Below are 288,358 nucleotides of genomic sequence, written 5' to 3'. Positions count from 1 at the left end.
GCGATACCCAAATAAATTTCACAAGTGCCGAACCCTCCCCTCCCCTCCCCTCACCTCCTTCCCTCCCTCCATCCATCTCTCCCGTCTGCGTCCCTCCGTCCTTTATCCTCTCCCCACAGGTGCACACACCCCACACCCCACACCCCTGTCAGCCACTGGCTGGCTGAGAGCCGGCGGGCGAGAGTGCCATGTCAGTGACCCGCTCCTGCCTTTAAACCTTTAAATGTGCTGTGGACACCGGTGTGAACGCTTCGCCCCACCCCTTGCCGCACAGCTTCCCCGCAACAGCAGTGAGCAAAGCTCCGAGCAGAGTGAAGGCTGTGAGGTTTAAGGACAGCAGGCCTCGTATATATTCCCAGACATTTACTACATGCGTTTCACATTTCTGCCGGCCTAATAATGCCAGAGACCTCATGCGGGACGCGGGGGAATGTGAGAGTCCCGACCGCCAAAATATGTCCTGACTTTTAGAGTGAAATAAAATGTCCTGTTAAGAACATTAAAGTGTACGCTTAAAAAGGTTGTGTCCTGAATGACTCAAAAGAGGGCTGGATCAAAAAGTGGACAAACAGAAGGTATGTGCATGAATACAGAGGAAAATGTGAAATGTCAGTATGGGAGACGGAGACCCTATTAGCTTTATGTTGTTAGTAGATTTCCCTTCAGGGGGCTACAGCTTTATCTGCAGACTAAACAACACCAACACCATCAACTACAACACCACCAACACAAACACCACCCCCACCATCAACTACAACACCACCAAAAACCAACAACACCACCACCAACTACAACACTACCACCAACAACACCATCAACTACAAAACCACCAAACACCAACAACACCACCACCACCACCAACTACAACACCACCATCACCAAACACCACCAACACCATCAACTACAACACCACCAACTACACCAATAACACCAACACCACCCCCACCATCAATTACAACACCATCAAACACCAACAACACCACCACCAACTACAACACCACCACCAAACACCTACAACACCACCACCAACTACAACACCACCAAACACCAACAACACCACCAAACACCACCACCACCACCTCAACACCACCAACTACAACACCACCCCCACCAACTACACCAACACCATCAACTACAACACCACCAAATACCAACAACACCACCACCATCAACTACAACACCACCAACTACACCAATAACACCACCACCAACACCCCCACTATCAACTACAACACTACCAAACACCAACCCCACTAACACCACCACCAATTACAACACCACCAAACACCAACAACACCACCAACAACAACTACACCACCATCAACTACAACACCACCAAACACCACCACCATCAACACCACCAAACAGCACCACCAACTACACCACCAAGACCAATAAGACCACCATCCAACATCACCACCACCACCAGCAACACCAACATCAACAACACCACCACCACCAACAACAACTACAACACCACCAACATCAACTACAACACCACCAACATCAACTACAATACCACCAACTACACCAACAACACCACCATCAACTACAACACCACCAAACACCAACAACACCATCAACTACACCACCAAACACCAACAACTACACCACCACCAACAAACACCATCAATTACACCAACACCAATAACACCACCACCCCCACCATCAACTACAACACCAAACATCATCACAAGACAATCAAACACCAACAACACCACCACCAAATACACCACCACTACCAACAACACCACCACCAACTACACCAAAACCACCACCACCAAACCCCAACGCCACCAATAACACCAACAACAAACCCACCCCCACCAACAACATCACCACCATCAAAAACACTGACAACAACACAAACAACAACACCACCAACATCAACACAATCAGGATGCACAATGGGCTTCCAGACAACCCGGCACTCTAAGTTATTCTATTTAGAGTGGAACACACAAAAGGAGTGGAAAACTGGTCCACAGACAGAGTGAACCTACAACACAAAACAACATACACTATTCATGGTTTCCTATGTGTGTAACCAGTGTGTGTTGTTCCTGTATGTATGTGTGTACAAGGCTGGTTGGTAGGCCGTTGCCAACTTGACCTTAGAGCACATTGCCCTGTGTGATGTGCATGTAGGCATACACACAAACACACACACACACACACACACACACACACACACACACACACACAACTGGGCTGGATAGCACACTTCCTCAGCTCCAATCGCACACAACCAGGCTGTCATGCACATGTCGAATACATCAAGCCACTCAGAAATTCCACAGGAAAAAAAGACAACCCCAGCCCTCTGTAGCAGATGGGCTCTCATTTCCTCCTCTCTTGTCTCTCCTCATCTCCTCTCCTCTCTCCTTCTCTCCTCTCATCTCCCTGTATATCAGAGCAGGCTCTCTGTCAGTTAGAGACGCTGCTAGAAACCAGATTACCAATCCCATAAGAACAATGACATGGATGATTTACTGTAACCAGTCGTCTGTTCTGAGTGATATATCTGATGCTGCTCCTAATCTCTCTCTGTTGGCGGGATTAAAGTCCCCTTGGCCAGACTGTTTATCACATAAATAGGGGCTCTGTTCTCTCAGATGTGGACATGAGAGGGAAATCAAACGGCTGGTATTTTAGATTTTTGACACTTTAATGAGTAGATTCATATGTCCAGTGCTTAGATCATTATGGCTCAAAATAGAAAATAATGTGTCTACATCAAAATTGCTGGTGGCAGTGGAGAAGAGCTTGTTTCCTCTGAGAGGGTGGTTTTCTGAGGACTACCCCCATGGGTCCAGCATAACCCTGAGCAACCCGGGGTCCCAATGGACTGGTTTTGACTCGGGTTGCTATGCTGTAACAATCAGAACCAAAGTCGGGGTGTATGTGGAACCAGACCTCCAACCAGTAGATGGCGTTCTACTGAGAGCCAACCCCAGCCCCCTCTCATCCCTACGATGACGCATTGAGAGTTAGCTGCCTAATAGAGCGCTTTGTTTTGGAAGCAAACAATTGGTACTTGTGTGACACCGATTTCAGAAAATGGTCTCCTCCTGCAAAAGTGACGGTGAATCAGTCTCCTGTAGAACATCAGCCTCAAACAGGGAGACAGGCAAAGACATCAAATGCGCTTCCGCCCCATTTTCATTTGGCACCCCATCGCAGAATGTGGGGAGTGGGTGTGGGGCGGCCAGTGGTAAGGAGGATGGCAGGAAGGCCAGGGAGTGCCCACGTCGGACCGGGGGAGGGGAGGGGTGAAGAGAGAGACCAAACGGATGAGGTTCACACCTGAGTCAACAAGCCTGCTGTGAGGAGTAAGGAGTGGGTAGTCACCGGACCTCCACCCCCCCAGCCCTCTGGACCTCCACCCCCCAGGCCCTCCATTCCCCAGGCCCCTGGACCTCCACCCCCCAGGCCCTCCATGCCCCAGCCCTCTGGACCTCCACCCCCCAGGCCCCTGGACCTCCACCCCCCAGGCCCCTGGACCTCCACAGCCCCATGGACCTCCACAGCCCCATGGACCTCTACCCCATGGACCTCCTCCCTGCAGGCCCCTGGACCTCCACACCCCAGCCCCCTGGACCTCCACCCCCCAGGTCCTCCACGCCCCAGCCCCCTGGACTTCCACCCCCCAGGTCCTCCACGCCCCAGGTCCTCCACGCCCCAGCCCCCTGGACCTTCACCCCCCTGGTCATCCACGCCCCAGCCCCCTGGACCTACACTCCCCAGGTTCTCCACGCCCCAGCCCCCTTGACCTCCACCCCCCAGGTCCTCCACGCCCCAGCCCCCTGGACAACCCCCTCCCAGGTCCTCCACGTCCCAGCCCCATGGACCTCCTCCCCCCAGCTCCCTGGACCTCCACCCCCCAGCCTCCTGGACCTCCACCCCCCAGGCCCTCCATGCCACAGCCCCATGGACCTCCACCCCATGGACCTCCTCCCCCCAGCCCACTGGACCTCCACCCCCCAGGCCCTCCATGCCCCAGCCCCATGGACCTCCACCCCCCAGCTCCCTGGACCTCCACCCCATGGACCTCATCCCCCCAGCTCCCTGGACCTCCATCCCATGGACCTCATCCCCCCAGCCCCCTGGACCTCCACCCCCCAGGCCCTCCATGCCCCAGCCCCATGGACCTCCACCCCCCAGCCCCATGAACCTTCACCCCCAGGCACCTGGACTCCCTCCACATCGGTGACAAACAGCACGTAGCTACCTCATACACAGGGCATGTCTCTGACTGCTTCGAACCACGGTGAGATCACACATCACCTAGGTGCCATCACACACACACACACACACAATCCCTCACACACACTTCCTTGCACACTGACACTGTCCCTCCCTTCCCCCTAGGCTACATGGTTGTTTTAACTGACATTTAGGCCCCGGGACATAATAAGCACTATCCATTCAAAGAAAAGCAAAACTTTAACTGCCTTTTGACATTTTGTTTCCGACAAATCGTGGCATAATGCATTCTCAGAATCACACACACTGGTCAGCGGTCACTTTAATGGTTATGGATGGGAGGTAAGTGATAAGTGACTGAACAGTGTAATAAATGGTTAACTGATTGAAACATCTGTTGAGTGACCTGAGAACCAGGCCACACAGGGCAGTAATAATGTGTAACCCCACACCCACACACTGGACCAGGAGGTGGGGATGCATATTCATCTGTCTGGCTACATCCTGATCAGATCAGGTGGTCACTTGCTCATGTACTAAATAGTAGGTGTCAAATATAGTTTTTCTATTGAATATGTCAAAAGGTATTGCAATAGTACACAGCTCCAGTAGAACATGATGAGCCTCGATGCTCCTCCTGCCCGAGAGGAAAAGCTGATCACCAACATGTATCTTCATATGTGTCCTGCCTCAGCAGCTCAACTCAGTAGTCTCTATCACACACACACACACACACACACACACACACACACACACACACACACACACACACACTGAGGCAGACACACAGACGCACACACACTGAGGCAGACACACACACACACACACACTGAGGCAGACACACACACACACACTGAGGCAGACACACACACGCACACACACTGAGGCAGACACACACACACACACACACTGAGGCAGACACACACACACACTGAGGCAGACACACACACGCACACACTGAGGAAGACACACACACACGCACACTGAGTAGATATTTTCAGTAGAGATCCATTCAGGTAGATGATGAAAAATGGCCAACTAGTCCTCGTTGACACTCTCCTCACTAATTGTTGTTTGGGGCTGAAGGGGGACATTGTTCACTTCACTTAGCGGCAGGTCAGAGAGGGGGTGGAATCATTCATATTAAAATATGTCCATCCATCTATCTGAACACACCGGGGCCAAGTCATTTAAAGGGCCGGTGTGATGCTGCATGGAGCTGGGCCTGGGCAGACCTTTCACACCCTGTTTAGAACACGGATCTAATAACATTACCAGCACCGCAGGCTGTGTGATCACCAAGGATCATTATTTAAACACACACACATACACACAAACACACTATAGGCCCACACACAGAAACACACACACACACACACTATAGGCACACACAAAGCACACACACAAAGCACATAGTACTATAGACAATCATACTGGTTGATATTCAGAAATGTATACACACCCACAATGACAATCACTTTAGGGAAGACAGTCAAGTAGCTTAAATAGCCATTCAATTAGCCCTTTGTGTTCTCCCCCCAGGCCCCTCTCACAGTGTTAAACCCAATCCGTGACACAGCCACGGGCAGGTGTAACCTTGTCAGGCGTTAGGAGAAAGCAAAAGAGAGAAAGAAAGAGAGAAAGATGATTCACCCCAAAGTATTTACACATACACCTGGGGTAAGCCTAGACACTGACATCTTGGCACATACAAGGCCTGTCCATTTAAGTGCTTTTCAATGTGTCCATGGTGTCAACATCTATTTCACACTCATCTACACCTAGAAGGAGAAAACTATGTTTCCATGACCTTTACCCAAGGTGTCAAATCTGGAGAGGAGAGCGAGTGAGGAGAATGAGAGAGAGAGAGAGAGAGAGAGCGAGCGAGAGGAGAGCAGAGCAGAACAGATATTTAAGAGGTATGCCCTACCTTACATAAGCAGAAAAGTAAAGGGTGTTCGCCACTTTGGCTTTAATTGTTATTTTGTGGGCAGGCCATAACACTTCCATTACGATTATGTCGATAGAGAAAGCTTTTTAGTTTTCACCTACAAATGACAACATGGTTTCATGAGGTCAGCTGTTTTCCAGGCAGAATGGACCATTTTAACACTGACACACATTCCCTAGGTATTCAGATTCAGACACAGGCCAGTTTGTTGGGGGAGAGGTGAGGGAACGAGAGGGGGGAATGAGGGACGGAGGGAGGGGAAGGAGAGCATTGATTGAAAGACTGTGATTAGCAGTTTTCAGCAGGGTGCGCTGGGGCCATCAAGTTGTTCTGACAGCCTGGTCGCGTCCTGAGGTGCAGTCAAGGAGAAGTGCTTTAGAGAGCGCTCTCTCTCTCCGTGTCTCTCTCTATCAGTCTCTTTCCTCCCTCTCTTTCTCTCTCTCGCTCTCTAGCTAGCCGGCCACACTTCTCTGCCCAGCCACAAAATCAATATGGCTCTGTAAAGTGCAGGCGGCCCGGGGGAGACTGAGGGCTAGAAGCGGGGCCAAGGTGTCCTCCAGGCCTGTCCCACGGGCCGTGTCAAGGACAGACCCGAGCCAGGATACCGGAGGCTGAGGCTGGGGTCTGCCATGCCCCCCTCTGCCCCCTCCCCTGTGTCCGCTGACGCGCCTGGAGGACAGGATCGATAAGCAGGTGGAGCGTTAAATACTCTGCCCCAGAGGGTGTCCCGCTGCTGGGGCCCAGCCAGCCAAGACTCAGCCTCCTGCTCCCTCCTCCTGGAGGACGGACGGTCGGTCTGTCGGTCTGGTCTGGTCACACCTGAATTGGACGTTTTGTTCTCAGACAGAGAGACAGAGACTGGAGATCTCTGACAATAAACAGTTCAATAACAGTTAGAGAAACATCTCTGCTGTGGAAGGTAGCAGCGTGGCCCACTGGTCACACAATGTAGCTCCTTAACAGGACACAGGTCAACAGAAGTCAGCCACGGGGCATGGGCCTGCTCAGGGAATTGGTCAGTAAGCTACCTGAACACTCTCCTACAGTTAAGACAATACAATGTGTTCATAGCTTTATTATGGATAATATCTAAACCATAATAGAGCAAATAGCAATAGACTACTTATTCAAGCTCGCTGTCAATAATTGTCCTAATTTTGATACAGTGAGTGAAACAGATGGGTGATGTTGAGAGGATTTCAGTCATTCCGAGTGTCTGTGTGTGTGAGTGACTGATCACAGTGGAAGTGGCTTGTGTTGCTAATCCAGAAACCAGTGTACGACAGAGTAAAGAGCCAGCTCTGTGTTCCATCCACAGTGTTAACAGCACAAGCTGATCAACCCCTTCAGATGGCAGCTAGTCCCCTTCCCTGTCCTTAAGGATCTAGTCTAGATGATCTGCTGCCTGTCTGCAGCTTCACTGGGGATACAGATGATTTCCAATCCAGATGGAGACTAGGGCTAAATCAGGGTAAACCAGGGCTGATTGTGTCATCTGAAATGGCATTGTATTAGCTAGAATCCATTTAGTGAAAAACAAGCATGTTTCCTTTCTATTTCCTTTACTAACCACTATGTACTGGAACAGTATGTTACTAATATCTGAGACTAAAGGGACAGACAAGAACACTTCTTAGGAAGTGATTCAGTGTTGTTACTGAATCACTACAACAGAACAAATCTAACCTATGTGTCTCAACTTTACGATTAAGACTCAGATTGCTATTGAATTACCGGACAGATATTATTTGGGAATGTTTACATGGTTTTTGACTGTCTTCCTGGAATCCACCACAAGATAAATAGTCTACAATGGCATTAGACAAATACTAAAATATACAGGAGCAGAAGGCATCCCATCAATTCCTATTCACTGTTTATTTATTTTCCTTCCTTCACTCATTGTGAACCAAGGATAATATTCTACCAGGAATTGAATGCCTTAATCCTCTTTACACTCTTCCTAGTAGCCTGGATGGTGACAGATTAACAGACCGGACGTTTCCAAACCCTGGGGGGACAGCCTACTGCATGCATGGCTTTAAGTGTTCTGGAGGGTTAATATGAAGCCAGTAGAAAAGAAAGCAGTGGTGGTGGTACTGAATATTACTGATGAGTTCCAGGGGAATGGTTGGTGCTGATGAGCTCCAGGGGAATGGTTGGTGCTGATGAGCTCTAGGGGAATGGTTGGTGCTGATGAGCTCCAGGGGAATGGTTGGTGCTGATGAGCTCTAGGGGAATGGTTGGTGCTGATGAGCTCCAGGGGAATGGTTGGTGCTGATGAGCTCTAGGGGAATGGTTGGTGCTGATGAGCTCCAGGTGAATGGTTGGTACTGATGAGCTCCAGGGGAATGGTTGGTGCTGATGAGCTCCAGGGGAATGGTTGGTGCTGATGAGCTCCAGGGGAATGGTTGGTGCTGATGAGCTCCAGGGGAATGGTTGGTGCTGATGAGCTCATGCCAGTGTGGGTCAGACCCAACTCATTTAGCCTAGCCTGAGACAGAAAGTAAAATGGGACTCGGTCACGTACTAGAAGATGTTGGCTGTTCCCAACTTCCCCCACCACCTCCACCCACACTGGTCTCAGGGAAGAGGGGGATATCGCCGTGGTTACTGTTCACACTCCTGCTAATTATTAGAGCCAATCAGAGAGGTTAACAGGGCGGAGCCTGAGGAGATCATGTTCTGGGGCATTTAACATCTGGCAGAGATGGAGGTGAATACATTACACACTGGCCTCCAATCCAAATAAAACACTCTTCACATCTGAAGTGTACTTAGCACAGAGGGGAGGGAGGGAGGGAGCATCCCATATGGTGATGTCCAAGTGCCACCTAGTGAAAACTATGTGGCTCGTCCAGTCAAGTGACGGTCCTCCAGGCTCCAGGGGAGAGGGGGTATGCCCCAGAAAACAGCCCAGACAGGAGGACCCATCTGGACTGAGACAGCCCTGTCACAGGCCTAGCTACCTATGGCACCAGTCCAACACAGTCAACGCTAAGAAAGATCTACTGCCACCAATGCCAAAAATTTGACTAGGGACCCAATACCACTAACCTACTTTGCAAGAAAATTTGCCAAATTTAAAAAAAACTTTATCCAACTGTTATGATTTCAGGTTATCCAAAGGTTACAATCACGTCAACATCAAGGGTGACACTGAGCCATGGATGTTGGCGTGGACGATAATTGTGTAAAGTGATGATGTGGGACGTAGTTACTGTACATAGTTGACATCATATGGTGTTACTGACCTGTACTCTCTCCAAAAACAATACTTGCCCAGAGTGTGCTCTCTCCATCTCTCTCTCCATCTACCTATCCATCTCTCTCTTTCGCTCTCTAGCTCTCCACCTCTCTATCTACCTCGCTCTCCATCTACCTCTCTCTCGCTCTCCATCTACCTCTCTAGCCCTCTCTCTCCATTAGCTCTCTCTCTCCATTAGCTCTCCATCTCTCTCGCTCTCCATCTCTCTCTAATTCAATCTCCAGTAGTATGGTCATTGTTTCTAGCCCTGCTGTTGGTCCTGGCTGCTACGCTGTGTTTGTTGTGATGGAGAAACAGATGTGTGTCTATGACTGTGTTTAGTAGCTATGGGCCATCCCCTCCCATCATTAGTGGAGCTAGAAATCACAGCCCTCCCCGTGCCCAGAGGTGAGAGAGATGAGAGTGGAGGTGAGCCTGAAATAATGCTGATGTCCCCCAGGGTCAGACCTCCATTATGGCCGCTTCAAAAACTATTCATCTGGCTTGTAGTCACTGGCCGAGAAATAATTACTTAATCTAACCTATGTAATACAGCATGACCAGCAGTCCAGTCAGGTCCAAGTGGGTGGGGGGGAGAGAGGAGTGGGAGAGAGAGATTGGGGCAGAGAGGGGAGAGAAAGCCACAAATTACAGGCCCGTCTCTGCTGCTACTAGGTGACTGATGTACCAATCACCATCTGGATATGGCCTTTACACTAACACTGATTTAGATATACACACACACACACTTTAATTTTTTTGCAATGTGGTCACAATATACTCAGCAATCCCTAAACAGGGTCTGACTAAAATAACTTACTAAAGATAACACCCATTCCAACCACTAATCACTAAAGTGAAACAGCCAGGGAACGGAGTCCAGTATATTCACTCTAACCAACCAAAACAACACACCAAACAGAACCCCTAACTTCCTAAGTAGTAGACCAGAGCTCTGTGGTCCCTGGTCAAAAGTAGCAGAGTTTTGTTCTATCTAGTATGAGGTCGGACAGGCGTCCACCTCTCTAACCACTGCTCAACACTGCCACCTAGAGATGTAGGAGAAACTGCTAGAGTCATCACCAACACCACTATGATGGTGAAATAAACCAGCACAACATCCCACTACACACACACACACACACACACACACAATAAAATTCAGTGCAGTCCGTCTCCATAAATGTCACAGTGAAGTATGGAATGACATGAATAAATACAACAACCATGAGTCTCCAGTCAGTCAGTGGAGGCATGGCTACGTCGCTGGCTGTCACAGATGGGATCCCAGGTGGAGATTTAATTAGTTAGGGTTGAAGTCAGTCTCCCTTGTTGTCTGGGGGTCCTCGCTCGGCACGCGCTACTGTAAACATGCTCTATATCCTAATCAGGTGTCACCGCCGCGTTTGATCAGTCTGCTAAAACTTGTCACAAATCCCCGGCAGAGAGAGAGAGGAGGGGGGAGGAGGGAAGGAGCGGGGAGAACAAAAGGAAGGAGCTGTCAGAGGGAGAGAGAGGGGGGAGACGGAGGAGAGTTTGCCCATTAGCAGCATTCTCCATCTCTCTCCGGCTGCCCATAGTGAGGAGTCCCCTGGTGACAGACAGCTCCAGGTCTCTGCTATACAACACAGGTACTTCACTTCTCTTCACCACCGTCAGCACTATACACACTAACACAGCTGATCACTAGAACAACTACTCCAGCTAAACACTCAAGTAGTAAACTAGTTTCTGTTGTTTACCCAAAAAACTGAGATAAGCCTACAAGCTGCACCCCTTTTTGGTTTCTGCAAACACTTTCAATAGTGGGTCTTTTTCGTTAAAAGCACCAAATCAGAGACAGACACGTCCCCTCCTCCCCTCCAGAATGAGAGAAGACAGCAGGCAGTGGAGTTGGTATAGGAACACACGCTCCATTAGATACTGTTTACTTTTCATTTATGTTGATATTGAATACATTAGCCGATTGAACCTCCTAAGAACACTGCAGAGTGACAAGCCGGAATCAGTCTTTGCAACTACCATGGCAACGGAGATTACCACAAATAGAAAAAAATACCTCTGAATAGAACGATACATAAATTAATTAAAGGACACAAAAACAAGCAGAGAATTAAAGTTGGAACATCTGTCAGAGACTTAGCTTCCCATCCTAATACCAGTGTTAGAACATTTATACCCTTGAAGTGAATGATCCCTTCTTTAATTGACAGTCAAGGAAAAGTGGTTGCAGCAGCATCCTGTAGCCGCTGATAAGAAAGCTTTCCCCCTCTCCCCCCCAAAAAACAGTTTAAAGAACCTTGGCACTAATCCCTATTGTCATCCCAGTGCAGTGGAAGGACTTACAAATAGCGATAACTCGACAGAGGCTGTCTGTTCCTGAGGAGTTAGGGACAGGGTAGCGGTCGCATGCTGGAGAATCAGTCACTTAGATTAATACAATCCACACGCGGCGTCAGTCAGGCATGACACTAGACTGTCACTGCATTTACATCCCAGTCCATCCCTACCGTTCTATATGACAATGTGTTTAAGAAGGTCCACTCACATCACAATGAGCCTCTCTCTCTCTGTGTGTGTTGGTGGATATGATGCTTTACTGGTGATCCTGGAAACAACAACTTTGCAAAGCTTTGTATCACAATTTTTACATACGGAATGGGTGCCACTGTCACACACACAAGTAGGCCAAACACACACACACACACACACACACACACACACACACACACACACACACACACACACACACACACATAGAAACAGTTGTTTATTTGTTTGTTTGCTTGCTTTGAGAGCATATGGGCAGAACACAAAGAGAACACCTAGACTAAACTGATGAGCTACAGAAGCGGACTAATCTAAACCAAAAACTCCACAGATTATCAAAACCAAACAGCAACATAACTGATCAAACCACAAATAAAATGGTAAGACTATTGTGGCAGAAGACAAGGCTAATAGATGGCATCTCAGCCACTGCTGAGCCTCAGTGTTCAGGCTGTACGCCTGTGTGACTCCTCCACTTCAGCAGTCCTGAGACAAATGACAGTGGCTGCCCTCGACATTACAGGGCCAGGGCACGCATGACACTAGGGCTGACAACTGAAGACACACAACACACCCCTAGCTGCCTTGATAAACACACACACAGCCCAAAACAGCACTGACACAACCTCTCTCCCTCCACCTCCCTCTCCTCCCACCTCCCTCTCTCTCCATCTCACAGGAGACAACCCTGACTTCAGGCCCTTACCCAGGCAAGTGGATCTGACCTGCTGCCCCCCAGTCAGCCTCATCTGAATACACAGAGACAGGAACAGGAGAGGAAAGGAAATCTGCCTATATTATGATGGGAAGAGAGGAGAAGAAGAGAGGAGAGGGGGGTGAAATGCCGTCAGGGGGCTCTCTTCTTTATGCACGTATGATCATGTGGTTGACAGCACCGGTGGGAAGAATTATGGACTGTTGAACAAAAGGTTGAGGTCTGGCTGGTTGGTGATGTGATGGTACCTGGATGGAGAGGCAGGCAGGCAGCTAGGCAGTGTTGGGGCCTGACAGTGGTGGACTTATGACAAGTACCACCACGCACACACACACACACACACGGCACCTCCTCGCCATCCGCTCGCACCAAAGTCTGTCACTCAGAATGGGCCAAGAACGCTGCACGTTAGAGTGAGCGTGGGGGGCGGAGAGAGGATTGAGGGGGATTCTGGTCAGAGGTTAAGCGCAGAGAAGACAGCAATGAAAGGCAACTGTCATGCACCAGCGCACGCTGAGGAGCACCTGTCTCATGGAGAACATGCAAAGAAGGAATGCTCTCCGAGTCCTGACAACACCCCTCCTCCACACCCCTATTACCATCACTACCCCCCCACACAGAACACACACAGTACACACACAGTACACACACATAACTCAGCCCCTCTAAAACAGAGTGGCGGCACTACACCACAGAAGGCAACGCCTGCCTGACAGCATGCCAATTAAACTGGTGACCCCTTCTCTAACATAGCATATGCATGACTAAAGTTAGCTGGGCTCATGAACAAAAACACAGGCTGAGATAGAATCACTGAAAGATGAAGAGGCTACCTGGCTGGCATCAACAGGGATCATGGAATATCCAAAGAAATGATCCATCAAATGGTCGTGGCTTATTTTTAAATGAAATAAGCCCTTAATATCTGACGTCAGGTAGAGAAAGGTATTTTATGAATGGTGGTTAGTGGGTAAGGCAAGGTAGAGGCAAGGCACTCCAGCTGGCTAGGTTACACTAGGCTCCAGTGATGGGGGCAGGGGGGCACTACCATTCTACTCCCTCCTCTGTCTCCCTCCTCTGTCTCCCTCCCTCCTCTGTCTCCCTCCTCAGTCTCCCTCCTCAGTCTCCCTCCTCAGTCTCCCTCCTCAGTCTCCCTCCTCAGTCTCCCTCCTCAGTCTCCCTCCTCAGTCTCCCTCCTCAGTCTCCCTCCTCAGTCTCCCCTGGGCAGTGTACTACAGTACTACATGCCAGGTACTTTCATTACACACGTTTATGGAAGATATCTTATGATGTACAAATTAACAGTTACAATTTACAGGGCCTTATGAAAGTGGACTCCTGCAGTTTTTGTGAATGGAGGCTATTGAAGCAGTCATCAGAAGCAGATGTTGGCCAAGTCTAACGTTAGCTAACTGCTAGGTAGCTCAGCTTTATTGGAAAGGTGAGTCATTACAAAGGAAAATAAATTCACAAATAAACAGCAACACCACCAGCCCTGTAATATAAATGGAGCAGGTGGATTCATAGGGAGAGCAGGCCTTCTGAGAGCTACAATAGGTAGGCTAGCTTTACTGCTATAGGACCAAGAGCAAAAGAAAGTTAACTTACATGATGAACGCCAAAGACAGCACGCCACAGACTGCACCTCAAGTGTTTGTGACAGATGGCATTAGGAAAATTAGATTAAATTAGAGGACTGCTGCAACAGTCTTCTCGTCCTCTCCCTCTCTCATCATTAGTCACTCACTCTCTCTCTCTACAGTGTGTCCCCCCCTCCATACATACGTACAGATTCAAATGAAAATAATGACCTCCCTAGATTGAAGCCTTGAGTGGCTAATGAACCCCCCTGAGTCCCCTCTGTCTGAGGTGAGCGGGTCATTCCCATGTTTATTTAGTACGGCCCCACCACAGCCACACACACACCACCTATTGATCAGATTGATTATTCCATGTATATCACCGGTGATAGGGCTCTGTGTGACTGATGAACTCTGGGTCACACTGAACGTAAACTCATTGACTCTGACAGCTGAGATGATCCATTGTCACAGCAGCTCGTTTGGGAAAATACGAAGACATCAGCAATAATATGCCAATGCCAATATGAACTGCTAGGTAGAGCTGATGAAGACATGGGATCTGTCAACGGAGAGGGTCGCCCACAGCTAACAAGCTAAGCCTGCTCAGAACAAAACCTCTGACTGGTGGTAAATTTGACTTCTGAAACTGAGCAACTAGGCCGATTTCTGCTGACAATCCAGTTAGGTATTACTTCAAAGAAAATCCTGAATAAATGTACCATTTGTCAATAGTAATAAAGTGTAAATAAAGTTACTATGTAGAAGACACTAAATCTTTGTTCATCTGCCGGATGAGTTGAACATAGCATCCCCTGTAATATGTTCATCCTTGATGTTTTCAACATACACTAAAACCCCAAGCCCTTTAGCCAAACCGTGTGGATGGACATGCTGTGTAAAGTGTCATCTATCATATGGCTGCTGTGATGGCTAACATCAGGAGAGGAACCTAGGCTATATCCCAGAGTGCATCCAAAATGGCACCCTATTCCATACATAGCGCACTACTTTTTATCAGGGCCCTGGTCAAACGTAGTGCACTATATAGGGAATAGGGTGGTATTTGGGATAAATCCTCAAGCCTGTTTTTCCCTCTGGATGTTTAGTAGGATCACAGATGCTCTTAAACACATACATGTCCGTGTGCCCTGGCAGCTAGGGGCGGCTGTAGACATGGGACCTGAGACACCACAGAGAGAGCAGCCAGGCCCGGGCTGTAAAAGTTGATATCCTTCCAGATGCAAACCAAATGTAGACATCATGAACCTTTAAAGTGTCCTACATTTAAAGCAGACCACTATAAAAGGGGGTCAGGATAAGAGAAGAGATCTGTATGCAGACACACATCTAGATCACTACACATGAAGAGCCATATTATATACTGCACCACTGTGTAGCTGTTGACAGGGATGTAGGACTACTTACTGAGAACCCATATTTCAGATATAAACAGTTAGTAGTGTATCTAACTCCCAGAAAAGGGTACGATAGCTGGTTCCATGTCAGTGCCATTACTGCAAATAAAATGTGCTATAAATTTGCTCTTTGTTGCCAAGAGATCAAAGAAACCCTGTAGCTGGCAAAAACAATGGAAAAAACAATAGCGACCCAAGTCCTTCTTCCATCACTGACACATTGCCACTGCCAGGCATGTGGTTTAAAGGCTGTAGTGTTGGGTTGGGTTTACCAAGCTGATCTGAAAACAACACAAAAACAGTCCAGATATATCCAGGCTAAGCTCCAATAACTAAGACAAAAAGAGGTAAAGAAGGGGGGGGGGGCTTATAGCCACAGACTAATCAACCCTCCTCGTCGTTCTCATATCGGATCAATGAACTACCCGGGGCCCTGGGCCCACTGCCACCCCACCGCACAGGCACTACATTACACACAAAACTTCATATTCATTCATTGATTTACTTTTCAGAATAGTATATCATTGAACTCCAATGGGACTAAAAACAGAGTCTGGGGCTGAGGTCAAGCCCACTTGCATGGACAGATGTTTGCACAATATTGATGGCCCAAGCAGAAATAAATGACTAAATATCCCGATCGATACCTAGTTTCCCTAGCCGGCCCTGTGCGACAGCAGATACATAAATACATCTTTATGGCTACAGGAATGGTCCCTAATGAAGAGTGGATAAATGCTCCCCTGAAGGTAAACTCTTTGATTAGCTGAGGCCAGAGGTGACGCCCGGTTGGGGAGGGCAGAGGCGATATGCTGACATGGAAATGCCATACCTTCCATTGCCTGAGGAGTCTAATGGTTAAGAGGGGCTAAGTTACTGAGGGGGCAACAAGGATATGACAGGTCACAAGCCTTGAGCAGGTCGTTCTGTGCTACCTGACCTCCTTTCCATTTGTAATGGTAATAGCATAGATCAGCAGCATTCTCAATCATACTCATAGTCAATAACACACATATTGTTTCAATTCTACATGCAGCCTAGCTCTGTTTTGACTGTATCACTGGGCTGGAGAGGATATTGTTGAAACAAATCCTCTGCATTTCATCTCCAGCCACCTCAAGCACGAAGGCCCTAGCTGTCAGTGGTTAAGACGTATGAAAGAGGGGACATGAGACTGTAATCAGGCCAGACCATCATCATCATCATCATCAGGAGCAGCATTACTGGGCTCCAGCTCTCTGTCTCCCTCATGGTGAAGAGACAGTGGTGCTGATGACACTAGATAGAGGATCTGGAAGGAGCTGCCTGCTCTTATTTACAGCACAGCTCAATTACCCAGGACAACACCAAGCAGGCTCATCACTCAGCTTTCTCTTCACTGCTCTACAGTGACCAACAGGGCCATAAAGAGGGAGGAACCAGATCATTCCCTGCTCCTTAATTAAATGAGAGCAAAGATGTTGACTTCATTTCCCTCCTCTCCGTAAGCAGACCCTCCTCTTCCTCAACAAAGCAGTCCCCACCCACATTTGAGCTGGCCAGCCATCCAACCAATGAAGACCTCCCGGTCATCATCCCTGCTCGGCCCTAAATCAACAGCTGGATAAACAGCCTCCACGGTGGGTTAGTGCCGGTCCCCATGCAGTCACAAGAGGCCGAGGGCTGGGGGGCTCCAGGGGGCCGAGTCAGGAGCCGGATCGACACCTCAACAGCGATAAGTAATTCTGTGTTGGATTAGCAGCATGATGGCCTGATCAATACAGGGTGATAGACTCAGGCCATTAGGAATGCAGGGAGGAAATGGCCCCCTCTGGTAATAAAGCAGGCCTTATGTCTGGCTGTGCCTTCATCAGATCTCTCCATTAGTGTAATGGTACTATTATCAGCCACAGCAAAATACCTATTTTACCAGGGAACCTTTTTTCAGCCGGACGGACCGGGTCGTGCTGGAGGGGTTCTGAGTCAGAGAGGGAGAGCCATGCAGTGAGGAGTGGAGAAATATATATTTTTCTCTCTCTCTCTCTCTCTCTCTCTTTCCTCTTCCTCCTCCCCCCAGGCCCGGATGAAAATCTCCAGCAGCCTACTTCTATGTTCCCTGCCCGGCTCCTAGTGCTCCTTACGTATTCCTAAGTGTGCTTTATGTCAGCTCCCAACACTATTTCTCCATTATTGGCTCATTAATAAAACTAGCAGTGTGTTAGCGATGGGTAAGGGGGGGGCACCGGAGCAGGGAAAGGTGCTGAATGTGTTGAATGTGACACCCCCTCTTGCTAAAACAACCAGAGCCGACATGACAGCACACCCGGCATTAGTCGCCATAAATCGTTACCTTAACACTAATTCACCGGGTAACATTTTGTGTGGGGGGGGGGGGGGGATTGATTAACCATGTCTGGATGTGTGGACACATAATCAGCTTTTACCTCTCTAGTTGAACATTTAACAGAATTGCCCAGTGAAACACAAAACATTTTAATGAGTGTTGAGGAATGAAATACCCTAAACAGCTTGCACTAGCTGCCACAACCAGAGGGAACCAATGAGGCTGATCTGAGCGATGTTCTGGGCTCAGCCAGGACCTCAGCACATCTGGTGACCCTATGTGGTCATTACTTAGCCTGACATTACCCTGAAATATATTTCCACTTTTTCATCAACACTTGATACACGTCATCACATAGACAGCAGCTATCGTCAAAGACAACGTCAAGAAAGTAGGTTGAGGGTCATTTCCATTTATATTCAGTTTACACAGGACGTGTATATAAAATCCATATACCTTTATTTCTAAAATAATAGACATGTTTCAAACCATGAATTTCCTTTACAATAACCTGCTGGCATTAGTGAATAAATATGTTATTGATCACAGTATATTACAAGTAGGCCTATTAGTTACGGCTTTTTAGTTGATGAGACAGACAAACATGAGGCAGCGCTGCTCTCAGAAACATGGGTAATCGATTATTGTCCTGCATATTGTATTGGACGTGGTTAAATTGAGTCTGCCTTTTTAAAACAGGTTAAAACAGGAGTTATGTTCAGTAGGCCTTCATGATAAATAGCTTGCCTTCACTAAACTAGCAAAATGACAGGGGGAAACAACTCACTGATTGAGTCTAACTGCAAACACACTCACTTATGAGACTACAGTCACATCCCCATATCCCCAGTTATTACATATCATGATAAACTGAACCACTGCACTGTGTCCCTGCCCTATAACAAGCCACTGGGATTAATGCAGCTCCTCTAATTTGGGTCTGTTCTGTGGTTTTCCAGCCATTTTACCATTACAATACCCCGTCCTCATTCGTCAATCATCCTTTTATTATTTGTCTAAAAGAGGAAGCAGAACCATTAGCTAGGTCTGAGTCTGCTCTCTCTGTGTCTGTGTGTGTCTGCTCTATGCTGCCTACACCCACCTGGGGGCCAGCTGGAAAGCGTTCTCGCTCTCATCTGGTCACCATGGCCGCTCTCTCAGCTCTTCATAAACAGGAGGAACCACGTCCTACATAGTTTCTGTGCTGTCAGACATGATCCAAACACATGTGCCATGGCAGACTGTGGCGCGGCAAAGGCTGGGAGCTGCTGGGACTGACTGACTTGGAGAAAGCAGACCTGGGTTCAAATACTATTTGAAATCGTTCAAAAACTTTGAGTGATTGCTCTAGCCTGCCTAGAGTGCCAGATGGGTGGGGCTTGCAGTGTTAGGACTGTTATATTGGTCCAGTAAGCCAGTCAAGCTCAATCACAGATAAAGTGTTTGAAATGATTTTGAATAGTATTTGAATGCATGTCTGGATGAACCTGAGCAGAGCAGTCTGCATGGACCCAGCAGTAGGGGTAGCTAAGGAGGTCTGGATGAACCTGATCAGAGCAGTCTGCATGGGCCCAGCAGTAGGGGTAGCTAAGGAGGTCTGGATGAACCTGAGCAGAGCAGTCTGCATGGACCCAGCAGTAGGGGTAGCTAAGGAGGTCTGGATGAACCTGAGCAGAGCAGTCTGCATGGGCCCAGCAGTAGGGGTAGCTAAGGAGGTCTGGATGAACCTGAGCACAGCAGTCTGCATGGACCCAGCAGTAGGGGTAGCTAAGGAGGTCTGGATGAACCTGAGCAGAGCAGTCTGCATGGACCCAGCAGTAGGGGTAGCTAAGGAGGTCTGGATGAGCCTGAGCAGAGCAGTCTGCATGGACCCAGCAGTAGGGGTAGCTAAGGAGGTCTGGATGAACCTGATCAGAGCAGTCTGCATGGGCCCAGCAGTAGGGGTAGCTAAGGAGGTCTGGATGAACCTGAGCAGAGCAGTCTGCATAGACCCAGCAGTAGGGGTAGCTAAGGAGGTCTGGATGAACCTGAGCAGAGCAGTCTGCATGGGCCCAGCAGTAGGGGTAGCTAAGGAGGTCTGGATGAACCTGAGCAGAGCAGTCTGCATGGACCCAGCAGTAGGGGTAGCTAAGGAGGTCTGGATGAACCTGAGCAGAGCAGTCTGCATGGACCCAGCAGTAGGGGTAGCTAAGGAGGTCTGGATGAGCCTGAGCAGAGCAGTCTGCATGGACCCAGCAGTAGGGGTAGCTAAGGAGGTCTGGATGAACCTGAGCAGAGCAGTCTGCATGGACCCAGCAGTAGGGGTAGCTAAGGAGGTCTGGATGAACCTGAGCAGAGCAGTCTGCATGGACCCAGCAGTAGGGGTAGCTAAGGAGGTCTGGATGAACCTGAGCAGAGCAGTCTGCATGGACCCAGCAGTAGGGGTAGCTAAGGAGGTCTGGATGAACCTGAGCAGAGCAGTCTGCATGGGCCCAGCAGTAGGTGTAGCTAAGGAGGTCTGGATGAACCTGAGCAGAGCAGTCTGCATGGACCCAGCAGTAGGGGTAGCTAAGGAGGTCTGGATGAACCTGAGCAGAGCAGTCTGCATGGACCCAGCAGTAGGGGTAGCTAAGGAGGTCTGGATGAACCTGAGCAGAGCAGTCTGCATGGGCCCAGCAGTAGGGGTAGCTAAGGAGGTCTGGATGAACCTGATCAGAGCAGTCTGCATGGGCCCAGCAGTAGGGGTAGCTAAGGAGGTCTGGATGAACCTGAGCAGAGCAGTCTGCATGGACCCAGCAGTAGGGGTAGCTAAGGAGGTCTGGATGAACCTGATCAGAGCAGTCTGCATGGGCCCAGCAGTAGGGGTAGCTAAGGAGGTCTGGATGAGCCTGAGCAGAGCAGTCTGCATGGGCCCAGCAGTAGGGGTAGCTAGGGAGGTCTGGATGAGCCTGAGCAGAGCAGTCTGCATGGGCCCAGCAGTAGGGGTAGCTAAGGAGGTCTGGATGAACCTGAGCAGAGCAGTCTGCATGGACCCAGCAGTAGGGGTAGCTAAGGAGGTCTGGATGAGCCTGAGCAGAGCAGTCTGCATGGGCCCAGCAGTAGGGGTAGCTAAGGAGGTCTGGATGAGCCTGAGTAGAGCAGTCTGCATGGACCCAGCAGTAGGGGTAGCTAAGGAGGTCTGGATGAGCCTGAGCAGAGCAGTCTGCATGGGCCCAGCAGTAGGGGTAGCTAGGGAGGTCTGGAGAACAGAACAGCCTTTACTTTCCTGCTATTTCTCTCCATCTAATTACACAACCCACAAACACAGCACATCCAGACCAGAACACACCACCACTAATCACAGCAGGCCTCTTTGGCAGTGGGTCTGCTGCCTACTATTTTTTTAAATATTTTTTCCCACCTTTATTTAACCAGGTAGGCTAGTTGAGAACAAGTTCTCATTTACAACTGCGACCTGGCCAAGTTAAAGCATTGATCACACCTTTACTTTGATCAACTATTTCATTCTCAATCATATTTTTACACAAACGCCAGTCAATGTCGTTACTATTCATTGTTTTGAACAGCATCCCAGGATAATCCAGCAGCCATCATAGTCCTTTGCGTTTGAGAGATGAGCCTATAATTATTACCTGCAATAGAATTGTACCACTCGCACACAGCCAGAAGCTGCTCTCCTCCAACTCACAGGGTAGTTTAAGAACACACTGCAGTCACTCACGCCCCCCCCCCCCCCCTCCCCCTATACAATTTTGGAGCAAGATTATTCTGATCTTGAGGGAGTATGACTTGAAAATCTAAAATATAGGGGACTTTTACCATGCAACGTGTCTAAATAAATATTCAAGCCTTCATAGCGATCCAATCAGTTTATTGTAGCTCAGTCTACACCCATGTCTAAACTGTAATACTGAAAGCAAAAACAGTGTAGGCCTATCTGTAACGATAAAGCTGTTAATAACAGCGATGCTCCATTGTAGGTGAATGAAGAGGAAACCACAATAAAGCCAGAAATCATGCAGGCTGATGTGTAGCTACATAGACAACTGCAGCTTTCCAGCCTTCAAAATGACCCAAGCATCACCGCATTTGGAACATAAAGTTCTGAGAGAACGAGTCCACTGTGTATTTGCCAGAGCTAAGGGAGAATAACGCTATGAATACCTTTCTTCTCTTCTCGCTCTCACTGCCACCCGATCGTTTCATGTTTCCTAGAGTTGTGTTTACACACCCGCGTTCACTGCAGCGCATCTTGGTAGTTGTAGTTCCAACAGAAGAATTACAATACAATTTATAGCTCTGTTAAATAAACAGAGCATATAAAATTAACGGGTGCCGTGTAATAATAATCTAGATACAAAGACGGGTTATGAAAGAATACTTTTCTGATCACAATCTAGCATTAATTTGCTTCGAATGAAAATTGAAAACTTCATATCCCGAAGCACGGAACAGAGGAAATACGTTCAAGCGTAATTTGACTCAGCCGGATGGGGATTCTTGCTGCATAGTGCGCACAGCAGCTACAATAATACTAGATCTTCAAATCATATGTAAACCATACCATCCTTACAATAGCGTTGAGATAATTGTATAAATCTGGTAAATCTCGCAGCTGCTCTTTTGATTTCGATGAGCGCGTTCAATCTAAAATGCAAACAAGTACTTTAGCAATTCAACATGACAAAACAATGGTTTAAAACACAAAATAATACAGCACGTGGATCAATTTAAAACGACTAAAGTAGCTGAAATAATAATAAGGTAAACTTCAATTAAATGTATTTCCACATGTTGTGACATTGTCACTTTTATATTTTGGAATAGGCCTAGCCAATACATTACAATGAGATTTTAGAAGAAATAGCAAAAGGTTTGGGCAGTTTGAACTTCTTTTTTTTGCTGCTTGGGTTTTTTCTTGTGTAGCCTAAATCAAAAGCAGCATTTTGTAACTTGTGTAAAAATAGCAATCATGCTTTGAACATGCTCCAAGACTACAACACTGCCAAGACTCTTTCAACTCTTGCATCTCAAATCCAGGTGCTTTACTGCGAAAAGGCATTGGCTGCCTCGACATAGACAGACACACATCACTTTCTACTCACCACCAATTGTGAAAGCAAACCATAAACATGCTGTAAACAGTATGGGAGCATTTATGTATGGTATCACATGCAGACAAAATGCCCTCTACCTTGGGTTCAACCAAATACCTTGTAACATACTGTGAATAGTGTTGAAATGTGCTCTGTCTGTTATTCTTATCAAAGACAGCGCATATGTGAAAGACATGTGCTGCTTCACACACACACACACACACACACACACACAGGGGGGGGGGGGGGGGGCTGCAAGGTTGGAAACACCTGCTTTGTATTACCATTACAGACTTTGATCAGTGTCTTCATTAGTTCCTTTGTAATCTCTTTCCTTTTATGGTAGAGCTGAACTAAGTGAACCGGGCACAATGATTTAACACATGTTCCATTCACCTGTCTTGTAAAAAGCTCAAAAGCTGTCCTGCTTTCAAATGTGTTGGTGTCTCTGGCATCCTTTGGCAATAAACAGAAAATGGTTCTTTTGATTCCTATTTATAACCTACATTTCCTCTCTATCCCCGTTCTCTTCAGGATAAAATCTGTATGAAAAATATATTTGGAAACACTTTGACAAAACTGGATCCACGTGCATATTAGAACATAAGCATATGGGGGCATATAGGAGGGTTTAGGACAGAGCTAATAGAGAGAACATGTATTATATATGTTATAAATATCCCTTTTAACTGTAATGTCCCAAACCCCTGTCTTTCCACCATCAACCCAATCCATCATTATGTTCCTCATGTCTGTTAAACTACGTTTCACATACTACCCCTGTCAATCATATCTCTGGATGAAAAACATTTCAAAGACAAGCAGAAGGGAACTCTGATTCTACGTCTCATTTTTCCTTGTCAGATTGTGTGTGTGTGTGTGTGTGTGTGTGTCACATATTTGTCAGATTGTCTGGAACAGCACATCGGGGGCATTGGAACTGATCCTAATGCTCAGGTCCTTCATGGTAAAACAGACCATTTACAGCCTCCCAACAATAACGGTCATTTGTCATGTAGCCAATCAGGCTATTTACTCCCCACCTCTCCTCTAATGTCCATCTCACAGGGTTCAGCACAGGGGAAGGGCATCACTGTACACTCTCAGCTGTGGTAGAAAAAACTGAAAACTAACTTTGAACTCTTGTACCTCATCATACTGTATATCCCTCTTTTCTTTCTATGCTCTGGCCGATATGCTCACGATGGGATGGGGGATGTTTTCTGTTATTGCACATTGCATCAGCTCTGGACGACCCCTTTGACAAGGCTTCTTTTTAGTGATATAATGAGTGTATAAAAAAGCTGGGTAGAAATCAAAGGTGAGGAAAGTGCTGTGCCAGAAATGTTAGTTGAGCATATTAAAGGAAGGAAGACAGAAACCATTGTGTGCTGTCTGTATTAAAACCAGAACTACCAACCCTAAAGCCCCTGCAGTCAGCTCTCCCTATGTCTCCCCATGCCTCAAACTATCATTTGGTCTGAAAAATCACAAATATACTTCAGTAGAGACAGGCTCCTTTGTGAATAATGATATGTTTCCTCTGTGGAGGTTTATATTGGGCCACCTACACGTTATTATTGCATTATCAAATTGTCCTTGGTTTCTAGAAGAAAGGCAGGAACAAAAAACAACTGGAAAAACTGCAAACAATATGCGTCCTGAGTTGTCCAGACTCCGGTACCATACGTGAACTTCACTCAAGGTACTCTTAGGCATTGCAAACGGCATATTTCTCCACCACAACCTCCTGCCAGTAACTATCCTTAAGCATATTGTGGTGCATCCAGTATCCATAAAGAAGAGAGTGGTTTTTGATTTGTATTTGTATTGAATGAGCATATGGAGCAAGTATGTGCCTTCCCTGTCAATGATAAGCCTTAGGAAACTGCTATTTGTCAGTGCTATAAAGCAGATTGCTGCCCAGTGGTTTCAATTAACATCAAAGGACTCTTCACAGGCAGTAATAGTTATATCAAAACCTGAGATGTATTATTTAGGTTCCGCGCGGGAGTCCTCCAAAAGATTACGTCCCCTTTCAAAAGAGATTTTCTTTTCTTGCTGACTTTTTACATTCCGCCCTTTTCTATTGCTTTTCTCACCTCTTTGAAGCAACCCCACATCACCCCTAGACAATCCCTTTGTAGCACTAGGGTACCTGGCTGGCTCCGACAGGGTGGCCTATTAGTTGGGTTACATGAACAATACAGCGCCTGCGGCATACATTGAAAAAGGGCCAGTATTGCGCTCTAAATTTGAATGATCGGTAGCTAGTGTAGATAACGTGAAAGAAGATGGAGATATGGTATAGAGTGGAGGAAATATCTTCAGGCCTTTTCCTCAATATAATTCATGAGTTTATCCATGTTGACTCCATCACCTTCAGCACACAGTTGACCTGTGTTGACCAATCCAGGACATGTAGGAAAATTCTCATATTTCTGCTTCATATTAGAACAGTCATGTAAGAATAGGTCTACACAGAGCCATGTGTTTAGAGAAATGAATGCATACATTTTAATACATGGCTCTGGGCCTACGTATACCTCGGCCACTATTTTACTTTGCTCTACCAATAATACCACAGCTTCTATTTCTTATGCATATTGAAAGGGAAAGGGCATCATTAAGTTCATGCCAGTAGCTGGCATTTATCTACCCTCTTTTCTTCATCATCATATAAATGAGAATGATGCTTGAACCCCTAAAGGGAGCTTGGAGAGGTTATAACTAAAGCTTTTCTCTTTGAATGCTTCGGTGGCCCTCCGTTAGCTGGTATGGTGTTAAAACCATCGCTAACCTCTTGGCCAGGGCTTAAAGTGAAGGCAGGGCCCTATAAAAATGATTCACAAAGTACATGCACCATTCAATACATGTTGATTAAGCCTCTATAAATGATCACATAGTGCCCGCAGGAAAAAGCGCCATGGTTAGTGAACAGAGAGAGCGTGCAGCCCTAGTCTAAGATGTGGTACACTTCCCTGGTCGGGATCATTTCCAGACACCCGTACAGAGGAAGGGAAGCACTCTGCTATTGCTGTGATTTGAATACCATAATCACTGAACAGTTTTATAGGAAACCCATTAAAAGTGAGGTTTAACATACAAAAGAGACCCTGTTTAAATCTCATGCACAATGTCAGGCTGAAATACATTATAAAAATGGATATATGCAGAAGCATAGCTAGCTACATCCTCTGTGTGTGTGTGTGTCCTTGTCTTGTGCTCTCTCATCTTGGGAGGAAATCTTTTGTGGGGGACAGAAGACGACTCCTTTTTTGGAGGGATATGTGTAGGCCTACTTTATCACTCACAGCCAACCTGGTACCTAGGCCTAATCCTGCGTTTGTTCAGTCTGACACAAATCACTGTCTGAGATTGAGCTTCACTCTAATAAAGATGTCTGTGTAAAATATTCTAATTATAATACATAGGATATAGAAAATATAAGAATTTAATGAAAACCGAATGAGGTCCAATGAGGTGGACACAATGTCCTGACGTGACCCTTAACCTCACCTGTTCCTAACTGTGTTAATAAAGTGCCAACCTTCCTCATCATCATTCCCATTACCCGTAGAGATATAGCCTCCATGCTGATCAAACAGACCCTAAGTGAACAATGGCTGAAATTGCATATTAATATGATATGTAAAAGTTCAACAGATATTGGGAGTGATCCCTTTGAAGGGGACTGTTTAACATTAGGGGATTTTTATTAGCGCTTTTCTAGTCTTTAATGTGCATGTTTTCCCCCTGAGTCAGGCAGTCCCTGGGACCAGGTTTGGGTCTTATTGGTGGTTCTCTATTTTAGGACATGCTGCTCAGAGTGTGTTGGTATGCTTATAGATCAGTCATAGCATAGGCCTACAGCAAGGTTGACTTGTAGCAAGACGTCTTCTAATGCTGTGAATCCTTGTTTGTAGATTATGTCACAGATGTAGGATCTTAGTCTGGCCACCCTGTTGTAGGACATTTACAACTTGTAGTGTATATTTGAGGTTTTCTAAGGCTTCTGAGGTTTGTAATTTCCACTTTGAAATGTCAGACTTGATTTTCCCTTATGAAAAATGTATCAACCCCTACAAAAATGTTCATTAATTATAATCCACATCCTGTTTCTGCAGGATTATTTTCCTGCTGTAGTAAACTGTCTTAAATTAAGATCCTACATCTGTATTCCATATGTTCTGTAAATCCATAGATAGTGAACAGTGGGTGTGAGACTGGCATTTTTGGCAGTTGACTAGGAATCTGACTAACACACCCATTGTGTACAGAAATAATTTACAGTGAATTTTATTTATTCATATATTTTTAATCTTTCACACGTTGTCATTTGCGGAGTGTGCTTGTGGTGAAAGGTATATTTGACACTGAATCCAGAGCTTCCTACATCTACGTAGTGACCCCTCCTTCACTTTCAATCATATCCAACTGCAAGAAATTGAAGTCTGTGTTTATACATATCCAATATCTGTCACCTCTGCCCAAAGTTAGGGGTTGAATTAGGAGTTTCTGGACAGACAAGCTGTACCCAAAAAATGAGTAGGTCAAAGATCTGTTCAGTACCATATGCTGGCTCTCATACTAAGGTGATGAGTCCTGTTCCACCCTGTTCCCCCTCATTTTAACCCAGGAGTTGGTCTAACAGTAAATAGAATAATTGGTTAGTTGGGTGGAGTGGCCTGGTCTCTTTGCACTGTGTATGAAACATATAGAGAACACTTCTCAGACCTTCCACAGCATCTGTTTAGTTGTCTGTTTGGATTGGCTTAAGAAAGGCAGCAGCTTCTAGGTATCCTAAGCCCATTAATAGACTTTGATGTAGGATCCCAAATACACCTTGTTCCAATTTAACTTGTGTTCCATTTGTGTGTTGTTGTTGTTGTTTCAGACGGATTCGAAACACTTAGAACCTTGTGATTTCTGTGTGTGTTGCCTCATTAGCTGAGATTTTCAACAAAATACAACCACACATGTCGATACAGTACAATGTCATAAAAATTATTGAGGATGATACAAAATTGTTTTAAAATGTATTTCCATTGTGGTCCTCTTGAAAATACATGAAAACTAAATATGCACAAGTTTATAACATGAAAACAAAATATCTCAAATATTAGGGAGGAAACCGTAAAAAGAATCAAATATCTTACCAAGTAACGTTCATTAATAAAATGATACAAGTTCTTAAGGTTTATCTTAAAGGATAAAGATGACATTGTCATTGTCTTCAACCAGAGGAGAACAACTGCCACCTCTCTTAGAAGCCACGGAAGTTCAAGGCCGACCGCGGTACTGCAGGCATTGTTAGCAGAAAATCGGATCCCTGATTATAGTGAATGAAAAAAGGTCAATCTTCGTGAAAATAAAAAACACATTTCTAATACACCAGATGTATGTCCTTGAATCGATTATTTTAAAATCGCACATAGAAGAAGTTCCAAGTATAATTGAGTTGCTAATTGCAGCCTGCAGTACCCCGGTCAGCCTTTAACTTGAGCTTCCCAATGCTGAGCTAGCATACATTGTCACTTCTTGGAGTAGCTCAAACTGCGCATGTTATGTCTCCATGAGACGCCATCTTGACCGGCTTCATTTGTCTTCAATGTGCTGTTGAGTCTTCACATAGGAATGAATGGTGTCACATGATCAATGGCTTTGTCCGTTCACATATACAGTCATTGTCTTCAGCATCATCATCATCCTGGTCACCACCACCTCTCACTCACCACTATGAACTTCAATGTCATTGTTTACATCATCTATACCCTTATATGGTGATCCTGGCTTATTGATGATCTTATAGGATAAGTAAAGACGGACAGTAACTGACACATTATCTCCCATACAGTATAACAGCCTTCTCCCAGATGTTAACACAAGGCAGTTTGTTCATAATTAGCCTGGTCTGCTTGAGGCAGTTCAGTGAAAGAGAAGGGACAAGACATATAAATATTATCAGGCGTATGTTTGACTGAACATTCTCAGTAATTAGAGCTATCTGTGATGACATCCCCATGTCAAACAAATAGTGTGACCGCTGGAAATGTGCTGTGCAACCAATCGGAAGCCTGCCACACACCTTGAGCTAACACTCCGTACACACACACACTCTCTTTCTGTTCTTTTTCTGACACAAAGCAGCCAGTCTCCAGCCGGTCATTTTGTTTGAAGCCATCAAGTGGTTTTGCAAATTATGTTGTTTTGTGCTGAAGTGCTGAAGCAGATTAATTAAAGATTGTGTGACTGCATTAGTGTTACTGAAAACAAGCGTCTCGACAACACGGCATGCCTGCCATCTGTAAACAGCCCCAGTTTTAGACACAGGCATACAGACACACACACACACACACACACACGTGTAGATAACAAGTCAGGGAGCCAAGTCTCCCCATTTCAACATTGTGTCAAAGACGGGCTCTTGGGCAGCATCCAAGGGTTTTTGCTTATTTGTCTTTTGTAAAAAAGGACAACTATCCGAGCGGTGCCAAAGCACCCCAGGGCCTTAGATATGTGAAGGGCTGCTCTCCTCTCAGCTGGTACACAGATGTGTGTGCCGAGGGAGTCCGCTGTCTGAACCGAGCACAGATTAGTGATCCTTTTTTTCTATTCCTAATAAAGAAAGCGCAGAGTGTGTGTGTCGGTGTGCGTGCATGTGTGTGTGGCATGTGTGAGGGGAAAATAACACCGCCCGCCCGCTGATCAGAAGTGAATGGGGGAGCTTGGTGGCCACATATAATGCTGCTCTTATCATAAAATAACAGAACTTTTCATTTTAATTGTGGTTTACGTCTTAGGGTTTTGCCGAGGAGTTCAAAAAAAATAGTAGTGTTTTTCATATTTTTGACTTTTTCTGAATGTTTGGAGTTAGGTGCTTTAAATAGAGTCTCAATTATGGTCAACCACTTTCTTTCAGCAAATGTTTCCAGATATACAGTTTATTGTTCCAGTCTCACCAGAAAATATTAAAACAACCAATTTACCAGAGGGAGGAATGACAGCTAATGATGAAGTGGTGGCAGTGGATCCATTTCTTTTAAGTTGTTTTTGTATAGTAAAGTGCTTGTGTGTGTGTTTCTGTGTTTGTGTAATGGTGTGTGTGTGTGTGTGTGTGTGTGTGTGTGTGTGTGTGTGTGTGTGTGTGTGTGTGTGTGTGTGTGTGTGTGTGTGTGTGTGTGTGCGTGCGTGTGTGACCTTGACCGGTCAGACATCAAGGACAGAGTAAGGAAACAGCTGTGTGAGAGAGGTGATAACTTCATAGGCAGGGCCAGGGGTGAGCAGGGAGGTGCCAGGAGTACCCCACACCGGCAGTCTCACTTGAGTGCAGCGAGCCCTAAATACCTTCTGATTAGATATTTCCCAGAGGGTAAAGAGGACAGCTGTGTATTTCAACTGTACCCACTGTACCCACAAGCCCAGTACTAATGTCTTCTGATGTCTCCTGAAGTGGGTCATAGGCTGCATCCCAAATGACACCCTATTCCATTTATAGTGCACTACTTTTGCCCAGGACGTATAGGGCTCTGATCAAAAGTAGTGCATTATATAGGGAATTGGGCATCATTTGAGACACAAGAGTATATTCATAGGTAGAATCACCACTGTGAGATGTTCTCTGGTACAGTAGGATGATGGCCTGCTATAAGATTTCCTCTGAAAGTTGAGGGGAAAAGCCATGATGAAAGGACCAGCCAATAAGATGACACACCCTGTCTTGATAATTCACTGCTTCACTGTGAACAGAGGTATTAGTCATCTGTTTTTCACTTAGGAATCATACAATTCTCACCAGGCAATAACGTTACGTGCATCACTCTCCTCAGGTGTTTCACACCCACATCAACAAGGACTTGGAAACATATGAAATAGGAACATACTGTACTCTAGAACAGTGGTTCACAAACTGTGGGGCATGCCCCGTGGGGCGGGGGGGGGGGCTTTCAACTTACTCTTGAAAGTTATAATAGTCAAATGCACAAGGTGCAATTTCGAAATTGGGTAGTGCATCATCAGCTCCTCTTGTCATATCAGTCATTGCATACCTTTTTTTCAGCTAGGTTCTTTAGGCTATAGATTTTGTTGTAATGTTTGAGTCACTTAAATATCACATGAATACACATTAAAATGTATTGAATTTCAAGAAAATTAGCTTTAAAACGGCAACAATTTCTCTCCACCAACAAGAGGGGTGTGAACAGTTTGTGTCATGAACAGTGCTTGTGCCACAGAAATAGACGTGGCACGTGCATGCAGGGGGAGAGAGGGTACCAACAGTGGTGTGCAGAAAGTCATCTCGGAGCGCACAACTCATCAGTCCTTGTCACGGATGGGCTATTGCAGCAGACGACCACACCGGGTTCAACTCCTATCAGCTAAAAACAAGAAGAAGCAGCTCTAGTGGGCACTCAATCACCAATATTGGACAATTGAGGAGTGGAAAAACATTGCCTGGCCCGACGAATACCGGTTCCTGTTGCATCATGCTGATAGCAGAATCAGTGTTTTGCGTAAGCACCATGAGTCCATGGCCTCATCCTGCCTGGTGTCAACAGTGCAGGCTGGTGGTGGTGGTGTAATGGTGTGGGGAATGTTTTCCTGGCACACGTTAGGTTCCTTGATGCCAAATGAACAACGTTTGACCACCACACGTTGTAGAATCCATGCCCCAAAGAATTCGGCTGTTCTAATACCTAATAAACTGACCACTGGGTGTATCTTGGTAAAATAGGTCATGTATGTCATGGTATGGAGTCATTTCTTCAATTTGCTTTCTATATATTGCAACTGTAGACATAATAATCTCCTGACCAACATTCTATAGTAAACGTATGGTTATGTTTATTATAGATCTGCAGTTTTAAGAAGAGCACACCCACTGTGACCCTTTTCTGGCAATCTGACCCAAGTTTCTACATTCTCTATTTTAAATCAACAAGTCATTAAAAGAGCAAGAGAAGCAGTTATTCCAAACATAGAACCACAAAAGCATCAGACAGTGATTTGAGGGGAATCCCAACGCCTTTAGCTGCTAGTAATTAGTCACAGATAGAACATAAAATGTGATTGGGGATGAGAAAATAACACATAGATTGCAGACTGTGGTTTTGAATCCCAGATTCCTCAGGGAGACAGGAGTCTGTCAGGGAAGGAAACACTTGATTTAAGGCGTTGTTTCAGTAAATTACCTCTCTGAGAAAGACAGCACAGGAGTTTTTAATTGCTCACATGAAATTACAGAGCGAAAATGGTGGTGCTTATGTATTTAGGTAGAGACAGACGCTCACAGTTGTATTTTTAGTTCTGATATAGCTACACATGTGTTGCTATTATCGAGGTCTCTACTCTGGGCTTTTCTTGCTCTTTGGGGTCAAGACCGGATTACTATAAAAGCACATTGTGACAGCTGCTGATTTAATAAGGGCACAATTCATTTTGATTGATGTACATTTTTAGCTGATCACTGATGAGTTCTTGCCAATCAGTTGTTCAGTAATATTTCTTATTGCTTCACGTTATTACAGAAACCTTGTGAAATAGCTGACTCTCAATTTCCATTCAGTGAAACAATGATTCAGCGAACAGGTTTCTTCAGCACAACACCCATGAGAATGTTTGATTTATCCTGTTTAGACAAAGGACTCACTGACAGATGTGAAATAAGACCCTGCTTATGATTTCCAATCAAATCCTTTTGTCTAATTCATATTTTTTCTGTACTAAATGGGATCACCGAAGGGCAGTTGGTATGTCTGAACAACATCTGACAAATAGCTGTATCAATTCCAATTTGAATCCATTTATTTGTCATTCGATTGCTTCTTTCGTAATCATGAAGGGTGACATTTTATCACTCAACTCCCATCCAAAACAACTCTGCATCAGCTTTTCTCCCCTGTTTGTAAATGATGGTGATGTGTTTGTCTGTTTGGACGTTATGGTGGTCGTGCTCATCATTCAGTGGCACCAAACAGACGACAGGATTTCTGTTCCTGCTCGCCTGGTGTTAGCTCCAGGGCCTGAGCTGATGATTCTGTGGACAGCTGTATGTGTGTGTGGTGTAGAGGGTGTGTGTGCTGTAGAGGGTGTGTGTGGTGTAGAGGGTGTGTGTGGTTTAGAGGGTGTGTGTGACAACTAACCAGCCCTGTTGTGGGGACAGGCTACGTAATGTCAACAAACAGCAACAACAACAGAAGTAGTGCTGCCTGCCTGCCTGCTGGTCTCTGAGCCTCAGCTATGTTGTAATTAGAATGGGATGAGAACACAGAGCCAAGGGTGATGGGCTCTAACCAGAACCAAACTGTTTCTCTGTACTGAGGCACTCTGAGGATTACATACAGTATATCAGAATGGGAATGTGGTCTCTGTGCATTCCCCCACTGACTGCCCTGTCATTGTATGCATCCCAAATGGCACCCTATTGCCTATGGGCCCTCGTAAAAAATAGTGCACTGTATAGGGAATAGGGTACCATTTGGGACACAACCTCTATCTCTGCCATGGCTCTGCTTTCTGCCTGGCCACTGGCCTCAGCCTGGTCACTGATCCACTGGCCTCAGCCTGGTCACTGATCCACTGGCCTCAGCCTGGTCACTGATCCACTGGCCTCAGCCTGGTCACTGATCCACTGGTCTTAGCCTGGTCACTGATCCACTGGTCTTAGCCTGGTCACTGATCCACTGGCCTCAGCCTGGTCACTGATCCACTGGTCTTAGCCTGGTCACTGATCCACTGGTCTCAGCCTGGTCACTGATCCACTGGCCTCAGCCTGGTCACTGATCCACTGGTCTCAGCCTGGTCACTGATCCACTGGCCTCAGCCTGGTCACTGATCCACTGGTCTCAGCCTGGTCACTGATCCACTGGTCTCAGCCTGGTCACTGATCCACTGGTCTCAGTCTGGTCACTGATCCACTGGTCTCAGCCTGGTCACTGATCCACTGGTCTCAGCCTGGTCACTGATCCACTGGTCTCAGTCTGCATGCTTCTCCTCCTCTCTGCCACTGGCCATCTGATCTGCTCTAATCTGGACTCCAGATGTGTCCTGTACTTCTCTTTAGTCACCCTGCTCAACCACTGCTTAGCTGGCCCTGCGTGTGGAAGTGTGTGTGTTGGTGTATGTGTGTGCATGTTTTTATGTACATGTGTTTGGGAGGAAGAAAGGAAGGGAGTGTATGTGTGTATGTATGTGTGTGTATGTGTGTGTGTGTGTGTGTGTGTGTCCTTTTTCAAACCACATTATCTGCCAGTCTATGCTGCCTCCTACTGGTTGGTTGTGATATTACTAGACATGTTGGCCAGGGTTTTAGGAATACTTTCCCTGGATTCTCTAACAACAACGGAGACTCCCTTGACACTCAATACAGAGAAACCTAGAAGATATACAATTACAAGGACTTTGGATGTGAATATTTTTTCACTCATCAACTCTGGTCGATGTGTCCCTAGTCACAGGCGATGACAAACCTTTCAATAAATGGTTGTTCAGTTATGGGCTCCGCCACCATCTCCAGCTATGAGAGTATGCGTCCCAAATGGCACCCTATTCCCTATATAGTGCACTACTTTTGACAAGGGAATAGGGTGCCGTTTGGGACACACACAAACACTACAACAGAGACATCTCTTGTAAACAGCAGACCATAATCATATGTAGCCTAAACTGAGACACGATTAATGGAAATTCCCCTGCCAGAATACACAAGAAATGCCTATGTTTTGGAAAGTGATCAAGATGGGTTTGTCTATGTGGAGTCTGGATATACATTGCACTAGCTAACTGCCCAATTATGTATAGAAGCACAGACCGGTTTCATCTAATTTGCAGAGTTGCTCAAGTTTCAATGAAACCATGCTCTGTTTATCCCCTGTAAAGCTCTATACAGGGGATTATAGTGACCTGTTAATTGTCCTCCTATACTCGTTTTCCCTCCCAGCACATCATGGATCTGACCTCTGTGTAACATCTTGATGATAGATATTTAACAGTTTCATTGGCTGCTATAAAACAAAACAAAGCCCTGCTTTGTTTTTCAGACACCCCGGCCAAATAAGAGAGAATGCTGCCAGATCAGCCAGCATTGTGGGCTGTGCTTGCTGTGACTCTGGGCTACGCTCCCCACAGGCAGGGAGGAGAGGGGGCTCCAGCTCTGGGAGCCTTACTCCTCTTCTCTTCTCCTCCCCTTGTCTCCCCCATCCAGCTCCCCTCCACCCCTCTCCATGTCCCCCTGTTCCACAGCCTCCCCAGGGGGTGGGTCAGGTGGGGAAGCGTCCCCTCCCCGGCCCCAGAGGGAGGAGGTTTTTTTTCTATGCGGACAGAATGGTTTTGTCAGCAGCCTGTTGCTTAGGTTTGTTTGGAACTTGTGGTCCTGCTGGAATATGTAACCAAATTCCTTCTCCCGGTCCCACAATCGGAGTGTGCTGCCAGATTCCCTTGCAAAAAGGCCCTGAATTAGGGCCAGACCTCCTGCTCATCCCACAAACCCTTTCATGTTCCCAAACCACAGCCTGAGCGAGGCGCCTCGGTTTCAACAGCAGCAGACCAGCATATGTTTGCCTAATTCCTGAGACATGATGACAGTGGTCTCCCAGCCACGAAAAGATGGCTTCAGTTGTTTTTTAGTTTTTTTTTACCATTGAATTATTAGTTTCTGTTGTTGATGACTTCCAATAGTCACTCGACGCCACATGTTTTCTCATTACATATGTTTTTATATGCCGACCCCACTCTTACCCCACACCCTCACATCCCCACCCTCCCTCAACATACCCACAATGCCTAGCCCCATGACCCGAGACCAGGGGAGTGGAAAAACCAGAGCCCAGTGGGTGAGGCTTTTCATTGGCCAATGGGAGATGGAATTATTGTTGGATATTACCCACAGGCCTCTACAGGGTGCTGGACAGGCTCAGTCTGCTGAGAGGTGGACACGGTTAGCCTTCCTGCTGCAGGTCCCGCTATATTACCCATAACCACCCCTGATGGTACAGACAGGGTGTCAGTCAGAGGAACTGTACCCAAAACATCACGCCATGATGCCTACAGTATATGACCTCTAGTTCACACATGACTACCACTTCCTACAAGACTGTACAGTATCCTGGTAAAGGCTTTTGTCTACTTCCGAAATGGTACCCTATTCCATTTATAATGCATTACTTTTGACCTGTGCTCATAGGGCTCTGGTCAAAAGTAGTGCACCCTATAGGGAACCACCATAGTGAATAGGGTTCCATTTCGGATGCACATTTGTCTTTGGCTGGTGTGGGAATTCCAATGACAGTGTGAAGACCACAGCAGCCAGAGTTAAGTAGTCTTCTCTGGTCGACGTTGCTCATTGTGTGTCCACAATCTAGTGAGCCTTCTAATATAAACCTCAGGTCAGTCAGTCGGCAACCTACCTATTAGCTAGCTAGGCGGAACGGCTCAGTCAGTAAGCTTGGTGGAGTCAGAGTAGAGATACTATTCAGCCAAGAGAAATAAGCAACAGTGTACATAGAAAATAATCTGAATTTAGTGGTACATCATGGTTTGCTCTGAAGGGGAAGGTATTGCTATATCTCTGTTGCTTTATTCCAGGTAACAGAAGCCCTGTAGCTCTCCCCCTTCAGGCTGGTGTTTGGGAGTTAAGACTCTTTGGCTGGCGTGGACTGCCTGTGGCTGTCATTGCATGTGTTTAGTTTCACCACCAGTTCCTATGGCTTATACTGCACCCCTGCTAGTCTCTGAGATGGCGTGTGACACACACTTATCCAAGGCAAATCTGCTCGTCCCGCTCTGCCAACTCAAACAGCTCTCTGTATATTACTGACGTCCAACCCAATATCTTTGGACTTTTAAAGGCGTGTTCTTTCTTGCTTTTTCATGTACAAATCTGACCATAGTTTCAAATACTCAATCATTAAATCCTCAGTGCCACTTGCTGAAACATTCAGAGTTTATTTTATTCCTGGATGTACAGACAGCCGCAATACATTTTTAGAAGCTGTGGCAGGAGCCATGTGTATTTTAACACGCTGGCCATATGCGGAACACTGACCCCTTCCATAAACACAACTGTCTGTCTGCTGCAGCCTGCACACCATAGGTCCACTTCACCAGTCTGACAGGAGGGCTGGGGGTTTGTGTGTGCGTGTTTGTGTTATGCTGTAGCACGTTCCCTTTGTGGAGAGGTGGGCAGCTTGTTCCCTTTCTGGAGAGGTGGGCAGCTTGTTCCCTTTGTGGAGAGGTGGGCAGCACTTTCCCTTTGTGGAGAGGTGGGCAGCTCGTTCTCTTTGTGGAGAGGTGGGCAGCTCGTTCCCTTTGTGGAGAGGTGGGCAGCTCGTTCTCTTTGTGAAGAGGTGGGCAGCCTGTTCCCTTTGTGGAGAGGTGGGCAGCACGTTCCCTTTGTGGAGAGGTGGGCAGCACGTTCCCTTTGTGGAGAGGTGGGCAGCTCGTTCTCTTTGTGAAGAGGTGGGCAGCCTGTTCCCTTTGTGGAGAGGTGGGCAGCACGTTCCCTTTGTGGAGAGGTGGGCAGCACGTTCCCTTTGTGGAGAGGTGGGCAGCACGTTCCCTTTGGGGAGAGGTGGGCAGCTCGTTCTCTTTGTGGAGAGGTGGGCAGCACGTTCCCTCTGTGGAGAGGTGGGCAGCTTGTTCCCTTTGTGGAGAGGTGGGCAGCTTGTTCCCTTTGTGGAGAGTTGGGCAGCTTGTTCCCTTTGTGGAGAGGTGGGCAGCTCGTTATCTTTGTGGAGAGGTGGGCAGCTCATTCCCTTTGTGGAGAGGTGGGCAGCTCGTTCCCTTTGTGGAGAGGTGGGCAGCTTGTTCCCTTTGTGGAGAGGTGGGCAGCTTGTTCCCTTTGTGGAGAGGTGGGCAGCTTGTTCCCTTTGTGGAGAGGTGGGCAGCTTGTTCCCTTTGTGGAGAGGTGGGCAGCTCGTTCTCTTTGTGGAGAGGTGGGCAGCACGTTCCCTTTGTGGAGAGGTGGACAGCTTGTTCCCTTTGTGGAGAGGTGGGCAGCTTGTTCCCTTTGTGGAGAGGTGGGCAGCTCGTTCTCTTTGTGGAGAGGTGGGGAGCACTTTCCCTTTGTGGAGAGGTGGGAAGCACTTTCCCTTTGTGGAGAGGTGGGGAGCACTTTCCCTTTGTGGAGAGGTGGGCAGCACATTCCCTTTGTGGAGAGGTGGGCAGCACTTTCTCTTTGTGGAGAGTTAGACAGCACTTTCTCTTTGTGGAGAGGTGGACAGCACTTTCTCTTTGTGGATAGGTGGGCAGCACCTTCTCTTTGTGGAGAGGTGGACAGCACTTTTTCTTTGTAGAGAGTGGGCAGCACCTTCTCCTTGTGGAGTGGTGGGCAGCACTTTCTCTTTGTGGAGAGTTAGACAGCACCTTCTCTTTGTGGAGAGGTGGGCAGCACCTTCTCTTTGTGGAGAGGTGGGTAGCACTTTCTCTTTGTGGAGAGGTGGGCAGCTTGTTCCCTTTGTGGAGAGGTGGGCAGCTTGTTCCCTTTGTGGAGAGGTGGGCAGCTTGTTCCCTTTGTGGAGAGGTGGGCAGCACGTTCCCTTTGTGGAGAGGTGGGCAGCTTGTTCCCTTTGTGGAGAGGTGGGCAGCTTGTTCCCTTTCTGGAGAGGTGGGCAGCACTTTCCCTTTGTGGAGAGATGGGCAGCACTTTCCCTTTGGGGAGAGGTGGGCAGCACTTTCTCTTTGTGGAGAGGTGGGCAGCACTTTCTCTTTGTGGAGAGGTGGGCAGCACTTTCTCTTTGTGGAGAGGTGGGCAGCACTTTCCCTTTGGGGAGAGGTGGGCAGCACTTTCCCTTTGTGGAGAGGTGGGCAGCACTTTCTCTTTGTGGAGAGGTGGGCAGCACTTTCCCTTTGTGGAGAGGTGGGGAGCACTTTCCCATTGTGGAGAGGTGGGCAGCGCCTTCTCTTTGTGGAGAGGTGGGCAGCACTTTCCCTTTGTGGAGAGGTGGGGAGCACTTTCCCTTTGTGGAGAGGTGGGCAGAACTTTCCCTTTGTGGAGAGGTGGGGAGCGCCTTCTCTTTGTGGAGAGGTGGGCAGCACTTTCCCTTTGTGGAGAGGTGGGGAGCACTTTGCCTTTGTGGAGAGGTGGGCAGCACTTTCCCTTTGTGGAGAGGTGGGGAGCACTTTCCCTTTGTGGAGAGGTGGGCAGCACTTTCCCTTTGTGGAGAGGTGGGCAGCACTTTCTCTTTGTGGAGAGGTGGGCAGCACTTTCTCTTTGTGGAGAGGTGGGCAGCACTTTCCATTTGTGGAGAGGTGGGCAGAACTTTCCCTTTGTGGAGAGGTGGGCAGCACTTTCTCTTTGTGGAGAGGTGGGCAGCACTTTCCCTTTGTGGAGAGGTGGGCAGCACTTTCCCTTTGTGGAGAGGTGGGCAGCACTTTCCCTTTGTGGAGAGGCGGGCAGCACTTTCCCTTTGTGGAGAGGTGGGCAGCACTTTCCCTTTGTGGAGAGGCGGGCAGCACTTTCCCTTTGTGGAGAGATGGCCAGCACTTGAGTTGAAACTCTTGCTCATTTTAACTGAGACCTAGATATTCATTTTTATTAGAAGAGCCAGAGACCTCATCCTTATTTTCACCAGAAGATTGCTAGAATTAACTTTAAAATGCTGTTCTCATCCTTGGAACCACCAGGCATCATCCAAAACTAAACTATGACTGTTGCAATTTCAATCTTACATTCCCATAACCTCTCCTGTCTGGTCAAAGACTATAACAGCATTTAACTAACCTTAGGTTTTGTATGAGTAAATGGTTTTAAATGGTTTTATTAAAGGGAGTCCTTCATTCATGCACTGTAGAAAGTAATTAGTTCTGCAAAAATATTCAATAATTGTAAACCCGTTGCCTAGAACTTTTTGAGTAACCCAAATAAAAGTATTTCAGTGTTCAATACTTAAAGTAATAAAGAGACATCATTACCCATATGGTTATCTTTTTAAGTTGTTAATACCTTGACACTAAATTGATTATGTATTCTGAACTAGAACAATTTAAGTTACTTGAACATTAATATTTGTTCTAGGGAACATAAAAATGTACTTTAATTATTATCCTTCATTACAATTATTTTTCAAGTGTAAGTATTTCTGATTAGTCCTTTTCAGTGGTCATGTCTTAATGTTTAACGTTTTATGTAAATGGAGGTAGAGCTGTAACCAGGCGTTGTTGAACACAGTGCCCATTCCTCTAGCAGTAAATGGAGGCAGAGCTGTAACCAGGCGTTGTTGAACACAGTGCCCATTCCTCTAGCAGTAAAGGGAGGCAGAGCTGTAACCAGGCGTTGTTGAACACAGTGCCCATTCCTCTAGCAGTAAAGGGAGGCAGAGCTGTAACCAGGCGTTGTTGAACACAGTGCCCATTCCTCTAGCAGTAAAGGGAGGTAGAGCTGTAAGCATTGCAGGATGCTGCATTAGCCTCTGTCATTAAGAGTGGAGTGCACAACTTTGTTCATGGTGGGAATGGCTTGTCTCATATTTGAAACTCACTTTACCCGCAGGTTTTGATATCCGTTAATCATGATCCATTACACCTTATAGCACAACAATTTGCTTAATATTATTTTAGAGGTATACTTTTCTTTCTTCAAACATGCATAATACATTGTGTAAAAGAATAATACAGTTCTAATATGTTGAATTACCCAGAAATAAAAACAAAGCCACGTGGCACTATTAAGTATTCATAACTTGCAAAAACGTAATAATCCTATATCAGCACAACACAGAAAAATGAAGTGTTTTTTACTCAAAGAGCAGTATGTCTGACCACTACTTCATTATTTCAAGTAAAGATGTGAAACATAATAGAATCAAGTAAGAACAACTTATTTATCAAAGATTAGATTGGCTTTAAAATATTAAATCATCATAACTTGCAAAAACTCAATAACTTTAGATTAGCTGAACACAAGTAAATAAAGTTATATTTACTTAATAACCTAATATTTGTTAACAGTGCTCAAAAACATTAAGTGATAAGAAATCTTATTGACATCTTAGTTAGTTTTATGATTTGAGTTCTACTGACCATTGGAGATGTTTGAGTAGTTACTTTTTAGAGTTTGTGGGTGGCCAGAGTTGAAAGGCGGCCGGTCAGTCTGAAAGGGGCCAAAGGGCCAGGGCCCAAGGGGTCTGGTCGGTGGAGTGTCCCCACTGGGCTGCTCTACCTGTGGGTATCAGGTGTTGTGGGGGTCTGGAGGTTGGGGTCTGGACGCTGGGCAGGCCTGGGGGGTAGGAGGGTAATGACGCATGCATGTGAGGGGAGGCTCTGAGGGTAATGAGGTTTGGAGGATGCCGCCATCTCTGCAGGTGGTCCTCCACTTCTCTCTGACACTGATCCCCCTAACTCTCTGTCTGTGTGTGCTCACGCGAAACGCCTTGTGTCCACGTCCCCTCCCTCTCCTCCAGCCAGGGACAATTGGATAGGCTCAAGTGGGGCCTTGGAGTGGCGCCCGCCCTGGTTGGCTATCGCCCTCCCGCCTTCCACCCGACCTAGGCAAGCACTCCCGGAGTCCTGGACCACTCAGGGCTTTTCATCACATTACATCAGATCAAAAGCAATAAGCTAATTACAAAAGGCTGTGGGCACACAAGCAGTAAATACAGAATCAACATCATTGATTTAATCCTCTCAAAGGCTAAGTGGAAAACTTTGTCAATGCCGATGTAAAAAATTACAGCTGTTTTCCGGAGCAACAGCGACAATCGGATGGAATAAAAGATCACAAGGAGTTCATTCATGTGAGTCATGTGATGTGATGATGCTCGGCACAAAATGGAAGAAGACGAGAGACATTTAATCATAGGCCTTGGCTTGGTGTTACACTGAGCTGAGGACACATCTAGAGTTACTTGTTTATTTGTTCATCTCTGTTTCTTCAATCATTCATTGTGGCGGTTGGAGAAACAAATGTTTTATGCATGCAGCAATATGCATCTTAAAAGCAGAAGCATTAGGAAAGATACTGAAAATGTTAAAGGTTTCGTACAACGATGACTTATTCATGATGTTCTGAGAAAAGCAGCAGCATGTTTTAGAGCAAATCCATGTTATCATTGAAAAACCTCTCTCGTCTCTCTCAGTCCCATAATTCATTTCTCCACCTGAGAACAGGGTCTGTAATGACAGCTGGAGGTGGGGCTGCTATAACGCTGTTATACCCCTAACCTGCACTTACATAAAAGGGTTCCAAAAGAGTTCTTCGGCTGTCTCTACAGGAAAACCATTTTTGGTTCCAGGTAGATCCCTTTTTGGTTCCAGGTAGATCCCTTTTTGGTTCCATGTAGAGCCCTCTGTGTAAAAACCCAAAAGGTTTCTATTTGGAACCAAAAGGGTTATACCTGGAACCAAAAATATTTATTCAAAGGGCTCTCCTACGAGGACAGCGGAATAACCCTTTAAAGTTCTAGATAGCACTTGTTTTTCTCAGAGTGAACATGCTCATAACATGTGTGATATCAAAGCATGGATGGAAGGGGAGGAGCCTTTTCTCTCTATTTCTCAAGAAAGTTCTGCTGTAATAAGGCAATAAGTAATACAGCAATTCAAGCAGCCTGGTCTCCCTGTATCATAACCTGACCTAAGACATATGCCTTTTTAATCAGACAGGAGTGACCTGAGGTGGTTGACACACCCTCAGCCGATTGTCCTGACATCCAATCACACTTCAGACGACAGGGTACAGCTAACTTGTCCTAGTATTTATCCATCTCTTATCACGAGGTACGCTGCGGACATATCATGAGGAAATATATGTGTATAAGGAATTGGAATTGAGGCCCTCAGGAACCACTCTCCTCAGGTTATTGTTTTAAGCTGTGCCCTTCACAGAATATTCAAAGAGCACATGTTATGATTATTTGTGGAGGTCGTAGTGGTTCCCTGTGTGCATACAGTGCAGTTTCTGTGTCTCTGTGTGTGCGTGCGTGTGTGGGTTTGCGTGCGATCTGTGCAATGTTGGCTTGCCCCCTATTGTCTGTAGCTCTGTCTCTATGGTGTCAGCCCTCTCTCTGACCTCTCATATGTCACATATTGCTCCCATCCAGCAGCAGTGTTTCTCTGGAATATGTAGGCTAAGGCCTCATCTTGAACTTCACCCCAAACCCATCGTAGAAAGCAGTGTTTGTTGTGCAAGTAAGCCATCTAATGGACAACAATAGAACATGTTCTGGTATAATTCACCAATACTCTCCCATGAGCTCCAGAGATATGAGGGCATGTGTGTTTGCCTACCAGTTGTCAGCTTGTTTTTATCTAAGATTCATGATGTGGTTAGTTCAGTGACATTTGGCTAAGTCTCCCCAATATCATTTTTTCCAATCTGACCACAGACAATACTACAATACAGTGTTCTGAGTTGACTTTTCAAGTTGACAGTCTCAGTAGGATTAATACTCTGGAGTAGTGTAAATAGAGTGGGGTGTCTGTCCTGTACTCACTCTTCAGCAGGGATAACTGGCCCTTGTTACAGCCTCATTTCTCCTGTGTAAATAACCTAAAACGGGATGCATTTCCCCCACTTCATCTGGCTCTGATGAATGTTTTACGGCATTCAATTAAATGTGCTGGAGACACAAACCGTGCATGGATAGGGCCCGGCTTCGCTAGAGAGAGAGCTGTAGCTGCTCATGGGAACATTCTATATTTCTTAACATGTCATCCACATAGTCCTCTGACTGCTTCCATGTGTCATTGATCAGTATGGCTCTGTGGTGCGAGCGAGGTGGCAACAGATAATAACACAAATTAAACGCATGGCAGTTGGGGGACACTGTGCATGAGGCTGGAGAGAGACAGGCAGGGGTGCATGGTGATCTTACTGTACAACAGTCTCATTTGTAGCACTGTGACTGTACACAAAGAGCATTTGACTGTAGGCTGACACTGGCCTTGACCGGACTGTTCTAGTTCTAGTTCTTGTAATCAGAATTTTATATCCACCTATCATATCAGTGTTTCTTTCTAACACCCAGTAGCAGGTGGCTAATGTCATCATTCAGGTTATTCAACACTAGAGTCCATTATAGTCGCTGAGCCGTGAGAAGACGGGGGTAGCGGTTTTTTAATGGAATCTTTCATTTCACAGAGCTCTCTTTCACAGATATCCCACAGCACTGGAGATTGTGTAACAGAAAATAGGAATCAAGCTCTTTTGAAAGCACATTAAGCAGAAAGCAATTAACTAACACACAGTAGTTAGTTTCTGTATTAATACTTCAACAGCTGGAGCAGATTGGTTCGTCATTTTATCCCCTCTCCAGCTGTTACTTTACTGACAAGAACATTAAAGAGGATTTGTCCGTTAATAAAGTAGAGCCATATATAGATACCTCTCTTAGAATGGAACCCTGAGGGAGACTAGATTTACATATGGAAAACTAAACTCAGGAAAACGAGAATGAACGGACATCTTTGAAATATCTTTTCAGCACGGCGATCTGATGGGAGCGGTTTCAAAGGACTTTTTTCTTGTGTAGCAGAATGTTGTCGTTGGTGTACATTTCAAAGTGCTTTATTGGCTCTCTCCTCAGATGTGCTGCCTTCTCCCTCAGAGGAACATTTGTTATGTTGTGAATTGGGGACTAAAGGGTAGGCCCAGGAATGTTTGATGACCGCTCGCTTCGCCTTCTACATCTGGCTAGACTGAATCCAATCAGACTGCGGTGTTCTGAGCTGTTGACTATCTCTGTTCTATTTCATAAAGCCGGAAGGCAAAAACTAAGGCAAAAAAATCTAATTGAAGTTGTTGTGTTGTGTTTTTTCATATTCTAAAATGTATTTGGGCAACAGTTTTCCATATTTAAGGGATAATGTGGCTTCTATTTGTAGTTTCTGTAAACCAAATGTATTTTGTTATTGGATCAGCCCGATGCTAGTGCCAGTGCCTGCCCTCCGGGGTCGTAGCCGACTGTCAAAACAAACATACCAAGAACAACTTGAGAGAATCTGCCACTGGTGCCACATCCGTCCTGCCTTAAACCAGCTTAGACCACCAGACATGTACTTATGTGCCCAGGCAGTTGCCACACCATGCCACATGCCTGCTTGATTAAGCGAGTGTTGGGTACGGCTCACTGACTGACAAGCCCTGGGCTGCTGGGATGGGGAAGAGAAGCAAAGAGAACTCTCTCTCTCACTAGTGTTCAGTTGGCCCTCTAGGATGTCAGGCCCATGTCTACCAGTTTAAAGAGGTAAACCAGGACAGATTGGAAGCAGGTGGTTGCATCTTCTGAAGGGGCAGCAGAGTCTTTTAGTCCCTGATCCAGTCACTGGTCTCTGTTTGATGTGAGAGCCTAGATATAGATAAATGGAGAATATCTACACATCTATAATTATAAATATCTCCATTCATTCCAAACTGAAAAGATTGAGGATATCTAAAAACATATATATATATATATAAAAATACATGAAGCACAGTATACTGTAGGGCAGGGGTTCTTAAACTTTTTCAGCCTGGGACCCAAATTAGAAATTCTGTGTTTTCCTGGGACCCAAACCTATATGCAACTATACGTAAATATCGGAACATTTAATTTCCATTATGCCTAAAAGAAAATGCAATAGACAAAAACAAATAACAATGAAATACCCATAAATATATTTTCATGTTTATTTTTTCCCATTAAAAACACTCTTACATACCTGACTAGGTTGGAACTGTTGCTGTTAAAATACAATAAATAATTGAATTCTGAACTGGAATAAACGGGTTGATCACATCACACAGATGTATAACAGAACACACACACACACAGGCTTTTTGATCATGCAAGCCTCAGTAACAGTACAGATTTGAAAAACGATGGCCTACACTACATCTTACTGTATACATTATTGTTGATAGAAAGTCTAGGTTGGAACTGTTGCTGTTAAAATGCATATTTCTTATTCTGAACTAGAATAAACTGATTGATCACATCACACAGATGTAGCCCAGGAAACACACACACACACAGTCCTAATGTGGGGTGTGTGGCTGGTTGAAGTTTTCAAGAAGCATGTCTATTCTGGGCTCAGTTTTTGACAGTACAACACTGAGGTCTGGCTCAGCATTCTCACTGTTTCTGTATTAGGTATGTGGTGCCAAACTGGATCAGAACATCTACTGCTTTCTCAGTCAGGCAGGAGATGGCTTCCTGCTGCAGATGAGCAACCCAGAACTGTGTGAGTGTTTGTCTCAAAAAGCATCTTGCTTCAATCAGTTTATTCCAGTTCAGAATAACAAGTATTACTTGTAACAGCAACAGTTCCAACCTTTACTGTAGAAACAATAATTTCGACAGTAAAATGTACAGTAGGCCTGATAATTTTTCATCTTCATCTGTACTGTTTCTTAGGGTTGCACTCTCAGTACCTAGTTAGCTTGCTTTGGCTAACGTTAGTTATTAGCTGTGTAACGCTACAAAGCCAGGGGATTATTTTAAAGAGAAACTCACATCTACTACTATGAGAGATAGTACTCCCTTATTTCTGCGTATCATCACCTGTTATAAAATGACAATGCCTTGCTAGTTGACTTACTTTTCCACGGTCGAAGCACTGTTTCCTGAAGCTTTCTACCCTGTTCTGAAAGAACTCTCTGGGTTTACCATCATGCTGTGGATGTTTGGTCAGGACGTGTCATTTTATTAATTTGTTCGTTTCAATAGACACATTACTAAGCACTTCCCCACACAAAACAGATTGTGGGCGCTCCTCGATATTTCTCAAAGTTTGTATGAAAGAGACAAAAAGTCATCACTGTATTTGCGTTTCATGAAGACTGAGCTCAGTCAGAACTTTTGGCTAGCAGGAGTCAATTTCATGACAGCGGTGAGTGATGGCGAGCGGGAATAACAAGTCAGTGGCTTGAACGACAGCGCTGCAGCGTGTGGGTCGCGGAGTGATCTTCTAGAAAACTGCAGAAAAAAGATCCGGTAAACAGCGAAGCACATGGGCATCTCCCTCTACAACCTCTCCCCAAACTGAGACCGCTGATAAGCAGAGAGCGCACTGAACCGAGAACGCAGTTGCACTTGGCCAAATGAATTCAATTAATGAAATAATTATACATTTACGTCGCGACCTACCATTAACAGGTCCGCGACCCACTTTAAGAAACCCTGCTGCAGGGACTTTAGTGTTGCTCAAAGGATGACAATTAATATGATTTCAGGTAAAGTTTCCTGAATGTGAAGTCGACTAAAACAAAGGTATTGACTGAGCTCTGTTCCTCTCAGTTAATCCAGATGTGTATGAATGAAAGTCTAACAGATCTTATTACTTCGTCAGGTGGAATTTACATTTTTTTAAACAGCTTTAAAAATCACTGCAGCATTTAGTCCAATTATAATCAAATCAAGTTTATTTGTCACGTTACAGTGAAATGCTTACTTACTGGATCTAACCAATTGTGCAAAAAAGGTATTAGGTGAACAATATGTAAGTAAAGAAATAAAACAGTAAAAAGACAGTGAAAAATAACAGTAGCGAGGCTATATACAGTAGAGAGGCTATATACAGTAGAGAGGCTATATACAGTAGTGAGGCTATATACAGTAGAGAGGCTATATACATTAGAGAGGCTATATACAGTAGAGAGGCTATATACAGTAGAGAGGCTATATACAGTAGTGAGGCTATATACAGTAGAGAGGCTATATACAGTAGTGAGGCTACATACAGTAGTGAGGCTATATACAGTAGAGAGGTTATATACAGTAGTGAGGCTATATACAGTAGAGAGGCTATATACAGTAGCGAGGCTATATACAGTAGCGAGGCTATATACAGTAGAGAGGCTATATACAGTAGTGAGGCTATATACAGTAGAGAGGTTATATACAGTAGAGAGGCTATATACAGTAGAGAGGCTATATACAGTAGTGAGGCTACATACAGTAGTGAGGCTATATACAGTAGAGAGGTTATATACAGTAGAGAGGCTATATACAGTAGAGAGGTTATATACAGTAGAGAGGCTATATACAGTAGAGAGGCTATATACAGTAGAGAGGCTATATACAGTAGAGAGGCTATATACAGTAGAGAGGCTATATACAGTAGTGAGGCTATATACAGTAGAGAGGCTATATACAGTAGTGAGGCTACATACAGTAGTGAGGCTATATACAGTAGTGAGGCTACATACAGTAGTGAGGCTATATACAGTAGAGAGGCTATATACAGTAGTGAGGCTATATACAGTAGTGAGGCTACATACAGTAGTGAGGCTATATACAGTAGAGAGGCTACATACAGTAGAGAGGCTATATACAGTAGTGAGGCTACATACAGTAGTGAGGCTATATACAGTAGTGAGGCTATATACAGTAGTGAGGCTATATACAGTAGAGAGGCTATATACAGTAGTGAGGCTACATACAGTAGTGAGGCTATATACAGTAGAGAGGCTATATACAGTAGTGAGGCTATATACAGTAGAGAGGCTATATACAGTAGAGAGGCTATATACAGTAGAGAGGCTATATACAGTAGAGAGGCTATATACAGTAGAGAGGCTATATACAGTAGAGAGGCTATATACAGTAGAGAGGTTATATACAGTAGAGAGGCTATATACAGTAGTGAGGCTACATACAGTAGTGAGGCTATATACAGTAGAGAGGTTATATACAGTAGAGAGGCTATATACAGTAGAGAGGCTATATACAGTAGTGAGGCTATATACAGTAGAGAGGTTATATACAGTAGAGAGGCTATATACAGTAGAGAGGCTATATACAGTAGTGAGGCTACATACAGTAGTGAGGCTATATACAGTAGTGAGGCTATATACAGTAGAGAGGTTATATACAGTAGAGAGGCTATATACAGTAGTGAGGCTACATACAGTAGTGAGGCTATATACAGTAGAGAGGCTATATACAGTAGAGAGGTTATATACAGTAGAGAGGCTATATACAGTAGTGAGGCTACATACAGTAGTGAGGCTATATACAGTAGTGAGGCTACATACAGTAGTGAGGCTATATACAGTAGAGAGGCTATATACAGTAGTGAGGCTATATACAGTAGAGAGGCTATATACAGTAGTGAGGCTACATACAGTAGTGAGGCTATATACAGTAGTGAGGCTACATACAGTAGTGAGGCTATATACAGTAGAGAGGCTATATACAGTAGAGAGGCTATATACAGTAGTGAGGCTACATACAGTAGTGAGGCTATATACAGTAGTGAGGCTATATACAGTAGTGAGGCTATATACAGTAGTGAGGCTACATACAGACACCGGTTAGTCGGGCTGATTGATGTAGTATGTACATGTAGATATGGTTAAAGTGATTATTACTATTCAATGTTATAAGCAGGAAAAAACAAATGCTTTTCACAACCCCATCCCACCCTATACCATATGTGTTTTGTTGCTTGGATACTTATTGTTAAAAAGAGATGGAGCGGTTTGAGAGGGGGGTAGGAGAGAAAATAAAATGCATCACAGTTTGCAGCCGAAAAATAAGTGGCAAACATTATGAGTGAAAACCATTAAAACAAAACTCTTAATTTATGATTCTGGTCTGTTTGTCATTTGGCTTGGCTACTGCACTGTTCCGTAAGCCCATAAGAGTGGAATAATTACAGTATATTCATGGACACAGCTAGATGGGATTTATAATGGGCTGGTGGAAGAGAGGGAGGAGAAGGCTGAGGAACAACTGTGGCCCTTTGCTGCAGCCAGCACCATGGCTCTCTCTCTGCTCTGGTCCAGATGTGATGTGAGGATGGGGCCATGGCCCTACGTGGTTCTACTTTATCACAGTGAGATAGGGAGGGACTAGGGAGAGGACAGGAGGAGAGGGAGAGGGATAGGGAGAGAGAGAGGGATAGGGAGAGAGAGAGGAAGAGGACAGGAGGAGAGGGAGAGGGATATGGAGAGGAGAGGGGGAGAGGGAGAGGAATAGGGAGAGAGAGAGGAAGAGGACAGGATGAGAGGGATAGGGTGAGGAGAGAAGGAGAGGGATAGGGAGAGAGAAAGGAAGAGGACAGGAGGAGAGGGATAGGGTGAGGAGAGAAAGAGAGGGATAGGGAGAGAGAGGAAGAGGACAGGAGGAGAGGGATAGGGAGAGAGAGAGGAAGAGGACAGGAGGAGAGGGATAGGGAGAGAGAGAGGAAGAGGACAGGAGGAGAGGGATAGGGTGAGAGAGGAAGAGGACAGGAGGAGAGGGAGATGGATAGGGAGACAGAGAGGAAGAGGACAGGAGGAGAGAGAGAGGAAGAGGACAGGAGGAGAGGGAGAGCGAGAGGAAGAGGACAGGAGGAGGGAGAGAGCGAGAGAGGAAGAGGGAGAGGACAGGAGGAGAGAGAGAGAGAGAGGAAGAGGACAGGAGGAGAGAGAGAGAGAGAGAGAGGAAGAGGGAGAGGACAGGAGGAGAGAGAGAGGGATAGGAAGAGGACAGAAGGAGATAGAGAGAGAGGAAGAGGGATAGGGAGAGAGAGAGGGAGAGGAGAGGAAGAGGGAGATGGTTAGGGAGAGGACAGGAGGAGAGAGAGAGGGGAAGAAGACAGGAGGAGAGAGAGAGAGAGGAAGAGAGATAGGAAGAGAGAGAGAGGGAGAGGGATAGGGAGAGGAGAGGGATAGGGAGAGGAGAGGAAGAGGGGCCGCAGGCTGCCTGTGAAGTCACTCCAACATGACCAGCTACAGAGGGTCATGCCATCTCATAATCGCAATGTGTCATAATCAAACACTTGGCCCGCGTTGTGTCCTATGTGTTGCAGAGAATATGTTGACCAAAGTGTGTGTGTATGTGTGTGAGTCGTGTGGATGATGATATGTTTATGGGGACAGCCACATGAGGATGGAGACATAGTCAGGATATCTGTGGAACATGTGGGAAGAGTTGTCATGATTTGTGGTTGACATATTACCTGATTTCACCCTGCCTTTACACAGACACACACACCCCTCACCAGTAGAGGCATTTGAACTGCTGCTGATATCATTGCTGTGACTCTGAAACCCTGTAAGATCCTCCATAGAGTCTGGCTAAGACTGCCCTCCTCAGCTGGCTGGGCTGTTTAAACACCTTCATACAGTACAGTCCTCCTGTACAGGATATCCTGCCTGCCTCGATGGCTGGGGTCCATGGGGCTCAGGGGAACAAGGTGTTACTTCCTCCAAACTATTTCTTCTCCCTTTCCTCTCTCTTTATTCTCCCTTTCCTCTCTCTTTATTCTCCCTTTCCTCTCTCTTTCTTCTCCCTTTCCTCTCTCTTTCTTCTCCCTTTCCTCTCTCTTTCTTCTCCCTTTCCTCTCTCTTTCTTCTCCATTTCCTCTCTCTTTCTTCTCCCTTTCCTCTCTCTTTCTTCTCCCTTTCCTCTCTCTTTCTTCTCCATTTCCTCTCTCTTTCTTCACCCTTTCCTCTCTCTTTCTTCTCCCTTTCCTCTCTCTTTCTTCTCCCTTTCCTCTCTCTTTCTTCTCCATTTCCTCTCTCTTTCTTCTCCCTTTCCTCTCTCTTTCTTCTCCATTTCCTCTCTTTCTTCTCCATTTCCTCTCTCTTTCTTCTCCCTTTCCTCTCTCTTTCTTCTCCCTTTCCTTTGTCTTTCTTCTCCCTTTCCTCTCTATTTCTTCTCCATTTCCTCTCTTTCTTCTCCATTTCCTCTCTCTTTCTTCTCCATTTCCTTTCTCTTTCTTCTCCCTTTCCTCTCTTTCTTCTCCCTTTCCTCTCTCTTTCTTCTCCATTTCTTCTCTCTTTCTTCACCCTTTCCTCTCTCTTTCTTCTCCCTTTCCTCTCTCTTTCTTCTCCCTTTCCTCTCTCTTTCTTCTCCCTTTCCTCTCTCTTTCTTCTCCCTTTCCTCTCTCTTTCTTCTCCCTTTCCTCTCTCTTTCTTCTCCATTTCCTCTCTCTTTCTTCTCCCTTTCCTCTCTCTTTCTTCTCCCTTTCCTCTCTCTTTCTTCTCCATTTCCTCTCTCTTTCTTCACCCTTTCCTCTCTCTTTCTTCTCCCTTTCCTCTCTCTTTCTTCTCCCTTTCCTCTCTCTTTCTTCTCCATTTCCTCTCTCTTTCTTCTCCCTTTCCTCTCTCTTTCTTCTCCATTTCCTCTCTTTCTTCTCCATTTCCTCTCTCTTTCTTCTCCCTTTCCTCTCTCTTTCTTCTCCCTTTCCTCTGTCTTTCTTCTCCCTTTCCTCTCTATTTCTTCTCCATTTCCTCTCTTTCTTCTCCATTTCCTCTCTCTTTTTCTCCCTTTCCTCTCTCTTTCTTCTCCCTTTCCTCTCTCTTTCTTCTCCATTTCCTCTCTCTTTCTTCTCCCTTTCCTCTCTCTTTCTTCTCCATTTCCTCTCTTTCTTCTCCATTTCCTCTCTCTTTCTTCTCCCTTTCCTCTCTCTTTCTTCTCCCTTTCCTCTGTCTTTCTTCTCCCTTTCCTCTCTATTTCTTCTCCATTTCCTCTCTTTCTTCTCCATTTCCTCTCTCTTTTTTCTCCCTTTCCTCTCTCTTTCTTCTCCCTTTCCTCTCTCTTTCTTCTCCATTTCCTCTCTCTTTCTTCTCCCTTTCCTCTCTCTTTCTTCTCCATTTCCTCTCTTTCTTCTCCATTTCCTCTCTCTTTCTTCTCCCTTTCCTCTCTCTTTCTTCTCCCTTTCCTCTCTCTTTCTTCTCCATTTCCTCTCTCTTTCTTCTCTCCATCAGGTTGGAGGTGGAAGCTGCTGTGGCCCAGAGGATGGAAGGCATTAAGGCTGCGCACATATGTGCACACACACACACACACACACACACACACACACACAAAAACATTAAAGCCGGTATGCCGGCTGAAACTTGACCGATTTGCCCAGCTGGTGGACATGAGAGCGCAACACGGCAAAACTTTTGATATTCTGGAAGTTATATCAAAAGCATAGCAACACATTTATTATGGCTATTCCCCTCCACACAAAAAAGAAACCACACTCAATTTAAACTGAAATAGTTGACCCTGTTGAGCACATGAAAGCCGTTGTTTATTTCGAAGTGTGAGTATTTAAATCCATAAGTACCAAAAAATGCTGATGGTTATGATAGTGATGGTACTGTTCCTTTACTGTCACCTATATAGTTTTCATGTCACTTTCATTGGCTGTATGGTTTTTATAAATCCTTTTATTAGCTCCCTTGTGCCAGTCAGTTCTCACATGCTAGCTCTTCTGAAACTAATAATAAAATGTACGCATTGTGTTGTTGTGTGCTCCTGGGAAGTATCTCTGACACTAGTTACTGGTTACAAGGCACGACACACAACACAACACACAGGCATGTTGGGTATTCAGTTTACTGATGTCCCACTGCTTCATGTGAAGTATTGTGTTTTGGCTCCTTGCAACAAGGTAGAAATAAATCAAACAATGCAACATAATCCTGGCATCCATGAAGTGGGGTGAGAGTGGTGCAGCCACCCATACCACCCACCCACCTCTACCACCCACCCATACCACCCACCCAACTATACCACCCACCCACCTATACCACCCACCCATATCATCCATACTACCTATACCACCCACCCATACCACCCACACACCCATACCACCCACCCACCCATACCACCCACCCACCTATACCACCCACCCACCTATACCACCCACCCATACCACCCATCCACCTATACCACATACCCACCCATACCACCCACCCATACCACCCATACTACCTATACCACCCACCCACCCACCTATACCACCTATACCACCCACCCATACCACCCATACTACCTATACCACACACCTATACCACCGACCCACCCATACCACCCACCCATACCACCCATCCTACCTATACCACCCACCTATACCACCCACTCATACCACCCACCCATACCACCCACCTATACCACCCCCTCTCTCCCAGTCACTACCTAACTCTCTCTATCAGTCACTACCTAACTCTCTCTCCCAGTCACTACCTAACTCACTCTATCAGTCACTACCTAACTCTCTCTCCCAGTCACTACCTAACTCTCTCTCCCAGTCACTACCTAACTCACTCTATCAGTCACTACCTAACTCTCTCTCCCAGTCACTACCTAACTCTCTCTCCCAGTCTCTACCTAACTCTCTCTCCCAGTCACTACCTAACTCTCTCTCCCAGTCACTACCTAACTCTCTCTCCCAGTCACTACCTAGCTCTCTCTCCCAGTCACTACCTAGCTCTCTCTCCCAGTCACTACCTAACTCTCTCTATCAGTCACTACCTAACTCTCTCTATCAGTCTCTACCTAACTCTATCAGTCACTACTTCTCTCTCTCACGGTCACTACCTAACTCTCTCTCCCAGTCACTACCTAATTCTCTCTCTCCTCCAGTCTCTACCCAACTCTCTCTCCCAGTCACTACCTAACTCTCTCTATCAGTCACTACCTAACTCTCTCTATCAGTCACTACCTAACTCTCTCCCTCCGTCACTACCTAACTCTCGTTCCCAGTCACTATCTAACTCTTTCTCTCCCAGTCACTACCTAACTCTCTCTCTCTCTCCCAGTCACTACCTAACTCTCTCTCCCAGTCACTACCTAACTCTCTCTCTCTCTCCCAGTCACTACCTAACTCTCTCTCCCAGTCACTACCTAACTATCTCTCCCAGTTACTACTTAACTCTTTCTATCAGTCACTACCTAACTCTCTCTCCCAGTCACTACCTAACTCTCTCTCCCAGTCACTACTTAACTCTCTCTCCCAGTCATTACCTATCTCTCTCTCCCAGTTACTACCTAACTCTTTCTATCAGTCACTACCCAAATATCTCTCCCAGTCACTACCTAACTCTCTCTCCCAGTCACTACTTAACTCTCTCTCCCAGTCATTACCTATCTCTCTCTCCCAGTTACTACTTAACTCTTTCTATCAGTCACTACCTAACTCTCTCTCGCAGTCACTACCTAACTATCTCTCCCAGTCACTACTTAACTCTCTCTCCCAGTCATTACCTATCTCTCTCTCCCAGTTACTACCTAACTCTTTCTATCAGTCACTACCCAACTATCTCTCCCAGTCACTACCTGCTGGTTCTCCTCACTCCAACATGGCTCAGGACTATAATAACGTAATAATGCAAAGGAGTCTTTGATGGGCCAAATCCCCACCAGTTGAAAAGGTCATTTATGTTCTAAGAGGCAGAACATGAAGTAAGAAATGAGAAACAAAGGACAGAGAAAGCTGAACATTTTGTTAGAAAAGGCTTTTCTTTGATTTTCCCATTTAGAAGTCTGGTATCATAAATAGACAAAGGGAGGGATGATGTACTCCTCTAGTTTATACATGCTGCTCTCATCAATGAAAAAGGCCCATATCCATAATAACTAGCACATGTCTTGCTTTTGTCTTTGTGGTTTTCATTCAGCTATAAATTGAAGGTAGACACAATTTTTTCCCTCTACTTTTGGGTGACGTGTAAGACAGGTTTAAATGGGTGTAATTTGGCTTTGAAGAGACTGTGTGTGACTCATTAAATGGTGCCCGTTTGCGTGTACACAGTGGTTTTGGAACGGTGTGAGGGCCCTGTAAGTCACCCACCGCTTTCAGCCTGTGTCCTCAGCCCACAAAAGACATCTGGCGCACATTCCCATAGAAACGGACGCGCGCCAACACGAACACATTAGGCGTTAGACCAAACACTTTCTTTCAACCCTCGTCTAGCACGGAGCGCATGACAGCCCAAAATCTAAACCTTTCGGAGAGGTTCAACATTTGCACTTCATTTCTTATTTCTTCTCACCAGAAAAAAAGAAATCTCTTCCTAGTCGCCAGTTCAACTCTCTGGAGCGAAATGGATCCTTATTGAATTCTGAATTAGACATCACATGACCATGTTGCACAGCCACTCTCAAATCCGCTGTGGTAGGGATAAAGGAAACAGTTCATTTTTTACAGCACACAGACTAGAGGTGACTTAGTGAGTGGCATATTGTCACTACTTCCCAACTGACCCGTATAACGACTTAGAAGTATGTTTCTCATTGGAACAACATCCCTTCCATACACAGTATCACAGAGTGGCTGCCCAATATAATTAAATAGAACAGTATCATACTCCATATCTCTCTGGGTCGCCATATATACATTGAATATACATTCCCTAATGTTACAGTATATTACAGTAGATCAAAATAATAAGTATTTTCCTAATACTCCCACAGGCACGTTCCTGTTCCTGGGATATGTGTTTGTCATTCTCCTTACCTTGCAGAAGTTGTCTTGTTAACATTTACATGTTGTAGGTCTTCCTGGGGGAACAACATTCTCCCTATTCCCTACATAGTGCACTACTTTTGACCAGGCCCTAGTCAAATGTAGTGCATTATATAGGGAATAGTGGGCCATTTGAGATGCAGCCTGACTATTAATTAGCTCCCTCACCACAGAAAACTGTACCCAGTCCTTCCAGAACAGTTTGTGGTCCTGGACATTGCCATGTAGGGGGGACAGACTGTTTATAGAAAAGTATAATCCCTCATAAACCCTGGCTCCTCACATTCTGCTCACAATTTAGTTAATGGTCTCAACAAAAAAGTGAAAGTGTTTGATATTGCCATCAAACACTTTCACTTTTTTGTTGAGACCATTAACTTTCCATTAGTTTATTATTTGAAAAGGCTAAATGGCTGTAGGAATACAACTGGTACCTGGAGAGAATTCACACCAGAGGGAATTTCAGACCAGGGCTGTTTAAGCTGTAGCCCTCATTTTTGGGGCAGATTTTTAGTCCATGGTTCTGGTCAATAGACCGAATGGGTAATAGGGATGTTGGCATTTACAGGACGTCTCAAATGTTGTACTGTAGGGCAGATATAATGGACATAAGTCTGTACAGTCACAAGTCATAACCTTAACACAGTTTTAGATATTGTAATCTTCTTGGAATCAATATTTCCATTAAAAGACCATGTCTAGATATGACCAGGGGCAAACACTAATCCTCTGGGCCTGTACTGGAGTTTTACTGCTGTCATAAAAGCATTTAGTTGAAACTGGTGCATCTGGCAGTCACAGTTCTTCAACAGAGATGCTGTTACATCATGGCTGCTTCTCTTTGAGATCTAACTCAAGTAGAGGGACTCATTTTTGATAAACATCTGCATCATAAAAGAGTGGCCTTGCTCCCCTCTCCTCAGTAATGATACTTTGAATATCAGTAATGCAACCAAGCCATTTGTCTGAGGAATATGAGGGAGAAGATCAAAAGCATATTGTACTGTAGTGTGATGTATTGGGTGCAGACTGGGTGAGCTCATTCACAGTTTCCATGTTGTACTATGTACTGATTAGTAATATCATTGTAATAATCTAATGTCCCTAATTGTTATTGTCTTCAGACCCATATTAGTATGGAGCAAGTTGGATTCTTGGTATTGATCTGAAGGCCAAACTACATTTTGGCCAAAGCAACATGGCCAAAGCAACATGGCCAAAACAACATGGCCAAAGCAACATGGCCAAAGGGCCACAGTAACATGGCCAAAGCAACATGGCCAAAGTAACATGGCCAAAGCAACATGGCCAAAGCAACATGGCTAAAGGGCCACAGTAACATGGCCAAAGCAACATGGCCAAAGTAACATGGCCAAAGCAACATGGCCAAAGGGCCACAGTAACATGGCCAAAGCAACATGGCCAAAGTAACATGGCCAAAGCAACATGGCCAAAGGGCCACAGTAACATGGCCAAAGCAACATGGCCAAAGTAACATGGCCAAAGCAACATGGCCAAAGGGCCACAGTAACATGGCCAAAGCAACATGGCCAAAGTAACATGGCCAAAGCAACATGGCCAAAGGGCCACAGTAACATGGCCAAAGCAACATGGCCAAAGTAACATGGCCAAAGCAACATGGCCAAAGTAACATGGCCAAAGTAACATGGCCAAAGCAACATGGCCAAAGGGCCACAGTAACATGGCCAAAGCAACATGGCCTAAGCAACATGGCCAAAGTAACATGGCCAAAGCAACATGGCCAAAGTAACATGGCCAAAGCAACATGGCCAAAGCAACATGGCCAAAGCAACATGGCCAAAGTAACATGGCCAAAGCAACATGGCCAAAGCAACATGGCCAAAGTAACATGGCCAAAGCAACATGGCCAAAGCAACATGGCCAAAAGGCCACAGTAACATGGCCAAAGCAACATGGCCAAAGCAACATGGGCAAAGTAACATGGCCAAAGCAACATGGCCAAAGCAACATGGCCAAAGTAACATGGCCAAAGCAACATGGCCAAAGCAACATGGCCAAAGTAACATGGCCAAAGCAACATGGCCAAAGCAACATGGCCAAAAGGCCACAGTAACATGGCCAAAGGGCCACAGTAACATGGCCAAAGGGCCACAGTAACATGGCCAAAGGGCCAAAGTAACATTCAAGCAATATGGCTAAAAGGCCAATGCACTGTTACAAGTTGACAGTCACAAAAGAAGACTGCTAAGAACGGTTGATAATAGTTTTTTATTTTGTAGGCCTCTGTGTGTCTTTCAACATGTTCTTTCTCTCTAAGAGGTGGGTTTGATTAAAGCAAAAGAAAAGTACACCGTGTAAAGAACAGAGCCCCACATTTCACTGTCTGTTCTCTGTAGAGGAACTAAGATAAATTCCCCTCAGGAAATGAAAGGGCTTATAGCATTACGGGAAGCCTTGGTGATTTTTTCCAGATCAATCCAGGCTAAAAAGGTTTAGTTAGATTGAGAAGTCAATAACATTACTTAAATGATGTTTGTTAAATGGGGATTGCATTGCAGCAGACCAATACAAACCACTGTGTCCTTCTCCCTCCAACCTCCATGACCCCAAATCTCTTACAGAACCATAATGACACACACATTTCCAAAACACTGTTCTCGCCAAAACCATTATCAATATCTGTCAACTTCTTTGTTTATTTATTTGTTTGTTTGTTCGTTAGTTGTTGCTCAGATGAATTTACAGTGCAGAATGTTTTTTCGGGGATGTTTTGTGGTGTGGAGAGAGGTTGCTGCCTGGTTTAACTCAGTATTTAATACCCCAGAAGTCCCTGCGGAATTCTCTTAATGACGGTCCCAATGTGGAGCACTGCCGAGCTCGGTGCCGAGCCGACAACTCTCCTTCTCCGCCTTCCTCCTCCGCTCGCTGCTAGGAAAAGCTGCCTCTCTCTCTCTATTGCCAGCCAAGGCTGTTGTTTTACAAGTGGAAACCCCACTGCAATTAAACCCCACTGGTTTGGTTTGGCTGAGCAAGATGGCAGAAGCTCTCTCCTGGCATTCTCCCCTCTGCTTGTGGCTTTCCACCATTAAACAAGAAAACAAACAAACAAAAACTTACACAAACCAGAGGTCTGAAATCTGAAACCCCATATAACAGCATGGAGACCTGGGTGAAAGTTCCCATGACCGTCCGTCAGTCAGTTCGTCTGTCCGTCCTTCTGTCCTTCAGTCACTGGTTCCCCAGATCCAGCTATAACAGGTAAACAGCAGTGTTAGTGGCCGACCTTGGAAACACATGTGTGAAGGTGCAGGGAGCAGCAGTAGTGATGAAAGCTTGGCCCGTGCAGCAGCTGTGCGGTTGTAGGCACTGTTAGTCTCTTTGATCTTCTGTACTCAGGTGTGACAGTGCTTTGGCAGCTTGCGGTTGGTTCTGGCTTCAACTAGGGCCTCTCCTGGACAGGCCCATATGCTCACAGTGAGAGCGTGAGAAAGGGCACCTGCCATAGGCAAAAAGACGCTGAACAAAGTGCCGAAATTATTCCTCAAAGACTTTGAGGTAACTTTCCCATTACCACCTCTGGATATTTTATTTTCTGACTGATTTTAGATTACTATAGACTAGAGGCTATTATAATCATACTACTACTATTAAGGGCTACAGGCCCTTGTGAAAGTCATAACCGTCAGAGTTTCATTTCTGACCCTTCCATTGCCAATGACCAGTTAAGCTTCAAAGAACCGTAATATACCATGGTCTAAAACACATAGAGCCATCACCAACTCAGTCAGCAAATTCACAGATCGTCTGGAGAACCCTGCTTATGGTTTTTCAATAAATCAGTTCAAGCATGGATTTATGAAAATGACTGCTTGAGTGAACCCGGAGGTCAAACATAAATTAATTTGGTCTTGGCAATAAATGTTGACCATTTCTATAATTGTTGTTGAATGTGCCTTTACAGTTGTAGAATAATACCACAAGAATACAAGCTTATTCTGGTGATACATTAAAGGAAACCAAATATCATTTTTATGGCACTGTCTGCTGGACACACCTATTTTTAATAAAAACCTATGTTTGATTTGGTCCCATAAACCTAAGTCTGCAAAATAGGAAATTAGCCTATTACCTCAATGGTTAATGAGTTGAGTATTTTTCAGGAATCCAGAGTGAAACTGTTATTTAGCCATTTTCTCATATTTTGGCGTCATTGTGGTCATAGCTGTGTTGTATTATTTCTTATGGCCTAATTAAGACATTAGCCATTATAGAAATTCCTCCAACACTCCCAGTGGATTCAAGCCCTTGTCTTTTGTGTTGTTCCAACTCCCCGGTTGGTGCATCTGTGCTCACTGCTCAGGCCCAAGGGTTTGTTCCATTACATTACAGATCGCTTTCTTTCTGAGATCTTTGGAAGAGAGACAGGAGCGAGTGACCTTTGTGAACTGTTTACCCCCATCAGCTTCCAATGCAGACGGCTAGCTTGCATGTCAGACAGTGCTTGACCCAGAGTCCATATCACCTTCATAACAGGTTGAGTTCTTTCAGTAAATATTTTTTTTTAGATCACTGTATTTTATTTGAAAATGTTGATATCAGACAGGTCAAGGGAAAAAACACAACTGACCCTCCACCATCCCATCTCTTTACAGTGAAACCTCAGCGAGGTATACACCAGTAGAGCTTTATCACTAGCTTCCTCTCATCACTTCCTCTCTTCTCCAGCTTCTTCCTGGCTAGAGTTGGTTCAGTCTCTAATTTGCTGTATGACTTTACAAAGGTTGCTGTCTGTGTATATTTCATTAGTATCTCTGCAGCGCTCATTCTCCCGGAGTGGATAATGAGAACCATATAATGAGAACCACTGTAAAGAGCCTCCTCTCCTCAGCAGAGCTCAGAGCCCAGAAAGAAACGTTCTAGTGTCAGCCAATGTCGCAGCTTGATGGCATATAAATGTAATTTATCAGCGTGTTTATGTTGCCGTTTTAGTAGGACATTTTTATGCCTCACTGGAGCAGGGATGCTGTGTCAGTGTATAATGACAATGTCACTTCTAATAACACACAGATCTGGTATTGGTATGGCGTCATTCTCGTAAACTAAACTCAACGCCATCTGAGGACTGTGATAACTTTATGGTTGTATTTTACTTTCTTTAGCATCACTTTTTGACTTTCACAAACTACTGCAATGACAGATTGAAGGATGTTGAACGTGGAAATTTTTTGCTTGAACGTTATGTTCGGTGTATCAGTGTATCTGATCTATTGGATGCCTTATTTCCAAGCTAGGTATGAGAGCATCTGTATCCATGATTGTAGCTCTTCCTTGCCATACTTGTTATGTTCCAGACCACAAATCACGCAAGATGAGCTCAGATGCACCAACTGTCATGTGGAATGTACTTGGTGAGGTAGATAGGGAGTGGTCCCTCTACATCATCTGTCTCTCATGTCATTTTTAGGCCTGGTTTAAGATGTGCTCTATAAATTCAATGTAGTTTAATTGATTGTGATGCTGATTATGTGGAAATACTACGTGTGTGTTTGTGTCAGTGTTTCCTGTTGTGTGTGTGTGCGCATGCGTGTGTCTGCACGTGTGTATGTGTTTGGGTACATGTACAGATGTGTTAAGTGGTGGGAGATCATCAGCATTATCTCATAAATCAATCTGGGAACAGTCACCTCTCACATTCCTGCATCTCTCCTCTCCAACATGGCCGTGTATTCTGTTGTTGTTTGCAGTTTTCAGCGTTTATTGCTCCAGCTTTTAACAATGTGTTTCTGTGAGGGTTCTGAACTCTCCCCCTCCCACATAATGACTGTGTGAGGAGAGAGTCTTGTTTTTATGGCAACTTTAAAACATGTTGGCTGTGCTTCTTCCATATCTTACCCTCCCAGAAAGAAACACATGGAATGCTTTGATACGATGTGGCTCAACATAACAGCTGCTATCACCAAGTTATTGTCAGACTTGATTCTTGTGTCTTTTAACCTAAAACCAAACCCCGGTAAATGACTGATTTCCAATTTTCCTCGTTAATGTGATGTCCCCCGTTTAGATAGTAGGCCAAAAGAGCCCCCGTCAATGATTACACAGACTGACAGCTATGAAGAGTTAGCTAGGTGGATCCTCCTGTAACCCTACTTGTAAGTAGGGTTACAATTTGGCAAATGAGAATAGAAGAATTCATGTGGCCATAGTGAGCTAGATTGATGACGTTGCTATTGGCTAATATTGACCAAAAGATCTGAGACACAGCACAGAGCCTCCATCTTTATCTGTGCTTGATTGACCTTGCCTGGCTACATTTATTAATAGAATAGGCCCAAAACTGTAAACCCGCCCATCTGGCAGTCCATGCAGGCTAGAGCAAACGCTAACAGTATTTTAATGATTTCACATATTATTTGAACCCAACTCTGTTGGCTAGTCACCGTGGAAGAGCTAATATGATAAGAGGGCTAATTTGAATCTTCTCTCTCTTCTCGACTCCCATCAGGATTTTCATGCCAGGTTATACATGAAGTATGCGTTTCCATTCTCTGTTGTCATCCTTGGTGTTAGGTGTCTTTCACATGGATGATTATAACAATATCAAAAACAGATTGCTCTAGAAATTATCACTTGCCTCTCCCAGTATCTGAAACGCACCAGAGGCCCACTAAAGAAAGGGGAAGGTGTGCTGTTTTGGGCGAAGACTCAAGACTTTAAACAGCTAACAATAATCCAGACGGATCATGAAGGGGTGGTGTGGGGAAAACATTTTGACTTCAGTCTTCTGTAGTGTTTTGGATTTTCTTATTGAGGATTATTGTGTAACACAGGAGGGTCGGTTGTTTGATTCATCCCATATCTTAATATTATTTTTTTCCCAATAATATTTGCACAATGTTGTCAATGGAAAAGAATAAAAGAAAAAACATGAATTTCAACCTCATAAACATATTGTTACACCACCACTAGATTTGCATGTTGTCGAGTAATGACATTATCAGACAATACCACTTCAGAAGACTAGCTAGGCTTGAGGTCGGAGTTCGACCACTGTCAGACAGATGTCCACTGTGAATAAGAATAGGCTCAACTCACAGGCTGTGTCCCAAATGACACCCTATTCCATATGCAGTGCACTACTTTGACCAGGGTCCATAGGGCACTATACAGAGAATAGGGTGCCATTTGGGACACCATTTGGGACACAACTTCAGAGTCCAGCAGCAATTTGTTTGTGTCATCAAGTTCCTCTCAAACCACCAACCAGCAGCTCATAGCCAAGTCCTCTCCAGTCCAATCCAACCCTCTCTAGTGACCAAGACAGCATGACCTCAAGTGGATGACATATTTCTAATGGCAGACCTTCACAAAGGAACAATATTTTCGTACAAGGGTGTAACTTCTAACCAGAGATCTACCATTCACCTAGGACTCCCTCTAAACCATCAATCATCGTATTTACAAAGCTAACCTTTACTCTGACATCAGCTTGCTCCATACTGACTGTAATAATACATTGCTATGTTGATCAAATCTATTGTTCAGCTTGATTTTTACAAAGTTCTGTCATGTTGGCTATGAACTTTGTTGCCTGACCCCTGGTGTTAGAAATCCCCTGCCTCCATAACGTTTCCATGGTAAAATGTTACTGCCCGTTTCTGAAGTCGACTGTTTAGCTCAGGACAACAATCGCCAGAGCTTACATTGGCCAACCTTATATAAGCTGTCTGCTTTCAAGCTCGGCTGTAACACACATCTCTCATGTGCCTGCCTGCAGCGGTGTTCCCAGGCAGCAGCTAATGGATCAAGAAATAAAGAAAACAGGAAATAGCAGGCTGGTTCAGGATTCTTCCTCTGATGGTGAAGATGCTCTGGCAACAACTGAGCTGGATAAATCAATACTCTCCATCTGCCAACACTGGCCCATTCACATTGGGCTGCCCCATGCCAGGTGGGTTACCGCAGTGGTTTGGGGTGGATGAACCAACAAATGTTTTAAGAGCATATTGTTTCAGACAACATAAAACGTGAAGCTATTTTGGGGTTAAGTGGAAGCACAACTCCTTGTTTATATCGACTTGTTTGTGTTTGTGCCTGAATGAAGACAGATACATTGATAAAGTATAGTGAGCCCCATTGCGTATATTACCTTGCCCAAAATGCTCAACACACTATAAATAATGTATAACAGCAGTGGAAGTTCTGCTTAGCCTATCTGTGTACTCACACTCATAGAGAGCTGTGATAATACATGCAGTCGTAACAATGTGTTCTGTTGGAGATGAATCTTAACTAAGTGCTAAGAATTCATCAGTCCCTAGAGAAACGTCTCTCCACAACGAGAGAGAGAGAGAGAGAGAGAGAGAGAGAAAGAGAGGTAACACAGAGGACAGAATGTTCTAGAGATTGTACTATTTGTCTAAATAGTGTATTTTTATCACTGCATTTTCATGTAGTTAAGTATTTCTTAGAATCCTTCATCCCTTTGTTGCACTTCTAAGAAAGATGCAAAACAGTTCCTGATGTTGCCTTTTGTACCTCTTGATACCAGTTGATGTTTACCATGTTGATACTACTAAAGGCACACTTGTATCCCTAGAAAGCATACAGATAGGTGTCTATTCTGTGTTCGTGTGTTGTTTTTAGTGATATTCATATGGGCTTTTAAACCCTAACTCCTATTGTTGCTACTTTAGATGAGAGAGTCTGAATGCTGACACCGTCTGGGATTACATGTGATGTACCTTGTCACCTTTTGAACATATGAGTTGAGGCCTGCTGCTTTGGAGATTGATTGACCAACCAGGTGGAATGGTCATAAATGATGACATCAAGCCCTGGGATAAAGAACAAGGGAATATTATTACCAAAGTAAAGGATATGTTCAAATTTGGTCAATGTTTTGAGATCAAAGACACATGTGTTTGGTGTCATGTTGATGTAACATGGCTTCCATATTCAGGTCATTTGCTCTCTGTAACTTTAGCTGTAATGGTGGCCACCCCACTGCCATGTACAGATACCTGTGGAGATGGTCTGGGGTTCACAGTTCTCATTGCTCTTCTCAGTGTTGACCTATGATGACCAGAATAAATATCAGATGTGCCAGCCAGGTGTGTTCATTGCTAGCTTAGCCAGTCAGGGTTGATTTCTCAACTCCTCCTCTTGCACTTGTAGCTGTGTGGATATTCTCTGATGTATTTATTTATAATTCAGTGGATTTCAGTCATCATCTTCAGTGTCTATATTCTAACCTATCAAGACTGATGTCTCAGTTAGTTTCTGTTGGAGGATGTCTAGGTGATTCTGATGGCTTCTCTCTGATGAGCGATCAGCACACAGCTTCATAATGTATTTGATGTGTGTGTGTGTATGGCGGCTCCATGCTAGCCAATGACCAATCACCTGTAACAATAAACGAATGTGCTGCAGGCGTGACGGCGGCGTGGGGAGAGATGCAGCGGCACCGAGCATGGCCACTCGCTGGACTAATTAACCAGGCCTATAGACAGGGCTCTGTGCTGCAACCCAAGACAATTCCAATCTGAAGAGCTGTAATTGAAGTGACAAGTTAATTACAGCCTGATTATTATCATGCTTTCATTGTAGCCCCCCTTCTCCCCCTTTCCCCCTTTTTTCCCTCTCTCTCATATCTCTCTGGATCTCCCCCTCTTTTACCCACTCTTCCATTTTCTCTTTTTCCCACAGTCTCTCTCTCTTTCCCCATTCTCTCCCTCTCTCTCTTTCCATTTCTCTTTGTATCTCTATCTCTCTCTTCTACTACTCTCTCTCTCCCTCTCTCTCTGGATCTCTCTTTCCATTTCTCTTTGTATCTCTATCTCTTTCTTCTACTACTCTCTCTCTCCCTCTCTCTCTGGATCTCTCTTTCCATTTCTCTTTGTATCTCTCTATCTCTTCTACTACTCTTTCTCTCTTCCTGTGAGTTAATTGAAGATGATCACCCAATAGGTTCTGAGTCTGCGTATGTACACCCCCCCCCCCTCACCTTTTCACCGATGTTGGATGTATAATTAAACTGAGATAAGTTCACTTTGTCTCATTTCCATTTACAACATTTATGAGCTGTATTTTTAGAGTCGAAACATCCTTGCCCCCCCATCACCAGCACCCCCACCCTCCGACCCACCCAATCCCACCCAACCCCTCTCTCTCCCAGTCTCTGTAATTAGTGTAAGCATATTTCTTTAAACAAGCTACATAAAGTTTAGTGGCAGGATTAAATCGCATCATTACCATAATATGGCTGTGCGATTTGCCCCTATCTCTCTGCTTTTCCGCCACATCAAAGCTGGATGGAGCTCTGGTGTAATTGGGCCATGCTGCCTTGTCAAGATGATTCAGGCTGATGGCTGCTCCTCTCCCTGCTCTCCCTGAAAACCTCCTGGGCATGATAATTAATGGAGAAAAAAAGTCAAGTTAACGTGAAGAAGAGAAGAAATAAAAAACTTTGGACGGCTCTGCATGAATATTTTACATATTCAAGTTATCTAGAGTTAACATTAGTAATTTGATGTATAATGCATTGATTAAGAAAGAGCTCCCCTAGTTCCTGTTTCACGACATCAAAAATGGACATTTGTTTTGTCCTGGAGCTAGCTAGGCTTTTCTTTTCTCCTCCATCCAGATGTGTGTTTTCTTCTGATTATCACTTTGATTTCCATACCTTGGCCTTATGAGGGAGTCTTATCATGTACAGGCAAAGGTACAGTATATACGTTGGTGTTGGTTCAGTGCATTCTTTTTTAATTCATGTCATTGTTGACGATGTTCTTAACTAGGACAGGTGTCAGTCAAGGTGCTCAGATGTAGTGAAAGGTGAAGCCTCTTTCCCTGTAGACCTCCTATAACAAACACTGTCTAATGTTCCTGTAATCAAATCATTTCCCCCCATTGTCCCAAGAGACCTGGACCAGGGGCATAATCATAACCTCATCTTCATAGCGGAAATCACTTACTTTCCTTGATGAGTATTATGACACTAGGATTACAAAGAAACATCCATTTTCATTTGTTGGTTATTGTTCTGTGACACACTTTGGTAATGAATAAGGCAATAATAGTTGAAGTGCAGACAGATGCCAAGTGTCTCGCATCCTTCACAATGGATATCGTTGAGTGAAGTTTGCCTGGGTCACCGATGATTTGTTGGAAATGAGTCCCATATGTTTTATCTCTGTGTTTACATATGAATGAATCATAATGACAGAGAACACATAAGGGAAGGTTGGGGGGCGGGTGGAGTGGGTGACGGGCTGAATATCGATGAATCCTCTGTATTGGCGGAGCGAGAGAGCAGGCGGAGAGAAAGAAAGGGACATGCCATTCATCTGTCCATCATCTGTTCATCCAGCGGAGGAGAGCAGACAATGGCGGTGACAGGGGGTGACAGAGGCTGTCTCCCAAATGGCTTCCTATTTCCTACATAGTGCACTATGTTTGACCAGATCTCTATGGGTCCTGGTCATAAGTAGTGCACTATATAAGGAATATGGTATAATTTGGGACACACCCAGAGAGACAGCTGGCCGTCCCACTAGTCCCACATGTGATTTGCCCGCCGCTCAGGGCGGTGACACCTCGCTAAAGGAGTGCTTGACTAATCAAAACAACAAGCCAGACGCCCTACCTGCACCGCGCCGGGAGAGAGGGGGGACGACGTGCCAGCAAGACGTGGCACGTCAGACAATACCTTCTCCATCACCACCCCCCTCTCCTCCTATCGCTCCTCTACCCCTTACCCGCCAATGTAGGGCACTGGGGGTTGTCAGCTAAACCAAGTAACCTTTCCTCCTTTTCATTTCTTTCTCCCCACATTTGAATATGAAAAGCCTTCTTTTCTTACGGAGTCAAAGGACCATCACTTTAATGACATTTGGCAGTCATTTGATTTATTAGGTTTTTAGAAGGGAGAGATATCCACTAAATATTTCATATGCCATGCTAATCCTTGTAATATTGCGGGCTGAAGCCATGTACCTGCATGGCAGTGGAGTGTGGCGCATGGATTTCTACCTCTGTCAGATGACTCTACTGAATAATACAACAGCCTTATTGAAATATTTAGACTTTGATTCCCATTAAAAGAATCTTTAAAACATGAGATTTATGTACATGTACAGTTTCCAGAAGAAAGGAACAGGGAGATAGTGTAGACAGCAATCACAACACACTCACACATGGAGCCTAGCGCCAGTCTGAGTACCTGGGTTTTCCTCTGCGCTCCTCTCTAAAGTGGGTGTGGGTAGAAAACATTGGGGATTCTTTAAAACAAAGGGTATGCTAGCTACCCAGGCAGAACGAATGTCTCACAAGGAGTAGCTAGTTTGCATGATTGCATGTGTTGTGTTTTTATGCGATGTGGAGGCAAAAGTACAAGCGATGAAAGACACATGTATGAAACATTGTGACACAAGTGGCTTAAGAAATCAAAAGAAATGTGAATCTAGTTTCAGCAGTTTTATTCTCTTCTTGACACGCCACTCAGCTCAACACTGACATTTACGGCCATGTTTGGCATCCAACAGCTAGACACCTAACACCATACTGAGCACGCCTGTCTTTGCCCTTTTTCCTTCAGAAGTCTGTACTGTCAATACCTGTATGATTTTACTGTATATATATTTTTTAAATGTTCTCATGTTCCTTGACTGCATCCATTCTATTCACAAACTGGAAATCTAGAATTATAACGCTTGTTATTGAGACAGTGCTCTGTACTCAGGCCTATGGCCACTCCACAGGGCCTACTGAAGGCCTATGTTCAGGCTCTGTGGGTGTATAAGCCTGTGTGTGCCACATGGTGTCTAGCTGCTTGCACTCTCAGGGCATAGCTGAGGTAAATGTGTTTCTTCCCACAAGCCTCTTGGCAGCCATCTTGCCTTCTCTTTCATATCCTTATATGTATAGCTTGACCCCACTGTGACATCATCCCTCTGGGCAGAGAGGCATTGTTGAGAGATAAGATGAAAGCATCCAGCCTGGGCCACCATGACACCACACATAACAAAACCATCTTTGAACTCTCTCTGCCTCCCTTTGTTTGGTACAGCTAAAGGCCAGGGGTGGTCTGAGCCTAGAGCTGCTGCTCATCGTAATGTGGGTAACCCACGTGGCCACAGTCTGAGTAATGCTGCCTCTACAATTGGACTATGTCAAGAACCACAACTATCCAAAGACTGAAACAACAGCAACAGTGAAACAGTAAACAGCAGGAGATCTTACATTTCGAGCTAACCAACCCAATCCAGCTAGTATGTACAGTCCCACATAATATACCACCATAGTCTTTATGCAGTACACCAATACACTAGAAACATGATACAGTAAATACCAGAGGCATTGTTAAACCTGTGATTGAGCGTGTCTTGACTGTACACTTCTCTCCAGAGAGACACTATGATCTACCATTTCCTTCTCCTACTCTTTACACTGAGAACAGTGGATATACCGTATCACAGTGGCACTTGTCATATCAGTGTGTATGATCACGAACGTATGCACTCAGAGTCAGGATCAAAAAGATAATGTACAGTGTGTGCTTAGGGATGCATATGCTGTGCATAGGAAACAGCAGAAACCCAGCAGAGAGTCTACACTCTAAAAATAACAGGTTCCTGGGGTATCCTTTAGGGGTCCTTCAAATTTAAACTGTGGGGGAACCCCTATAAGTTCTTCCAATAAAGCTTGAAACGGGTTCTTCAAAGAACCCCCTTTAATGGATCCTCAAATAACCTTTTGAAGAACCTTTTGGGGTTCATTTTTTATCCCCCCCCCTCCCATATTATGATTCATAATAATATGCATAACAACAACAATAACACTATATTTTAGTTCTCAGTGTTTATTATGATTTAAATGTCAAAGCAGAATAAAAAAATGTAAATATGAGGCAAACTCCCAGCAGAGCCCCAAGTCCAATGGGTATATCCCCTGGCATGTTGATGTTAATGTGTTGATGTTCTCCGTATCCACAGCCACAATGATTTTGAAACAGGTTTCCTGTTATACTCAGAGGTGTAGGGAGGGTGATGTCTGTGGATCCAAAAAATAGTAATTATAAAGATGATTAACAAAATATGCACATGACAATATTCATACCTTGGATTTTGTTCAGATACCTGCAGACAAAAAAGTAAGCAGTTCAGTCATCTGCACCCAATACAGCTAGCCTTCAACATATTCTTCTAGCCTACAGTACATAGTCTTACCTCTTTGTTGATTGATATCCATTGAATTGTGTCCATTTGCTGTTTTAGTGTCAATTTTCTGTATCATTATAAAACAATATAAATTTAGATCATAAACCTTACCTTAAATTGAGGAGATCATTACATGTTTCAGTTAAGTGCCTGCTCCTGCTGTCCTTTCAAATTCAAATCCAAATGTTTCAGTTGGGCAGTTAGGTTCCTAGAAGAACCCCCAACAACTAAAGAGGTTCCTCGATGAACCTACTATGGGGTTCTTGGAAAAACCTTTTGGGGGCAATGTTCAGTGCCAAGAACCCTAAGGTACTTCAAAGAACTCTGAGAATCTTAGATGAACCCTTGTTGAACCCCTAATTTTTTGAGTGTAGGTAAGCGGGCCCTATCAGCAGAGAGAGACAGAGAGAGAGACACAGAGAGAGAGAGAGAGAGAGAGTGCGGGTAGTCTAAGTTGGAGGAAGCTGATCAGAGCTGCTGGGAGTCTAATTGGACATAACAGGCGTCAGTTGAGCGGGGTGGGTGGGGAGGAGGGGCCTCCTTGAAGGCGCAGGCAGGTAATTTTCACACAGTGATATTCACGCTTGACAACTGGAGGCAAACAAATGAGCCTGGGGAAGGAAGGGAGACAGGATGGGAGGCAGCCACCAGACACCAACCACCAGCCACGCTCAGTACCACTCTCTGTCTGTGTTTCAAATGACCCCCTATTCCCTACATAGTACACTACTCTCTACCCAGGGCACATAGGGCTCTGATCAAAAGTAGTGCACTCTATAGGGAGTGTGCAATTTGGAATGTAGCCTCTGCCTGCCTCACTTGATTTGCCAGCAGGGCTCCGTGAGCAGCCAGCCCAGGTAGCAGCAGCACCACAATTAGGCCTGTACACCCTGGCTCGGCTGTACCCGCTCCCCAAATTGTGAAGAGGAGAGGAAGTGACACTCATAAGCCTGCACATTGTCGTAATCGAATGTAAATGAAGGGCTATGCAGAACCAGGGAACCAGAGATCCCACCTGAGACAGGCTGGGAGGGATGTGACCGAGCGTGCCAGGCTGTCAGGATTGTGTCAACACGGCTGTTGGCTGTTCAGACCTGTTCAGTCCAACTCTGCATGCATAATGGGACAAATCATTACAATGTCAATGGTGATCATGTAAATAGGACAAGTGTGATGGTGGAGACTGGGGAGGACAGTGACGTGTATTTATGGATGCCAAGGGAAGCCAGGCTTCCACAAAAAAATGTACAAAGAAAAAAACAAAATAAAGTGGCTGAAAGTATCTCACCGGAGAAAGCATCCAAGCGTGTGAAACAGCGCCCCTCTGTCTCTGTATGTGTAGTCCATCTGATTCAGTCTGGACAACAATAGTATGATATTGTTGCCGCCCATAGCATTGAAGCAGCGAGCATTTGGCCTCCCTTGATAAAAAAATAAATAATAAAATCAGCGTTGAGCTAAACTGAGCGAGCTCAACTGTGAATGGCCCTGGTGCACCAAAGAAAAGTGTCAGGGGAAGTCAGTTTGGATTTGGCTTCACACGAAATACATCAAAAGCTATATGTCATTGACAGAAGAACATTGAATTGTTGCATCTCGTTGTGTTGTCCTCCAGTGGCTAGCTAGCTAAAATGGTCTCTTTCCTAAATTAGCCATGGATGGAGATAGTTATTTGGATGTGTGGTTTTACTTAATTATCCATAGGCCTACTGGCCAATGATTTGAATGGCTATTCTGATCCAACCATTGTATCCCTTGGCTGAGAGGATGGAAGTTCAATGTGTAGCTAGATGTAGTAGGCCAATGTTAACTAGCTGGCTCATCGTTGCCTATGAAAGGAAGTCAAGGTAGCAAGCAAGTATTTTAGCCAGGTAGCCTAGGACAACAAAAACTAAAAGCTTCTACTGCATGACAGAGTCATAGGTTTCGGCAACATGAAAGAGAGGAGGATGGCAATGGCGTTTCTCTACAAGTAGAGTGAATCAACAACATGTTTTTTCTATTTGCAAGCACACACACACCTACACACACAGAATTCCGTACCATGGTCAGCCACATCATATTTAGCTTATGATAATTGGACTAAATAGTTTTTGGTATCTTTTAGTTGTCACTGTAATAGACTAAGCATAGGTGATTTGATGATGTTGAAATGGTACATTTGAAATGGTGCTGGAATAGTGGAGGCATCTTCTGTTTTCTTTGCGACTTGTGGTAGCCTAACTCTCCGTGGTTCTAAATCCATAGTTGTTTATTAGTCTGAAAATTTCTGCAACATTACCTTGCTTGACCATGCTGTAGGTCATGTAACCGTTAGTTACATACAACATGCTTTGTGGACTTCACAGGACAGAGGTTGCTCTCTGGTTTTGTGATAAAACAAAGGTGTGGTTGAATTTATGCTGCCACTGTCTACTTATTGTCTCGGCCTTAGGCCTATATATCACGGTCACAAGGCATATATAACTATCAGGTTATAGACCAAACAACGCAATTATCACAACACATAGGTTGTAAAATGGCTATTTGTCCTGGCTTGGCTTCCCCAGGGATTTTACCAACACACCACTACTGGGGGAGGAGGGGAGGAGAGAGGAGACGAGAGGGAGGGATGGGAGGAAGAGTTAGCAGATAATGGTGATGATGAAGATGAGGGTGAAGACATGGAGTATATTGGTGATCTAGATGATTGTGATTACAATTCATTAAGACTTACTGAGACAAGTTGGACAAATGTGGTCACATACAGCGGCTTGCGAAGGTATTCACCCCCTTGGAATTTTTCATATTTTGTTGCCTTACAACCTGGAATTAAAATAGATTTTTGGGCGGTTATATAATTTTAGTTACACAACATGCCTACCACTTTGAAGATGCAAAACATGTTTTATTGTGGAACAAACAAGAAATAATTTTAAAAGACTCACAGTTGAATTGAGGTCTTGGAATTGACTAGGCCATTCCAAAACATTTCAAATGTTTCACCTTAAACCACTCAAGTGTTGCTTTAGCAGTATGCTTAGGGTCCTGCTGGAAGGTGAACCTCCGTTCCAGTATCACATCTCTGGAAGACTGGAACAGGTTTCCCTCAAGCATTTCCCTGTATTTAGCACCATCCATCATTCCTTCAATTCTGACCAGTTTCCCAGTCCCTGCCAATGAAAAATATTCCCACAGCATGATGCTGCCACCACAATGCTTCACTGTGGGGTTGGTGATCTCGGGGTGTTGAGAGGTGTTGGGTTTGCGCCATACATCGCGATTTCCTTGATGACCAGAAAGCTCCATTTTAGTCTCATCTGACCAGAGTACCAGAGTACCTTCTTTCATGTGTTTGGGGAGTCTCCCACATGCCTTCTGGCAAACACCAAATGTGTTTGCTTATTTTCTTCTTTAAGCAATGGCTTTTTTCTGGACACTCTTCCATAAAGCCCAGCTCTGTGGAGTGTGTGGCTTAAAATGGTCCTATGGACAGATACTCCAATCGCTGCTGTGGAGCTTTGCAGCTCCTTCAGGGTTATCTTCGGTCTCTTTGTTGCCTCTCTGATTAATGCACTCCTTGTCTGGTTCGTGAGTTTTATTGGGCGGTCATCTCTTGGCAGGTTTGTGTGGTGCCATACTCTTTCCACTTTTTAATAATGGATTAAAATGCTCCTTGGGATGTTCAAATTTTCTGGTATTTTTTAATAACCCAACCCTGATCTGTACTTCTCTACAACTTTGTCCCTGACCTGTTTGGAGAGCTCCTTGGTCTTCATGGTGCCACTTGCTTGGTGGTGCCCCTTTCTTAGCAGTTTTGCAGATTCTGGGGCCTTTCAGAACTGGTGTATATATACTGAGATCCTGTGACACTTAGATTGCACACAGGTGGACTTTGTTAAACTAATTATGTGACTTCTGAAGGTAATTGATTGCACCAGATCTTATTTAGGGGCTTCATAACAAAGGGGTAAATACATATGCACACACCACTTTTCAATTTATTTTATTTGTAATAATTATTTGAAACAAGTTATTTAGTGTATGTCCATTAAATGAAATCCAAATAAAAATCCATTTAAATTACAGGTTGTAATGCAACAAAATAGGAAAAACGCCAAGGGGGATGAATACTTTTGCAAGGCACTGTAGGCCCACAGTCAGACAAACAGATTACCGGTCCCTTTCTCCCAGGTCTCAGGTCTCAGTCCATCAGCCTGGGCTAATGTCATAAGGAATGGCTGCTGTTATCTGGCTAATGGAAATTAATCCACCCTGGGGTTTATCAACAAGTATCTCTTTCTTTCTTTCTCTCTCTCTCTTTCTCTTTTGGTGGTTTCTTCTGTGTGTCAGGAGGGTATAATCAGTCATGTTTTGGTGGTGTGATTCAGGTTGAATAGCAGAATATTATCTTTGATAAAAATGAGATTTACCTGAAGGGCGGCCTGCGGTATAATTAATAGAGTGGCAGGGTTGAGCCGTGACTGTACACAACAAAGATGATGATAGAGCCGATGAGAGGGAGAACTTAATCATTCTGCTAAATCCATCGCTTATTGTCATGTCTTCAGCTGAAACTCTATACTCAGATATTTTGCAACATAATTAGTGTGTATTTTTTGGAGGGTCCTATTTGCATGTCAGCTCTGATTAAATCTATGAAGATGTCGCAGGGATTACGATGACTGCTCTCTTTCTCTGTTGATGTCATTTCTCATTACCTGCATCAGTAGTTTGTAACATGTGATGTAACATCACATTTGTGTTGTTCATAACACACAGCACTAACATCACACTCATTAATCCTGCAGAGGGACAGTGAGGTTCCTTATTAAGTTTGAAACTGTGGAGGGATAGACATAGCCATTGTCAGTGATGTTCAACCCCAGAGCACAAGATTCAGTGTTACAGTAAGCTCAGAGTCATATCAGCTATACTTGTACTCTTGGCTGGGAGGAGATGACACAATGACACAGATAATCCCCACTGCCCATGTTGGCTCGTCATGTATAACACATGTCAGTGGTACAGTGGCTCACTGTGGCAGGAGTTTGTGTGTGTTTGTGTTTGTAGCAGGGGGTTAAATCATCACTGCAGTCAGAGGACACGTGCTCCCTGCCACCCAGCATCATTATCAGAGCCTCCTGGTGCCAAAGGCATTAAATCCTCTCCACCACCCTGCACACATACACCCTCCCCCGCCACAGCGATTGAGACTGCCACTGTCATTAACCTGAGCTGACATTTCTGCAGGCCACTCAGCCCGCCACCCCAGATCCCCACTGACAGACAGCAATACACTGCTAACCTGCTAGCGACATAGACGTCCACCTACATGGATCTTAAACCAGCCTTTTTCTGTCACCGCTAGGCTAGCTAGCCTTCGTGTTTCCCTGGCTATACTAGCAGGCTCAGAGTGGTAGGGTTTGGGAGGGGGCGAGTAAAGGTGGTGAAGTTGGGTATCGAGAGGGAAATTGTTGGGGCTTTTGTTGTATGTCATTTCCGTAACCCTACACTGGCCTGCTCATGAACTCTTTCTTTCTAAATAGCTCCTGCGGTACAGTCATACTGGCCTGGATGTCACCTCTGAGTGAGCAGTTTCTCTCCCTCCCTGTCACAGACGCTGCCAGAGGAAATAAAAGACCAGCGGCGTCTCTTTCTCTCTCTGAGAACGGTGGTGACACCCTTTTTAATGAAGCCATGTAACTTTGTACTGTAGGAGTGTAACACATGATTTACAGTACAGACAGTGATGTTTATTACAGGCTAGTTCCACAGTCTCGGGTCTGATGAAGTGGTGGTTGATGGGTAGTAGGAAGGGGAGCCAGTCTCCTGGGGCTCTGACCAGACATGTTGTCCCTCTTTTCTCCTCTTTATTTAGCCCAACAATTAGAAGAACCCATATTCTCCCAATCGTCTGATGGTTCCCTCATCTCTGCAGAGATATATTTATCTGAGGATAATTGGCCATTAAATCTTCACTTGACAACTGTGAAAATGCCACCCCAAGAGTAATCTAGCTGCCAGGAAATGACAACGGTGGGCAGGGCTGTCGAGTCAACTGCTGCCGGCGAGGCACATCAGGCCTGGGCTGGCTGGATGGATCTATTCCAAGCATGCACACATACACACACACACCATGCTTAGTTATATTAAACAGGCTATTTTACTAATCTGTTTCCACCATTCAGACCTTGTGATTTCGGATGGAAGGAAACCTATTTATCTTGACTATGATCCTGATTAAAAAGACATATCAATGCTATAAAACAGTGTAACAGCATCATTTGAGATGTTTTTTGTCAGTACTAATGACAAATATGAATTTTGTTTAATTTATTTCCATTAACGTTACAAGCACAGGGCTTTAATAGTTGTATAGTTATATATTAAATTACTGGAAGAGAGAGTTCTTTGAGGGCTGTTATGTACAATTCGATTCCACTTAGCCTAGTGTCTGACTGATTCGGTCTCAACCTTTAAGTCTTTACTGAAGACTCATCTCTTCCTCAAGGTTCCGTTTTAGGACCACTATTGTTTTCACTATATATTTTACCTCTTGGGGATGTTATTCGAAAATATAATGTAAACTTTCACTGCTATGCGGGTGACACACAGCTGTACATTTCAATGAAACATGGTGAAGCCCCAAAATTGCCCTCGCTAGAAGCATGTGTTTCAGACATAAGGAAGTGGATGGCTGCAAACTTTCTACTATTAAACTCGGACAAAACAGAGATGCTTGTTCTAGGTCCCAAGAAACAAAGAGATCTTCTGTTGAATCTGACAATTAATCTTAATGGTTGTACAGTCGTCTCAAATAAAACTGTGAAGGACCTCGGCGTTACTCTGGACCCTGATCTCTCTTTTGAAGAACATATCAAGACCATTTCGAGGACAGCTTTTTTCCATCTACGTAACATTGCAAAAATCAGAAACTTTCTGTCCAAAAATGATGCAGAAAAATTAATCCATGCTTTTGTCACTTCTAGGTTAGACTACTGCAATGCTCTATTTTCCGGCTACCCGGATAAAGCACTAAATAAACTTCAGTTGGTGCTAAATATGGCTGCTAGAATCCTGACTAGAACCAACAAATTTGATCATATTACTCCAGTGCTAGCCTCTCTACACTGGCTTCCTGTCAAAGCAAGGGCTGATTTCAAGGTTTTACTGCTAACCTACAAAGCATTACATGGGCTTGCTCCTACCTATCTCTCTGATTTGGTCCTGCCGTACATACCTACACGTACGCTACGGTCACAAGACGCAGGCCTCCTAATTGTCCCTAGAATTTCTAAGCAAACAGCTGGAGGCAGGGCTTTCTCCTATAGAGCTCCATTTTTATGGAACGGTCTGCCTACCCATGTCAGAGACGCAAACTCGGTCTCAACCTTTAAGTCTTTACTGAAGACTCATCTCTTCAGTGGGTCATATGATTGAGTGTAGTCTGGCCCAGGAGTGGGAAGGTGAACGGAAAGGCTCTGGAGCAACGAACCGCCCTTGCTGTCTCTGCTTGGCCGGTTCCCCTCTTTCCACTGGGATTCTCTGCCTCTAACCCTATTACAGGGGCTGAGTCACTGGCTTGCTGGGGCTCTCTCATGCCGTCCCTGGAGGGGGTGCGTCACCTGAGTGGGTTGATTCACTGTTGTGGTCATCCTGTCTGGGTTGGCGCCCCCCCTTGGGTTGTGCCGTGGCGGAGATCTTTGTGGGCTATACTCAGCCTTGTCTCAGGATGGTAAGTTGGTGGTTGAAGATATCCCTCTAGTGGTGTGGGGGCTGTGCTTTGGCAAAGTGGGTGGGGTTATATCCTTCCTGTTTGGCCCTGTCCGGGGGTGTCCTCGGATGGGGCCACAGTGTCTCCTGACCCCTCCTGTCTCAGCCTCCAGTATTTATGCTGCAGTAGTTTATGTGTCGGGGGGCTGGGGTCAGTTTGTTATATCTGGAGTACTTCTCCTGTCCTATTCGGTGTCCTGTGTGAATCTAAGTGTGCGTTCTCTAATTCTCTCCTTCTCTCTTTCTTTCTCTCTCTCGGAGGACCTGAGCCCTAGGACCATGCCCCAGGACTACCTGACATGATGACTCCTTGCTGTCCCCAGTCCACCTGGCCATGCTGCTGTTCCAGTTTCAACTGACCTGAGCCCTAGGACCATGCCCCAGGACTACCTGACATGATGACTCCTTGCTGTCCCCAGTCCACCTGGCCATGCTGCTGCTCCAGTTTCAACTTCCACCTGACTGTGCTGCTGCTCCAGTTTCAACTGTTCTGCCTTATTATTATTCGACCATGCTGGTCATTTATGAACATTTGAACATCTTGGCCATGTTCTGTTATAATCTCCACCCGGCACAGCCAGAAGAGGACTGGCCACCCCACATAGCCTGGTTCCTCTCTAGGTTTCTTCCTAGGTATTGGCCTTTCTAGGGAGTTTTTCCTAGCCACCGTGCTTCTATACCTGCATTGCTTGCTGTTTGGGGTTTTAGGCTGGGTTTCTGTACAGCACTTTGAGATATCAGCTGATGTACGAAGGGCTATATAAATAAATTTGATTTGATTTGATTTGATTTGATCTCTTCAGTGGGTCATATGATTGAGTGTAGTCTGGCCCAGGAGTGTGAAGGTGAACGGAAAGGCTCTGGAGCAACGAACCGCCCTTGCGGTCTATGCCTGGCCGGTTCCCCTCTTTCCACTGGGATTCTCTGCCTCTAACCCTATTACAGGGGCTGTGTCACTGGCTTACTGGTGCTCTTTCATGCCGTCCCTAGGAGGGGTGCGTCACTTGAGTGGGTTGAGTCACTGATGTGATCTTCCTGTCTGGGTTGGCACCCCCCCTTGGGTTGTGCCGTGACGGAGATCTTTGTGAGCTATACTCGGCCTTGTCTCAGGATGGTAAGTTGGTGGTTGAAGATATCCCTCTAGTGGAGTGGGGGCTGTGCTTTGGCAAAGTGGGTGGGGTTATATCCTTCCCATTTGGCCCTGTCCGAGGGTATCATCGGATGGGGCCACAGTGTCTCCTGACCCCTCCTGTCTCAGCCTCCAGTATTTATGCTGCAGTAGTTTATGTGTTGGGGGGCTACGGTCAGTTTGTTATATCTGGAGTACTTCTCCTGTCTTACGAATTGCAAAAATCGCTGAAGTTGGAGACTTTTATCTCCCTCACCAACTTCAAACATCTGCTATCTGAGCAGCTAACCGATCGCTGCAGCTGTACATAGTCTATCGGTAAATAGCCCACCCATTTTTACCTACCTCATCCCCATACTGTTTTTATTTATTAACTTTTCTGCTCTTTTGCACACCAATATCTCTACCTGTACATGACCATCTGATCATTTATCACTCCAGTGTTAATCTGCAAAATTGTAATTATTCGCCTACCTCCTCATGCCTTTTGCACACAATGTATATAGACTCCCCTTTTTTTCCCACTGTGTTATTGACTTGTTAATTGTTTACTCCATGTGTAACTCTGTGTTGTCTGTTCACACTGCTATGCTTTATCTTGGCCAGGTCGCAGTTGTAAATGAGAACTTGTTCTCAACTAGCCTACCTGGTTAAATAAAGGTGTTCTCAACTAGCCTACCTGGTTAAATAAAGGTGTTCTCAACTAGCCTACCTGGTTAAATAAAGGTGTTCTCAACTAGCCTACCTGGTTAAATAAAGGTGTTCTCAACTGGCCTACCTGGTTAAATAAAGGTGTTCTCAACTGGCCTACCTGGTTAAATAAAGGTGTTCTCAACTAGCCAACCTGGTTAAATAAAGGTGTTCTCAACTGGCCTACCTGGTTAAATAAAGGTGTTCTCAACTAGCCAACCTGGTTAAATAAAGGTGTTCTCAACTGGCCTACCTGGTTAAATAAAGGTGTTCTCAACTAGCCAACCTGGTTAAATAAAGGTGTTCTCAACTAGCCTACCTGGTTAAATAAAGGTGTTCTCAACTGGCCTACCTGGTTAAATAAAGGTGTTCTCAACTAGCCAACCTGGTTAAATAAAGGTGTTCTCAACTAGCCAACCTGGTTAAATAAAGGTGTTCTCAACTAGCCTACCTGGTTAAATAAAGGTGTTCTCAACTGGCCTACCTGGTTAAATAAAGGTGTTCTCAACTAGCCTACCTGGTTAAATAAAGGTGTTCTCAACTAGCCTACCTGGTTAAATAAAGGTGTTCTCAACTAGCCTACCTGGTTAAATAAAGGTGTTCTCAACTGGCCTACCTGGTTAAATAAAGGTGAAATAAATAAAACTTTTTTTTTTAATTATCCGGTGTCCTGTGTGAATTTAAGTATGCTCTCTCTAATTCTCTATATCTCTCTCTCGGAGGACCTGAGCCCTAGGATCATGCCTCAGGACTACCTAGCATGATGACTCCTTGCTGTCCCCAGTCCACCTGGCCGTGCTGCTGCTCCAGTTTCAACTGTTCTGCCTGCGGCTATGGAATCCTGAACTGTTCACCGGACGTGCTACCTGTCCCAGACCTATTATTTGACTATGCTGGTCATTTATGAACATTTGAACATCTTGACCATGTTCTGTTATAATCTCCACCCGGCACAGCCAGAAGAGGACTGGCCACCCCTCATAGCCTGGTTCCTCGCTAGGTTTCTTCCTAGGTTTTGGCCTTTCTAGGGACTTTTTCCTAGCCAACGTGCTTCAACACCTGCATTGCTTGCTGTTTGGGGTTTTAGACTGGGTTTCTGTACATCACTTTGAGATATCAGCTGATGTACAAAGGGCTATATAAATACATTTGATTTGATTTTTGACTTTAAGTTGATCCTTATCTGGAGGCTGAAAGCGACAGAGCTTACCCACGTTTCCACGCTGTTGGAACCCCGGCCAAGGCATGTCAAAAGACGAGCACTTTGCAGTACATTTTTGGTCCTTTAGTCTGTTCAAGTGCCTTGGCTATCGCTCAAGCTGCTAATGCACATCAGACAGAGTAGATAGCTGTAATTATACACAAAACGACGGAAAGGAAAACAGAGCTTGGATATGGTTTGTAATATCCAGCCCATTGTTTGCCTGCTGGGTGAACATTTTCCTTTATCACTATTTTTCTTCTTTTAGTAAATTTGTACCAGATTTTTTATTTCAGTTGTAGGTTTAACAAGGGAGAGAGGGGATGAAAAAGATGGGATCACGGCGAAGCCTTAGTGATTTATCCATTGAGAATGGAATGGCAGTGGTGGGTGGTGTTGTCGATTTGTTTTTGACGTTTTGGATGGGGTTGAGCCAAGCTAAGGTGTTTTTCTGGCTGCAGTCAAAGTGATGACCATGACAGAGTGATTACCATTGGAATGTGAACACACATCCCTCATCAAATCAAATCACATTTTATTTGTCACATACACATGGTTAGCAGATGTTAATGCGAGTGTAGCAAAATGCTTGTGCTTCTAGTTCCGACAATGCAGTAATAACCAACGAGTAATCTAACCTAACAATTCCACAACAGCTACCTTATACACACAAGTGTATAGGGATGAAGAATATGTACATAAAGATATATGAATGAGTAATGGCACGATGCAGTAGATGGTATCGAGTACAGTATATACATATGAGATGAGTAATGTAGGGTATGTAAACATTATATTAAGTGGCATTGTTTAAAGTGGCTAGTGATACATGTATTACATAAAGATGGCAAGATGCAGTTGGTGGTATAGAGTACAGTATATACATATGAGATGAGTAATGTAGGGTATGTAAACATTATATTAAGTGGCATTGTTTAAAGTGGCTAGTGATATATTTTTTTACATGTATGGCAGCAGCCACTCAATGTTAGTGGTGGTTGTTTAACGGTCTGATGGCCTTGAGATAGAAGCTGTTTTTCAGTCTCTCGGTCCCAGCTTTGATGCACCTGTACTGACCTCACCTTCTGGATGATAGTGTGGTGAACATTAAGTGGCTCGGGTGGTTGTTGTCCTTGATGATCTTTATGGCCTTCCTGTGACATCGGGTGGTGTAGGTGTCCTGGAGGGCAGGTAGTTTGCCCCCGGTGATGCGTTGTGCAGACCTCACTACCTTCTGGAGAGCCTTACGGTTGTGGGCAGAGCAGTTGCCGTACCAGGCGGTGATACAGCCCGACAGGATGCTCTCGATTGTGCATCTGTAAAAGTTGCTTTTGGTGACAAGCTGAGTACAGGAGAGGGCTCAGAACGCACCCTTGTGGGGCCCCAGGGTTGAGGATCAGCGGGGTGGAGTTGTTTTCACCTACCCTCACCACCTGGGGGCGGCCCGTCAGGAAATCCAGTACCCAATTGCACAGGGCGGGGTCGAGACCCAGGGTCTCAAGCTTGATGACGAGTTTGGAGGGTACTATGGTGTTAAATGCTGAGCTATAGTCGATGAACAGCATTCTCACATAGGTATTCCTCTTGTCCAGATGGGTTAGGGCAGTGTGCAGTATGGTTGCGATTGCGTCATCTGTGGACCTATTGGGGCGGTAAGCAAATTGGAGTGGGTCTAGGGTGTCAGGTAGGGTGGAGGTGATATGCTCCTTGACTAGTCTCTCAAAGCACTTCATGATGACGGAAGTGAGTGCTACGGGCGGTAGTTGTTTAGCTCAGTCACCTTAGCTTTCTTGGGAATAGGAACAATGGTGGCCCTCTTGAAGCATGTGGGAACAGCAGACTTGGATAAGGATTGATTGAATATGTCCGTAAACACACCATCCAGCTGGTCTGCGCATGCTCTGAGGACACAGCTGGGGATGCCGTCTGGGCATGCAGCCTTGCGAGGGTTAACACGTTTACATCTTTTACTCACGTCGGCTGCAGTGAAGGAGAGTCTGCAGGTTTTGGTAGAGGGCCGTGTCAGTGGCACTGTATTGTCCTCAAAGTGAGCAAAGAAGTTGTTTAGGCTGTCTGGGAGCAAGACATCCTGGTCCGCGACGGGGCTGGTTTTCTTTTTGTAATCCGTGATTGACTGTAGACCCTGCCACATACCTCTTGTGTCTGAGCCGTTGAGTTGCGACTTTACTTTGTCTCTATACTGACGCTTAGCTTGTTTGAAGGTGGAGGTCTAGGGTCTCTCCTGTTCCTCTTAAGCTCATTGTCTGTATAACATGTGTGTGAATGGTATGTACTGTAGATAGACGACTGAGATATTTATCACTGTCAGCAGAGTGGGAGCATTTAGGGACAAGACGGCCACCATGTTGATCAGGGCCTGTATTCACAAAGCGTCTCGGAGTAGCAGTGCTGATATAGGATCAGGCCCCCCTTCTTATTCATTATAGTTTAAAAGTGCTCATGTCCAGCCACTAGGTCTATTTTCATGACCATCCTAATAAAATAGTTTAAGATATGTAAGATGTGAATACACCTCAATGGCATGCTGTGGTGATCCCGTCCCTCCAGGGGAAAGTGCTGACTTCCACACTTCCAGACAGAGTTATGCAGAGGTAATGTTTAAAATCACTCAGAATGTGTTCCCTGTCTGTTCACATGTCATCCGTGTTGCCTTCCAAAGGTCACTTAAGCCACAACATCCTTCTAAAAAAAGGTTTTTGTAGAAGCACTCAGCCCAGGACCAGTCAGGAGGAGTTGAGAGCTCTCTGTCCCTAGTGTTGGTCTATATGCTGTGTGTGATCAGGGATGTCAGTGACGACTCCTCAAGATTAAATAGTAATAATACTGTTCTAATAATGTGTGCCCCAAAAAGGGAGATTCACTCTAAAAAGCTCCAGACTTGTTTATTCATTCAGAAACAGTGTTTAATTTTCACAATCCATGTAATAAAGAATTCCTGACATTGTCTTGAGTGCAATCTCATGTAGGAGCGATAATGGCACAGGGAGGATCGAGGAGGTGAATGGAAGGTATAACATAAAGTATTCACCGGAGAGGAAGATGGGGGGTATTTCTGTACTTCCACCTGGTGACAACAGCCCACTCACTGTAAGTACGTTTTAACAGTTTGTTGAAAGAAGGAGCTCGTTTGTTCGTTCTCTTGTCCCCTCCCCCAGTTCTCCTCTCCGGAGGCTTCCTCCCTTCTCACAAACAACATCTCCCTCCTCTTCCCAGTCGAGTCTCTCTCTGTTTGATGACCTACATATTACATTCTCTTAGCATGGAGGTACACCAAAGCTTACATGTTGTGTGTGCATAAAATGTGGTGTAAATGACTAGAACAAAAGGGAAGAGCGTCTGTGTTGGGAAGGGAAATGAAAGCGTGTACCATTGTGGGGGACATGTTGCATCACGAGACGCTGCGTGTCGTCTAAACACCACCATGGAGGGATTTCATGTTATTGATGTTGGATCGTAGCATGGGTGGTATGTTGCTGCTGCGTGCGTGATAGTGATGACTCTGTCCCTCGCACATGAAACACATCCCGCACCCCTCAGGGACCTCCCAGCCGTCACTTTCTGCTCGATCCTCTCCTCAACACCACAAACACATGAGCATGTCTCACTGGTAGAGCATTGAAGAGCACTGATCTACTGCTGCTGTCCCATCTCTACAACGGCATCCGCAGCAAATCGATGAAATGAGTCTCATCTGTGTGTCTCGTGGTGAGCAGAGTAAGAATACGTTGCTGCTCTTGGACAGCCCTACTGTACTTCATGTAGGCCTACCAGTCTTCACTTACTCGCTTCTGTACTCAACAATGCACTGAGCCTTTCCACAAGACCAACACAACAACCACAGATGTTAGCAGCATGCACAGTATGGCAAACCTACTCCAGAGTATTCTTCTGTTACACCGACCACATCTCAGTTTCCCTAAGCAGCAGATAGACCATCTGAATCTGGTGCCTTCACGTCTCAGCCACAGCTACAGCTACGAACCTTCAGCATGTCCCACATCACTCACTCCTGTACCACTTGTGTAATGTGTCATGTGAACGTCTGTTCATTTCTAATAAAACCTTGCTTTTCAAAGAGTCAGAGGAGGAATTAAGCCCTTCGTTCCCCTTCCTAAAAACTAAAAGTTTGGCGTTATCCCTGTAAGCGGAGCTAAATGAGAACGCCAGTTAAACCCCATTAGGGGCCTGTGTGGCTGTGACCATCTCATTGGAAGGAGCTGGATGAAAATTGCCTGGATTAATGTGTTAATCCAACTCTTTAAAATGCTAATGTCCATTTTATGCCCATTAAATCTCAGTGTGCGTTTTCTTTGATGCGTGCAATTTCTATCAATTAAATACAGAGCAGTGAAACAGGCAGAAGGGAGATTAGTTCCTTTGCTTCAAGCATGAATTTCTCCATTTGGATGGTTTCGTATTTATCTGGAATGGAAGTATAGAGAACAGAGGGGGGATGTTTAGAATGGGTCGTGTGGAATATGACTGAGTAATGCTGTGATTTTATTACACTCTGTTTTGGGATTTCTGCTTTGCTCAGTTGAAAGACAAACACTGAAAATAATGTATCAGTAAATATAGTACAACATAGACTAATGTTTTATATGATTGATCAACTTCCTCTTTGTATGTGAGAACTGTACTGTATGTTGGTAAATTCATTTTGATGTTGACTACAGCAGTATACCACCAGGTTTCATTTTAAATGTCATGTATTTGACAAATGGATTTCAATTCAGTTTTATGGTTTTACAAACACTGGATTTGTCTTTATTTTATGCACAGTGCTATGCAATATCACCGCTAATACATTTGACTAAAGTTCTGCAGCAGAGCTGTTATGAAGAAAATAAATATACTGTACATCATATCAACATCACAATATCAAATTCACTTTATTCTTTGATTCTATTTCTCAAATACATTTCTTAAGAAAATAACAATTCTTGACAATGCACCACAGTCACATTGCCAGACACATTAAATAGGAATATGTGATATAGAGATATCTTCTTATCGTTTAAATAATCCATTTCCAGATGATTGTGTTTGTCTGGGGTTAGTGCCAGTACAGTAAGTCACAGATATTGATAATTTGTACCGCCACAGTCACGAATTAACCAGACCTTTCATGTGTCTGACTATAGCAGGCAGCAGGGAGAGAAAGAATAAGTACTTGGAGAGAAGTGAATGGTGTGATGGATGCTGTGGAATGTTACCGTCCCACAGATGGAACAATGGAACTCACAGATGGAACAATAGAACGTCGGAACCATGACTCTCGGATGCCCTCCACGTTGTGCAGTCCTTTAAAGACTAGGATTGACACAGTTTGTCAAATCACAGAGTGCGGTGTGGCTAGCCATAAACTGCTTCCAGATTTGTCACACACACTCACAGTACACACACAAACACACACAGGCTCATTGTTCACAGTTCAACTAGGTTCCAGTAAACTGGGAGCGTTTATCATGTGAGCGCTATTTTGAGTTGGAACATGAAGAATGATTTATGAAGGCATTTCTACTTCTCTCTACCTCACCCTCCATCATAAGGAAAATATATTGTCATGAAAGTTAAATGCACTTTGCATTACATATTGAAAATGCACCAAATCATCTTTTATTTACTGTGTGCTATTTTGACATGAGTGTTCCACTGTGTTCCAACTTAGAGGGGGGGTGGGTTTGGGAGGGCAGGGGGTTATATACGGAATTTCAACCAGATAAACTCCTAAAAGTAATAGTCCATACAAGTCATTGAGAAGACTGAAGCAAACCCCATTGCTTAAATTGTCCCTCCATTGCTTATGAAGACACACCCGGCACCAAACAGAAGCATATCAGGCACTTCTATCAGGTTGTTTCCTGGGGGGTTTGCTGACTGTTGCTCTATACCCCCCTCAACCCTATCTTCTAACACGCATGTTAAAATAGCCCGCCCTCCCCATTGGCACATCCCCTCCTCCATGGTAAGCATATGTGGGCTATTCAACTGGATGGGTCATTTATTAAAATCAACCTAATTTTCCATGATATATTAAATCTCTGCCTCAGTAATCATGGCCCATTTCATTGTAGTGAATTAGGCGCTCGCTGCTTTGTGAGATCAGAGGCCTGGAAAATGAAGCCTGCCCCTCATATTAGTGAGTGTTCACAGGCCGCTAATGGTCAGGAGACTGAATAGATCACCAGACAATTCATTACAGTTCACTGGCAAAACTGAGCACCCAAATACAGTATGTGTGCATGGTCAGAGTGCCATCTGTGTAACAGCCTCCACACATATGAGGGCTCTGGAGGTCTCCATCATCTCCATCCCAATATTGATGTGTTGATGTACTGGGAGGGAGAAGGATAGTGTCTAGGCGACAATCTACCAAGGTGAGTGTTGACACTTTTCTAAGTTGTATCTTTTTAAACTAGGTATGCACTAGGTGTACCTACAGAATAACATCAGTGTTAGTGCTATGACAATCCTACAACCCTAGCAAAACAGTACACTGGCAAATTTGTCCATGGTAAATCTAGTGAACAATATCTTGTTTGATACAGTTGGATAGAACTGGCATATCCCATCCCAGTCCTCTAAAGTGTGGCCAGGCCCAGCTTTCTCTATCTGACTGTCTTTTTCCTCATTCGATGTCTTTAATTAAGCTAGACCCTAGACTGAGGAAGTCAGGATAAAGGCTGTCAAAAGCCAAACCTAGCGCCATCCTGCTGTCTGCACCCCAACATGTAAGGTACAAAAGAGGACAAAGTTGCTCCAAATAAATGCACATTCATGGACATATTACATCCAGTTTATTTTCATAACTACATTCTTATATTACATCCAGTTTATTCTCATAACTACATTCTTATATTACATCCAGTTTATTCTCATAACTACATTCTTCTATTACATCCAGTTTATTCTCATAACTACATTCTTATATTGCATCCAGTTTATTCTCATAACTACATTCTTATATTACATCCAGTTTATTCTCATAACTACATTCTTATATTACATCCATTTTATTCTCATAACTGCATTCTTATATTACATCCAGTTTATTCTCATAACTACATTCTTATATTACATCCAGTTTATTCTCATAACTGCATTCTTATATTACATCCAGTTTATTCTCATAACTACATTCTTATATTACATCCAGTTTATTCTCATAACTGCATTCTTATATTACATCCAGTTTATTCTCATAACTACATTCTTATATTACATCCAGTTTATTCTCATAACTACATTCTTATATTGCATCCAGTTTATTCTCATAACTACATTCTTATATTACATCCAGTTTATTCTCATAACTACATTCTTCTATTACATCCAGTTTATTCTCATAACTACATTCTTATATTGCATCCAGTTTATTCTCATAACTACATTCTTATATTACATCCAGTTTATTCTCATAACTACATTCTTATATTACATCCAGTTTATTCTCATAACTACATTCTTATATTACATCCAGTTTATTCTCATAACTACATTCTTATATTGCATCCAGTTTATTCTCATAACTACATTCTTATATTACATCCAGTTTATTCTCATAACTTCTCGACAATAACGGAACATAAAGTGGATAAGTATAAATCTGCAGTCTCTCAGAATGAGCCAAACCCCTGAGACCATTTCGTGTGGAGACAGACAAAGCCTGGTCATTGTCATGTTGTTCAGCTTGTTTTGGGTTGAAACCAAATTAGCAGCTTCAGAGTTTTGAGGTCTAGGGAGTGGCAGGGACAGCACCCTCTCACGTAGTTCTGGGGTCGCCATTTGTAATTATGTAATTTGTCTGTGCTGTTTTCCAGCAAACAGGAAGTCCCCTAAACCAGTGGAGGATGTGGCGAGGGCCGGGTCTCCTCAGGAAGGATAATGGGTAACGGTTGATGCGATTGGACAGATCCAAGCTGGTGTGGTTATCTTACGGTCGGGAAGGATATTTTCTCTCTCTCTCTCTCTCTCTCACTCCTCTGTTTCTCTCTCTCTGATTGTACTATGCAACTGGCTTGGACAGCCTGCCAGAGATCCTAACCAGTCAAAGACATATCCCACAGAAACATTTTCATACCTGTAGTTCTTTGCCTCTGATTTCTCTTCTGAAACATGAATCTTGGTCTTGTTTTTTCTGGTTTAATAGCAGTGAGAGAAATGGCATTTGTTGTATTACTGCTGCCATGTGTAGATAGTGTGATTGAGGCAATGAATGAGGTGATCCTAATATTGAGGCCATTCAACATTATTAACAAATGTCATACAGACAATGGTTCAAGACTCATTTTCATATGGTCCAAGATGTCCACAAACCCCTATGACTCCTCTCAGACTTTCTTACTTAGTAGACTGTATTGCATGGTGATAATGCCCAAGATGTGCTATACCCCAACTACCAGTGAGAGTATTTGATCATAAAGTTCTCTATCCATATCAAGTAGAAGCCATGATAGCTGTCAGTATATGATGTGCCATGACACCACCATCTAGCAACATAATGTCACATAATGCTACATTTGTTACAGAGCTTTACGTCATAGATATATGGTGGGGAAAATACCATTATCTGCAGTATACACAAGTGTCAGAACTCCCAGTTGACATGAAGATGATTAAGGGCTGAATGGTGTCCCTCATGCCTTGGCATCATAGGCCTATTTCTATAAATGACTCAATAATATCTTAGTGTCCTTTACACCAAGCCCCTACTCTTCTCTATCCTAAAGGGTCATACACTCTGACAGCCATGGCTTACATGACTCTCTCTCTGGGTAGCATACAGTAGGTCGTCCATGAACTTCCACGAGTGGACTCAGGGTTGTGTGATTTTCTTCACTTATTTCCTGGATGTTGTGACAGCCATGCTAGGGTCTTATCAGGTCCTGGCCCCTGTTAAATACTCCGGCTCCTAGTCACTACTGTGGAATGACAAAATAAGAGTATAAGTCAATGTAACACGTTAAGTACATGTGGAATCATATCCGTGAGCTAGTGGACAGCCAAATGTGAGTTGGGGTTTATGGAAATGCAAAAATTAGACTTTGGGCTGCCAAAACAATGTAGTTAACCCTGGAGGGCATGGTTCTACTTGTGTTCCAGCCATCTAACCATTTACCCTGCTCTGTCTACAACTCCCTCTATAACAGCACGCAAAATGACATTAGTATTCTTTGAGACAGACAGACCATCAGGCTCAGTTCCAGCACTCAGTGTTTGTAATCGTCAGATCTGAGACGACACAGCAATATCAATAAAATACCTAATTTCAACCTTAACAAGAACAACTGTACTTCTTTCAACCTACACTGTGGTGGGTATCAACTGTGTACTGAATAATGAAAGGTAATTATGTAGCTATACAAGCCCCATGGTAATGGGTCTTTGTTTTATTTTTGTAACTTGAAATGAAAATACATTTTGTGGCTGAGCAGCGTGTCTGTCTGTGTTCTTTTTCTGGTGCCTCTGTGGGTCATGCTCAGGACACATCACCACCACCACCACCACCAGCCTTCCCTGTCTTTTTATTGTGATTATTCCCATCCAAATGAATTAGGCACAAGGTGTATGTATGTATGAATGATGTGAACAGAACAGAACAGTGCAGCCAGACAATACAGAACAGAACAGTGCAGGTAGACAATACAGAACAGAACAGTGCAGCCAGACAATCCTGCTAAAACCTGGAGGAAAGGAAACAGGAGCAGGCTGCTCAGATTGTGTCTGTGGATTAATTATTCACAGCGTTGGGTTCTCTATCCAATGACCCCAGTAAAGAAGCACAAATTATTTAGCGAGCTGCCAGATCGGCGTTTGGTGTGAGGGCATGAAGCATCCGTTCCCACTGACTGAGGTATCAGAGGAGGCATGTGAGCCCTGCTTAAGGCAGACACACACACAGGCAAGCAGACACACACACACACACACATTGAGCTGCTGCATGACAAAGAGAGTGTATTCATGGCAGGATCAGATCAGGGTACAAGGATATGGTTTCCCTCCCTGGCCAATGTCCAAACACACACACAGACACACACACCAAATTAGATGAGATGAGTAGGGCATAATTGAACCGCTTGTTTGTTAGCAACAGTGACTAAATTTGTGTTTTTAGAAACCAGAATCCAGATGCAACAAGCTGAGACCTCGAAAGACCTGCTCTGTGATGGATGCTGACCTTATAGCCTTTGCCACTGAGTTCAGATAGTAGTGTGACTTTTACTGATTACCTGTTACTTTTAAGAGGTGGAAAAGCTGCATGTAGGTGTTTTCCATTCGGTTCATTAGGTCACTATGTTTCTAAACACCAGACTAATTTGTGAGGTAAACAGGTGGAGTAAGACAGAACAACATCGTGTGTGTTGTTGACTAGTAATAACACATCCTTTTAGTCAGTTTCTGCTGTCGATGTAGCAATCATTGCTTAGAACTTCAAGTGACAAAAGGGTGAAATCAGATGCCATTTCTAGAGAAGTATAATAGTCACCCGTCTGTGATGTTATTTATGCAGCACACAGTGACTTGAACCAAGCTGTATATTTTTCACAGCCACTCAAAAGGTGTCATAATTTCAGAGTGTTCCCATGAGAGAGAGAGCGAGAGAGAGAGAAAGAGAAAGAGAGAGGGGGAGAAAGAGAGAGAGAGTGGGAGCGAAAGAGAGAGCGAGAGAGAGGTGTTGGGGGAGAGGAGAGTGAGTGTTACCCTTGATCTTGTTAGTGGTGATTGGGGTCTCTCAGACCTCACACTGGGCTGTGGGTGTAATTGCCTCTGGCAGGCCTTTAACATGGGTTAGGGGAGGAGGAGAGTGCCATGCCTTTGTTTGCGGCAGTCACCACATGTCTGCCTGTGTGGCACTGTACTGCCTGCCTGCCTGCATTCCCAGGCTTGGGAAACAGGGAGATGATCGTTATAGCACTGGTGTTGGCTTTTAAACGGCCTTTTAAATGGGAATGCATTTTACAGGCGAGAGCAGCAAGGTTTCAGGAAACCAACATCACAGCACCACTGGGGCAAAGGAGTTCCGCTCAGACTGAAGGAGCCTCCAACCGTGGATAAAGCCTGCCACCTACTGGTGATCGAGAGGATTATCAGGAGAGGCATTTGTTGACTCTATAATTATCACCATTAGCACATTTCAGTGCATTGTTATATTATAGTTCATTATAGATATTATAATATTGTGTATCTGTTGCATGGAAAAGACAATTATTGTCTAGTAGTCTATTATAGACCTATGTAAAATAGTTACTGTATGCTATAGGATAATGTCGATGTACCCACTGAAAGTAGATGTTATTTCCTATTCTGTTTGAAAGAAATTACTTTGCTCTGACAGTATTGTATTCTAAAAATCACAATTTCTATGTTATGTTGTTTTAAGTCAGTCAACCACTGTTACCTCTCAGGGGCAGTGTAATTACACTGTTATGTTCCTGTTGTTTATAAGGCATTGGCCTAATTTTATATTTAAAAATGCTATGTAGCCTCATAAACAAACAACGCATTGGCCATGTCGTCTGCGTGTAAACATGGTTGTAAAGTAATTACTAAAGATCCCTTTAACACGTGACCTTTCTGTTTACCTAGAGGCTCTTTCTTAATGAATGAATTATGGAGTAGCCTCTACAGATGAAAAGCATTTGCTGCCTAATGTGTTTGCCTAAATCATACTCAAGAGTAGGCCTACCTTTAAGTGGAGAGTGTAGCCCTGTTCCGCCTGCGGTAAGTGTCTGGTTTCATTTAATTCAATAATCCCAATAGGCCTAGATGAAATAAATCCCTTATGGGACACTCATTTCTTGAGTAGTGAGATCATGTGAAATGAGGTTCACATAGAAAATATTAGGACATTATGGTTGATTGAGCTTTTACAAAAAGCACTATTATTAATACTGAGGTATTCTTTATGTTTATAAATTTGCTTTAATGAATGAAGGCAACCATGTGGAAAACAATCAGCCACCAAAATGGATGAGAATGATTGTGGGGCTTAGTGAGAGAATGAATTAGCATTTCACCCACTCCCAATGCAAATTGTTTCACTTAAACTTTTTAAATACCATTTTGTGTTCTGACTTAATTTTAATAAAACAGTTTTTAGATAAGAAGCATGAGGCGTGAAGTTAATGGGCAGACTGTCTGTATCCGCAACAGACGTACTTGTGATATATTGATTCAAGAGAGACAATGAGCTAATTAAAAAATAAAGAACAGTGTTATGATCTCCTCAGTAAAATAAGAATCCAGTTTGTGCTGAATTGATATTATTTCAACTATAGAAATAACCTTATCAACCGGATACTTCAATCATCTATTTTTTTTATGCATGAATTTTCTGTCACATGTTACCTTTATTTAACCAGGCAAGTCAGTTAAGAACAAATTCTTATTTTCAATGACGGCCTAGGAACACTGGGTTAACTGCCTGTTCAGGGTATTGTCCAAACTCATCCTTCTCTTAACATCGATTTAAACAAGTGCATGCATATAACAATGGAAAAACATGTATGAAAGAAACACATTTCATTTTGAATTAAATAGCCCAATTAAAAAGGCCAGTTTGTAGTATTTTCATTTTAGTAAATTACATTGTAAAACATGGCCATTTGTAAATTAGGCCTATAAACAGAGATGTGAGAATATGGGCCTACTTGATTTATTTCTGACTCATTTAAAGGCGATCGGTCCACTCTCTACTATCCTCTGTTCACTATAGCTGACAACTGGGTATTTATGGAACTGGGTATTTTTTGATCATAACTGCAGCTTTGCATATCGTTGTCTTAGGGCGCCCTCCAGTGATATTGGATATTGCTATATTTCATAAAATGGCTTGATTATCAAAATAGAAACTGTCCACCACAAGGCACAGGTTGATATATCAAATTATATCTTGATAATCTGTGTGTTATTATAACATTTGATATGAGTCTCTCTCTCGCTCTCTCCAGTGTTCTCTATATTAGCACCAGTCACTACTCACTCTTAACTGAGTAAAATGGAATGAGTTGTCCTTGAACATCTGCTGTTCAGCCAACCCTCAAAGGTAATCACAGTAATGGACTTCTAAGTTATCGGCATACACATATAAATAAATGTTTCCAAAGAGAATAGCTCAATGACTTGCCTGCTGCTGCTAACTAATCAATCCTAGTGGCTGCTTCTGTTCATGAAAGTTTGTGGAAGTGCAGAGTAAGATATCGATGCCTGGCAGTTCGACTGCCCATATAATGAGTGACAGTCACCGCTCCACCGGGACACAACTATTACCCACACAGACTAGCAGACTTCTTGGCAGTTGAAAGCATAGTGTGCGCAACATCACAAACAGATGTCACTCAATTTCCCCATGACACACAAGCAAGGAAATACATTGACAGAATGTCCATCCAACACAGCGAGGAGAAGCAGGTTTCATGCCACTGGAATAGACTGATAATTACAGGTCAAAGGTATGATCTAATTGATAAAAAGTCTCATGGAAATGTCTTGTTCATCTCCTGTTCACCCAGCTGTCTTCCAGGATTGGATATGAAAAGACCATAGCCTAATGACAGTAAAAATAACAGTGATCTTGGACTATAGACCATTATTCTACATTGACAAATGTGTTTAGAACATGCCATATTGCACTTTTCCTTTGGATGCATATTCTTGTGACTTGGCCTGTAGTGAAAAGTTCTGTCCAGACAGATCTACATTGTTTATGACATGAAAACAGCTAGTCCACAGGTATGGCTTTCCTTTATAAACATCATATTAGAGTAAATGTATGATTTCGGAGAATCTCAGACATCACTTTTTTCGGAATCTCAACAGACACTCAAACTCAAATATTTTTAGTGCCTGGGCTTATGACAGCGCAAGAACTGTCTGCATTGGAGATGACAGACCACTGAAGCTGGGCTTTTTGGATCACTCCTGCTGCCGAGCAATATTCATAAATTTAATTTCCAATCCGCTCTTCTTTTATTAGTTTGGGTGTTATTAAATGAGATTGCTTCATCTTAATATATTTCTAGGGCCGAGGAATGTGGCTGGGAGCTGATATTCAAATCCAATAACACGGCCTGTACTTAGTGCATGGCACTAATAAATGCCAGCCTAGCTGTGATGCATATGCAGAAGGGTCTCACTCGCTTGAGTCACAGCAAGCAATAATACTCATGGTGTCCTTCAGAGTGATCGTACTGGGCTGATGTCTCCCTCCACCCCTCTACATCTCTGCCCCCCTCTCCTATAGGTCTGAGGAAGCCCAGGTGACCTGAACAGGAAAAGCAGGTGTCTACACAGAAGTAGAGTCTATTTCCCATATTGATTTGGCTGGATATGGCTCTGGACATGGTTTTTACACCCAGAGAGAAGACAGTGGCTTTGATCCTCTCCTTTTCAATATATGTCTGCTGACCTTTGAGACCTGCTATATTGGCATTTGGAAAAACAACACTGAGTGGATCGTTCATTTCAGGACAATAAAAATGTCACTATGTGCCTCTGCTCTGTACTGAGTGGCATCAACTGAACACCAGTAGGCCTACTGCTTGTTAAGGTGAGACATATACCCCCCTTGGAGCAAAGAAAGCAGGACTGTAGAATGTTGGCTCTCCTCTTTGCCCCTTCAGGGTTAAAGCATTGACATGCTTCTCCCCTCCCATTTTACCAGAGGAATCAGACAACTGCTCATGTAAAGGTTGCAGCTTAGGAAGCTTAGCAGTTTCACAAAGTGACCTTTACCTTTATTATGAATATTTATTTCCATTATTATATAGTGTAATCTATGCACATGATCAGCACAATGGATTTCTTTTTCATTAGTTGTGTAAAATGCCAGTCAGTGAGTGTTAGGTATCAGGGGTTGACCCAGCAGATTACACTAACCCCCTTCCCCCATCTCTCCCCCACTGTCACGGCAGGATCTGACAATTGGAATTAATATGCATGGAGATCCTTCTCCTTCGTTTGCTGGCTGAGGCTCTTGCTGCCTGGGCAACTTTATCAGGGGTAACATTATCGAGAGCTTTGCCGGGAGCTTCTTCATCATGCTCACATCCGTGTCTGCCCAACACTTGTCACTGTCAATCACAAGGTGATAATACACAGATGATTCTCTCATTTGGTTTAATAAAATCTCCAGGCTTATTTGAACTGCAGTCATTACAGCAGATAATTGCTGCATTGAGATGTTAGCCTGGCCCTAGCCTGAGGGATAAGACAAGACTATTGCTATATGAAGGATCTGGTAGATTTTTTGTGTGTGTGTGTGCCTTTTCCGCTCACCTTCCTAAAATGAATATTGCATTTGAATCCAGCTCTGGCTTTTCTTATTTAAACTAACATTGTTATTACTTATTATCTGGACGTGGAGTCATCCGTTCTCACTTTTTTATGTCTTTGCTGTCAAGGCAAATTTCACCGGTGGCTGACTATTGCAATTTTTAACTGTCATTTAAACCAAATTGCAGATCTGAATTGGCGAGTCTCAAACTCTCTGAAGGAATGGACTGACAGGAGGCATAACTACAGGACATATTTCACCTCGGCTCAAATTCAGGGGCTTACTTATACTGTTCCTTCTCTTATTGGAAGTTTATGTATATAGACGGACCATGACCATGTTAACACTAAATGTTTTATAAAAACACAATTAATAGATTCCTAAATAGAACCAATTATGTTTGTAAAATTGGACAAACAGTTACTGACACTTGCCAATGGACTTGTCTCAAACAGCTGTATTGAATAGTCCGATTTAAATGGTTCTGTGATGTTGGGTCGTCAGATCTGATGCATGTCTTTGCACTGTGTGTCTGTAGCCTAACTCACAGCTGCACTTTAAACCACTGTGAAAAGGGGATCAGAATAGGCCACTCATGGTTGCCACAGTAGACAGGGGGATTTCATGGTACTTGATTAATGAATCACTAATGTGAAAGGATAACATTAGCTCTACAGACTAACTTTAGATTCATTGTTTTGTTGCTGTAATTGTTTCTTACATAAGACTGAAAGGCAAATAATGTGTTCAAGTGATGTTGAAATCTATATCTGTAGTCAAGATTAATTTGATATCAAAGTAGTAGACAGGTCAAAGGACTAACCATTTTCAATCTATCAAATGTCATCTAAATAACACTGACCATAGCAGCACTCTCCAGTCTTTCATGTCCTTACTAATGAAGGGCAACAGTTCTAGAGAATAACCATCGACCTGGTAGTGAGGGTCGGTTTGAGATAATTACGCAATGACTATTACCATACACATTATTATCAGTCGGGGAGATGCTATTATACTTTTAAGGGGCATTTCAGGAAATGATTAAGCCCAATCTTTCTTCTCTGATTGTTTTAATGTGTTTGTCTAACCATGCAAAGGTCACAATAGTTGATTATAAAAAATAATCAATGCCAAATACAAAAAAGTCATTAGGAAATCAGTGGGGTAGATGTGCGACTTCCTCCATGTCTGAGATTATCTCAATGTTGGGTGATGGCGAAACAGACATCAAGTTATTTATGTAGTTGCTCTGGTCTTTGATTTGTATGAGTCAAAGGAGTCAGTGACCTTGTGTTGTTGACTGCCCCAATAAAGAAATTGAACGCTAATTGCCTTTGGCACTGAAGTGAACTTGAGGACAAAATAGAATCAGATAATATAGCAATAATGAAGTCAATAATTCGTTTTTAGTTTCAAACTTGGACAATGTAATTTCCTCTAATTAATTCAATCGGTGATGCATTAAATTTGTTTTTTTCTTCTGAATCATAATTAAGCTTAATTGTCAGCAAATCAATCAATCATCATCATGCAGCAATGGCTACTGAAGCGTGGACCAAAAATAAAACAATGTGATTACAAGCAAGAGGCTTGGATGTGTCAACCTCTCTGGACCAAGTCTGTGCATCACACTAGGACAAAATACTTTCTCCTATGGACTTTTATTTCATTTGTTTGTTTCATTTTTGGAAGCATGAATTTGTCCCTGTCCGACTCCACACTCAATGTCAGTTGTCAATCACTGTGACTTCATTAAAGGATTTAACAGGAGAAAAATTCACATACTGAATACCGGACAGGTGCAGTGAAATGTGCTCCAAATGTGAAATGTGAAATTAAATTAAGTGAAATGTGGGCAGCAGAGTGTTGGGCCAGTAACAGAAAGCGTTGGGCCAGTAACAGAAAGGTATCTGGTTTGATTACCCAAGCTGACACAGTGAAACATCTTTCGATGGGCTCTTGAGCAAGGCACTAATTTGCTCCAGGGGTGCCATACAACTATGGCTGACCTGTAAAACAACCCATTCAATTATCCTGTAGTCCATCAAAAGGTCAATGATACAGAAAGATCCATTCTGGGGGGCAATGGACTGTTGGAGTCACATAGGCAAAGATAATAGGACTACAGTCTAGGTTCCTCATCACAGGACATAAACCAGCTAGCTAGCTAAACAACAATGTCTGCTCCTGCTAAATTAGCTATTCTCGTGTTATCTGTGCAGAGTTCTCTCACTTATCAACAGATTATTTTGAGATTATGTACACTAGCCACATTTATATTTTTTGCATTACATTGTTTAGAATATACCTAGCTATGCCCTGCCACAACGTTTGCTAACTAACATTAGGTTAGCTAGCTTCTCACATTCAGCTAAACCAAATATTATGTAAACTCTCTGGCTAAACAAACTGGTTGACATCAATACATGTTAAATTCCTTTGTTGTTTCTAAAAATGTGTTTTTTATTGAGCTAGTGAAGTAGTACAATAATACTTTGGTTGGTTACTACTTACACTGCCTAACTGCTGCCCCTGCCTAACTGCTGCCCCTGCCTAACTGTTGCCACTGCCTAACTGCTGCTACTGCCTAACTGCTGCCACTGCCTAACTGCTGCCCCTGCCTAACTGCTGCTACTGCCTAACTGTTGCCACTGCCTAACTGCTGCTACTGCCTAACTGCTGCCCCTGCCTAACTGCTGCCCCTGCCTAACTGCTGCCCCTGCCTAACTGTTGCCCCTGCCTAACTGCTGCCCCTGCCTAACTGCTGCCCCGCCTTTCTCCGCCATTATTTTAGAAAGTTGGATCACGTGACCCTCAGGGCCCAGGTCAAGGCAGGCAGGGATCAGTAAACCAGAGGTGGGGCAACGGTACCGGGTGGCAGGCAGGGGATAATGGGGAAGATGGGCGACACCTGGAGGGGGGTGGAGACAATCACAAAGACAGGTGAAACAGATCAGGGTGTGACAGAAATGTTTTGGTTGTAGAGCCTTTCTCTTTTCTAAATCAACCCTGAATGCAACACTCCATACTATTCAGTGCCTCATGAAAAGACATCATATACAGTATACATTCTACAGAACCTATGGAGTATTCCCTACAATACTTTTACTGCGGCACCTAGAATAGTTTTTGCTCTTTAAGCCAATATGTAATCGATATACAGTGATTTGCATTGTGGCCAATGGAATGGGTGGAGTAAAAGGCCAGCAACACTCAGTGTTATTCAGTGCCCCATGAAATGACACCATATACAGAGCCTTCGGAAAGTATTCAGACTCCTTGACTTTTCCACATTTTGTTACGTTACAGCCTTATTCTAAATTAGAACTCCTCAGCAATCTGCACACAATACCCCATTATGACAAAAGAAAAACAGGTTTTTAGAAATGTTTGCAAATGTATTAAATAAAAACAGAAATACCTTATTTACATAAGTATTTAGACCCTTTGCCATGAGACTCGAAATTGAGCTCAGGTGCATTCTGTTTCCATTGATAATCCTTGAAATGTTTCTACAACTTGATTGGAGGCCACCTGTAGTAAATTAAATTGATTGGACATGATTTGGAAAGGCACACACATGTCTATATAAGGCCCCACAGTTCATGTCAGAGCAAAAACCAAGCCATGAGATCGAAGGAATTGTTCGTAGGGCGCCGAGACAGGATTGTGTCGAGGCACACATCTGGGGAAAGGTACCAAAAAATATTCTGCCGCATTGAAGGTCCATAGTGGCCTCCATCATTCTTTAAGGGAAGACGTTTGGAACCACAAAGACTCTTCCTAGAGCGGGCCGCCTGGCCAAACTGAGCAATCAGGGGAGAATGGCCTTGGTCAGGGAGGTGACTAAGAACCCGATGGTCACTAACAGAGCTCTAGAGTTCCTCTGTAGAGATGGGAGAACCTTCCAGAAGGACAACCATGTCTGCAGCACTCCACCAATTAGGCCTTTATGGTAGAGTGGCCAGATGGAAGCCACTCCTCAGTAAAAGGCACATGACATCCCGCTTGGAGTTTGCCAAAAGGTACCGAAAGACTCTCAGACCATGAGAAACAAGATTCTCTGGTCTGATGAAACCAAGATTGAATTCTTTGGTCTGAATGCCAAGCATCAAGTCTAGAGGAAACCTGGCACCAACCATATGGTGAAGCATGGTGGTGGCAGCATCATGCTGTGGGGATGTTTTTCAGTGGCAGGGACTAGGAGACTAGTCAGGATCGAGGCAGAGATGAACAGAGCAAAGTACACAGAGATCCTCAATGAAAACCAGCTCAGGACCTCAGATTGGGCCGAAGGTTCACCTTCCAACAGGACAACGACCCTAAGCACACAGCCAAGACAATGCAGGAGTGGCTTTGTGACAAGTCTCTGAATGTCCTGGAGTGGCCCAGACAGAGCCGGGACTTGAACTCGATCGAACATCTCTGGAGAGACCTGAAAATAGCTGTGCAGCCACACTCCCCATCCAACCTGACAGAGCTTAAGATGATCTGTTGAGAAGAATGGGAGAAACTCCCCAAATACAGGTGTGTCAAGCTTGTAGCGTCATACCCAAGAAGACTCATTGATGAAATCGCAGACAAGGTGCTTCAACAAAGTACTGAGTAAAAAGTCTGAATACTTATGTTAATGTGATATTTCCCTTTTTTTTTAATAAGTAAGCAAAAATGTATTTTAAAAAATGTGCTTTGTCTATTGTGTGTAGATTGATGAGGGGGAAATAAACAATTTAATCCATTTTAGAATAAGACTGTAACATAACAAAATACTTTCCGAAGGCACTGTATATATATTACACAAAACCTACTGAGTATTCCCTACAATAATTTTGCTGCTGCACCTAAAATAGTTTTGGGCTCTATAAGCCCAGCCTGGTCTCATAGACTAAATGTAACATAGTAGATGTAAATCAGGGGCAGTCAAATTTGTATGATATGTTAAGTTTGGTAAGGTTACATAAAACAAGTGGTTACTTAAGGCAAAAATGAAAGAAGGTTGGTTAAACATAACATATTATACTAAATGTAGCGTGTCCGATTTTACATACAGAATAATACAAAATGCTCTGAGACCAGTTTGGGCTACTGCATAGCAACCAACGGTTTATATATACACTAGATAACAGACAGAGTGTGCTTTTTGGAAGCTAACACACCTCCATCTTGGCACTCCCCCACTAATGTAAAACATATTTTGGAAGCTATAGAAATGCATGTACTAATTTTAACATTTGTATTAGCCATAATGCATACTTAAATTATATTATGTGAGCTAAACACAAAAATAAAATATTGTATCATTTTTAGAAAGTACTAATGCTACTGTCCCCACTACCGTTGTGAACTACAACACAAAAAAATACTTAAATACATGTAATTTTGTCCTTGAAACATCTAAAGGAAATACTGTAAAATACTGTAAAATTCCACTGCTTTTCTGATGAATGACAACATGGTCGACCGGTGGCTTCAAAACCTCTCTTTGGCCAAAACATATCATCTGCAATCCAGGGTCTATTACGTCATAGGTAGCGACCTAGTAATACAAGAAGCAGACCTTGTTTTTTTGAACGAGCTTACCATGAATACCTTACCCAGGTCTGTCCTAGAAAGCCTACATAAACTTTGATCGCCTGAAAGAAAGGCCAAACCATTTTGTTTTTTAGATGTTTGGGCTCTAAAATGTGTTTATTAAGATCAAGTTTGATCCCCACTCTGAAATATTTTAAAGTTCACTACAAATCTAAATATTTAAATAAACTGTGATCCATTCTGACTACTGCATTTGTCATCACACAGGACCACGTGCTGACACCTCCAGCAGGCTATATCGATGCTCCCGGGTTGACTCTTTCATGACGATGAAAACGACTACATTGACCATGAACCTTTGTTAGTTGCGGCCACTGTCTCCCTGTAGCAGGTGTTTTTATTTTTGTTCTTTCACCCCCCCCCCCCCCCCAAGCAAGGAGTTTTTGTATGGAGGTCAATGAGTGTCGAATTTGGTCAACAACTAAAAATATGGCTTATTTGCAACTTGAGGTTTATTTGATCGAATAGAAGTTTGATAATTCTTAAGTTAAGAGTGTACTGATTTAAGTGACATCCAGGCTACTTTGATATATCGGAGTTGTCTCGAGGTGGCTATGCATATTCATGGCTCCTGAGTGGCGCAGCGGTCTAATGCACTGCTTCTCAGTGCTAGAGGCATCACTAGAGACCCTTGTTCGATTCCAGGCTGTGATTGGGAGTCCCAATGGGCGGCATGCAATTGGCCCAGCGTTGTCCAGGTTAGGGTTTGGCTGGGTTAGGCCGTCATTGTAAAGAATTAGTTCTTAACGGACTTGCCTAGTTAAATGACTAGTAGCATGTATATTTTTATTTTAAGAAGCATATCTCTTGCCATTGAATACAGGCCGGTGACGTCAACAACCCTCATTGAATATTCAAAATACATTGCAACAATGAGATGTATCCACCAATCCAAAGAAAGGATAGACAGGCGCGAGACAGCCCACTGTGCCACTTTGTGGTCAACGACTCCCATTGTCAGTATATCCGTAATCTTTGGTGCCATTCAGCAATATGGCACAATTGGGAATTTTACGTAGGAATTGTGGATGATGTCATTATCACGATCTACTGGTTTTAATGTCTAATGTTATACCTCAGAAATAAATATGTTTTGGATACCTTTACTAGGGCTTTTCTTTGTGATGATAGCCAAAGGGTTTCACTGGGTTGATATCTCTGATCTGTTACTAGTGCCGTTTCAACTAGTTTTATCTTGTTCTTGATACCATGTCTTGTTTTGATGTGTTTTGACTGATGTCACTTCTGTGCTAATATGGCAAAAATTCACTAACTAACCAACAACTGTACAATGTATTTAACCCGTGTTTACCCTTGCAAGGCTGCCGGCCCAGACGGCATCCCTAGTCGCCCCTAGTCACGTCCACAGATCATGTGCAGACCAGCTGGCTGGAGTGTTTACGGACTTATTCAATCTCTCCCTATTCCAGTCTGCTGTCCCCACATGCTTCAAAATGTCCACCATTGTTACTGTACCCAAGAAAGCAAAGGTAACTGAACTAAATGACTATCGCCCCATAGCACTCACTTCTGTCATCATTAAGTGCTTTGAGAGACTAGTCAAGGAGCATACCTTATCTGACACACTAGAGCCACTTCAATTTGCTTACCACCCCAATAGGTCCACAGACGATGCAATTGCTATTGCACTGCACACTGCCCTATCCCATCTGGACAAGAGGAATAACTATGTAAGAGTGCTGTTCATTGACTATGGCTCAGCATTCAACACCATCGTACCCTCCAAGTTCATCATTAAACTTGGGGCCCTGGATCCTGTCGTGGCATTTTCCTGTATTACCAAATGAGGAGAGAGAGAAACTTCACACACCAGTCAGAGTTATACTTAAACTACATCTTTAATAACAATTAAGCTTTGCAATAGCATTTTACTTTCAACAATTCACTACCTCTAATGAACTGTTGAGAGTGCCACCAGAAAAGTACAAAAATCTTTTATAGCCAAGATACACCCCTCTCAACTTACATGATGACTCACAGATCTTAGGAACAGTTCACAAATGTTAAGATTTTTATGAAAGATATCTATAAAACATAGCAGACTGTTACTGCTGTGTCAACAGTTCTCATTGTAAAGACTAGTGTCTGGCCCCCTCCTACTCCAAACTGGAACCCGTCTCGCCCTGGTACGGTATAGCACAAAAACATTACCTTTGCTATCTGGAATGCTCTTTAGGCTTTATTACCCAAAGACATCGTAAATCTCCTCTGTCAGTGCTATCTCATAAAAGCACATCCTCAGTGGAACACACACACAATACTCTATTCTGTCGAATGTAACAACTATTATAATGTAATACAAGCATTATAACAATCTTACAAGCATTAAAACATAATCTTGCAATTTTCCACGATAGTCCCGTCCTGTGAAACTGGTTCCTGGACTTCCTGACGGGCCGCCTACAGGTGGTGAAGGTAGGAAACAACAACTCCACTTCGCTGATCCTCAACACAGGGGCCCCACAAGGGTGTGTGCTCAGCCCCCTCCTGTACTCCCTGTTCACCCATGACTGCGTGGCCATGCACGCCTCCAACTCAATCATCAAGTTTGCAGATGACACAACAGTAGTAGGCCTGATTACCAACAATGACGGGACAGCCTACAGGGAGGAGGTGAGGGCCCTGGGAGTGTGGTGCCAGGAAAATAACCTCTCACCCAACATCAACAAATGAAAGGAGCTGATCGTGGACTTCTGGAAACCGCAGTGTGAGTACCCCCCCTATCCACATCAAAGGGACCGCAATGGAGAAGCTGGAAAGCTTCAAGTTTCTCGGTGTACACCTCACACAGACAGGGTGGTGAAGAAGGCGTAACAGTGCCTCTTCAACCTCAGGAGGCTGAAGAAATTTGTCTTAGCACCTAAAACCCTCACAAACTTTGACAGATGCACAATTGAGAGAATCCTGTTGGGCTGTATCACTTCCTGGTACGGTAACTGCACCGCCCGCAACCACAGGGCTCTCCAGAGGGTGGTGTGGTCTGCCCAACGCATTACCGGGGGCAAACTACCTGCCCTCCAGGACACCTACAGCAACCAATGTCTCAGGAAGGCCAAAAAGATCATCAAGGACAACACCCACCCGAGCCACTGCCTGTTCACCAGAAGGCGAGGTCAGTACAGGTGCATCAAAGCTGGGACCGAGAGACTGAAAAACAGCTTCTATCTCAAGGCCATCACACTGTTAAATAGCCATCACTAGCATCTTAGAGGCTGCTGCCCTATACACATAGACTTGAAATCACTGGCCACTTTAATAATTGGAGCACTAGTCACTTTAATAATGTTTACATATTTTGCACTACTCATCTCATATGCATATACTGTATTCTATTTTACTCTATTTTAGTCTATGCCACTTTGACATTGCTCATCTTAATATTTATATACTCCATTCCTTTGCTTTAAATGTGTGTGTATTGTTGTTAAATTATTAGACATCACTTGTTAGATATTACTACACTGTTGGAGCTAGAAACGCAATAATTTCGCTACACCTGCAATAACATCTGCTAAACATGTGTATGTGACCAATACAATTACATTTGTATTTGAGAGACCACAAGTGTTCATTGACCACATGTATTTATGTTTTTAATAAGCATTGGAGACGAAATATAGTTTACATGTTGTCAACAATCGAAGCCCGGAGTTGCGCATGCGTCGGTGTTGTTACTAAACTAACCAACCCATCTCAACATGTTCTACAATCAGCAAGTCGGACATTTCTGAGTTTCCTATTTCCGACTAGTACGTGAACGCGGCATAACAGCATGACTTAAGTGATAGAACGTCAGCGAATCATACTTTAACCACCCTTTGTTATAAGCCAATAGAAATATCCCGCGGTGAATAGGAAACGCCCATCATGAGGTTTTTGATTGATTTCCGGTGTCTGTGAAATTACTTAGCTAGCCAGTTGCGGTACACCTTTTCTGTTTTTACCAGTGGTGATTGCAACGTCTTTAAAACGCACATTTTGAAATTGTTCACATAAATGGACAATTTTTGAACAGGTACTTGTCTGAATTTTCGTTCAGGGAAGGTAAGCTGGCAACTGGATAGTAGCTAGCTAGCTACCTTTGGCTTTCAAGCTAGGTAACGTTAGCTGGTTAGCTTGCAAGCTAGCAGATCTGGTTGGTTTGCTAAGTTTGTGTTGTGAACGTTCTTGTCGTTCGTTTATCGAGTCGTAAAGTATGCCTATTTCATTATGGATAATAAGCAACAATGCTAGATTCCATCGCAAATGATTATGTATACTTTATTTGTAATGGCAAACCTGGCGTCCAGCTAACGAACTGGACGTCTGGACGTATCTTGTTAACAATCTAACTAGCTACTGTAACGTAACTATATATCTTAACTAACTAGCTATGTGTTCAGTCATTTTGCAGAATTAGTTGCCTGCATAGGATCACGTGACCCAACACGGATACAATGTCAACATTGCTAGTTGCCATAGTAGTTAGCTAAACAAAGATCTTAGTTAACTAACTTGTCAACTACTGTAGCCAACGGCAATAACAATGCCTTTTGGTAGTATGCGAATTAAATAATGAATCTAACTGGGCTAACACTCAACCTCCATGTTAAACAACCATTAAACACCAGACATCACAAATGTGTATGTCTGGATTATTTCCCGGTGGGGTTTAAAGTGCTTGGCCTGGCAGAGACGTAAATTTGACCTGTTTGACGTCATGACATGAATGAGGCACGACTGTCTGAGCAGCAGCATGGTCAGCAGATCAGCGATTCAGCAGTTGTCATTGAGGTCAGGTTGCCCCATTTTGTGTGTGCTCAGTAGAGGGCCTCATCAGTCATTTGGTCTCGTGTGGCTGTTAGTAGAGCATGGTGCTTTCAGCGTCAGAGTTTTGGGTTTTATTGTCATGGGGGACCAGTATGAAAATGGCTCTAAATGAATAAAAATGTAACATTTGTTCTGTCAATTGTATCCCCAGTGATGCCATTGAATGGCACAGGCAACACTTGTTGTGGGACTGACCTAGACGGCGAAGTTGCACCTCCATGAGTAATGAACCTGAACCCTTTCTGGAGCATGTCTACCAATACTGGTCGTAAGGTAAGGGAGCGCTCTTCCTTTTCTGCACTGAAAGCCAACTTCTGTCAAGTTCACCCAACACACAAGCGAGAAGAGAGACAAAAAAACAGGATCTTCAAAAGTTCCCAAAGAGACTCCCACACACTGAAAGTAAGGCTTGTGTGGTCTGTCTCCCTAATGTTTTCCCACAGACGGCATGGCTTCCTTGAAGCTTCATGCATTTTACTGCTGTTACCACCTGTCTTTTGTTTGAGAGGAATCTTGGAGGTCTGAAATTGTGGCATGGGAATGTCTAACTTAAGGTGTGTGGTGTCCTCTAATAACGCATTAGGCCTACTCATGCCTTTTCGCCAACTCCTTGCCAGGGACACTCCTTTGCAATCTCGTCCTGAAAGAGGGCAGTTTCAGGGTTGCCTTTTACTACCTAATGCTCTTTAAGACAATGACAATACTAGTATTGCAATATTTGACATGAAGCAGACCTAACTCTTTGGTCCTTTAATAACCTGCTGTATGTAAAATATTCTGCTTGGAAAATGTATTTGACTGGATGACAACTGATTGTTTCCAATGTTATGGCTGTTTTTCCTAAAAGTTTAATCTGTTTTGTTTCCTTGCCACTATACTAACACATGATACTCGTGATACTGGTATCGTCCCAGCCTTAGTGCTCTGGAGGTTGCAGCTGCAACTATAGTCCAACATGACTTGTCACAACACATGGTTGTGGTTGTTGCAGGAGGAGCCTGTTGCTCCTGGGAAATCCACTTGGATTTGATGTTAAACTTCTCAGCTTTTTTGTTTGCTAATTGCTAAGATTCAGTTGGGTGAAAGCTGTTTGCCATGTCTGCTGTTGCCATTCAGTCTGTTGCCTACGTACCTCAATGACTTCTGGGAGAAAGGGAGGCACCAACTTCCAGTTTAGCATACAGGCATTACATTGGCGAAGTAGCTTTGCCAGTAGTAACATAGGTGTGACTACTCCTGTCCTGCCTTGTCAGATGAATGGTTCACTCATTGCTCTGTGCCTCCTAAAAACAAAAATTCTACAACATGGATAGTTTAATGGCACTCACTGTGTGCTGTCTGTTAACCTGAATTATTTTGTTAGTTGCAGAGGGATAGGCCTTGAGGGTTTGTTGCTAATCTATTCCTTAGCTTACTGGCATCTCTCCTGCTTTGAACTAGCCTATCCTCCTTCCCTGTGCTTCCCACTGAGCTAGCATTGGCGGGATATGATGCGGACTGTGTTTAGGGATGCTCTATATGGGTGCTCTCACCTCTCATGGAACAAGGAAACTGATGCCAGACCAGAGTCTCTGAAACCTGTGAGGTTGTCACCACATGCCTATTGCTCAGGGCTCAACATGTGCTCCCACTGCTGTCTGTGTTGCCTTGTAGTTCCACAACAGAGCTTGCCGCTGTTTATGCAGGTAGATGTAACAGACTGGCTTGAAATTGGTCGTCTGCATTCTCTGCAACATTGTGAATAGTGTTTTGCTAAGTGGGTTAAATCTAGGCATACTCCCCTCCTGTAATAATCAATGCTACCAGTTTTTACTTCCTAGACATAGATATTGAGTTGTTAAATGCCTTTTGTTCACTCTTCTGCTGAGCAGAGATCTGACGGCGAGGAACAGAGTGGAGAGCAGCAGCAACAAAGAGCCAGTCCAGCCCGTCCTAGCTTTGGGAAGAAGCAGCTTCCCTCCATCCCCAAGAATGCAGTCCCCATCACCAAGCCTGCCTCTCCTGCCGCCACGGCCCAGTTGGCCAACGGAACACATGCCTCCTACGGTCCATTCTACCTGGAGTACTCGCTGCTGGCTGAGTTGTAAGTACTGGCCCCAGATCAGACTTTATTTTGGGTAGTGGATGTAGTAGACGCACTGGCTCTGTTTTGAATACCTTTTAAAATGCTTCATGTCTACCTCCTTTGCTAGAGGTAATCACTGATCTGTATGCGACTGGATAAGTGAAGGTATGATTTCTTTTCACCAATCCAACATGTCAGTTCATTGATTAGCCTACAGAAAGGAAGGAGGATGCATCTTCAATGTATTTGCGCATAGGCCACTATGTTACGTAGTTCATTTAGAGAAGCTGTTGATGAAAAAATGTGCTGTTAATTTCCATATCCATTTTCTGCTGCATTGATTTAATACCATGTTACCATGTTACCCTGTGACCCACAGCACGCTAGTGATCAAGCAAAAACTTCCTGGAATCTATGTGCAGCCATCCTACAAATCAGCATTGAGTAAGAGCCTAATCTGTCCTCGTGTTTGACTGCATAATCTACACATAATCTATACAAAGGGATCCTGAGATTCTTTTCTTTCCAGTGTGGTTCGGGGTCATTTTCATCAGACATGGCTTGTACCAGGATGGAGTCTTCAAGTTCACTGTGTATATTCCAGATAACTATCCTGATGGTGAATGTCCTGTGAGTACTTTTGTGGACCTGCTCTAACACTACAGCTGTTTACACAAAATTCAGCATTTCCTGCTTTGGTGGCTGAGACTGATTGGTTTGTGACAATCATACAGTGCATTTGGAAAGTATTCCCTTTTTTCCCACATTTTGTTACGTAATAGCCTTACTCTAAAATGTATTTTTTTTCTCCCCTCATCAATCTACACACATTACAAAACGGGTCTAAAAAATCTTAGCGAATTGATTAAAACTGTAATATCACATTTACGTAAGTATTCAGACCCTTAACTCAGTACTTTGTTGAAGCACCTTTGGCAGTGATTACAGCCTCGAGTCTTCTTGGGTATGACGCTACAAGCTTGGTACACCTGTATTTGGGGAGTTTCTCCCGTTCTTCTCTGCAGATCCCCTCAAGTGCTGTCAGGTTGGATAGGGAGTGTCACTGCGCAGCTATTTTCAGGTCTCTCCAGAGATGTTCAATCAGGTCAAGTCTGCTCTGGCTGGTCCACTCAAGTACAGAGATATGTCCCGAAGCCACTCCTGTGTTGTCTTGGCTGTGTGCGTAAGGTCATTTTCCCGTTGGAAGGTAAAGCTTCACCCCAGTCACGTCCTGAGTGGTCTGGAGCAGGTTTTCATGAAGGATCTCTCTGTACTTTGCTCTGTTCATCTTTCCCTCAATCCTGACTAGTCTCCCAGTCCCTGCCTCTGGAAGAATATCCCACACATGTCTACCACCACCATGCTTCACCATAGGGATGGTATAGGTGAGGTGAAGAGTGCTGTCTGGTTAATTCCAGACATGACGCTTGGCTTTCAGGCCAGAGTTCAATCTTGGGTTCATCAGACCAGAGAGACTTTCTCATGGTCAGTCCTTTAGGTGCCTTTTGGCTAACTCCAAGCAGTCTGTCATTCCTTTTACTGAGGTGTGGCTTCTGTCTTGCTGCTCTACCATAAAGGCCTGATTGGTAGAGTGCTGCAGAGATGGTTGTCCTTCTGGAAGGTTCTCCCATCTCCACAGAGGAGCTCTGTCAGTGTGACCATCGGGTTCTTGGTCACCTCCCTAACCAAGGCCCTTCTCACCCGATTTCTCAGTTTGGCAGAGCGGCCTGCTCTAGGAACAGTCTTGGTGGGTGGTTCCATACTTATTCCATTTAAGAATGATGACGGCCACTGCGTTCTTGGGGACATTCAATGCTGTAGAACTGTTTTGGTACCCTTCCCCAGATCTGTGCCTCGTCACAATCCTTTCTCTGAGCTCTACGGACAAATCCTTCCACCTCATGGCTTGGTTTTTGCTTTGATATGCACTATCAACTTTGGGACCTTATATAGACACACGTGTGCCTTTCCAAATCATGTCCAAAAAATTGAATTTACTTCAGGTGGACTCCAATGAAGTTGTAGAAACCAAGGATGAGCATTAGAAACAGGATGCACCTGAGCTCAATTTCGAGTCTAATGGCAAAAGGTCTGAATAATTATGTAAATAAGCTATTTCTGTTTTTATATGAATTTGCTAATTTCCAAACCTGTTTTCGCTTTGTCATTGAGGTATTGTGTGTAGTTAATCAATTTTAGAAATAAGCCTGTAACGTAACAATGTGGAAAAAGTTGAGGGGTTTGAAATGCGAGTATCTATTTATGCAGTATTCTAACAGTACTATTTTCTCTCCTTTACCCCCATTTAGAGAGTGGTGTTTGATATTCCAGTCTTCCACCCACTTGTGGACCCTGTTTCAGGAGAGCTTGATGTCAGGAGAGCCTTCACCAAGTGGAGGTCAGTGCATGGCTTCTATGCCCAGATCATTACATCAAAATGAATTAGGATGATTTAGAAATGGGTGTTTGTCAGGTACATGTGGCGTGATATTTTTCCATTGGTGTAATGTCTGCTCCACTATGTACTAGCCACTACTACACAGCCTTACACATCCCATGATAGGCTAAATGCAGTTACTACTTTTTGATCTATGATGTTCCTGCTTCATGTTGTGATTGATGTGTGTTCTCTCAGGATGTTGTTCTGGTGGTAAATAGTGATACAGTGCTGTCCCTGAAAGTTGAACTGCGTGGGGCTGTCTATAGTGTGCCTTAGTTAGAACTGACATGCGTTACATCAAGGCCCAGTGTTTATTCTGACTGCTGTTCCAGCTCTGTTCCTCATGGCCTGTTTCTTCAGCTGGACAGTGACACAGCCATGTAAGGTCTTCTCCTCTTAAACCTCAGTCTCTATCAGCTGAAGGTGGATTTATAGGAGCACAGCACTATGTTTTACTGAATGGGGAAAGTTGTCCAAGGTTTCCAGTGAGAATGTCAGTCTCATTATGGTGTATATGTCACACTCTGGCTGTGCACTACTGGTGTTTGAGCAGTGCTACTGTTGGGTATTTCACTAGTCTGAGATGAACCTATGCACCATGGAATGCCTTTATGATACTTGTGTATTTACTGTGACTGGAGTTGTATTTGGTTTGCCATTATGTTGAGAGAATCATAAATGTCTCCCTGTGGACATGAAGGCGTAATCACAACCACATCTGGCAAGTCCTGATGTATGCACGCACGGTGTTCTACAAGATCAACACTATGGAACCACTCAACCCAGAAGCTGCTGTGCTGTAAGTCTGTACTTGTTCCCTTTCTCCTCACAGCCTTCCTTCTCTTACTCTGTACTGGGTCATGCGTAAGTGTGGCCTGGGTCAGTTTATATAGGTCAACAAGCAAGCTAGTCTTTGTGCTCCTATTGTGTACCCTGAAACTTCAATGAATAGCCCATACATTTATTTGCTTCAGTCACTGAACACAACCAGTGCTTATTAGACGGGCTTCTGTCTATTTGAGTTAAGTGTGTATTTCCTTAATGCACACAGCTATTGCACAAAATGTTGAGTACTGCCAAACATTTATTTGTTACCAGTATAAATATAACAAATCAATCGCAGATCATACACCTTGATTTGGCACCATGGAGAACTTGAATTGTTGTGTTTTGATAGCGAGAAATGTTTTTAATGCACATGACTGGGATTATCAGAGCTGTGTCCATGGTAACGTCGTAAACAATGAATTTAGACCCATTGTTTATTTACTGAAATGTGTGCCGATGCCCGGCTACTAAAAGGGACAGGCGGCTGTTGAGACTAGCTGTTTAATAGAAATTTTGCAGTATTCTGTTGAGTGTTTTTTTTCTTAATTCTCTGAGCTAATGAATTAGATTGTGGCCATGTTGGGGAAATTATCTCTCCACACTGTATTGACTGGCAAATTGCATGTATAATCAAATGTATTAGTCACATGTGCTGAATACAACAGGTGTAGACCTCACACAGTTTTTTCAGGTACGACAAGGATGTGCAGTTGTTTAAAAGCAAGGTGGTAGACAGCGTCAAACTATGCAACAGTCACCTCTTCGACCAACCCAAGATGGACGATCCTTATGCAATAAGGTTGGTAGTAGGAAAAGCTCATTCCTGGAATTCCATTTCCCATTCTCATAGCTCACGAACAATCTGAACATTGTCTTTAAATTTAAGTAACCTCCTGCAGCATGTGAAAGGAGATGCAATAAATGGTTGAGAATTTGTTTCTCCTAAGTGTTATTTTTTATGCAAATTTTTCCAGTTTCTCTTCATGGAACCCAGCGATCCACGATGAGGCGAAGGAACGGATGTTCTCACACAAAGTGAGTTTTCTAAACCCCAGCAGTGTGCTTTTCAGACTAATGTAAATGGACACAAAGCTCTGAGTCTTGTCTGCTATGGTCCAAGGACTCAGGTTCCCTCTGAGCTCACTCCCAAAAGAGGCTTGTTTACTTGAATGAGAGCCAGCAGGGCTGTGATTGGTCAAGCTGTGTGAGCGGCCATTTGTTTCCATGGTGCTAGTTGAACAGTGTGGTAATGTGTGTCTGTTATTCTAGAGACGGCCTGAGGATCACCAGAAGGGGCTGCCGGTGTCAGGGCTGTCTTGGGTGAAGCCCGGATCCACACAACCCTTCAGCAAAGACGACAACCCTCCGCTGAGCTGAACCTGCAGTCCTAGTCAGCAGCCACTAGAGGAAGATGCAGAGCAGAATGCCACGCCACAGACTAGCTTCAGCAGCCGTTCAGTCGTTTGAATTAGGAACTGAGCAGGTTGAATGGACTTAATTTTACATTTCAACACTTGCACTCAGCTTTAAAAGCATTATAGAAATATTGTGCTCAAACGGCTATAGAACAAAATGTGTGCATGTTAGTCAACCAGTTGTCATTGTTGATTTACTAAGTAACACCGGCTATAATGCAATCAGCGCTTTTTCCCTTTATTTTCTTCTCTGCTCTTTGCACATGCTTGGGTTTGGTCTATGAAGATAACCACTCAAAGCTGGTTTGAAGGTGAGAATAAAAATCTGCATTAATTATAGGTATACTGTATGAGTGGACTATGGATTCATGACCGCTTGTTAAGGTGTGGTCAGGACAGTTAATTATTGGGACTTGGAATGTTTTTCAATGACTTCAGACTGAAGATGGACTCCAACCTTGGGTATTATTTTTTTCCCCCCAAACATATTTGACTGAAATAAAATTAAACCAACACTACATTTTTGGGGTGGGGGGGGGGGGAATTTGCATCCTTTTAGATTATGGTTTGGTATCTTTTATTTCCTTACTGTGTAAACTACAGGCAAGATGGGTAATATATATTGCAGGTATGGTTTTAATGAATATGCTAAGTTAAATCACGGCTATCTTTACGTTGCTTTTAAATCATTTTGAATGTTCTATTTACCCTTATTGAGCTGATTAAAGGTTTGTCTAAATAAAAATGTGCTGTGGGAATGGCAGCCCTCAACAGACATTGTTTTGCTCAAGCTTTTGGCTACTTGGCACTATATTGCTGTGAAATGAAGTAAACACATGCTGTCTGGACTGTTGAATTTGGTAAATGTGGACTTCTCATTTTAAGGTTCCTATATGGAACCAAATCTTCAGTCAACAGTTTATGCTGTATAGGTAGTGAGTTTGGAAAGCTTTTCTTTGAAAGGAAATAAACATGACAATGCATACCAATGACTGTTTTAAATTGAGCCTTTATATAACTAGGTAAGTCAGTTGAGAACAAATTCTTATTTACAATGACTGCATAGCCCGGATGGTGCTGGGCCAATTGTATGCTGCCCTGTGGGACTCCCAATCATGGCTGATAGATGATACAGCCTGAAATCAAACCAGTGTCTAGTGACACCTCAAGCCCTGAGATGCAGTGCCTTGGACAGCTGTGATGTACATGTATCTAGTGATTAAGGTTTGAGGTAAGCACTGTTTGCCATTGACTAGCTGTGGATCTAAGTAGCCTTAATTTATCACATAAGAGTGTGTGGGTAATGTCGCACGACAACGTGTTAGAGCTCAATTTGGCCTTTGTGACTCCAGACTCCGCAAATGCGTGACACCATCCATACGGCGCTTATAAACCATATTTTCAGATCAAGCATACATTTGCTCTTAATAAATCAGCTGAACAGGTTGATAACCAGGGGTGAACTGAACATAACTTTCCCCAGTAATACTTTCCGAAATGAAGGCATGTTCTTTGATTTAACTTTCAGAATAATCAAAAGGAGCGCGTTGAAGTATGTGTGAAAAATCTGGTTGGATCTCATAGATTTTAGAAAACCTTTCCACTATTTCTGATCTCATGCTGTCAGGCATAGATTTATGGTTCACGTCAAGACCATACTGATTTGGTTTAGCAGTACTGTCAAGAGCCACTGGGGGTCACAACACACTAACGACAGGTTGCCATGTTATTTTCCAACTATCTCGCCTGTCAGAGTCAACATTATTATCCGGGAGACTACAGGTTTGTGTTATCAAAGTAAAACCTCCGCGGATTGGCTTCAGATCTACCGCGGCCATCTTGTGTGTCATGCCTTTATAACCAATTTTGTCTAATATTTGTCATTTTATTTTTACATATGAGTTCTGGCACAAAATTGAAAATGAAATTTGTCCATGTGGAACCGGCTCCAAATGTAATCTGAGATAAAAATTGAACGACTCCTCAATTGTCCAATCAGAGAGCAAGTAACTGATATGCAAATTGTGTCATCATCGATTCGTCACGTCAGCAGCAGTGGAACGGCTGTGGTCAACTAGTTTTAACTTCGCTCTTATTATTTTCAGTCAACGGATTTTGCGTCACTTCGGTAAGTAATAAAATAATTTTCTCGTCATAAATAAAAAGTATTGGCTCCACACAGAGCTTTGAACTCTGGGAGCAAACCGTAATTCTAATGACTGAGAGACAGTGACGCTCAGCTGTGGTCACTAACGTTACGTTAACAGTGAGAATCCCGGTTTGAAAAGCAACCAACTAGCTAACTACAATATCAGTCAAATGGCTCGCGGAACATTGTGAGTCACCCCTTTTCCATAATGATTCTCAGAGTTCGAATTATTGCATTCGTGTTACTAAAGTTATTGAAGGCGCTTCTGAACTGACAGCGACCCGCTGTGATGGGGTACGAGCCTCGAGCCAGCTCAGCATCGTTACCATGAATGTGCATGCAGAGGGTAAAGTGATATCAGTCGTGGGGTCTCAACGAAACTCGGTCGGGTCCATCAACAACTGGTTGAATTGTCTGTGGTCAATCTATTGCATTGTTCTTAATGAATGACTGTCGACCCCCATCCAGCTCTTCCCTCCTCTCCTACTCAGCAGAGGCGTCACGACACCACTGAAGTCGAGAGGAGAGGGGCTTGGATAAAAGACAAGTGGGGACACGTGTACGATTCGAGTCTCGAGAAGAACAGATGGTGGGAAAAAATCCCTAAGGCTTGCCACCTGACTTTCAGATTCAGAAAGTTAAGATTCCTCTAACTAGGTAGCTAGTTACCTGTTGTGATTGGGAAACACATCGTGTGCCAAGCAGCCTTTTTACTAGGAGGTGCAGCAAGGCTATTGTGAAGATTCGATGCTCAGATAGCCACGAGCCATAGCTGCACTCAGAGGATGCTGAGGTTAGTGGCCATTACAGACGGGCTTCTTTCTATCATGGGTTCATTGTTACAGATTCTCGCTGTGCCACATAAACCAGGTGTGGTTAATTGAGGGATTCTAGAACCTATTCTAAAGTAAAATTCAACAATGCAATACGATACTTATTAACCTTTCTTACTTCGTAATAATACTGTTATTCTTGGGATTATTCTTATTTAGCGTCTTTACAAACGAGTGTAATCAGCAGCCAGTTGATTAAAGTCGATTGATGATTATCATGGATGTCCGTTGCACGTAGATGTAGTTTGTGCAAATTCTATTTTGATTTCTGAATCCATGATGGAGTTGGATTGTCGACAGATGACGGGTTTGTGAGTTTGGACAGTTTGATGCTGTATTGTTTCTGTCTCTATGTCGTTATTGTGGCTGCACTTGTTATTTGTATTTTTGTTGTTGTTGAGGGTGCTTAGATAAGTCATCAGGACTCTGAAATCGACGACGCCTATTTATTTGTTGTGTATAGTGGGTTGGCGATATCATGCTACTTGAGGCAAAGAGGCATAGACTCATGATAAACAAAGAAAGAAGCAAGCGGCAGGCATGCAGAGGTAGCTAGCCCACTGGGCACAGACTTCAATTCAACGTCTATTCCACGTTGGTTCAACGTCATTTCATTGAAATGACGTGTAAACAACGTTGACTCAACCAATGTGTGACCAGTGGGAGGAGGCTAAATGTAAGCAGGAAGCGCAGCAAAACACGAATGCATTTATATTACACTGACTATAGTGGGACCTGTTGAATGTGCTCTGGAATGGCCTTGATCAGTGAAATTAATCTCCATTGTCCAATGCTGCTTTTTTAACCAAATAAAAGTTTATTCAGGTGGGGGATCTTTCGTTATTGGTGGGCTGGTTATTACCCAATACTTTGAGGGTAGAGCCTACAGATAAACCAGCCAAACATATAGTCTACATTCGATTTGGCTATGAATTCTGTTTTACATTTTAAAGTGGGTTTCACTGTAGCTAAATCTTAACTCCAGATATTAACTAGAGCTAGTTTCACTGCAGATCTGGGTTCAACATCAATTTATAAAGACTTTCAAGACTGCATAAAGTCTTCATAAGAACTACATAGATTCTTCACAACCCTAGCATTTATAAGCAAAGTCATAGCCTACCTACTACATGTAATTCCCCCCAAAACTGCCTGAAACTAGATCCTCAACATTCTGGTCATGATGAGTATAAAAATAAAATATATGTCTGGATCTTATGCATTGTTCAACCAATCTAGTAAATGTGAAGGAGGAGTTAATTTGGAGTGTCACCTTGTTAATGGAAGGGCAGTCGTGTCACAGGCTCTCTCTTCCATTTCCCCTGAAAACCGGAATTTATGGTTGTTGGCAACTCCGCTAAGGCTGCACCCTAGGGTAGTGCTATTTATAAACTGATTGACAGACGTTGGTTAAATTATTTGAATTGCATTTCCTATTTTTTTCTTCTTCGTTGAGCTCAATGATCACTTTGCACACTTTCTCTAGAGATAAATCAGATCCAGCCTGGACTGCGATGTAGTAGGGAGTTGTTTCCAACAGGTCAATATTGGACATAGTTTAGCACATAAAATGTGGAAATTAACTAAAATCACCATAATCCATTACACATCTACTCGTCCAGTCTGTGTTTCTTTCATGCCTGCTACAGAAGAGACAGAAGAATGCGTGATTGTGAAGTGATATAGAGAGCAGCTGTTGCAGTATCTCTACCTGAAAATACATGATCTAAGTCATTGATAGTTGGTGTTCAGCAGTCATAAATGTCTTGTTTACTTTGAAGAACTACAAAATTGTGATTTTGTCAGACAGCATATGTAGCAACTCTATAGAGATGAGATGATGACTTGGAATAAAATAATAAAGCCATCAAATTAAACAAATGTAATATACACAATAAGTTAAATATTTTTGTAAAGCAAACTGGCCCTAACCAGAATAGAAAGAGGAATGGGAGGCCCCGGTGGACAACTGAGCAAGAGGACACAGGTCCTCAACTGGCAGCCTAGAAGGCCAGCATCCCGGAGTCGCCTCTTCACTGTTGACGTTGAGACTGGTGTTTTGCGGGTACTATTTAATGAAGCTGCCAGTTGAGGACTTGCGAGGCGTATGTTTCTCAAACTAGACACTCTTCGTATCGTCTGAGATCCCTAAATTATGGAAAGCTGCCACGGTCATCCCCCTCTTCAAAGGGGGTGACACTCTAGACCCAAAACTGTTACAGATCTATATCTATCCTACCCTGCCTTTCTAAAGTCTCCGAAAGCCGAGTTAACAAACAGATCACCGACCATTTCGAATCCCACCGTACCTTCTCCGCTATGCAATCTGTTTTCTGAGCTGGTCACGGGTGCACCTCAGCCACGCTCAAGGTCCTAAATGATATCATAACCTCCATCGATAAAATACAATACTGTGCAGCCATATTCATCAACCTGGCCAAGGCTTTCGACTTTGTCAGTCACCGCATTCTTATCGGCAGACTCAACAGCCTTGGTTTCTCAAATGACTGCCTCACCTGGTTCACCAACTACTTCTCAGATAGAGTTCAGTGTGTCAAATCGGAGGGCCTGTTGTCCGGACCTCTGGAAGTCTCTATGGGGGTGCCACGGGGTTCAATTCTCAGGCCGACTCTTTTCTCTGAATACATCAATGATGTCACTCTTGCTGCTCGTGATTCTCTGATCCACCTCTACGCAGATGACACCATTCTGTATACCTCTGGCCCATCTTTGGACACAGTGTTACCAAATCTCCAGACGAGCTTCAATGCCATTACAACACTCCTTCCGTGGCCTCCCAACTGCTCTTAAATGCAAGCAAAACTAACTGCATGCTCTTCAACCGATGCCTGCCCGCACCCGCCTGCCCATCTAGCATCACTACTCTGGACGGTTCTGACTTAAAATATGTGGACAACTACAAATACCATGGTGTCAGGTTAGAGATATAAACTCTCCTTCCAGACTCACATTAAGCATCTCCAATCCAAAATCAAATCTAGAATCGGCTTCCTATTTCGCAACAAAGCATCCTTCACTCATGCTGCCAAACATACATTCTTAAAACGGACTATGCTACCAATCCTTGACTTTGGCGATGTAATTTACGAAATAATCTCCAACACTCTACTCAGCAAATTGGATGTAGTCTATCACAGTGCCATCCGTTTTGTCACCAAAGCACCATATACTACCCACCACTACGACCTGTATATGTTCTCTTTGGCTGGCCCTCGCTTCATATTCGTTGCCAAACCCACTGGCTCCAGGTCATCTATAAGTCTTTGCTAGGTAAAGCCCCACCGTATCTCAGCTCACTGGTCACCATAACAGCACCCACCCGTAGCACGCGCTCCAGCAGGTACAGTTGAAGTCGGAAGTTTACATACACCTTAGCCAAATACATTTATACTCAGTTTTTCACAATTCCTGACATTTAATCCTAGTAAAAATTCCCTGTCTTAGGTCAGTTAGGATCACCACTTTATTTTAAGAATGTGAAATGTCAGAATAATAGTAGGGAGAAGGATTTATTTCAGCTTTTATTACTTTCAACACATTCCCAGTTGGGTCAGAAGTTTACATACACTCAATTAGTATTTGGTAGCATTGCCTTTTAAATGGTTTAACTTGGGTCAAATGTTTTAGGTAGCCTTCCACAAGCTTCCCACAATAAGTTGGGTGAATTCTGTCCCATTCCTCCTGACAGAGCTGATGTAACTGGGCCAGGTTTGTAGGCCTCCTTGCTCGCACACGCTTTTTCAGTTCTGCCCACAGATTCTTTTGTAGGATTGAGGTCAGGGCTTGTGATGGCCACTCCAATACCTTGACTTTGTTGTCCTTTAGCCATTTTGCCACGACTTTGAAAGTATGCTTGGGGTCATTGTCCATTTGGAAGACCCATTTGCGACCAAGCTTTAACTTTAACTAACTGATGTCTTGAGATGTTGCTTCAATATATCCCCAAATATTCCTGCCTCATGATGCCATCTATTTTGTTAAGTACACCAGTCCCTCCTGCAGCAAAGCACCCTCACAACATGATGCTGCCACCCCTGCGCTTCACGGTTGGGATGGTGTTCTTCTCTTGCAAACCTCCCCCTTTTTCCTCCAAACATAATGATGGTCATTATGGCCAAACAGTTCTATTTTTGTTTCATCAGACCAGAGGACATTTCTCCAAAAAGTACGATCTTTGTCCCCATGTGCAGTTGCAAACCGTAGCCTCTCTTTTTTTATGATGGTTTTGGAGCAGTGGCTTCTCCCTTGCTGAGCGGCCTTTCAGGTTATGTGGATATAGAACTTGTTTTTACTGTGGATATAGATATTTTGTACCTGTTTCCTCCAGCATCTTCACAAGGTCCTTTGCTGTTGTTCTGGGATTGTTTTGCACTTTTCCAAAGTACATTCATCTCTAGGGGACGGAACGCGTCTCCTTCCTGAGCGGTATGACGGCTGCGTGGTCCCATGGTGTTTATACTTGCGTACTATTGTTTGTACTGAGGAACGTGGTACCATTTAGTGTTTGGAAACTGCTCCCAAGGATGAACCAGACTTGTGGAGGTCTACAATTTTTTTTCTGAAGTCTTGGCTGATTTCTTTAGATTTCCCCATGATGTCAAGCAAAGAGACACTGAGTTTGAAGGTAGGATTTGAAATACATCAACAGGTGCACCTCCAATTGACTCAAATTATGTCAATTAGCATATCAGAGGCTTCTAAAGCCATAACATAATTTCCTGAAATTTTCCAAGCTGTTTAAAGGCACAGTTAACTTAGTGTATGTAAACGTCTCTGACCCACTGGAATTGTGATACAGTGAATTATAAGTGAAATAATCTGTCTGTAAACAATTGTTGGAATAATTCCTTGTGTCATTGTCACGATTGTCAGAATAATTATCGGACCAAACTACAGTGCGATATGGTTTCCACATAATATTTATTTGAAAATGCACAAAACAACAAAGAAAGAACGAAACAAACAATGAACCGTTACCATAGAGGTGCTACGTGCACTCACTCAAAACAATATCCCATAAAACACAGGTGGAAAAAAATGCTACTTAAATATGATCCCCAATTAGAGACAACGATAGCCAGCTGCCTGTAATTGAGAATCATACCAAGCACCAAAATATAAAAATTTAACTAGAACCCCACATAGAAAATAATAACTAGAAAACCCCGCAGTCACGCCCTGACCTACTATACCATAGAAAAACAAAGGCTCTCCATGGTTAGGAGGTTCCGGACTGTGGACCGTCTCAGGAGGTTCCGGACTGGGGAGGCGCACTGGAGGCCTGATGCGTGGGGCCGGTACAGGTGACACCGGACTGGTGACACGCACCTCAGGGCAAGTGTGGGGAGCAGGCACAGGACGTACCTGACTGGGAACACGCACTTTAGGGAGAGTGCGAGGAGCAGGCACAGGACATACCTGACTGGGAACACGCACTTTAGGGAGAGTGCGAGGAGCAGGCACAGGAGGTACCTGACTGGGAAGGCGCACTTGAGGGAGTGTGAGGAGCAGGCACAGGACGTACCTGACTGGGAAGTCGCACTTGAGGGAGAGTGCGAGGAGCAGGCACAGGACGTACCTGACTGGGAAGGCGCACTTGAGGGAGTGTGAGGAGCAGGCACAGGACGTACCGGACTGGGAAGGCGCACTTGAGGGAGTGTGAGGAGCAGGCACAGGACGTACCTGACTGGGAACACGCACTTGAGGGAGTGTGAGGAGCAGGCACAGGACGTACCGGAGCGTGAGGAGCAGGCACGGGACGTACCGGACTGGGAAGGCGCACTTGAGGGAGTGTGAGGAGCAGGCACAGAACGTACCAGACTGGGAAGGTGCGCTTGAGGGAGAGTGTGAGGAGCAGGCACAGAACGTACCAGACTGGGAAGGTGCGCTTGAGGGAGAGTGCGAGGAGCAGGCACAGGACGTACCGGACTGGGGACACTCACTTCAGGGAGAGTCCGAGGAGCAGGCACAGGACATACCGGACTGGGGACACTCACTTCAGGGAGAGTGCGAGGAGCAGGCACAGGATGTACCGGACGTGGGACACGCACTTCAGGGAGATTGCGAGGAGGAGACACATGATGTACCGGACTGGAGAGGTGCACTTGAGGCCAAAAGAGTGGAACAGGCTCAGGTTGCACCAGACTGCTAACCGGAACCTCTGGTTGGATGTTGAGCAGAACACACTTGCACAACATCTCTCTCATCTCACTCTCTCCCAACTTCGCCATTGCCTCCCTGACAGTCTCTGGCTCTTCCCTCTGCTCAGCCGCCAGCTCCATGTGCCCCCCCCCCCCGTTGTAACCGTTGTTACTTAAATATGATCCCCAATTAGAGACAACGATAGCCAGCTGCCTCTAATTGGGAATCATACCAAGCACCAACATAGAAAAACTAAACTAGAATCCCACATAGAAGACATAGAAGAAGATACTTATTTTCCACCATAATTTGCTAATAAATTCATTAAAAATCCTACAATGTGATTTTCTGGATTTTTTTGTCTCATTTTGTCTGTCTTAGTTGAAGTGTACCTATGATGAAAATTACAGGCCTCTCTCATCTTTTTAAGTGGGAGAACTTGCACAATTGGTGGCTGACTAAATACTTTTTTGCCTCACTGTTTCTCCCTCCCTAACTTTAAGCATCAGCTTCTTACCGATTGCACCTGTATATAGCCCATTGTAAATAGCCCACCCAACTACCTCATCCCCATGTTGTTATTTTTTTTCTTCTCTTTTGCTCCCTGGTATCTCTACTAGAGGTCGACCGATTAATCGGAATGGCCGATTAATTAGGGACGATTTCAAGTTTTCATAACAATTGGAAATCGGTATTTTTGGGCGCCGATTTGCCCAATATTTTTTTTTCATTTTTATTTGTTATTTTTTTTACACCTTTATTTAATTAGGCAAGTCGGTTAAGAGCACATTCTTATTTTCAATGACGGCCTAGGAACGGTGGGTTAACTGCCTCGTTCAGGGGCAGAAAGACAGATTTTGACTTTGTCAGCTCGGGGGATCCAATCTTGCAAACTTACAGTTAACTAGTCCAACACAATAACGACCCGCCTTTCTCTCGTTGCACTCCACAAGGAGACTGCCTGTTACGCTAATGCAGTAAGCCAAAGTAAGTTGCTAGCTAGCATTAAACTTATTAAATCTTATAAAAAAACAATCAATCATAATCACTAGTTAACTACACATGGTTGATAATATAACTAGATATTATCTAGTGTGTCCTGTGTTGCATATAATCTGACTGAGCATACAAGCATACAAGTATCTAAGTATCTGACTGAGCGGTGGTAGGCAGAAGCAGGTGTGTAAACATTCATTCAAACAGCATGTTCGTGCGTTTTGCCAGCAGCTCTTCGTTGTGCGTCAAGCATTGCGCTGTTTATGACTTCAAACCTATCAACTCCCGAGATGAGGCTGGTGTAACCGAAGTGAAATGGCTGGCTAGTTAGTGCGCGCTAATAGCGATTCAAACTTCACTCGCTCTGAGCCTTGGGTGGTTGTTTCCCTTGCTCTGCATGGGTAACGCTGCTTCGATGTGGTGGCTGTTGTCGTTGTGTTGCTGGTTCGAGCCCAGGGAGGAGCGAGGAGAGGGACGGAAGCTATACTGTTACACTGGCAATACTAAAGTGCCTATAAGAACATCCAATAGTCAAAGGTTAATGAAATACAAATGGTATAGAGGGAAATAGTCCAATAATAACTACAACCTAAAACTTCTTACTTGGGAATATTGAAGACTCATGTTAAAAGAAACCACCAGCTTTCATATGTTCTCATGTTCTGAGCAAGGAACTGAAACGTTAGCTTTCTTACATAGCACATATTGCACTTTTACGTTCTTCTCGAACACTTTGTTTTTGCTTTATTTAAACCAAATTGAACATGTTTCATTATCTACTTGAGGCTAAATTGATGTTATTGATGTATTATATTAAGTTAAAATAAGTGTTAATTCAGTATTGTTGTAATTGTCATTATTACAAATACATAAAAAAAAATGTTTAAAAATAAATAAATAATAATAAATAAAAAATATATATATATAAATAAAAATAATTAAAAAAAAAAAATATTTTTTAAAAAAATCGGCCGATTAATGGGTATCGGGATTTCTTGGTCCTCCAATAATCGGTATCGGTATCGGCGTTGAAAAAGCATAATCGGCCGACCTCTAATCACTATTTGCACATTCATCTTCTGCACATCTATCACTCCAGTTTTTAATTGCTAAATTGTAATTATTTAGCCTCTATGGCCTATTTATTGCCTTACCTCCCAAATCTTACTACATTTGCACACACTGAATATAGACTTTTCTATTGTGTTATTGACTGTATGTTTGTTTATCCCATGTGTAACTCTGTGTTGTATGTGTCGCACTGCTTTGCTTTATCTTGGCCAGGTCGCAGTTGTAAATCATAACTTGTTCTCAACTACCTGGTTTAATAAAGGTGGGAAAAAAAAGTGTTAAAAAATGATGTACTTTTCCTCTTGCTCAGTTGTGCACCGGGGCCTCCCACTCCTCTTTCTATTTTGGTTAGAGCCAGTTTGTGCTGTTCTGTGAAGATAGTAGTACCCAGCGTTGTACGAGATCTTCAGTTTCTTGGCAATTTCTCTCATGGAATAGTCTTCATTTCTCAGAACAAGAGTTTCAGTAGAAAGTCTTTGTTTCTGACCATTTTGAGCCTGTAATCGAACCCACAAATGGTTATGCTCCAGATACTCAACTAGTCTAAAGAAGACCAGTTTGATTGCTTCTTTAATCAGAACAACAGTTTTCAGCTGTGCTAACATAATTGCAAAAGAGTTTTCTAATGATCAATTAGCCTTTTAAAATTATAAACTTGGATTAGCTAACACAACGTGCCATTGGAACACAGGGGTGATGGTTGCTGATAATGGGCCTCTGTATGCCTATGTAGATATTTGCCGTTTCAAGCTACAATAGTCATTTACAACATTAACAATGTCTACACTGTATTTCTGATCAATTTGATGTTATTTTAATGGACAACAAATGTGCTTTTCTTTCATAAACAAGGACATTTCTAAGTGACCCCATACTTTTGAATGGTAGTGTATATCGCAAGTAGTAAGTACATTTGCCGTTAATTCCTATAATTTCTAATCTACAATGTTTGTTTTGTTACAGTTATTTTAGTTAATGCTTTTAATATATTGTTACTTCAGTCTTTTACCGTTCTGATTGTTGGAGTGAACACGTTGTTTGCAGAGCGCACAACCTATGCTACACTTGTGAAAAACAAGTTTTGGTTTGTTTCGTTCAATTGACTAGTTTTGACAATTTAGTCATTGTGTTTTGTTTGGAGCGCTCCTGTCATTGTTGAGTAAGGATGCGCATTGATTACTTCTTATCTCTTGTGCAAATAGCTTACAGCTGTGTCTGTTTGGAGCTCACTGGCAGGAAACTCTGAGGGCCCAGAATATGTTATACATAGGTGCAAGTTTGCTAGCATGAGCTTCAGGCCACACCCTAGTTAATAGTTGATACAATGTTGTTGGTTTTATGAGCTGTTTTTACATAGTTGGCAATGGCAATAGAAGTAACTTTTTAGGTTTGTATCATTTTTATTAAGATTTGGATAGAATTTTGATTAACCACATGACAATGATTTTGACATACGTTATTATAAATTAAATCTAACTGTTACACGAAAATGTGCATATGAAAACCATAACTGGCATGCAGATCGGTAGAAATTGTAAGATAAAATGGCATTCCACATCAGAAAAGTTACCGACTCGTGTAGCCTATTACCGGCAACTACAGAAGATTAGCTGCAGAATCTGCGAAAGCCAGTAGGAGCGGGAGAAGGATGGTTAGGATGGTCAGGTTAAGTTTTTCTTCTGATTATCTTCATCTCTGGCACCCTCTTGAGTCATTTGTGTCTTATTTAATCAAAAACTGCTCTTAAAGTATCAGACAAACTCAATGCATATATAGTTGCTTTTATTTAATTACATTTGGTGTGTCTATATGTGGAGAAATGCACATTTATAGCCTGTCTATGGTTGAGACTAGGTCTGTCGCACACTAAATAATCTCTTGGTCTACCGAAAGTCGTCTGTTCTATCGACCAATCGATTGGTCGAAGCTATTATTTAGTGTGTAACTGCCTTAGTCTCAACCATAGACAGCCTATAACTGGTTGTATTGTACATCATATAGCTTAGGTTCTACAGTACATCATTGGTCCCAACTAATTCAAGACGAAGAAGCAGCAGCAGGAAAAACTATGCGGCTCAGCTAAGCTACCTACCCTACCCCTGATTACTCATTCAGTTTGTTGAGCGGCCCGGGTAGGATTCTGGTCTGATGTTACCTCTAATTGAGTGATCAGATTTTCCTGTCTGTTTGGGAGAATTAGGCCTGGCCATTCTGCTCATTGTCAGTTACAATGGAGCCCTGCTAAGTGACTGAGAGCGATGGGAGTTCTCTTTTCATGCCTAGCCTGCCCTCAGCTGTAGGTCTGTGTTTCAAGAGAAGAGAATACTCTCCTACTACTGGGCTGGCTGCTAGTCACATGAGAACAGAGCTCTAGTATAGCCAAGAGCTGGGCATGGGATATGATCTGGCCCCTGCTATCTGTTAAACACAGTTCTAACTGCTATAGCTGTCCATGTTGTTATGGAATGGAGGTCCAGCACAACTGTCATTTATGAAGATGAGTAAGGCTACATTAATGATTCACAGTAACCATGTTAGGGTCAAGTCTTGATGCTTCCTGTATGAATCTTGTGTATTGTCTTGGTTGTGTGCTTGTGTCATACTGGGCCTTTGTAACAATGAGTAAAAAGTAAGGTTTCATCATAGCCAGGGACAGCCCCACTACTAGGGCTGGGCAGTATCTTCTCTCATCCCGAGATGTATAGTTTTACCATGGAGGCTGCTAGCTAAATATGCTAACAAGCGCAAATGGAAAAATATTTCAAAGACCGGCAGCCCAGCTATAAAGTTATACATACATAGGTAGGAGCTACTGAATGTCATTTTTGGTGAGTTTGGACATTTACAAGCGAATGTGAACGAGATACATTGTGCAATAAACAGTACTGGCTCTGGAGCAGCATGTGTACACGCTGTCTGTGGAGTCTCTAGGGCAACAAGCCTGCTTGCTCTGCTTAGAGAAGAAGAGACAGAACGCCCTTCCGTTCTCGGCCTATCAGCTGACAGCGTTCTGATGAAGCTACTTTTCTCGGTGTAGCCAGCTTACTTTGTTCCAGATTAACTTCAGGAAAAACATTAGGAAATGTAGCTACATTCTTTCTACAATAAACAGAAATATGATGGCCATGCATTGTTTTTGCAAAAAATACATTGCATGTTCATTGTAAGCTCATTTAGTCTACTTGTGTGACTGCCAGCCTAATAGCGTTGCGCTTCTGTTGTCATCTGATGAAAATGAAGCTATATTCTGCTGAATGTGTTGCAGTAATATATTTTATGTGAAGAAAAACTATAGTTGCACATCCCTGATCACTCTATTGAAGCAAAAAAACACTTGACTTTCAATATAAAACTCAACCCCTGTCAATACACAGCTCTACTGCTCCCGCTTTGTGGCATTTACAAACCAACATGTGACTGGCTCAACTGTTCTGGGGAACTACGGTGAGCTTCATAATGGAAAATAATGTGACAAGTGAAATTAAGAACGCTTTATCTTCTAACATATTGCCCAAGTTGACTGCAGGTATTTACTTACAAAGTAGCTACAAATATTAAAATATATAGAAAAACTTGAAATAGTTAACCGTATTTGTATTTGAAAAACCATCCCGTGGCTATTTCCAAATACCCCGCTATACGGTATACTGCCCAAGCCTACCCACTACCCCACTTAACCTTAGCAGAGGTTCACGAGTTGTGGTTGAAGCATTGGATCTCAGTTGTATGCCCCCCCCCCTGTATCAGAAGACTTGTGAGAGCCATGACTGTACATTCAGGAAGGCATGTCAAAGTGTTTGTAGTGAGGTGAGTGTGTGTGGTGAGTATGAGTCAGCAGGTCTTGTCTAACACAAGTGTTCCTTCATCTTCTATTGGTCATTGGTCTGTGGCTAGATGCATCCTGAGCCAACCTCCTTGGCTGTTGACACAAACAGCATCAGCTGTCTATCTGTCTGTCTGCACCTTCCTCCCACACATTCAGTAGCTACTAGCAGACAGACGGCTCAGTAGATAGCAGCCATAGCACAGTCACAGGGCTGAGGCTGATCGCATCAGGGGGCTTTGAACCAAGGAAGACTAGAGGCACCTGGCTGTTGGTCTGTCTGGCAGTTGATTCAGTTTAGATCAGATCAGATGCGTTACCACACAACTACCTGCTGCCAACCAGAGATAATTGACAGTGCCAAATTTATCCCAGGCCTGTCTGACCTAGCCATTACTTGGCTTTTTGGCAGCCGCTGTTTTCACTGTTGACGTTTACGTGGCTGGGGGCGTCTGTTATGGTAATAAATTGTAGTGTATATGAGGTAGAGGTGTATGGAGATCTTGAAAACAACTAGAAGTGTATTGATTTGAATAACACAGGATGAACATCAAAAAGAGACGGGCTAAATTTCTTAAAATCTATTTGACAACTGAAAATCTCTTTAGTGTGCAGCCCACACACAGCTCAGTATGAACGAGACATGTTTAAAGATGTTTTTCTTCTCTCTGTTAAATCTGACTTGAGGTTTTGTCTTAGTTTTTCTCTCCAGAGCCAGTCTGTGATGGACATACTGTAGCTCAGTAACACGTGGCGCTCCTCAGCACCAGCTAGAACCCAGCAGAGGTCCAACGTGCGGGACTGGTCTCCGGAAGACTGACCCTGGCCCCTGGGCCATGACAGATCCCATCATGGACTTCTTTGACGACCCCAACCTGTTTGTGGGAGGGCTGGACGGGTTGGCTGAGGAGGGCTTCCCCCCTGGACCCTCGCTGGTGGATGAGCTCAACCTCAGTGCAGGCTTTGAGCCCTTACAGGTGGAGCCGATGGGGGCAGAGAAACACCCCGGGATGATACCCACCTCCATGCCCTCCTCCACCCAACAGAGCATGGCTTATGGGCAGCAGATGGGGAATTTTCCAGGCATGAAGGCCCAGAACTCCATGGGACAGCCCTTCGCTGGCTCTGAGGGTGTGGGTGGTGGAGGGATGATAGCACAGCATACCCAGTTCCATGGACGCTCAATTGGTCAGGCACCCCAATCCAACGCGTTGTTTTCCAACAGCAGCCCCATGTGGGGCAACCAGGACCAGAACGGGAACCTCTACCACTCAGTGCCCCAGCAACAACTACATCAACAACAGCAGCAGCAACTCCACAACCAACAGCATCACCTCCAACAGCCACAGCAGCAGCACCACCCTTGTCAACAACAACTTCAGCAACAACAACACCAGCTTCTGAACCAGCGGCAGCAGCAGCACCTTCATCAACAGGTAGTGAACCCTCAGTCTCTGCCCCAGCAGCACCACAGCTTCCCCTTCCACCAGGCCAACCAACAGCCAGCATCCCACAATCAGCATCTTACCACCGGGGGGACCCAGTTCCACTCCAGGGCTGTGCCTAACTCAGGGGCTCTGGCCACAGCTAATGTGGAAACCCCCAATGCCTCGCTGGCTGGAACCCCACCACAGCAGGGTGGCTACCAGCTGGTGCAGGGGACTCAGGGGGCCTTTCCTGGGGTAGGGCCAGAGGACTCTAGCATGTCCTTCTCCATGCAGACCTGCTCCCCCATGGCTCACACCCTGTCCTCCTGCTCAGTGAGCTCCACCACCGCCTACCCTCCCTCCCAGTACTCCTTCCCTGGCCAGGGACAACCTGGCATCTCCAGCCTGAGCCAGCCTCTCTCTTTAGCCCCAGTGTCCATGATCCCCACCACCACTCCCCTGCCCTCCTCAGTGCCTGAACTCTCTCTCGTGGGAGCTGGATGTGCGTTTTTGTCTGCTCCAGGGATGTCTCAGCATCACCAGCCCGAGCAGGTCCCAGTCAGCCAGGCTGAGGATGAATGTCCCTTCCGGGCTCTGCGCTGCTCCAGGCAGACCTTAGGGAACTACGACTCATCTGAGATGTTTGGCCAGGCCATGAGCTGCTACCCCAGTGCAGTCAGCCAGCTCGTTCCAGACCAGCACCAGCTCCAGAACTGTGGATCTAACTTGGAAGTTACCAGACCTCCGGCCAGCACCACTACCACTAACGGCTACGTGTCTCTAGAGGTTAGCCTGGCAGGGCTGCAAGGGGAGGTGGAGGCCCAAGGAGGGGGCTTTGAGGGCCTGGAGGCTCCGGACCTGCTGGCTGATGAGCTGCTGCCTCAGCTGGAGGCTGCCCTCAGTCAGCACGACCACCACGACTCCAACTGTTCCTGGACCAATGGTGGGGATGGAGAGAGGAATGGAAAGGGAGAGGAGGAAGAAGCGATGAAGGAGGAAGACAGGATCTCCATATCCATGGACTACAAGATACAGGTAAACCCATTGGGCCATTAACACTTGCTTTCAGTCTGAGGCTGGCTAGGCTGACATATGCTGACAGAAAGGATGATATGGATGAAGTACCTAGTTATCCAGATTCCGCAGAGTTCTCCTTCATTCATCTATTTAAAGATGCACTATGCAGAAATCACTCTGCCATTTCCTGGTTGCTACAATTCTAATTCCAGTTTGTGACAAAACAAGCAAGTATAGTGTAGAGTCATCGTACCATCTAAACCACTGTGAAATATATTTCCCATAACCCAAAATATTGTATTTTCAGCTGTTACAAAACTTTAAGTAAAAGATGCAAAAATTGAAACGGAAAGCGTAGAAATAGCCCACATAGAACAGATCTACGACTTCTTGCTTTCAATGAGAATGACAGGTCATTCAAAATGTTACATATTGCAGCTTTAATGTATTACTATAGGGGAAGAAATACACATTGCAGATGTATAGAATAGTTGTGGTTGTTGGTGCTAATAGTTGTCCTTCCCCTTGACCACATGGGCAGGAGGGGATTGGTAAAGCGAATTGTCAAATGTCAAATGATTTCTCATTCCATTCCCATTTAAATCTATATCTGCATCTTATCCAGGTTGTTTTATCTATTCAGTTCCAACTATGTTGGAAATTAATGGAAATAATTGACAGTGAGACATGTATTTGTGACAGCTACGTTAATGGATACATCTCTTAATGGATACAGCACTGACAGAGAGACTAGAGAGAGCCTTGCCATGCTTTCACTCCTCTCAGCAGCCAGACGCCAGCCAGCCACCCACCCATGTAATGTTTAACTAGCCCTGGAAGAGCATGAGCATATTTGGTGCACCTGCAATCAGGGGGGAGGTGGAGGGAGGGAGTGAGGGAGGGGAAGGAGGCTCAGCCCTCCTTTAAATGATAATAATACAGCCTATTCTAGCTATCCTCTCAGTATTGTGTCCCAAATTGCACCCGTTTCCCTATATTTTACCAAAGCCCTGGTCAAGAGTAGTGCACTAAATAGAGAATAGAGTGCCATTGTGGGACATAGACAGACAACAGGTAATTACAGTAGCCTAGCTGTGTCCCAGGGCCTGATTAATAGTGGCAGCAGTGTCTCCAGGACTTACAGTAACTAAGCGTACTCAAGGCTATAGATGTGGGTCAGGGCAGGCTAGAGGCTAGAGACACTGCCTGTCTGTCTTGCTGCTGTGCACTGCACTCACTACATGGCTAGATAGAGTGTGGGAGTGGTTGCTGTTGTGGTTTTCTCTGTGCGTGTGTGTCTTTGAGTGAGAGAGAGGGAGAGAAGGGGGAGGGGGAGAGGATAGAGATGGACAGAGGGAGTAGTGAGTGAAGGAGGGGAGGGAGAGAGGATAGAGATGGACAGAAGGAGTAGTGAGTGAAGGAGGGGAGGGAGAGAGGATAGAGATGGACAGAGGGAGTAGTGAGTGAAGGAGGGGAGGGAGAGAGGATAGAGATGGACAGAGGGAGTAGTGAGTGAAGGAGGGGAGGGGGAGGGAGAGAGGATAGAGATGGACAGAGGGAGTAGTGAGTGAAGGAGGGGAGGGGGAGGGAGAGAGGATAGAGATGGACAGAGGGAGTAGTGAGTGAGAGAGAGGAGGGGGAAGGAGAGAGGATAGAGGGAGTAGTGAGTGAGAGAGAGGAGGGGGAGGGAGAGAGGATAGAGATGGATAGAGGGAGTAGTGAGTGAGAGAGAGGAGGGGGAGGTAGAGAGGATAGAGATGGATAGAGGGAGTAGTGAGTGAGGGAGAGGAGGGGAGGGGGAAGGAGAGAGAGAGAAAGGAGGGAGGGAGGCTAATGACAGACACAGAGAGAGGTAGAGAGTGCATTAGTGTGCTGCTCTGGCTCCGACAGGCACAAGGCGGATCCTGGGGCAGAGCTGGCCAGTAGCATAGCAACATCCATCCACACACCTCTCTTAGCCTGGTTCCACAGTGACGCAGACAGCCAGGCAAAGAGGACCGTCAGCAGCAGTCTGTACTGTATGTCAGACCTGGGTTCAAATACTATTTGTTTAGGTCAAATACTTAAACTGTGCTTGAGTAATGGAACCAATAGAATAGTCCCAAAACTACTAACCCCACCCATCTGGAACTCCAGGCAGGCTAAAGATTTCAAATAGTGTTTGAACCCACATCTGATCTCCAGCAGGACAGTGTGTCTGTTCCCTTTCATGGCCCTAGTGCTGGCACATGCAGCTCAGCACTCATCAGAACTATCTCTGACTGGGTCTGTAAATTGTAAACAAGTGAGCGCACACACCCACAAACACACACAACTACTCTCTGGTGAATGGTGACTCACAAGTCGCTAGGTCTTTACCCTGTCTCTACAGCATAGCTCTGTCCCTCTCAACTCTACCACTTAGACTAACAGGTAGGCTGAAATACTCAAGCACAGACTGGTGTTTTGACCCAGCAGCCAATTTGTCCATCCGCTAATTGAAATGGGACATGGAACACCAGGGAACAAGCCCAGCTTCCCTACAGTCTGTGTCAACATCCACCCTTGTGTTGATGCTTTTGGGTAGACTGCTCTATTCATGTCCACTGGTGTGTGAAGAGCCAACAGATACTGTGTTTGCTGAACAGGCAGGGCATCAGGGGATAGAGTGGTGCCCATCCCCCTGTCCTAGTCTCACTGCTTGTCTCTGGCCCTGTCTCACTGCCTGTCTCTAGCCCTGTCTCACTGCCTGTCTCTGGCCCTGTCTCACTGCCTGTCTCTGGCCCTGTCTCACCCCCTAGTCCTGTCTCACTGCCTGTCTCTGGCCCTGTCTCACCCCCTAGTCCTGTCTCACTGCCTGTCTCTGGCCCTGTCTCACCCCCTAGTCCTGTCTCACTGCCTGTCTCTGGCCCTGTCTCACCCCCTAGTCCTGTCTCACTGCCTGTCTCTGGCCCTGTCTCACTCCCTGGCCCTGTCTCACTCCCTGGCCCTGTCTCACTCCCTGGCCCTGTCTCTGGCCCTGTCTCACTCCCTGGTCCTGTCTCTAGCCCTGTCTCACTACCTGTCTCTGGCCCTGTCTAACTGCCTGGTCCTGTCTCTAGCCCTGTCTCACTGCCTGGTCCTGTCTCACTCCCTGGTCCTGTCTCTAGCCCTGTCTCACTACCTGTCTCTGGCCCTGTCTCACTGCCTGGTCCTGTCTCTAGCCCTGTCTCACTGCCTGGTCCTGTCTCACTCCCTGGTCCTGTCTCTAGCCCTGTCTCACTGCCTGGTCCTGTCTCACTCCCTGGTCCTGTCTCTAGCTCTGTCTCACTGCCTGTCTCTGGCCCTGTCTCACTGCCTGGTCCTGTCTCTGGCCCTGTCTCACTGCCTGGTTCTGTCTCTGGCCCTGTCTCACTGCCTGGTCCTGTCTCTAGCCCTGTCTCACTACCTGTCTCTGGCCCTGTCTCACTGCCTGGTCCTGTCTCTAGCCCTGTCTCACTGCCTGGTCCTGTCTCACTCCCTGGTCCTGTCTCTAGCCCTGTCTCACTACCTGTCTCTGGCCCTGTCTCACTGCCTGGTCCTGTCTCTAGCCCTGTCTCACTGCCTGGTCCTGTCTCACTCCCTGGTCCTGTCTCTAGCCCTGTCTCACTGCCTGGTCCTGTCTCACTCCCTGGTCCTGTCTCTAGCTCTGTCTCACTGCCTGTCTCTGGCCCTGTCTCACTGCCTGGTCCTGTCTCTGGCCCTGTCTCACTGCCTGTCTCACTGCCTGTCTCACTGCCTGGTTCTGTCTCTGGCCCTGTCTCGCTGCCTGGTCCTGTCTCTAGCCCTGTCTCACTGCCTGGTCCTGTCTCTGGCCCTGTCTCACTGCCTGTCTCACTGCCTGGTTCTGTCTCTGGCCCTGTCTCACTGCCTGGTCCTGTCTCTAGCCCTGTCTCACTGCCTGGTTCTGTCTCTGGCCCTGTCTCGCTGCCTGGTCCTGTCTCTAGCCCTGTCTCACTGCCTGGTCCTGTGTCTGACCCTGTCTCACTGCCTGGTCCTGTGTCTGGCCCTGTCTCACTGCCTGGTCCTGTCTCTAGCCCTGTCTCACTGCCTGGTTCTGTCTCTGGCCCTGTCTCACTCCCTGTCTCTGGCCCTGTCTCCTGCCTGGTCCTGTCTCTAGCCCTGTCTCACTGCCTGGTCCTGTGTCTGACCCTGTCTCACTGCCTGGTTCTGTCTCTGGCCCTGTCTCACTCCCTGTCTCTGTCCCTGTCTCACTCCCTGTCTCTGGCCCTGTCTCACTGCCTGTCTCTGGCCCTGTCTCACTGCCTGGTCCTGTCTCCAGCCCTGTCTCACTGCCTGGTCCTGTGTCTGACCCTGTCTCACTGCCTGGTCCTGTGTCTGGCCCTGTCTCACTGCCTGGTCCTGTCTCTAGCCCTGTCTCACTGCCTGGTTCTGTCTCTGGCCCTGTCTCACTCCCTGTCTCTGGCCCTGTCTCCTGCCTGGTCCTGTCTCTAGCCCTGTCTCACTGCCTGGTCCTGTGTCTGACCCTGTCTCACTGCCTGGTTCTGTCTCTGGCCCTGTCTCACTCCCTGTCTCTGTCCCTGTCTCACTCCCTGTCTCTGTCTCTGGCCCTGTCTCACTGCCTGTCTCTGGCCCTGTCTCACTGCCTGGTCCTGTCTCTAGCTCTGTCTCACTGCCTGGTCCTGTCTCTGACCCTGTCTCACTGCCTGGCCCTGTCTCACTGCCTGGTCCTGTCTCACTGCCTGGTTCTGTCTCTGGCCCTGTCTCGCTGCCTGGTCCTGTCTCTAGCCCTGTCTCACTGCCTGGTCCTGTGTCTGGCCCTGTCTCACTGCCTGGTCCTGTCTCTAGCCCTGTCTCACTGCCTGGTTCTGTCTCTGGCCCTGTCTCACTCCCTGTCTCTGGCCCTGTCTCCTGCCTGGTCCTGTCTCTAGCCCTGTCTCACTGCCTGGTCCTGTGTCTGACCCTGTCTCACTGGCTGGTTCTGTCTCTGGCCCTGTCTCACTGCCTGGTCCTGTCTCTGGCCCTGTCTCACTGCCTGTCTCACTGCCTGGTTCTGTCTCTGGCCCTGTCTCACTGCCTGGTTCTGTCTCTGGCCCTGTCTCACTGCCTGGTCCTGTCTCTAGCCCTGTCTCACTGCCTGGTTCTGTCTCTGGCCCTGTCTCACTGCCTGGTTCTGTCTCTGGCCCTGTCTCGCTGCCTGGTCCTGTCTCTAGCCCTGTCTCACTGCCCGGTCCTGTCTCTAGCCCTGTCTCACTGCCTGGTCCTGTCTCACTCCCTGGTCCTGTCTCTAGCCCTGTCTCACTACCTGTCTCTGGCCCTGTCTCACTGCCTGGTCCTGTCTCTAGCCCTGTCTCACTGCCTGGTCCTGTCTCACTCCCTGGTCCTGTCTCTAGCCCTGTCTCACTGCCTGGTCCTGTCTCACTCCCTGGTCCTGTCTCTAGCTCTGTCTCACTGCCTGTCTCTGGCCCTGTCTCACTGCCTGGTCCTGTCTCTGGCCCTGTCTCACTGCCTGTCTCACTGCCTGGTTCTGTCTCTGGCCCTGTCTCACTGCCTGGTCCTGTCTCTAGCCCTGTCTCACTGCCTGGTTCTGTCTCTGGCCCTGTCTCACTGCCTGGTTCTGTCTCTGGCCCTGTCTCGCTGCCTGGTCCTGTCTCTAGCCCTGTCTCACTGCCTGGTCCTGTGTCTGACCCTGTCTCACTGCCTGGTTCTGTCTCTGGCCCTGTCTCACTGCCTGGTTCTGTCTCTGGCCCTGTCTCACTCCCTGTCTCTGGCCCTGTCTCCTGCCTGGTCCTGTCTCTAGCCCTGTCTCACTGCCTGGTCCTGTGTCTGACCCTGTCTCACTGCCTGGTTCTGTCTCTGGCCCTGTCTCACTGCCTGGTTCTGTCTCTGGCCCTGTCTCACTCCCTGTCTCTGTCCCTGTCTCACTCCCTGTCTCTGTCTCTGGCCCTGTCTCACTGCCTGTCTCTGGCCCTGTCTCACTGCCTGGTCCTGTCTCTAGCCCTGTCTCACTGCCTGGTCCTGTCTCTGGCCCTGTCTCACTGCCTGGTCCTGTCTCTGGCCCTGTCTCACTGCCTGGTCCTGTCTCTGGCCCTGTCTCACTGCCTGGTTCTGTCTCTGGCCCTGTCTCGCTGCCTGGTCCTGTCTCTAGCCCTGTCTCACTGCCTGGTCCTGTGTCTGGCCCTGTCTCACTGCCTGGTCCTGTCTCTAGCCCTGTCTCACTGCCTGGTTCTGTCTCTGGCCCTGTCTCACTCCCTGTCTCTGGCCCTGTCTCCTGCCTGGTCCTGTCTCTAGCCCTGTCTCACTGCCTGGTCCTGTGTCTGACCCTGTCTCACTGCCTGGTTCTGTCTCTGGCCCTGTCTCACTGCCTGGTCCTGTCTCTGGCCCTGTCTCACTGCCTGTCTCACTGCCTGGTTCTGTCTCTGGCCCTGTCTCACTGCCTGGTCCTGTCTCTAGCCCTGTCTCACTGCCTGGTTCTGTCTCTGGCCCTGTCTCACTGCCTGGTTCTGTCTCTGGCCCTGTCTCACTGCCTGGTTCTGTCTCTGGCCCTGTCTCGCTGCCTGGTCCTGTCTCTAGCCCTGTCTCACTGCCCGGTCCTGTGTCTGACCCTGTCTCACTGCCTGGTTCTGTCTCTGGCCCTGTCTCACTGCCTGGTTCTGTCTCTGGCCCTGTCTCACTGCCTGGTCCTGTGTCTGGCCCTGTCTCACTGCCTGGTCCTGTCTCTAGCCCTGTCTCACTGCCTGGTTCTGTCTCTGGCCCTGTCTCACTCCCTGTCTCTGGCCCTGTCTCCTGCCTGGTCCTGTCTCTAGCCCTGTCTCACTGCCTGGTCCTGTGTCTGACCCTGTCTCACTGCCTGGTTCTGTCTCTGGCCCTGTCTCACTGCCTGGTTCTGTCTCTGGCCCTGTCTCACTCCCTGTCTCTGTCCCTGTCTCACTGCCTGGTTCTGTCTCTGGCCCTGTCTCACTCCCTGTCTCTGTCCCTGTCTCACTCCCTGTCTCTGTCTCTGGCCCTGTCTCACTGCCTGGTCCTGTCTCTAGCCCTGTCTCACTGCCTGGTCCTGTCTCTAGCCCTGTCTCACTGCCTGGTCCTGTCTCTGGCCCTGTCTCACTCCCTGGTCCTGTCTCTGGGCCTGTCTCACTGCCTGGTCCTGTCTCTGGCCCTGTCACACTCTCTGGTCCTGTGTCTGGCCCTGTCTCACTGCCTGGTCCTGTGTCTGGCCCTGTCTCACTGCCTGGTTCTGTGTCTGGCCCTGTCTCACTGCCTGGTCCTGTCTCTGGCCCTGTCTCACTGCCTGGTTCTGTTTCTGGCCCTGTCTCACTGCCTGGTCCTGTCTCTGGCCCTGTCTCACTACCTAGTCCTGTCTCTTGATTTGGGTTGGGCTTATTGTTTGTGCAAAATTGTAACCTATGTTTGAGACCAACACATGTGAAGCACACCTGTGTCTCTCACAGAACTGAAACGAGATTCACTTTCTATGATCTCTCGCCCTCTTTTCCCTGATAGACATGAATGAGCCTGCAACGCTGATCTCTCCAGTGTTGCACTTCATCATTTATTTCCTTATAGAATCATAGCCGTGCGAAGGGTTCTGGAGGAGCTGCATCACCCCTGATACATTTGCCAAAGTTATAGAGTTACTGCTGTCTGTTCAGAAAGAAATTAAATCATTCAGAATAGCCTAGTACACCATGAGAAAGCATATCATTTAGCCACAGAGGAACATTAGCGTCTTAAAAAAAAAAGTGCCTAGCTGTGAAATGTAGCCCGATAACAAGGCATAGCCTACAGTTGGGAACGCATGGGAAATCTGTCAGTTAATAAACAGCATGCATCAATACCGCTATATAGTATACCACCCAGACAGTTGTAGGCCTAGTCCTCAGGAGCTAGTGCTTGGCTGTTCACTGTTAGTGACACAGAGAGACTGACTTCTAGACAGAGGGCTTTTGTTCCCAGTCATTGTGAAGACAGCAGTATGATAAAGGAGCTGAGTATTTCTTTTTTTACCTTTATTTAAGTAGGCAAGTCTGTTAAGAACAAATTCTTATTTTCAGTGATGGCCTAGGAACAGTGGGTTAACTGCCTTGTTCAGGGGCAGAACAACGGATTTTTTACCTTGTCAGCTCGGGGATTCTGTAACGCTTGTCGTCTGGAGGAAGAGAGGAGGACCAATGCGCAGCGTGGTCAGTGTTCATTATTAGAATAAAACAACTGAACACTGAACAAAAACGACAAACAGTCCTGTAAGGTGACGAAAAACACTAAACTAAGAAAATAATCACCCACAACTAAAATGGGGAAAACAGGCTACCTAAGTATGATTCTCAATCAGAAACAACAATCGACAGCTGCCTCTGATTGAGAACCATACCAGGCCGAACACAGAAATACAACAAAGAAAAAGAACATAGACTACCCACCCCAACTCACACCTTGACCAAACTAACACAAAGACAAAATAAAGAACATAGACTACCCACCCCAACTCACACCTTGACCAAACTAACACAAAGACAAAATAAAGAACATAGACTACCCACCCCAACTCACACCCTGACCAAACTAACACAAAGACAAAATAAAGAACATAGACTACCCACCCCAACTCACACCCTGACCAAACTAACACAAAGACAAAATAAAGAACATAGACTACCCACCCCAACTCACACCCTGACCAAACTAACACAAAGACAAAATAAAGAACATAGACTACCCACCCCAACTCACACCCTGACCAAACTAACACAAAGACAAAATAAAGAACATAGACTACCCACCCCAACTCACACCCTGACCAAACTAACACAAAGACAAAATAAAGAACATAGACTACCCACCCCAACTCACACCCTGACCAAACTAACACAAAGACAAAATAAAGGAACTAAGGTCAGAACGTGACAGTGCCCCCCCCCCCCCCAAAGGTGCGGACTCCGGCCGCAAAACCTGAACCTATAGGGGAGGGTCTGGGTGGGTGTCTGTCCGCGGTGGCGGCTCTGGCGCGGGATGTGGACCCCACTCCACCACAGTCTTTGCCCGCTTCAGTGCCCGCTCAAGTGGCGCCTTTAGAGCGGTGAACCTCGTTGCCGACCTCGGACTGAGGACCCTTGCAGCGGGACATGAATAGATGGGAGACTCCGGCAGCTCCTGACTGACGGGCTGCTCTGGCCCCCCAAAACGAGACCAAAACATGCACCCAGGGGGGGTCCCAGGACCTGGTTTGGGAAACCCTATTATAGACAACAACTAGGCTACTAGAGGTAGTTGACAGAGAACAATCTCACCACGGGTTGTGCATACCCTTATCTGTCCTCACACGTGATGCAGTCTTACTGCATGCCAGCCCCATTACAAACAAATAGCCTTTTGATGTGGTCGTCTAAGCAGTAGGCACACCCTGGTGGTTGAATAGCTGATGATGAGCTGCTGTGCTGTACAGCAGGTGCCTCCTGTCTGACTCAGTGCATCAGTAGTTTAGATTTATTCTTCGACTCCCCCCCCCCCGACCTCACTCTCCCCTCACCCCCTCCTCTGGCCTCTGGGGGCTTTGAAGCTAAAGTGTGGGTGGGGGTCAGGGGGGCCATGTGTGTGAAGCCGACTCAGCCAAGAGTGTCTGTGGCTGTCAGCCCCCACTGAATTGCTGTCTTTGTTGCTTCCTGACCTTCCTGGGTGAGGTTTATGTAACTCCCAGCCAGTCAGCCAGGCAGAGAGTGCTGCAGTCAGCCCTGAAACATGACACCAAGTCACTACTCTACTCTTTGGAGGGGGAGGGGCCCACTGCCGCTGGGAAACCTGCCCTCCACGAGGCTGAGAGATGATTGGCTGTTTTTCTGGCTGCGGTTGGCTCTCTCTCTGGTCTGCAGGTCTATCAATCTCTCGATCTGTCAATTCAATGTTCAATTTAAGGGGCTTTATTGGCATGGGAAACATATGTTAACATTGCCTAAGCAAGTGAAATACATAATAAACAAAAGTGAAATAAACAATAACAAATGTACAGTACACATTAGACTCACAAAAGTTCCAAAAGAATAAAGACATATGATGTCTATATACAGTGTTGTAATAATGTGCAAATAGTTCAAGTACAAAATGGAAAATAATTAAACATAAATATAGATTGTATTTACAATAGTGTTTGTTCTTCACTGGTTGCCCTTTTCTTGTGGCAACAAGTCACAAATCTTGCTGCTGCGATTGCACACTGTGGTTTTTCACCTAATAGATATGGGAGTTTATCAAAAATGTATGTGTTTTAAAATTATTTTGGGGTCTATGTAATCTGAGGGAAATATGAGTCTATAATATGTCATACATTTGGCAGGAGGTTAGGAAGTCCAGCTCTGTTTCTACCTCATTTTGTGGGCAGTGTGCACATAGCCTCTCTCTCATAGTCTCTCGCTCTGTCTCTCCCTAGCTCTTTCTGACTGCCTCTCTCTCTTTCTGACTGCCTATCTCTCTCTTTATGACTGTCTCTCTCTGTTCCTCCAGTCATCCGGCCTCATCTGCCTGCTGGTAGTGGAGGCCTGCCAGGAGTGGGTGGTATCTAGTGGAGGTCAAAGGTGAACAGGAAGTTGGCTCTATTTAAAGTGGGGCGGTCTTTGCTGTGGACGGAAGGGGCGGGCTGTGGGGGGACACTAGAGGAGGAAATGGGTGGCTAGTTAGTAGAGGGAGGGGTGAGAGAGTTGTACTTGGATTTAGCCTAGACTGTGAGGAGCATGTGGGAGCCTTGCCAGCCCCAAACTGCACAGTAGGTCTGAATAAAAACCCATTCTCTTTTATTCTGCATTTTTTATCTCTCTCTCCCGCTCACAGGGGATTAAATAGCTTTGACTATGTTGGCTGGCTAGGGGTTTGGAGAGGAGCGTGCGATAGCCAGCGGGTTCAGTGCTAACATGAGGTTTTGTGTGAGAGGAATGTGAGGGGTGACACAACCCAACGTGACCTCTTCCTTATACTGCAGTCAGGTTAACCTTTCACTGGCTGACAGGAATGAACTTAGCTCAACCACCAGGCAGCCTGCTGAACGCTAGCCTGCCTAGCATAGTCTGTCTCCGGGGAGAGAAAGTGGAGAACAGATTGACACAGTCTACTCTACAGGGACTCTAATGAGACGTTCAGTGGCTCTCATTCCGTTAGACTTAGTTTAGCACTAAATAGGGAACCTAGCACTTAATAGGGCAGGGGGAATAGGGGAAAGGCATATGGACTGTGGATCATGACATTATGCTTTTAGTCAGCAGATTTGGCTCACTTGTTACAGCTGCACTAAGGTCGGACAGCATAACTGTGTTGATCAAGACACCGGGGAGCTAGCACGAGATGGGGCGGCAGGGTAGCCTAGTGGTTAGAGTGTTGGAATAGTAACCGGAAGGTTGCAAGTTCAAACCCCCGAGCTGACAAGGTACAAATCTGTCGTTCTGCCCCTGAACAAGGCAGTTAACCCACTGTTCCTAGGCCGTCATTGTAAATAAGAATTTGTTCTTAACTGACTTGCCTGGTTAAATAAAGGTAAAAAATAAAAAAATAGCTTGGAAAAACTACCTCAATATAGGGATGAGAAATGCATATTGCACTCCAAATTGTCTCATTATCCCAACTGTTACACCAGAAAGTTTGAACGACTGCTAGTTTTTTTTTGAAAACTTCTGCTTGTTAGCAGAAGCCACACCAGCCATTTTGAAATGGCGCTAGAATGTAAGTTGAACATCAAACTATAGTCAGCCAATCAGGCTCCTTGCGGACTACGTCATCACGCTGTGGAAATGTAAAAAAAGAGTTGCGGATGGGGAATGGTTTAGTATATTGCCGCGTTCAAAAACACTGGAAACTCAGTGGGAACTGAGTGGGAAAAAAATAGTTTTGAATGGTCATCCAACTCGGAATTCCAAGTCGGAAACTCAGGCATCTTTCTAGAGTTCCAAGATGTCTTGAAAGTACCATAGGTCAAGCTTGACCAAAACTATGGATGCTTGTCTGAAGTACAATAATTAATTGGTAGTCCATGTCATTGTTGTCAAGGGTGGATTAACAATGGAAATAAACAGCCACACACTAGAAAGTTGTTGTGTTTGTCTTTCAATAGTTTATTTCTTTGTTCCAACAATTTTGCCTCTGTTAATGCACCCGTGACAACATTGACATGACCAATTATCAATTAATTATTACCAATTAACTATAACACTGGCTTACCAATAAATGATTACCAATTCATTATAATAATGGATTACCAATTAATTATTGTACAGACATCGTTTTGGGAGAGTTTAACATGTACAAAGCCATTCCCCACACATTACTTTTATATTGACATTATAACAGCGTGATGACGTAGGCTGACTATCCTTTGTTGTTCAACGCACGTGGCTTCTGCTACCTAGCATGAGGAGGAAAGGGAAGCGTTCAGGAAAGGTAGCAGTTATTCAATCTTGTAACAGTTGGGATAATAGGACAATTCGGAGTACAACTAATTTCTCATCCCTGGATTGAGGTACATTTTCCAAGCTGGCTCCATGGTGTCTTGATCTACACAGTCGTGCTGTCCGACCCTAGTGCAGCTGTAAGTAAGCAGGTCGGATCTTCTGGCTAATTGTTCTTTATGTGTCTGCTATACTTCATACAGTGTGCCTTTTTTGCCTTTATGTCTAAGGAACACTTGTTGGTTTGCGTTAGCTGTGTGTGTGTGTGTGTGTGTGTGTGTGTGTGTGTGTGTGTGTGTGTGTGTGTGTGTGTGTGTGTGTGTGTGTGTGTGTACACAGGAGTCTCAAAGCGATCAGACAGGTTTGTCAGGTAGCTGCTGGTTCCTAGCCGGTTATGTTCACTGGTTTCCATGGCGCTGGGCCCTGAGTCAAGGGTTTGTTTACACAGAGAAACACTTTCACAACATTACACTGACTCTGTGGAAAGGGACAAAATGTAGGCTAACACTATCCTCTGTCTGTCTGCCTTGGATAAAGTTTAGTTTTATACCTCTAGTCTACAACACATAAGTTCATGTTTTAACATTTCAAAGTACAAAATGGAGGGCTGCTCTTTTCTCTCAGAATGTGTAGGCATATGTCTTGCTTGGATCCCTGAGGTGAATATGTTGGAAGAATCCTGTGAATTCCTTCCTATTTAACTCAATCCTCTGTTGTTCAGTGCAATTACTAAGCTACAGGTTTCAATGTTTTCATTGGCCTATTGGTCTGTGGCATTTGGCCTTCATATACATTAAATCAATCTCTGTGGAATGTTGAATCACATGGTTGTTTTCACTATACTGCCACAAAGCTGCTGTTATTTTGTATGCCCTCACCTCAAGACTGTCCTGTCTGCTGAGTTGTCAGTATGAAAAGCTTAGTGTTGTGGCGTGGACCATTCATTTGATTTATAAAGACTTTCTTGACATTCCTGCTCAGAACAGAACTACAAGTCTGTCTGTTGTCCTCAGTTGAATGTGTGTGGCTGTTCCCTGGGCCCTGTCCTCTGGTGACCCTATAATTTGGTCTCACCGCAATCATAGTTCTGGATAAGTCCATAGTTGGGCGATTCCACGCCAGCTTATTTTTCAACAATCTGATTGTTCTGGCAATTCTCACATAGAACATTAATTGGGAGGAAGGATGTTGGACATGCTTTTAACATTTGTATCACAAATCATTTTCTTGAAAATCATTATGAAATTGGCAATTTCAGGCCCTTTTAATACCTATACATGTCTCCTGTAAGACCCTATGACCTGTGAACTGTACATGATACAGACAACATCTTGGTGTCATTATACTTCTTACAGTGTTATCTCAAATATGTAGTATGTCTGAAATACAAATGTTCACATTCATTTATTCAACGTCAAAATATCAATATAAATATCTCAAAAGTACACTTTTTAAAATATTTTTTAAAATGTATCGTTTAGAACAATATACTTGTCAAAAACATCACATTTCCAGAGGGAGCTCTCTGGTACCTCCATTTTATACGTAGAAATGTACATTATAGGTCATTAACCAATCACAGCCCTTTCAATCCATTTTCCCATTCACTGTGTTGGCGGTGCTCATAAAATGTATCATAACTTCAGAATTAGCACAGAACCCACTGGAAATGTCATGTACTTGTAAAGGGTACTTTTGAGATGTTCATATGCCTGTTTTTTTTATATTGAATGAATTCATGTGAAAATGTGTATTTCAGAATCTAGACATTCTCCATTTGTTAGAGCCCACTATAAGCAGTATAATGAACAATATGTTGTCTGTATCATGTACGATTCAAGCATCAAGGTTTTACCGGAGCCATTTATAGGTCAAAAAAGGGGTCCTAAAATGGCCACTTTCATCATGATTTAAGAAAACAATTGTTTGTGATACAAATGTAAAAAGCATGTCAAACATAATTTCTCCCAATAAAGTTTATATGTGAGAATTGACAAAACAATCTGAGATAGCAAAAATAGTTTCTCCGTTGCAGCACTGATGCCTGCTTTTTTGCTGCTAACAACCTGGCTTCTCCTGATTTAACCTCTTATTATTGAGAGCTATAGCATGAAGAAGACTGGTGATGAACCCACCGATTGCTCATTTGAATGCATAAATCATACTATTTTGTGTGTTACCACCAGGTAATGCTGATTCATTTCTCAGTTCTCAAGCAAGGAATAGGCCTATGTTTAGAAATTTGTGACACTCCGCGACCCATTCAAAACCTCCCACAACCCAAATTTGTTGAGAATCTCTGGTCTAAGTGTAACAGTATAACTAACTAGCTTGCTGTTTCACATCTGTTACATACGCTCTAAGGGAACCACTGTTGTTGGAATCCCCTCCCTCCATCTCTGCTCCCCAGTAAGTAGGCTGCTCATTGGCAGGTTGTTTTGATGGCTATATTGAAAGTTACTCTGCAATGACCTTGAATGTGCCCATTGTAATGCTTGCTAGGATAATGTAATAACCATCCAGCTTATTTATCTGGAGAGGCCTAAAAACCTTAAGGTTTTGGGTGTGTCACTACACAACAAGGGGAACATTAGTTTGCCTGTATCATTGGGTGCTTAGCTCCTGACTTGTGGTGTATCGTACAGGCTCTCTCAGACCTTCCCTATACTGTGCTAATGACAGATACAGCATCTTCAATGACCCTAGACTGCCCTCTCCCCTCTGTCACCCCTCTGCTATCCTATAGAATCCCTAACGACCAGGCCCAAACCACCTTACCCTCCCCAGTCCCAGTCCATTCATCCATGAACCACTCCTATCACCATCCCTCTCCGAGATGCAAATGGCCATCGCATGCCTCTCTTAATGAAATGAAGGAGTCAGTTAACTGAATGACTAATGGAAAGCTAATAGGTGGCTGTTAGTAAAGCTTCTTCATTGGGAGCTATTTGAGGATGTGTAATGGGTGTGATGGTGCAGCCCTCTCTCTCTGCCATGGCAGGTACGGCTAATGATATCATAACCTATGTGAATTGCTAATCGCTGCATTTGCAAGGAATTACATGCCAAGCTGTGTGTGTGTGCCTGTGTGTGTGTGTGCATGTGCCTGCGTGTGTGTGTGTCTTGGCCTGGGCCTTAGAGCTTTCTGGGTAATAACTATAAATATCTCCAACAGACCAGAGAGGGAGGCCCACACACACAGCCTAGCGTACTAGGAGTGTGTACTTGGTTGAAGCTATAGTTCTCCTGTGTATAGATCTAGTGTTTAATACCATTATACCACCTAGTAGTGTAAGTGCATTTCTTAGGAAATAAGGCCTAGGCTTATACAGTATAATATGTAACTTTGGACTGGGAATCTAATGTTATTCATGTTTATACCATGGCATTGTTGAATACTTGTTTCTGATTGGCTTGAAGGGCATTCTAGAGTGTGAGTTATTTAAGTGATAATGCCGAGAAGCCGGTGTTTGGAGGATATATTGGCCCTGGTGTTGTTAGGCTCGAGACCAAGCCAATATATCCTCTAAATACCGGCTTCGAGGGGAGTATCACTTTTATACAACCAGTTACCAACATATTCAAATAATGATTGACATGTTTTCATTAAAAACATTATTTTTATGAATTTATTCATACTATTTCATCCTTCCACAAGATATAGTCACGACACAAATCTAGGGTTGCTACCCAAGAAGGCTGGTCGTTCGTTCGTTCAATCGGTTCGGTAGCCTGAGATGCGACCCAGTCGTTCAGTCTTTTTGTTCTGTATCTACCGTATGGACAGGACCCAGTCTTTTTGTTCTGTATCTACAGTATGGACAGGACCCAGTCTTTTTGTTCTGTATCTACCGTATGGACAGGACCCAGTCTTTTTGTTCTGTATCTACAGTATGGACAGGACCCAGTCTTTTTGTTCTGTATCTACCGTATGGACAGGACCCAGTCTTTTTGTTCTGTATCTACCGTATGGACAGGACCCAGTCTTTTTGTTCTGTATCTACAGTATGGACGCGACCCAGTCTTTTTGTTCTGTATCTACAGTATGGACGCGACCCAGTCTTTTTGTTCTGTATCTACAGTATGGACGCGACCCAGTCTTTTTGTTCTGTATCTACAGTATGGACGTGACCCAGTCTTTTTGTTCTGTATCTACAGTATGGACAGGACCCAGTCTTTTTGTTCTGTATCTTCAGTATGGACAGGACCCAGTCTTTTTGTTCTGTATCTACAGTATGGACGCGACCCAGTCTTTTTGTTCTGTATCTACAGTATGGACAGGACCCAGTCTTTTTGTTCTGTATCTACAGTATGGACGTGACTCAGTCTTTTTGTTCTGTATCTACAGTATGGACGTGACTCAGTCTTTTTGTTCTGTATCTTCAGTATGGACGTGACCCAGTCTTTTTGTTCTGTATCTACAGTATGGACGTGACCCAGTCTTTTTGTTCTGTATCTTCAGTATGGACAGGACCCAGTCTTTTTGTTCTGTATCTTCAGTATGGACGTGACCCAGTCTTTTTGTTCTGTATCTTCAGTATGGACGCGACCCAGTCTTTTTGTTCTGTATCTACAGTATGGACGCGACCCAGTCTTTTTGTTCTGTATCTTCAGTATGGACGTGACCCAGTCTTTTTGTTCTGTATCTACAGTATGGATGCAACCCAGTCGTTCGTTCTAAGTGTTCCATTGCCATAATGGCTGGAAAAGTTCTTATCCCTTGCTTGCTAGCTTGCAGAGGAGCAAGCCAACAACACAGCTAGCACAATCACTTCAAATTGAAGCTGGAAAGACTGCAAACTAGCTTAACTTTGACCTTTTTCAATTTACATTTCTTTGTATATATCCATAAAATTATGCCAACTGATTCATGATTTCTACTGGCTGAAAAACGCTGCCTGTCTGTCTGTCTCATCCCGACTCCCGACACGTTCATTACTATGGGACAGCTGGACATCGAATTTGAATATTGAAGCAATCTTGCAAATGTCGGGAGAGACAGACAGCAAGGCTTATACAAATCTCCACTGTTGAAATCTAAATGTTAGTCTAAAAGAAATGTGAGATAATGTCTAGATGCTTTTCATAGTGGAGATCAAGTTTATAAATTGCTTGGCTGGGTTGATGAGACAATGGATTGCACTGTCAGATGGAACAGAGTATTAGGCATTTTAAAGTCATAGATTTAACCGGTGGTAACTTGTAGAATAAACACAGAATGGAATGCGGTTTTAACCAATCAGCATTCAGGATTAGACCCACCCGTTGTATAATTCCCTATATTAGCACGGTAGAACTCAATGGCTATAGTTCATTCTTACATGTTCTATGTTTGAGCTGCTTTTTAAAGCAAAACTTGAATTGAAAACTTTATTGGCATTGTTGAATCAGATTTTCATGGCAAGCAAGGACTGATGGTTTAGTTAGCCTAACTAACAAGTTTGTTTGTTTGGTTACCACAGCAACTAATGTAGCTATCTAGTAAACTTGCTAGCTACTTCAGTAGATGTCGAACACATTTCTACTGGAAAACGAACACATTTCTACTGGAAAATGAACACATTTCTACTGGAAAATGAACACGTTTCTAGCGGAAATGTGTTAAATTATAGCCGTGATATAAAAGAGATAATCAAAGAGGGGTTATGCGTTCTCAGGAAAATAATGCAACTGTTGAAGGTCAGTTCCACTTCGCTAGTGCATCTTGGAACACACATTCCACGTCATCCATTATTTTCCATAGAACGCATAGCCCCTCGTTGATTATCCTTCACAAATGGAATAAGAACACTAGATTTTTTAATTCAATACAACTTTATTGATAGTGTTTCTACACAGAATGGATAATTCCCTGTAGTTTCCCCCTTCCTAATCTGTAGGCCTAGCCTACCACACATGGTCTGCAGAACATTAGCCTAATTAGGCTATGGTATTAGACTTAACTCTGTAACATGTCCATCCTTCTGCCACCCACATTTCTCCACCTCCGCTCCTCCATCCAGATACAGGCAAGCAGTACCCTTTTCACACTGAACCAAACTAATCTGAGCTGTACTGGGCTGGCCATTTGCCTGGTTACACATCCAACATAGAATAAGAAAATAGTGGTATCAGAGCCAGACTGTAAGGACTGCCGCCGGACAGGAGAAGCAGGTAGAGTCAGACATTTATTCGGGAACAGACAAGGAAACAAGACAGGAACAGCGTCGGAACCCGGGTAACACGGACATGAGACAATTCATCCTGAAGCAGGGAACAGAGCTTGGGAACAGACAGATGTAGAGAAGGTAATGACACAAGTAATTGAGTCCACGTGAATCCAATGACTGCTGATGCACGTGACGGGGGGAAGGCAAGTGTGTGTACTGATGGTGGTTTGAGTGCGTAATGCTGGGGATCCTGGCGCCCTCGAGGGCCAGGGGGAGGAAGAGCGGGAGCAGGCGTGACAAACAGTATGGTTTGGGTCAACCCTATGTGAATACAGCCCAGTTAAATGCCATATATTGTACTACTGCAGCTCTGCCTAAGGCCCTGCTGCCATGTGACCTGCTAGAGCTGTGTGCCAGCCAGGCTGTGACAGCACAGGTCAAAGTGGACCAGGTCAGAGAGTGAGGATGGAGGACCTGTAAGCCCTGTTAGTCCACTGAGTGTCACTTCTGTTATTAGCCTCTCCCCGGGACAAGAGGTTAGCGCCAGCACACCTTGCCTTCCCTCTCCTACCCTGTGAAGGATCATTAAGGCCTGATGCTCTTTTTAATTGGTTCAGGAAGCATCGCCGTGCAGTGTGCCCCCTTTCATTTATCAACTACACCTCTCTACCTCCCCCCCTCTCTCTCTCTCACACACACACACTCCATTGGTCTCTCTCTCTCCTCTCTCTCTACCTCTTTCCTCACTCTCCATGCATGACTTTAAATTGGCCCACAGCCATAGGCCTAATTAACAGCCCTAATCTCTTCCCCACCTCCTGACAGACTAATCTATATTCCATTAACCAGGCAGTAGGTTTGGTCTCTGATTAGGCTATGGTTGGGAACTGGGAAGGTGAGTAGTGTTGTATACTGCTGGTATTATCCCTCTCACAACACAAAGCCAAGAACTATTCTTAGGGATGTTATGCACAAAGACGCGACACACTTTCCTGTGAGGAGTGATTTTAAGGAAGAGTCGACGTCAAAGGTTGACTTCTAGGTAGACTTCAGATATTTTTGAAAGGAAAACGTTTAGGCAAAGGCTGAAGTGAGAGAGAAGCAGTGGGTCATCTCTATTATTCCTGTACTATACACTTTATTACTCATCAAAAGAAAAGTAGACTGTCATTGATTAAAGTTCTAGGGACCAGTATCACCCACTGTCTCCTATATTTGCTCTGAAGGAACACTATGTTCACTTGCTCAGCTCTCTCTGTTACAACAGCACTTTCCTACTAGCTTATTCAACCAGCATTACAGCACTACCTAGTGGGTGAAAATATAGGCTAACTGTTGATATGGTGGGTCTTGTGGGCTCTACGATTGGCTATAGTGTGTGCACAGTTATAGTGTGAGTTCCATCCTGTCCTAGGATGATAAATGTCAATTTCCCTAACGGTGTGTTAGTGGAGTCCTACTCAAAGGCCCGCAGAGGGAGGCAGAAGTAAGAGTGGCAGGCATACTAATACAGGCTCTGAGTCTGCGATGAGGTTATTATGGACTGTTTAGAGACTCACACCTGTGCCTCTGGATCCCTCTTTTATCTCTTTCTGTCTCTTTTACTCTTTCTGTCTCTTTTACTCTTTCTGTCTCTCTTTCTTTCTTTTTTTACTCCCCCCCTCATCTCTCACTTTAGAGGGAAGCCCCCCCCAGCACACTAATTTCTCTGCCGGGAGGCCTATTTGCATGTTAACCGTTGGGTTGCCAGCCTAGAGAGACAATACACCCTGTGCAGAGTCAGTCGCTGGCAGCTAAAAGCCTTCCTGTGTATGAATCTACGTATACATGGGTGTTATTGAATCTCTTCCGAGCTTTCTCTATCTACCTCTATCTGTTGCTCCTACCTCTCTCTCTCTCTCGTTGAACAGCCTGTTATGTAGTCTTTTGCATTATGATGTCGTCCCAGACTAAAAGGATGCTGTCTGTCCGTCCCAGTGAACCCCTCAGTGTACTATACATCAGCGCACTGTACTCCATATCAGGTGATCAGGTGTTCAAATGTTCATGCTCAACATGCAGTACATAACATGGTTGCATACCGTTTAGGCCTAGTCTCTGAGAGAACTGTTGTTAAAATATCTTCCTGAATTACTCTATAGATACAGTATTTTTACCTGTTCTTCTTGACAGTGTTTTAACAGCTGTGAATTGATTGTTTTCAGGGGCTCTGTGAAAGTTAGGATCTGTCTCTGTGAGAGTGAGTCTGTCTCTGTGAAAGTGAGGCTCTATCTCTGTGAAAGCAAGGCTCTGTCTTTGTGAGAGTGAGGCTCTGTCTCTGTGAGAGTGAGGCTGTCTCTGTGAAAGTGAGGCTCTGTCTCTGTGAAAGTGAGGCTCTGTCTCTGTGAAAGCGAGGCTCTGTCTCTGTGAAAGCGAGGCTCTGTCTCTGTGAAAGCGAGGCTCTGTCTGTGAGAGTGAGGCTCTGTCTCTGAAAGTGAGCTCTGTCTCTGTGAAAGTGGGGCTCTGTCTCTGTGAGAGTGAGGCTCTGTCTCTGTGAGAGTGAGGCTCTGTCTCTGTGAGAGTGAGGCTCTGTCTCTGTGAGAGTGAGGCTCTGTCTCTGTGAGAGTGAGGCTCTGTTTCTGTGAGAGTGAGGCTCTGTTTCTGTGAGAGTGAGGCTCTGTTTCTGTGAGAGTGAGGCCCACTGCCACTACACGATAGTTTATTCCTGTTGTATGGGATGCTCCCATCTGGCATGAGACATGTTCTCGCTCCACTGCAGGGATGGTAATTGACATGTTGTGTCATTTAGTTCCCTTCGTTCCGTCTCTCCTAGAACAGGAGTCCATCTCCAAAGGCCTAGCCTGACAGATGCCCACTCAAACATGGGGAGAACACACATACAGTGGGGCAAAAAAGTATTTAGTCAGCCACCAATTGTGCAAGTTCTCCCACTTAAAAAGATGAGAGAGGCCTGTAATTTTCATTCAAGGTACACTTCAACTATGACAGACAAAATGAGAAAATAAAATCCAGAAAATCACATTGTAGGATTTTTAATGAATTTATTTGCAAATTATGGTGGAAAATAAGTATTTGGTCAATAACAAAAGTTTATCTCAATACTTTGTTATATACCCTTTGTTGGCAATGACAGAGGTCAAACGTTTTCTGTAAGTCTTCACAAGGTTTTCACACACTGTTGCTGGTATTTTGGCCCATTCCTCCATGCAGATCTCCTCTATAGCAGTGATGTTTTGGGGCTGTTGCTGGGCAACACGGACTTTCAACTCCCTCCAAAGATTTTCTATGGGGTTGAGATCTGGAGACTGGCTAGGCCACTCCAGGACCTTGAAATGCTTCTTACGAAGCCACTCCTTCGTTGCCCGAGCGGTGTGTTTGGGATCATTGTCATGCTGAAAGACCCAGCCATGTTTCATCTTCAATGCCCTTGCTGATGGAAGGAGGTTTTCACTCAAAATCTCACGATACATGGCCCCATTCATTCTTTCCTTTAAACGGATCAGTCGTCATGGTCCCTTTGCAGAAAAACAGCCCCAAAGCATGATGTTTCCACCCCCATGCTTCACAGTAGGTATGGTGTTCTTTGGATGCAACTCAGCATTCTTTGTCCTCCAAACACGACGAGTTGAGTTTTTACCAAAAAGTTATATTTTGGTTTCATCTGACCATATGACATTCTCCCAATCTTCTTCTGGATCATCCAAATGCTCTCTAGCAAACTTCAGACGGGCGTGGACATGTACTGGCTTAAGCAGGGGGACACGTCTGGCACTGCAGGATTTGAGTCCCTGGCGGCGTAGTGTGTTACTGATGGTAGGCTTTGTTACTTTGGTCCCAGCTCTCTGCAGGTCATTCACTAGGTCCCCCCGTGTGGTTCTGGGATTTTTGCTCACCGTTCTTGTGATCATTTTGACCCAATGGGGTGAGATCTTGCGTGGAGCCCCAGATCGAGGGAGATTATCAGTGGTCTTGTATGTCTTCCATTTCCTAATAATTACTCCCACAGTTGATTTCTTCAAACCAAGCTGCTTACCTATTGCAGATTCAGTCTTCCCAGCCTGGTGCAGGTCTACAATTTTGTTTCTGGTGTCCTTTGACAGCTCTTTGGTCTTGGCCATAGTGTAGTTTGGAGTGTGACTGTTTGAGGTTGTGGACAGGTGTCTTTTATACTGATAACAAGTTCAAACAGGTGCCATTGATACAGGTAACGAGTGGAGGACAGAGGAGCCTCTTAAAGAAGAAGTTACAGGTCTGTGAGAGCCAGAAATCTTGCTTGTTTGTAGGTCGACCAAATACTTATTTTCCACCATAATTTGCAAATAAATTCATTAAAAATCCTACAATGTGATTTTCTAGATTTTTTTTCTAATTTTGTCTGTCATAATTGAAGTGTACCTATGATGAAAATTACAGGCCTCTCTCATCTTTTTAAGTGGGAGAACTTGCACAATTGGTGGCTGACTAAATACTTTTTTGCCACACTGTATAGCCTACCAGTAGTAAGAACTAGAGGTCGACCGATTAATCGGAATGGCCGATTAATTAGGACCTATTTCAAGTTTTCATAACAATCGGAAATCTGTATTTTTGGGTGCCGATTTAAAAAAATATATATATTTTTAATTTAAATAAATGTTTTATATATTATTATTATTATTATTATTATTTATTTTTTCACCTTTATTTATTATTTATTTAACTAGGCAAGTCAGTTAAGAACACATTCTTATTCTCAATGACGACCGTGGGTTAACTGCCTTGTTCAGGGGCAGAACGAGAGATTTTCACCTTGTCAGCTCGGGCGATTCAATCTTGCAACCTTACAGTTAACTAGTCCAACGCAATAACGACCTGCCTCTCTCTCGTTGCATTCCACAAGGAGACTGTTACGCGAATGCAGTAAGCCAAGTTAAGTTGCTAGCTAGCATTACATTTATCTTATAAACAATTAATCATAATCACTAGTTAACTACACATGGTTGATGATATTACTAGATATAATCTAGCGTGTCCTGCGTTGCATATAATCTGACTGAGCATACAAGTATCTAAGTATCTGACTGAGCGGTGGTAGGCAGAAGTAGGCGCGTAAACATTCATTCAAACAGCACTTTTGTGCGTTTTGCCAGCAGCTCTTCAACAGGCGGTCAAGCATTGCGCTGTTTATGACTTCAAGCTTATCAACTCCTGAGATGAGGCTTGTGTAACCGAAGTGAAATGGCTAGCTGGTTAGCTCGCGCTAATTGTCGTTTTGTTGCTGGTTCGAGCCCAGGGAGTAGCGAGGAGAGGGACGGAAGCTATACTGTTTCACTGGCAATACTAAAGTTCCTACAAGAACATCCAATAGTCAAAGGTTAATGAAATACAAATCGTAAAGAGGGCAATAGTCCTATAATTCCTATAATAACTACAACCTAAAACTTCTTACCTGGGAATATTGAAGACTCATGTTAAAAGGACCCACCAGCTTTCATATGTTCTCATGTTCTGAGCAAGGAACTTAAACGTTAGCTTTCTTACATAGCACATATTGCACTTTTACTTTCTTCTCCAACACTTTGTTTTTGCATTATTTAAACCAAATTGAACATGTTTCATAATTTATTTGAGGCTAAATTGATTTTATTGATGTATTATATTAAGTTAAAATAAGGGTTCATTCAGTATTGTTGTAATTGCCATTATTACAAATAAAAATACATAAAAAAATCGTCCGATTAATCGGCATCGGCTTTTTTGGTCCTCCAATAATCGGTATCAGTATCGGCGGTGAAAAATCATAATCGGTCGACCTCTAGTAAGAACGCACACAGACACATGAGCACACACACAGCACAGGCTAATTTATCTAGATATGGGCATGGGGACAAATACATGGGCACTAGATTGGAGTTAACACAACCTACTGTGTACATTGTGACCTCCCACACATACTCTACGCTGGACTTTAACCAGTCGTATGTTATTCCTACAGTTGTACAGTTCAATGTTTTGTCGTGTTTGTAGTTCCAATGTTTGTAGTTCCAATGTTCTTCCACAGAGTTAGGTGTCTGGCAGGTTTTTTAAGAGAGTTGTGCTCAGACATCGGCTGAAGATAGCAGAGCCAAATGATATTGCAGCTAAGCTGTTGTTTATTTAGCCAGTCAGGAAGGAGGGCTTTCCTTTTAGCTTTCACCTTTGTTTGCCACTACTGATGAGAGGGTAAATACACCAGTCAGTCTCTCTTTATTTCCTACCTCTCTCTCCCCTTCTCTTTCTCTGTAGTTTCCCCAACGCCTAATGGAAAGTTAGGAATATTGACGTAGAATCTGACTTACTTAAGGCCTACTAATCATACTAGTCTACTTGTTAAACCGATAAAGCAACACAGATCAGCTAAGTGAACTAGGCCTTTGTCCTTAAAAGCTCAGTGCCCCTTTCAGCTATTATCCATGTGAGATAATTCTGCTCTAATATCATTAAACAGTGTTACATTTCAGCCAGGGAGAGAGCTGATGCTCTGCTGCAAATGTCCTTCCCTTAGCCACATAGCCATGTAGCCTTTAGTCTGTAGCTTACGAGTCTGTAGCTTCAGACCTGTTACTGTTATTTCTAACTAGCAGGGAGCTAACTATCCATCTCCAGGTACTTGGCCTCCCCCTAGCCACATAGCCATCGAGGCTAGCCATAGCCTGTTGCTTACCAACCTGTTCCCAGTTACTTCTGACTAGCAGGGAGCTAACAGTCAATCCCCAGGCTATGTAGCCCTTTGTGTAACCTGAGAAGGGGCTTATATGTTGTGCACAAGATTTCAAACGAGAGTTCACTGTGAAAACACAGTCGTGCTTTTAGAGCAAGATGTATGGCTCCTTAAGTTTGTGAGTGTGTGTGAGCGCGTGCATGCGTCTTGTGATGTGTGTGTCTCCACTCTGGGACCTAACCCTGTGCCAGGCAGGCTCCAGGCCAGCCAGGCATATCCGTGTGTTCCCCTCCCAGCACCATGTGCCTGCTGGAGCACATGGTCCTTGTGTCATGTTCCAGGGAGCCCCCTCCCTCTCTTCCATTGCCCCTCCAGTGACTGTCAGCCATGGAAGGGACAGAAGGCTCGTCACGGCCTGTCCTTTCACATCTTGCATACATTTGTGTGTGTGGAGGGCTATCCTGTCACCTCTTGCGAGAGGGATTCTCTTCCTGGTGGGAAGTGAACACGGCTGTGTGGCTGGTTGGCCAGCATCTGTCTACGTCTCTTTCCCCACCAGAGTGTGTCTGAGACCACTGCTTTACTGACAGTCTCAGGGAGTGAGCTCTCAGTGTGTTGTACTAGGGACAGTGCTGTGTCTTTTTAGCCTCATTGGTTGTTTAGTTTAGTTTTAGTTTTTTCTCATAGTGGATTTTCATGTTATGATTCTGTACAACATAAAATGATGTCATTCAGTTTCTTGTGTATACTGTTTTATGTATAGAGCAATGTGCAACACATGCAAGCCTGCATTCCATTTATGTTAATCTCTGTGCTTGTGTAGAAATCCAGTGCTTTTGGGGTTAAGTTGTGAAAGTTAATGTAATAACTGCTAGCACCATCTGCTGGCCTACTTCCTCACAAAGAGAGAGTGAGTGAGTGAGAGAGTGAGAGAGAGAACGAGTCTGGATTTTAACGACATCTCTAATATTCATGCTGATGCATTTTGCTGCTTTGTGCTGCTTTCATTTTCCACTGCTCTGCTGCTGGAGACTCCAGCTCCTCGCCATACACACCCCAGCACGGGAGAGGGAGGGCAGAGAGGGAAGAGGAGAGGAAAACTAGTGGAAAAAGGAAAACAACCAAACCAGCTAGCTAGCTCAAAACCCTTTTTGTGTACAAAGGAGTAGCCTACCTTACCCTGGGAAGTAAGAGAAAGAGGCACGAACGAAGGGAGCAAGAAAAAGGAACGAGTAGAGAGAGTAGAGCGAGTGGACGGAGAGAGCACGAGATTGCTGGCGGAGGGGAATCACTGAGAAGAGAGGAGTGTAGAGCGAGAGAGCGACGCTGACACTCACACCACGACCCGCCTGCCTGAGCCGGACGGAGCTGAAGCACGCAGTAGCAGCAGAATGAAACGAGCTTCCTGGACTGCCACTGCTTCGCACCTCTTCTGGCGCAACCAGCCCTGCTCCCAGCTCTCCCAGTGATCTAACAGCCCAGCCCCATGCACTCCTACTGAGCCTGAGCCCTGCCCGCTAGGGGAGGAGAGGAGTGGAGAGGAGAGGAGAGGAGGCTCCACCGCCCGCCTGTACGCTGCCTGTGGAGGGGGGAGGGGGTGGACACGCAGCTCAAGCAAGACAAACTGTCGAACGAGAGAGAGTGAGCGAGTGAGAGAGACAAAAAACCCGGCGAAAGGGCAAGGCTTTTGTTAGGTGGTTGGAGAGAGAGGGGGAGGAAGAAAAAAAATTGAAAAAAACATGTCTACAGTGAAGAGGCCAAGAGGAAGGGTAAGTGAGCTGCACAGAGAGAGAGAGGGGAGGAAGGGTAAGTGAGCTGCACAGAGAGAGAGGGGAGGGAGGAGGGGCCACACAACAGGAACTGAACAACTGAACAACCTCCTCTGCTACTGGCTCATGCTGCCTGCCTGATGCAGCTCCACTGTCGCCATCTTGAACTCCTTGTTGCTGCTCTTTCCCATACTAATTTGCTTAGCTGTGCTAGCTATGCTCTCCCTTCACTACCCCCCTCCTTTCACTTTATCCCTCATTTTCTCTCACCCTCCAAACCCCTTCCCTCCATGGATTCCTCCCCACCTCTGGTTTGATGCAAAAGGCGGTGTGTGTGTGTCACAAGATGAGTACATCAGTCACACAGCGTTCTGCATGAGGGACTGAGGGAAGTAAGGGGTTAGTGAGTGAGTGAGCGGACTAACTGGCCCAAATGTCCTGGCTAGCTCTATCTCTCTGTAGTCTTTCCTTACTGTAATAGTGCAAAGTGTTTTCATGGGAGCGTCTGGTGGCAGAGAGAGAGATTGAAATCACTGCAGTGCTGGCAGCCTGTAATTTCAGTTATTTATAGTCGTATTACACAGCTGTAGAGCACTTGGTTTTGGTGCATTTTTCTTCTCTCTCCCTTTCTCACTCACTTTTTATACAAACTCTCATTCCTGCTCTCATTCCCACCCTCTGCCCTTGCTCCCCTTTGCTCCTTCCCTCTTTTCCCTGTTCTTTACCTTGACTTTCTCTTTTTTTACCTTGAACTTGAATAATGAGAATATTTCAGTTCTGGGCAATGATTTCCACTAATAGCCTGGGCATCACAGCACATGTTAAACATAAACAAGAGCTGCAGCTACAGAATTCTATCTTCCAAATGAACTGTCATTTATATCTCCCCTCCCCCTGCTTTGTTTGTGGCAGTTCAAGATAATTCTCTTTATTTAGCAGTCAGGAAAGCAACTGGCTGTGCCGTGCTGTGGCTCGGCCTCGGGTCATGTAGCCATCCACTCTGACTGCAACACGTTGAGATTAGCTCATCCATTTATAGGCTCTGGGCCCACCCGAAGGGAATAAAACTCAGCCCATGTTTTATTCCCATTTTATCACGTATCAGCCTTGTCTATATTATTTATTCTAGTTTGGCTGAATGTCAGTGTGCTGGTCCTGCCTGTCTCTGTTTCTTTGTGTCTGTTTAATGAAAGTTTGTGCTGCTGCAATCTATGTGACTAGGGGGGAAAATGTGTGGCTAGCAGAAAGTTCAGAGAGCAACACTTTCAGTATGTCTGTGAGGTAGTGGGGTAGAGACACAGCAGCAGATGGGATATTCTGGTGACTGGTTGTTTGTCTTTAAAAGGCTATCAAGCCTATGTCAAGGCTATATCATTATCAAGCCTATGTCAAGGCTATATCATTATCAAGCCTATGTCAAGGCTATATCATTATCAAGCCTATGTCAAGGCTATATCATTATCAAGCCTATGTCAAGGCTATATCATTATCAAGCCTATGTCAAGGCTATATCATTATCAAGCCTATGTCAAGGCTATATCATTATCAAGCCTATGTCAAGGCTATATCATTATCAAGCCTATGTCAAGGCTATATCATTATCACTCCTATGTTAAGGCTATATCATTATCAAGCCTATGTCAAGGTTATATCATTATCAAGCCTATGTCAAGGCTATATCATTATCAAGCCTATGTCAAGGCTATATCATTATCAAGCCTATGTCAAGGCTATATCATTATCACTCCTATGTTAAGGCTATATCATTATCACTCCTATGTCAAGGCTATATCATTATCAAGCCTATGTCAAGGCTATATCATTATCAAGCCTATGTCAAGGCTATATCATTATCAAGCCTATGTCAAGGCTATATCATTATCAAGCCTATGTCAAGGCTATATCATTATCAAGCCTATGTCAAGGCTATATAATTATCAAGCCTATGTCAAGGCTATATCATTATCAAGCCTATGTCAAGGCTATATCATTATCAAGCCTATGTCAAGGCTATATAATTATCAAGCCTATGTCAAGGCTATATCATTATCAAGCCTATGTCAAGGCTATATCATTATCAAGCCTATGTCAAGGCTATATCATTATCAAGCCTATGTCAAGGCTATATCATTATCAAGCCTATGTCAAGGCTATATCATTATCAAGCCCATGTCAAGGCTATATCATTATCAAGGCTTAGAGGGTCTAATAAGAGAGGTACAGCCAACTAGCTAACAGTGTTGTTGTGACTTCTGCTGTGTGTGTTTTCTAGTCCAGCTGGCTGTTGTTTTCAGTGTTCTCTGTCTATGTCTCTCTCTCTCCCCACGTCACTAAGCAGCAGTGTAAGTATACAGCTTGATTGTTATGCACATGGTTTTTTTTCCAGAGCTTCACTGATTCACTTTTGTAATCCCATTCCTTTGTGTTTACAACATTTCCTTATTGAGCCTGACTGGGTGACTTGACTCTCATTCCAGGCAGCAAAGCTGATATGGTACATTTCACACTTCTGTTCCTGAGGGGGAAGATGATGTGTGAGAGAGGCTGTGGAGGGTTAACTGAGGGGGAAGATGATGTGTGAGAGAGGCTGTGGAGGGTTAACTGAAGGGGTGGATGATGTGTGAGAGAGGCTGTGGAGGGTTAACTGAAGGGGTGGATGATGTGTGAGAGAGGCTGTGGATGGTTAACTGAAGGGGAAGATGATGTGTGAGAGAGGCTGTGGAGGGTTAACTGAAGGGGAAGATGATGTGTGAGAGAGGCTGTGGAGGGTTAACTGAAGGGGAAGATGATGTGTGAGAGAGGCTGTGGAGGGTTAACTGAGGGGGAATGTGAGAACTAGGAGCTAAATGATCTAACTATTCAGTCTGAAATTCAGGAATGTCGGTTTGGTTTGGCTATATGAGAACATGAACATAGTGGGGGGGATTAGTGTGTGTGGGGTGGGGATTAAGGTGTGTGTGTGTGTGTTAACGACCACAAGATCATCCGCTTCGCAGGAAATGACATTAAGATCAGGGCGAGAGTCCTTTGTAATACACAGCTCTTTCCAGTCTTGCTATTAATGCAGATGTATGTATGTTATAATGACATCATCCTGTTGGTATATGTGTTCCCTCAGTCTGATTAATATCCCCCCTCCTCTCTCTCCTCTTCAGCCTCCCAAGAACAAGAATGCTAATGGTCCCAACAGCCACACAGCAGCGCGGGTCCTCAGCCCCCCGATGAAGAGCAGCTCATCCTCGTCTTCATCCTCCTACAGCTCGTCGTTGGAGAAGCGGGCCCAGCGGAGGCTGGTGAAGGAGCAGAGGGAGCAGCAGCAGCAGCAACTGATGGAGGAGGCTGGGGAGGACAAGCAGCAGAAGGCTAACAGGATCATCCATGAGGCCATTGCTAAGGCCCGGGAGAGAGGAGAGAAGAACATCCCCAGGGTTATGAGTCCAGAGAGCTTCCCCTCTGGGAGCTCCTCAGCCCACAGGAGAGAGAGGGACAGAGACAGAGACAGGGACAGGGAGAGGGACCGAGGCAACAAGACCAGGACCAAGGCCTCCAAGAAGGCCCGCATTGTGTCCTCGTCCAAGCCCAAACAGAAGGCCAAGATCGGGTAGGTGTCTCACTGACCTTGTTCTCATATGCCTCACTATGCCCTTATAACACCACAGCTGTATGGCATGACATAAGACCACGGTGTTGTATTTGTTTTGAAAAGTAATTTCAGTGGCCTTCCACATTAAATCTACCATTTTGTTTTTGCTCTGCATCCTGTCTAAAGCAAGTTGTGTCACACTGTCAATTCTCCTTTACGGCTTGGCTTCCTTAGTGCCCATTCATTTCTGGAGCACAATAGAATATCTAGTTGACTATCTGCTAGCAGCTGCCAGCTTGACAGACATAGCTGCTCGTAAAATAGTAGCTGCCAAGATGGCAGCTCAAAGTTCATTTTAAAATTCATGACACAGACAGACAGGAATGAGCAACAACGGCTGCCGTTAGCATTTAGGCTAGCTTGCTGCAGATAGGACAGCAAGGTTAGGACAGAGACTAGTGGATATAGGGATTTAGTATATACTGTATCCAGTCCCCTTCTCCCTGTACAATAAAACTGTGATGTTATACTGTAAGCCACACCTAGTGTGAGCCCATGTAATAGCTGACCTGAGGCGGAGAAAGACAGGCAGCTAGGCTTGGAGACAGGAAGAAGGCTGGCTGGGAGTCAGGAAGACTGGCAAGCTGACTGGCTGGGAGGCAGAAAGACAAGCATGCAAGCTGGGAGGCAGGGGGACATGCAGGCAAGCTGGGAGGCAGGAGGACATGCAAGCAAGCTGGGAGGCAGGGATACATGCAGGCAAGCTGGGAGGCAGGAGAACATCCAGGCAAGCTGGGAGGCAGGAAGACATGCAGGCAAGCTGGGAGGCAGGAGGACATGCAGGCAAGCTGGGAGGCAGGGAGACATGCAGGCAAGCTGGGAGGCAGGAGGACATGCAGGCAAGCTGGGAGGCAGGGAGACATGCATGCAAGCTGGGAGGCAGGCAGACATGCTGGGAGGCAGGGAGACATGCAGGCAAGCTGGGAGGCAGGGAGAGATGCAGGCAAGCTGGGAGGCAGGCAGACATGCTGGGAGGCAGGGAGACATGCAGGCAAGCTGGGAGGCAGGGAGACACGCAGGCAAGCTGGGAGGCAGGGAGACACGCAGGCAAGCTGGGAGGCAGGGAGACATGCATGCAAGCTGGGAGGCAGGGAGACATGCAGGCAAGCTGGGAGGCAGGGAGACATGCAGGCAAGCTGGGAGGCAGGGAGAGATGCAGGCAAGCTGGGAGGCAGGCAGACATGCTGGGAGGCAGGGAGACATGCAGGCAAGCTGGGAGGCAGGGAGACACGCAGGCAAGCTGGGAGGCAGGGAGACACGCAGGCAAGCTGGGAGGCAGGGAGACATGCATGCAAGCTGGGAGGCAGGGAGACACGCAGGCAAGCTGGGAGGCAGGGAGACATGCAGGCAAGCTGGGAGGCAGGGAGACATGCAGGCAAGCTGGGAGGCAGGCAGACATGCTGGGAGGCAGGGAGACATGCAGGCAAGCTGGGAGGCAGGGAGACACGCAGGCAAGCTGGGAGGCAGGGAGACACGCAGGCAAGCTGGGAGGCAGGGAGACATGCATGCAAGCTGGGAGGCAGGGAGACACGCAGGCAAGCTGGGAGGCAGGGAGACATGCAGGCAAGCTGGGAGGCAGGGAGACATGCAGGCAAGCTGGGAGGCAGGCAGACATGCTGGGAGGCAGGGAGACATGCAGGGAGGCAGGGAGACACGCAGGCAAGATGGGAGGCAGGGAGACACGCAGGCAAGCTAGGAGGCAGGGAGACACGCAGGCAAGCTGGGAGGCAGGGAGACATGCATGCAAGCTGGGAGGCAGGGAGACTTGCAGGCAAGCTTGGAGGCAGGGAGACATGCAGGCAAGCTGGGAGGCAGAAAGACAGGCATGTAAGCTGGGAGGCAGGGAGACTTGCAGGCGAGCTGGGAGGCAGGTAGACTTGCAGGCAAGCTGGAAGGCAGGGAGACATGCAGGCAAGCAGGGAGGCAGGTAGGAGGAATCTGTATATTGTCACTCAGGTCATCACCAGGGCTGTTATGGAAGCTGTGAAATGATAGAGAGAGACACTCTAGTTCCATATTCTCATCAAGCGAGCAGGGCTCAGAACAACATAATGGCCGACTATATTGTCTCCCTGCCTGCTTCCCTGCTTCATGATTAAATGAGCTCGGCTGCTGCATGTGGAAATGGCAGTAACAGATAATGGATTTTGCTCTATTTGTGAAAGATAGCGTGTTGCAGATGTTAATGAGGGAGAATAGACATCTGTCAGGAGGGTTGGGCCAAACAGGGTCTGTATGGTTCATCCTCAGGAAACCCAATGGGCCTGATGTTGAACACTAGAGATGGAGGTTTGAATTAATTTCACTATTAGAATAGTATCATGAATGTTTGTCAGATATTCATTATTATTATATATATATTTTAAAAGTTTTTAACCTGAATACTGCTATGCGAGGGAGAGAGGCTGGTGCTCTATAGCTGCAGCTGCAGAGGGGGCGGTGTTTGTGAAATGGGAGTGAGCAGACGGACTGAAAGAAAGAGACATCAAGGCGCCAACTCGGTTACAGCCAAGACTAGCTAACTTGTAGCAGCCACAATGTTATTTATCATCCCATATACAGTGGGGCAAAAAAGTATTTAGTCAGCCACCAATTGTGCAAGTTCTCCCACTTAAAAGGATGAGAGAGGCCTGTAATTTTCATCATAGGTACACTTCAACTATGACAGACAAAATGAGAAAAAAAATCCTGAAAATCACATTGTAGAATTTTTTATGAATTTATTTGCAAATTATGGTGGAAAATAAGTATTTGGTCAATAACAAAAGTTTATCTCAATACTTTGTTATATACCCTTTGTTGGCAATGACAGAGGTCAAATGTTTTCTGTAAGTCTTCACAAGGTTTTCACACACTGTTGCTGGTATTTTGGCCCATTCCTCCATGCAGATCTCCTCTAGAGCAGTGATGTTTTGGGGCTGTTGCTAGGCAACACAGACTTTCAACTCCCTCCAAAGATTTTCTGCACATGGGGACAAAGATCGTACTTTTAGGAGGAATGTCCTCTGGTCTGATGAAAAAAAAAATAGAACTGTATGGCCATATTGACCTTCGTTATCTTTTGAGGAAAAAGTGGAAGCCAAAGAACACCAAGCCAAAGAACTTGCAAGCCAAAGAACACCATTCCAACCGCAAAGCACGAGAATGGGAGCATTATGTTGCGGGGGTGCTTTGCTGCAGAAGGGACTGGTGCACTTCAGAAAATTGATGGCATCATAAGGTCGGAAACTTGTGGATATATTGAAGCAACATCTCAAGACATCAGTCAGGAAGTTAAAGCTTGGTCGCATATGGGTCTTCCAAATTGACAATGACCCCAAGCATACTTCCAAAGTTGTGGCAAAATGGCTTAAGGACAACAAAGTCAAGGTATTGGAGTGGCCAGCACAAAGCCCTGACCTCAATCCCATAGCAAATGTGTGTGCAGAACTGAAAAAGCGTGTGTGAGCAAGGAGGCCTACAAACCTGATTCAGTTACATCAGCACTGTCAGGAGGAATGGGCCAAAATTCACCCAACTTATTGTGGGAAGCTTGTGGAAGGCTACCCAAAACTTTTGACCCAAGTTAAACAATTTAAAGGCAATGCTACCAAATACTAATTGAGTGTATGTAAACTTCTGACCCACTGGGAATGTGCTGAAAGAAATAAAAGCTGAAATAAATAGTTCTCTCCACTATTATTCTGACATTTCACATTCTTAAAATAAAGTGGTGATCCTAACTGACCTAAAACAGAGAATTTCTATTAGGATTAAATGTCATGAATTGTGAAAAACTGAGTTGAAATGTATTTGGCTAAGGTATATGTAAACTTCCGACTTCCAATTATGTTTTCTGAGGTCTTTGCTGATTTCTTTTGATTTTCCCATGTCAAGCAAAGAGGCACTGAGTTTGGAGGTAGGCCTTGAAATAGATCCACAGGTACACCTCCAATTGACTCAAATAATGTAAATTAGGCTATCAGAAGCTTCTAAAGCCATGACATCATTTTCTGAATTTTTCCAAGCTGTTTAAAGGCACAGTCAAGTTAGTGTATGTAAACTTCTGACCCACTGGAATTGTGATACAGTGAATTATAAGTTAAATAATCTAAACAGTTGTTGGAAAAATGACTTGTATCATGCACAAAGTAGATGTCCTAAACGACTTGCCAAAACTGTAGTTTGTTAACAAGAAATTTGTGAAGTGGTTGAAAAGCGAGGTTTAATGACCCCAACATAAGTGTATGTAAACTTCCGACTTCAATTGTACATAGGGTAGGGTTAAAGTGACTAGGCAACAGGATAGATTATAGACAGTAGCAGCAGTGTCTGTGATAAGTGTGTGAGTGTCTGTGTGGCGACAATGTGCCTGTGTATATGTGTTGTGTGAGTAAGTGTGTGTGTTCATGTGTATGTGTTGGAGTGTGAGCGTGTGGGTAGAGTCCAGTGTGTGTATGTGTGTACAGAGTCAAAAATGGTCAATGCAGATAGTCCAGGTAGCTATTTGGTTAACTATTTGTCCCATTCCTCCTGACAGAGCTGGTGTAAAAAGTTAACTATTTAGTTAATTCAACTGGGCCGTCCGCACTAACCTATGTAGTGCTTTGCCAAGCAGTTGCCATAGCAAGAGCTGATGCAGCTTGTCGAGATGCTCTCAATGGTACAGCTGTAGAACGTTTTGAGGATCTGACGGCCCATGCCAATTCTTTTCAGCCTCCCGAGGGAAGAGGCGTTGTCTTGCACTCTTCATGACAGTATTGGTGTGTTTGGACCATGATAGGTCCTTAGAGATGTTGACACAGAGGGACTTCAAGCTCTCGACCCACTCCACTACAGCCCTGTTGATGTGCATGGGGGAGTGTTCAGCCTTCACCTTTCTATAGTCCACAATAAGCTCCTTTGTCTTACCGACATTGAGGGAGAGGTTGTTGTCCTAGCACCACACTGCCAGGTCTCTGACCTCCTCCCTATAGGCTGTCTCATCGTCGTTGGTGATCAGGCCAGCAGTTGTGTCATCGGCAAACTTAATGATGGTGTTGAAGTCATGTGTGGCCACACAGTCATGTGTAAACAGAGAGTACAGGAAGGTACTAAACACGCACCCCTGAGGGGCCCCGTGTTGATGGTCAGCATGGCGGATGTGTTGTTGCATACCCTCTTTTTCTTCTCTATATAAGCGTTGTTGTACATTTAAGACACTGCATTTCAAACAGTCAGCAATAATCTAATTCAGGGCTTGTGAAGTTATACTTAGGCTAAATGGAAGCCTTCCACAACCATAATACACAATAATAGTTTAATTATTTTATCAAAATAGTTTAAACTGCTTTTTCTTGCAACAATCACTAATCTGGCTTTCAAGTCCGTCTATGAAAATGCTATTTTTTTGTTACAAATTTAACTTCTTATGGGCAGGTGGGACGGTAGTGTCCCACCTGGCCAACATCCGGTGAAATTGCAGTGTGCGAAATTCAAACTACAGTATTATAAATATTTAACTTTCATAAAATCACAAGTGTAATAAATCACAATAAAGCTTAACTTCTTGTTAATCCAGCCGCTGTGTGTCAGATTTCAAAAAGTCTTTACGGCGAAAGCATACCATGCGATTATCTGAGGACAAGCGCCCCACATGCAAGCACATGAAAAACATATTTCAACCAGGCAGGTGCGACACGAAAGTCAGAAATAGCGATATAAAAAATGCCTTACCTTTTGATGATCTTCTTCTGTTGGCACTCCAAAAGGTCCCAGTTACATCACAAATGGTCCTTTTGTTCGATAATGTCCTTTATATCCATAAAAACTCAGTTTAGCTGGCACACTTCAGTCAATAATCCACCCAGTTTCCTTCCATCAAAATGCATACAAAATTAATCCCAAACGTTACTAATAAACTTTTCTAAGCAAGTCAAACAACGTTTATAATCAAACCTTGAAAATAGTGGTAGGGCGAATTTCTTTTTTGGGGGGATGGTTTGTCCTCTGGGTTTCGCCTGCCATATCAGTTCCGTTATAGTCACAGACGTAATTGTAACAGTTTTAGAAACTTTAGAGTGTTTTCTAACCAAATATATGCATATCCTAGCTTCCTGGGCCTGAGTAACAGACAGTTTACTTTGGGCACGCTTTTCATCCGGACGTCAAAATACTGCCCCCTACCCAAGAGAGTTTAACTAGAACCATGACTAATGCACATTCACTAATAACGACTAACTTCTTGTAGTTGGCATTTGGCTATAGATAATTAACACAGGTCTCATCAACAATCTCTCAAGTCCACGTGTTAGTGAATTGTTAGTGAATTATTATGAACACACCCTTCTGTCTCCAACTGTTTAACAGCATGTTATCCTGTCCACTTTATTCAGATGTTGAAATCAAGTGGTCTACCTTATTTCTCAGAATGAGGTTGAGTTGACAGTTCTTTATATAAATTGTGTTTTATGTAGAGGTCGACCAATTATGATCTTTCAACGCCGATACCAATTATTGGAGGACAAAAAACGCCGATACCGATTAATCAGCCTTAAAAAAAAAAAGTTTATTAAAAAATGAATTTGTAATAATGACAATTACAACAATACTGAATTAACACTTATTTTAACTTAATATAATACATCAATAAAATCAATTTAGCCTTTAAATAATATTTTAAAAAGTGTTGGAAAAGAAAGTAAAAGTGCAATATGTGCCATGTAAGAAAGCTAACGTTTAAGTTCCTTGCTCAGAACCTGAGAACATATGAAAGCTGGTGGTTCCTTTTTAACATGAGTCTTCAATATTCCCAGGTAAGAAGTTTTAGGTTGTAGTTATTATAGGAATTATAGGACTATTTCTCTCTATACCATTTATTTGTATTTCATATACCTTTGACTATTGGATGTTCTTATAGGCACTTTAGTATTGCCAGTGTAACAGTATAGCTTCCGTACTTCTCCTCGCTCCTACCTGGGTTCGAACCAGGAACACAACGACAACAGCCACCCTCGAAGCAGCGATACCCATGCAGAGCCAGGGGAACAACTACTCCAAGTCTCAGAGCGAGTTACGCTTGAAACGCTATTAGCGCGCACCCCGCTAACTAGCTATCCATTTCACATCACATCGTTACACCAGCCTAATCTCGGGAGTTGATAGGCTTGAAGTCATAAACAGCAGAGCTGCTGGCAAACGCACAAAAGTGCTTTTTGAATGAATGCTTATGAGCCTGCTGGTGCCTACCATCGCTCAGTCAGACTGCTCTATCAAATAATAGACTTAATTATAACATAATAACACACAGAAATGCGAGCCGTAGGTCATTAATATGGCCAAATCCAGAAACTATCATCTCGAAAACAAGACGTTTATTCTTTCAGTGAAATACGAAACCATTCCTTATTTCATCTAACAGGTGGCATCCATCAGTCTAAATATTCCTGTTACATTGCACAACCTTCAATGTTATGTCATAATTACGTAAAATTCTGGCAAATTAGTTCGCAATGAGCCAGGCTGCCCAAACTGTTGCATATACCCTGACTCTGCGTGCAATGAACGCAAGAGAAGTGACACAATTTCACCTGGTTAATATTGCCTGCTAACCTGGATTTATTTTGGCTAAATATGCAGGTTTAAAAAATATATACTTCTGTGTATTGATTTTAAGAAAGGCATTGGTGTTTATGGTTAGGAACACGTTGGAGCAACGACAGCCCTTTTTCGCGAATGCGCACTGCATCGATTATATGCAATGCAGGACACGCTAGATAAACTAGTAATATCATCAACCATGTGTAGTTATAACTAGTGATTATGATTGATTAAGTTTAATGCTAGCTAGCAACTTACCTTGGCTTCTTACTGCATTCGCGTAACAGGCGGGCTCCTAATGAGGCAGGTGGTTAGAGCGTTGGACTAGTTAACCGTAAGGTTGCAAGATTGAATCCCTGAGTTGACAAGGTAAAAATCTGTCGTTCTGCCCCTGAACAAGGCAGTTAACCCACCGTTCCTAGGCCGTCATTGAAAATAAGAACGTGTTCTTAACTGACTTGCCTAGTTAAATAAAGTTTAAATAAAAGTGTTAAAAAATTAAATAAAGATAAAAAATCTGCAAAATCGGTGTACAAAATTACCAATTTCCGATTGTTATGAAAACTTGAAATCGGCCCTAATTAATCGGCTATTCCGATTAATCGGTCGACCTCTAGTTTTATGCTTATTGCACATTTATAAAACACAGACTAGACAGCTAGTATAACAGTCTTTGGCTAAAATTCTGCTAGCTGTACCCCAATGCCAATCGCGACAAACAGAGCATACATTTTCTCCAAAATGTACCAAGGAAGTGAAGCTACAGTATTAGCATTTAAACCCACAGTATTTGTTGTATCTCTGTAAGTTGACTTAGGCCTATTTATTTGAACTTTTCCCTTTTCTCATTGTGTTATTTCTTTGTCATGTCTGAGATCATTACTAACATCACTAAATTAGTAGTATGCCCTAGCCTTACAATAAATAGCATATCATATAAAGTATGTAACCTATTTTTACACAATGTAGAACTTATAAAGCAAAGGTCTGATTTGTGAAACTAGGCTAAACACAGAAGTAAACCTAGTCTTTCCACTATTGTTTCAATGCTTCTTTCATGAAGTGTGTTACGTCATACATTCCAGCCATTTTGAAATATCAAGGTAGGCCTAATTCATGTTGAGGAAAACTCTCTTACCTTACACAGTACAATTCACTGAACCAAACGGACCAATGAACTAATGGAATCTGAGAATGATTGGAAGGAAAAGCTCCTTACTCTAAGGAGATGGATGGTAGGGAGGTGGTGGAGGGTAGGATGGTAAGGAGGGGGCGGAGGGTGGGTAGGATGGTGTGGAGGGTAGGATGGTAGGGAAGAGGTGGAGGATGGTAGGGAGATGATGGAGGGTAGGGAGGGGATTGAGGGTAGGGAGGGGATTGAGGGTAGGGAGGAGATGGAGGGGATTGAGGGTAGGGAGGAGATGGAGGGGATGGAGGGGAAAGTAAGAGCGTCGTCATCTCTTACATACCTTAGCCTAAATTCATTATAGTTAAGTGTTTTGGCCTGTACATAATGTTGCTAAATGAAAAACACGTTTAGTCCTGTCCCGCATCTAAAGAATGATGCTTCTTACCTCCACAGTAGTGTCTGTGGAGATCTGTCCAGAGCAGGGAGAGCAGAGAGGGGCTGACACCCCAGTGCCAGGCCATACACTAGAAAACCAGGCATGGACTCTGTCCGCTATAGGGAGGGATGGTCACTGTAGGGATGTTGTCTCAATGCAGAGGAGAGAAGAGGATGTTTTACTATGACCGACCCCTCTCGCAAGGCTTTTGCCTTTGTTTATATGTGTGTGTGTGTGTGTGTGTGTGTGTGTGTGTGTGTGTGTGTGTGTGTGTGTGTGTGTGTGTGTGTGTGTTGAAGACTGTTGTTCTACATTGTGTCTATATGAAAGGATGTTTTCGTTGCTTTGAGTGGGTTGGCACAGTAGCATAGCATGTGTTTGTATGTTTGTGTCCTCTGTTCTGCCGTCGTTGCTACGTACCTGTAGGCCTATATGTTATGTGGTGAGTTTGTGTTTGTGCTTTCTGTTGTCGCTGTGTGCCAATGTGGCCAGTGTACATGTGTGTGCCAGTGCAGTGTGTGTGAGGTGCGGTGCAGTACAGTGTGAGGGATCATCCTCGTGCAGAGTAATGAAGACAGCAGGAGTACATGGTGCTCTGGGGAGGTTTCATGCAGACAGAGGAACCACAGTGTGTGTGTGTGAGGTGCGTTGCAGTACAGTGCGAGGGATCATCCTCGTGCAGGGTAATGAAGACAGCAGGAGTACATGGTGCTCTGGGGAGGTTTCATGCAGACAGAGGAACCACAGTGTGTGTGTGTTCTGCCCTCCCAGGGTCTTCTCATGTAATATTAACGCTCAGCCTTCTCCCTGTCAGCACCCGCACCGCTGCAGAGGCACTTACCTTCCACAACAGTGCTTCTGCTATGTGCAGGGAGGGGATGGAGGGTAGGGAGGGGATGTAGGGTAGAAGGGTAGGGAGGGGAGTGAGGGGAGGGATGGAAGGGATGGAGGGGAAAGCCTCAAATCAAATGATCCTGAGGGGGTTTACAGCTAGAAGTCAGGGTTGGCTGATTACACACTGCTTTTTGAAATTGCGTAGTGTTTTTATAGCTACCTACCTGGTGAAAAACAAGCTCATCAGGAGATGAAACCATTATTGTAAAGCACCTTCCTCTTTATTCCCATTCTCCTCTCCTCCCTCCCTCTCTCCCTAGTACATTTTCCTAAATATTCCTCCCCAGATATGGTATCTTCCTAACATACTGGGGGCTGTTAGCAGAAAGCTTCCTCCGTGTGTGTGTGTGTGTGTGCGTTCGTTCGTGCATGCAGGGCAGCAGGCGTGATCTGAATGTGCTGATACTACACTGTTGTCTACTGTGAAACATCTAACAAAATGGTGCAAGCGAGATCAATTACAATATAAAATGGGGGTTTAGGGTAGGCCTATAGACTACAGTAGAGTCAGTGTAGAGAGGGTTGGGTTCATATCTCCATGCCTGCCTGCCACGCAGTATAGTCTTCTTATCTAATCCTCTTCACTCACACTCTGATTAGAAAATCCCAAAGCTGTTTTCTTAATTAAGTTTTTTTTGTAATCCTTTGTGTGTGTGTGTGTGTGTGTGTGTGTGGGGGCATGTAAATGTTGTGTGTGTGTGTGTTTGCGGGTATGTGAGCATATGCCAGCATATGGGTGGGTGAATGCTTTTGCTTCTGTGTGTGCATACATGTGTGTGTATTTTTTCAATATGTTAGTTTGTCTGTGTGAGCTCATAAATCGACTGCATGCAGAAAGAAGCATAAATCCCTTGTGCAGATCTCTGCACTCAGCTGATATTTTCCATCACCAAGCTCTGTGTGTGTGTGTGTGTGTGTGTGTGTGTGTGTGTGTTGGGGGGGGGCAGATTACATGGCCATTCATAAGGAGGGGGATTTTCTCACGGAGCCCAGGCAGCACAGAGCCAGCAGCACCACTGTCACTGTAATCCCCTCAGGATAGGTTCCACTGTGTTACACACACACACACACACACACACACACACACAACACACATTCTACACACTCCATCCGCTGCCGGATTCATTCATCTCAGTCCATCTACAAACATGTAGCCTTTTAGCTATACAGTTGTAATGTTATACCCTGAAAGGGGGAATATGAGAACTGATTCACACTGACACGTAGCATCAGTGACTGTTCAGTCAGTTCTAATGACCAATGACATAAAATCATCAAATCGTTACATACATCTTTTTCTCAACTCACATAGCGTTGACATTTGTATTCCTAGGCATTACTAATTAGTGATGCACCGACATTACATTTTTGGCCGATACCGATATTTACAATTTTAGCGGCCTTTTAAGCATTCTAGTACAGTTAAATAGTTAACACACACGCATGGACGCAGAGGTCTAAGGCACTGCATCTCAGTACAAGAGGCGTAACAGTCCCTGGTTCGAATCCAGGCTGTATCACATCTGGCCGTGATTGGGAGTCCCATAGGGCGGCGCACACTTGGCCCAGCGTCGCCCGGGCCGTCATTGTAAGTAAGAATTTGTTCTTAACTGACTTGCCTGGTTAAATAAAGGTTACACACACGAACACCACGCTGACTAAAAAGTTATTTTGTTGGCATTTATGTATGTCCCCATTACCAGAAAAACATAATCAAAACCTATTTCTTTCACTTACTTGCTGTGCTGTTTCGTTGTTCATTTGTTCAGTCATTTCATTCTCAACCAGGATTTCTATGGAACTCCATTTGGGTCTTTTACACCAATCAGGACCTGAGTATGACTGCCTGCCACATAATAATTTAACACGTTCATAAATTTTTTACGTTGTTATAACACATTGATTACACTATCACTCGTATTTCACATGTCACATTGATTCATCAATACGTATACTATGATGCTGGTAAAGTTGTCTCGCACATCTACAGTGCTGGTCATAAAAAAAGCTAGCTAGCTCAAAAACATAGCAAAACGACATAATCTGTTTCAGTAGCTATAGTTAGCTAGCTAACTAACTATATAGCTAGGTGTCATCTAAAATAACCCTAATTTATAAGACCGTTCTTATTTGATTAATGGTGGTCGGACCCATCTATGTGAAGCTAGCCACAATAAGGATTAGCCACAATAGTGGACATTGCGGTTAGCCTTCAAAATAAAAGTATGGCATAATTCTACTATTTGTAATCATTTGCATCACTGTCAATGACACCGTTTTATTTTGAAGGCAAACCGCAAATTCCACTATTGTACATAATCCTTATTGTGGCTAGCTATTTTTTGTCAAGAACTGAAGTTCAAATTCAATAGGCGAACAACAAGTGGCAACCTTTCTAATACTTACTCACAAGGATTCCTAAATCATTGCTAAGAATAATGAAAATGACTGCAGTTTCTACTGGTCATTGTTTTCAGGCTGGTTGTATTGATGCTTGCTAGGTATCAAGCTAAAGCTAGTTACCCCAGAAGTTGCGGTCAAATAAATTATGCTTTATTACCAACGCGATAATTGTAAACACATCGTTCATGTCCCGTGTTTGCTTGTTTGCAGATTTTCTTTACAGCTTTGACAGCGCTACTGTATCTTTTTAAACACGCAAAGACCCAAACGGTGTTCCATGGTATGTATGTCGTGAAGCTAATAGCAGTGACACTATTACTGTGTAACTCTGGTAGGGCAACATCTGAAAAATAGCTCACTTGGTAGTGTGTACCGGTGCTCGACCAGTCAACGAAAGTCAACATCACCCACAATAGAGAACGGTTGATTGTCAAGGCCAATGAATTCCATTATCTTGGCTTTCATGGATTTAGCCTTTTGAGTTGTCTTTCTGAAACGTTCTTACTCTTTCAAATGATTGCTGGACTTGTTGACTGCTGGATCCACACAGCAGACATTGTAGGCTAGGTTAGGAATATTGTGTTGAACGTGTAGCGCAACATTTCTACGTGGCGTCATTACGTCCTGTACCTACGTTATATAGGTATGCACGGAAGCTTTGACATCAGTTTATAACATCGGTGTTAAACGAGACATCGGCCGATACAGATGTTGACATTTTTAGCTAATATCTACCGATTCCGATATGTTCACCGATATATTGTGCATCCCTATTAATAATCAAGTGCCACACAAACAGACATCAATGGATCACACAGATGATCGTATTATCACTTTCAGATGAATTATTAGAATATTTCTTATGATTCTGTAATAATATCAGTGATGTAGTGGTAAAAAAGGTGGGTAATGGGTAAACTATAAACTCCAGTGGGAAATGGAGATAAGACGAACAACCACTGATATCAACAAAAACGTATGACATTTTTAGAGCTCTATTGTTTCCGTTATGATAGCATTTTAATGTAGGCCTGTAGGGAAGATAGACCATGCGGAGGTGTTCATATTGAAACATGTCTTGTTTTTTTAAAGTTCCTAACTTGTTTGATAAGATTAGTAAAAGGGATGTATGTTTCCCTTTCAGGATGATTCGATACGTATCTAGATACATGGGCTCGGATACAATACAGGAACGATCCGTTTTAGTTTAAAATGATTCAGTGGGATAAGGTTTGATAGGGCTGGGCCTCTCTGAGCTGGGTGTGTGTGTGTGTGTGTGTGAATGATGTATGTCTATAGTGTATACCAGGGGTACTCAACCCTTACCCTATGAAGTCCGGAGCCTGATGGTTTTCTGTTCTACCTGATAATGAATTGCACACACTTGGTGTCCCAGGTCTAAATCAGTCCCTGTTTTTTAAAATGTATTTAACCAGGCAAGTCAGTTAAGAACAAATTCTTATTTTCAATGACAGCCTGGGAACAGTGGGTTAATTGCCTGTTCAGGGGCAGAACGACAGATTTGTACCTTGTCAGCTAGGGGGTTTGAACTTGCAACCTTCCGGTTACTAGTCCAACACTCTAACCACTAGGCTACCCTGCCGCCAGAAGGGAGCAATGAAAAAATGCAGTGGAACTGGCGAGTTGTGAGTTGAGTTTGAGGGGTGTGTATTTAGGGACCTGATCTGAGCCATAATGGAGACTAGGCATCTACCACCCCACTATCAGATTAGGAGAGAAATGTAGCCTGTTTTTGTCCACCTTTTGGTTCTGAAATCACCATCACCCACTAATTCATTTGTAATTTATGCAGATGAAGTGTTTGAGCTAGTAATCAAGCAATATTTATCATTTACAAATTAGCAATGACATAGCCAATGAATATATAGCAGAACTTTGGATTTCACCCCATCTCAAAATCAAATGTTTTTGACCATTTTGAAGTTTTTAGTTTGCTTCTTTTCTCCTCCTGCTTTGGCATGCAGTGCGCCTCGCAAAAGTGATTCCTCGTTATGAAATTATCAGCTTTATTCAGTATATAAAAAAATACCGTACACTGATTGTTTAAAGCAAAACTACCAAAACTATTGCTGATGGTGAACCTGAACAATCAAGATAAAATAAATTGTCAGCCGGTATAGCCAGATGAGTGTTGTTTCCAGTAGCTTACTTTTATTCCAGTAAAACACCGTTTTCAACAGCGCATAGATAGCAAATTATATAGGTTGTCACTCAACTAATAAAGCCTAATATCACGCAAGACATTTTAGCATTTGAATACTGAAGGTGCCGGGCAGATGTGCAAGAACAGGAACATTCCGCTTAATTCGCGTTTGTCAGCGTGCAGGCTGGACACAGTGTGAACGTTTGACTAGGCTACTGATTTTCTCTAGGGTTGTTTGGAATGCAAAATGACTTGTAGTTCAATAACTGTCAACACAGTTACATGCTTAGTTCCACACTGAAGGAGACGACGCATTAGTTGTAACAACATTTTTGGTGTTTTCTGAAGGTAGAAAGAAAGTATGAGCAGAAAATGTAAGTGAATCGATGGTTCGTAATGTTTCAATCGATTTTGTGACCGACGCTGTCGTATCTTAAACATTTGAATCAAGGACCGATGTGTATCGATGAATCGTTACACTCCTAATTAGTATAGACTTTCTTAAGGTACCCTACTTGGGGCCCCGACCCCAAGTTTGGGAACCACCATACTAATCTCTCGCTCTGCTTGCTTCCTCTCTCTCATCTGCTTCCTCCTGCATGCATTTCAGGCTGCCTCAGCCTCACCTCTGAGTACGACCTCACTGTCTGTCTAAGTAGCCTACTCTCTGTATAGCAAAGTTAATATGAGAACTTAGTAGCCTATTTAGGTAGGCTCCTTTTAACCATCGCTTCTTACTGCATTCTTCTAGCTGGCTAAGTAACACTATCCAGAGCCCTTCAATGTTACTGCAATAGAAAGGCAAATCAGGGAAGAAAATCAGGGGGGAAATCCGTAGGATGCAGGGGAACAAACACACAAACCACTGTTCATGATTCTACTCATTCTCAGAGGCAGGTGTGATTAGAACTCATTCAGAGGAAAGAATATAAGCGTTCTGATCTTTGAGGTGATGGCAGCAGATGAATGGCACAACAATGGGCCTCGGGATCTCGTCATGGTATCTCTGTGCATTCAAATTGCCATCGATAAATTGCAATTGTGCTTGTTGTCCTTAGCTTATGCCTGCCCATACCATAACCCCACCGCCACAATGACCACTCTGTTCAGAATGTTGACATCAACAAAACGCTCCCCAACACGACAACATACACAGTACAGTGTCTGCCATCTGCCCAGTACAGTTGAAACCAGGATTCATCCTTGAAGAGCACTCTTCTCCATCGTGCCAGTGGCCATCTAAGGTGAGGATTTTCCCACTGAAGTCGGTTACGACGCTAAACGGAAGTCAGGTCAGACTCTGGTGAGGATGTCCAGCACGCAGATTAACTTCCTTCAGATGCTTTCAGACGGTTTGTGCAGAAATTCTTAAGTTGTGCAAACTCAGTTTCATCAGCTGTCCAGGAGGCTGGTCTCAGACGATCCCGGCGGTGAAGAAGCTGGATGTGGAGGTCCTGGGATGGTGGGGTTAGCACTGCCAAATTTTCTAAAACAACGCTGGTGGTGACTTATGGTAGAGAAATTAACATTAAATTCTCTGGCAACACCTCTGGTGGACATTCCTTCTGTCGGCATGCCAATTGCACACTCCCTCAAAACTTGAGACATCTGTGGCATCGTGTTGTGTGACAAAACTGCACATTTTAGAGTGGCCTTTTATTGTCACCAGCACAAGGTACACCTGTGTAATGATTGAGCTGTTTAATCAGCTTCTTGATATGCCACACCTGTCGGGTGGATTAATTATCTTGGCAAAGGAGAAATGCTCACGAACAGGGATGTAAACATTTGAGGGAAAATGGGCGTATGGAACCTTTCTGGGATCTTTTATTTCATCTCATGAAACATGGGACCAACACTTTACATGTTTAGGACCTCTGTGTCTTGTTATGTAGGTACGGCCCTGGCTAAAGTGAACTTGGGGGTAACACTGGCACCTTGTGTAGGCTGGTCTGTCCCAAGTTCTCATTCCTCATGGGGGACCCTGGAACACGTCAGTGTGCCCTCGGCCTACAAAATACTGTCACACTGTTCTCTCTCCACAAACACAGAATGGTGGGTGGTGTGCCAACTAGGACAGGGCAGTGCTGGGGGGCTGAGCATGGAGAGGAGAATGCTGGGTTATTAGGCACCAGGCAGGATGAGGATCTGCTCATGGGAGCCAAACCGGGCCACTGCCAGAACTAGAAGTACAGCTCTCTGGGAATCACTGTAACACTCCATCAGACTATCTAGCCTGTCTGCTGGAGTGAAGGCCAAACTCACCTACCGCGCAGGGGACAGCTGGACTTGAGAGGAGAAGGACATGTAGAGAGAAAGAAGATGAGAGATGGCACCGCTGTAGTTAAGTATTGGGTGCCTGATTGGTGCCTGTGTGGTTTCAGTAATAGTGCTATTGGTCTGTTATTTACTCTATGTGCATGTGTTGGTGCGTCCCTGTGTATGTATCAACTGTAATACCTATGAAACGTCTGTAGTGGTGGTATTTGTAGTAAACTGTGGGTGGGAATGTATAAAGCCAGTCTGTGGTCTTGGTTGGGTTCTGAGGCTGTAAAGCCTGTGTGATGTGGGATGAGTTCCATGTGTGTGTCTGCGTCACGCCTCCTCCTCCGTTCTTCCTCGTTCTCCCATCATACTCTCTGTCTTGCTCTCTGAGGTCTTACTAAACCACCATATACATTCCAACAACACTGACGCACATCACAGCTGCCAACCCATTGGATGCTTCCTCTCTCTCTCTCAAATCAATGATTTCACAGTAAAATTAACTGAAGAAGTGTCACTAATTTCACAGTTTAGTAATCCTGTTGGTTTACGTGTCATATGGTGGTTTTGAAGGGGGGGGGGGGGTTTGCTATAGTCCAGTATGCAATTGACAGTCAGCAGCATGGTTTGATAGCCTTGTAATGGCCTCTTTATATTAAGATAAAGCAAGTGCGTCTTGCTATAAATAGGTTAGCTCACAACGTCACGAAAACCATGTGCATGCTTCATTGGGGCAGAAGGCTGTGAGTTGTGTTTCTGGATGACCAGATACCTAGCAACAATGACAAGAAACTGCCATGTGGGGAATCGCAGGTGACTCGTTTCAGCTTGTTTTATCTTGTTCTTGATACCATGTCTTGTTTTGACTGATTTTATGTCACTGCTAATATGGCTAACAGTAGCTAGCTAACAAACATCTGTAACAATGTATTTGAGAGACAACAAGTGTTCTTTGTGCAATGTTTTCAATAAAAATGGGAAATTAAATAGTTAAATAGTGTTGTCAACAATCTAAGCCAACCCTGTCTGTTTTGCCCCAGTTGCGCACGTGTTGGTTTTGTTGCTAAACAACCAACACGTCTCTAGGAGAGAATATAGTATGGCCTACTGTCTGATGATAGGAGATGAAATTGCTGTATCTCTCTCTTTCAGTGTTTCAGTCCTACCTGTGTGGGAGAACATTCTGTTGTCCATATTTCCTTGATATTAGAGCGGTCTTGCCGTTTCTCATTCTCCTCAGCTGCTCATTGCGTCGCAGAGTAGAGTGTTCGCTCCGTTGCCACTCACAGGAAGTGATGTCACATCCACCGCCCACGCTGCCAACTATACTCACTGGGGTGCGTTGCCAGGCAACCCCAAAGTGTCATTGTGGATAGGATTATGGAAGTGTAATATCATCCGGAGGAGTAAAGTGAGAAAGATAGCTTTAGTCCGTACAACAACACAACATGTTCAAGGAGACCATGAAAGCTCTAGTATTGACAGACAGTGGGAGAAACGCTCAGCCTCCTACAGACCACAGTGTGTATGTGTGTGTACACATAAATGCATGGTTATTTGTATAAATAACTGTGTGTGCTGTGTGGTTGTGTGTGTATGTTTTGTGCCTTCTCTCTATTACCCTCTCTCTCCCTTTGGCTCCATGTAAACCACCACAGCCAATATCAGTCCTTATTTAGTGGGAAATGTCCAGGTGGGATAGTGTATCCTAGACCTAGCCTAGCGTGTGGCCGAGGACCAGTGTGTGAGGAAGAGACCAGCTTAGTGTGACTGAGACAGGCTAGGCTGTGGTATTGGCTGTAAGCACTAGGCAGGATGAATGCCTGGCTGGTTGAATGACTGGCTGTGTTTGGCTGGATGACTGACTGGCTGGCTGGTTTTCCTGGCTCCACTGTACTGTATTGGAGCATAAGCCCAGAGGGAGTATTCTATCGCTTAACTAGAGACAGGCTAGCACAGTGAAGCATTTCTTCTTCTTTTGGCTCTATACTCTAAAAGTTTGGATTTGAACTCGAACAATGACAACAAAATTGAAGTGCAGACTGTCAGCTTTAATTTGAGGGTATTTTCATTCATATCAGGTGAAACATTTAGAAATTACAGCACTTTTTGTACATAGTACCCCCATTTTAGGTGACCAAAAGTATTGAGACAAATTCACTTATACAGTATGTACTGAAGTGAGAAAGTTAGATATCTTCCTCCCACATAGGATGTTTCTAAACACTTCTAAATGAATGTGGATGCTACCATGATTATGGATAACCCTGAATTAATTGTGAATAATGATGAGTGGGAAAGTTACAAATATACAAATATCATACTCCCAAGACATGCAAACCTCTCACCATTATATAACAGGGGAGGTTAGCATTTTATTGGGAGGTATGATATTTGTATATCTGTAACTTTCCCACTCATCATTATTCACAATTAATTCAGGGTTATCCATAATCATGGTAGCATCCACAGTAATTTAGAAGTGTTTTGAAACATTCTATTCTTAATTACAATTAAAGTGACTCCAAAGTGACATAATACATTATTTACCATTCATTTCTATTGGGCACAAAATAATCAGAAACTCAACTAAAACAAACAGCAAATGCATCCAACAAGTTTCTAGAGTCACAAGCTTGATGTAGTTATTGCTATGAATATGGGACCAAATACTTACATTTAATACACGTACTTTTAGTCCCTTAAAATGGGGGGGACTATGTACAAAAATGCTGTCATTTCAAACTGTTTGCCCAATATGGATGAAAATACCTTAAAATTAAAGCTGACAGTCTGCACTTTAACCTCATAGTCATTGTTTGATTACAAATTCAAACTGTTGCAGTATAGAGCCAAAATAAAAAATTAAAGTCCCAATCATTACGGAGGGCACTGTAGTTAGCTATGTGTGCGTGTGTATGTGTGAGTACCTCTTTCAAAGTAGTTGGTGTTGTGTGAGAAGGAATCTACTTACTGCGTGTCTGCTCGTGTGAGCGTTGCCATGTTTTGGAGCGTATCAGACAGAGCTAGAGAGCTTCTGTTCCTGTTGCTGTGTGAGAGAGTACAGGGGGAGGAGAGGGGTGGAGGAAGACAAGGTGAGAGATAATGTGCATGACAGAGGGAATGAGGGAGGAATGATCTGGAGCACACACAGAGAGAAGACAGGAGTACGGCCCCGGGAGGGAGGGAGCTGTTGTATTATCTCTGTGTGTCTGATCTCAGGTTATGTAGGGCGTTTAGAGCACTTAGAACAGACATTGAGTACAGACATAGGCCTGTACAATACTGACATATACAGACATATACGGTACATGTCTAGGCTGAGGACTTCACAGTAGAGGTCTTCCCGGATCCACCTGTACCCGAATACCTGAGACCCAATCCGGGACCCCAAGCTAAACGTGCCACTCTTTTAATGAGAGTGGCACGTGTAGCTTGCTGTTGTTGTTGGCCAATCATAAGTCATCAAAGCGGCAATAGGCTACAGCCATAGAGCCTCCGTGTTAGGAGATATTGAGTCAATAGAAGATGGAATTCAAATTCTGTAATTAAAAATGAAAGTAGAATGATAGGCTACAACGATCAAGAGCCAACAGCTAAGCTGCCACTTTATATTCTGAATGGAGTTGTTGTTGTTTAACTGTGCAGGATGAGAAAGCACATGCATTCTCAATTAGCCTAGCAGTTTGATGCAGTCAAGACAGGCTACATAATCATATTGGATGATAAATAACATATCTATGGCAGCTATTAGTCTACTATAGTGCGAGTCTGCTTGGTTGGTTGCTGTCTCTTCCTCCCACCTCCCTGTTCCCATGTCACTCGCTCACACTCTCAGTAGCCTACACACACAGCACAGCCCCTACCCGAGCTTCACCTATGTTTACCTCCACTCCCTCACACTTTATCAGCTCCAGTTAATTCATAAAGTAGCTTAAAAATATACTTTTCTGCTGCTTCCTTCACTCGGATCGGATGACCAGGTCTATATGGAACGGGTCTAGTTGTCCTCGGGTCCTTTCGGAAGGGGTCTCAAAATAAAAAATTATATAATTTATGCATATCGGGTCCAGATGGGAAAGCCCCAGGTCTATTTCGAATGGGTCAATGTTTTTGGACCCGTGAAGGACTCTATTTCACAGTTCAATGAGATGGATGTGCCACTGTCTTTTCCTTTTTTGTAGTTAGGTAACGAAGTTCGGACGAGGGAAGAGACACAGGAGTATTAGCATGGACTTATACAGTGCATTCGGAAAGTATTCAGACGTCTTGACTTTTTCCATATTTTGTTAGGTTACAGCCTTATTCTAAAATTGATAAAATATTTTTTCCCCTCATCAATCAACACACAATACCCCATAATGACAAAGCAAAAACATGTTTTTGAAAATGTATTAAAAATAAAAAATAAAAAACTATGACATTTACATAAGTATTCAGACCCTTTACTCAGTACTTTGTTGAAGCACCTTTGGCAGCGATTACAGCATTGAGTCTTCTTGGGTATGAGGCTACAAGCTTGGCACACCTGTATTTGGGGAGTTTCTCCCATTCCTCTCTGCAGATCATCTCATGCTCTGTCAGGTTGGATGGGGAGCGTTGCTGCACAGCTATTTTCAGGTCTCTTCAGAGATGTTTGATCAGGTTCATGTCCCGGCTCTGGCTGGGCCACTCAAGGACATTCAGAGACTTGCCCCGAAGCCACTCCTGTGTTGTCTTGGCTGTGTGCTTAGGGTTGTTGTCCTGTTGGAAGGTGAACCTTTGCCCCAGTCCAAGGTCCTGAGCGCTCTGGAGCAGGTTTTCATCAAGGATCTCTCTGTACCTTGCTCCGTTCATCTTTTTCAGCGGCAGGGACTGGGAGACCAGTCAAGATCGAGGCAAACATCCCCACAGCATGATGCTGCCATCACCATGCTTCACTGTAGGGATGGTGCCAGGTTTCCTCCAGACGTGACGCTTGGCATTCAGGCCAAAGAGTTAAATCTTGGTTTCATCAGACCAGAGATTCTTGTTTCTCATGGCCTAATAGTTTTTAAGTGCCTTTTGGCAAAATCCAAGCGGGCTGTCATGTGCCTTTTACTGAGGCGTTCCCGTCAGGCCACTATCATAAAGGCCTGATTGGTGGAGTGCTGTGGAGATGGTTGTCCTTCTGGAAGGTTCTCCCATCTCCACAGAGGAGCTCTAGAGCTCTTTCAGAGTGACCATTGAGTTCTTGGTCACCTCCCTTACCAATGCCCTTCTCTCCCGATTGCTTAGTTTGTCCGTGCAGCCAGCTCTAGGAAGAGTCTTAGTGGTTCCAAACGTCTTCCATTTAAGAATGATGGAGGCCACTGTGTTCTTGCGGTCCTTCAATGCAGCAGACATTTTTTGGTACCCTTCCCCAGATCTGTGCCTCGACACAATCCTGTCTCGGAGCACTCCGCACTCCGTACACTCCGTTCGACATCTTGGCCTGGTTTTTGCTCTGACATGCACTGTCAACTGTGGACCTTATATAGAGGTGTGTTTTTTCCAAATCATGTCCAATCAATTAAATTTACCACAGGTGGACTCCCATCAAGTTATAGAGACATCTCAAAGATGATCAATGGAAACAGCATGCACCTGAGCTCAATTTCGAGACTCATAGCAAATGGTCTGAATACTTAAGTAAATAAGGTATTTCAGGTTTTTATTTGTACAAAATTAGCAAAAAGCTCTGAAAACCTGTTGTTGCTTTGTCATTATGGGTTATTGTGTGTAGATTGCTAAGAATAAAAAAAATATTTAATACATTTTAGAATAAGGCTGTAACGCGTAACAAAATGTGAATGCAGTAACGGAGTCAATAGAACGCAGACCATTCCATTGACCAGATTGGCGCACATTCAGCAAATTGGATCTAGCAAAGTGGATATTCCTCATCTGTCATGAGTTATGTATTGTAACAGGCCCACAATGCACTTACTTCTGTCTGATTTTTATATATTTGGCTTTGTTCGCTGAATAACATTTATAAGTTGTCCGGCTTCAAAGAAGTAACTGTTAAACGCTAACTCCTGCTCGTATAAGCTGGTTAGCATAGCTGACGCATACAGAAATCAATGGTGGTAGTCAAAGTAGTTTTTAACTGTAATGAAGTTGATTGGTGATGATGACATGAACATATATTGGGGTTGACATCCATACAGCATGATACTCTGATTTCTACCTCAACATAGTGTGAAGTACACATATGAACAATATCCTAAATGTATGCTAATTTTGCTGGGATTCAGTGAGCAGACTCGGGATCTTTCCCCCACTCTATTCCATGGCAATTGAGTTCAATTGACCTCTTTACCGCATCTACAGTATTAGCCTGTTAGATCCAGCCACGCTAGTCTCAGTCTGCCTGCATGGGGATTGGGAGTCTGGACTGGCTCTTTGTGTAGGTTGAATCATATCCATGTTTATGTGTTTTCTGAGCCATAGAGGGAGGGGGGAGAGTGGAGAGGGATGGAGGGATTGGAAGAGAGAGCGATGGAGGAGAGACAAGATAGAGAGAAAGGTAGGTGGCAGGAGGCAGAGACTGAAAGGGGGGAGAAAGAGAGCGAGACAAGAGAGGAAGAAGTGAGGGGGATAACTGGGCCTAAAATCAGTCTTCTCCGGCAGGTGGCGGTAAAAAAAAGTTATTATCGCTCACTAAGCGAGGTGTTTTTGTATGGAGTGTCGAATTTAGTTAACAAAAAATGTAATTGCTTATTTACGGGCAGTCATTGTAAATAAGAATTTGTTCTTAACTGACTTGCCTAGTTAAATAAAGACAATTTGTTAGATGTGGCTTATTTGATCTGATAGAAGTTTGGTTATGCTTTTACAAGTCTAATGATATTAGGAGGACGTGACATCCCGGCATCTTTGAGAAAAAACACTTTATCGGAGTTTTGCCTGTTGTTCACACACGTATCTGCCCTCTCATTGGCTAGAATGGTCCCACCTGATCTTGCCTCCTCCCGACTGCGTTCCATTTCTGAAGTCATTTATTTTCATTGTTAGATCGACCACTTGAGTATTTGGTCAATATAATGGATCATCTGTGGCAAGACAGAGAGCTAGAGACGGAGAAGGGAGGAGGCTCAGTCACTATCTATATCTCTCTGTTTTGATCCAATAAAAATGTTGATAAGAACACAGCAGGCTGGGGCAGGCAGGCAGTCAGGCAGGCACAAGAGAGAGAGACTGTATCTGTGTCTCTCTCTCAAACTGTACATAGCAGAGATCTATTGTATCAGTCTACTGGTTCATATGTTCCCTGTCTGCAGACACTCTGACACACACACACACACACACACACACACACACACACACACACACACACACACACACACACACATACACTAAATATTTTCTCCCTGAAAAATATCTCTGCATTCTGCACATGATGAGATATTGAGTCACCACAGTCATGGACATATTAGAAGCTGATTCTCACACAATAACCAAGAGGGACATTATATTATTATATTATTGAATAAAAAAAAAAGTGATAATCCCTTATTAAGGTCATTAGGTCATTCAGTATGCTAAAGTATTTATTTAAAATATGTGCTAATATTGTAGCTAATACTGTACTGCATGGTTACTTCCCATGAAAATGTATGTTTTGAAGTGCTATAACTTAACTGTACTGCAGCCTTCTTGAATCAGTCACTATTTGTATCTAGGTTATGAAAGTGCATTTAATAAGGCATTAAGCAACCATGGAAACAATTAAATCGTTCATTTTAAGTGAGGAAAAATAAACAGAGCTGGACTGGTAATAACAGTGAAACAAAATAACTATTCTTACTTAATTATAATTCTTTGTGTAATAATTCCTTTTTGCCTTTAAAAGATGCAGTGAGGAACACAGCATGTACTGCAGCACACACACTCCTGAGGTCATTTATTTAGCACAGCAAGGACAAGCTTTATATTATCGTTCATCAATTATTCAGAGACAGTTTCCATGAAACATAGCAGAGGGAAAGAGGAGAAAATAGAGTCTAGTTTTCCTATTTTGTCTCTCGTTTAACAGACGTTGATCCTTAATGTTTGTCCTGTTATCTTTATTTCAGGAAAATCGTCATTAAATTTGGAGGGATGAAGAAGAAGAGGGAGACAGAGTCTTCAGAGGAGGGGTCTGATGAAGAGTTTCCGCCTCGAAGATCCTTTAAAGACGATGACTCGGTGAGTCCCTCCCCCAGTCTCCAAGCTGCAGCACGCAAAAGCCTTATGACGGTGTTATTGTGATTATTAAAGGCATGGAGTCCCTCCCCGTGTCTCCAAGGCTACAGTATGCATGTTCTTTATGGCTGCAGAACTCTTATGATAGTGTTTTTGTGATGTTTAAGGCAGGGGTAGGCAACTATATTTATTTATCTATTGTAGTATTATTATTCAAATCAAATCAAATTTTATTTGTCACATACACATGGTTAGCAGATGTTAATGCGAGTGTAGCGAAATTCTTGTGCTTCTAGTTCCGACAATGCACTAATAACGAACAAGTAATCTAACTAACAATTCCAAAAAACTACTGTCTTATACACAGTGTAAGGGGATAAAGAATATGTACATAAGGATATATGAATGAGTGATGGTACAGAGCAGCATAGGCAAGATACAGTAGATGATATCGAGTACAGTATAACATATGAGATGAGTATGTAAACAAAGTGGCATAGTTAAAGTGGCTAGTGATACATGTATTACATAAGGATGCAGTCGATGATATAGAGTACAGTATATACGTATGCATATGAGATGAATAATGTAGGGTAAGTAACATTATATAAGGTAGCATTGTTTAAAGTGGCTAGTGATATATTTACATCATTTCCCATCAATTCCCATTATTAAAGTGGCTGGAGTTGAGTCAGTGTCATTGACAGTGTGTTGGTAGCAGCCACTCAATGTTAGTGGTGGCTGTTTAACAGTCTGATGGCCTTGAGATAGAAGCTGTTTTTCAGTCTCTCGGTCCCAGCTTTGATGCACCTGTACTGAGCTCGCCTTCTGGTTGATGTCCTTGATGATCTTTATGGCCTTCCTGTAGCATCGGGTGGTGTAGGTGTCCTGGAGGGCAGGTAGTTTGCCCCCGGTTATGCGTTGTGCAGACCTCACTACCCTCTGGAGAGCCTTACGGTTGAGGGCAGTGCAGTTGCCATACCAGGCGGTGATACAGCCCGCCAGGATGCTCTCGATTGTGCATCTGTAGAAGTTTGTGAGTGCTTTTGGTGACAAGCCGAATTTCTTCAGCCTCCTGAGGTTGAAGAGGCGCTGCTGCGCCTTCCTCACGATGCTGTCTGTGTGAGTGGACCAATTCAGTTTGTCTGTGATGTGTATGCCGAGGAATTTAAAACTTGCTACCCTCTCCACTACTGTTCCATCGATGTGGATAGGGGGGTGTTCCCTCTGCTGTTTCCTGAAGTCCACAATCATCTCCTTAGTTCTGTTGACGTTGAGTGTGAGGTTATTTTCCTGACACCACACTCCGAGGGCCCTCACCTCCTCCCTGTAGGCCGTCTCGTCGTTGTTGGTAATCAAGCCTACCACTGTTGTGTCGTCCGCAAACTTGATGATTGGAGAGGCAAAATTGGAGAGGCAATTTCCTCACTCTGCAGAACGCAGGCCTTTGTGTTTAAAGATTCATGTCATATAGACTGGTTCTTATGACAGTGTTGTTGTGATAGTTAAAGCCATGGAGAGTCCCTGTCCTTGGGCTCTCTTGTTGACCATGCTGATGCTGATGCTGAGTGGAATACAGGAGTCACAGCTGTGGTATGGAGTCAAAGTACACCGGGTGGTTCAGAGTGAGTTCAGGACCTAACCAACTCAAGAACGAATAGCTCCAGTGTAATTTACTGTTGGTGTTGGTAAAGTTGAGGATTATGTAGGGGTAGGCCTCTCTCCCCTAACTCCCCTCTCCCCCTGGCTGTGTCATAGTATGGAGTGACTGGGGATTACCCCCCCTGCCCATGTGTGGGTATAATTATCCTCATTATCCCCCCCACCCAGTCTTAATCAGAGCTGTCTGAAGATGTCATTTAGAATGATTCTCCATTCCTGTCTGTTGCACTATAAGTGATGGAGTATGTAGTCAGACAGCTCTGAGAACAGCTACAGCATCATCACCACAGGGGACCCCTCAGCCTGGGAGGTAACCTGACAGGCAGGGAAGGAGGGACCACTCAGCCTGGGAGGTAACCTGACAGGCAGGGAAGGAGGGACCACTCAGCCTGGGAGGCAGCCTGACAGGCAGGGAAGGAGGGACCACTCAGCCTGGGAGGCAGCCTGACAGGCAGGGAAGGAGGGTCCACTCAGCCTGGGAGGTAACCTGACAGGCAGGGAAGGAGGGTTCACTCAGCCTGGGAGGTAACCTGACAGGCAGGGAAGGAGGGACCACTCAGCCTGGGAGGCAGCCTGACAGGCAGGGAAGGAGGGACCACTCAGCCTGGCAGGCCTGAGTCTTTTATGGTCAGCCTGGGTTATTCTCATCCACAGACACGTTATTAGTTTCAACTGAATGGTATTTAGTATCTCATTAAACTGTGGCTGTCATTAGCAGGGTCTCTGTGTTTTCCTAATAATAAACACTAAGCACACTTCAATGCCACACCTATTGCTGCAGAGTGTATACAACACACAGACACATGCACACACACTATTGAGAATAGACAGGACTGCCTTCGATGGCTGCCTACATATTAACCCAGTAAAACATAGGAAAAGAGTTATACTGATATTTTGGCTGTGCTGATTTGTACAATACAGAACCTCCGTAATACTAAACCTCTTTCCCTTACCCCCCCCCGTAGACGCGTCGGTCGAACCGCCAGGTGAAGAGGAAGAAGTATGCAGAGGAGGGAGAGGCCAGGGTGTCTGATGAGGAGGTGAAAGTCATGGTTAAAACCAAGAAGACCAGCACTGCTGCAGCACGCAAAGAGCCAGCACAGCAGCTGTTTGTGGTGAGGAGATACTGGCCTGGCCCAGGCAGCAATCAATAACTCTCAATAACATTCAGTTGTTCTAGACCAGTTGTTTCCAACTCCAGTCCTCCAGTACCCCCAACAGTACAGATTTTTGCTGTAGCCCCAATGAGTGGAATCAGGTGGGTTTGTCTGGGGCCACAACAGCAATGTGTACTGTTGGGGGTACTGGGGGACTGAAGTTGGGAAACACTGTAGGACTGATAGCTTCTACAGTACCAATAAATCTCAAGATTACATTCTTCATTGCTCTAGCATAGCCCTATCTAGTCTAATATGTGTGTTATAAGAGTACAATGCATCTCAAGGCCATACTTCATTCTGATATACATTGAACATACATGAAACTGGTGTGTGGAGTATGAAGGTTGTACATGGAGCTGTTAAAGTGGTTTGTTTCCATCTGGTCAATGCTGCAGGAAAACCCCAGTGAGGAGGATGCTGCGGTTGTTGACAAGATCATGTCATCTCGAATAGTCAAGAACGAGGTAGGATTACAATCATTATCTTTAATGCCACACTCACTCATACCACTCTTTGTAGTACTATAGTATTTTAGTTTGCAGTAGTGCATCTACAGTCGTGGCCAAAAGTTTTGAGAATGACACAAAAATAAATTTTCACAAAGTCTGCTGCCTCAGTTTGTATGATGGCAATTTGCATATACTCCAGAATGTTAGGAAGAGTGAATCAGATCAGATGAATTGTAATTAATTGCAAAGTCCCTCTTTGCCGGGCAACTGAACTGAATCCCCCCAATCCGCTGCATTTCAGCCCTGCCACAAAAGGACCAGCTGACATCATGTCAGTGATTCTCTCGTTAACACAGGTGTGAGTGTTGACGAGGACAAGGCTGGAGATCACTCTGTCATGCTGATTGAGTTTGAATAACAGACTGGAAGCTTCAAAAGGAGGGTGGTGCTTGGAATCATTGTTCTTCCTCTGTCAACCATGGTTACCTGCAAGGAAACGCGTGCACTCATCATTGCTTTGCACAAAAAGGGCTTCACAGGCAAGGATATGGCTGCCAGTAAGATTGCACCTAAATCAACCATTTATTGGATCATCAAGAACTTCAAGGAGAGCGGTTCAATTGTTGTGAAGAAGGCTTCAGGGCGCCCAAGAAAGTCCAGCAAGCTCCAGGACTGTCTCCTAAAGTTGATTCAGCTGAGGTATCGGGGCACCACCAGTACAGAGCTTGCTCAGGAATGACAGCAGGCAGGTGTAAGTGCATCTGTACGCACAGTGAGGCGAATACTTTTGGAGGATGGCCTGGTGTCAAGAAGGGCAGCAAAGAAGCCACTTCTCTCCAGGAAAAACATCAGGGACAGACAGATATTCTGCAAAAGGTACAGGGATTGGACTGCTGAGGACTGGGGTAAAGTCATTTTCTCTGATGAATCTCCTTTCCGATTGTTTGGGGCATCTGGAAAAAAGCTTGTCCGGAGAAGACAAGGCGAGCGCTACCAACAGTAAAGCATTCTGAGACCATTCATGTGTGGGGTTGCTTCTCAGCCAAGAGAGTGGGCTCACTCACAATTTCGCCTAAGAACACAGCCATGAATAAAGAATGGTACCAATACATCCTCCGAGAGCATCTAATCACAACCATCCAGGAACAGTTTGGTAACGAACAATGCCTTTTCCAGCATGATGGAACACCTTGTCATAAGGCAAAAGTGATAACTAAGTGGCTCGGGGAACATCGATATTTTGGGTCCATGGCCAGGAAACTCCCCAGACCTTAATCCCATTGAGAACTTGTGGTCAATCCTCAAGAGGTGGGTGGACAAACAAAAACCCACAAATTCTGATAAACTTCCAGCATTGATTATGCAAGAATGGGCTGCCATCAGTCAGGATGTGGCCCAGAAGTTAATTGACAGCATGTCAGGGCAGATTTCAGAGGTCTTGAAAAAGAAGGGTCAACACTGCAAATATTGACTCTTTGCATCAACTTCATGTAATTGTCAATAAAAGCCTTTGACACTTATGAAATGCTTGTAATTATACTTCAGTATTCCATAGTAACATCTGACAAAAATATATAAAGACACTGAAGCAGAAAACTTGGTGGAAATTAATATTTGTGTCATTCTCTAAACTTTTGGCCACGACTGTACTTACCTTTCGCAATGCGGGTTTGATTGAATTTAGCCCTCTGTCTTTTCCACTATACACTGAATGTACAAAACATTAAGAACACCTTCCTAATATTGCACCCCCCTTTTGCCCTCAGAACAGCTTCATTTCATTGGGGCATGGACTATACAAGGTGTCAAAAGCATTCCACAGGGATACTGGCCAATGTTGACTCCAATACTTCCCACAGTTGGCTGTTGAGCGTGAAAAATCCTGCAGCGTTGCAGTTCTTGGCACAAACCGGTGCGCCTGGCACGTATTACCACACCCTGTTCAAAGGAAATAAAATATTTTGTCTTGCACATTCACTCTCTGAATGGCACACATACACAATCCATGTCTCAATTGTCTCAAGGCTTAAAAATCCTTCTTTAACCCGTCTCCTCCCCTTCATCTACACTGATTGGAGTGGATTTAACAAGTGACATCAATAAGGGATCATAGCTTTCACCTGGATTCACCTGGTCAGTCTATGTCATGGAAAGAGCAGGTGTTCTTAATGTTTTGTACACTCAGTGTATGAAGAGCTTTTAGTCTGTATTCTGTTCTATAATATTGGTTCCTCTTCTAGGTCGCTCCAGGAGTTATCGTAGAAGTGGAGGAGTTCTTTGTAAAATACAAAAACTAGTAAGGCATTCTTTTTCATTCTGGCTAAGATAATTGCATTCACATTTTTAAATGTTTGTATTCAACCGAAAAAGCCAAATACAGTATGTTAAACAGAGCGATGTAATACACAGCTTGTCATTACTAGTTCTTGCACTACCACTTTGAGATGCCTTTGACTGAACTCACATGTGACCTCATTGTAGTTTCAGTAGAACAAAATCCAGGCCAGTCTGAAATGAAGACTAATTTGGTGTGTAGTAGATTGTAAATCCTATACAAATGTAAAATGTACAAAATGGCACACAAATGGAACATTTAAACATAAAGTAAACATATATCCATTTGAAAGATGTACGACGTCATAAAAGCCATTCAAGGTTTTTTTGAAGTTTGTACTATACGTGTGTGTTCTCGTGCATTCCTGACTCTGTGTGTTGTCCCTCGGCCTCTCTCAGCTCCTACCTCCACTGTGAGTGGGCCGTAGAGCAGCAGCTGGAGAAAGACAAGAGGATTCAGCAGAAGATCAAACGTTTCAAGATTAAACAGGCACAGAGAGCCCACTTCTTTGCAGATGTAAGACCCTTTCACACCTGTGTGTGTGCGTGTCAGTGTGTGTGTGTGTGTGTGTGTGTTTGCCTGTTTAGCACAGGCGTGTTTGCATGCATCTCTGTAGTGTGCTTTAGGCCTTGATATGTTCATCCCACCCACCCATACAGTCATACAGTGTGTTTTTCCCCCCTAGACTCCAGCTGGCATGAAGGCGGTTTACTATGTCTTCCTGTGTGTTTTAGATGGAGGAGGATCCCTTTAACCCTGACTATGTCTTCCTGTGTGTTTTAGATGGTGGAGGATCCCTTTAACCCTGACTATGTCTTCCTGTGTGTTTTAGATGGAGGAGGATCCCTTTAACCCTGACTATGTCTTCCTGTGTGTTTTAGATGGTGGAGGATCCCTTTAACCCTGACTATGTCTTCCTGTGTGTTTTAGATGGAGGAGGATCCCTTTAACCCTGACTATGTCTTCCTGTGTGTTTTAGATGGAGGAGGATCCCTTTAACCCTGACTATGTCTTCCTGTGTGTTTTAGATGGAGGAGGATCCCTTTAACCCTGACTATGTCTTCCTGTGTGTTTTAGATGGAGGAGGATCCCTTTAACCCTGACTATGTCTTCCTGTGTGTTTTAGATGGAGGAGGATCCCTTTAACCCTGACTATGTGGAGGTAGACAGAGTACTGGAGGTGTCCTATTGTGAAGACAAGGACACAGGAGAGGTACGAGCGGTGGGGGGGCAGGAGGGGGGCCTCTTTCATTCACAACAAATGACCTCCAACGGAGAGATGATTAGACTGCCTTTTGTTAGAAAGAGAGAGAGAGAATGAATGTGTATGTCTGAACATTGTGTGTGTGTGTGTGTGTATGTCCTTGAGTGTGTCTCATCTCCTCATTTGTAGCAGATACTATTGTAAAGAATGGGGTCATTCCATACATGTGTATTATGGTTGTTGTCTCTGTTACTTTAGCTGTGGGTGTACCAGTACCACGGTAACACCACAGTAACACCACGGCAATAACACGGTATCAAAACCTCATGATACTTATGATACCAACATTTTAGAATACCATAGTACCGTTTGATCTAAAGAACCTGCTGGTGCCAGTTGAATTTAAGCATCTAGTCTGTTGTATGAGCAGGTCCAATAATATCCACTTCACTTTCATCAACATATCACGTGGCAGCTGTAATCAGCCAGCCTCACCCCCTACCAGCCCCCACTGACCTGCTTCTCTCCAGCCCCTCTTCATGCTCATCTATTCCTCCATATCAGCTCGTGATGTCGACCCTGATGAGACCTCTGTTGTTACATTTGTACATTTGTTACATTGGAGCAGCACGCAGAGCGAGCAGCAAAGTTTGTGCATTATATAATTTCATCACCTGTTATAACCAAGAGCACAGGCCAGTTTGATCTGACTTTGCAAGTTCACTGTCATGCAGCCTCTGAGTGTCAGAGAGGGAAAATGGAGCAGCGCTTCGGGACAGGCATGCTTACAACTTTACAGCAAAGAAAATGCTTGTCCCTATGGTAACCATATTACCGCCACACCTAAGGTCAGGAGACATGACGACAGTCAAATTCCACATGACCGTTTAGTTGCGGAAATTAGAGTTCTCCAAGCGCTGATACTTAAGCTCTGATACCATAAAAAAGCCAGCTCTGATAGTAGCCTACCAAAGTTGCTAACACTATTGTCCCTCTAATAACTCTGACATCAATGCAAATGTAGTTGAAAATCTAATCAGACACTTCATATGAACTCGTTGTGCAACATTTCAATAGGCTATGCAATTGCGTGAGAAAATAGAGTGATGGCTTCTGAAAAGAGGAAGATCAGCTTTCTATAGGCTAGGCCTACTATACTATTTTTCAACTCCTAATATTAAGTACATTGCTTCTCTTTACAACAGTAGTATGGCCTACCTGGCTGGCATGAAAATGAAACACGGGAAAAGTGTCCTCTATTCGCTATTTAAGGGCATAGGTGACGTGTATTTTTTCCCCTGCCAGTTTCGAGACGGATGCATGATAATGGTCCATTCTAAATCAAAACAAATGTCACACATATATTATTTAGTATACATAAAGACAAGATTAAATCAAGAATAGTCTGATGGGTGACAATATTAGCCTATCACTTGTGAATGATACCCAGCTTCAGGCAAACAGCGCATCATTTTTTTTGTGACTTTTTCAAATCATATTCGCACACCTCATATAGCCTAGCCCATAGACCTATATGTTTTGATAAGGTTTGTATCACACCTCATATAGCCTAGCCCATAGACCTATATGTTTTAATAAGGTTTGTATCACACCTCATATAGCCTAGCCCATAGACCTATATGTTTTAATAAGGTTTGTATCACACCTCATGTAGCCGAGCCCATAGACCTATATGTTTTGATAAGGTCAGTATCATAACTAAAGTGGCCAAATAACTTCTTAAAATTAAGCACATTCATCCACTTTACAATGGGTGTAGAGCCTAAATGACATACATATGCAGCGCTTGAGATCAAGTTTGGGGAAGATAATTTTCACCATAAAAATGCACCTTTATAATAAAAACAATACATGCATAATCGCATTTGGGTTACTTTTGAGAGTGGTGTTTTCCTGCTAATGGAACATTCACACTTACAGTTGAAGTCGGTAGTTTACATACACTTAGGTTGGAGTCATTAAAACTCGTTTTTCAACCACTCCACACATTTCTTGTTAACAAACTATAGTTTTGGCAAGTCGGTTAGGACGTCTACTTTGTGCATGACACAAGTAGTTTTCCCAACAATTGTTTACAGACAGATTATTTCACTTATAATTCACTGTATCACTATTCCAGTGGGTCAGAAGTTTACATACACAAAGTTGACTGTGCCTTTAAACAGCTTGGAAAATTCCAGAAATTATGTCAGAAATTATGTCATGGCTTTAGAAGCTTCTGATAGGCAAATTTACATAATTTGAGTCAATTGGAGGTGTATTTCAAGGCCTACCTTCAAACTCAGTGCCTCTTTGCTTGACATCATGGGAAAATAAAAATAAATCAGCCAAGACCTCAGAAAAAGAATTGTAAACCTCCACAAGTCTGGTTCATCCTTGGGAGCAATTTCCAAACGCCTGAAGGTACCACGTTCATCTGTACAAACAATAGTACGCAAGTATAAACACCATGGGAAACCACGCAGCCATAATACCGCTCAGGAAGGAGATGCGCTCTGTCTCCTAGAGACTAAAGTACTTTGGTGCGAAAAGTGCAAATCAATCCTAGAAAAACAGCAAAGGACCTTGTGAAGATACAAAAGTATCCATAGCCACAGTAAAACGAGTCCTATATCGAAAACCGCCATTAAAAAGCCAGACTACGGTTTGCAACTGCACATGGGGACAAAGATCGTACTTTTTGGAGAAATGTCCTCCGGTCTGATGAAACAAAAATAGAACTGTTTGGCCATGAAGACCATCATTATGTTTGGAGGAAAAGGGGGAGGCTTGCAAGCCGAAGGACACCATTCCAACCGTGAAGCACGGCTGTGGCAGCATCATGTTGTGGGGGTGCTTTGCTGCAGGAGGGACTGGTGAATTTCACAAAATAGATGGCATCATGAGGCGGGAAAATTATGTGGGTATTATTAGGCTACCCGAAATGTTAGACCAAAGTAAAAAAATTAAAGGCAATGCTACCAAATACTAATTAAATGTATGTAAACTTCTGACCCACTGGGAATGTGATGAAAGAAATAAAAGCTGAAATAAATAATTCTCTACTATTATTCTGACATTTCACATTCTTAAAATAAAGTGGTGATCCTAACTGACCTAAGACAGGACATTTTTACTATGGGGAATAGTAGATTGACATAGGCTAGTGTGTTTGCTGTTCGTTAGGCCTACTCATCTTGTTGGCTGACGAAAAGTAATTGTGGACAGTTCTTCCAATATCTTCAATATGCACCTTGGTATTGGATAAGGACGCAAGCAGGTGCATCCCCGATGTGTCTGTCTTCACTTGTAGCCTGTGAGAAAGACCTGATCATGTGACGGAGAGCCATGTGTGTGAGAGGTGCTTCGGCACGCAGCCGGGAGAAGGGATTTATGATTATTATATTCAGCCCAAGGGCCCAACGGTCACTGGCCGCAAAAGGCATGGATGTTTTTAGGGACATTACGGAAACACATAAGAGATGCAGCCGGGAAATTTGAGGCATTATCAACTGCTTGAGTGAGAGACTGATGAAGTGTGTACAGCCTGTGCAAAAACAAAGCAGAGCTCATGCCTTTCATGTGACTTTTTTCAAATCATCATTAGAGTCGCATCATGCAGCCTTAGAATGTATTAAAAATCTAAACATATAGCCCAACATTTGTATCACAACTAAAGTTACATAAATAACTCTAAATTAAGCATATAGGAATACCTATTTCTTTGTTAACTGCTCAACACAGAATAGAGAAAATATCCTTCCTATTTTATTCAGCTATGTTCAATTGTATTCTTCATATTATAAAATAATGGCACGGAATTCTAAGAAAATCTTGTCTTCTAAATGAACTAGTGTAGACAACAGCCATATGGCATTGCCAGATCAGGACCTAACATAAGGACAACTCAGAGTATGCTATTCTGTTCTTCTGAAATAGACTGCCCTTTCTTCATATCATGTTTTTTAGACCGGTTTAAAATGAATAATGGATTTATTGTGAAGGTGTAGGATATATTACATGGATTTATTAGACTTGTTCAAATGTATATGTTCTAAAGGTCTGCATTAGTGGCTTGTAGGCTATGTGTGGAAACCAGGAGATGCTAAATAAATGAATTAACGGTCAATTACCGTGAGACCGGCAGTTATTTGCTTGACAATCACCGGCTGACAAAATTTCTTGACCGCCACGGTCCTACTTGTTCCTAGCCTGAATGGTTCAGAAATCTATTTCTTTCTGGTGCTCCTTAAATTCTGTTTGGTGCCTAGCGTTTTAAAAGTTGAGAGCAGTGTGTGTTTGTGGGAGAGAGTGAGTGGTGTGTGTGTGTGTTTTTACTAGAGGGAGGGATATTGAGTGTGAGGAAGGGATGGAGAGTGTGTGTGTCTATTTGAACTGAAGAGTAAAGAAGGTTTCATGCAGTGTTTTCTCCTTACTGACACAATGACATGCAGATCATTATGCATGTATGTTCCTTCCCCCCATTCCTCCAGCCAAATCATAGGTAGTAGGCCTTTGCCAATATGAGGAAATCAGCCATGCTATGCAGTATTCTATTAAACACTAAACAGTGTGAAGTTAAATTCAATATGTGTTGCATTGAGTAAAAGTGTTAATTTCAGTGGCAGGTTTTTGCGTAGCTCATGCGCAGGAGGTTTAGAAAACGGGGGGCTGGGCGAACAGGACGCTAGTGACAACACTAGTAGCTACTAAAAGGTGAAGTTTCTATGTTTTTTTGTGTTAACTCACAACATCTCTCTCTCTTTCCCCCTCCCTCCTCCCCCTCTCTCCGTCCCTCTTCCCCCAGCAGGTGGTGTACTACCTGGTGAAGTGGTGCTCTCTGCCCTATGAAGACAGTACATGGGAACTGAAGGGGGATGTGGACCAGAGTAAAATAGAGGAGTTTGAGCTGCTGCAGGCAGCAAGGCCAGACTCCCGCAGGATGGTAAGCCCCCTTTATTCAACCTCCTTTCTCTTCTCTTCCTCTCTCTTCTTTTCTCATCTCTCTTCTCATCCTCTACCCCACAGGAGCGTCCCCCAGCCAGCCTGTGGAAGAAGAGGGATCAGTCGAGGGAGTACAGGAACAGTAACGTCCTCAGGGACTACCAGCTGGAGGGAGTCAACTGGCTCCTCTTCAACTGGTACAACAGGTCAGCCCCCTAAGGCTACACACACACACACACACACACACACACACACACACACACACACACACACACACACACACACACACACACACACACACACACACACACACACACACACACACACACACACACACACACACACACATATACTGTACCTGTATGCATGTGCAAACAAGCAGACACACAGTGTTCTACTGACCTGAACAGATTCTGACAGTCAGAAACACAGGGTTGTTCCAGACTTCAAATCCTAGGTTTCAGCTCTGTGGTTGTAGCATACTGCATCCAGCCAGAGAGACAAGGGCTGGACTGTCAGATTGCTAAGTAGTGCAGAAGAGAAGCCAGTGAAGCAGTGAGCTGACAGCATGTCTGTACTGAGACAGGGAGACTCTTGCCCAGAACCTTCTGACTTCTGGCACGGTTTAGTATGCAAAACCTGTGAAGAATGTGGTTAATAGGCTTGGACGGTATGTCGTATATACCATATACCGGGGTATTTTGAAATACCAACAGTATGATTTTAGTTTTGATTCGTTTTTTGGGGGTTTTGGGGCACCCTAAAGCACAGAGGGGTGCGTGCTACTCCACTGCTTCTAACTATCAGTTAACTATCTAAGATAAATGATCTCCTGCTCATGGCGCCAGCTATGCATTTGGTTTAATAACTTGCTAGCTATGTGGCTAGCTTGCAAGGTCACAGTTCTTGGTTACAGCAGAGACAATCAACCCCCTTGATCAAGATCCCTACTGCTTGAATGTTCTTTGTGCATAATAAAAATAAATACATACATTTTTTTAAATATATATATATATATATGATTTAATTACTTATTTTTATTACGCACAAAGAAAATTCAGGCAGTAGGGATATATAGCGGCGGCAGGTAGCCTAGTGGTCAGAGCGTTGGGCCAGTAACCAAAAGGTTGCTAGATCAAACCCCCGAGTTGACAAGGTAAACATCTGTCATTCTTCCCCTGAACAAGGCAGTTAACCCACTGTTCCTAGGCCTTCATTGTAAATAAGAATTTGTTCTTAACTGACTTGCCTAGTTAAATAAAGGTAAAATATATATATGTGCACGCACACTACATGGCCAAAATTATGTGGACACCCCTTCAAATGAGTGGATTTGGCTATTTCAGCCACACCCGTTGCTGACAGGTGGTGTATAAAATTGAGCACACATTGGCAGTAGAATAGCCCGTACTGAAGAACTCCGTGACTTTCAGCGTGGCACCGTTTGTGTATGTACAGTTGAAGTCGGAAATCAACATACACTAGGTTGGAGTCATTAAAACCTGTTTTTCAACCACTCCAGAAATGTCTTGTTAACAAAATACAGTTTTGGCAAGTCGGTTAGGACATCTACTTTGTGCATGACAAGTAGTTTTCCAACAATTGTTTACAGACAGATTATTTCACTTATAATTCACTGTATCACAATTCCAGTGGGTCAGAAGTTTACATACACAAAGTTGACTGTGCCTTTAAACAGCTTGGAAAATTCCAGAAAATGATGTCATTGCTTTAGAAGCTTCTGATAGGCTAATTGACATAATTTGAGTCAATTGGAGGTATTTCAAGGCCTACCTTCAAACTCAGTGCCTCCATCATGGGTAAATCAAAATAAATCAGCCAAGACAACAGAATAAAAAATTGTAGACCTCCACAAGTCTGGTTCATCCTTGGGAGCAATTTCCAAACGCCTGAAGGTACCACGTTCATCTGTACAAACAATAGTACGCAAGTATAAACACCATGGGACACCACGCAGCCGTCATACTGCTCAGGAAGGAGACGCGTTCTGTCTCCAAGAGATGAACGTACTTTGGTTTGAAAAGTGCAAATCAATCCCAGAACAACAGCAAAGGACCTTGTGAAGATGCCGGAGGAAACAGGTACAAAAGTATCTATATCCACAGTAAAACGAGTACTGTATAGACATAGCCTGAAAGGCCGCTCAGCAAGGAAGAAGCCACTGCTCCAAAACCGGGGGACAAAAATGGGGGGCTTGCAAGCTGAAGAACACCATCCCAACCGTGAAGCACGGGGGTGGCAGCATCATGTTGTGGGGGTGTTTTGCTGCAGGAGGGACTGGTGCACTTCACAAATAGATGGCCTCATGAGGAAGGACAATTATGTGGATATATTGAAGCAACATCTCAAGACATCAGTCAGGAAGTTGAAGCTTGGTCGCAAATAGGTCTTCCAAATGGACAATGACCCCAAGCATACTTCCAAAGTTGTGGCAAAATGGCTTAAGGACAACAAAGGCAAGGTATTGGAGTGGCCATTTCAAAGGCCTGACCTCAATCCTATAGAAAATGTGTGGGCAGAACTGAAAAAACGTGTGCGAGCAAGGAGGCCTACAAACCTGACTCAGTTACACCAGCTCTGTCAGGAGGAATGGGCCACCATTCACCCAACTTATTGTGGGAAGCTTGTGGAAGGCTACCCAAAACGTTTGATCTAAGTTAAACAATTTAAAGGCAATGCTACCAAATACTAATTGAGTGTATGTAAACTTCTGACCCACTGGGAATGTGATGAAAGAAATAAAAGCTGAAATAAATAATTCTCTCTACTATTATTCGGACATTTCACATTCTTAAAATAAAGTGGTGATCCTAACTGACCTAAGAAAGGGAATTTTTACTAGGATTAAATGTCAGGATTTGTGAAAAACTGAGTTGAAATGTATTTGGCTAAGGTATATGTAAACCTCCGACTTCAACTGTATGTGTATATATATATATATATATATTTTACATTTGGAAATAAATTGCACCCTTTTTGTGCCTGCCAGTAATACCACATACCCTGGTATGGTACAGGAACGTCATGAAAATACCATCCCTAGTGGTTAATATTTTTTAAAGGGAAGAACACAACGGCATAAACATGAAGTACAGGAAAACACTGCACTCCGCCACATAGGCTATATGAAAAGATCGAAAGGTTGTCTGTCTTGCTTTTTACAGTATCTTTGAAAAGAGGATGCTTTTATTGACTTAAGGATTTTTTTGGTTGTCTGTTTTGATTTGTGTCCTAGTCTTAAATTTTTTTTCCATGAGGACATTTTCATTCACTTACCTTGGCTTCGTCACTGCGCAGAGGTAGTGTAGATGTTAAATTATAAATGGTTTCCCTGTGTTGTGTTGAGATCATGCAGTGATTTGGCTGAGTTAACATTATTAACCTGTGTGCCTCTGAGGCTTGTGGATTGTTCACTGTTCTGCTATCAACATCCTCTTTGTTTACATTTTTATTTGACCTTTATTTAACTAGGCATGTCAGTTAAGAACAAATTCTTATTTTCTATGATGGTCTAGGAACAGTGGGTTAACTGCCTTGTTCAGGAGCAGAACTACAGATTTATACCTTGTCAGCTCAGGGATTTGATCTTGCAACCTTTCAGTTACTAGTCCAACACTATAACCACTAGGCTATGCTGCCGGGGAAAGGGAAGAGGAGGAAGACAGAGAGAGAAAGATGGAGAGCGACAGAGGGAGATAGAGATATAGAGAGACAGATCAAGGGAGAGAGAAAGATGGAGAGACAGATCAAGGGAGAAAGCGAGTGAGTGTGGAACACATCCCAAATCATCTGTTTGTAGCCAGGCTGTAGTGTTGCTTCTGGGACTGTGTTTCAGAGTGCTGTGAAGTTCTTAAAGGGCCAATGCAGCACTTTTTAAAAATCTCTATCAAATTATTTCTCGGTAACAATCAAGTACCTTAAAACGGTCAGAAAGAAACAAAAATAGCTTCTTAGCAAAGAGCAATTTCTCAAGCAAGAATTTTGCTAGATGGGATGGGTCTGAGTGGGGAAATCTGAAAACTAACTATTATTGGCAGAAAGGTTTGGAACTCTCTTTGTTATTGGTCTATCAACTAATTTACTGTGATGTTACCAGGCAGGCCAAAACAACATCCCACCAAAACAGGCTGAAATTTCAGCTGGTACTTTCAATCAGCTCTTACACTAAAAGGGCATTATCATAATTTTCACTATTTCAGAGTATTATTCCATCCTCATATTGTGGAAATATTTATAAAACATAGGAAATCCTGTTTTCGACTGCACTGAGCCTTTAAGATGAAGGAAAACAGTATAGGAAGCAAGTGGGAGTATCTGCTCTTTGCAATTAATGTCAAGATTCACTGTCTCATCACTTAATATCAATATCAGACAGGACCACAACTACTCTATACATTTTTTGGGACTATAATGTCTCTCTCTCTCTCTCTCTCTCTCTCTCTCTCTCTTTCTTCCTCCAACCCCCCTCTCACTTCCTCTCACTCCTTTCTTACTCCCTCCCTGCCCCCCACCCCTCTCTCTTCTTCCCTGACAGACGGAACTGTATCCTGGCAGATGAGATGGGTCTGGGGAAGACCATCCAGTCCATCACGTTTCTGGAGGAGATCTGGCGTGTGGGCATCAGGGGCCCCTTCCTCATCATCGCCCCCCTCTCCACCATCGCCAACTGGGAGAGGGAGTTCAGAACGTGGACCCACCTCAACGTCATTGTCTACCACGGCTCCATGGTCAGCAGGCAGATGCTGCAGCAGTACGAGATGTACTCCAGGGACACACAGGTAAACAACAACATAAATAAACCACACAGGCTAGCTGTACGAGATGTATAGTCAGGGACCCACATCAGGGACCCACAGATGAACAACAATGTCAACAACAGGTTGGTCCTTGACGTTTCAAAAAGTTGTTCTCTGATGAGGGGAGTTGGTGGTTGTCAAAAACAACAGCAAAAGGGCCTTGAAACCCGCTGGCAGCCAGCATCTCATAATGGGGACTAAGAACAGGAGATAATGTGATGCACATCATTAGCTGTGAAAGATGAAGTGAATCTCAGGTGTCTCTCTGTTCCATTAAAGTAATGACAGTATTTGTATCAGGGAATAGTGACATGATATCAGAGATACTCAGTCGGACAATGAGATTTGTCCAAGGAGAGCTTGCAGGCCACATAATGAGAGAGAGATACTAAGATTGAGTAGCATGACTGTCATGTTCCAGCATGCCTAGTCACCTTACCCATATACAGTATCCCTTCACATTGTAAATATGCTACTGGAACCGTGTTCTTCTTATTTCTTATCTTGTGTATTTTTGTTCTACCTTGTTATTTTTAGTATTACATTGTTATTGATTACTGCATTGTTGGGCCTTTCACTGTACTTGTGCATGTGATGTTAAAGCTTGAAACTTGAAAGCAGGACACAATTTAAAGGCACATGAGAAGGGTTTGAAGGGTGGCACATGTCAGGCGGTAGCCCTGGGAAAATGTTTTTTCTGCAGTTGTTGGCAGAGTAATGTGGAATGACAGACATTGGTTAGGAGATCTTAGTATGCAAATGTAACAGGGAGGAAGGGGAAAGAACGGAAGAGGGAGGAGTGGAAAGAGGAGCTGCCACCAGGCTGTCTCACTGTAAGACTGTGATACCACAGAGCTTATTCTTACAGCACGGCTCACCCCTTAACACACAGGGAATCACCTTAACACAGGGGCGGCAAGGTAGCCTAGTGGTTATAAAGGTTAAAAAAAATACAACATTTAAACACAGGGAGTCACCTTAATACACAGGGAATTACCTTAATACACAGGGAATTACCTTAACACAAAGGGAATTACCTTAACACACAGGGAATCATGTTATCACCTTAACACACAGGGAATCACCTTAACACACAGGGGATCAGGGAATCACACACACTGCACAGGATGTCTCACTAGATATGAGAATGATATGAGGACCATCTTTATATTGTCTTCTCAAATGATTGAAATCACAGATATTTCTTTACAAGGCATTATACACTCAACCATTGAGAATGAGAAGAGCTGAATGAATGGAAGAGTTGTATTGACTCCCTGTGCATTTCTTCCTGGTTTCCCTCCAGGGTCGTGTGGTGCGGGGAGCCTACAAGTTCCACGCCCTCATCACCACCTTTGAGATGATCCTGGGCGGCTGTCCAGAGCTCAACGCCATCGAGTGGCGCTGCGTCATCATCGACGAGGCCCATCGCCTCAAGAACAAGAACTGCAAGCTGCTAGAGGGCTTCAAGCTCATGAATCTGGTATGTCCAAGTCACTGAGCATAATATAGAGCAGAACTGAGCAAAGGGCAGAAATGCAGCCATTACAGCTTGAATATTTGAGATCCTAGTGTGTCTCCAATCAGTATCTTGTTGGTGTGTGGAGAGAAGCAGTGAAACGTGCCCTAATGGTAACCATCATTGTACACCAATCTGGTTGGATCTTAAGATTGTTTGTGATTGAGGTCTCCCCTCTCTCTGTAGTTGTGTTCAGTGGAGGCACAGCTTGTAGGTTGGAGTTCCTATGCTGTGTGTCTTGTATTGTTTCTAACTCACATCTCTCTCTTCCCTCTCCTCTATCTACAGGAACACAAAGCTCTCCTGACAGGGACCCCCCTCCAGAACACGGTAGAGGAGCTGTTCAGTCTGCTGCACTTCCTGGAGCCTCAAAGTTTCCCCTCAGAGAATACCTTCATGCTGGAGTTTGGAGACCTCAAGACTGAGGAGCAGGTGAGGCTGTGTGATTCTATCATGTGGTTGTTGGGTTCGTATCAAGTGTGTCGCTGTCAGTGTGAGTGTGTGAGTATTATGTTGTTGGGTTCCTATCAACAAAGTGTGTATGTGAGAAATACTGTGTGTTATAGTTTAGTCTCTGCCTGTTTGCCTGTGTGTGAGTGTGTCCTTTACCATCACTGATCATAATGAATATGATTATTAATACAGAAGCTCATTTGTTTTCATATGGTGTCAGGGGACATGAGTGTTTTTTCCCCACTCACCCCACCTGGTGTTTGAACAGTGTGTCAGTGTATGGAGATAATGATCCTGTTGGTACAGATGGGACTCTGAAGGAGATTAGAGCTCTCATACACATGCACACGCACAGACAGACAGACAGACAGACAGTGCTGTTTTGGTTATGTTATGTTAAAGGCCCTTTAGCAGTTATTACAGTTATTTAGAACCCCTTCATCAGTCTGTTAAGTGTGAAAAATCCAGCAGCGTTTCAGTTATTGACACACTCAAACGGGTGTTCCTGGCATCTACTACCACACCCCGTTCAAAGGCACTTAAATATTTTGTCTTGCCCATTCACTCTCTGAATGGCACATTCACAATGTCTCAATTGTCTCAAAGATTAAAAATCCTTCTTTAACCTGTCTCCTCCCCTTCATCTACACTGATTGAAGTGGATTTAATAAGGGATCATAGGTTTCACCTGGTCAGTCTATGTCATAGAAAGCAGGTCTAATAAGGATTTCTAACGTGTTCCTAATGTTTTGTACACTCAGTGTATTGTACTGGTTTGACAATCATAGTACCACTGACCGGCCCATGGTCAATCCCTCTTAATCCTGCTAATCCTTCAGCACCTCTCGTTAAAATCATGTGTGTGTGGGTGCGCGTGTGGGTGCATGTGTGTGTGGGTGAGTGTGTGGGTGCGTGTGTGGGTGAGTGTGTGGGTGCGTGTGTGGGTGCGTGTGTGGTTGAGTGTGTGGGTGGGTGCGTGTGTGGGTGAGTGTGTGGGTGCGTGTGAGTGTGTGGGTGTGTGTGTGGGTGAGTGTGTGCGTGCGTGGGTGCGTGTGTGGGTGGGTGCGTGGGTGAGTGTGTGCGTGCGTGTGTGGGTGTGTGTGTGGGTGGGTGCATGTGTGGGTGCGTGAAAGAGTGCGTTTCCATTCCAGACTCTCCACATGTTAACCTGTATCTTCCATCTCTCTGTATCCGTCTCTCTGTGTCTCAGGTCAAAAAGCTTCACATATTACTGTAAACTGTGTCTGTGTGTATGTGTGCGTATGCATGCGTCCATATATGAACATGCATATCTCGGTCTCTCTCAGGTCCAGAAGTTGCAGGCCATCCTGAAGCCCATGATGCTGCGTCGTCTCAAGGAGGACGTGGAGAAGAAGCTGGCTCCTAAGGAGGAAACCATCATTGAGGTGTGTGTGTGTGTGTGTGTGTGTGTGTGTGTGTGTGTGTGTGTGTGTGTGTGTGTTTGAGATTGAGTATTTGTGTTTTTTTGTTTTTTTTGTTTTGCTGACTGATGGTTTCTGTGTATTGTCCTAAATAATTGAATGTTTCTATATAATGTGGTCAGGTGGAGCTGACCAACATCCAGAAGAAGTACTACAGAGCCATCCTAGAGAAGAACTTCTCCTTCCTGTCTAAAGGAGTCGGCCAGGCCAACGTCCCCAACCTGGTCAACACCATGATGGAGCTGAGGAAGTGTTGCAACCACCCCTACCTCATTAAAGGTACAGTGATATTGCTACAATCTAGGTTGTGGAACGCTGTATGTAGCCTCTTGATATATGGAAGGACAGTGTATGCAGTGTGGGGTAGGCTGATTTGGGTAATTCCCGCCCATACCGGTAGTAATGAGCTCTATAGCAGCCCCGGGGCAGAATGAAAACCTCTGAGTCAGAGACGTCCTCATTCCTCACTATCTTTCCCTATGGCGCTGTCTGTTTCTCTCACCCACCCTCTCTCCTCCTCCCTCCATCTTTCTCCTAGCTGTGTCAGAACAGAGAAAGCAGGCCAGGAGGTTGAGGCTCTGGACCAGATAATGGACTAACTTCACATCTCCCTCCATCCCTCCGTTCATCCCACATCCAAAAGTTGCTGTGTTGGTCCATTGCTCTCCCTCTTCCCTGCCCTCCTTACCATAGCTGTAATATATTTATGTCACTGGTGTACTTGTGCTCTGGTTAATCTGGTTAATCACAGTGCTCTCATACAAGGCCAGCCTAGTGAACCTTTGGCCTGTGGTTTGACAGGTGCTTCTGTCTGTCTGTGTGTGTGTGTGTGTGTGTGTGTGTGTGTGTGTGTGTGTCAGTTTTAGTGAGGGCTAGGACAACTAAAGGATCAGCTTTAGAGTTGATAAACTGCCAAACGGAAATATGAAATGCTTTCTAATTAAGCAGTAAGTCACAAGGGGGTGTGGAATATGTGCTCCTGAGTGGCGCAGCGGTCTAAGACACTGTGTCTCAATGCTAGAGGCATCACTACAGACACCCTGGTTCTGATACAGGCTGTATCACAACCGGCTGTGATTGGGAGTCCCATAGGGCAGAACACAATTGGTCCAGCGTCATCCGGGTTTGACCAGTGTAGGCCGTCATTGTAAGTAAGAATTTGTTCTTAACTGACTTGCCTAGTTAAATAAAGGTGAAATAAAATTTTAAAAAACACTGGTAAACAGTTTATAATAGCAATAAGGCACCTCAGGGGTTTGTGGTATATGGCCAATATACCACAGCTAAGGTCGTGCCTAAGAACAGACTTTAGCCGTGGTATATTGGCCATGTACCACAAACCCGAGGTGCCATATTGCTACTGTGATCTGGTTACCAACGTAATTCGAACAGTAAAAAAAAAAATCATGCCCGTGTTATAAGGTCTGATATACCACGGATGTCTGCCAATCAGCATTCAGGGCTGGAAGTACTCTGTTTATAATATCCACTCGTTTGTAGTATGTCAAATCAAAAAATTGGGTTGTTAGACTTGATAAGCATTATAGAAGTCCTAACTCTCATATTGTCTTTGACCTGCATACAGATTAGTGTAATTATGGGACCTTTCTTCATCAAATCACATTATTTGTCACGTGCACCGAATACAACAGGTGTAGACCTTACAGTGAAATGCTTACTTACAGGCTTTATACAATAGTGCAAAAAAGGTATTAGGTGAACAATAGGTAAGTAAAGAAATAAAAACAACAGTAAAAAAACAGTGATGGCGGGTGGTGGTTGGCGGGACACAATTCAGATAGCCCGGTTAGCCAATGTGCGGGAGCACTGGTTGGTCTGGCCAATTGAGGTAGTATGTACATGAATGTATAGTTAAAGTGACTATGCATATATAATAAGTAGCAGCAGCGTAAAAGAGGGGTTGGGGGGGGACACACAGTGCAAATAGTCTGGGTCGCCATTTGATTACCCGTTCAGGAGTCGTCTTATGGCTTGGGGGTAAAAACTGTCCTAGACTTTGCACTCCGGTACCGCTTGCAATGCAGTAGTAGAGAACAGTCTATGACTGGGGTCTTTGACAATTTTTAGGGCCTTCCTCTGACACCGCCTGGTGTAGAGGTCCTGGATGGCAGGCAGCTTAGCCCCAGTGATGTACTGGGCCGTACGCACTACCCTCTGTAGCGACTTGCGGTCGGAGGCCGAGCAATTGCCGTACCAGGCAGTGATGCAACCAATGCTCTCGATGTTGCAGCTGTCTAAATCTTTTTAGTTTCCTGAGGGGGAATAGGCTTTGTCGTGTCCTCTTCACGACTGCCTTGGTGTGTTTGGACCATTCTAGTTTGTTGGTGATGTGGACACCAAGGAACTTGAAGCTCTCAACCTGCTCCACTACAGCCCCGTCGATGAGAATGTGGATGTGCTTGGTCCTCCTTTTTCTGTAGTCCACAATCATCTCCTTAGTCTTGTGTCATGACATTGTATTAGTTAATGTAACGACTGTTTATCGAATGATTAAACGTTTCTAATTGCGTGATTAACTGAATCAAGCAATTATTAGCTCATTAACCTGGGGCACCATGGGAAAAATAGTTTTTATTGAGTTTCTATTTCCCAAATTAACTCAAAGAATATCAGAATATCGATTTTACAACAGCCGCTAATTAACCTGTTACCTCTATAATCTCGTTCTGAACGTCGTATAGTCCGTGAATCTGCACGGACCCGGGTCTCACCAATGAGTTCGTACCACACCAATCTTAGTTGAATATTTTTTTTCTAAAAAGCTAAAATTATGATAAAAGATATACATATACAAAACACATTATAGGCTATTGATTAGAACTTAGTATAACGGACCAACACACTATAGCACGTGTTACCCAAAATGGGGATTTCAAAGAGAGAGAAAAAGAGAAAGTACACGAGAGAAATATACATTTGGGTGAATTTGTCAGCTATGCTTATTCTAACCCTAGCCTTGCCCCAAACTGCCGCTCTTATGGGTCAGAATATAATGATGTAATTACGTGGGGAAGTTATCTGTGGATCCTCCGCGTGGACCTTTCAGGCTGCTCGATGATGCACTTCTCCTGCGCGCCTTTCTGGTCGTCCTCACGATGTCAGTGTCCTTTTGGCTTAGGAGTCTGTTCCCTCACCCTTGCTATGGAAGGGGTCTTCTGAGGACAGACCGCTCTGTAGCTCAAAGCTCACAGCATAGGAATGAAACCTTTTAGATGCCACCATTTGCTGGGATTGGATGCTAAGGGGGTCTGGCTTGAATTCACCCGCTGAGACACAGCTACTCATCTGTATCTTTGGTAGAAAAATATTTTTTTGTCTTCAAACTTGTGTTGCGTTCTGGGTTCGTTGACTTTTTAGACCTTGGCTGCAGCTTGGGACACGTAGTCTTCTCTGGAAATTCTTTACTCACAGGTTTTATACCCTTGGGTCAGAAGTGGGTGTAACCGCCTTTAGGGCAATTCTCTGGGCGTACCAAGTTAATTAAGAGGGCAAGGTCTAGATTTGACTCAAATCCAATTTTAGACAACTAACATCACATTTCATCTTCCCCAAAACATTCTCTTTGATTTGGATATTTTCCATACAACATACAATGTATAAACATCAAACATCTACTAGGAAAAATCTTCACGTTACAATGTTTTCGTAATAACGTCATCTATTAACCTTTAATAACAAAACAAAAATGACATACATTTTCATATTCCATCTATCGTCATGACCACCGTTGTGGCTGACGGAAACCATTGTTCCAAAGTCCCTTTATTTCATGTTTAATGTTCTGAGGCTGGTTCTCCATAGTAACAGGACAAAGGAATTTGGGGCGTGAGGGGTCATAAAACCCCCACATCTTCAGACCCCTAGATCTTTCCTCCTCTGTTGGGGTTGAGAGATAAGCTGTAGAGTTGTGGTCTCCTGTAACCTGACCTGATCAGGACAGTCATGACACTTGGTTACGATGAGGAATAGGTTGTTTTTCTGGCACCACCGGCCAGGTTTCTGACCTTCTCCCTATAGGCTGTCTCATTGTTGTCAGTGATCAGGCCTACCACTGTTGTGTCGTCTGCAAACTTAATGATGGTGTTGGAGTCGTGCCTGGCCATGCAGTGGGTGAACAGGGAGTACATGAGGGGACTGAGCACGCACCCCTGGGGGGTTCCAGTGTTGAGGATCAGTGTGGCAGATGTGTTGCTACCTACCCTCATCACCTGGGGGCGGCCCGTCAGGAAGTCCAGGATCCAGTAGCAGAGGGAGGTGTTTAGTCCCAGGTTTCTTAACTTAGTGATGAGCTTTGAGGGTACTATGGTGTTGAACGCTGAGCTGTAGTCAATGAATAGCATTCTCACATAGGTGTTCCTTTTGTCCAGGTGGGAAAGGGCAGTGTGGAGTGCAATAGAGATTGTATCATCTGTGGATCTGTTTGGGCGGTATGCAAATGTTAGTGGGTCTAGGGTTTCTGGGGTAATGGTGTTGATGTGAGCCATTACCAGCCTTTCAAAGCACTTCATGGCTACGGACATGAGTGCTACGGGTCTTTCTTAATTTAGGCAGGTTGCCTTCATGTTCTTGGGCACAGGGACTATGGTGGTCTGCTTGAAACATGTTGGTATTACAGACTCAATCAGAGACATGTTGAAAATGTCAGTGAAGACACCTGCCAGTTGGTCAGCACATGCCCGGAATACACGTCCTGGTAATCCGACTGGCCCCACAGCCTTGTGTATGTTGCCCTTTTTGAAGGTCTTACTCACGTTGGCTACAGAGAGCGTGATCACGCAGTCGTCCGGAACAGCTGATACTCTCACGCATGCCTCAGTGTTGCTTGCCTCGAAGCGAGCATAGAAGTGATTTAGCTCGTCTGGTAGGCTTGTGTCACTGGGCAGCTCGCGGCTGTGCTTCCCTTTGTAGTCTGTAATAGTTTGCAAGCCCTGCCACATAAGACGAGCGTCGAAGCTGGTGTTGTATGATTCAATCTTAGCCCTGTTTTGAGGCTTTGCCTGTTTGATGGTTCGTCGCACAGCATAGCAGGATTTCTTATAAGCTTCAGGGTTAGAGTCCCGCTCCTTGAAAGCGGCAGCTCTACCCTTTAGCTCAGTGCGAATGTTGCCTGTAATCCATGGCTTCTGGTAGGGGTGTGTACGTACAGTCACTGTGGGGACGACATACTCGATGCACTTATTGATAAAGCCAGTGACTGATGTGGTGTACTCCTCAATGCCATCGGAAGAATCCCGGAACATGTTCCAGTCTGTGATTGTAAAACAGTCCTGTAGCCTAGCATCTGCTTCATCTGACCATTTCTTTATAGACCGAGTCACTGGTGCTTCCTGCTTTAATTTTTGCTTGTAAGCAGGAATCAGGAGGATAGAGTTGTGGTCGGATTTACCAAATGGAGGGAGAGGGAGAGCTTTGTACGCATCTCTGTGTGTGGAGTACAGGTGATCTAGAATTTTTTTCCCTCTGGTTGCACATTTAACATTTTGATATAAATTAGGTAGAACTGATTTAAGTTTCCCTGCATTAAAGTCTCTGGCCACTCTGGTTTCCTGTTTGCTTATTTCCTTATACAGCTGACTGAGTGTTCTTAGTGCCAGCATCTGTCTGTGGTGGTAAATAAACAGCCACGAAAAGTATAGCTGAAAACTCTCTAGGCAAGTAGTGTGGCCTGCAATTTATCACAATATACTCTACTTCAGGCAAGCAAAATCTAGAGACTTCCTTAGATTGCGTCCTGCTTAAAAAAAAATCTTTGTCTAATCCGAGGTGAGTGATCGCTGTCCTGATATCCAGAAGCTCTTTTTTGCCGTTAGATACGGTTGCAGAAACATTATGTACAAAATAAGTTGCAAAAAAAACACATAATAGCACAATTGGTTGGGAACCCGTAAAACTGCTGCCATTTCTTCCGGCACCATTTTATATCAATGCTGGTTTGTGAGTTCGAGGCAGTGAGCTGTGTGTGTGAACTGTCTCCTTGGTCATTCAGTTGCTTGGTCATTATCCTTCTAACCAGTGACCAGAGAGAGAGTTCCTTGTAGCGTCACCTCACTCAGGTCCACACTCTTTTTTCCAGTACCATATTGTACAAAATCTATTCCATGACAGAGTTGCTATTCCTGTCTGTCTTAAAGTAGGTACTGTATATGAACTGCATACAGATTAGGTGAAAATGGTAGCATGGTACCAGATTAAGTGTCATCCAGTCTTTTCCCAATAGAAGCCAAACTGTAGTGGCAACAGCATTAGACAGGGGCCCGCCCTGCTTGTACAATTGTAGCAGAAACACTGATACCATCACTGACTTTATTTGCCTGTCCATTTCTCCCAGGTGCTGAGGAGAAGATCTTGGAGGACTTCCGAGAGGTGTACAGCCCTGTTGCCTTTGATTTCCACCTGCAGGCCATGGTGCAGTCGGCTGGTAAACTGGTCCTCATAGACAAGCTGCTGCCCAAGATGAAGGCCGGGGGACACAAGGTCCTCATCTTCTCCCAGATGGTCCGCTGTCTGGATATCCTGGAGGACTACCTCATCCAGAGAAGGTACTGCTGCCTGCCTCTCTTCTCGCCTTGTATTACTATGCTCCCAAGTACTCCACTCCAATAGAAGCCTGGAAATCAAGGTTCTCTCTCCTCAGATATTTCATATCTTTCAGCTAGGCTGATGCGGAAAAAGATGCTTGAGAGGGTAATAGACCATTTTTCAGCTCCATTTTCAAAGTTAAGTATTTCTGGGTTATTATCTGGTGTTAGCTAGCTAGCAGTTTCCAGTGCAGCAAAAGCTGAATCACTCCAGTACTTTCCTTTATTAAATTGAATGTAGTTGAAGAGAAATGTTGAATATCTAAGCATTAGCCTCTCTCTTTAGTGACTGTCTGAGAAAGAGCCTTTTAAAGCCCCCAGTGCTCATCACTCCATAATGCTACCCAGAGCAGGGAGATGATAAAGACTGTGTAACAGAAGCAGAAAAATTTACCAAGACCCTTTCATTCAAGGTCTTAATCTCCTGGCTTAATGAGCTTCCTGTTTGCACGCTAAATGAAAAGGATATTATCCCAGCAGCCCGTCTAAGCTGAGGAAAGCAGGCGACTGGCCTGGTCTGTGTGGTCTCTCTATCTCTTTTTCCCTGCCTCTGGATATTTCTGTCCTCTCTCTTCTTCTCCCTCTCGCTATCCTCTCTTGTCTCTCACTATCCCTTGCCTGGCCCTGTGTTCTTTCCCCCTCCATGCTTCTTTCTGGCACTCAAATTTCGAACCAAACCAGTGTAAACACACAAGGCGAGGCGCTCCGCTCAGTGGCTAGGCAAGGCTTAGCCGGGGTTCAGTGGCAGGTCACAGACTCCCTCGGGGCACTCCCACAGCAGACAGAGGGAGAGAGGAGTCTGGGCGGGTGGAGGGAAGTGGGTCACTGTAGAGGTGAGGTGTGTAAGGTGAAGAAGATGAGGGGTAGGATGTGGGGTAAGGCAGAGGCGAGGCCAGGGCTCCTGGGAAAGAGGCTGCCCGAGAGAGGGGGAGGAAGGATGAAAGGAGGGAGAGAGAGCAGAATAGAGATAGGGGAAAAGAGAGACAGGAATGGGGGAAAGAAGGAGACAACTAGTGAATGTTGTTTGAAAGTGGATGACAAAAACAAATTCCTGGAAATATTGTGTGGCAATTGTAGGCCCCTTAATGCGTGATGGTTGGTGTTGTAACAGCTACTGTAAAACTCAGTGTCGTACTGTATGTAAATGTTGACCTTCATGATACTTGGATGTGACGCTAGAACATTTGTAATTATGTGTACTAGAAGATCCTACTCCAACCCTGCATGGTCCTGTGTTCCTCAGGTACCTGTATGAGCGTATCGATGGCAGAGTGAGAGGTAACCTGCGTCAGGCAGCTATAGACCGTTTCAGCAAACCAGACTCGGACCGCTTTGTGTTCCTGCTGTGTACCCGGGCTGGAGGTCTGGGCATCAACTTGACTGCTGCTGACACCTGTATTATCTTTGACTCAGACTGGAACCCACAGAACGACCTGCAGGTGAAGACACACACAGACATTGAAAGTGACTTCAGCCTCCACTGTAATACAATTAGCAACGAAGGTGTGGTCACTTTCTATTTCAATTCAGGAAGTCCTTGAATTGAGAAGTGTCTTTTATAATAGTTTAACTTTTTAATTGACACAGCTTGGATAGTAAAATGTATGTATGCATGACTAAGTCGCTTTGGATAAAAGCGTCTGCTAAATGGCATATATTATATTATTATAGCAGAGCAACGATCTTGATCCTGAAGTTATTTTTATTGGACAAATATAAAATGTATTGGGCTGGTCATAACCAAGTTATTTTCTATTATTCTCAGGCCCAGGCTCGCTGCCATAGGATTGGTCAAAACAAGGCGGTGAAGGTGTACCGTCTGATCACCAGGAACTCTTACGAGCGGGAGATGTTTGACCGGGCCAGCCTCAAACTGGGCCTGGACAAGGCTGTGCTGCAGAGCATGAGTGGCAGGGAGAACAGCTTGCCAGGAGGAGGGGTGAGTCTGCTGTGTCTGTCACACACACACACACACACACACACACACACACTCTGCAGCACCTGTATCAGTCGGGTGGATGCTCTAAGTATTCAGACCCCTTGACCTTTTCCACAATTTGTTACGTTACAGCCTTATTCTAAAATGTATTAAAAAAAAATTCTCTTCTTAGCAATCTACACACAATAACCCATAATGACAAAGCAACAACAGGTTTTCAGAGCTTTTTGCTAATTTTGTACAAATAAAAACCTGAAATACCTTATTTACTTAAGTATTCAGACCATTTGCTATGAGTCTCGAAATTGAGCTCAGGTGCATCCTGTTTCCATTGATCATCTTTGAGATGTCTCTATAACTTGATGGGAGTCCACCTGTGGTAAATTGAATTGATTGAACATGATTTGGAAAAAACACACCTCTATATAAGGGCCACAGTTGACAGTGCATGTCAGAGCAAAAACCAAGCCAAGATGTCGAAGGAATTGTACGGAGTGCTCCGAGACAGGATTGTGTCGAGGCACAGATCTGGGGAAGGGTACCAAAAAATGTCTACTGCATTGAAGGACCGCAAGAACACAGTGGCCTCCGTCATTCTTAAATGGAAGACGTTTGGAACCACTAAGACTCTTCCTAGAACTGGTTGCCCGGCCAAACTGAGCAATCGGGGAAGAAGGGTCTTGGGCAGGGAGGTGACCAAGAACCCGATGGTCACTCTGACAGAGCTCTAGAGTTCCGCAGTGGAGATGGGAGAACCTTCCCATCTCTGCAGCACTCCACAAATCTGGCCTTCATGGTAGAGTGGCCTGACGGAAGCCATTCTTCAGTAAAAGCCACATGACAGCCCGCTTGGAGTTTGCCTAAAAGCACCTGGAAGACTCTCAGGCCATGAGAAACAAGATTCTCTGGTCTGATGAAACCAAGATTGAACTCTTTGGTCTGAATGCCAAGCGTCACATCTGGAGGAAACCTGGCACCATCCCTACGGAGAAGCATGGTGGTGACAGCATCATGCTGTGGGGATGTTTTTCAGTGGCAGGGACTGGGATAATAGTCAGGGTCATGGCAAAGAAAATATGGAGCAAAGTACAGAGATCCTCAATTAAAACCTGCATCCAGAGCGCTCAGGACCTCAGACTGGGGCAAAGGTTCACCTCCCAACAGGACAACAACCCTAAGCACACAGCCAATACAACACAGGAGTGGCTTCGGGACAAGTCTCTGAATGTCCTTGAGTGGCCCAGCCAGAGTCGGGACTTGAACCTGATCAAACATCTCTGGAGAGACCTGAAAATAGCTGTGCAGCAACGCTCCCCATCCAACCTGACAGCGCTTGAGAGGAGTTGCAGAGGAGAATCGGAGAAACTCCCCAAATACAACGTTGTAGCGTCATACCCAAGAAGACTCGGCTGTAATTGCTGCCAAAGTGCTTCAACAAAGTACTGAGTAAAGGGTCTGAATACTTATGTAAATGTAATATTTAAATATATATATATTTCTTTTTTAATTTGCAAAAAAAAACTTTATTTGCGTTGTTTTTGTGTCATTATGGGGTATTGTGTGTAGATTGATGATATTATCCATTTTAGAATAAGGCTGTAATGTAACAAAATGTGTAAAAAGTCTAGGGGTCGGAATATATTCCCGAAGGCACAAAATGTTAAGTCCATTCTACAAAATGAGAGTGTAGAAAGTGGACTAGTCAATATAATAAACACAGCTTTGAGATATCCTCTTAGTGCATCATCAGTGTGTAGGAGGAGCGTAGCTGTTTCTCTCTCTGGATTAGCTGGACTATCAGGAAGAAAGTGTTGAGCAGACATTATCACCACCAGTTGCATACTAACACACCGTGGGTCAGCTGGGGATTGCTGCTACTCTTAAAGATTTAAAAAGGTCTAGCATGTGATCCAGTTCAGCTTCAGTTCAACTAACTGTCTCTCTCCTCTGCGTTTCTCACACTAGAGTGTCTGTCTGTTTTTGTGTGGTGTTAATGCGTGTGCATGTGTTGTGCACATGTTTGTGTGTACAAGGATGTAATGTGTAAATAGTCCAGTCTGTGATCTACTGTAGTCCATCATCAGTTCCCCTAACACCCTCTCTGTTTCTCCTTCTCCCCCTCCCCTCTCTCCAGCCGACCCAGCAGCAGCTGTCTAAGAAGGAGATCGAGGACCTGCTGAGGAAAGGGGCTTATGGAGCTCTGATGGACGATGAGGATGAGGGGGCCAAGTTCTGTGAGGAGGACATCGACCAGATCCTTCAACGCAGGACCAAGACCATCACCATCGAGTCTGAGGGACGGGGATCTACCTTTGCCAAGGTACCAGTGACTGAAAGAGCACCACACAATGGTCATTGTTTGAATGTTGCTATCCTTTTCCTTTCTGCATGACTAGCAGTAGTAACCAGTGTCTCCTGTCTACTCTCATGTCACTCTTCATCACAGACTCTCAGCTCTGTTAGGAGACTCAGACTTGTCATTGAAGGAGACTCAGGAAGGAACAGTGAATCAGATTAACAAGGTTTAACGTGATATAATGTCTTCTTCTCTCAGGCCAGTTTTGTGGCATCCGGAAACCGCACAGACATTTCTCTGGACGACCCCAACTTCTGGGACAAGTGGGCCAAGAAGGCTGAGATTGACATGGACACTGCCAATGGCAGAGTAAGTAATGCTTTAGTTTAAACACTGAACCTGCTCTTTCTGGCCGTGATGAGATATGTTATATAGGAGATAAGATCAATGCCATGTGTGAATTTGCTACAATAGTATCTGTGTGTGTTCCTCTCCTACTCCACAACAGAACAGCCTGGTAATTGACACTCCGAGGGTGAGGAAGCAGACCCGACCCTTCAGTGCCACTAAGGACGAGCTGGCAGAGCTGTCAGAGGGTGAGAGTGACAACGAGGACAAGCCCAAGCTCCGCCGGCCCCACGACCGCCTCAACAGCTACGGCAGGACAGAGTGCTTCAGAGTGGAGAAGAACCTACTAGTATACGGGTCAGTGACAGTGACTGGACCACTTGTGTTCTCCTGTGCTCTCCTGTGTTGTCCATCTATATTGTACAGTATTGTGTCTGTACTGAGACTCCTGTGTTGTCCATCTATATTGTACAGTATTGTGTCTGTACTAAGGCTCTCCTGTTGTTCCATCTATATTGTAAAGTGTTGTGTCTGTACTGAAGCTCTCCTGTGTTGTCCAGCTGTGTTGTGTCTGTACTGAGGTTCTCCTGTGTTGTCCATCTGTATAGTGTGTGTACTAGAGGTCGACCGATTATGATTTTTCAATGCCGATACCAATTATTGGAGGACCAAAAAAGTCGATACCGATTTAATCGGCCAATTTAAAAATAAAATACAAATATTTGTAATAATGACAATTACGACAATACTGAATTAACCCTTATTTTAACTTAATATAATACGTCAATAAAATCAATTTAGCCTCAAGTAGATAATGAAATAAGTTCAATTTGGTTTAAATAATGCAAAAACAAAGTGTTGGAGAAGAACGTAAAAGTGCAATATGTGCTATGTAAGAAAGCTAACGTTTCAGTTCCTTGCTCAGAACATGAGAACATATGAAAGCTGGTGGTTCCTTTTAACATGAGTTTTCAATATTCCCAGGTAAGAAGTTTTAAGTTGTAGTTATTATAGGACTATTTCTCTCTATACCATTTGTATTTCATTAACCTTTGACTATTGGATGTTCTTATAGGCACTTTAGTATTGCCAGTGTAACAGTATAGCTTCCGTCCCTCTCCTCGCTCCTCCCTGGGCTCGAACCAGCAACACAACGACAACAGCCACCACATCGAAGCAGCGTTACCCATGCAGTACGGTACGGTTGTAAGATCGGGTCCCCCGAGCTGACAAGGTGAAAATCTGTCTTTCTGCCCCTGAACGAGGCAGTCATTGAGGCACCGTTCCTAGGCCGTCATTGAAAATAAAAATGTGTTCTTAACTGACTTGCCTAGTTAAATAAATATTAAATAAAGGTGTAAAAAAATGAATAATAATAAATAAATAAAAAATCGGCAAATCGGCGCCCAAAAATACAGATTTCCGATTGTTATGAAAACTTGAAATAGGCCCTAATTAATCGGCCATTCCGATTATTCGGTCAACATCTAGTCTGTACTGAGGCTCTCCTGTGTTGTCCATCTATATTGTACAGCATTTGTCTCCAGTATTGACCCTCTCCTCTCCTGTGTCGTCCAGGTGGGGTCGTTGGAAGGATATCCTGCTCCATGGTCGTTTTAAGAAGCAGCTGACAGAGCGTGATGTAGAGTCTATCTGCAGAGCCCTTCTGGCCTACTGTCTGGTTCACTACCGCGGTGACGACAAGATCAAGAGCTTCATGTGGGACCTGATCGCCCCCTCCGAGGACGGACAGACCAAGGAACTACAGAACCACCTGGGTACGTTACAACCTCAGAATGACCAAACCTCAGGGGTCCAACCACAGATTAGAATCTGGTTCCTCTCAAGGAATTCTTCCTTTAAAGGGCATTTCCCCTTACCACTGTGCTATTGGTTTACTGTTAATGTTTTTTAATGTGGGTTTATAAACCGGTGTCCATAACCACAAATTGTATCTGTGTTCCTCCCTCAGGTCTGTCTACCCCAGTCCCCAGAGGCAGGAAGGGGAAGAAGATGAAGACTCAATCTAGCACGTTTGACATCCAGAAGGCTGAGTGGATCAGGAAGCACAACCCAGAACACATGCTGCAGGACGAGGGATACAAGAAGCACCTCAAACACCACTGCAACAAGTAAGAAGCTACTCTTGGTACTATAGGCCTATAGTATTAAATATATTCAGTACACTTTTAGATTTTTTTTTTATGGTATTGTTGTCTAATAGTTACATTGGAACAAACAACTTGTGTAAACATAGGTTCTTGTCTCTGTCGTATATAGAGTTGAGGTAAAATGTATGAAATGTCTCATATTTTGTATTTCCCTCAGTTTGCTTCAGTGTATTGACGCTAGCCTGTGTGAAAACATAATTGTATGTTTTTGTCAGTAGCAGAGACTCCTGCACATCAACACCACTGTCTGGAATTAAGACAAATTGAAGCAGCCATCTTCTCCATCTGTGGCTTTCCTCTATAATGACCGTGAATCAGATCATAGATTACACTGCTGAATGATAATCATCTGAATGGGATTTTATCACTAACTAATAGCTGTCATTGATCTTTTATTGACAGATATAAAAAACAGATTACACTACAGCCAGGGATTTATTATATTTTATATAAAGCTACATAGATGATGGGAAGAAGAAAACAACTCTTACATCCAATGAAATAGTTTGAAATATGAACCTATAAGTTAGCAGATGATGGTTGTTGAGATATAAAACTTATCCAAATACATGATGGTTGTTGAGATATAAAACTTAGCCAACTAGATGATGGTTGTTGAGATATAAAACTTATCCAAATACATGATGGTTGTTGAGATATAAAACTTATCCAAATACATGATGGTTGTTGAGATATAAAACTTAGCCAACTAGATGATGGTGAAATGTGTTAAACTACAGTAAATAGATTTAGGTTGCTGTCTTTCTAAAGGGGGTTGTTTGGGGGTTTGTCTCCTGCTTTAAACAGAGTCATGCAGGGCTTCCACAGAAAGTTCCCCATTGTTCCCAGAGCAGTAGTGCTGAAGCCAGGGATCGTCCGATTGGAGGCTCTCTGGTCAAACGGGGACACACTCTGTGGCTTTGCTGACCTCCGCGTTTTCCCCTCAGGGAGGAATGTGGACTGACGTGGGGATGGGCCATGCGCCCCCTACTGTCCCTGTCCCACACAGAGATCCAGAACCCTGTCCTATGATAATGACATTTAGAAGATGTGTGTTCAATACTGTGTAGCTACTAGTACTGGCCTGTTAGGAATGTAAGGTTAAGACTGACGAGGCCTGTGTTCTTTTGGGATATGTGTAACATTCTCAGTATGACTTGTGCTAGTACATGTCATATATATGATCTGCATGTGATTGTGGGTGTGTGTTTACCTTTATGTATCTGACTGTTTGTATCTGTGCTTGTATAGTAAGTACAGTATGTACATGAGAGTATGGGTATTTTGTGTGTGTGTGAGTACTCACACTCATGTGCATGTATGAGCTCCATGTCTGGGGCAGAGAGGTTCCCTTCTCCGTCAGATACCTCCCACACTCCAGGCTGTCTGTCAGAGTGTAAGAGAGAGAGAGAGAGAGAGGAAAAGAGTCATGTAGGGCCTTGCTGACAGCCACAGGAAACAGCAGCTGCTGCAGGGAGACCCAGGGCACAGAGGCAGGGAGGGAGGGGAGAGGCCTGGACCTGAGCCTCAGCACTGGAGCTCACAGCTCTGCCTGCAGAGTGGGTGTTCTCATGTCACTCCCTTTCCACTAGTGTCATACTGGATGTGTAAAGCTAGGGCCACACACACCACCTGAAGAAATCTACACTGGACCTTTTAACCTGCCACACTGTTAGACAGATAAAAAAACTAGATTTTCTCAGACCCTAGCTTGAGAGAGGAAGGGAGACTAGAATGTATGCCAGTCCATCACAGATCAGGCATACCATACTCCACCCACCACCCTCCACATTCCACCTCCTGACTGATGCCTGGCTGGGTACGTCATGGAAACAGCATCTCTCCTCTGACTCAGCCTGCCCCTCTCTTCTCTCCTCTCCCTGCCAGCCCAGAGAGGACATCATATCACACCACTCATCTCTATGGCACAGAAACTGTCTCACTCTCTATGGCACAGACACGGTCTCCGTCTCTATGGCACAGACACTGTCTCGCTCTCTATGGCACAGACACTGTCTCGCTCTCTATGGCACAGACACTGTCTTGCTCTCTATGGCACAGACACTGTCTCAGTCTCTATGGCACAGACACTGTCTCAGTCTCTATGGCACAGACACTGTCTCAGTCTCTATGGCACAGACACTGTCTCAGTCTCTATGGCACAGACACAGTCTCGCTCTCTATGGCACAGACACTGTCTCGCTCTCTATGGCACAGACACTGTCTCGCTCTCTATGGCACAGACACGGTCTCGCTCTCTATGGCACAGACACTGTCTCAGTCTATATGGCACAGACACTGTCTCAGTCTCTATGGCACAGACACTGTCTCAGTCTATATGGCACAGACACTGTCTCAGTCTCTATGGCACAGACACTGTCTCAGTCTCTATGGCACAGACACTGTCTCAGTCTCTATGGCACAGACACTGTCTCAGTCTCTATGGCACAGACACTGTCTCACTCTCTATGGCACAGACACTGTCTCACTCTCTATGGCACAGACACTGTCTCACTCTATGGCACAGACACTGTCTCAGTCTATATGGCACAGACACTGTCTCAGTCTATATGGCACAGACACTGTCTCAGTCTCTATGGCACAGACACTGTCTCAGTCTCTATGGCACAGACACTGTCTCAGTCTCTATGGCACAGACACTGTCTCAGTCTCTATGGCACAGACACTGTCTCAGTCTCTATGGCACAGACACTGTCTCACTCTCTATGGCACAGACACTGTCTCACTCTCTATGGCACAGACACTGTCTCACTCTATGGCACAGACACTGTCTCACTCTCTATGGCACAGACACTGTCTCGCTCTCTATGGCACAGACACTGTCTCGCTCTCTATGGCACAGACACTGTCTCGCTCTCTATGGCACAGACACTGTCTCAGTCTCTATGGCACAGACACTGTCTCAGTCTCTATGGCACAGACACTGTCTCAGTCTCTATGGCACAGACACTGTCTCAGTCTCTATGGCACAGACACTGTCTCAGTCTCTATGGCACAGACACGGTCTCGCTCTCTATGGCACAGACACTGTCTCGCTCTCTATGGCACAGACACTGTCTCGCTCTCTATGGCACAGACACTGTCTCACTCTCTATGGCACAGACACTGTCTCACTCTATGGCACAGACACTGTCTCGCTCTCTATGGCACAGACACTGTCTCGCTCTCTATGGCACAGACACTGTCTCAGTCTCTATGGCACAGACACTGTCTCAGTCTCTATGGCACAGACACTGTCTCAGTCTCTATGGCACAGACACTGTCTCAGTCTCTATGGCACAGACACTGTCTCAGTCTCTATGGCACAGACACGGTCTCGCTCTCTATGGCACAGACACTGTCTCGCTCTCTATGGCACAGACACTGTCTCGCTCTCTATGGCACAGACACTGTCTCAGTCTCTATGGCACAGACACGGTCTCGCTCTCTATGGCACAGACACTGTCTCGCTCTCTATGGCACAGACACTGTCTCGCTCTCTATGGCACAGACACGGTCTCGCTCTCTATGGCACAGACACTGTCTCAGTCTCTATGGCACAGACACTGTCTCAGTCTCTATGGCACAGACACTGTCTCGCTCTCTATGGCACAGACACTGTCTCGCTCTCTATGGCACAGACACTGTCTCAGTCTATATGGCACAGACACTGTCTCACTCTCTATGGCACAGACACTGTCTCACTCTATGGCACAGACACTGTCTCGCTCTCTATGGCACAGACACAGTCTCGCTCTCTATGGCACAGACACTGTCTCAGTCTATATGGCACAGACACTGTCTCAGTCTATATGGCACAGACACTGTCTCACTCTCTATGGCACAGACACTGTCTCACTCTATGGCACAGACACTGTCTCGCTCTCTATGGCACAGACACAGTCTCGCTCTCTATGGCACAGACACTGTCTCAGTCTATATGGCACAGACACTGTCTCAGTCTATATGGCACAGACACTGTCTCAGTCTCTATGGCACAGACACTGTCTCGCTCTCTATGGCACAGACACTGTCTCGCTCTCTATGGCACAGACACTGTCTCAGTCTCTATGGCACAGACACTGTCTCACTCTCTATGGCACAGACACTGTCTCGCTCTCTATGGCACAGACACTCTCGCTCTCTATGGCACAGACACTGTCTCGCTCTCTATGGCACAGACACTGTCTCGCTCTCTATGGCACAGACACTGTCTCAGTCTCTATGGCACAGACACTGTCTCAGTCTCTATGGCACAGACACTGTCTCAGTCTCTATGGCACAGACACTGTCTCAGTCTCTATGGCACAGACACTGTCTCAGTCTCTATGGCACAGACACGGTCTCGCTCTCTATGGCACAGACACTGTCTCGCTCTCTATGGCACAGACACTGTCTCGCTCTCTATGGCACAGACACTGTCTCAGTCTCTATGGCACAGACACTGTCTCAGTCTCTATGGCACAGACACTGTCTCGCTCTCTATGGCACAGACACTGTCTCGCTCTCTATGGCACAGACACTGTCTCGCTCTCTATGGCACAGACACTGTCTCAGTCTCTATGGCACAGACACTGTCTCGCTCTCTATGGCACAGACACGGTCTCGCTCTCTATGGCACAGACACTGTCTCAGTCTATATGGCACAGACACTGTCTCAGTCTCTATGGCACAGACACTGTCTCAGTCTCTATGGCACAGACACTGTCTCAGTCTCTATGGCACAGACACTGTCTCGCTCTCTATGGCACAGACACTCTCTCGCTCTCTATGGCACAGACACGGTCTCGCTCTCTATGGCACAGACACGGTCTCGCTCTATATGGCACAGACACTGTCTCAGTCTATATGGCACAGACACTGTCTCAGTCTCTATGGCACAGACACTGTCTCACTCTCTATGGCACAGACACTGTCTCACTCTCTATGGCACAGACACTGTCTCACTCTCTGGCACAGACACTGTCTCAGTCTCTATGGCACAGACACTGTCTCAGTCTCTATGGCACAGACACTGTCTCACTCTCTATGGCACAGACACTGTCTCACTCTCTATGGCACAGACACTGTCTCACTCTGTATGGCACAGACACTGTCTCAGTCTCTATGGCACAGACACTGTCTCGCTCTCTATGGCACAGACACTGTCTCGCTCTCTATGGCACAGACACTGTCTCGCTCTCTATGGCACAGACACGGTCTCGCTCTCTATGGCACAGACACTGTCTCAGTCTCTATGGCACAGACACTGTCTCAGTCTCTATGGCACAGACACTGTCTCAGTCTCTATGGCACAGACACTGTCTCAGTCTCTATGGCACAGACACTGTCTCGCTCTCTATGGCACAGACACGGTCTCGCTCTCTATGGCACAGACACTGTCTCAGTCTATATGGCACAGACACTGTCTCAGTCTCTATGGCACAGACACTGTCTCAGTCTCTATGGCACAGACACTGTCTCAGTCTCTATGGCACAGACACTGTCTCGCTCTCTATGGCACAGACACTCTCTCGCTCTCTATGGCACAGACACGGTCTCGCTCTCTATGGCACAGACACGGTCTCGCTCTATATGGCACAGACACTGTCTCAGTCTATATGGCACAGACACTGTCTCAGTCTCTATGGCACAGACACTGTCTCACTCTCTATGGCACAGACACTGTCTCACTCTCTATGGCACAGACACTGTCTCACTCTCTGGCACAGACACTGTCTCAGTCTCTATGGCACAGACACTGTCTCAGTCTCTATGGCACAGACACTGTCTCACTCTCTATGGCACAGACACTGTCTCACTCTCTATGGCACAGACACTGTCTCACTCTGTATGGCACAGACACTGTCTCAGTCTCTATGGCACAGACACTGTCTCGCTCTCTATGGCACAGACACTGTCTCGCTCTCTATGGCACAGACACTGTCTCGCTCTCTATGGCACAGACACGGTCTCGCTCTCTATGGCACAGACACTGTCTCAGTCTCTATGGCACAGACACTGTCTCAGTCTCTATGGCACAGACACTGTCTCGCTCTCTATGGCACAGACACTGTCTCGCTCTCTATGGCACAGACACTGTCTCAGTCTATATGGCACAGACACTGTCTCACTCTCTATGGCACAGACACTGTCTCACTCTATGGCACAGACACTGTCTCGCTCTCTATGGCACAGACACAGTCTCGCTCTCTATGGCACAGACACTGTCTCAGTCTATATGGCACAGACACTGTCTCAGTCTATATGGCACAGACACTGTCTCACTCTCTATGGCACAGACACTGTCTCACTCTATGGCACAGACACTGTCTCGCTCTCTATGGCACAGACACAGTCTCGCTCTCTATGGCACAGACACTGTCTCAGTCTATATGGCACAGACACTGTCTCAGTCTATATGGCACAGACACTGTCTCAGTCTCTATGGCACAGACACTGTCTCGCTCTCTATGGCACAGACACTGTCTCGCTCTCTATGGCACAGACACTGTCTCAGTCTCTATGGCACAGACACTGTCTCACTCTCTATGGCACAGACACTGTCTCGCTCTCTATGGCACAGACACTCTCGCTCTCTATGGCACAGACACTGTCTCGCTCTCTATGGCACAGACACTGTCTCGCTCTCTATGGCACAGACACTGTCTCAGTCTCTATGGCACAGACACTGTCTCAGTCTCTATGGCACAGACACTGTCTCAGTCTCTATGGCACAGACACTGTCTCAGTCTCTATGGCACAGACACTGTCTCAGTCTCTATGGCACAGACACGGTCTCGCTCTCTATGGCACAGACACTGTCTCGCTCTCTATGGCACAGACACTGTCTCGCTCTCTATGGCACAGACACTGTCTCAGTCTCTATGGCACAGACACTGTCTCAGTCTCTATGGCACAGACACTGTCTCGCTCTCTATGGCACAGACACTGTCTCGCTCTCTATGGCACAGACACTGTCTCGCTCTCTATGGCACAGACACTGTCTCAGTCTCTATGGCACAGACACTGTCTCGCTCTCTATGGCACAGACACGGTCTCGCTCTCTATGGCACAGACACTGTCTCAGTCTATATGGCACAGACACTGTCTCAGTCTCTATGGCACAGACACTGTCTCAGTCTCTATGGCACAGACACTGTCTCAGTCTCTATGGCACAGACACTGTCTCGCTCTCTATGGCACAGACACTCTCTCGCTCTCTATGGCACAGACACGGTCTCGCTCTCTATGGCACAGACACGGTCTCGCTCTATATGGCACAGACACTGTCTCAGTCTATATGGCACAGACACTGTCTCAGTCTCTATGGCACAGACACTGTCTCACTCTCTATGGCACAGACACTGTCTCACTCTCTATGGCACAGACACTGTCTCACTCTCTGGCACAGACACTGTCTCAGTCTCTATGGCACAGACACTGTCTCAGTCTCTATGGCACAGACACTGTCTCACTCTCTATGGCACAGACACTGTCTCACTCTCTATGGCACAGACACTGTCTCACTCTGTATGGCACAGACACTGTCTCAGTCTCTATGGCACAGACACTGTCTCGCTCTCTATGGCACAGACACTGTCTCGCTCTCTATGGCACAGACACTGTCTCGCTCTCTATGGCACAGACACGGTCTCGCTCTCTATGGCACAGACACTGTCTCAGTCTCTATGGCACAGACACTGTCTCAGTCTCTATGGCACAGACACTGTCTCAGTCTCTATGGCACAGACACTGTCTCAGTCTCTATGGCACAGACACTGTCTCGCTCTCTATGGCACAGACACGGTCTCGCTCTCTATGGCACAGACACTGTCTCAGTCTATATGGCACAGACACTGTCTCAGTCTCTATGGCACAGACACTGTCTCAGTCTCTATGGCACAGACACTGTCTCAGTCTCTATGGCACAGACACTGTCTCGCTCTCTATGGCACAGACACTCTCTCGCTCTCTATGGCACAGACACGGTCTCGCTCTCTATGGCACAGACACGGTCTCGCTCTATATGGCACAGACACTGTCTCAGTCTATATGGCACAGACACTGTCTCAGTCTCTATGGCACAGACACTGTCTCACTCTCTATGGCACAGACACTGTCTCACTCTCTATGGCACAGACACTGTCTCACTCTCTGGCACAGACACTGTCTCAGTCTCTATGGCACAGACACTGTCTCAGTCTCTATGGCACAGACACTGTCTCACTCTCTATGGCACAGACACTGTCTCACTCTCTATGGCACAGACACTGTCTCACTCTGTATGGCACAGACACTGTCTCAGTCTCTATGGCACAGACACTGTCTCGCTCTCTATGGCACAGACACTGTCTCGCTCTCTATGGCACAGACACTGTCTCGCTCTCTATGGCACAGACACGGTCTCGCTCTCTATGGCACAGACACTGTCTCAGTCTCTATGGCACAGACACTGTCTCAGTCTCTATGGCACAGACACTGTCTCAGTCTCTATGGCACAGACACTGTCTCAGTCTCTATGGCACAGACACTGTCTCGCTCTCTATGGCACAGACACGGTCTCGCTCTCTATGGCACAGACACTGTCTCAGTCTATATGGCACAGACACTGTCTCAGTCTATATGGCACAGACACTGTCTCACTCTCTATGGCACAGACACTGTCTCACTCTCTATGGCACAGACACTGTCTCACTCTCTATGGCACAGACACTGTCTCACTCTCTGGCACAGACACTGTCTCACTCTATGGCACAGACACTGTCTCAGTCTCTATGGCACAGACACTGTCTCAGTCTCTATGGCACAGACACTGTCTCAGTCTCTATGGCACAGACACTGTCTCACTCTCTATGGCACAGACACTGTCTCACTCTCTATGGCACAGACACTGTCTCACTCTATGGCACAGACACTGTCTCACTCTCTATGGCACAGACACTGTCTCACTCTCTATGGCACAGACACTGTCTCACTCTCTATGGCACAGACACTGTCTCACTCTCTATGGCACAGACACTGTCTCACTCTCTATGGCACAGACACTGTCTCAGTCTCTATGGCACAGACACTGTCTCAGTCTCTATGGCACAGACACTGTCTCAGTCTCTATGGCACAGACACTGTCTCGCTCTCTATGGCACAGACACTGTCTCGCTCTCTATGGCACAGACACTGTCTCGCTCTCTATGGCACAGACACGGTCTCGTTCTCTATGGCACAGACACTGTCTCAGTCTATATGGCACAGACACTGTCTCAGTCTATATGGCACAGACACTGTCTCACTCTCTATGGCACAGACACTGTCTCACTCTCTATGGCACAGACACTGTCTCACTCTCTGGCACAGACACTGTCTCACTCTATGGCACAGACACTGTCTCAGTCTCTATGGCACAGACACTGTCTCAGTCTCTATGGCACAGACACTGTCTCAGTCTCTATGGCACAGACACTGTCTCAGTCTCTATGTTACAGACACTGTCTCACTCTCTATGGCACAGACACTGTCTCACTCTATGGCACAGACACTGTCTCACTCTCTATGGCACAGACACTGTCTCACTCTCTATGGCACAGACACTGTCTCACTCTCTATGGCACAGACACTGTCTCACTCTCTATGGCACAGACACTGTCTCACTCTCTATGGCACAGACACTGTCTCACTCTCTATGGCACAGACACTGTCTCGCTCTCTATGACACAGACACTGTCTCGCTCTCTATGACACAAACACTGTCTCGCTCTCTATGGCACAGACACTGTCTCGCTCTCTATGGCACAGACACTGTCTCGCTCTCTATGGCACAGACACTGTCTCGCTCTCTATGACACAGACACTGTCTCGCTCTCTATGACACAAACACTGTCTCGCTCTCTATGGCACAGACACTGTCTCGCTCTCTATGGCACAGACACTGTCTCACTCTCTATGGCACAGACACTGCATCAGGGACTGACTACACAGTGAATGTACTGACTGCATATTTTCTATCCCACTCCATTTTGGGCATGTGTGTATCATTGAAGACAACATTTATACAGTATATACAAGAATACAAAATGTTTCCCTTTGCATGGACAGTTGATCTACCGTGACGAGCTAGGCACCGTGTTTCAGTAATCTACCGTGGCGAGCTACGCACCGTGTTTCAGTCATCTACCGTGGCGAGCTAGGCACCGTGTTTCAGTCATCTACCGTGGCGAGCTAGGCACCGTGTTTCAGTCATCTACCGTGACGAGCTAGGCACAGTATGTCAGTCATCTACCGTGACGAGCTAGGCACTGTGTTTCAGTCATCTACCGTGGCGAGCTAGGCACAGTATGTCAGTCATCTACCGTGACGAGCTAGGCACCGTGTTTCAGTCATCTACCGTGACGAGCTAGGCACCGTGTTTCAGTCATCTACCGTGGCGAGCTAGGCACCGTGTTTCAGTCATCTACCGTGACGAGCTAGGCACAGTATGTCAGTCATCTACCGTGACGAGCTAGGCACAGTGGTTCAGTCATCTACCGTGATGAGCTAGGCACCATGTTTCAGTCATCTACCGTGGCGAGCTAGGCACCGTGTTTCAGTCATCTACCGTGACGAGCTAGGCACCGTGTTTCAGTCATCTACCGTGACGAGCTAGGCACAGTATGTCAGTCATCTACCGTGGCGAGCTAGGCACAGTATGTCAGTCATCTACCATGACGAGCTAGGCACCGTGTTTCAGTCATCTACCGTGACGAGCTAGGCACAGTATGTCAGTCATCTACTGTAGCGAGCTAGGCACTGTGTTTCAGTCATCTACCGTGGCGAGCTAGGCACCGTGTTTCAGTCATCTACCGTGGCGAGCTAGGCACCGTATGTCAGTCATCTACCGTGACGAGCTAGGCACAGTATTTCAGTCATCTACCGTGGCGAGCTAGGCACAGCATTTCAGTCATCTACCGTGACGAGCTAGGCACAGTATTTCAGTCATCTACCGTGACGAGCTAGGCACAGCATTTCAGTCATCTACCGTGACGAGCTAGGCACAGTATTTCAGTCATCTACCGTGACGAGCTAGGCACAGCATTTCAGTCATCTACCGTGGCGAGCTAGGCACAGCATTTCAGTCATCTACCGTGACGAGCTAGGCACAGCATTTCAGTCACCTACCGTGACGAGCTAGGCACAGCATTTCAGTCATCTACCGTGGCGAGCTAGGCACCGTGTTTCAGTCATCTACCGTGACGAGCTAGGCACCGTGTTTCAGTCATCTACCGTGACGAGCTAGGCACAGTATGTCAGTCATCTACCGTGGCGAGCTAGGCACAGTATGTCAGTCATCTACCATGACGAGCTAGGCACCGTGTTTCAGTCATCTACCGTGACGAGCTAGGCACAGTATGTCAGTCATCTACTGTAGCGAGCTAGGCACTGTGTTTCAGTCATCTACCGTGGCGAGCTAGGCACCGTGTTTCAGTCATCTACCGTGGCGAGCTAGGCACCGTATGTCAGTCATCTACCGTGACGAGCTAGGCACAGTATTTCAGTCATCTACCGTGGCGAGCTAGGCACAGCATTTCAGTCATCTACCGTGACGAGCTAGGCACAGTATTTCAGTCATCTACCGTGACGAGCTAGGCACAGCATTTCAGTCATCTACCGTGACGAGCTAGGCACAGTATTTCAGTCATCTACCGTGACGAGCTAGGCACAGCATTTCAGTCATCTACCGTGGCGAGCTAGGCACAGCATTTCAGTCATCTACCGTGACGAGCTAGGCACAGCATTTCAGTCACCTACCGTGACGAGCTAGGCACAGCATTTCAGTCATCTACCGTGATGAGCTAGGCACAGCATTTCAGTCATCTACCGTGGCGAGCTAGGCACAGCATTTCAGTCATCTACCGTGACGAGCTAGGCACAGCATTTCAGTCATCTACCGTGACGAGCTAGGCACAGCATTTCAGTCATCTACCGTGACGAGCTAGGCACAGTATTTCAGTCATCTACCATGACGAGCTAGGCACAGTATTTCAGTCATCTACCGTGACGAGTTTCAGTCATCACGGAGGAAAGTGAGAATGTGTGTGAGAGAGAGTGATATTTTAATTTTGTGTGTATATCCGTGAGTTTGTACGCCCGCGAGTGTGTGTATTTACGGACATGAGTGCGTGTGAAAGCTGTTCTGCTCTCTCAGCGTTTGTGCGTGCTGAGGCTTTGTGGTGACCGTGGGCGGGGCTGTGTCTGTGTGCAGGGTTTTGCTGCGGGTTAGAATGCTCTACTACCTGAAACAAGAGGTGATGGGAAGCCAGTCACAGAAGATACTAGACGGCGTGGACTCAAGGTGAGCAGAACTTTCACCTCTTTTACAACCAAACAGCTCTGAACATTGACAGACACCCTTAGAGTGGAGAACACAACATTTCCAAAGCTCACTGATGCTCTCTCTGTCTATCCTCTAATTGGTCATTTCAATTATTAGATTATTTGAAGAGGATTACACTATTTAATCCATTATTTTGAGATGGTCGGATTGATCGGTGGCTATTCAGGCTAGACTGAATGTTATGCCAACCAGTTCAGCCAGGCTGCCAGCACTATGCCAGTATTTGTTTAAGTTTGGGATTTCTGGTAAGCTGCTGGCACGCAAATTCAGCTGACACATCGTTTTAGAAGGTTCCGTTTACATTCACTTTTTAAATAGAAACCTGTTCATTCATAGGCCCATGTTGTTCATGTTTTCCATGGTAAGGACATAGACCAAATATGACAGGTTGTTCTCATACATACTGTAGCTGTCTCTATCTATGACCATGTCTGAAGGAGGGCACAGCTAGTCAGACTCAGGGAAGGATGGTCCATGTATAACGGAGGGCACAGATAGTCAGACTCAGGGAAGGAAGGTCCATGTATAACGGAGGGCACAGATAGTCAGACTCAGGGAAGGAGGTCCATGTATAACGGAGGGCACAGCTAGTCAGACTCAGGGAAGGAAGGTCCATGTCTGAAGGAGGGCACAGCTAGTCAGACTCAGGGAAGGAAGGTCCATGTCTGAAGAAGGGCACAGCTAGTCAGACTCAGGGAAGGAAGGTCCATGTCTGAAGGAGGGCACAGCTAGTCAGACTCAGGGAAGGAAGGTGCATGTATAACAGAGGGCACAGCTAGTCAGACTCAGGGAAGGTCCATGTCTGAAGGAGGGCACAGCTAGTCAGACTCAGGGAAGGAAGGTCCATGTCTGAAGGAGGGCACAGCTAGTCAGACTAAGGGAAGGAAGGTCCATGTATAACGGAGGGCACAGATAGTCAGACTCAGGGAAGGAAGGTCCATGTCTGAAGGAGGGCACAGCTAGTCAGACTCAGGGAAGGAAGATCCATGTATAACGGAGGGCACAGATAGTCCGACTTAGGGAAGGAAGGTCCATGTATAACAGAGGGCACAGCTAGTCAGACTCAGGGAAGGAAGATCCATGTATAACGGAGGGCACAGCTAGTTAGACTCAGGGAAGGAAGGTTCATGTATAACGGAGGGCACAGCTAGTCAGACTCAGGGAAGTAAGGTTCATGTATAACGGAGGGCACAGCTAGTCATACTCAGGGAAGGAAGGTCCATGTCTGAAGGAGGGCACAGCTAGTCAGACTCAGGGAAGGAAGGTCCATGTCTGAAGGAGGGCACAGCTAGTCAGACTCAGGGAAGGAAGATCCATGTATAACGGAGGGCACAGATAGTCAGACTCAGGGAAGGAAGGTCCATGTATAACGGGAGGGCACAGCTAGTCAGACTCAGGGAAGGAAGATCCATGTATAACGGAGGGCACAGATAGTCCGACTCAGGGAAGGAAGGTCCATGTATAACAGAGGGCACAGCTAGTCAGACTCAGGGAAGGAAGGTCCATGTATAACGGAGGGCACAGCTAGTCAGACTCAGGGAAGGAAGATCCATGTATAACGGAGGGCACAGATAGTCAGACTCAGGGAAGGAAGGTCCATGTATAACGGAGGGCACAGCTAGTCAGACTCAGGGAAGGAAGGTTCATGTATAACGGAGGGCACAGCTAGTCAGACTCAGGGAAGGAAAGTCCATGTCTGAAGGAGGGCACAGCTAGTCAGACTCAGGGGAAAGTCAGTAGTCACTCCACCTGCTGTTTAAAGATGGATCAGCAGCTTCTCAGAACCAACACTATTGAGGAGGGTATACAGAAGTGGGTGAGGAAAAACGTTGAGTATTTTTAGTCCCCAGAGACATTTTCAGCCTTAATGCTGACCTAAAAGTCTTATCGGAGCTCATGGTTTTGGGTGTACCACGCTGTTGCTTATCTGAGAATCTATGTTGGGATGGAAACCCAGCTGTCATAGTACCCATGAGTCCCCCATGCTGTTGTACCCTTAAGTCCCTGTTCCTCCTGTCATGTTGTGTTCTGTCCACACCCCCTCCTCCTCATCAGTGAGATCAAGATCTGGGTTCCTGAGCCCGACAGCTCTGAGCTACCAGCCCTGTGGTGGGACAACATCTCTGACAAGTGTCTGCTGTTGGGGGTCTACAAGCACGGTGAGTCAACAACAGGGACCAGGGATGTGCTAACTGACCCACAGGCCTGAGACATCTAGAATGTGTGATACTAATGTGTGATACAGTCATTAAACTATGATGTATTGGGCATATATTCTAAGTGAGTTTACTAGAATGGATATAGGAACAGAGCCAAGTCAAATGTAGAGATTGAAAAAGGGTCAGGGGGAATTCATCAGATACGGTGTAGTATGTACAATTCTGAGTTAGTGTCATGTGGAAAATGTACTGTATGTGTTTTCATGTTCTTCCACAGGGATGTAGTTAACACTGGATGACAGCTGTCACACTCACCTTTGGGGGAAAGTGGCCAGCTGTATGTTTGTTTTTTATCTCTTCATGTTTCCAAGTTCTAACCTCTGTTTGCTTACCTCTCCACTGTGGTCCACTATACAGGTTATGAGAAGTATAACACAGTGCGTGCAGACCCTGCCCTCTGCTTCCTAGAGCGGGTGGGCCGGCCAGACGAGAAGGCCATCGCTGCTGAACAGAGAGCCAATGACTTCATGGATGGGTAGGTAACATTACACATCATGACTGACTGACTTGAGTCAGGTAGTTAGCTTGTCGGTCTCCTCCACTGACTCAGACAGGGCTTAAACACACAATGACTTGAGTCAGGTAGTTAGCTCGTCGGTCTCCTCCACTGACTCAGACAGGGCTTAGACACACAATGACTTGAGTCAAGTAGTTAGCTTGTCGGTCTCCTCCACTGACTCAGACAGGGCTTAGACACACAATGACTTGAGTCAGGTAGTTAGCTTGTCGGTCTCCTCCACTGACTCAGACAGGGCTTAAACACACAATGACTTGAGTCAGGTAGTTAGCTTGTCGGTCTCCTCCACTGACTCAGACAGGGCTTAGACACACAATGACACACTTAAAAAGTTTCAGTTGTTGTATCGCTTTTTAGAACCAGTCATAAAACTATGATAGAAAAGGAAGAAACCAGAAACTGATATTATTGTAAAAAACTTTTCTGAAGTGAGTCTGAGTCCGTGTTTAGTTCAGAGCTGTTAGGAGCGGCCTGCAAGTTCCCCATGTCTGTTACCTTGTGTGGCCCTTGCTGACTGACTGAATAACTGGCTGACTTACTGACTGGCAGGCTGGCAGACTGACTGACGGTTGTTATCTGTGTTTGCAGGGACGTGGATGACCCAGAATACAAGCCTGCCCCAGCCTTGCTGAAGGACGATATGGAGGTGAGGCCACAGTGAACGGGGGCAGAACAGAGCCAGCACAGCAACAGATATGGCTGCTGTACACACTGACTGGCATGTGTATTCTCTGCCCCTGTAGAGACTAGACAATACAGGTTGTTTTGAGTGTTATTGTGTCCAGTTCTGTGTCCAGTGTTTTAACACACACTTCTCTACTCCATAGGATGACGCCTCCTCTCCTGGAGACCTGGTTGTCACAGACAACCCTGGAGGTCAGTTACATCTTGCTATTCAGTCTCTTTCTACTCAGCTTTTGTACTATCACAACGAATACACAATCATATTACAATATCTAGTACAAGTCACTACTACTATTACAAATATTGCTACTACAAGTCACTACTACTCCTACCAGTCACTACTACTACCAGTCACCACTACTACTACTACTACTACTACTACATGCCACTACTACTACTACATGCCACTACTACTACTACTACCAGTCACTACTACTACATGTCACTACTACTACTACAAATATTGCTACTACAAGTCACTACTACTACTACCAGTCACTGCTACTACTACTACTACTACAATTACTACTTCTACTACTACATGTCACTACTACTACTACTACCAGTCACTACTACTACTACCGCTGCTACTACTACTACCAGTCACTACTACTACCAGTCACCACTACTACTGCTACTACCAACCACTGCTACTACTACTACTACTACTACTACTACTACTACTACTACTACTACTACTACTACATGTCACTACTACTACTACTACTACTACTACATGTCACTACTACTACTACTACTACTACTACATGTCACTACTACTACTACTACTACATGTCACTACTACTACTGCTACTACTACTACATGTCACTACTACTACTACCAGTCACTACTACTACCAGTCACTACTACTACTACTACTACCAGTCACTACTACTACTACTACTACCAGTCACCGCTACTACTACTACCAGTCACAACTACTACTACTACTACTACTACCAGTCACCACCAGTACTACTACTACTACTACTACCAGTCACCACTACTACTGCTACTACCAACCACTGCTACTACTACTACTACTACTACTACTACTACATGTCACTACTACTACATGTCACTACTACTACTACCAGTCACCGATACAACTACTACTACCAGTCACTACTACTACTACTACTACTACTACTACTACAACCAGTCACCACTACTACTACTACTACTACTACCAGTCACTGCTACTACTACTACCAGTCACCACCAGTACTACTACTACTACTACCACCAGTCACCACCAGTACTACTACTACTACTACTACTGCTACTACTACCAGTCACCACCAGTACTGCTACTACTACTACTACTACTACTACTACTACCAGTCACCACTACTACTACTACTACTACTACTACATGCCACTACTACTACTACATGCCACTACTACTACTACCAGTCACTACTACTACATGTCACTACTACTACTACAAATATTGCTACTACAAGTCACAACTACTACCAGTCACTGCTACTCCCTACTACTACTACTACAATTACTACTTCTACTACTACTACTACTACTACCAGTCACTACTACTACTACTACCAGTCACTACTACTACTACTACCAGTCACTACTACTACTGCTGCTACTACTACTACCAGTCACTACTACTACTACCAGTCACTACTACTACCAGTCACCACTACTACTGCTACTACCAGCCACTGCTACTACTACTACTACTACATGTCACTACTACTACTACTACTACTACTACATGTCACTGCTACTACATGTCACTACTACTACTGCTACTACTACTACATGTCACTACTACTACTACCAGTCACCGCTACTACTACTACTACTACCAGTCACTGCTACTACTACTACTACCAGTCACTACTACTACTACTACTACCAGTCACCGCTACTACTACTACCAGTCACAACTACTACTACTACTACTACCAGTCACCACCAGTACTACTACTACTACTACTACTACTACCAGTCACTACTACTACTACCAGTCACTACTACTACTACTACTACTACTACCAGTCACCGCTACTACTACTACCAGTCACAACTACTACTACTACTACTACCAGTCACCACCAGTACTACTACTACTACTACTACTACAAGTCACTACTACTACCAGTCACCACTACTACTGCTACTACCAACCACTGCTACTGCTACTACTACTACTACATGTCACTACTACTACTACCAGTCACCGCTACAACTACTACTACCAGTCACTACTACTACTACTACTACTACTACTACCAGTCACCACCAGTACTACTACTACTGCTACTACTGCTACTACTACTACTACTACTACTACTACTACTACCAGTTACCACCAGTACTACTGCTACTACTACTACCAGTCACCACCAGTACTACTACTACTACTACTACTACTACTACCAGTCACCACCAGTACTACTACTACTGCTGCTACCACTACTACTACTACCAGTCACCACCAGTACTACTACTACTGCTTCTACTACTACTACTACTACTACTACTACCAGTCGCCACCAGTACTACTGCTACTACTACTACCACTCACCAACAGTACTACTACTACCACCAGTCACTGCTACTGCTACTACTACTACTACCAGTCACTACTACTACATGTCACTACTACTACTACTACTACATGTCACTACTACTACTACCAGTCACTGCTACTACTACTACTACAACCAGTCACCGCTACTACTACTACTACTACTACTACTACCGGTCACTGCTACTACTACTACCAGTCACCACCAGTACTACTACTACTACTACCAGTCACTGATACTACTACTACCAGTCACCACTACTACTACTACTACTACTACTACTACTACTACTACTACTACTACTACTACTACCACTCACCACCAGTACTACTACTACTACCACCAGTCACTGCTACTACTACTACTACCTTGTCACTACTACTACCAGTCACCACTACTACTGCTACTACCAGTCACTGCTACTACTACTACTACCAGTCACTACTACTACTGCTACTACCAGTCACTGCTACTACTACTACCACCAGTCACTGCTACTGCTACTACCAGTCACAACTACTACTACTACTACTACCAGTCACCACCAGTACTACTACTACTACTACTACTACCAGTCACCACTACTACTGCTACTACCAACCACTGCTACTGCTACTACTACTACTACTACTACTACATGTCACTACTACTACATGTCACTACTACTACTACTACCAGTCACCGCTACAACTACTACTACTACTACAACCAGTCACCACTACTACTACTACTACTACTACCAGTCAATGCTACTACTACTACCAGTCACCACCAGTACTACTACTACTACTACCACCAGTCACCACCAGTACTACTACTACTACTACTACTACCACTACTACTACCAGTCACCACCAGTACTACTGCTACTACTACTACTACTACTACTACTACTACTACTACTACCAGTCACCACCACTACTACTACTACTACTACTACTACTACCAGTCACCACTACTACTACTACTACTACTACATGCCACTACTACTACTACATGCCACTACTACTACTACCAGTCACTACTACTACATGTCACTACTACTACTACAAATATTGCTACTACAAGTCACTACTACTACCAGTCACTGCTACTCCCTACTACTACTACAATTACTACTTCTACTACTACTACTACTACTACATGTCACTACTACTACTACTACCAGTCACTACTACTACTACCAGTCACTACTACTACTGCTGCTACTACTACTACCAGTCACTACTACTACCAGTCACCACTACTACTGCTACTACCAACCACTGCTACTACTACTACTACTACATGTCACTACTACTACTACTACTACTACATGTCACTGCTACTACATGTCACTACTACTACTGCTACTACTACTACATGTCACTACTACTACTACCAGTCACCGCTACTACTACTACTACTACCAGTCACTGCTACTACTACTACTACCAGTCACTACTACTACTACTACTACTACTACCAGTCACCGCTACTACTACTACCAGTCACAACTACTACTACTACTACCAGTCACCACCAGTACTACTACTACTACTACTGCTACTACTACTACTACTACTACTACTACTACCAGTCACTACTACTACTACTACTACTACCAGTCACTACTACTACTACTACTACTACCAGTCACCGCTACTACTACTACCAGTCACAACTACTACTACTACTACCCGTCACCACCAGTACTACTACTACTACTACCAGTCACTACTACTACCAGTCACCACTACTACTGCTACTACCAACCACTGCTACTGCTACTACTACTACTACATGTCACTACTACTACTACCAGTCACCGCTACAACTACTACTACCAGTCACCACTACTACTACTACTACTACAACCAGTCACCACTACTACTACTACTACTACTACCAGTCACTGCTACTACTACTACCAGTCACCACCAGTACTACTACTACTACCACCAGTCACCACCAGTACTACTACTACTACTACTACTACTACTACTACCAGTCACCACCAGTACTACTACTACTACTGCTACTACTGCTACTACTACTACTACTACCAGTCACCACCAGTACTACTGCTACTACTACTACCAGTCACCACCAGTACTACTACTACTACTACTACTACTACTACCAGTCACCACCAGTACTACTACTACTGCTGCTACTACTACTACTACTACCAGTCACCACCAGTACTACTACTACTGCTACTACTACTACTACTACTACTACTACCAGTCGCCACCAGTACTACTGCTACTACTACTACCACTCACCAACAGTACTACTACTACCACCAGTCACTGCTACTGCTACTACTACTACTACTACCAGTCACTACTACTACATGTCACTACTACTACTACTACATGTCACTACTACTACTACCAGTCACTGCTACTACTACTACTACAACCAGTCACCGCTACTACTACTACTACTACTACTACTACTACTACCGGTCACTGCTACTACTACTACCAGTCACCACCACTACTACTACTACTACTACTACTACTACTACTACTACCACTCACCACCAGTACTACTACTACTACTACCACCAGTCACTGCTACTACTACTACTACCAGTCACTACTACTACTGCTACTACCAGTCACTGCTACTACTACTACCACCAGTCACTGCTACTGCTACTACTACTACTACTACAACCAGTCACCGCTACTACTACTACCAGTCACTGCTACTACTACTACTACTACTAACAGTCACTGTTACTACTACTACCAGTCACCACCAGTACTACTACTACCAGTCACTGCTACTACTACTACCAGGCACCACCAGTACTACTACTACCAGTCACTACTATTACAACAACAACTACTACTACTGCTACTAGCACCAGTCACTACTATTACAAACAGTCACTACTACTAGTGCTACTACCACTGAAACTACTACAACTTCTTCCACTACTATAAAACAACTTAAAAAGCATTCTCCCAGGTTAAACAATGTGTGTGTTGTGTATGTGTGCTCTCCAGAGGGTGCACCAGTGATGATGGAAGGGTCACTACTACTACTACTACCAGTCACTGCTGCTACTACTACTACTACTACTACAACCAGTCACCACTACTACTACTACTACTACTACCATTCACTGCTACTACTACTACCAGTCACCACCAGTACTACTACTACTACTACCACCAGTCACCACCAGTACTACTACTACTACTACTACTACTACTACTACTACTACCAGTCACCACCAGTACTACTATTACTACTACTACTACTACTACTACTACCAGTCACCACCAGTACTACTATTACTACTACTACTACTACTACTACTACCAGTCACCACCAGTACTACTACAACTACTACTACTACTACTACTACCAGTCACTGCTACTACTACTACCAGGCACCACCAGTACTACTACTACTACTACTACTACTACTACTACTACTACCAGGCACCACCAGTACTACTACTACCAGTCACTACTATTGCAACAACAACTACTACTACTGCTACTAGCACCAGTCACTACTATTACAAACAGTCACTACTACTAGTGCTACTACCACTGAAACTACTACAACTTCTTCCACTACTATAAAACAACTTAAAAAGCATTCTCCCAGGTTAAACAATGTGTGTGTTGTGTATGTGTGCTCTCCAGAGGGTGCACCAGTGATGATGGAAGGGTTAGGTGGAGGAGGAGGAGGAGATGCAGCCTACTGGCCCTCCTCCTCAGTACTAACAGCCAGACTGAGACGTCTGATCACAGCCTCTCAGCGCTACACCAAGTCCAGACAGATCCTCCACATCCACCAGACCCAGTACACCACCCAGGTCACGCCCTCACTGTGTCCCCTGCCACCCACCCTCAACGACACTATCAACCCCAAGATGGCCGCCAAGATAGAACGCCAGCAGAGGTGAGTGAAGCTGCAAGGCCTGGACAGAAACGTAAAGTTAGCCACGGTCTATAACTTATACCACTGTCTCATTCTCTCTTCCTCTTTCTGTCCTTCCTCTCTCTGTGTATATCTCTATCTCTACCCCTGTTTTTCTTTCTCTATGTTTCTCTCTCCCTCCCTCTCCCCAGATGGACGAGGCGAGAGGAAGCTGATTTTTACCGTGTGGTATCTACCTTTGGTGTGGTGTTTGACCCAGACCTGGGCCGTTTCGACTGGACCAAGTTCAGAGCCATGGCTCGGCTGCACAAGAAGACAGACGAGAGTCTGCAGAAGTACCTGTGGGCCTTCACTGCCATGTGCAGGAGAGTGTGTCGCCTGCCACCAAGAGAAGGAGGTGAGAGAGATACTGTTCATCTGTGCTGTGCCACCTGTAGAAAGGGTGTGGAAGTCAATATACTTATAAGCTGTATACTGTGTTGTTTATTAGAGGAGTTATGCTTACTAATACCTGCTGATAATGTGCTACATACAGTATGTATGTCAAGGTTAATGATTTAAGGAAGTGCTGGGGAAACAAGCATGTGATAAGGTTAACGATCAATGGAAAGTTAAACAGCGAGTGGAATGTGTTCACACAAAATGCAAACACAGATGTATGAATTATGCAGGACAGCCTTATTCTCTCCCTCCCTCTCTCTAGACACAGCGGTGGACCCCTCTCTGTCCATTCAGCCCATCACAGAGGAGCGTGCATCTCGTACCCTCTACAGAGTAGAGCTGCTACGCCAGGTCAGGGAACAGGTCCTGCGCCACCCCTTACTCTATGAGCGCCTGCCCCTGTGCCAGCTGGGCTCGGACCTGCCCGTGTGGTGGGAGACCAGTACCCACGACCGAGACCTCCTAATTGGGGCCGCCAAGCACGGCGTCAGCCGCACAGACTACCACATCCTCCGAGACCCAGAGCTCTGCTTCATGGCTGCCCAGCGCAACTACAGCCAGAATAAAGGAGTCCAACAGCCATCCCAGACCCCTACTCCGCTCCTGAACCCCCAGTACCAGGCTAGTAGAGACCCAGCCTTGGCAGAGTGCCCTGTGCCTGCCCAGAGGGAGAGGGAGGACATCCCGGGGGCAGTGCCCAAAGAAGAACCTTTCTCGGAGGGGGAGGAGCGCATGGAGAGAGGGGATCAGGTGGAGAGGTGGAGTCCCCAGCCTGCCCCTCTCACCCCTACAGGGATAGAGGAGAAGCCTGACCTGGGGGTGGTGAAAGTAGAGAACGAGAGCCACATGGTGGCGGCACGGACCAAGCCACTCACACCCAACTCAGCCGCCAGGAAAGAGAAGAAAGCCAATAAAAGAAGTCGAAGAGAGGCCAGACGAGCCGCCTCCGCAGCATCAGACTCCGACTCGGACGGCTCCTCGTCCAGCTCTTCATCACAATCTTCTTCATCATCGTCATCGTCGTCCTCTTCCTCCTCACGCTCCGGATCCAGCTCCTCTTCATCTTCATCATGCTCATCAGGCTCCTCATCTTCCTCTTCCTCATCTTCATCTTCCTCTGTTAACAGTGAGAGTGAGGGAGAGGAAGGAAAGATCAAGGGTGAGTGCTGCTACTATTCTTTTGGTTCTTGCAGTGAAAGACTTTTACAGTACCGTCGAGGCAATCAATGTTGTAAATATGCCAAGGTAGTTAGGCTGTCTGTTGTGTTGTATATTTTGAGGTTTTCTGAAGTAGAGTTATATTGCATGTTCTTCCAGTCCCGACAGTGGCCATCGTGAAGGGATTTGACGAAGACAGTGTGGCGTCTCTCAACACCACTCAGGATGAGATGCAGGACAGTCACGTGACAGAGAACGGCAGCAACAACTCACACCACCACCCCTTCCAGGGAGGATACATGCTGGCTGCATCCTACTGGCCCAAGGTAAACACACACACCAAACCTCTTAGTGTTTCAGTTCTAGCCTGAGTTAGTTTCCTGAGAATCCCAACCATGTTGAAACAGCCCTTAGGAGGGTGCTGTTCACATTAATCCAGTTTTATTTCATCCTTCCACCAGACGATATAGTCCGGGCAAAAGCCAATCAGCATCCAGGATCCAAACAACTTGTTTTATAATGTCCCCTGTCCCCCTGTAGGACCGTGTGATGATCAACCGTCTGGACAGTATCTGCCAAGCAGTGCTGAAGGGGAAGTGGCCGGGGGCCCGGCGGTCGTACGAGGCAGGAGGGGCCGTAGCCTCCTTCTACACCACCAAGCTGCTGGACAATGCAGCTGCGGCCAACAACAGCAGCAACCTCTGCTCAGCTTCCGCCTCGGCCTCAGAGGACCCCTCTGCCTCCCCTCAGGGTTCAAAGGTGAAGAAGCATGTTGCAGGAGAAAAGGAGTTCTCAGTGAAAATGAATGAAGTATGTTGATTTCTGTTACTCCCCTCTCGTAGGACCCCACACTACTCCAAAGCCTAATTGTGGTGTTTCAGCATGTTTTGTTGGGGATTTAGATTTTGTTGTTTTGGCTGCTGCCTACAGCACTGATTTGTTTAATAGTAATACCCTCTTTAATTTCTACCCACTCCATGTGGATTGGGATCTGGGCTGTAATTACATTTTTACATAAATCAGTCGTTCATGGATGGGAAGCTAATAAGAAGCTTAGTGTGGAGAAACACTGGGGTTTGAGAGGGTTCATCTGATTGAGATGGGGCTGGCTCGCTATTGTGGGGGATTGTGATGGGGCTCTAGTACTGTGGGTGTTCTGTCTCTAATGGGGCTGATAGCAGCTGTGCTATTAACCATGCAGGCCTGCTTCCTGCTTGCTTTAATACTACAGTAGCTAGCTATGAGCCTACATTGCCAAAGCAACAGAGGGAGGAGCATTTGTGTCAAATATTCAATAAAATGGCCACTGACTGCTGAAAGCCGCAGCCTTCCCTGTGACATAGTCCTTCAGTAAACTCCTGACATTGCATAGACAACTTACCCTATACGCTTCTAGCTGCTACAGTATATGCTGTGTCCCTACCCATAACTATCCCTACTACCAACTTCCAAAAATACAGAATGCTCTTAGAGCGAAGCCTTTACAAGCCAACAAACTATCGTGCCAATGCAGTGAAAATCAAAACAAGCACTTAGACCCCCTCCCTTTTTCTGTTATGTTTTGGTTCGTTTTTTTTCTGTAGAAGGGGCTCCAATGCCATCAGACAGTGTGACCTTGTGTTTCTGTGTAATTGACTGACCGCCCCTCTCTCTGCAGCAGGAGGGGGGTCTGAAGCTGACCTTCCAGAAGCAGGGGCCCGGCCAGCCCCTGAAGAGGCCCCTGGAGCCTGAGGAGGGGCCCCTGAGCCAGCAGCAGTACCTTACAAGGCTCCATGAGCTCCAGAGTGCCTCAGACACCAGTCTGGCTGACTTCACCAAGCCCCAGGCTGCCAGCTTCCCACAGGGTACATACAGACTAGGGCTGACCACAAAGTCCTGTTTTAACAGCAATGTATTGTTAGTTTATACAATTGAAAGTTCATTCCTGTCTGGTAAAGAATACCCTTCATGAGAAATCTCAAAGCTAAACTGTGAGCTTTTTATTTGATATCACTAGATGGCAGCAAAGATACATTTCCCCATATGTTGTACATTCATGATCGTGATGGTGTGTACTGCTTTAGTCTTCTGTTTTAATCTGGGACACGTTGTTTGTGTGTTTCCAGCTTCTACAGGTCTGGCAGGTCAGATGAAGTTGAACGGAGGTATGGACGGCCAGCCGGTGGTGAAGAGGAGGAGAGGAAGGAGGAAGAATGTGGAGGGGATGGACCTGCTCTTTATGAACAGGAAAAGAGGACCTGCCGTGCCTGAAAACGTAAGATCTTAATTTACTTTTCTCTCTTCTCTTTGGGGCTCTACGTCTTCCCTGTCAATCCTCTCACTCCTATCTTGCCATCTTAGGTCCTTCAAACATTTAGTCCTTAAACACTGGCTACTGGAAAGCTACATGTGATTGCATGGTTGTAAGAGATATTTAAAGTTTGAAGAGTATGCCTAAATGTGTTTACCTAGCAATTGAAAACATAATATAGGTTTTATTGTGTGTACTGAAGTATAGGAGGCCGTATGAAGGGTGTGCTAGCATGCCTATACAAATACTAGCCACTAGAAATTCACTGATGGGATGATGTCTACCCTGCATCTCCAGGTGCCCCCGGCGTGGGGAGGTATGAGTCAGGCTGGCACTGGGCTGTCTATTGCCTCAGGGCAGGGTAACCCCCTAGGGGCCCAGGGCCCTATGGACACAGAGAGCAGGGTCTCTGTCATCAACCTGAAAGATGGGACCCGTCTGGCCGGAGACGATGCCCCCAGGAGGAGGGAGCTGGAGGTGTGGCTCAAAGAACACCCAGGCTTTGTGGCTGACACAGGGGCCTTCATCCCTGTGAGTCCCTCCCTTCCTCTTCCTCACCCTCTGATTCTCCATTCCTCTATCCCTAACCCAGGGTTTATTAAGGGCTGTGAATATACTATACAACTACAATAGACATCCGTCAGGGTTACGGACAATTATATTCATGACATAAACAGAAATGCCATTTGCATTTTGAATCAAAATGCAATTGACCCCAACCATGATTTCCATTGACAGTAGAAATGGTTTTGGATGTAGTCCTGTAGTTGAACCTCTGTATCCCTGACCCTCTCTTCTCCTCCTCAGGGAGTGAATAAGAGGCAGCTGGAGCAGTTCCAGCAGGATGGTAGACCCAAGCAGAAGAGGCATCGCTGCAGGAACCCCAACAAGATCGATGTCAACAGTCTGACAGGAGAGGAGAGGGTCCAGATCATCAACAGGAGAAATGCACGCAAGGTGAGGTGTGTGTGTGTGTGTGTGTGTGTGTGTGCGGGTTGTACAACTTCTACTTTGTCTCATGTTGTCCTCCCGTCCTCTCCCCAGGTTGGTGGGGCCTTCGCCCCCCCTCTAAAGGACCTGTGTCGGTTCCTTCAGGAGAACCCAGAGTACGGGGTTCCACCAGAGTGGGCCGACGTCGTCAAGCAGTCGGTAAGTCTGAGCCTTTACCTCCTTCATATGCTGTAGAACACCCCACAGGTCTACTTCACGTGTATAAAAGAGGAATAATAGAACTACATGTATCTAGCTTGGCTAGTTGTCAGTGCAGTGACTGTGGTATAGTTAAGCAATAAGGCCGAGGGGCTGTGGTATATGGCCAATAAACCACGGCTAAGGGCTGTTCTTATGCACAACGCAATATGGTTTTCCATATACCACAAACCCCTGAGGTGCCTTATTGCTATTATAAACTGGATACCAACGTAATTAGAGCAGTAAAAATACATGTTTTGTCATTCCCAGTGGTATACGGTCTGATATACCACGGGTGTCTTCCAATCAACATTCAGGGCTGGAACTACCCAGTTTCTAACTGTAGTTATGTAATGGTTGTTGATTAGAGTGCTAACCCTGTGTTTCTCTGTCTGTGCTTCAGGGCTACCTCCCAGAGAGCATGTTTGACCGGATCCTGACAGGACCCATCGTACCAGAGGAGGTGAGTCGGCGTGGACGGAGGCCCAAGAGCGCCCTGGCCAAGGCTGCAGCTACAGCCAACCAGGGGGCCCCATCCCTGGGCCTCAACCCCCTGCTGGCCAACAGCCTCCTCTCTGGCATGGATCTATCTAGTCTACAGGCCTTCCAGCAGAACCTCCAAAGTCTCCAGTCACTGCAGCTCACTGCCGGCCTCATGGGCCTGCCCACTGATGCTAACAACCTGGCCGCCATGTTTCCCATGATGCTCTCTGGCATGGCTGGGCTTCCCAACCTCCTGAGCATGGGGAGTCTGCTGGGCAAGCCCCCACAGGACGCCATGGGGGGAGCTGAGCAGAGGAAGAGGAAGAAGGGAAGCAGAGAAGGAGGAGGAGGGGAGCCCTCGTCTGCCTCCTCCAAAGCCCCCTCCTCCTCCCACTCCCACGGCCTCTCCCACACCGCGGACACCAAAGGTGAAAGGACAGAAGGTCAAAGCAGGGACGGGGACGGCCACGTCCCCAGTGTCCATTCCCCCTCTAGTTCCTCTGCCACCACCTCCACCACCACCCCACTAAGTGCTTCTGCTGCCCAGGCAGCCTCCAGTCACCCTCTGTCTCTTAACCCCTTGTTACTCTCCAGTATGCTTTACCCAGGGATGCTTCTCACTCCAGGCCTTAACCTTCCTGTGTCCACCACACAGCCACCACACAGTGACTCAAACAGTGACCTCAAACCCCACAAGCCCACTAAGACCTCTAAGACCGCCCCCTCAAAACCTCTGTCGCCAAGGAGAACACCAGAGTGTCAGGAAGAGGAGGGTCTTAGTGACAAGAGGGAGGACTCAGGGGAACACAAGGAGGAGAACAGTGGTCCAGAAGGCTCGGGGAAGGCGGAGTCATCTTCTTCATCAGAGTCTGGGAGCTCTTCTTCATCATCTGATGGGTCATCAGACTCCAGTGATGAAGACTGAGCCTAATGAATATATAAATATATTTATGTATCTATTAGAAATGTACACACATACAGTACCAGTCAAAAGTTTGGACACACCTACTCATTCAAGAGTTTTTCTTGATTTTTGACTATTTTCTGCATTGTAGAATAATAGTGAAGACATCAAACATATGAACTAACACATAGGGAATCATGTAGTAACCAAAAAAGTGTTCAACAAATTTTAGATTCTTCAAAGTAGCCACCCTTTACCTTGATGACAGCTTTGCACACTCTTGGCATTCTCTCAACCAGCTTCTCCTCTAATGCTTTTCCAACAGTTGAAGGAGTTGTTGGCTGCTTTTCCTTCACTCTGCGGTCTAACTCATCCCACCTCAATTGGGTTAGGTCAGGTGGTTGTGGAGGCCAGGTCATCTGATGCAGCACTCCATCACTCTCCTTGGTCAAATAGCCCTTACACAGCCTGGAGGTGTATTTTGGGTCATGGTCCTGTTGAAAAACAAATAATAGTCCCACTAAATGCAAACCAGATGGGATGGCGTATCACTGCAGAATGCTGTGGTATCCATGCTGGTTAAGTGTGCCTTGAATTCTAAATAAACCACAGACAGTGTCACCAGCAAAGCACCCCCACTCCATCACACCTCCTCTTCCATGCTTTACGGTGGGGACCACACATGCAGAGGTTATCTCATCAGACCAAAGGACACATTTCCACCGGTCTAATGTTCATTGCTCGTGTTTCTTGGCCTAAGTAAGTCTCTTCTTCTTACTGGTGTCCTTTAGTAGTAGTTTCTTTGCAGCAATTCGACCATGAAGGCCTGATTAAGTCTCCTCTGAACAGTTGATGTTGAGATGTGTCTGAAGGAAGCATTCATTTGGGCTCTGATCTGAGGTGTAGTTAACTCTAATGAACGTATCCTCTGCAGCTGAGGTATCTCTGTTTCTTCCTTTCCTGTGGTGGTCCTCATGAGAGCCAGCTTCATCATATTGCTTAATGGTTTTTGCCACTGCACTTAAAGAAACTTTCAAAGTTCTTGAAAATGTCCAGATTGACTGACCTTCATGTCTTAAAGTAATGATGGACTGTCATTTCTCTTTGCTCATTTGAGCTGTTCCACCCCTACCATGTCACAACACAACTGTTTGGCTCGAACGAATTACAAAGAAAGAAATTCCACAAATGAACTTTTAACAAGGCACACTTGTTAATTGAAATGCATTCCAGGGGACTACCTCATGAAGGTGGTTGAGAGAATAACAAGAGTGTAAAGCTGTCATCAAGGCAAAGGGCGGCTACTTTGAAGAATCTCCAAATATAAAATATATTTTGATTTGTTTAACAATTTTTTTGGTTACTACTTGATTCCATATGTGTTATTTCATAGTTTTGATGTCTTCACTAGTATTCTACAATGTAGAAAATAGTCCAAATAAAGAAAACCCCTGGAATGAGTAGGTGTGTCCAAACTTTTGACTAGTACTGTATATATTACACATATATATGGATTTCCCTGCACTTACATTGTGATTTCTTTTCATGTAAATACAGAAAACTAACTAAAATGTTGTGTAATAAAGACTACAAAAGTGAGAAAAGAAGAACCATGACCTAGGAGAAACTGAAATGAACTTTCAGTGTTTGTTCAAAAAGGTACAATCTTGTTTTGAGAGACATTTTGCATGTCAAACTTTAGTAGATTTCTGAACTTTGTGAACTTGTATTAGGCCTACACACATTGATGTACAATTGCAACAAACTGAGAAAAAGAAATCAAAATGGCATTATTGTAATTATCATGTTGGGATTTAATTTGATTAAAAAAGAGGAAATAAATATGCTCTCTCTGCTGAGCTGTACTGTTAATATATTTTATAGTGGGAGGAAAAGACCTTGAATATTTAGCTTTCCTTTGTAAATACTTTTACAGGTTTTCTTCTTGACACTTACAGTATACTTTGCGGATCATACGTTTGGAAAAGTCAGCAATAACTCGGGCAGCTAATGAATGTGACTGATGCTGTAGATCCTTCATCAGCCATGCTTCTCACACAAGGGAGAGGTGTTCAGTCTCTGTTCCAATGTCCACACTAACACAGTTATTCAAATGAAGAAATGTATTGGACATTCATTCTAAGTAGTATGCTAGTGTGCATTTTGGAATGTAGTCTCCCCTGCCTGTCTCGCACAACCAACACACATGGTTCTTTTGACACTGAGGTGCACTTTAGTTTCCCATATTACACTCGCTAGCACATAACCAGTTGGGTCTACTCCCCTAAGGACTAAAAGGACAGCAAGCTGCGCCAAATGCTGCTTTCACTGGGACAGAAAGGACACTAAATTCTACCCCAGTGTTTTTGACTGCATCGTTACCTCAGCAGAGTACAGAAGGGATTGAGTTCACTGCAAATACATCCTGTTGTGTGTGTATTGGCAAGGCTGGCCTACTCGTCCCCGCTGGGTTCTGTGTTCTTCATGGCATACTCTTGAGAGCTTCCACTCGTTTAGTCTCTTCCAGTGCCTTGAGTCTGCGAGACTACCACTCACTGTGTTCTGGCTGTGTGTGTTTGTTTGCGTGGGCGTTTCTTTCCGTTTTGGCTGAGTCAGTGTGTTCTTCAGGCCATGTACTGATTGTGTCCCATGCGGTGCAGCATCAATCGGGCCATTGTGTATGGTGGTGTGTATTGGGGAGGCTAGAGCATTGGGTTCTACAACCGAAAGTGAAGTCACATAAACAGTGACTGCTGGTATAGTCGACATAGTATACTCAACACCCCCTGAGTCATCTTTAATACTTTAAAAGCCCATCAGTATCTGTGTTCCACTCGTAGTGCCACCTTCTGCTATCGAAGGAGCTGAAGAATCTCCAATGAGCTCTGATTGTGGGTGATGTCTGTAGTCTTCCATTCTGAACACAGTGTGTCCCTGTTGTGTTGAATCACCTTGCTATCATAAACTAGTAATGAAGTAGCTATGTGTATTGAGGGACCACAGGGGTTTGTATTGTCTCTGATATAATTGTAGATTACTGAGTCATCAAAATTATTTTCAGAATTGACTGGAGAAAAGCATAGTTTATACATCGATTGCAGTGATTCTGAATAGTATTGGGTTGGCTATGGTAGGTTAAGTTTAGGCTTGAGTAAGACTGAATATCCAGACCTTCCTTTAGAACTGAGCTGCTTTGCTGACTGTTCTCTCTGATTCATGGGAATTGGAGGCTTTTAAGTGTTAATTTCTAGCCTGGAATCTAAACTGATATGCTGTTTCATCACTAAACACATTGTTCAGTCTGATTTCACCATGCTAGTTCATTTCTCCATATGTCTTACTGATCAATCCACTGATGACTGGTCCTGCAGACAGACCAATAGATGTAGAAGTGTCCTTACGCTCGCTGTACCTCTGTGTATTTCACACCCTCACTTTCTCACTCAACTTCCAGTCAGTATCTGATGTGATTTAACAGATAGATGTTTTATGTTCCTTATTTTCTACGGCTCAATGGTGGTGTATTTTTTCATTACCATATGACATGGCTCATCTGTGCTCATCCTCGTGGTAACCAAGGGAGACACTGAGACTGGAATTCAGTATACCCTAAGTACCTGTTGTAATTATGTTTAGTGGAACAGTGCTTTCCGGATTGATACAGCACCGTGTAGGAGAACTGTCGGTACACGTTGGACTGCTAGGCAGGCACACATTTGGAAATGATCTTGAAGAGGAATGGGACGTTTTATTTTACATGGTGACAATGAAACGTCACAACAGGTTACATCTGTGGTAGAGACATTCATTTAGTCTCTTTCAGCCTTCATTTAGCTGTTCACTGAGCCTATATTGAACCCATTCATCAACGTATACAAGCCCACCAGACAGACAGCCCTGCCCTGTTGTCTAAACCAAGACTGATGAAGAACCTCCACTCACTGAAATAACATTTACTTTAAAGATGTTTCGTTTTCCCCATTCACCTATGATGTCCTTTACCATGGTTTCTGTGTGTAAACTCAGAGACAGCCAGGTTGTTACTCTTCCTGAAAGTCAACCTAAATAGATTTAACATGGTCAGTTTGCCACTTTAGTTTGGGCTGGTTCCGACCACTAGGTCTCAGAAGCCTAGTGAATTCAATAGAACAACCTTCAACTGTCATTTTGTTCCACTTCATACCTAGTCTATCCCTAAATCTACCAGTGCCCTTAGGCAGAAGCCCAGCCTTTGCTGCTTCCAGGTTACAATATTCACCCAAATATGATTGTTTTAGCAGGCTTTATTTTCAGACCCAACAGGCAGACAACAGGCATGGATTCATTCCTACTAGTGTGACAAGAAGCCTGCTTAATTTGCTATAGACAGACCCATAGCTCTGTTTAAGTTGAAATGTTAGTACTGAGGGGAGAGCTGGATTTGACTAAATATGGAACAATATATTTGCTTTTATTATGTATTTTGATGAGATATTTCTGCTGGTTTGTTATAGGTCTCCCTATGTCACATACATCTACAGTGCTGAACTGACTGATTAGATCAGTCATAGACTCGCCTCACTGGCACAATGAAATGACCAATATGCAACAGACAGAGACTAATAAAGCACACACTACCACACGTTAATTAGAATTTTCATTTTGGGTAAAGTCGGTGCTGAAATTACAAATAGATGATTGGCATTGTATGTTTTGTTTCAAGCTTGATAATATCCTGAAGTCATCAAGTCTGTTCTTGTTTATGTTTGGTTGTTTCTTGGACAGTTGCAAAATTATCAAGTTGTGGTCTGTGTAGTGGAATAATACGTTATGTAGTGGGGAGGACAAGTTGTGGTCTGTGTAGTGGAATAATACGTTATGAAGTGGGGAGGACAAGTTGTGGTCTGTGTAGTGGAATAATACGTTATGTAGTGGGGAGGACAAGTTGTGGTCTGTGTAGTGGAATAATACGTTATGTAGTGGGGAGGACAAGTTGTGGTCTGTGTAGTGGAATAATACGTTATGTAGTGGGGAGGACAAGTTGTGGTCTGTGTAGTGGAATAATACGTTATGTAGTGGGGAGGACCGGTTGTGGTCTGTGTGGTGGAATAATACGTTATGTAGTGGGGAGGACAAGTTGTGGTCTGTGTAGTGGAATAATACGTTATGTAGTGGGGAGGACAAGTTGTGGTCTGTGTAGTGGAATAATACGTTATGTAGTGGGGAGGACAAGTTGTGGTCTGTGTAGTGGAATAATACGTTATGTAGTGGGGAGGACAAGTTGTGGTCTGTGTAGTGGAATAATACGTTATGTAGTGGGGAGGACAAGTTGTGGTCTGTGTAGTGGAATAATACGTTATGTAGTGGGGAGGACAAGTTGTGGTCTGTGTGGTGGAATAATACGTTATGTAGTGGGGAGGACAAGTTGTGGTCTGTGTGGTGGAATAATACGTTATGTAGTGGGGAGGACAAGTTGTGGTCTGTGTGGTGGAATAATACGTTATGTAGTGGGGAGGACAAGTTGTGGTCTGTGTAGTGGAATAATACGTTATGTAGTGGGGAGGACAAGTTGTGGTCTGTGTAGTGGAATAATATATTATGTAGTGGGGAGGACAAGTTGTGGTCTGTGTAGTGGAATAATACGTTATGTAGTGGGGAGGACAAGTTGTGGTCTGTGTAGTGGAATAATATATTATGTAGTGGGGAGGACAAGTTGTGGTCTGTGTAGTGGAATAATACGTTATGTAGTGGGGAGGACAAGTTGTGGTCTGTGTAGTGGAATAATACGTTATGTAGTGGGGAGGACAAGTTGTGGTCTGTGTAGTGGAATAATATGTTGTGTAGTGGGGAGGACAAGTTGTGGTCTGTGTAGTGGAATAATACGTTATGTAGTGGGGAGGACAAGTTGTGGTCTGTGTGGTGGAATAATACGTTATGTAGTGGGGAGGACAAGTTGTGGTCTGTGTAGTGGAATAATACGTTATGTAGTGGGGAGGACAAGTTGTGGTCTGTGTAGTGGAATAATATGTTGTGTAGTGGGGAGGACAAGTTGTGGTCTGTGTAGTGGAATAATACGTTATGTAGTGGGGAGGACAAGTTGTGGTCTGTGTAGTGGAATAATACGTTATGTAGTGGGGAGGACAAGTTGTGGTCTGTGTAGTGGAATAATACGTTATGTAGTGGGGAGGACAAGTTGTGGTCTGTGTAGTGGAATAATACGTTATGTAGTGGGGAGGACAAGTTGTGGTCTGTGTAGTGGAATAATACGTTATGTAGTGGGGAGGACAAGTTGTGGTCTGTGTAGTGGAATAATCCGTTGTGTAGTGGGGAGGACAAGTTGTGGTCTGTGTAGTGGAATAATACGTTATGTAGTGGGGAGGACAAGTTGTGGTCTGTGTAGTGGAATAATACGTTATGTAGTGGGGAGGACAAGTTGTGGTCTGTGTGGTGGAATAATACGTTATGTAGTGGGGAGGACAAGTTGTGGTCTGTGTAGTGGAATAATATGTTGTGTAGTGGGGAGGACAAGTTGTGGTCTGTGTAGTGGAATAATACGTTATGTAGTGGGGAGGACAAGTTGTGGTCTGTGTAGTGGAATAATATGTTGTGTAGTGGGGAGGACAAGTTGTGGTCTGTGTAGTGGAATAATACGTTATGTAGTGGGGAGGACAAGTTGTGGTCTGTGTAGTGGAATAATATGTTGTGTAGTGGGGAGAACAAGTTGTGGTCTGTGTAGTGGAATAATACGTTATGTAGTGGGGAGGACAAGTTGTGGTCTGTGTAGTGGAATAATATATTATGTAGTGGGGAGGACAAGTTGTGGTCTGTGTAGTGGAATAATACGTTATGTAGTGGGGAGGACAAGTTGTGGTCTGTGTAGTGGAACAATATGTTGTGTAGTGGGGAGGACAAGTTGTGGTCTGTGTAGTGGAATAATACGTTATGTAGTGGGGAGGACAAGTTGTGGTCTGTGTAGTGGAATAATATGTTGTGTAGTGGGGAGGACAAGTTGTGGTCTGTGTAGTGGAATAATACGTTATGTAGTGGGGAGGACAAGTTGTGGTCTGTGTAGTGGAATAATATATTATGTAGTGGGGAGGACAAGTTGTGGTCTGTGTAGTGGAATAATATATTATGTAGTGGGGAGGACAAGTTGTGGTCTGTGTAGTGGAATAATATATTATGTAGTGGGGAGGACAAGTTGTGGTCTGTGTAGTGGAATAATACGTTATGTAGTGGGGAGGACAAGTTGTGGTCTGTGTAGTGGAATAATATGTTGTGTAGTGGGGAGGACAAGTTGTGGTCTGTGTAGTGGAATAATATGTTGTGTAGTGGGGAGGACAAGTTGTGGTCTGTGTAGTGGAATAATATATTATGTAGTGGGGAGGACAAGTTGTGGTCTGTGTGGTGGAATAATATATTATGTAGTGGGGAGGACAAGCATCTTTAAAAGTCATGTGTATTTTATTGGATTACTTTCTATGAAGTTATACAGAGGAAATTGAAGTTGAATTATTTTTATTAAACATATTCTGACTATCCATGAAGCCTGTCTTACTCTATTCTTTCACATTGACCCAGTTACAGGCACTTCAAGGTATCCAGAATTACAATGTTATTTATTGTTCACTGGCGATATACAGTTGAAGTCGGAAGTTTACATTCACAATAGCCAAATACATTTAAACTTAGTTTTCACAATTCCTGACATTTAATCCTTGTAAAAATTCCTTGTCTTAGGTCAATTAGATCACCACTTTATTTTATTTTAAGAATGTGAAATATCAGAATAATAGTAGAGAGAATTATTTATTTCAGATTTGATTTCTTTCATCACATTCCCAGTGGGTCAGAAGTTTACATACACTGAATTAGTATTTGGTAGCATTGCCTTTAAATAGTTTAACTTGGGTCAAACGTTTTGGGTAGCCTTCCACAAGCTTCCCACAATAAGTTGGGTGAATTTTGTCCCATTCCTCCTGACAGAGCTGGTGTAACTGAGTCAGGTTTGTAGGCCTCCTTGCTCACACACGGTTCTTCAGTTCTGCCCACAAATGTTCAAAAGGATTGAGGTCAGGGCTTTGTGATGGCCACTCCAATACCGTGCCTTTGTTGTCCTTAAGCCATTTTTCTACAACTTTGGAAGTATGCTTGGGGTCATTGTCCGTTTGGAAGACCCATTTTCAACCAAGCTTTAGCTTCCTGACTGATGTCTTGAGATGTTGCTTCAATATTTCCCTGTAATTTTCTTGCCTCATGATGCCATCTATTTTGTGAAGTGCACCAGTCTCTCCTGCAGCAAAGCACCCCCACAACATGATGCTGCCACCCCCGTGTTTCACGTTTGGGATGGTGTTCCTCGTCTTGCAAGCCTCACCCGTTTTCCTCCAAACATAATGATGGTCATTATGGCCAAACAGTTCTATTTTTGTTTCATCAGACCAGAGGATATTTCTCAAAAAAGTACAATCTTTGTCCCCATGTGCAGTTGCAAACCGTAGCCTTGCTTTTTTATGGCAGGTTTTGGAGCAGTGGCTTCTTCCTTGCTGATTGGCCTTTCAGGCTATGTCGATATATGACTCATTTGACTGTGGATATAGATACTTTTGTACCTGTTTCCTCCAGCATCTTCACAAGGTCCTTTGCTGTTGTTCTTGGATTGATTTGCAGATTTCGCACCAAAGCACATTCATCTCTAGGAGACGGAATGCGTCCCATGGTGCCATACTTGCATACTATTGTTTGTACAGATGAACTTGGTACGTTCAGGCGTTTGGAAATTGCTCCCAAGGATGAACCAGACTTGTGGAGTTCTACAGTTCTTTTTCTGAGGTCTTGGCTGATTTCTTTTGATTTTCCCATGATGTCAAGCAAAGAGGCACTGAGTTTGAAGGTAGGCCTTAAAGTACATCCACAGGTACACCTTCAATTGACTCAAATTATGTCAATTAGCCTATCAGAAGCTTCTAAAGCCATTACATAATTTTGGGGAATTTTCCAAGCTGTTTAAAGGCACAGTCAGCTTAGTGTATGTAAACTTCTGACCCACTGGAATTGTGATACAGTGAATTATAAGTGAAATAATCTGTCTCAACAATTGTTGGGAAAATTACTTGTGTCATGCACAAAGTAGATGTCCTAACCGACTTGCCAAAACTATAGTTTGTTAATGGAGTTTTAATGTCTCCAACCTAAGTCTATGTAAACTTCTGACTTCAACTGTAAATATAGGATTATAAGTTCTCAGTTAACAGTGTGGTTAAAAAGTCATTTTCAAAACTGATTTAGTATATATTGTTGTAAAGTATTACTTATTAATGTACTGCTATTCTTCTGCTTCCTTTATGCCCTATTATGTTCCTACTCCACCCCAGGGGGCGCTTGTTGCTCTGTGAGTCTCAGCCCTCAGGCCTCTTATCATAGCAACCCATTGCAGATGACAAGTTGGGGCTTGTCTGTTGTGAGCTGTGAGCCAATGGGCTGAGCCAGAGCTTCAGCTTCCTCTCTGTCTCAGTGCACTGCAGCCTGCTGCTGCCTGCCTGTAGACTTATAGTAGCGCTCACTGCTCTGTGCTGCTCTGATGCTCACCCACACACCCACAGCTGTTCAGCCTGGCTAGTCCCACAGAGAGAGAAGCAGAGAGGCAGTGTGTCTCCAAGCCTCTACAAAACAGAATCAGATCCTTCTCACGAGCCTCTGTAAGTAGCTTGTTGCATCACTGCAGCTCTTTTGTCTCTCTTTGTCTCTGTAACACTACAGGAAATAACATGTCACAGGATGTTGTTTGTTCTGGGTTGATGTGTGTCTAGCTGATGTTATTATGGATGATGATCATGTATGATTTGTGGCTGGTAGGGGTTGTTAGATTGCCAAGATAAAATGCAACATTGTTCTGTTCCATTTCTCTGAAATGGATGCAAAGCACTTTAGTTGTATATGTATTTTGAACGATGTGTGTGCCCCTGTAGAAAGTAAAAGTATTCTGGAGGTTGTCACTGACGCTGCAGTCAGTCAGTTCTAAAGATATTGCAGTGTGACAGAGAGCCAACATGGGAACAGCGAGAGGTGTGGTGGTGGTGGTGGGTAAGATGATATAAACTGATTCTGAAGGAGTTGGCAGCTGGTGACGCATGTTGTCAGTTGGTGGGCCACTAGCCCACATCCGGTGTGTAGCCCACATGGGTGAGAGCATATGCATAGTAATATTAGTACCCAGCACATGGCTCATAGTAGCTACCTCTCCCTTATGACTGTAGCTTGCTCTCAGGAGGGATGTTACAGTGACAGAGTTAAAGCCTTACTATAACCATCAACTTCCACAGAACAGATAGGAAGGTTGAATTGACTCAGTGGGAGGTGAGCTAAATCCATTTTCCTGGTAGTGGATGGAGTAGAGCCAAGCCAACCAAGGCTTCGTCCCAATACTGCAGAGTGAGAGAGGGATAGGTTGGCCAGCAGACCTGGATTCATATGCTATCTGAAATCTTTCAAATACTTTTAGCGTTTGCTTTAGAACAAGGCTGTAATGCCACATGAGCAGGGTTTGCACTTATATGACTATTCTATTGGTTCAATTGCGCCATGCAAGCTCAATCAAGCCCGGCTAAAGTGTTTGAAAGATTTCAAATAGTATTTGAACCCAGGCCTGTTGGCCAGTGTCTGGGGTTGGAACAGTAAGGTTTCTCGTAGGGAATGAATGGAAGGTATTTTTAGATTCAATGTTCGTGGTGTACTGTGTGACAGTGCATAGGAACACAGTGTACAGGTTTGACTCTGACAGAACACAGGAATTGATGTGGTTCAACATTGGCCTGTCCAGCCTCAGCCTGGCTCTGGCTGTAATTTACAGGTGTACAGTTATGAATCACGTCAGAATATCGAGAACTTTACCTGGTATAACCTTACATTTTAGATTGTAGCCCTCTATTTCTCTCTCTGTTGCTCTTTCTCTCTCTACCTCTCTGTTGCTCTCCCTCGCTCCCTCTCTGTCTCTCTCTCTCTGTGTTGGTCTTTCTCTCTCTACCTCTCTGTTGCTCTCCCTCGCTCCCTCTCTGTCTCTCTCTCTGTGTTGGTCTTTCTCTCTCTACCTCTCTGTTGCTCTCCCTCGCTCCCTCTCTGTCTCTCTCTCTCTGTGTTGGTCTTTCTCTCTCTACCTCTCTGTTGCTCTCCCTCGCTCCCTCTGTCTCTCTCTCTGTGTTGGTCTTTCTCTCTCTACCTCTCTGTTGCCCTCCCTCGCTCCCTCTCTGTCTCTCTCTCTGTGTTGGTCTTTCTCTCTCTACCTCTCTGTTGCTCTCCCTCGCTCCCTCTCTGTCTCTCTCTCTGTGTTGGTCTTTCTCTCTCTACCTCTCTGTTGCTCTCCCTCGCTCCCTCTCTGTCTCTCTCTCTGTGTTGGTCTTTCTCTCTCTACCTCTCTGTTGCTCTCCCTCGCTCCCTCTCTGTCTCTCTCTCTGTGTTGGTCTCTACCCAAAGTGGCACTCCTTAGTGTGGAAAAAGTAAAACTGATTATCACCTGCAACCCATAACGACAGTCATTGCTAGCATCATCCTCAAATACCTTCCCAATAACCACACCCAGCGTATCTCACTGACTTACCATAACTTGAATGATTCCTCAGATATAGTACACAACATGTTCGGAATCAGCATCCACCTCCCCACTCACTGACATATCTGGTTTATATACAAAACCAGTTTAACTTCATTTTCACACACTCAGAGAGAGATCCTCTACCCCAGGCAGCGTCTGTGCACCACACACTCACACAGTCTGTGATAGTAACTTGGCATTGTAGAGAAATGGAGAACACGTGCAAATGATTATCGCTGTGGAGAGGAGACTGAGTTACCATTGAATCAGCACAATCTCTATTTTACTCCATCAATTTCAAATCAATTCAAATGTGATTATTGGCATGGGAAACATGTTTACATTGCCTAAGCAAGTGAAATAGACAAACAAAAAGGAAAGGGAAATAAACAATCAGAAATGAATAATAAACATTACAAAAGTTTTTAAAGAATATAGAAATGTTATATTTCTGGCTATGTACAGTGTTGTAACAATGTGCAAGTAGTTGAAGTACGAAAGGTAATATAAATAAGCAGAAAAATATAGGTTGTATTTACAATGGTGTTTGTGCTCCACAGGTTGCCCTTTTCTTGCGGCAACAGGTCACAAATCTTGCTGTTGTGGTGGCACACTGTTGTATTTCACCTAATAGATATGGGAGATTGGATTGGTTTTCAAATTCTTTGTGGGTCTGTAATCTGAGGGAAATATAGTGCCTTCAGAAAGTATTGACATCCCTTGACTTTTTCCACATTTTGTTGCGTGACAGCCTGAATTTTTAGTTGGAGATTTTGTGTCACTGGCCAACGCACAATACCCTATAATGTCAAAGTGGAATTATGTTTTTAGAAATGTTACCAAATTAATTAAAAATGAAGAGCTGAAATGTCTTGAGTCAATAAGTATTCAACCCCTTTGTTATGGCAAGCCTAAATAAGTTCAGGAGTAAAAATGTGCTTAACAAGTCACATAATAAGTTACGTAGACTCTGTGTGCAATAATAGTGTTTAACATGAACGACTACCTTTTGAATGACTACCTCATCTCTGTAACCGACACATACTGTACAATTATCTGGAAGGTCCCTCAGTCAAGCAGTGAATTTCAAACACAGATTGAACCACAAAGACCAGGGAGGTTTTCCAATGCAAAGAAAGGCACCTATTGGTAAATGGGTCAAATAAAATAATCAGACATTGAATATCCCTTTGGATGTATCAATACACCCAGTCACTACAAAGATACAGGCGTCCCTCCCAGCTCAGTTGCTGGAGAGGAATGAAACTGCTCAAGAATTTAACCATAAGGCCAATGGTGACATTAAAACAGTTACAGAGTTTAATGGCTGTGATAGGAGAAAACTGAGGATGAATCAACAACATTGTTGTTACTCTATAATATTAACCTAAAGGACAGAGTGAAAAGAGGGAAGCCTGTACAGAAAGAAAAAAAATCCAAAACATACATTCAGTTTGCAGCAAGGAACTAAAGTATAACTGCAAAATGTGGCCAAGAAATTCACTTTATATCCTGAATACAAAGTATTCTTATTTACATTGACGGCCTAGGAACAGTGTCTTGTTCAGGGGGAGAACGACAGATTTTTACCTTGTCAGCTCAGGGATTCGCTCTAGCTACTTTTCGTGTACTGGCCCAACGCTCTAACCACTAGGCTACCTGCCGTTAAGCACAAGCAAAATCCTAAAGGAAAATCTGATTCAGTCTGCTTTCCACCAGACACTGGGAGACAAATTCACCTCTCAGCAGGACAATAACCTAAAACAAAAGGCCAAATATACACTGGAGTTGCTTACTAAGACAACATTAAATGTGGCCTAATTACAATTTTGAAAATCTCTGGCAAGACATGAAGCTGGCTGTATAGCCATGATCAACCAACTTGACAGAGCTTTTAATAATAATGTGCAAATGTTGTACAATCCAGGTGTGGAAAGCTCTTAGAGATTTACCCAGGAAGACCGTAATCGCTGCCAAAGGTGATTCTAACATCTATTGAGGTGTGTGAATACTTATGTAAATTAGATATTTCTGTATTTGATTTTCAATAAATTAGAAAGCATTCCTAAAAACATGCTTTCATTATTGGGTATTGTGTGTAAATCAATTTAATCCATTTTGAATTCAGGCTGTAACACATCAAAATGTGGAATAAGTCAAGGGGTATGAATACTTTCTGAATGCGCTGTATGTGACTCTAATATGGTCTTACATTTGGCAGGAGGTTAGGAAGTGCAGCTAGGTTTCCATCTCCTGTCTTCTCTTGAGAGTCAGGTCTGCCGATGGTGACCTTTCGATAGCAAGGCTATGCTCACTGAGCCTGTACATAGTCAAAGCTTTTCTTAATATTGGGTCAGTCACAGTGGTCAGGTATTCTGCTACTGTGTATTCTCTGTTTAGGGCCAAATAACATTCCAGTTTGCTCAGTTTTTTGTTGATTCTTTCCAATGTGTCAAGTAATTATCTTTTTGTTTTCTCATGATTTGGTTGGATCTAATTGTGTTGCTGTCCTGTTGTGAATAGAGTCTCAGTACCCGCTGGCTGAGGGGACTCTTCTTCAGGTTCATCTCTCTGTAGGTCAGGGCTTTGTTATGGAAGGTTTGAGAATCTCTTCCTTTTAGGTGCTTGTGGAATTGAATTGCTCTTTTCTGGATTTTGATCATTAGCTGGAGTCGTCCTAATTCTGCTCTGGATGCATTGTTTGCAGTTTTACGTTTTACATTGATGAGGATGTTTTTTCATAATTCTGCATAGAGTCAATTTGGGCTTTGTGAATTATTCGTTTGTGAGAGGACCCCAGACCTCACAACCATAGAGGGCTTCTGTGGTGCTGGTGTGTAGGTCAAGGTAGGTATTTTGTTTTGTGTGATCTAGGGCAACAGTGTCTAGGTGGAATTTGTATTTGTGTGGCTGGAAACGGGACCTTTTTTGGAACACCATTATTTTTGTCTTACTGAGATTAACTGTCAGGGCCCAAGTCTCACAGAAGCTGCAGAAGATCTAGGTGCTGCTTAGTTGGGGACAAAAGCACCAGATCATCTGCAAAACAGCAAACATTTGACTCTAGTGAGTCTAGTAGGGTGTGGCCGGGTGCTTCAGACTGAGCCCTCGCCAGTTTGTTGGTATAAATGTTGAAGAGGGTGGGGCTCAATTTTTTAGGCTAATTTTAACTGCGTACATGTACACATTGTTTGTGTACATGTTTTCCCCCAACACCGCATTCCATACATTTGTATAGGTGGGGTGTCAGTGGGCTGACTGTGAACGCTCTGAGAGCCTCTGGGTTAAGGTCGGTGATAAAGTAGTTTACAGTACTGCTGCCAAGACATGAGCTGTAGGTGTACCTATCATAGAAGTCCCCTTGAAGCCTACCGTTGACTATGTACAGACCCAGCGTGCGACAGAACTGCAGGAGTTTCTGTGTTCTGAGTGTCAGGTTCTTGTTCAGTTCAGGCGTTTAGGTCTCCACAGACTAGAACATTTACCTGGGTCTGGAAATGATGATCTCCCCCTCTAGGATGGAGAAGCTGTCTTTATTAAAGGATGGGGGATTCTAGTGGAGGGATAAACAGTACTGTACACTCTTAGAAAAAAAGATTCCAAACGGTTCTACGGCTGTCTCCATAAGAGAACCCTTTTTGGGTCTGGAAAGGGTCCTACATGGAACCCAAAAGGGTTCTACCTTGAACCAAAATGGTTCCTCAAAGGGTTCTCCTATGGGGATAGCCGAAGTACCCTTTAAGGTTCTATAGCACCATTTTTTCTAAGTGTAGGTAGCACACAGGACAATATTATTTCCTCATTTATTTTAACCAAATGTAAAATGTTCCAGTTTTGATTTATTTAATAATGGTGAAGTCTCTCTCTCTGAATCCTTCCACAGCAGAACTGTAGAACTGCTAGACAAACTGAGAAACAGATTCAAAAACACTAAATCTGAATATTCCTCTTCAACAGGAAATATCGTATTTTTGTAGTTCATCATCGTTGTCATCTCATAGCTGAAGACCAGCTCTAAAGGGTTTTCAAACCTCTGCCTGGTGTATGCATTATGTACAGGTGTCCACTGCTACTCCACTGACTGACACGGAGCTATAATCTACCAGCGGAGGTGCTGTGAGCGGCTGGAGGTCGTCATGGCAACCCAGAGACATGTACCCAGTGACAGTCTGGCTAGAACATTCAGGTCAGCTATGGTGGGCATGTGTCTGTGTGGGCCTCATACGTAACTGTAGTAGACTGTAATGTGCCGCAGGGGAAATGTATTTGGGCCTGTAGCCTATGGTAGAGTACACTGTGATCTATGGTCTCTGTTGAGTTTGTAGAAGAGTAAGAAAACACATGTTATTTTACTATGTTACACATTCTTCCCATTAAGGAGTTGGTTCTGATTTGGAGGAAGCTTATCCTAGATATATACCTATGGGTGGGCAATATCTATCAGTAGTCTATGGGGGTGGGAAAGTGGCTGTATGGTTCTTTAAGGTGTATTTTGTTTAGGTCCTGTGCCAGAAACCCTAGTGAGGTCATCTCCACTAGACTGAGAGACATGCTCCACACCTTCATCCAGCACTACCAGGAACCATGGGAAGAGAACCGCAGCCTAGACAGAGGTGTGTGTGTTTGTGTCTGTGTGTATGCATGTGTTGATACATTGACATTTCAGTAACTTCCTGTTGTTTGTAGAGAGAGGAGTGAAGTTCTCCAGCCAGACAGAGGCTTTGTACTACAGGGTTCTAGAGGCTGTCATCAATCAGGAAAGGAAGAGGCTGGGAGCCAAAGACCTTTCAGTGAGTCCTCTGCCCTCTGCTGTGTATGACTGGAACTGCACTGTTTAGTGTCATTACGCGTTCACGTTACAATTCCCTCTGGCGGCACTGTTGTATAGACATGTATAGTATAGAGGTTGTCCTTGATGACTTGTTTCTTGGCAGGGCATTCTGGAGCATGATCTGTTCCAGCGCTCTCTAGTGGCCTGTTGTCTGGAGATGGTAATCTTCTCCCATCAGCCACCAGGCAGCTTCCCCCTGGTCATTGACATCTTTAGCCTGGCGCCATACGACTTCTACAAGGTAACATCTACACAAAACACCTGCAGTACATGTCATACTGTAATGTAACATCGTAGGTTTAGTGTAAAGGAGGTGGTTTCATGTGATAAGTAACCTTACCTGAAAACTGAAGCATTATCTTAGCTCCTCAAGCTAATGCCTAGGCTTGGGCTCAGAGGGCTTACACAGTCTTGGGGCATACAGACGTCCTGGGTTCAAACACATCTACTGTAATCTTAGTGATCTATTTAGGTGCTGTTTAACCCTCTACTGTGTGTGGTGTGTGCCAGGTGATAGAGCTGGTGCTGCGGGCTGAGGAGGGCTTGCTGCCGGGTGTGGTCAGGCATCTGACCCATATAGAGGAGCAGGTCCTGGAGAGTCTGGCCTGGAGGAGAGACTCACCACTCTGGGACCAGATCAGAGCTGCTAAGGGTCAGGGACAGCTGCCTGCATACCATCAGGTCAGTGGTCAAAGGTTAAAATTCACCTGTTTGTCAACTGGGCAAAATATACAGTGCACCCTCTCAAAATATATAGAGCAACACCGCTGGCGCACTCAAAACAAGTTGGTCTAATATGGCAGCATGGCGGCTGTCGTTCCATTCAATAGAGGAAACAAAATGATCCCAAACTTAAGGTAACAGATGGTTCTATGTGTGTTCAAGGTGATGCTCCCCCAATACTCAGAGGACACAGACAAGATGGCCAAGGTCCCTCCCAACCCTTCACACTTGACCTCAACCCTTGTGAATGGGATCCATGGAAATGACCTGAACTCCCCGATTACCCACCATGAACACTACAGCTCACCCCCTGCTGGCTCAAAGATGGCTGCTTGCCCTACCACCCCAGTCAGCCCATCCCAGTCCTCCTCTGTCATTGTCACCATGGCATCAGCCACTGTCACCACCAACAATGACCAGTCAGTCACCATACCGGTTCGAGGTAAAGACTATCCCTCAGATGAAACCCAATATGGCCATAGAAATGACAACCCTAATAGAATACTGACATAATGTAATACATCTTATAATAAACATGTTATATACCTTGTTTACATATCACAACAACCAGTGCTATTTGTTCAATTAAACCTCTTCCACACCCAGGCATTGCCAACGACCGGGGAGCCATCACATTTACCCTCAGTGTTGTAGGTCAGCCCATTCCTCCACAGCAAGTCTCCAGCACCTCTACCCAGCAGCCCCAGAACCCTCTACCCTCTACCCAGAGTAAGGGCTCCATCTCACTGTTCCTCCGCAAGGTAGGCTTTACTCAGATTCCTACATGCCTGAGCTGGCCTGAATGCTATGAGCCTAGATATTTAGTTACAAGATCCACAAGACAAAGGCCATACTCCTTCCCTCTGTCTCAGGTCTACCACCTGGTGAGCATGCGTCTGAGGGACATCTGTGTTAAACTGGACATCTGTGAGGCGCTGCGGATGAAGATCTGGACCTGCGTTGAACACTCCTTGGTCCACTACACTGACCTCATGCTAGACCGACACCTGGACCAAATACTCATGTGTGCCATCTATGTCATGGCCAAGGTAGCACTATTTGCTTTTCCTCTAGACGTTTTGCTATACTTCCTTAATGCAGATGGTTTTATGACTTGGGTGATCGACAGCAAGGCATTCAGCCTTCTATACCTCTTCAGCTGTGTATTGATGATTATAATGTAATATATTACCTCATTTCCCTGTTTATGCTGTGTGTTGCTCATGCAGGTAACCAAAGTGGACATGCCTTTCAAGCTCATCATGCAGTGCTACAAGACTCAGCCTCAAGCAAGCAACTGTGTAAGGAGATCAATGTTTTGCTTGCTTTTGTGTGTATGAGTTAAATCCAGCTTGTTTGTTATTGTGTAGTTGATGAAGTCTGTATTGTCCTTCTGTCAGGTATTCAGAAGTGTTCTGATCTCAGGGAGAAAAACCAAGACCTCACAAAACTCTCCTGGAGGATCCAACAGAGAAAACAGTTAGACAAATAGAAAAATATATACATTCACATGGATATGTTTGCATCATAATATGCATGAATTAACTAATTATTTAATGAAGAATGATTTTTGAATGTGATGCTTCTCTGTTTTCCAGTTGATGTAGACCCCAGCAGTAGCTTGCTTACCTACCAGAGCCCTCCCACCCATCCTACAGGACGCAGAGCTCCCTGTAGACAGGACCAGGAGGAGAGAGGACACCTCATCTATTTCTACAACACCGTCTATGTCAAACAGATGAAGGACTTTGCCTTGCGCTACACCTCCAGCTCTCTGACCATAGCCGGGGTGAGGGGACATTTTCATATACTACCTAATGGAGTCAGTAGTCGTCATACACAATACATAGGAAACACTTTACCGGTGGTCTCAAATATGTCCAAACTGAGGTATAACATCATTGGTACTTACAGGTTGATAGAAGTAAGAGCAGTCCTTGTACAGATACAGTGTATTGTTCCTAGGCCCAGTGCTTTCATCACTGTCCAGAGATTCTGACGACATTCTGGTCATTTTTCCATGCACAGGTTGAAACCCCTCCCCTTTCGCCATACCCCATCCAGCGTATTGGATCCTTGCGCAGACTCCGCCCCTCCAACCACCATTCCCTCTACATCTCCCCCCACAAGCCCAGCACACACCCCTCCCCCCGCACTGGGTTCCTCTACTACGTGAGCAGAAGCCCCTCAAAGGTCAGAGGTTGGACATACCTCTCTAACCCTGCTAACGGTTCCCTAACTGACCCTCTTCTATACTTCCTGTCTGAAACCTAACTAACATTACACATATTTTAACTTAAATTACTGTGAAAAGCAAAAGGCCTGGTCATCGTAAATACACAGTACATATCTAGTCATGTGTGTTGCTAATCGTTGTATCCCAACTGTATCCCACAGCGTCTGAGAGAGATCAATGACATGATGAGGACATTTCAATCACGCACCAGGAAGCGCTGTGCAGCCCAGCTGCAGGAGGACGGTGAGGAGGAGGGTGGGCCACTTGTGAAGAGACCCTGTCAGGATAGACCTTCAGACTGGCAGAGAAAGCTCAGGGACCTCGGCCAGGACTTCAACCAGGCACTGACCAGGGCCCAGAACCAGCAACAATCCCAGACCAGGGCCAAGGCACAGCACCAAGCAACGGCACACAAGGGGACACATTGATGACATCTCACTTTCGTTGACTTACCGTCATGCTTCATACTTCCATCATCAGTGTTTGTGGTCCATATTCTTCCAATAAGTGTAGACCTGCAAGGAGAATGGATGATGTGGATCTACAATGTTAGAAAGAATTGGCATCATTAGCACTCAATGTTCATGATTAGAAAAGCTGATTTGTAATAATAATTAGGGTATTGTAATAATCTGAGGGTAACTAGGGCTCTGTATCAAATATCATATTATACATATCATATACAGTATATATTTCAACATTTTAGTCCTCTGTGAACCATGTCCTAGTTACCTAAGGAAGCAGTAAAGGATTTGTGTTGGTACTGAGCACTGTGTACAGTTTGTTTTTGGTGAGAGGGAGGGGTCTCTCTCTGGAACATACAGTAGTAATTACTTTCAATTTTCAAGTTTAATTTGTCACATGCACAAGTACAGTGAAATGCTAAACTTGCCCTACCCAACAGTGCACTATTCAAAATAGAAAAAAGTCTAACTAATTTAAAACATATCAGACACAGATATAGGACATATTGGTGAGCCTTTTAAAATGATTATACATGTATCTGTTAGGACCAGATGTTAGATAATATTTTTAAATGATTAAACAACGTAATGTATCTGTTGGACCAGATGTTAGATAATATTTTTAAATTATTAAACAGCGTAATATATCTGTTAGGACCAGATGTTAGATAATATTTTTAAATTATTAAACTTCATAATGTATCTGTTGGACCAGATTTTAGATAATATTTTTAAATTATTAAACAACGTAAGGTAACTGAGCTAAACGACTACCGCCCCGTAGCACTCACTTCCGTCATCATGAAGTGCTTTGAGAGACTAGTCAAGGACCATATCACCTCCACCCTACCTGACACCCTAGACCCACTACAATTTGCTTACCGCCCAAATAGGTCCACAAACGATGCAATCTCAACCACAGTGCACACTGCCCTAACCCATCTGGACAAGAGGAATACCTATGTGAGAATGCTGTTCATCGACTACAGCTCGGCATTTAACACTATAGTGCCCTCCAAGCTCGTCATCAAGCTCGAGACCCTGGGTCTCGACCCCGCCCTGTGCAACTGGGTACTGGACTTCCTGACGGGCCGCCCCCAGGTGGTGAGGGTAGGCAACAACATCTCCACCCCGCTGATCCTCAACACTGGGGCCCCACAAGGGTGCGTTCTGAGCCCTCTCCTGTACTCCCTGTTCACCCACGACTGCGTGGCCACGCACGCCTCCAACTCAATCATCAAGTTTGCGGACGACACAACAGTGGTAGGCTTGATTACCAACAACGACGAGGCGGCCTACAGGGAGGAGGTGAGGGCCCTCGGAGTGTGGTGTCAGGAAAATAACCTCACACTCAACGTCAACAAAACTAAGGAGATGATTGTGGACTTCAGGAAACAGCAGAGGGAACACCCCCCTATCCACATCGATGGAACAGTAGTGGAGAGGGTAGTAAGTTTTAAGTTCCTCGGCGTACACATCACAGACAAACTGAATTGGTCCACCCACACAGACAGCATCGTGAAGAAGGCGCAGCAGCGCCTCTTCAACCTCAGGAGGCTGAAGAAATTCGGCTTGTCCCCAAAAGCACTCACAAACTTCTACAGATGCACAATCGAGAGCATCCTGTCGGGCTGTATCACCGCCTGGTACGGCAACTGCTCCGCCCACAACCGTAAGGCTCTCCAGAGGGTAGTGAGGTCTGCACAACGCATCACCGGGGGCAAACTACCTGCCCTCCAGGACACCTACACCACCCGATGTCACAGGAAGGCCATAAAGATCATCAAGGACAACAACCACCCGAGCCACTGCCTGTTCACCCCGCTATCATCCAGAAGGCGAGGTTAGTACAGGTGCATCAAAGCTGGGACCGAGAGACTGAAAAACAGCTTCTATCTCAAGGCTGTTAAACAGCCACCACTAACATTGAGTGGCTGCTGCCAACACACTGACTCAACTCCAGCCACTTTAATAATGGGAATTGATGGGAAATGATGCAAAATATATCACTAGCCACTTTAAACAATGCTACCTAATATAATGTTTACATACCCTACATTATTCATCTCATATGTATAAGTATATACTGTACTCTATATCATCTACTGCATCTTTATGTAATACATGTATCACTAGCCACTTTAACTATGCCACTTTGTTTACATACTCATCTCATATGTACAGTGCCTTGCGAAAGTATTCGGCCCCCTTGAACTTTGCGACCTTTTGCCACATTTCAGGCTTCAAACATAAAGATATAAAACTGTATTTTTTTGTGAAGAATCAGCAACAAGTGGGACACAATCATGAAGTGGAACGACATTTATTGGATATTTCAAACTTTTTTAACAAATCAAAAACTGAAAAATTGGGCGTGCAAAATTATTCAGCCCCTTTACTTTCAGTGCAGCAAACTCTCTCCAGAAGTTCAGTGAGGATCTCTGAATGATCCAAAGTTGACCTAAATGACTAATGATGATAAATACAATCCACCTGTGTGTAATCAAGTCTCCGTATAAATGCACCTGCACTGTGATAGTCTCAGAGGTCCGTTAAAAGCGCAGAGAGCATCATGAAGAACAAGGAACACACCAGGCAGGTCCGAGATACTGTTGTGAAGAAGTTTAAAGCCGGATTTGGATACAAAAAGATTTCCCAAGCTTTAAACATCCCAAGGAGCACTGTGCAAGCGATAATATTGAAATGGAAGGAGTATCAGACCACTGCAAATCTACCAAGACCTGGCCGTCCCTCTAAACTTTCAGCTCATACAAGGAGAAGACTGATCAGAGATGCAGCCAAGAGGCCCATGATCACTCTGGATGAACTGCAGAGATCTACAGCTGAGGTGGCAGACTCTGTCCATAGGACAACAATCAGTCGTATATTGCACAAATCTGGCCTTTATGGAAGAGTGGCAAGAAGAAAGCCATTTCTTAAAGATATCCATAAAAAGTGTTGTTTAAAGTTTGCCACAAGCCACCTGGGAGACACACCAAACATGTGGAAGAAGGTGCTCTGGTCAGATGAAACCAAAATTGAACTTTTTGGCAACCATGCAAAACGTTATGTTTGGCGTAAAAGCAACACAGCTCATCACCCTCAACACACCATCCCCACTGTCAAACATGGTGGTGGCAGCATCATGGTTTGGGCCTGCTTTTCTTCAGCAGGGACAGGGAAGATGGTTAAAATTGATGGGAAGATGGATGGAGCCAAATACAGGACCATTCTGGAAGAAAACCTGATGGAGTCTGCAAAAGACCTGAGACTGGGACGGAGATTTGTCTTCCAACAAGACAATGATCCAAAACATAAAGCAAAATCTACAATGGAATGGTTCAAAAATAAACATATCCAGATGTTAGAATGGCCAAGTCAAAGTCCAGACCTGAATCCAATCGAGAATCTGTGGAAAGAACTGAAAACTGCTGTTCACAAATGCTCTCCATCCAACCTCACTGAGCTCGAGCTGTTTTGCAAGGAGGAATGGGAAAACAGTTCAGTCTCTCGATGTGCAAAACTGATAAAGACATACCCCAAGCGACTTACAGCTGTAATTGCAGCAAAAGGTGGCGCTACAAAGTATTAACTTAAGGGGGCTGAATAATTTTGCACGCCCAATTTTTAAGTTTTTGATTTGTTAAAAAAGTTTGAAATATCCAATAAATGTCGTTCCACTTCATGATTGTGCCACACTTGTTGTTGATTCTTCACAAAAAAATACAGTTTTATATCTTTATGTTTGAAGCCTGAAATGTGGCAAAAGGTCGCAAAGTTCAAGGGGGCCGAATACTTTCGCAAGGCACTGTATATACTGCACTCAATACCATCTTATGTATCTTGCCTATGCCGCTCTGTACTATCACTCATTCATATATCTTATGTACATATTCTTTATCCCCTTACACTTGTGTCTATAAGGTAGTAGTTTTGGAATTGTTAGCTAGATTACTTGTTGGTTATTACTGCATTGTCAGAACTAGAACTTGATTTTGATTTGATTTGAATCTGTTAGGACCAGATGTTAGATAATATTATGTTTAATTGGCACTTTCAGTTTCACATGTTGCTTTTCTCTACCAGTGTTTCATTTGTACTGATCTGTGGTACAAATCCTTTACTTCTTTGTATTGTGATGTTGGATAAACATAACTCAGTTTTTACGTCTCCTTACCCTACCGTCAACATTACCACAACATAGTGTGAGCCACTGTGGAAAAGAAACATAGCTCCATGTTGAATATATTGTCACTCATAGACAACAAGGTCATAAACAGCATGTGACATACCAGTCTTGGTATATTAGTCTCATGTCGATATAGTAAAATGGTTATTTAGTTAATTTTCATAATGGCATATTTTGAAAAACATCTGAACAAATGGCCATTCACTTTCATAGTGGGGAAAATTGGTGTCCATGACGGCCTAGTGATTGAGTAACAATACCCATACTGTTTATCAGTAACTATGTCCTGACACGCTATGGGAAGTTCATTCTTAATTGATGTTGCTTGGCAAGCAAATCACAATAATCCTCTAAGAACCAATCAGCAAAGGCCTGTAAACTAAAACCCTGAGAGGTCAGTATAGAAAATAGAATCTCTAGAATGGGGAAGGCCCTCAGACCCATTAACTTGAATCGGAATGTCCGTTCTAGGGATTCTATTTCTATGGTTACACAGGTGCCCAAGCAGGCTCAGCCCTATAGGAAGTCTCCTGGTCGTCATGGAAACCAGGGGGACCTGCTTCCACAACAGTTATTTTCAGACTTCATAAAAAACCAACAACCTCAACAGGACGTCTGTTTTAATCAGTCTCCCACTGGACAGAACCATGGGGTGCAACACCAGCAGGGATACTGTCGTGGTAGACCCTTCTAAAAAGCCAGAGACCAGACCAGCGTCGGCCAGCTCGACCAGTAAGGCCACCGCTGAGGAGACTAAAGAAACGACAGAGAAAGACAAAGATGAAACTGAAGGCATATCAAGCTGCGACTGACCTCCATCTTCTTAACCCAAACTCCTCAAAGTAAGATATCTGTCATTCTGCCAGCTACACTTTTATGCTATCTCATCACCCAAATATGGGCAAATACAATTATCTGTATTATGTTTTGGGTCACTTTCTTTATTCTATTAAATGGAAGTTAACTATTCTAATGATTAAGCTATAAACAAGTTGAACAAATGATGACTATCCCATTGGGTAGCACTATGATACAATCACCTCTATTACTTCTCTGTCTGTCTGTGGCTATTTGACATGACCAGATGTGATGTATAGCTAGTGAGATGGTCTCTCTCTCTCTCTCTCTCTCTCTCTCTCTCTCTCTCGCAGTGGCAGCGTGCGTGCGTGCGTGTGCGTACAGATTGGGCTTTCTGCAGGTGAAGGTGGACCTGTCTGCAGAGAAAGGCAATGCTGCACAACTGTCCATCAACCCCTGTCATCTGGTACCAGACCAGCTACACACCCCGCTCCACTCTGTGATGTAGACCTACCAGCCACACACCCCGCTCCACTCTGACTTCCTGCCACAGGTTCCTTACTCTGTCTACTGTTGCTGGTCCAGAACACTCTCTCTCTCTCAATCTCTCAACTGGACCTTCAGTGCCCACAGTGCCATGTTTATATCCTGTTAATGTGCCAGTATGGTCATTGTAACAACAATGAGACATGGTAGTAAATATACAGACTCAATCTGATTAATGTCCTTTATTGTTCTTACCTCCATCTCTATCTCACTCTCTATCACACACCTCTGTTCTAAGGTGGCAGTTACAATCAGTTATTTCAAAAGCTTACAATACTGCCGCAGGCTAAACCAAACAGCAGCCAAATCAGTAGGCTTTGAAGGAGGTTTTTTTTCTCCAGCTGTACAGCATATTACTGACCACTCCAGCACTACATAACACTGCATCAGGAAGCTGTTACAGCTCTGTGTTTGGGTAGACAGCAGCCTGCTTGTCATTACCCATAAAGGAAATGGTTCCCAAAGATACAAATACATTATATTGCAATGCAATTTTCTGCCACCAGGGGGCATATAAACATACCAACAGTTCTGTATGTCACCACCAGGGTGCAAAAGTGATCCATCAGTATTTGGTGTACTGTCCAAGGCCCTGGTTCATTTGCTCAAGACATTTAATCTGAAATATATTGTAAATGTATTACCAGCGAGTGAATAGAGCTAGAAGGGAATAGCCATTTCACAAAGCCCATATCACAAATACTCATCACAGAGGAAGCGGGAAATTACATGAAAATATTACCATTATACAAATGGAAAGTGTGATTGAATAATGTGTTTTAGAAGATAAATGAAAAGCACTTTGTTGGAAAATGTGGTTCTAAATAGCTTTTTAATTTCAGATGTGGGATAAAACAAAACACATTTTTACCCCATTTTCACTGGCAATTGATTAGTGGTGCCACACCTGTAGAGAGAAGGGCTCTTATCTTCTCATTATCAGTTAATTAATATGCATGCACACATGTCTATTATCTTTCCTCTGCCATTTTGCAGAATTGAGACATTGATGTTGTAATGGCCTTGGATGACTTCTCTCTCTGTTGCTTTAAGGAGAAATAAGACACATGATTAACATTGTCTTTAATTGTTGTAAGAGACAATTTAATTAAAATAAAATAAAAAGGAAAAATATGTCATCACCATTTCACTCTGGGAGGTGTATCTATAAACACAGCAACTCTTATTTGATTGGATGTATTTAAGTTAGCAGCTATTCTATGGTACTGTAGCTTTACGAAACAAGCCATTTGGTGCTGTCACGCCCTGACCTCAGAGAGCCTGTTTATTTCTCTATTTGGTTAGGTCAGGGTGTGATTTGGGTGGGCATTCTAGTTTTCTATTTCTTTGTTGGCCGAGTAGAACTTTACGTTCGTTTATCTGTTGTTGTTTTTTTGGCGTTCATTTTTGTCACGCCCTGACCTTAGAGATCCTTATTATTCTCTATGTTTGGTCAGGTCAGGGTGTGACTCAGGTGGGAAAGTCTATGTTTTCTATTTCTTTGTTTTGGCCGAGTGTGGTTCCCAATCAGAGGCAGCTGATTATCTATCGTTGTCTCTGATTGGAGATCACATATAAGTTGTCATTTTCCTTTTGGGTTTTGTGGGATCTTGTTTTCTGTTTAGTGTTTCTGCCTGACAGATCTGTGCGCTTTCGTTTTCGCTTTTGTTATTCTTGTTTGAGTGTTTTTTTAAATAAAATAATCATGAACACTTTCCACGCTGCGCTTTGGTCCACTCTTCCTTCTACCAACGAGAGCCGTTACAGAAGATCCCACCAAAAACTGACCAAGCAGCGTGGCCAGGAGGACTGGACATGGGAAGACATCTTAGAGGGTAAAGGATCCTGGACGTGGGAGGAGATCCAGGCCGAAAGGGAACGCCTTCCATGGGAGCAGACGGAGGCAGCGAGGGAGGAACAACATCGACACCGGGGTTCGCGACCTCGAAACAAGCACGAGAGGCACACGGGGAGATTGGCAGAGTCAGGGTTTAGACCTGAGCCAACTTCCCGTGCTTACCGTGGGGAGCGTGTGACCGGTCAGGCACTGTGCTATGCGGTGACATGCACGGTGTCTCCAGTGCGCATTCACAGCCCGGGTACGCAGCCAGGACGGATTGTGCCGGCTCAGTGCTCCTGGTCTCCGGTGCGTCTCTTCGGCCCAGGATATCCTGCGCCAGCTCTGCGCACGGTATCCCCAGTTCGCAAGCACAACCCAGACCGGCCTGTTCCAGCTCCCCGCACTTGCCGGGCTACAGGGGGTATTCAGCCAGGACGTGTTGTGCCAGCTCTATGCTTCAGACCTCCAGTGCGCCTCCACGGTCCAGTATATCATGCGCCGGCTCTACGCACTATGCCTCAAGTGCGCCTTCATAGCACAGTGCATCCTGCGCCAGCTCTCCACACTCACCGAGCTAAAGTGGGTATCCAGTCAGGACGCGTTGTGGAAGCTCCACGTACCAGGCTTCCAGTACGTCTCCTCAGTCCGGTCAGACCTGTTCCAGCTCCACGTACGAAGCCTCCAGTGATGATCCATGGCACGAAGCCTCCAGTGATGATCCATGGCCCGAAGCCTCCAGTGACGATCCATGGCCCGAAGCCTCCAGTGATGATCCATGGCCCGAAGCCTCCAGTGACTGTCCCCAGTCCGGAGCCCCCACCGATGGTCCCCAGTCCGGAGGCAGCAGCGACAATCTACGGTCCAGAGGCCCCGGCGACGATCCCTTCCACCAGAGGCGCCACCGAAGTGGGGGAGCCTCAAGCGGAGCGGGGTCTGTGTCCCGCACCAGAGCCCCCACCGAGAGTAGATGCCCACCCGGAACCTCCCCTATAGGTTCAGGTTTGCGGCCGGAGTCCACACCTTTGGGGGGGGGGTACTGTCACACCCTGACCTTAGAGATCTTTATTATTCTCTATGTTTGGTCAGGTCAGGGTGTGACTTGGGTGGGAAAGTCTATGTTTTCTATTTCTTTGTTTTGGCCGAGTGTGGTTCCCAATCAGAGGCAGCTGATTATCTATCGTTGTCTCTGATTGGAGATCACATATAAGTTGCCATTTTCCTTTTGGGTTTTGTGGGATCTTGTTTTCTGTTTAGTATTTCTGCCTGACAGATCTGTGCGCTTTCGTTTTTTATTTTGAAATAAAAGAATCATGAACACTTTCCACGCTGCGCTTTGGTCCACTCTTCCTTCTACCAACGAGAGCCGTTACAATTTTAAATAAAGATGATGTACAATTTCCATGCTGAGCTTTGGTCTCATTCCGACGACGGACGTAATAGGTGCACTGTGTATACCTAAGAAAGAGATGTATTGAAGAGTGATAGGGAAATGTTTTACTTGAAAGACATACAGAAGGGAATAAGATATTAAATTCCTCACTCTGCCAGGGTTTGGCTATTACAGAATCCAAGGCCTCACCCGTTGAAGCAAAACCTGGGTGAAAGTCAAATTAATTTATGTCCTGATCTTCAATATTCCACTGCCATAAGTGCATATTGTATTACCAGTGAAATATGAAGTCCTATAGAAACTAGTCTGACTGGATATCTTTGCAGTTGTGCACAAATGGCCCTCGGCATGGGTTCTGTATTATGCACATTACACAATGTCATTAGCTTTTTATCTTTATGGTTTGAGCCAAATTTCACATAGCAGTGGATGTTGTTATGGTTGATCGTATGATTGTACATTAGAAAGAGATACTACATGCTTCATGACTAAAACAAACATTACAGAGGATGATTATGTCACTAAACCATAGTGGTTCAGAAGGCTGTTGATAAGGGAATATTGTGAATATTAGGTTTACAAACAGAGATGTGCTAACCAATAAAGGCTAGTCTAAAATGAAAAGGGGCATCTGAACACTACGCTGGGGTGTAATCTGCTCCTCTTGTAATGGGACATTTATATGATTAGTATAATGGTCTGTCATTAGAATAAGTGTTCATGTTATTTCCTGCAAGCCACTCTTTAAAAATGTGTTCTTCACAGGCCTCGTTTGTGAATATATGATCAGAACCCTGACAGACAGAGAGCATCTTTAATCTTTCTCTGGCCTTGAAGAATGTCACTGATCTCCCTGTAACTGCAGGGAGCAGGGCTGATCAAATCCACATTGTGTGTGCGTGTGCGTGTGGATCACATCTACTGATTGTTTGTGGGGACTTTATTTCACTATGAAATCACCCAGATATTCATAATTGTTTGTCAAAGCCATCTGTTCTGAAGTGTCACAGTGGTTCCTTTGGAGTGGCCTGTTCACATTGCCAGTTGATTGATCGCAAAAAAAAAAGAGATGTGTGCCAAGAGAGGTCAACTTTCATTTAAAGTAAAGTCAGATACAGCGTTTTCCCCCTTATTTGTGATTCTGGAAGCATATGTATACACCCCAAATGCTGTCATGTATTATCTAGGAGTTGGAGACAGATGTAAGAGATACTAAGCATTAGGTTTCTGCCTTACAGAATGGGGACGTTTAGACCATCTTTATTTGGTCTGCACGGTGGAAGCATGGTATTCAGAACAAACTCTGACTCATTTTACGTGGAATTTCTACCAACGAATAAGTAAACAACTGTTAACAGAAGCTAATGCTTCTAAGTGGTTGTGTCATACTTTCTCTGACTATACACAAATAAAACCTGTATGAATCCCTCACATACTGCAGTGCATGCTCTACCTGACAATGGTGTTTAGCCCCTTTGAATCTACAGTACTTCATTTTTCTGCTCTCTCTCTCTCTCTCTCTCTCCCCTCTCTCTCTCTCATTTCTCTCTCTCTGTTTCTCCTCTCTCTGTCTCTCTCCCTCTCTATGTCTGTCTCTCTCTGTCCCTCCTCTCTCTCTGTCTCTCTCTGTCTCGCTCTGTCTCTCTCTCGCTCTCTCCTTCCCCTCTCTCTGTCTCTCTCCCATTCTCTGTCTCTCTCTCTGTCTCTCTCTTGCTCCTTCCTTCCTTCCTCCTTCCTTCCTCTCTGTCTCTCTCCCTCTCTCTCTGTCTCTCTCCTTTCTCTCTCTCCTCTCTCCTCTCTCTTGCTCTCCTCTCTCTCTCTCTCTCTCTCTCTCTCTCTCTCTCTCTCTCTGTCTCTCTCTCGCTCCTTCCTTCCTCTCTCTCTCCTCTCTCTGTCTCTCTCCCTCTCTCTGTCTCTCTCTCTCTCCTTCCTCTCTCTCTCTCGCTCTCTCTCTTCCTCTCTCTGTCTCTCTGTCTCTCTCTCGCTCTCTCCTTCTTCTCTGTCTCTCTCTCTCTGTCTCTCTCTCTGTCTCTCTCTCTGTCTCTCCTCTCTCTCTCTCTCTCTCTCTCTCTGTCTCTCTCTCACTCTCTCCTTCTCTCTCTCTCTCTCTCTCTCTCTGTCTCTCTCTGTCTCTAAAGTAATGGTAGAAAAGGAAAGGTCACCATGGAGATGACAAAGAAAATCCCTGCTAGAGAAAACACTTAGAGTTAGCTGGTGATTCGTCAGCTTTAATACATATTTATGTTTTTTTGAGAAGATCCATAGACAGACAGTGCTGTTTAATGGAGCTTGTGTCCAGAAGGTAATTTCTTTAGACTTCAGAGAAATGGGGCCTGAGACCCTGAGTGAGTGAACATTCACTTCACATGTATATCCTCAGAGGTATAACCTACTATATCCTACAGTATCCAGTCAAAGTCAACCTCAAAATGAATCATATCGCTGATCTTACCATTAGGTTTTCGTTAAATGTCATGCAAATGAAACGTCTGTAGGACATCACAAATAGATTATAAAGGAGTAGAAATCCTTATAAAATCAGGAAGGCGGATAAGATTTAGCCTGAGAAAAAGGTCAGGTTGCTGGAGGAAGGCTTGGACATATGGACTAAGATAATGTGATTATTCTGGATAGGAAACACAAGAAGATATGTTGTTTTTGTTACAGGGCAAATCAGTATTTCAAGGTACCATGTTGATATGGTTCACTGTACGTACACTGTTATCAATGTTGTCTGTGGTAAAGACTAGTATGTGCTATAGAAATTCTACCTACATAGCATCCATTTTTGCACAACACCTATGAGTACATGATGTGAAAAGCAGTATTGTGTTCACTGGGATAATTCGAATCCATTTGTTTTACCCATTGGCTCATGATTATAGCAAGGCGTCTGTGGGCTCATTTGAGGTTTACATTTACTAGGCCCTACTTACACTCTTTACATAGTTGTTTACTCTATTATGAGAACAGAGTGGGCATTGTGAATCACGTTGTGTTGTGTTCTAGCTGTTTCTGTTTCTAAGAAGCATGTTGTTGAGCCTGACGTTCTTTAAGGTGAGGGTTGGATTGTGAGTGAGGGGCTGAGGCCGAGGCAGGCAGCTGCTGTGTAATTATGGGAGACCCAGTGAAGTACAATACAAAAGCTACAGTGGCAGGTGTAGCTATTCATCTTTCCACATTTGTTTTGATTGGTGCAGTGTGTGGGGGTAGAGAGAGAGAGAAAGTCCTTTCAAAGCAAATGGAGAAAAATAGGAAAATGTAGTCTAAATGTCATTCATTCAGCACCAGTGCTGAGGTGACCTTAAAGAGAATCATCTCTCCCTTTTGTAAATGCGGACAAGTGGATTCTGCAAAATATCAAATTTGATAAGAAAGGGAGTCCACGTGATGGAGCCTTGTGATGGTGAGCAGAATGTGGCTGATATGGTGGAGGTGAACTGGTTCTGGAGCCTCTCTATGGTTGAACAGTCTGTTCTGTTCTCTGGTCATGACCATCTGAATGTTTTACTATGTTTATTTGCACAAATAGAAGGACAATTTGTACACATTTACAAAACAACATAATGTGCAGGAGGCAGAAAAAAGCCGAACATTGTTTCCCCAAGTGTTAGGACATACATTACTGCTACAGGAGCATACTGCATATCACCCTACATCATAAATGACTACGTATGTCAAAGGGTTGTTGTGTTCGATGTCCCTTGAGAGAGTGCTGTCATCTCACTGTATGCCCTGCAATATTAGTTATGATAGAGTTTGATTATGTGATATGATGATTTGGAGTTCCTTTTACCACATTATGAAGCCAGTCCTTGACGGATCTGCATGTACATACATTGATTTGTATTAGAATATGCCATGTATTTTATTTTCTATTCACTGAAAAACAACCTACCCATATGTAACCATCCATATCACGGAGTCAACATTCATAGCTTTCACCATGACAACTGGGCCAACCATCAGGGAACATTACTGAGGCATTTAGATAATGGTTTCCTTGTAGACATCCAAGAGGAGGGAAAACAACCTAATAACAGCTTTACTGCTTCATGTGTCATCATGCCATAGAAACAGCACCGCATGGTCTGTGGAAGGAAAATAAACTACGATGCCTTAATACACTGCAATAGGATTGCAGTCATCATCGTGTTTGTATAACTCCTATTCATGGTTAGGTCTTTGTGCTTGTATATTAACATGTTTAGATTTGTGTTTAGTTTGATAGGATTATGACTAGAGCTGGAAGGCTGAAGGGAGCTGGCTGTATATTAGAGTGCATGTTTGTTTGTTTGTCTGCAGATTCAAGATAACAAGCCTGGGCTTCTCTTCATGACTGGGCGCTGGCTGCTGGGTCTGACCTCATCTCAGTGAAAATAATTAGAGCTGCTCCTGTGTGTGTGTGTGTGTGTGTGTGTGTGTGTGTGTGTGTGTGTGTGTGTGTGTGTGTGTGTGTGTGTGTGTGTTCTGAATGCCCCACTCCCAGCTGCAGCCCTAAACACAGAGAAGCCACTGTTCTACAACTATTAGTCCCCCTCAATATGTATGTCTCCGCTTCAGGAAAATAATATTAATGAGAGCGCTAAATACAAACCAAGCCCGTGGCCCGTCAACCGATAACTATAAATACAGTGAGATTATTCATAAGAGGGGCATGGATCTGATCGCAAGGGCCTGATATATTTTCTACAAGCTGTAGGTTCCTTAGGGGGTGTGCTTCACGTCCCAAATGGCACCCTATTCCCTTCATAGCACAATACTTTTGACCAGGGCCCATAGGGCTCTTGACAAAAGTTATGCATTATATAGGGAATAGGCTTCAATTTGGGATGCAGGCCTACAGTAGAGCAGAGCACATGTTGGGTTTGAGCTCTTTTCAGCTCATAAAAGTCTGAACCGTACAGAAGAATGCTATTAGTGTCCAATCATAAATAATACCATAACCTGTCTCATAGTGATCACCTCACACAGGATCTGGACCAGACTGGGGAAAGGGGCTGTCACTGTGTGAGCACTGATAGATTCATTTACATGTGACATTTAATAGCTGTTCAAGCTGATTTTTCCATGGGCTTAAATATAGATAACATTTGTGTCATGTGAAAAAAGATAGGTAATATGCGCATGTTTCTTCTCACTCTAATTTTGACTACAGGCATGTACAGTATGGCATGTTTTTAATGATTGCCTTCATTACCTCTATGAATGTAATCACAATTGCTTGTTGCTTTTGTATCTTTGATCCAGTGCAATTTAGACTCAAATGTTTTTTTTAAACACAATTTGCTCCCTTATATTACATTACATTCACCATTTCAAAACGGATATATTGTATATTGCAAGTTCTTTCAAAACATGCCTGGGGCACAGAAATGGACCTGACACATTTGTCATGATGCTATGCTTTCTTCTTTTCCCCAGTCCATCACGCTCAGATACATCTCAGCCTGATTTGCATAGAGCTGCAAAATTATTTCTAATGGTCATTTGGAAGCTCTGTTAGCCTATATATATATATATATAAATATATGGTACCAGTCAGAAGTTTGGACAAACCTACTCATTCAATGTTTTTTCTTTATTTTTGCTATTTTCTACATTGTAGAATAACAGAACTCATATGGCAGGCAAACTTCCAAACAGGAAGTGGAAATTCTGGGGCTGGTTGATTTTCAACTCATCGCCTATTCACATCCCAGTAAGATATGGATCTGTTCTCACTTCCTACACCTTCCACTAGATGTCACCAGTCAGTAGAACGTGGAATGAAGCCTCTAGTGTGATGTGGGACCGGATGGCAGCTATTTCAGTCAGTGGTCTGGCAGAATGCCAGTTCCTGGTCAGGATATCGCTTCTCATGATATCGTCATGCGTTCCATTACTCTGTAGACAAAAACGAATGCTCCGGTTGGAACGTTATTCGATATATATGATAATAAGAAAGAAGATTGATTCTCTACTTAGTTTGACCAATGTAGTCAACCTGGAATAAAACTTTTTGAAGTTTTCGTCCGAGTTCGCCTGGACCGGCGCCAGCTTTTGGACATGTGAACTAAACGTACTAGCAAAAGTAGCTAATTGGACACTAGTAATGGACATTATCGAAACAAAACATTTTTTTTTTGCGGAACTAGGATTCCTGGCACTGCATTCTGGTGAAAGATCATCAAAGGTAAGGGAATATTTATGATGTAATTTCGTATTTCTGTTGACTCCAACATGGCGGAGAAATGTTGTGTATTTCTGAGCGCGTCTCAGATTATTGCATGGTAGGCTTTTTTCGTAAAGTAAAAAAAAAAATCTGACACAGCGGTTGCATTAAGAACAAGTGTATCTTTAATTATATGTAAAACATGTATCTTTCACCAAAGTTTATGATGAGTATTTCTGTTTTATGACGTGGCTCTCTGTAATTACTCCGGATATTTTGGAGGCATTTCTGAACATGGCGCCAATGTAAACAGAGATCTGTGGATATAAATATGCACATTATCGAACAAAACATAAATGTATTGTGTAACATGATGTCCTATGAGTGATGAAGATTAACAAAGGTTAGTGATTCATTTTATCTCTATTTCTGCTTTTGTGAAGAGGGTTCTGGAGGGTTCTGCTAGCGGAACCTGTGTCCTAGACAGGTTAAACTCTTAGACTATCGATACCGACAAAATAAGAACAAGTCTTTGATATTAATTACTAGTCTGCAGCTAGGAATTCGGTATCATTGAACGCGAAGACCGACCACCGCTGAAACATCTATCCATAACGACATGAATGAATGTCACTCTGAACTATCCATTCTAACCACGACAGAGAGAGCGAGAGGACGGACACTCTCCAACAGAAACAAACTTTTCAACAGAGACCCCGACGACACACTGAGCGTAAATATATATATTGATTGCAATTGTTCCCGAATGAGTGAGCGTTCATGTGCAAAGGATTAGCATTTCAAATGTTATAATTATCAACTCTGTAGTGACTTCTCAGCTGACCCCCACTCCCCTTTTGTCTAACAAGCCGCCATGCCGGTTTAGCCCACTAGGGCATATTCCCCTATCATTTCTTGTAACCATATTTTCTTTGTTTGTTTGTGTGTGCACTTCTGTGATGGTTTAGTTAGTTAATAAATAAATGATTTAAGACAATTGATGTATGAATGACTCATAGTGAAGACTGGGTTCGTGCAGATAACCAACAATTTATGACGTTTGGAATGAGACTAACGTGAACTAAGTCATTAATCAGACGACTAATTGATCAGAAATAAATTATCTGAAAAGCTATATTAGGAAAATTATAACTTTGTAATCTGAATATTTTCCTTGGTGCCCCGACTCCTAGTTAATTACATTTGCCTGATTAGTTAACCTTTCTAGGATAGAGGACGCTTGCGTCCCACTTGGACAAAAGCCTGGGAAAATGCAGCGCGGCAAATTTAAATAAAATGACATAAAAATCTAACTTTCATTAAATCACACATGTAAGATACTAAATTAAAGCTACACACGTTGTGAATCCAGCCAACATGTCAGATTTTAAATAGCACAACAGTAAACAAAGAGAGTAGCATATTTCAACCCTGCAGGCGCTACACAAAACGCAGAAATAAAATAAAATAAAACATGCCTTACCTTTGACAAGCTTCTTTTGTTGGCACTCCAATATGTCCCATAAACATCACAATTGGTCCTTTTGTTTGATTACTTCCGTCCATATATATCCAAAATGTCAATTTATTTGGCAAGTTTGATTTAAAAAAAACTGCTTCCAATTTGCGCAACGTCACTACAAAATATCTCAAAAGTTGCCTGTAAACTTTGCCAAAACATTTCAAACTACTTTTGTAATACAACTTTAGGTATTTTTAAACGTTAATAACCGATCAAATTGAAGACGGGTCTATCTGTGTTCAATACAGGAAGACAACAAACCAACGCTACTTTTCAAGTCTTGCGCAACTCTCAACCGTGTTACCCAGTTCCTAGATGGCCGTACTTCTTCATTGCACAAAGGAATAACCTCAACCAAATCCAGTGGAAGTGGTAGGAACTGAAAACAAGTGCCTAAGAAATATCGTTTCCCAATGAGAACTCACTGAACAGACAGAGACCTCAATTTTGTTTTTATTCTGAACGGTTAGTCCTCAGGGTTTTGCCTGCTACATAAATTCTGTTATACTCACAGACATGATTCAAACAGTTTTAGAAACTTCAGAGTGTTTTCTATCATAATCTACTAATAATATGTATATCTTATATTCCTGGCATGAGTAGCAGGAAGTTGAAATTGGGCACGCTATTTATCCAAAAGTGAAAATGCTGCCCCCTATCCCTTAAGAAGTTAATCACGTGTTTCTAATTACAGAGAATCTTTGATAAAAACTAAAAGTCTTCAGTTAATGATAGTAAATACATGACAAGACTGTTGGAAAAGCATTCCAGGAGAAGCTGGTTAAGAGAATGCCAAGAGTGTGCAAAGTGTGGCTACTTTGAAGAATCTAAAATCTATAATATATTTTGATTTGTTTAACACTCTTTTGGTTACTACGTGATTCCGTATGTGTTATGTCATAGTTTTGATGTCTTCACTATTATTCTACGATGCAGACAATAGTACAAATAAAGAAAAACCCTTGAATGAGTAGGTCTGAAATAAGAGAAACTTGACAAATTATCCACTTTTCAATCCCTACTGTTCAACCTCCTATTCATTATCTCCAGCAACAAACCAGTGTCTACATGTAAAAACAGCGCATTTCTATCTGTGGTTAAAAAGATAAAAATAATGTAATTTTTTTCATCATAGTGTTTGTAAATCACAGTTTTTAAAATGTATGATGATGTCATAGGGTACAACGTCATAGGGTAGAACTTGTAATTCTATTTTTTTCTACAAAGCGTAGAAATGTGCTGTTTTTGTGCTGGAGATAATGAAAATATGGTGGAGTTGCCCTTTAAATTGTTGTGCAACATCATGTGTAAGCTATAGGCGTCGTCTTTCATTTGAAAAAAAAGTACATTTCCTCTCTTGTGGGCGTGTGCATTGACCCTTTTTTTCACTGACTCTCTTGCACTGACTCTATGCACAAACACTGGACTCACACACTCACCCCCTCACTCACACATACTTAAACTGACAACCCATCACATACATATACACACAGGCACACTACATACACCCACACACACATAACATGAGCATGATTAACCCATCTTTGTACCCCACACATACAATTATCTTTAAGGTCCCTCAGTCGAGTGGTGAATTTCAAGCACAGTTTCAGCCACAAAGACCAGGGAGGTTTTCCATTGCCTCGCAAAGAAGAGCACCTATTGGTAGATGGGTAAAAAATAAACACTGAATATCGCTTTGAGCAAACCTGCTTTCCAAAAGACACTGGGAGACAAATTCACCTTTCAGCAGGACAATAACCTAAAACTCAAGGCCAAATCTACACTGGAGTTGCAAGTAGACAGTGAATGTTCCTGAGTGGTCGAGTTACAGTTTTGACATAAATCTAATTTAAGTCAAAATCTACTTTAAGTTTTTCTAGCAATGATCAACAACCAATCTGACAGAGTTTGAAGAATTTTGAAAAAGACACAGCTGTAAAGACACAGCTGCCAAAGCTGATTCTAACATGCACTGACTCAGGGGGTTGAATGATCTGATGATCTTCCGGCGCCGACAGAGATGGCCGCCTCGCTTCGCGTTCCTAGGAAACTATGCAGTTTTTTGTTTTTTTACGTGTTATTTCTTACACTAGTACCCCAGGTCATCTTAGGTTTCATCACATACAGCCGAGAAGAACTACTGAATATAAGATCAGCGTCAACTCACCACCAGTACGACCAAGAATATGTTTTTCGCGATGCGGATCCTGTGTTCTGCCTTACAACCAGCGCCACGGGATGGTTCCCATGCAGCGACCCAAAAAAACGACTCAGAAAAAGAGGGAAACGAAGCGGTCTTCTGGTCAGACTCCGGAGACGGGCACATCGTGCACCACTCCCTAGCATTCTTCTTGCCAATGTCCAGTCTCTTGACAACAAGGTTGATGAAATCCGAGCAAGGGTAGCATTCCAGAGGGACATCAGAGACTGTAACGTTCTCTGTTTCACGGAAACGTGGCTCACTGGAGAGACGCAATCCGAAGCGGTGCAGCCAGCGGGTTTCTCCACGCATCGCGCGGACAGAAACAAACATCTTTCTGGTAAGAAGAGGGGCGGGGGCGTATGCCTTATGGCCAACGTGACATGGTGTGATGAAAGAAACATACAGGAACTCAAATCCTTCTGTTCACCTGATTTAGAATTCCTCACAATCAAATGTAGACCGCATTATCTACCAAGAGAATTCTCTTCGATTATAATCACAGCCGTATATATCCCCCCCCAAGCAGACACATCGATGGCTCTGAACGAACTTTATTTAACTCTCTGCAAACTGGAAACGATTTATCCGGAGGCTGCATTCATTGTAGCTGGGGATTTTAACAAGGCTAATCTGAAAACAAGACTCCCTAAATTTTATCAGCATATCGATTGCGCAACCAGGGGTGGAAAGACCCTGGATCATTGTTACTCTAACTTCCGCGACGCATATAAGGCCCTGCCCCGCCCCCCTTTCGGAAAAGCTGACCACGACTCCATTTTGTTGATCCCTGCCTACAGACAGAAACTAAAACAAGAAGCTCCCACGCTGAGGTCTGTCCAACGCTGGTCCGACCAAGCTGACTCCACACTCCAAGACTGCTTCCATCACGTGGACTGGGAGATGTTTCGTATTGCGTCAGCCAACAACATTGACGAATACGCTGATTCGGTGTGCGAGTTCATTAGAACGTGCGTTGAAGATGTCGTTCCCATAGCAACGATTAAAACATTCCCCAACCAGAAACCGTGGATTGATGGCAGCATTCGTGTGGAACTGAAGGCACGAACCACTGCTTTTAATCAGGGCAA

At 44.5% G+C, this 288,358-nt stretch overlaps 4 protein-coding genes across 22 annotated transcripts in view; 3 read left to right on the top strand and 1 right to left on the bottom strand.

Annotated features, from left to right (window-relative positions):
* Window positions 1-22,235, bottom strand: part of LOC109883903 (FTO alpha-ketoglutarate dependent dioxygenase) — a 184,003-nt gene extending 161,768 nt beyond the window's left edge. For all 3 annotated transcript variants that reach the window (XR_004210909.1, XM_031831238.1, XM_031831239.1), the window contains exon 1: window positions 22,134-22,235. Coding sequence is in view for 2 of the 3 variants with exons in the window: in XM_031831238.1 (XP_031687098.1) it covers window positions 22,134-22,220 (87 nt within the window). In the remaining variant the exon portion in view is untranslated. The remainder of the gene's footprint in view (window positions 1-22,133) is intronic.
* An 83,713-nt stretch (window positions 22,236-105,948) lies between these two features.
* LOC109883503 (AKT-interacting protein) lies at window positions 105,949-114,636 on the top strand. 8 transcript variants are annotated; one of them, XM_031831235.1, is made up of 11 exons: window positions 105,949-106,105; window positions 107,051-107,172; window positions 108,771-108,982; window positions 109,344-109,408; window positions 109,494-109,594; window positions 111,274-111,362; window positions 111,737-111,784; window positions 112,105-112,203; window positions 112,924-113,031; window positions 113,207-113,267; window positions 113,502-114,636. In XM_031831235.1, exons 2-11 carry the CDS (start codon window positions 107,125-107,127, stop codon window positions 113,607-113,609), a joined length of 939 nt encoding a protein of 312 aa, XP_031687095.1. In that variant the 5' UTR covers window positions 105,949-106,105; window positions 107,051-107,124; the 3' UTR covers window positions 113,610-114,636. The 8 variants fall into 8 exon arrangements, with proteins under 8 accessions (XP_031687095.1, XP_020331140.1, XP_031687096.1 ...); XM_020475547.2 differs by having other exon boundaries at window positions 105,960-106,105; window positions 112,915-113,031; XM_020475548.2 differs by having other exon boundaries at window positions 105,963-106,134; window positions 112,915-113,031.
* A 1,048-nt stretch (window positions 114,637-115,684) lies between these two features.
* Window positions 115,685-250,664, top strand: LOC109883506 (chromodomain-helicase-DNA-binding protein 9). 9 transcript variants are annotated; one of them, XM_031831227.1, is made up of 40 exons: window positions 115,685-115,775; window positions 129,381-131,143; window positions 161,255-161,700; window positions 186,669-186,780; window positions 189,408-189,557; window positions 189,998-190,066; window positions 192,292-192,347; window positions 192,785-192,902; window positions 193,513-193,599; window positions 198,401-198,535; window positions 198,619-198,740; window positions 203,090-203,333; window positions 204,658-204,834; window positions 205,159-205,302; window positions 206,631-206,729; window positions 206,888-207,044; window positions 213,115-213,325; window positions 214,608-214,803; window positions 215,130-215,303; window positions 217,438-217,623; window positions 217,858-217,968; window positions 218,108-218,304; window positions 219,526-219,725; window positions 219,920-220,079; window positions 232,333-232,422; window positions 234,520-234,623; window positions 235,041-235,158; window positions 235,789-235,846; window positions 236,028-236,076; window positions 242,101-242,359; window positions 242,530-242,735; window positions 243,042-243,938; window positions 244,097-244,263; window positions 244,478-244,747; window positions 245,595-245,781; window positions 246,043-246,191; window positions 246,525-246,758; window positions 247,035-247,184; window positions 247,272-247,376; window positions 247,822-250,664. In XM_031831227.1, the coding sequence occupies exons 2-40, from the start codon at window positions 129,518-129,520 to the stop codon at window positions 248,824-248,826; spliced, it is 9,225 nt and encodes a 3,074-aa protein (XP_031687087.1). In that variant the 5' UTR covers window positions 115,685-115,775; window positions 129,381-129,517; the 3' UTR covers window positions 248,827-250,664. The 9 variants fall into 9 exon arrangements, with proteins under 9 accessions (XP_031687087.1, XP_031687089.1, XP_031687088.1 ...); XM_031831229.1 differs by having other exon boundaries at window positions 198,398-198,535; window positions 244,478-244,696; window positions 245,598-245,781; XM_031831228.1 differs by having other exon boundaries at window positions 198,398-198,535; window positions 244,478-244,696.
* Window positions 250,665-258,230: 7,566 nt separating this feature from the next.
* Window positions 258,231-268,929, top strand: LOC109885596 (retinoblastoma-like protein 2). Of its 2 annotated transcripts, none has more exons than XM_020477431.2 (14): window positions 258,231-258,482; window positions 264,431-264,557; window positions 264,872-264,984; window positions 265,058-265,161; window positions 265,306-265,443; window positions 265,713-265,883; window positions 266,088-266,367; window positions 266,532-266,686; window positions 266,798-266,974; window positions 267,155-267,226; window positions 267,326-267,404; window positions 267,524-267,714; window positions 267,954-268,118; window positions 268,323-268,929. In XM_020477431.2, the coding sequence occupies exons 2-14, from the start codon at window positions 264,508-264,510 to the stop codon at window positions 268,587-268,589; spliced, it is 1,962 nt and encodes a 653-aa protein (XP_020333020.2). In that variant the 5' UTR covers window positions 258,231-258,482; window positions 264,431-264,507; the 3' UTR covers window positions 268,590-268,929. The 2 variants fall into 2 exon arrangements, with proteins under 2 accessions (XP_020333020.2, XP_031687084.1); XM_031831224.1 differs by having other exon boundaries at window positions 258,277-258,482; window positions 267,305-267,404.
* The last annotated feature ends 19,429 nt before the right edge of the window (window positions 268,930-288,358 follow it).

Source organism: Oncorhynchus kisutch, linkage group LG8 (genome assembly GCF_002021735.2).
Source record: "Oncorhynchus kisutch isolate 150728-3 linkage group LG8, Okis_V2, whole genome shotgun sequence".
Taxonomy (NCBI): Eukaryota; Metazoa; Chordata; class Actinopteri; order Salmoniformes; family Salmonidae; genus Oncorhynchus; species Oncorhynchus kisutch.
Note: the sequence above shows the minus strand (reverse complement) of the source record. Positions and strands in the feature narration are given on the sequence as shown.

Coding starts and splice junctions, on each gene's coding strand:
- LOC109883503 (XM_031831234.1), top strand. CDS start 107,125: ATGAACCTGAACCCTTTCTGGAGCATGTCTACCAATACTGGTCGTAAG. Junction 108,983..109,343: donor TACTCGCTGCTGGCTGAGTT/GTAAGTACTGGC, acceptor TGTGACCCACAG/CACGCTAGTGATCAAGCAAA. Junction 113,032..113,206: donor GACGATCCTTATGCAATAAG/GTTGGTAGTAGG, acceptor AAATTTTTCCAG/TTTCTCTTCATGGAACCCAG.
- LOC109883506 (XM_031831225.1), top strand. CDS start 129,518: ATGACAGATCCCATCATGGACTTCTTTGACGACCCCAACCTGTTTGTG. Junction 207,045..213,114: donor CCACCCCTACCTCATTAAAG/GTACAGTGATAT, acceptor CATTTCTCCCAG/GTGCTGAGGAGAAGATCTTG. Junction 218,305..219,525: donor AAGAACCTACTAGTATACGG/GTCAGTGACAGT, acceptor TGTGTCGTCCAG/GTGGGGTCGTTGGAAGGATA.
- LOC109885596 (XM_031831224.1), top strand. CDS start 264,508: ATGGCAACCCAGAGACATGTACCCAGTGACAGTCTGGCTAGAACATTC. Junction 266,368..266,531: donor AGTCACCATACCGGTTCGAG/GTAAAGACTATC, acceptor TTCCACACCCAG/GCATTGCCAACGACCGGGGA. Junction 268,119..268,322: donor TGAGCAGAAGCCCCTCAAAG/GTCAGAGGTTGG, acceptor TGTATCCCACAG/CGTCTGAGAGAGATCAATGA.